Source organism: Marmota flaviventris, chromosome 13 (assembly GCF_047511675.1).
Source record: "Marmota flaviventris isolate mMarFla1 chromosome 13, mMarFla1.hap1, whole genome shotgun sequence".
In the NCBI taxonomy this organism is placed as follows: domain Eukaryota; kingdom Metazoa; phylum Chordata; class Mammalia; order Rodentia; family Sciuridae; genus Marmota; species Marmota flaviventris.
Window position 1 is genome coordinate 48,371,097 of NC_092510.1, and position 288,358 is coordinate 48,659,454.

At 35.7% G+C, this 288,358-nt stretch overlaps 1 protein-coding gene across 12 annotated transcripts; it reads right to left on the reverse strand.

The window, feature by feature from the left end:
• Nucleotides 1-12,449: 12,449 nt before the first annotated feature.
• Nucleotides 12,450-180,749, reverse strand: Mpdz (multiple PDZ domain crumbs cell polarity complex component). 12 transcript variants are annotated; one of them, XM_071600643.1, is made up of 48 exons: nucleotides 180,229-180,321; nucleotides 178,446-178,575; nucleotides 157,795-157,863; nucleotides 155,018-155,184; nucleotides 121,606-121,815; nucleotides 121,075-121,214; nucleotides 119,746-119,959; nucleotides 118,900-119,028; nucleotides 117,465-117,674; nucleotides 114,660-114,774; nucleotides 114,258-114,346; nucleotides 105,243-105,426; nucleotides 104,469-104,540; nucleotides 100,657-100,763; nucleotides 97,026-97,172; nucleotides 96,025-96,189; nucleotides 94,043-94,228; nucleotides 92,444-92,653; nucleotides 90,063-90,179; nucleotides 88,087-88,254; nucleotides 79,595-79,879; nucleotides 79,240-79,363; nucleotides 74,077-74,275; nucleotides 67,929-68,033; nucleotides 62,698-62,790; nucleotides 57,226-57,403; nucleotides 54,390-54,500; nucleotides 50,518-50,616; nucleotides 47,428-47,590; nucleotides 45,779-45,975; nucleotides 44,568-44,659; nucleotides 44,260-44,350; nucleotides 42,305-42,385; nucleotides 34,950-35,042; nucleotides 34,785-34,859; nucleotides 33,583-33,763; nucleotides 31,716-31,861; nucleotides 30,967-31,050; nucleotides 30,611-30,804; nucleotides 28,481-28,628; nucleotides 25,126-25,212; nucleotides 24,163-24,253; nucleotides 23,209-23,252; nucleotides 22,242-22,364; nucleotides 20,848-20,952; nucleotides 20,177-20,289; nucleotides 19,142-19,265; nucleotides 12,450-17,170 (listed from the first exon to the last, which is right to left on the reverse strand). In XM_071600643.1, exons 3-48 carry the CDS (start codon nucleotides 157,808-157,810, stop codon nucleotides 17,024-17,026), a joined length of 6,219 nt encoding a protein of 2,072 aa, XP_071456744.1. In that variant the 5' UTR covers nucleotides 157,811-157,863; nucleotides 178,446-178,575; nucleotides 180,229-180,321; the 3' UTR covers nucleotides 12,450-17,023. The 12 variants fall into 12 exon arrangements, with proteins under 12 accessions (XP_071456744.1, XP_071456742.1, XP_071456740.1 ...); XM_071600641.1 differs by having other exon boundaries at nucleotides 178,442-178,575; XM_071600639.1 differs by lacking the exons at nucleotides 178,446-178,575; nucleotides 180,229-180,321 and adding an exon at nucleotides 180,522-180,749.
• Between the last annotated feature and the right edge of the window lie 107,609 nt (nucleotides 180,750-288,358).

Here is a 288,358-nt window from a genome sequence, read left to right on the forward strand (position 1 = left end):
AATATTTCACTCTACAGTTTCATGTTTCCTACATGTTGGATATTGCGCAGAGTTTTTTCTTCACCACTCAAAACTCAGTTAATTCATTAAAAATAATGAACACTTTCCTTGCTTTCAATTCTTGTCCAAATTCTACAGGGGAAAAAAATCTGTGTGTGTGTGTGTGTGTGTGTGCGTGTGTATGTGTTGTACACAATTATCTTAAAAAGAACAAAAATGCATGCATCATGGCTTTCTATGTAATATAGCTGTTATCTTATAAGAATTAAAAAAAAAAACTGAATAAGACCTAGTCCTGTGCAGAAACTCTGCATTTGTTGGGGAATAGAATATATAGCTTAATAATTGTATCAGATCAAAATTTGGTGAGGTGAATGTCTGTTTTCCAAAAATATATTCCTCAAACTTTAGTCTCTTCAGATATTTTTGGTCAAATAGATTTGGAGAATGGTATTTGACACCTAGTGAAGATTTACAATATATTGCTATAGTTGACATTTTTTTGATAGGCCTGTCAAAACAAATCTCTTTATCTGTTTTTAATCAATGTTTCAACATTTTATTTTGGGGATAAAGATTTTGTATTTTTAATAATTAATGTAGTATGTAAAATATTTGAAAAATGCAATGCCAGATAAAATTTTATGAACATAAGAAAAATAAACTCTGATTGATAGTAGCTACTATTTTCTGAGGTACTTCACATTATATAATATTATATTATATGTACTTTTCATGAGAAGCACTTAAATACATGTTAGCTCATTAAATAGAAAATTCTGCCAAGTATAGGATATTTGAGGTAATCCTTGAAGGATGACTGGACCGGGGATATGTTAATGAAAGGATCCTTCTAAAAAATGTAAAGATAAATACAACATAGAGTTCAGTATATGCAAATCATGTTCAGAAAATGGTAAAAGGAATGAAAAGGACAGAGCTTATCAGAACAAAATGGAGAATTAGACTAAAAAAATCTAAAGTCAAGTTGTAGATGCCCCTAATACTAAGCAAAAATATGGACTTACTTTTCTATGCAATAAGGAGCCTGAGACAAATATGAGCATGATTGTACAGCTGGTCCAGAAGGGCTTTGTCTAGGATACACATAGATTAAAGGAAATATAATCCACACCTGTGGAAGTAAAGTTAGGATTCATAAAGATCCACTACTGTTCATTTTGAGAGCATTTGAATATACCCAAGACTTGTCTTCAAAAATATCTGTGTTTATTCCATCTTTCTTTTGGTTTTCTTCAAACACTAGCATCCAACACACCCCAAATAAGTTTTTCTATGTTACTTCATTTTATTAGAATACAACATCGTAATACTTATTTGTTCATGCAATTATAAACATTTTAACCCATTTTCTGGGTTAAATATTTTGGGGTGAGAATGCACCTCAATAAACACCAGAAAGGCACCACCAGTGAAATGGCAGGAGGACCCCGTTCACTTAGAAAGATGGACTAGTCCATATATATTAGGCGTCACAGCAAGCTGCACTCCCAGCCTGGACAGTGAGAGACAGCAAGAAGGAAGGAGACACTGCAGAGGGGCATTTCACTCAAAGCATGGACAGATGCCAACAATGACAAACCCAGGCCAGGCTACACTTAAAATGCAAAGCCTGCAGTGCCTAGGCATTAGGGAGAGTAGGTGTTTTGGACCTGTAGGGGGCAGAAAATATTTTTTTCCCCTTTCTAAATTCTCAGCTATGGCCCCTGTAATAAAAGACAGATTAATAAGAGAAAAGCAAGCACATTTATTTCATAAGTTTTATATGGCTCAGGAGCCTTCATAAGGAAATGAAGACCTGAAAAAATGGTTAACCCTGAGTGTTTTTCTACTAGATTTGATGAATACTTAGGAGTACAAAAGGAATATGAGCTTATGAGTAGAAAACTGGGAAAAACATAGCCTATTTGTCAGATTCCTCTTGGAGCGCCCCCCCCCCCTTTTCCTGGAGATAAGAATGCTCATTTCCTCCAGAAATGAGGTGAGAGCACCTCTCACATGAAAGTCTTATGACCAGCTTCAGAGGAAGTTTGGAAAGTCTTTCTTGAACTTGATGTTTCTCAAATTCTTTCAGCTTAAAATATTCAGTATGACAAGGAGCTAGATTTTGGGGTGGTGTGTCCTGAATCCCATCAAACTGAAGTACCATCTCTGGGAAGGGAACTAACAAAGAAGATCAAAACAGGCAATCAAGAGCCTACTGGGGTAAGGACAAAACAGTGATTTTGCTCTGAGAGAAATAGAACATAAAGATCTATAAGTTGCAGGCTGGGAATAAACTCTCTCCCTTTGTGTCTCTGCTCAGGACAGACCCTGAGAAACAGGGCTATTTCTCTGGCAGTGATCATTCCTACTGCCTTGGAGAGAATAGGACTGCTAAACTATCCCTGCAGTTCAGGGGGTGGAAAATTCTCCTCTTAGCAACCTAGTTTGGATCCAGAGAGTCTAACCATTAGCTAAAGCAGTGGTAAAATATTTTCTAACTTCTCTCCTCAACCACCATGCCCGAGCTGTGTACATATGAAGAACAGAGTTTTATTTAGCTTTCAGACCTGGAGGTTGAAGGGCATGACATCTGCTCGGCTCTGCTCTAGTGAAGGCTTCATAACAGATGGCATCACAGTGGCAGGAGCAATGAATGAAGGAGGGAGAGATTACCCAGCAAGAGAGGAAGCCAGAAGATCCAGGGAGAGTCAGACTCTTTCTTATAAGAGCTCTCTTGCCAGAACTAACCACTCTCAGGAGAACTGCACTGATTCTTTACCAGGGCAGAGCCCTCAAGATCTGATTACTTCCCTCCAAGCTCTACTTGAAAGTTCCACCTCCTCTTCACACCACCACGCTGGGGACCAAGCTTCCAACCCACAAATCCTTGGGGACATCAAACCATATCTAAATCATAGGGAATGGAAGCACTGTGCATGAAGGACCCAAATATTTTTTACAGAGGCTACTTTGAAAATGTTGCTTATGTTTCAGCTTGGGTTGCGGAAGAGAAAACTGACCCTTTGATCGAGTGGGAGGGTGTAGAAAAGACATGTATTTGCATTTTAAGATATAATCCTGCCACATGCCTCTACTTCTGTCATGGTTTGGATGTGAGGTGTCCCCCAAAAGTTCCATGTATAAGACAATGCAAGAAGGTTTAGAGGAGAAATGATTGGAATATGAGTCTTAACCCAATCAGAGAATTAATCCCCTGATGGGACTAACTGAGTGCTGAGGGAGAGTAGGGTGTGGCTGGAGCATGTGGATCCCTAAGGGCATACCATTTTTTTTTTTTTTTTTGGTGATTTTTTTTTTTTTTTGTCTTTTTTGGAACTGGAGGTCAAACCCAGGACTTTGCGAATGCAAGGCAGACGCTTTGCCACTGAGCTACATCCCAGCCTAAGGGCATACCTTTGATGTTTATATTTTGGATCTGGTGAGTGGAGTCTCTCTGCTTCCTGACCATCACATGGGCCACTTCCCTCCACCACACTTTTCTGCCATGTTGTTTGGCCTCACCTTGAGCCCTGAGGAATGGTGCCAGCTGTCTATGAATCGAGACCTTTGAAACCATGAGCTCCCAAGTAAACTTGTCCTCCTCCACAATTGTTCTTGTCAGGTCTTTTAGTCACAGGAGCGAAAAAGCTGACTAAAACAACTTCATATTCATCTAACCTATCCACACATCTTCCGGGCAGACCTAACTTCCTTCCTTCTTTCCTCCTTCCTTCCTTCCTTCTTTCGTTTCCTATCATTCATTTATATGTTAAAAAGTGGTCAGAGTTAGAGAAGAACTCTATTTCTTGGGGCTTTTCTTTCTTCCCTCCATAATAGGCAAGGAGTGTATGGAGTTCTGGAGTCAGCCTGACATGCCTGGCAGGTGGAAATGTAATTCCCATTTGAAGACAGAAGGAAAACTGTGAGGAAATCATAATGTGAGGGAACATAATGTGAGGAAATCATCAAGGAATAAACAGACAAGGGAATGTAGATATTAACCTGTTCTTTGGATGGGGAAAGTTTAAGACCAGACAGAAATAAAAAGACTTTTTGAAAAGGTTTAAAGGCATAACAGCTATGGTTTTATACATTAAATTCATACATTAAATAAAAATTTAAATTTTATTTTTGGTTGCCAGACTATCCTTCTTTGAATATAAATTTTGATTTAACCATTCATTATGGTTATGAAAATTAGCCTTTCATTTTTAAATGCCAGCTCTACCTTATAAACATCATGTGTATGGGAGAGTTTAAAAGGCACCAAAAGAAAACAAAAGTGATTGAATAGTGACACACAGTTCTTCAACTAGACCTCATCTCCTAAAGTTTTTACCACCTCCCAAGTACAACATCAGCTGGGGACCAAGCGTTCAACACATGAACCTTTGAAGGACATTTAAGATCCACACCAAAACATTGTCCAGAATGTTCATATAGGATACAGGTAAAAAAATATAATAACAGTAAACTCCTAGACCAAAGAGAACTCTGGTTAGCAATTCAAAAATAAAATTCATTGCCCTCTTGTTCGGTTTTAAAATACACTAGAAATAAAAAAAACTTTATAGTATATTTTAAGCCAAATCCACATAAGAGAAATATTCATGAGATTGGGTCAATTTACTTAATAATTTAATCCAGAAAACTAATGTCATCTGGAATGTCTAGATTTTGGCTTTACTTCAGTTTTGCATCTCATGCCATCTGTCATGATGCTTCTCAAGGGACCTCAGATGTTTCACAGACTAAAGGACAGAGGAAATACTCTTTTCCTTGCATGGTATTAAATGGTACCATTGGTTTGAATGATTCTGATTATCATTCATGTTACCCAAAGTAAAAGTCAAGGAGATAATGCCGAAATGTTAATTTCTGGAAAGGGTTATTGTTTTCCCAGTAGATGTTATACCTGGTTTAGAAAGTGGGTTTGTTTAAGTAAGGTACACGTCACACATTTTCTATTTTGATTAACAAGAGTTTTCATTTCAAAATGTTTAAAATAGCATTGTATTTACTCAGACATTCTGCATTCACATGGAAGCTACCCACTAGACCTCAGTTACCTCAAAGTTTGCAGAAACAAGGAACAGTTGATTTCTGACCTTCACATGCTGGGGACTTAGCACATTTTTTTCTGTTTCTCAGTGTGTGAAAAAACCCCTAACTCACTACCATTCTCTAAGTCTCATTTTCCTAAACTCAAAAGTTAAAAAAAAAGAAATTGGAAAGAATTAAAAGAAAAGGTATAAACTAGCCGCAGTCCCCATTAGCATCATTCTTGGTTTCTTTTTCCTTTCTTTTTTTCCAAGTCTGTCCCCAGGTGATTTATTTATAATCCTTAGTTCACATTCATTGTTTAGCAAATGATTATGAAGCTCTTAGTAATTGTATGTAAATTTTTATAAATTTTATAAATTCTGTTTTTCATCTAAAACTTAGAATTACTAAATTGACCAGCCCACTGAAAGCCACTGAAAGTCCATGTTCAACTTTTATACTCAATGGTAAAAATCTTGTTAAGAATAGACTTGGGGCTGGGGATGTGACTCAAGCGGTAGCGTGCTCGCCTGGCATGTGCGGGGCGCTGGGTACGATCCTCAGCACCACATAAAAATTTAAAAAAATAAAGATGTTGTGTCCACCGAAAACTAAAAAAAAAAAAAAAAAAAAAAAAAGAATAGACTCAAAGCTAATGATCTTCCCACTTCCTCTAAACCAACTTCTTTTCATTTTTTCTCCTTTCTTTTCTCTTTCCTAATCTCACTCCAACCCATTTTTGGGTCATCCCATTTTTGACCAAAACTCTTGTGTTAATATCACTTACAGTATAGTTACAGGCCATAATGTAGACAAAGCAACATGATGCTAAGTCCAAGACACAGGGATGATAAAAATGATAGAAAGGTCATGCTAGGAGTGAGTGAAGGCTTTTTCTTTAGAGGATCTATTGTGATATAAATGTGTATATATATATATATATGAAAAATTTTGAGATGTCCTAAATTTAATCACAAGGGTCAGACAATGGAAAAGACAAGTAATGAAGAAAGTTAATCAGTTAATAGGTATGGGCTAAACCATCACAAGATTTTCACATTGTTGAATGTATGTTGAAACCGTCTGTCAAATCTCAGACAAATCCAGCCTGGGAAATTTAGGAAGACTGTCTCAAAACAAGCACGAAAAGGGCTGGAGGTGTAGTTTAATGGTAGAATGATTGCCTAGTATACACAAGGCCTTGGGTTCTATCTTTAGTACTGCACAAAACAAAAATTAAAACAAAATACAAACAACCACTGGCAGCTGACCCCTAGGTGCTACCTCATCCTGTTTACATACAAAAAACTTTCTGGATTATTAATCTTAACCAACCCAGAAGCAACCAGCACATCTCCTCATGGACTGACATCCCATTCCAAAACTTACCCCACTTCACATTATACCAACCTTATTTATAGCTGTATGAAATATATATGAGATATATAAATCATATTATATGGATATATGTTGCTTATAATAAAGTACTATTTCTGAGTTGCTAAGTAGAGTGTTCTTTGGTCTGAGAAGTTTATTTTTTTGCCTGTATCCTACACAAAAATTTTGGATGGTGTTATGTCATTTCTAGAGTTGTATAATGGGACCATGACAGAATATATGTGTAGACAGCATCCTGTCAGTTTGATGGCTTTTAATCAAAAGTCATGAATGCATAGTTTAATTAATATGTAATAATGGCTAATGCTTATGTAAGACTTTAAATACTTTCACATTCATTATATATTTTGACTTTTAAAACCCTGGGGGAAAATATTATCCCCTTGAAAAAAAAATATTTAGAGTAATTAAGTATCCTATTTGTGAATCTAATTCCATATTTCTCCCTTCAAATCTGAAACATTTTCCACAATCCTATTAAAATTCTTCAGCAATTCAAGTCTCTAATCTCTCCAGTATTCAGAATAGTCATATAGAAAGTTAAGGTACTTCTAGTAACCTTTTCCTTTTTTTTCCATTTGAAAGTTGAAATTAAATTAGCTCTGTATGTAGCAAAATCATGGTAAGTATATCTTGCACCCAAAAAGTATGGTCCACGGCTCGTAAAGGAAAACATACTAAAGAATTTCATGCTTTAGAACTTTCCAGTGCTACGTCCATCCATGCATATGTCTATCTGTATCTTCCCCACAGTTGGCTATACACATAGATTCTTTGGGTTCTCAATTCTTTCACGCTTAAAAGTGATTCTTAGACTTTCACCATCTCCCAATATTTGAAATGTATGATTTCTTTTCTAAAATGTCATAAAACGTTTTGCCACCAAGTGAGGACTAACAATGGTTTACAAATTTACCCCATCTAATGTGCAAACCTGGAAGTCAGGCCAATGTGTACTACTCTTGCACTTGCTAATGGACAGGACATCACCTTTGCAGTCCACCCCAAGAAAAGTCTGCTGCAGTGTCCTAAACAGAAGCTCAGTTCTCCCAACCAACCCTAACTTCAATTTCATAAAGTATGAATGTTCAAGCTTCTGTTATGTTCAAGTGTGCTCACTGGGCAGAAGTCCTTTCAGAAGGTTTCTTTCTTTTGATTCTCTTAAATTAAAAGATTTGAGGGCTGAGCATGTGGCTCAAGTGGTAGTGTGCTCACCTAGCATGCGTGAGGTACTGGGTTCAATTCTCAGCAGCACATAAAAATAAAATATATTGTGAAAAAAAAGATTTGAAAACTTAATCATTTTACATGTTTCCCAATTTACTTAGTTTCTATCCCATCACTAAAAACAAACAAAACCAAACATGCCATTTAAGAAATACTGTCTAATAAGAGGCCTTTGACAGAGTCTGATCTCACTAACTTTTAGAAGACTGTTTGGTCTATCAAGCTGATTTCCTCTATTTCCCTCCTTTTTAAAAGAGGTTGGGCCTAAAATGAGATGAAAATGGAATCTACTCAATTAATGTAATACAAAGAAGACTGGAGGAGGGATAACATGACTGATGGATATTGTACAATTTCCCATTTACTTTTAAAGCTAAATATTTGGCTTATTATGAAAGCACTGGATGTTTAGTTAATGATGAAAGCTCTCACTAGGTTTAGGTAACTGCAATCTAAACTAGCTTTTATTTTAAATACTAAACATCAGCAACCAGTTCTCAGCTCTTCTGGAACTGTTTTTGTCTTAGCTTCTTTTTCTAGCAGCAAGTATAAGGAAATATCTAGAATGAGAGAGTAGGAAGGTACTTTACAAGTTTCTTTTGGAAGTTGGGATGTAAATTGATGGTGGTTATAGCACACTTCATTTCAGATGACTCCCACGATTTCACTAGATGTACCACAGTCCTTCATTTGCATTGATTTTTGTAAGAGTGATGTTATTTCTATCTTTTATCAGCATCCTCATGTGCAGACATTTCTTCTCATTTGATGCCAATAGTCATGTGAGAAAGATGTTAGTAACCCTATTTTACTAACAAAGGAGGCCAAGGCTCAGAGATCTCAGCTGTCTTCTGGCCAGGAACCAGGCCAGGGCACAAATGAAGCACAGCCTTGAGATCTAGAGTCCTATACAGAGTCCCAATCTATAGTTCCTTTAGTAGAAGACATTTATCAGATACAACTGACATTAAGTGACACATGAAAGGCAAAGTATAGGATGAGACCAAGATAACTTTATTACCTAAATACCTGTAGACTGAAAAAAAAAAAAAAGCTTTAGAAAAAAATTAACTACTGAATAGGAATAATAATAATCAGATACCTATAAATAAGTGTTGATGAATGGGTTGATAGTATGTTATCCAAATGGCAACAACTATTACAAATGTAAAGTTTTAAATGTATAATTTATATATTAGCCCTAATATTAAATAATAAAATGTGAAGAAATTATATGCTTATTAGTCTAAAAATAAGCCACTTGTTCTTAAAAATGAACCAACATATTTTGTATTTATGGTAAATGATTAATAAGATAAGCAAGTTATAAGAAGATGATTCATTTTGGCTCATTGTTTAAGAGCTTTCAATTCAAGGCTGATTGACAAGCTTGTCTTTGGGCCTGTGGAGAGGCAGAACATCATGCAAAAGTACAAAGCAGGGGAAACAGCTCACCTTAAAGAGAAAGAGAGAAGACTGGTCCTTCCACAGCACATCCCCAACAATCAGACCTTCTTTTCCATAGGTCCCAAATTCTAAACGTTCTACCACCTTCCAAAAGCACTAGAGGCTGGTGACCAAGCCTTTAACACATGGTCTTTGGGGGCCATTCAAGATCCAAACCATACTATTCATTCTTTAAGAATGTAAGTAACAAATATAAATCTAAATATAAAAAATGATAGCATGTTTATAAAAATATTATTAAAAAAAGGATTTAAAAAATCATCTGAATTCAAAAGTAGAAGTGGCTGGTTGTGCTCCTAACTGCACATCCAACTGCAGCAAAAGGAAGTTCATAGGATTACATCCCTAAAATGCAGAGAATTCACAATAAATTTTAAACCTCCATCTTCTTGCTGGAAATTCTTCTAGCAAAATATATTATCTCTATATATAATTATAGCAACATTCTTTTGTCTTTTTTTGGGGGGGGCACTGGGAATTGAACCCAGGGGTGCTCTACCACTGAGATATATCCCTAGTCCTTTGTACTCTTGAGACAGGGTCTTGAAAAGTTACTAAGGTTCTTCCTGAATTGCAAAGGCTAGCCTCAAAGTTTCGATCCTTCTGCTTCAGCCTCCCAAGTTACTGAGATTATAGGGCTGCATCACTATGTCTGGATTGTAATTTTCTAAAGAAGCATTACTTCTTAAAGAATTGAATGAGATTAGACAAAGGGGAATGAAGGAAGGGAGTGAGTGATAGGAATAGGAAAGATAGTGGGATGAATCCGACATACCTAAGTGAATCCCACTATCATGTACATCCAGAAGAATGGGGTCCTAATTAGAATAATTGCTTGTATAATTTTATCAAAATAGATTCTACTATCATGTGTAATTAAAAATAACCAAAAAATTTTTAAAATAATTGAATGAGTTTATATCTATCTATCTATTTATCTATATGAGCAATAATTTACCAATGCAATTTGTATCTAGAGAAATCAAATCAACTTATTTAGGATTCTATTCTTTTTTATCTGATGTGCAGTAAGTAAAAATGTAAACTTACGTTAAGTACTTCTGACTGGTTTGAAAATATCCTTTTTCTAATGGGACTAATGGACTTAATAACTGTAATAATTTGTTTTTTAAAAAATAGGTAAATTTTAAATTATTTCATTTAACTTATAGAATTATAATTTTTCCCTTAAAAATAAAAATGTTAGAATGTTTTTCTGTGTACTGGGTTGCCTTACTAAATCTTTTAGGAGCTGGTACATTAACATATTTTAAAGTCAGTTGAGAGATTTTATCAGTATACTTAAAGGCAGCAGGGTGCATAATTAGGTATGCCTGCCATCTGTATAGCCCTCCAGGTGCAAAAGGCATTAGCTTTATTTAATATTACCACAACATTAATTTTACTCCATTAATTTTGTCATTTGTCCTTTATTTCAAACTCAAGATTGGCAAGACTAAAATACTGGACATGATGACCCAATTCTGATTTTAGTTAAATTCTTATAAACAAAATAGTAAGTAATTCTATAACTAAGCATACTCTTAAGGATAGGAATTTGGTGGCTTTCATATTTTAGAAAAGCAAAACCTTCATGATTTTGGTATAATGGAGGAAGCATATCACTTTAGGTAGTCCTAAAAAATCAACATTTTAGGACTATATGTATCCTAATGTATGTTGGATTACATGAGGAAAAAAAAACCTTCCAGTTCTAATAAGTCCAAGGAAGAGTTTCCAAAGAGATGTCAACACCATGCTACCATCGGCAAATCTCCCTTTCTAATAAAGAGAGCAGCCCTCAGTTATGAAATTCTGACCCTTGGTAAACAAGAGTATCTTGAGAAAGTTTATGAGCATTTGCTCATAGTTATTTTGTATTTATAGCAAACTATATTGGTTTTCCATGCAAAGGAGTGAGAGACAACTTCTCTTTATAGCCCATTTAAGTTAAAAGAAAAATATTTAGTAAGTAATAGTATAGTTATATAAGGATATGGGAAACATGATGAAGGTTGTATGCAAAACAAATGAAATTTTGGAAAGTTTAGTATAAGCTAATTTCCATCCAACTTCAGAGGAAAAAGATACAACTGACAGAAATGAAAACTGAAGACTATTTAAAGTATTACATTTATGGTACTCATACAACTGTACTACAACCATTTCTTGATAACTTATTCTGTTGCATGGTATTAAAACTTTACATAATCTATTTAATTTTCCAAATCAATATACATCAAAGTTTTATTGAAGGCAGTAACTTGATGTTAAGAAAATTTGGGGAATGGAATTTTTTTTTAAAATTTTTTATTGTTGGCTGTTCAAAACATTACATAGTTCTTGATATATCATATTTCACAATTTGATTCAAGTGGGTTATGAGCTCCCATTTTTACCCCATATACAGATTGCAGAATCACATCAGTTACACATCCATTGATTTACATATTGCCATACTAGTGTCTGTTGTATTCTGCTGCCTTTCCTATCCTCTACTATCCCCCCTCCCCTCCCCTCCCCTCTTCTCTCTCTGCCCCCTCTACTGACATTCGTTTGTCCCCCTTGTATTATTTTTCCCCTTCCCCTCACTTCCTCTTGTATGTACTTTTGTATAACTCTGAGGGTCTCCTTCCATTTCCATGCATTTTCCCTTCTCTCTCCCTTTCCCTCCCACCTCTCATCCCTGTTTAATGTTAATCTTCTTCTCATGCTCTTCGACCCTACTCTGTTCTTAGTTACTCTCCTTATATCAAAGAAGACATTTGGCATTTGTTTTTTAGGGATTGGCTAGCTTCACTTAGCATAATCTGCTCTAATGCCATCCATTTCCCTGTAAATTCTATGATTTTGTCATTTTTTAATGCAGAGTAATACTCCATTGCGTATAAATGCCACATTTTTTTTATCCATTCATCCATTGAAGGGCATCTAGGTTGGTTCCACAGTCTAGCTATTGTGAATTGTGCTGCTATGAACATCGATGTAGCAGTGTCCCTGTAGCATGCTCTTTTCAGGTCTTTAGGGAATAGACCGAGAAGGGGAATAGCTGGGTCAAATGGTGGCTCCATTCCCAGCTTTCCAAGAAATCTCCATACTGCTTTCCAAATTGGCTGCACCAATTTGCAGTCCCACCAGCAATGTACAAGTGTACCCTTTTCCCCACATCCTCGCCAGCACTTGTTGTTGTTTGACTTCATAATGGCTGCCAATCTAACTGGAGTGAGATGGTATCTTAGGGTGGTTTTGATTTGCATTTCTCTGACTGCTAGAGATGGTGAGCATTTTTTCATGTACTTGTTGATTGATTGTATGTCCTCCTCTGAGAAGTGTCTGTTCAGGTCCTTGGCCCATTTGTTGATTGGGTTGTTTGTTCTCTTATTGTCTAATTTTTTGAGTTCTTTGTATACTCTGGATATTAGGGCTCTATCTGAAGTGTGAGGAGTAAAGATTTGTTCCCAGGATGTAGGCTCCCTATTTACCTCTCTTATTGTAACTTGATGTTAAGAAAATTTGGGGAATGGAATTTTTTAATGCCAAGTATTTTAAGGTAAATTCAGGTGAAAAAGCACAATTTTTAAAAAACAAAGAAGAAAATGTCCAAGGATAAGTATGTTTGTTTCTGAACATATGCATATAAGGAAAAGGAGGGATCACAAAGTATTCACAAATGACACAGTCTTCTGTCTAGTGTGAAGAGAACAAGTAGGGGCCTGCTCCTAGCAGGTGCCTCATCAATCTTGTGATGGACTGCGCTTCTGGTACTCATGAAAATGTCAAGAAATAGCTGTAATGATTCTGAGCTCATTACCATAAATTTGCCTCCTTTCTTGCGGGGGAGGTCCCAGGGATTGAACTCAGGGGCACTTGACCCCATCCCCAGCCCAATTTTGTATTTTATTTAGAAACAAGGTTTCACTGAGTTGCTTAGTGCCTTGCTTTTGCTAAGGCTATGAACTTGCAATCCTCCTGTCTCAGCCTCCCCAGCTGCTGGGATTACAGGTGTGGATTACCACTGTGCCTGGCTAACTTTGCCTCCTTCTTGACAGAATTCCTTGCTAGGTCCTACTACTAAACTTTCAGTACTTAACTGGCAATTAAAATGCTTACACAAATAAAATATAAATTGTTTCTTCTAGTTTATATTGAAATGGACAATACAGAAAACTTGTAAAATCACTTTAAGAACATGTTTCTTAGCTTTCACACTCTTTTAATTTAGAAGTTTTCTTGATATCAACTATTTTTCTCTCAAGATAATGGATTCAATCCTGCCTTCCAACTAGCTCTCTTTAGAAAATGGCAAAATTAAATATTAATTCCTAGTAGAAGTTGAGGAACATCTTTGCATGAATCAAATGCATTCCAGAACATCACAGACATGAAACAACACACCAGGACTGCTGAAAGCTGGTGATGATCATTCTGAGGGTCCCTCCCACACCTTAAAAAAAAAAAAAAAAAAACCTGTTTATCCTTGTCTCTCTGCAGGCATTCTTTCAAGTTTTCAGGCTGATGGAGATCTGAAGAGGGACACTAAATCACTGCCTGTCATCCAGACAACAAATGAGCTGACCAAATCCAAGGCAGCTTAGTATGTCTATCCCAATGCAGAAACAGCCCCCTTCTGCTTGTTCATGTCTATCGAAATCTGCTTTGTCAAGGTTCTTCTGACGAGAAGAAAAAAAAATGATCCTCCTTTTTCTTGTCTTCTTGTCTCTCATGACTCGTAATCCTTTTATGCCTCCAATTCCATTGCTGCTCTGACATACGGATGCTGTGATTTGCTAGGCCTCCCTGCTACTCCCACTTTTATGAATCAGTCAGTGCTGAAATGAAACACTTTGTCACTGCCATTATTATCCCTCGGAGTGTTGAGGAACACCACCAGAAACTTGTAGTAGTCTCCTGTTAGACTCAATCAATCTCAGCAGGCATTATGGATGATCCACTGTCTTGGTTTATACATGGCACAACATTAAGAGTCTTTATTTAAACTCTTTGCTCAAGTACTTTATTTCTTCACCACAGAAAACTCCAGAAAGAAATAGTATAGGAAACATAAGCCTTTATTATTTCTCTACAATGTCGATGAATCTATACTCTTTTGCTTTTAAACTCTACCTTCCTTCCTCTCTCTTTCTTTTCCTCCCTTTTCTCTTTTCATATGTTAATAGCAATTTATAATATCTTACTATCCCAGCACAATGACAGTAGCTCAGGATACAAAAATATAATATTAATTTCTCAGGGCATCCATAATAAATGCCATCCATAATAAATACCACAACATCGTGGCTTAAAATAACAGAGTTTATTATCTCATAGTTCTGGAGGCCAGAAGTCTGAAATCAAGGTGTCAACAGGCCCCGGGAAAGAATCCTTATTTCTCCAGCTTTTGGTGGCCCCAGGTGTTCCTTGGCATATTTCTTTTCCATCATTGTTTGTTTTGTTTTTTAATTCAGGACTATAAATTGTTTTATTGACCTTACATTCTGTGTACTTCCTTTCTTGTATGATGAAAATCTTACTTCTCAATGATATTAACAATTACTCATTTGTCTTTGTCTCTGTCTTCATACAATCTTATAAAGCTACAAGTCAAAGGATAGGACACACTCTATCCCACAATGATCATAAATAATTACTTCTGCAAAGAACCTATGACCAATGGTCACATTCTAGGATTCCAGGTGGACATGAATTTTAGGAGAATACTGTTTAAGCTAGGACAGATGTCCATTGGGTTCTTTTTTGGAGACTCTTTCACGTATTTACTCAAACTTCAATTCAACTGACTTACTTTCCCTCACACAGTATTAGTATGCAGAGTCCTCTATAAACATTTTTGCTAGTTTAAACTTCTAAAAGTGGTCAATTTAGCTTTCAGTGGCCTACAACCAAAGAATCCTGGCATAGCTTCATAAAGGAGGGCCCTAAGTGGTGGCTAAGAAAATGGATATATCACTGAAATAGTAAACTGATTTTTTTACATTAAGCACCTCAATTTACAATGATTGGTTGAGGAATACATCTCCCAAATTGTTGCACTAGGTGTGTAGTTTTTTCCATTTATTTTTGTATGGACTAGAAGCACAGAATTCTTATAAAAATATTTTCTTGCATTTTAGAATTAAATAGAAATTTTCTGATGAAACAATTATCATTTTACAGATGAGATAAATCTGAGGGAATGTATATTCTTACTGGCTAATTTGGGGACAGAACTAGTAAAGATTTCTCAATTCTTTGATCAGTGTGTAAATCAGACTTTTCATATTTATTAAAATAAATACTTTTCATTATGATTTTTCTCTCTGAATACACTTTAGCTATTTATTAATCTAAGAATAACTTCCAATATTATTGCATTAATAGTACCCTACAAAAACACACAGGGACTTCCCTTCCTAGGAGTCCATGAATCTTTAGTGCTCAAAAATATTGTGGAGGTAAAAAATACTGAGTTTTCCATAATGACATTGTCCATATTTCTTCTAATTGCATCCGTGGATATGATACATGCTATTAGACATGACAGAAATCAATTTTAAATAGTAAGTCTTAAATAATAAACCTTTCCCTCAGTACAGACAGCAAGCAAACAGAAATTCTGGCTTTTTTATTTGTGCACCACTGAAACTTCTTCTTATTTATTCACTTTAATTATGCGTTTACACAAGAATGCTGTAATAAAATATCTGTACACTACTTCTGTTACAAATATAATATTTAAAGTGACTTTATATACTCTAATGTAGGAGTTTCACGGTCTAAAATGGGAATGAACACATGATAATTCCTTGCCAGTTGTCTCAATAAACAGCTCCATCTGTTTCCCTTAGTCTAAAACTATTGTATTATAAGATGTTAATATAAGGCAATGAAATGAAGTTATGTTAATCCCCTTAATTTTTCTATCAATTTACTAAGGGCATACAACCAAAATAATTACTAACACATTGCTTTTTTCTCTGTCATTAAGAGTAATACTAATTGAAAAACAACTGCACAGCGCATAAACACATTTTCAGTATTGCATCAGTTGTTGAAAACAGCACTAAAAGATTCTGGGACCCTTTTACATTCTTCCATGATTAGCCTGGTTGTTCTCTAGAAAAACCAGTCAATGTGGGGTAACATCATTGCTTTACTTACAGCAACATGAGAATATTTTATAACAGGTCAAAAAATGAAAATGAACATCAAGATGTGCATTAAATATGATTCCTTTATAAAACTTAGGAATACTGCTCCATATATTTGCTATTTACTCAATCACAGAACACAATTTAAGCAGCAAAAATATATGTTTACATTAGAGGTGAGGAGATAACGGTATTTTATAATGTTCAGAACTTTTAAATACTAAGAGTATTAGATTATTTTTTTCTTAGTTTGGGGTAGGGAAAAGAGAGAGATTGCTGAATTAAGTCCTTTTTAAAAAACTCTCCTAAGATTTTCCTTGTTTACTATAAATTTTCACTATTCAAACTAAAAGTGAATTTCCTGAAGTCACTTTTTTTTGTTAGATTTAGAATTATTATTCTCTATTAATGAGATTGATACATAATTTTTATCCATGTGACTACAACATTTTAAATAACTTTAAAAGAAAAACTGGATTTCCATACACAAATATTATTCCTCTTTGAGTTTAGGTTCACAAAATACAAGGGGAAAGAAAAAATGATGTTTAGATGTCAGCAATAAAACCACACTACAAAAACAAACTTAAATGTTATTTTTCCCTACAGTTTTGAATAACCCATGAATACAATATAGGAAAAGTCATCCACAAGATCAATTATCCACAGACCACTTCCATTCTTATAGTGGGAGGTAAGCAAGAGATTGGATTGGTTCAGTTCAGGCAGCCAATTCAGGAGAGAACCATCAAAGTGACAGTGCCTTTTGTCTGCTTGAGGATGGCCACTGCTTCTTCATGAGTTACCCCTTCTAGGCTCTGCCCATTGACAGCAATGATTTGATCACCCCTTTTAAGACGCCCATCTTCTGAGGCTGCTCCCTGCAATTATAAAGTAGACTTGTTTACTTCTCAAAAGAATGCAGCTTCATGTCACACAACAGAAAAAAAAAAAAAAAGATCTAAATAAGAATGTAAATTGCTCTGCATATACAGGCACATTGCTCTTGGTGCTCCACAAATATTAAGCAATGATGAACATACACAAAGGAGGTCTTTCTCCTAAATGGTTTTAGTATTGAGATTCCAATTTGGGAGAGAATCTAGCAGTCAATAGATTAGTTGGATTTCTTTTTTTGGGGGGGGCGGGGCGCTATTCAGCACAGCAGTTGATAGAAATTCAAGTTAATAAAGAATATTTGGGAATTTGCCTAGTAGGAATGATTTCATAGAATCCATGATTTTCTATTCTGTAACGACCTATAGAAAAAGAAGACACAAAATTAACTAGGAATAAAATCAGTTTCACAGCACCTGGGTATAAGGGCTAAAAGGTTTGCAAAAGCACAAAGCCCATGTGAAGGTTGACTAGGACATGATAAGGTACAAGCGCTGATTTTAAAATCCATCGCTGGGGCTGGGGGTATAGCTTAGTGGCAGTATTCTTGCCAGCATGTGAGAGGCCCTGGATTCTATTTCTAGTCTGTCTCTCTCTCTCTCTCTCTCTCTCACACACACACACACACACACACACACGCACATGCATGCACATACACAGTTAATTCTAACTCTTTCTGTGACTTTGAAAAGGCGGCTCAGGCTGTCTTGGTTCTTACTTCCCAAGGGTAGATGGATTCTTCATATTACTATGGGCCCTACATGATAAAGATTAAACACAGACATTGTTGTTTGAAAAAGAATCCCATCTTAAGGCATGCTTATAGAAGACAATTATGCAATTAAATATAAGATTAAAATATGGAGAATTTAATGAGGAATCCATAATGATGAAATTCTTAAAATATGTTCTCACTAGCATGCCTTAAATAAATTGTTCCTAGGCTGAGGAAAAGGACTGCATGACTCTCCTGTTCACTGGCAAATGCTGTTTGTATTTTTGGACACACCAATAGCTTTTTTAAAAATCTCAAAAATTAAGCTAAAGCACTTTAAACCAATTAAAAATAGTAATACTTTTTTCAAAATAATATAATAAAACCTCCATAAATTAAAGGACCATAGAATTAATCTAAAGCCTCTATATCAAGTCTTTAAACATGTTTTGCATGAATTTTGCTTTCTTTCACTATAAAATTTTGAAATTTTGGATTTTCTCCTGCAGAAAATTTTGTCCAATTTTGTAGGTCTGAGAATATATGTCTTATGAACATAAATATGCCTTAGCAATCAAACATGGGTTTCGGTTGTTTGAATAGCTTCATCAGTGTCCCAGTATCTTTATTTTTGTTCAAACATTCTTAAGATAGAAATGTTTTTCTTTATAAAAAATAAAATCCCTTAATTATGAATAATCAATTTATTGTAAATGACAAGGCTGCTGGATACTCTTTAAATTCTTTTTAGTAGTCTTTCTATTTTATTCAATGAAATTAAACTTGTCAAATAAATGTTCTATTAGTTAACGTGAATATACATTTTGTGCACTTTTCTGTACCTATTTTCTATTTCACAACAACAAAAAATGCAAAGAAAAAGAAATGCCAGTGCTCTGTAGCATACATATTTAAAAGGCCCCATTTTCAAATGACAATTATGTACAACTTGTTTTCAAAGGAAAGAACAGAATTTACTAACTAAAATTAATTAATATTTTTATGCATGTTGTCAAGAGTTTCCATGGAGTTTTAATTTGAAGCTATTTTCCTTTAAACATTATTAAGCTCAAATTGTACAAAAATATTTAATGACTTGCTCCTGTAGGGAGTTTAGAAAGAAAATGATCAACTGTTAACCATTTGGCATTACCTCAGGCCATAAACTAATAAGCCAGCTGCTGACCACTGTTAATGAATGTTTAGCAGAGAAGAGAATGGTTAAAATTTGCAAGCTTACCTTAGCAAACACTGTTTTCACATAAATGGGTAAGTCTCCATGAGGGCTGCCATATCCTCCTACTATACTGAAGCCTAAGCCATCTGGTCCTCGGTCTAGTGTAATAGACTTACACTGAGGAGGTCTACAATGAAGGAAAGGAAAAAAGAGGATTGGAATTTTTTATAGGTTACACACACACACACACATACACAATCTGAGTCTGTAAGTTATGCACTGTCTGACATCTACCTAACACTAGCATAATTCCTTGTGTTCTAATAGGAAATATATTATGAATATTTTGGGGATGCTTAAATTGTCAATGCATGCTGTGTGCAGTACTGAAATTTACATAATCTAATGAAATCCTACTTAACGCCCTAATTCTATTACTCATTTACAGTTGCCTTAAACTAACATATTCACTGCATGTTCTCATGGCACAGAAAAACTCATTCTTTTTTTGGTTTATTTAAAGTGAGAGGGCTAAAGTTCAGGGGACTGTAATGGAATAAGACATAAACATTGGGGTTCCTAAGCTCATATAGAAAAACTGATTAAATAATTTTATATAGCTTATATTGCTTGTAAACATTCCAATGTTCTTCTTTTCTCTACTCTTCTTATTTTCTTATGCTTTTGGTATTCAGTGTTGTTATCCAATGGCAGTACATTTTTTCATTCAAAAGGAAGGATGTATGAAATGAGTTAATAATGCTGAAAAAATTAAAGAATAAATTTGACTTACTCTCTATCATACAGGGGTAGTGATATAGACTAAGAAGCTCCCCTCCCCCCATAAAAATCAGAAATGAAAATGTGGGAAGGGTAATATTATGTATAGCTATGGGTCTATAATCTATCCTTCCTTGATTAGCTAAATCTATGCCATAACTGTTCATAGTTAAAAGCACTGGGGTTTTGCATTTTATGCCTCATCTCCCTATATATTTCATCTCTAGGTGAATGCTAGAAGCATGTGACAGAGAATATAATTGTCAGGAAGACTTGATTCATAAGTAACAAATAATGTACCATAACATAAGAGCTCACCCTAAATCATCCTGAAATATGCTGCTTGATGTTAGTCCAGTGAAAGACAGACTAGAATTTGCAGGCTCCGGCTGATGACCTGTGACCACACTTACATCTCCCCCAGCAACCACCTGTGTACAAAGGAGCACAGAGAGGAAAAAAGACAAATGTTCATGTGGCTAGGGAGACAGCAGCAGTTTTTCTTCAAAGAGAGAATTTGGATTAAAATGTGTATTTTATTGTCCACTTAATCATTTCTGTGAACATAAGAGAGAAATTTCACAAGATCCAGTGGCTTTTTAACTATACAGATAATAAAAATATTCTAACTCAATTATACAATGCTGTTTGATGCTTTTAAAACATGGTCTCCTGTGCAATTATTTTTTAAAGATTCTTGGAATATAAGACACTCACACCACTTAAAATTCTAGCAATTAATGTTCACAGTTGAGACCCTGTATTTTGCCCTTAGAAATAAAGTAGGGGACAATAAATGCATAGGGGTAAAATGCAATGGAATGTGTTTCATATGTATATTCTTCAAGCTCTCAGTTTATATCATTTATGTTCAAGGATATATTAAATGCAAAAAAAGAGATTCAATCCTTTTTACTGCTTTAACATCAAAGTTCATGTGCCCTCAAAGTTACCCATATTCTGAACAGTGCTTGAGATACAAACCTCACCTGCATTTCAATGGAGCCAGGGGCATTTTTCAGTAAGTTAACTGCTTGAGTGTGAGTCATCCCCTCAGTTGATGTGCCACAGATGGTGACAATCCTATCACCAACCTGCCAGGGAGAGAAAGAAATAGCCACCTACTAAAGCACACAGGGAAAATAAGACTTGGAGACCAGTGCAGTCATTTCCTTCTCTAATGTCAACTTCACATATATACTGTCACCAGACATTAAAATATAATGATGAAAATGACCGATTCCAAGAAGTCCAAGGAGCAACCACAAAAAGAGTTGTACACATTGATTTATATAGTCACCAAGGGAGTGGGGGGGAGAGGGGGAAAGTCACTCTTCATTTCTCCAGGCTAAGGCATTATTTCTTATTAAAATAATAAAATATGGATATTATTTGGAAACTTCAATTTCTCTGGATATTATCACTATAATCGTTAGATGTGACTAAATCAGGGGCTGGCAAATTAATGCCCACAGGCTAAATCTGGCCCATTGCCTATTTTGGTTAATAAAGTTTGGTTGGAAGACAGCTAGGCTTATTTGGCTGCTTGCACAGGGCAGAGCTGAGCAGCTGCAACAGACACTCATATGACCTACAAAGCCCAAAATTTCACTATGTCCTTAGAGAAAAGTGATCCCCATGGTATATATACCATCATTTTTTTAAATGTCAGTAATTAATTTAGATATCAAAAGAGGCTGAACCATTTCCAATCTAGAGGATATTTATACTAAACATGATTGTGTTTGGAGAACTTGTATGAGGCCACAGAGGCTTTACTTTTAAAGAGACTGAATTGCTTTAAAAGAGTATTTACATGATTTTGGAGCTGTCCAGTTATCATAAAGCCCATCAAACTCTTCTAATATGAATAATCCCTCAATGTAAGCAAGTTTTGTGTAATTTTACAATATTGCAAGTCACTTTATATTAAGTTTCTGCAAACTTTACAATCAAATGAAAATAAATGATACTTTTCAATTTAATAAAGTTGAATCAGCATTTATACCAATAAAACATAAAACAGAAAAGTTTCACTTCATACTAGCTTTCTGAAAATAACTTTGCATTATTTTAACTTGTTCCACAGAGTCAAAATATATAATAAAAATACAAAGAGACAACTGTAAATCTTCCCATTTCACTTACTTGCAAATTCCCATTCAACAATATCATTTTTTCCTTTCCTTTTTCATTTTGTTTTGAATTATTATTCTTTATCCTTTACTTAAAGCAAGGTCTGCTGTAGCTTGGTTAGCTGACTTAGAACAGCCTTGCAATAGATGGTTAGATTAGAAGGATTTATATAAAACAAAAAAATACTACCCCATAAAAATCTTTTGCTAGATTTGTTAGAGCTACTATGGTTATTGGTAAAACTTACCCTGAGCTTCTGCGTCTGAGCTGCAACTCCATTTGGGTGCATCATTGCAATAAATATAGGAACATCACCAAGTGGGCTGCCCACTCCTCCAGCTATGCTGATTCCCAATGAGTCAGTAGGCCCCTGCCATGCAACAGATGTAAGATTTTAGTAAAAGTGTTACTTTCAATTGACCTTTGTTTATTCTTTGGTTCAAGATTCTAGTGTCCACCTTGATGTTCTATGGGTGTGAGGGTGGAAAATGTAGCTTAAGATAACTGCATTATTTTATTTGATAGAGGTCCTTAGTATGGGTTAAGAAAATAAGCATCTGTTCAGGAAGAAAAAAAAAATCAAGGTATGCTAAATGGAAATCATACTGTGAGACAGATGAGCAGGTAAACTCTGAAGTTAAAAGGCCACAGTCTGGGGAATCAAATCTGAGTTCAAATCCAGGGATCTATGCTTACAAATGCTAGGATCTAGAACAATCCCACTCCTCAACAGATCACCAGATGATCTTCATTCCTAAAATGGTGATAACAGTGACCCTTACAGAGGGCTGCAATGAATATTAAAGGACATGATGTTGACAAGAAGTGTCTAGAAAAGCACTCAACACATCATAAGGCTCAAAAATTGCAGCTGCTTTTATTTTCTCTCTTGTTCATGGCTGTCTGGGAAATCTGTTTCAGCAAAACTGAGAAGTGTCTGTTGAAAGGAAAGGCTCACTGATCAGCAGAAGGGAGATGCAGGGAATGATTGGGTGTAGGGTCAGATTGATGCCCATTTTTGGCAAAAGTGATTTTTCAAATGAGGTCAAATCACTAGGAAATTCAGCAAAGACTGCACTGTGTTATTTCCACTGTATACAATGTGTGTGTGTGTGTGTGTGTGTGTGTGTGTGTGTATTCAGCTGGATACTATGAAGCAATAACATAGTTACAGAAAAATACAAATGTAGATGCCTCTGAAAACACCAAATTACCTTTTTTATTTCAACTGTTCTTAATCCCTGTATTTCAGATGCTACTGTAAAAAAAAGATATAATACAGTTATCAAAGCATTTTTATGAACATTAAATTTTCACCAATACATGGAGCTAGATGGGACTACATGGGCTATCATTTATTTTATTAAAAAAATAAATGATACACAGTAGATGTGATTAGATCTAACTCATAAAGGAACTCATCATTTCTCCAGTTGGAAAAAAAGCACATACCATCTCATTTCATCTCTTCATTTTAAGCATCAATTATATAACTATATAATCCACTTTGAATGAGTCAAGGACAGAATGCACTTTGCATAGAAAGACACATGCACAGCTGAGAGGAATAAAGTCACGGATGCATTTTTAAAAGAATCCATGGACTTAAGTGCCTAAACTTCTAGAATATTAGTCATATTGCAAACAGAGACTGCCATATGGTTAGTTTCTTCAATTTGAACAACTTTCAACTAATGTATCAAGCCAAAAAACCCTTTGCATCACGATTTCATGTAATTAAAACACAGGAGGATGATATTAATTTTCTCAAAATTTTGCAATCTTCATGGAAAAAGAAGGCTTCACTTAGTGGCATCTTCTGATTTGCTGGAGTCACATTAAACAGAGGAAGAGAAGCAAATCAAACACACCAGTCTGCTCAGTAAGAAAAAACTACACAATCCTGATGATAATGTTTCCTATGTCTTTCAGGGTAAACATCAAATGGGAAAAGCTGCCACAGGCACAGAATCATGATGTTCAGATTTTTTTGCCAACCCACGTTTTTGTACCTCCGTAAAGATATGGGATGATTTGGGAGATGGGGGAAAAGGAAACAAAAAGAGAAAGAGTGCGAGGGAGGGAGGGAGGGAGGGAAAGAAAAAAACAGTGTTGCCGACCAAAATTCAGATCAGTAAAAGATGCTTAAAATATTGAACCAATCTTACATGCATTCTTCTTTGAGCTGCTTTCCAGTGACTCAGATGTACTTATTCCAGAAAGGGGAAGAGTAAATGATGACAAACTGCCTTCACTCACCTACAAAATCCACCAATTATTTTAGAAGATTTTAGAAATAATAAATCTCCCTAAATACCACTTATTTCAGAATTCAATTCTTTTAGTGCATCTAAAGAGAAATACCATTAAACAACAGTGGCATTTGATAATTTGAAGGGCAATTTAAACATAATTCCTGATGATTTTTTTTTCTTTTGAAGAAATAATTTGCCTAATAACATGGGTAAATTGAAGCTAAGAGGGTAAATAAGACTGATTTCAACTTACCTAAAATTTTAACAGTTTTCATAATCTCATTTAAGACAATCCTCTATAAACAACTGATGCACAAAGACTAGGACTTAAACAAAAACTATACAATTAGAGCCTGTTAATGATAAACTAATCTAGTAATTAAGGAAGTCTGAAAGTGTTACTCAAGGCAAGATTGGTACAAATCTACTTCTGTCTTCAGAAGAAAGCACTGAGGAAAGGACTTGGAAAAATCTTGAACTATTTCAATATTGTAATTTATAAATGGTAAAGAGAATTTAAAGTTCACCTATGTGGGGTTTTTCAGTTGAATACTGAATACTGATTGATGCTAGCAATTGCTACACAGTATGTTTAAAATCTGGTATCTTGGTAGACCTTACATATATTCGATGATAACTCATTGAGATTATGGGAAAAGAAGAATGCTTGAAATCACATTCTTATAATGTTTTAAACTAATCAAGAGTCACACCTTGTCTCTTTGCCCACTCTCATCTCCTATCCTGCCCTATCTCAAACTCTGCACTCAGTCACTCAGTCACCCTGCTTAGAGGGCCACATATGTGTCCATGTCCCTGACAGTGCCACCATGGGGCCATTTATAAGCTCTTCTTGGTGTATGGACAGCTACCCACCTGGCTGCTCTGAGAAGGCCTCCTCTCTGAATGGAATGGACCAGCTTTGATTCTTCCAACTTCCAGGGTTACTGTGCCTAGGGAACACTGGGGGAGTGGTTGTTTTATGGAAATGCTTAAATAAAATTCTATAATCATCTTTAGCAATACATTTTACTCTTCAACACTGAGGTTTTGAAAGTGTTTTTCCTTTGGGATTTCCACAGGTAAGGATATCACCAATCCTTTGTGAAAAATGCCTTTAAAACATTAAAACTAATAAAAACTAACAAAACCAAACAGCAGCAGCAACCCCAGGTGTATGTCTTGTTATCTCAAGATTTATATGGAGATTATTTTTACCAAAGCAAAGAGCAATTGAGAATTGAGCAAATATCTCATGAAACACACTGATGTAGAAAGGCCAAATGAACTGAATAACTCAGGGCTTAAAAAAAAACAATAAATTTGCTACTACAACCACAACTTATTTTTCCTTAATAGAAGAGGTGCTCATAAATTTGGGCAAATGATCTGTTGCTACACTGTACCTGAGTAGACTTCTTACATAATACTTAAATAAATATTGTCATAAATACAAAATAAAAACTGAAGATAATTTCCCTATAGCCCTTTACAAATAAGCCACAGGCATGCAAGAAATGTTACATAGCCTAATACTACAGGATGTAGTAGCACCACAAGGTGTTTGAGACCCTGGGCTTTTGAGTTCAGACACACTGATTTAAATTCAGACTGTGTTTTACTAGCTCTGTGACCGTAATGGATATCTAATGTTAATATAGTTGGTGTTCTGCATTCTTAGAATGTAGAGCATAATAAGTTGTTAAGAAAAGTAGTCCATGTACAGTGCTTATGACAGTGTCTAAGAGTAGGCATAAAGAGGAGGCACTGACATTGTTATGCTGCTGATGTGCTACCAAGGGAAGCTTGAACTTGAAAAGTCAAAACTTAACCTGAAATAGCCATCAGTTGATTTTTATTTGTTTTGTTGGTTCACCATTTTTTTTTTTAGCCCCAAACTTACCAAACTTTTCTTGGGAACTACTTGTGTTTTCAGCTTACATAAATGCAGAAGTTAACAAGTTCATGCATTTATTATTCACTATGCAGTGTTATAACTCTTTCATCTACCTATAACACAGCTCTTTCAAAGTCCAAAGGTTTTGATTATTGTAAAAAAATTAAGGTAATCTTTCCATTATAAAAGCAATTAATTCTCATTAGAAAAAATTGGAAAGTGAAATGAGGAAAAAGTTAATTTCAATAATTACCTCATAATTGTTGTTAAAAATTTATAAGGTTTCATCTTACATAACTGTATTGATATTGTAAACCACAATTGTTTTTCGTTTTATCTTCACTGATTACATTTTTTATGTTAATATAGTTGTCATAAAGATCACTATAAATAGACACATTTGTTATGCATCTTTGAAATACATGCCAAAGTTGATGTAGTTTTTTGTCAACTATGTTACTTCCAATTTTCTTATTATTACAAATAATACTCTGATGAACTTTATGTACTTAAATTTTTCCATATTGTAAGTTATATGAGTAAGGTTTTTAAATGAAGAATTAACCAATCAAAATAAGAAACAGCAGCATGAACATTATAGTATACAAATATTTAAGGTTCTCAACCATACAGGTTGTTACAATGGTTGGCTGTATTGATATTAAAATTATTTATGTTTTATGGATACTTTCTATTCAGAGACATAACAGTGCTACAGAGCCAACATATTTTTATCTCCAGAGGAAAACTGTTCCTCCTTAAAGAATTCTTGATGTTTAAAAAACTTCAATAAATGACAGGTTTTAATGTTTTGTTAATGGCTGATTTTATATCCACATTCATATTCACAATCCTATCCAAATCAGAGGCCAAAAATAAGAGCCTCGCCTGGAACATCCCTCCATGACGCCCAGTCCACCATGGCAGAGCTGCCACGTGGACTCACAGCAAGATGTACCCAAGGCATAGGCACTGATGGAAATGGTTTTCTAGTCAATGTTGAATTATACTTCTTCAGGTTAAAAACCACACAAGGTAGAGGAGAACAAAAAGATAAGCATTGCCCATTTACAGGAATATATATCCTCCCTATAAACTGGAATATACCCTAATAAGAAATATGTCTATAGTCCTAACAAATGTATTTTTAAGTGATTATTCTGTACTTTACAATACTTTTTTAAAATGAGACTTATTCTGCCTTTTCAATAGGAAAATGATCCTTCTTGAACTTTCTTTGGAGGAATCTATTTCATAATGCGAAATGTACTTAAATTTAGAATGATACGTAGGGATGGGGTCCTTCCAACAAACTGAATAATTCCCAGTGAAAGTACTGCCAGGTGAAACTGCATTAAATTATTTTCACTATATAAGGTTGGCTCACCCAAACCTGATTTTAAATACCAACTTTCAAATAGTTCAATAGTTTTGAGTCAGAATAGGATTTAGACAAAACATTATATTCTAACGCTCATAAATAATAAAATCTTTCTGCCACATTTTTTGTCACATTATTCATTATCCTTCATAAAGATGTTGACACTGCTATGCCAAAATAGGGGTTAAAGAAGAGCTGGGGACAGGAAAGCCTAGAAAATACGATCTCCAGAGGTGTCATGGATACCCATCTCACCTATGGTGATCCCCACATTGGGCAGTTCAGCCAAGACACTTTTAAAAAAGCACCTCTGTGGGGCTGGGATTGTGGCTCAGTGTCAGAGCACTTGCCTTGCATATGTGAGGCACTGGGTTCGATCCTTAGCAACACATAAAAATAAATAAACAAAGACATTTTTGGCTGCTTTGACTGTAGTGATGTATATATACATTATACTAAGAAAAAAGGATAACAGACGTTTAAAATAGTATCCAAAGTTAAATAAACAAAAAAGAAAACAGAAAAAAAAGAGCACCTCTGTGTCTGAGATGTGTCTAAATCATATCAGAAGCTGTAAGAAATAATCCAGAAACAAAGATGGAGGTGCAAAGATTGAGACTTTTGTGTCTGAATATGTGTTTTGTTTTAAGCAAGAATTTACACAATATTCATCTTAGAAAGATTTACTAAAATTTTAAATACTCAGTTCATGAATCCTAATACCACTAAATAAATACAGAACAACATAATAAACAGCTGTCACTGAAAATATGTAATAGCATATTTTTTGGAAAAAGTCTCAAAGAAGTTTATTTTTTCCAATTATAGAGAAGTAGGAAAAATGTTTTATTTGAGATGATACTTTAGAGAAGTAACTAAACTATTGTAGCTGAAGTTTAAATTCTCTTTCTTTTTGCTCTTATACACACTTATTTTTGGCATCGGATTTATACCTTTAGCAATGCAGCTACAGCTTCCTGGGTGGCATTGCGAACATCTTCTCCATTCACCATTAATATCTGGTCACCCTGCATCAGTCTTCCATCAGCATCCGCGATGCCTCCTTTGACAATATCTGACACAAATACTCCAGTATCGTTTCTGCAAACCATTTTGAATTTCAACATTATTACTTTTCCTCAACTGAAATGCAATGTTTATTTAATGGAAAGCTAACTTTTTTAAAAAATGAAAAATTTACATCTATTTTTAAGGGTTTTATTGTTTTGAGCAATGCTGGGGCAACATGTATTAAATAATGGCATATGTTTTACAGTATTTCAGAGATTGAGCAGATCTTTTATAAGCATATTTGTTGTTCATCAATTACATACTGTGAAGAGGAGGGGATACTATTCTTCTCATTTTATGGGCCACACAGCTAGTAAATGGTAAAAACAGGAATAAAGAGCCAGTCCTCGGATGTTAAATCTATTGTTCTTTCCACACCATTATGAATCCTTAAATGGATATTGACTTGTGGCTATGAAAACACATTGCTGTTATCATCAACACTATTAACATTGTTGGAAATAAATAACACATGTGTATCTTAAACTAAAACCATTTGTTATGCAAACTTAACTACCATTACTGCAATGTATTTTACTTTGAATCATTACAGCTTACTTAGACATAAGATAGATTTTTCCAAAATGAGCAAACATTAATCTTATTCCAATCCTTTTATAGAAAAATAAAAACTAAATGAAATCAAAAAAGTAATAACAAAACAAAACAAATCCCCAAACTTCCCATTAAGATACAAAAGTAAATGTAAACAGAAATGCATAGTGAAAGATGGGATATATCACTTGTTCTTCCAGGGATCTGACTCAAACAAAGCACTCTACCTTCTGATTCTAGTTTCACATCTTCAGAATTAGGGTACTGGATTAGATAATCTTTGTGTGCTCTTCCTAATGTAAACAGGATCTGTTGCTGGAGCTTTTTATAGTGCCCTGGTGACCCCACATGTTGTGGTAGCCTGGTCCCCATGTGAATGCTAAGCTCACAGTGTTTCAGAACAGCTACACAACTGATATTGTTTTCCCAAAAATAATATCTAATTTTTCAGACACATTCCTACTGAAATTTCAATAATATGATACTTTCTTTCTGTGTATTAAAAAAATCATTAGTTGTCTCTTGAAAAACAAACTGGAATAAATATCCTTTTATTTCTGAATTGAAATGTCCCTGCAGAACCAGGTAGGCATTTTGATACACCCATTTCCAAAGGATATTCTGATGTAAAGGGCACAATTTCATAAATTGTTGACTCAGTTGGGGGAAAAAAGAAAAAACCTACTTTGAAACTAGATATCTGAGGCCTGAAAAATGGTGATAGTAATTCAGTTTCTTTTTACTGAACACTAACTTCATTTGTTTCATTACCTGGTATTTTCTGATCCCAATGAGCTTATAATACTAAAAGGAAAAAAATACTTATGGAACTTAATGTTACTATGACTTAATATAAATATTTTAAAACATACCTATAAATATTAAACTAATCATGTGCCCTTACTGATCTGCCTGCACCCATCCCCTGCTTCATGCTTTCTGTCCTGTGCTGATGGCATGCTCGTGTCATTCTGATCTTTCTCCCTGTATGATCCTCCAGTCCCTTCAGCAGACCAACTATCATCTCAATCACTCTCAGCCTCAGTGCAGGCACCTCTCTTCATGGAACATGTCCCTAATCCACTTCTCTTGGTTCCTTTCTCCTCTGCTTCCACAGCTCCCCCATAATGTGTCTCTCTAATTCCTCAACAGATTGATTTGCTATAAGAATATTTTTAATTCTTGTTCGCCAAACTGTTAATTTTTGAGGTCAGAAACCATGTCTTATTTAATTTTGTTCCTCAGAATGTAAGGTATTTCCTGACACATAGCAAGCACACAAAAACACCAAATGGCTTTTTGTCGAGCATATTCAAAATCCCCCAATATCCTGATTTAAATCTTCAAAACCAGTATCATTCTATGCTTTCACTGTAAGTGGGCCAATGACAGCTACTTGCAGAACATGAACTATTGATAAAATTCTACTGTTGTTGCAATCAATTCCAAAGGCACACCTTTTACCAACAATACTTAATCCCAGGCCTTTCCCCGGCTTCTTCTGAAGCTCAATGGTGAGGGCATCACACACGTCCTCCTCTTTGTAGGGGGTCTCATCTCTGTAGAGTGTCAGGCGCACTCGTTGCGGCGTCTGTCTCAGGACGTTGATTGCTTCATCATGTGTGGCCTTTCTCAAGTCAATGCCATTCACCTAAACAGATATGTGACATTGACTAGGAGGAACTGGGGGAATTAAGTGAAGAAGGAAAGGGAGGTAGGAGGGCAGAGGAGAGAAAGAAAGCAGCAAAGAAACACATACCCTCTCACTGACTTTCTCTGTTATTTTTGAAGATCAAAAATAAGCAGTCTGTACCTCTAAAATCTGATCTCCAGCCCAGAGTCTTCCATCTTTACATGCTGCTCCTTCTTCATAAACTTCATGGATAATAATGGCACCCTAAGGATCCAAATGCAACATAGTATGCTTTATCCCATTCTCCCTTTAAATGGTGAGAAGAAATGAAGTCCAAACACAGCGTATTTTCCTGATAGCCACAGGGATTTATATACTCACTAGGTTTATATGTGAGCCAAATAGCATCATTCTAGGAAATATGTAATAGCATATTTTTTGCAGAAAGTCTCAAAGAAGTTTATTTTTTCCAATTATAGAGAAGTAGGAAAAATCATAAAACAAATAAATCATATTTAAATATAGTAAGGAAATATTATTGTTTCTATCCACAAACAAAATGATTCTGAAAGTATTTTTGACATTTAGGAAATTCTGTCTACAAAGCATCCAGTTTTTTAAACTCCTCTCAATATAGGACTAAACCAACCTGGATATTAATAAAAAAGAAATTAAGTTATGTCAAATACTAGTAAGACATTCTGAAAACTAAAGGTCACAGTAACAAGTGTAACACAATCTTACTGAGTCAGTAGTGATCAATACTCAAAGTAATGGTCCTAGTACCTAATCGAATATTTGCCCTATAAATGAAAATACCAATAAGTGATTAATAATTCATATAATTAACTGATAGGAATCTCCCTGGAGTCTCTTGAAGCTGTCTGGAAGCTACCTGCATGGCTGAAGCACTCTGGATGGGCACTCACCAGCAATGTGTCAGAACCCCCAACGATGCTCAGACCCAGCCCTGTTCGCCCTTTGGAAATCTCAATTGTTGTTTCACAACCAGGGATAATAGGGCAGGTTGCAGGATCAGAAGCAAAGATTGCTGGTGTTGATGATCTGCTTGTACCTAAGAATAAATTAAAAATGAAATAAAATAAAAATAAAAATGAACTAGAAAATATGTATATCGACACAGGTTGTCTTTGGGATGGAGCAGGGAAACAGGTCCAGGACTGGGGGAAAAAGGAGAATTCTTCAATTTTGCCTTCAATCTTTTAGTTATCTTATATTTAAAAATGTCAAACAAACATGACTAGGTAATCACTGTTAATTTGGATGGTAGGTACAAAATTATTTGTTTAATTATTTTAATTATCACTTGCTATTCTGTACTTAGACAACAAAACACATCACTAATCTTGGTCATGGTGCCTGCTCTTTTTACTTTTTTGATTTCCTCTTCTTCTCCTAAGCATCTCTTCTTATGTAATCACTTCTGAACACATACGCACAGCACATATGCTTACATGTACACATAAGCATTTGCAGTTTTCATTGTGGTGTTTCATCGGTGTTTTCTAAACTCTGATACCAAATCCTAATGCAGACAGGTCAGAACTCAACACATAAGAATATAATATAAAAACAAGAATATAATTCCACACCTTGCTATGAGTCTTCATACCGTATCATATGTTTTATGATACAACAAAGAACACATAGCAATAGCATGTTTGGGAAAGCAAGGACACTCAGTAGAGAAGCGTATGCTTTAGGCAAGATGTTCTCTTTTTAGGAAATCAGAAACAGACTATTTTCTTTTTTCTGAAATGGTATGAACAGGTGTAAGATATTTTCTTTTATGTTAAGTTTTCATTTAGAATTTCATATTTTTATAGACAATGCTATTTAGGGACCAACATAAAACTGAAAAAAATGAAAAAATTTCCATAAAATCTTTTAACACTTCAGCAAATTACTCAGAATTACTTTCTAAATACAGGATTACTTTCATCAGAGATGTATTACTTTAAGACTTTTTGTCCAACTATATTATGAATGTTTTAAACCAGCATTTCCTTAAAAATCTGTCAGAAGAACTGAATGTTTCAGTTTGTAGGCCAAGAGATCCTCCTAAGTTGAAAAATAAACCAATGTTTTTAAATCAAAATTTACTGCAGAGCTTGAAATGATTCTAGTATGATTTTTCCAAAAAGTAACTAAAGGGAATAATTTTCCTCTATATACTCGTCTGGCAGTTTAATGACACACCAATCCACATACATACGTTTCATCTAATTTGACATGATTGTCTAATACACACCAGCCACAGAACTCAATTTACATTGCATGTGGTAATAAATAACTAGCATTTTTAAGTTTCTTATTAGTGGCAGTGTTGATTCTATCTGTACAACTGTAACTCTGAATATCCACTCTATAGATTAACTGAAGTTTAGAGAAGTTAAATTACTTTCCTAGTATAAAAAAAATCTAGAAAATGGTATCTCTAATACATTTAGTTAGATATTTGGACTCACAGATACTCTCAGCAAGAGATTTCTGGAGAACAAAGAGAGGATTCTTTTGTTTTAGAGAGGAAGAAGCTGATTGAGGCTGGAGTAGGAGGGTGGGTTTCCTAAGATACCAGGGCTGACTAGGGCACAGCACACACATCTCCTACCTAACAGTATAGGACTCTTCCTTTGGTAGCCCTTCTCTTTAACCACCCTCTTACCAAAGGGGTCCCCTAAGATCATTAAACAATAAGATGCAGGCAGGCAGCTGATTCCCAGGCAAGGACTCTGCTGAGTTTGCTGCACATGCAGGGTAGAAATCAGCCCTTACTTCGAATGGACTCAGGTTCCAGTTCAGGGGAGCCAGTCTGTGGGGTGACAGGAGACTGAGAACTGTTCTTTTTTTCTCCATTGGCTGCACTGGCTGATGGAGAAACAGACTGGAAATCTGGATTTTCAGCATGAATGGTCAGTTTTACTGTTGTTTTTGCTGTCTTCAGAAGGCCAATAAACTGGCAGGATATTGGTGTGGAGGAAAAACAAAATTCAAAAACAAATTATCAGATTTACACAAATGCAAGTCACTATTATTACTGGAATATAATTCTATCTTTGAGAGAAGAGACAGAAGCAAATGATTCCTTGACAGGACTTGAGAAGCTAAAAAATAAATGGTTCTAGTTTTTCTCTGATTTCTCCAAATGCCTAATATTGATTAAAGAGTGGTTAATTTCCACACTTAGTTCTGACCAGATTTATCCTTATATAAGTAGAGGGCTTTTCAACTTTCATATTTCAATTACTCTCATCTATTTTTCTGAATCCCTACAACCTTAGAACATATATGGAATATTTAACTCACTTCCGGATTATACAGAAAATCTAAAATAGTTTACACATGGACTTTTAGTAAAATGTTAAAAGCAGGATAGGAAAACCATGAATCAGAAAACTCAAGGCAAATGGAAAGTAAAAACATAAATTTATGGGTTAAAGGAACCAATTTATACAACCATTAAAACTGAATTTAAAAAAAAATGACTTTAAGCTTCTTGCTGGCCAATGTAGAAACAGAAACATACTCAGTTACATGGTTCTCCTTCACCATAAGGAAGAAAAAGATCTCAGGGTAAACAAAACATTGGTTCTAGCACTTATACACAAATGCCCTCAAATGAAACTCCAAATAAGTATTACGATCACTTTTGAAGAGAAAGCTCAGATACACAGTACTGTTCAATTCTAATAACAGTAATATATTTAAGGGCTCAGTTTTAAAGTCTGTTTATAAAGCAATTTGTATAGTAGATAGTCTGGACAGTAAAAATTCATGAGAAAATGATTCCTTTGGTCCTAACATGAAGTTAGTCATTATTTAGGAGTTTCAAGTTTCCCTATGACATTTATTAAAATTCGCTGAGAATACTGAATTTGCAATCAGGAAATAGTGAACATCTTAACATCAACTTGATTGGAAAACAGAAAATAGAAATTGAAGACCCTTAGTGAAACTCTTCTTTTTCTTTAAAATACCTTTTCAACTGGATAGCCAATAACAACTTCATCATCTACAGCCAAGATCTGATCTCCAACTTTGAGTCGTCCATCCTAAATGGAAATGTGAAAGATTATTAATGATTTTTCAAAAGTAATTCCCTTTTCCACCACTTTGTGACGGTGAGAATGGTCAAGCCTAACCTTGGCTGCTACTCCCTGCTCTGTTAAACTCTTCACAATGACTCCACTGAGCGTATCTTCTTCACTGATGGCAATGCCCAGTCCACCTTGATCCTAGAAGTGAAAAGAACATGCAGGAGACTTGAAATAGATTAACCTTATACAAGAAAAGAAGAAGGTATGTATCTACAACGGCTAAAAATAATCTTCCACCAAGGGCTAACAAAGCAATTAAAAGTTCTTCTGAATTCTACTATCAGAAATCTATTATTATTTTTTTTAAAAGCAAACTTTGAAATTTCTAATGGGAAAAAAAATTCTCCTCTACTAAAATAGTCAAGTGATTTCATTCCTCTCCTATGTCCAACATCTTTAGAAACTTCAGCAAAATATGCTAAGAGCAGAAATGCATTCCATAATTTAAACCAAAACATTCAACACTTGCAGATTTAGTCTTGTGTAACTGGCTGACTGAATAAATCACTCAAAACCCACCGAAGTACCCTGGCTTCCTCTCTTTTTCCTCTGGATCTGAGAAATAACAATCAAGTCTGGCTCCTTCACTCTTTTCTGCCACCTTTCTTACTTTCAAAGAGAGATGCAATTAGTGCTATGTGCTCTGTCCTTTCTGGAATGGAGCACCCAGAATTGTTTCTCTAAAGAAGAGAGTTTTGATTTGCTGCAGAGTGACAATGCTTCTGAGTCCAAAGACATGCCCTGAAAACCTGCCAAGGCTGGAGAGCTACATGGTCTATATTTTCCACATTTTCTTTTATCAAAACCAAATGTTGAATAATAGTGGCCTTTACCTTTCTTTAATGTTTACTTTAATAAAATTAAAACAGAGTTTTGAATTTTCATTCTGGCCAGAGGTAATAACCTTTTGCATTATAGTTTTCATGCAGGAAAAATTCACAAAAAGTAAAATAGAGAAAAGGGAACTTGTGACAGTTTATCTGAAATATACACACATTAGCCCAATTTGCCTTCAGAGATACTTATGATCATGGCTCTGATATCAAGGTAAGGTTTCACCATCATTTTAAAGATGATCAACATTATAGTTTTTCTGAGGTAGACTCTTAATGCTGGATGCATTTCAGACTGTCACAAGTATCCCTCTCCACCACCTCCCTCCACACAATTACTCATGTATGTGTAAGGCAGAGAAGACTACTCTAGCTTCTAATTTACCTTCTGCCTCACTGCAGAAATTCAGATATGCCACTTAACATCTCTAAACCTCAATTTTCTCACAGAGAAAAAAATCTAAATTTTCTTATAAAAAAATAATAGTAGTAACTGCTACTTAGCTAGAAAAGTACTTTATTGTATAATAGGCACTTGCTGATACTTTACAAAGGGTTGTCTAACATCCATTCCCATCTTACCCTTTTGTAAAAGCTAGCAGACCTTCATTAAAATACCCAGTCCATCCACCCACTCCAACCATCCCTGACTACTGTCTCCCCTCCACCCCTCACCCCTCTCTTGCTGACTTCCATCTTTCCTCTCCTCACTCCCTCTCTCTTCCCTCTAGTTTCAGGTGGTAGTTTATAACATGGACAGAAATTCTTTGATACTCCTCCCTTGAAGACAGTGAGTCTAAAAGTATGAGCTGGACTTAATGACTTGAGCCTAACAAAGAAAAGAGAATAGAAGTAATGGTGTACAATTTCACACACAGGTCCAAAGAGGCACCAGGGTGCTCCTTGCTTCTTCTCTAAGATTGCTTGTCCTGCACAAGACCCACTGCCACTTCAAGAGGATATCCAAACAACCCCATTGTGTTATTCAACTTTTGCACTGTGGCCAAAATACCGACAAGAACAAGTTGGAGAAGGAAAAGTTTCTTTTGAGCTCACATTGTCAGAGGTTTCAGTTCATGAGTGGCCAACTCCGTTGCTCTGAGCCCACTGTGAGGCACAGCATCACGGCAGAAGAGTGTAGCAGAGGAAAATAATTCAGGATACAGCAGCCAGGAAACAGAAAGAGAAGACTGGACCACAGGAAAGATGAACCATTCTGGGACACACCCTCAGTAACCTAAGTCCTCTAGCCATGCCCCATCTGCCTATAATTACCATCAGGTTAGTCCAATTAGTCCATTAAAACCAGAAGGGACTGGTTATGTTATGGCTCTTATAATCGAATCATTTCAACTCTGAATATGCCTGCATTAACATAGGAGCTTTTGAAGGATATTCAAACTACAACATCCATGAAGAGGAAATAAATCCTCTTGCCAATAGTCATTCAAGGAAATCACATTAGAAGTGATGCACAGCCCCAAACCTTCAGACAACTGCAGCATTACCTGGCAATCACACAAGAAATTCTAACCCAGAACACCAGTTTTGGTCTCAAATTTTGGACCCACAGAAACTGTGAGACAGCAAGTGCCTTTTGTTTAAAGTTTGTTAAGTTTTGTAGCAATTCCTTTTGTAGCAAAGTATAAGTAGCTCCAAGGACAGGGTTTGAAGGACTTATTTGTATAATTTTATTCCCATGGCCACTGTTGCTGTCAGAAGGGTAAACATATGAACTAGACTGGTTCATTTAGGATGAATCTTGGCTCTTTTGCTCAGAATACTGGAGCAGCCATTCTTCTCCCCGTTTACCCAACCATATGTAAAGAGGTTGTACACATCCCTAACTGTGGTTGCCAGTCATACTAACACTACGAGGAAGACCAACCCTTGGCATCAAGCTGCCACTGTGCATGGCTGTGCAGAGAGAGAAAGAGAGAGAGAGAGATATCTTGCCCTTGAACCACTGAGCCCAGTACCAACTATCTTTGAAGACTGTTTGTTAACCAATTACTTGAGTTCATAAATCCTGTTTTTTGATTAAGACTGAGGGAGAAAGCTTTTGTGGTTATTATTACTATTTGCAACAGAGGGAGTCCTAAAAGGAACAATAAGTCACACATCTACATGTATACTATGCTCCAATACAACTTAGTATACTACAAAAATAATTAAGCATATACACATCTAAAATTTATTGGTGTCAGAAAAAAAAAAACATGTAAGGCAGTATCGTAGGGTGTGAGTATGCAATTTCTTAAATAACTGCTCAACTTTCCACATTACTTCTCCCAGAATGGGGTGTGTGTGTGTGTGAACACAAATACATAAGCATATATATTCCTTAGCAATAAAAGACCTGAGATAAAAGTTCTGAGCTAGTTATTAAAATACTATTCTACTTGCACATATGATTACATGATCAATGTAATGCCACATCATGTACAACAAGAAGAATGAGAAGTTATACTCCATATATGTATGTCAAAATACATTCTACTGACATGTATAACTAATAAAAACAAATAAAATAATAAAAATACTACCAAACAGTGTATTTATGAAGAAAAACTATATAAATTAAATAGCTAGAAAAGAATTAAAATAATAATTAAAAGTGGGATAAAGCTAAACTATTGTTATTATTAGAGGATTATATGGAAGGTGAAAGATTTGCTAAAATTCAAAAGAAAAACTTAACTTAATGGCATTTGAAGGTTTTCACCACACACACACACAAAAGTATGAATATGAAAAAATCTCTGACAATCTTAGAAGGTTACTACCTCCTTTGATGTATAGTACATTTTTGGACTAAACTATGATAAAAATAAATCTTTAATAAAATATGTTTTCTGATAAATTGAATTAGCATATCACTCAGCCACTGAGTATTTAGATTATATATATGAGAACTTTTTGTTTGAACTTCCATTTTACTATTTTCAAAAAGTAAAAGGATAAAAAGATAATAAATTTGTTGAGAGAATTTCTGAAACAGAACTAGAAACAACTATTACTATAACTGCAATTTTTAGATGATGCAAAAATCTTCTCTTTCTGACTCTCCTGATCTCAGTATTTCCTCCCTGTTGCAAGAGTAGCATTCACTCATTCTTCAACACATCCATCACTCTTACTCAGTGTGAGCTATGGTCTGGGAGAGAAAGTATGAAAGTTTCTTCTCTCAACATGTGTGCATTTGGGATGTATAGAAAAGACACCACATGGAAGCTTTCCACAAAAGACCCGTTCTTGGGCCATACATGATTAAGGGACACATACACAGAGACATTAATAGTAAGCATTATATATGTCAGAATATTGAAAGATTTAATTTAATTTAATTAATTATTTAGTTTTTATTTGTTCTAATTAGTTATACATTGAAAGATTATTTTAAAAGGAGAGGTGAGGCTTAAGCTGGGTCTTCAGTATATGTAGGATTTAGACAAGGAGAAAATAAGCAGAAGGACAGTCCAAATGATATAAACAAAAGCAAGGAAGAATAAATTCTTAAATTTTTCTCCATGAGTTCTTCATTTAAATTAGTATGACTTACATAGAGGATTCCTATAAGGAATCCACAGGGTAGATGGGACAACACTACAAATTTAAATGGTTAAAAAAAAAAAAAATCAGATCTGGAGGTAGTATACCAGAGGTTAAGTATAACAGCAAACCCACAGGGTTGCAAAGGAGTAAGTGTCAATGAAGATGTGACATTACCTCTGAAGTATGCTTTCAAATAATTAAGCATTAAAAATATACAGGATATCAGATATGATAAAGAATTTCAGATGAGGCATGTGTGTTAGAAGGCTGGTTAAGTCTCCGATCTGCTTAACTGAGTTTTATTTCCATGTAATTTCATAATAAAGTTAAAGAGTTTAGGATTAATGTGACTGTTCACTTGACATCATTTTTAGCAATGTTTCCTCAGAGGAAGTATTCAAGGACACATTCTGTGGGCTACTCTGAACCTCATGGTTTAAAAATAATTATAATAGCTTCCACTGTGGTAAATGTTTTATGTATGTTTTTCATTTAATCCTTACAACAGTATCCCTAATACAAAAAATATTTTCTTCATCTTACAGATAAGGAAAGTGAGGCACAAAGAAGTTAAATTGCTTGCATATAGCCCAGAGAGCTTAAGTAACTACAAAACCCACACTTTAAGTCATTAAAAAATCATGATTAACTGCTTCTGTGTAGTTGATTTATTAAAAGTCATGAATATTCCCCTTACTTTGGTTTCTATCAATAAATATTCCAGTGACCTGAAACTTGAATCTATCTAAAATATACATATAAATGGAAGCTTTCTGTGGGCAAAACACTGATTGTTTTCAAAGGTCCTGAATTCTTTAATATACAGCAACTAATTCAGACAGGCATGTGCACATTATCAACAGACATCCATGAATACATCATCAGCAGGAGGCTAAGGCAGAGGCCCAAGTTTATATTTTGCAATGAAGGACTCTTGCTCATTATCTCGTCTACTCTCACAATAACTTTATGATATGGGTGGCTGTATTTACAGAAGAAAAAAGTGAGGACAAATGTGATTAAGTGATTTGTCTTAGATCACATAATATGTGAGAGGATTTCTGACAGATTAGGTTTCTGTCTCTCTCGCTGCTAGGCTAAATGCTAGGCCAAAAAATTTCAGTTTATCAGTTGGACAATGGATGTTGCTGAAAAGTTCTGAGCAGGGGACTGAAATAATGTGAACATGTATGGAATACATCAAACAGGTGGCCTAATTCAGAAAAAGAAAGCATCAGAGAAAACCAATGTCAAGAAGCAGTGCGACCTCTCTTGGCCATATGATTCTTCCCTAATAATTATAATGATAATAATAAAAGGCAACACTTTTACATGTGTGTCAGGTTCTAGACACTATATATAAATATGTATATATTTAATTTTCACAATATATATATTTAATTCTCAATATAACTCTATAAGGTAAATACAATTATTATTCCCATTTTGGAGAGGAAAAACCATGTACAGATTAAGAACTATGACCTAGATCAGAGTATCACTAAGTGGTGAATCCAGAGCTCTAATACAGGTGATCTGGCTTTATGTTTGTGCTTCCAACCACAACAGCATTCTGCTCCTCATTTATCTAACAAGTTCATTCCACCAATACTTCCTGGGTACTCATTATACAATAACAGGATATACTAAGCTTTAGGTTAATAAATTAGAATCAATGCCATGAAAAAATATATGTAAAAAAATATCTTATTTTAGACTTTTCAAGAGATAAACATAAACCAAAATTAGAAAATCATTATAAATAATTCAGCATATGTTCAAATGTTCATAATTAATAGTAGGTAAATTATCACACTAGTTAAATACTATAAACTCGTGATTTCAGGATTTTAAAAAACTAAACCCTGAAATCAGTATGAGATTGGAAAGAAATCCCCCTTCAATGGCAACAGAATGAGGAATCCTTATTGCACTGTATGGACAAAGGCTTTAAAGACATCGCTTCTTTTCCCTCCAAATAAAACAAGATGATCCACAATAAAAAATTCCCTTATACCTTTATTATAAGACAAGAGCAACCCATTTTTCTGCCAGGTTATTGCATTATAAAAACAAAACCAAATCAATATAGTCATTTTTCAAACATAATCTGACTAGGTGCCATGGATTATGCTATTTTATAAGCAACTCATTTATTCGTTACATTAACCTAAGATAAAGGTACTATTATCATCTTCAACTTCAAGGGGAGGAAACTGAGGCAAAGAAAGATCATAAAATATGTAAAGTATATGACTAATGAAGCAAGGGTTCAACTCAAACAGAATGAATCTGAAGCCCAGGTCCTGAGCATCATGCTATAGTAGCTCTCGGCTGGAGAGCAGTGTATGTACCACTCCACTTCTATCTGTAGGGTAGCATTTCCTGTAAACAACCTGCTCTCCCAGTCTACCTCTTTCTTCCCACTAAGTTCCTCACTGCTCTTTCTGCTTATCCTCTAGTTCACCTGCTGCACATTTGCTTTCCAGCATGAGCCTGTAGCTCCTGAAAGCATTCATAGGTTTCTGCTCAACAAACCTCTTTTGAAAAGTAGATCCTAGTCATTGAACTATTTGAAAGCAAATATTTTACTGATGCCTATTAGCAAAAATTCTACCTATTTGAGCTTTCAAGTTTTATAAAGGACAAAGACTACATAACTTCTATTTCTTCATTTTTATATCCCCCCAGTAGAACCTTGGTAAATGAATCAAACGAGAGATCATGAATTTCATACCTTGGAATAAAGTATTAATAAACATAGTGGTTCTCAATTTTTATTGGGTATTAGAATCACCATGAAGGATTATTAAAACACATATGACCCTGTGTTTATTCTGGCCCACCCCTAGTGTTTCTCATTCAGCAAGTAGCCTGGGTGGGCCGGAGCATCTGCACTTCCAAGTGATGCCGATGCTGCTGGTCTGGAGACAACACTTTTGAGAATCAGTGAATTGGAACACAGATATGAGGGTCATCACATCATTTCATTCCCATTCAAAGCAGATTTACCTTGGGAAGCTCCAGATGGTGCACATTTTTAAATGAACTGAGGTCCACAACTGTATCAGAAATAGCAACATTTGGTTCCACCTGACAGAAAAAGAAATGGCAAAAAAGGCAACTAAATGTTACACATTTTTTTTAAATATAAGGGATCTTAGTCAAAATTATCTCATATATTACAATTCATTATTACTATTTTAACATCTTATGGAATTTATGAACATTCCATTCTCTTAAAGTACTTAGGAGATGTAACTTATCAGCAACTGCTCTGGCACACAGAATGACTGTGTGGCTCCAGAGTCTGCGGACTGACTCCATAAAGACATCTAACAGTAGCTCAGCCATCCCAAGTAGAAATCACAGACACTCAGAGCACCAAGAGGGCACCACTCACTATTCTTCCTGCCTTAGTTATCATGTGAATTTAGATATTATTAAATGTTTTACCTGAGAATTAATGAAACACTCCTTTTTCTTAAGGGACATATTTAGTACTATTAATATGAAAATAAAAATTTCCCCTCTATAACCATCTTAAGTAATGATGAGACTCAGTTCAACATCAAGAGCAGCTAGGATACATCATTTATCCTATGTACAAATAAGCCCCCTGTTTATATATTCATTCAGAGAAGAGGGTTTCTGTTCCCATACCTTCTCCCACTGATAATCACCAAGGTTCCTCCAATTTTTAGCATTTCACTTTCTATTACCTCCTTTAATTCATCTTACATATATATTCTCTTCTCTCCTTAATCTGTTTGTCATTATTTGCTTTTTCCTTTCCTCACTGCTTTCCCAATAATCTCCAAGTTAGCAAATCCAAGGCACTTTCTGTCATGTTCTTACTGGGCGCCTCTGCAGCATCTAAGGTTTTGAAACGTACTCTTCTCCTTGAAACATGCCTCCTCAGTGCTGTGCAACATGCCCTTCTAGTTCTTTTTCCTTCTCCCTGACCTCCCTGTTCAGACTTTCTTCTTTTTGTTCATATTACATGAGTCTGCCTTTGGCCTTCTATACTCTAACATTCTCTATAGGCAAGTGCTTTGTCCTCCTGGTCCACAAATACCAAATTTGTATCTATGGGGATTCATCTGTAAACTCTAGACCAATGTCCTAAGGTACACTTCTATATGACTTCCCAACAGGCACTGAATTTTTTAGTTGCTTCCAATAGAATGTGGATAGTTTGGCAAATATATACTCCTTTTTTCTTTATTTTCTATTTTTGACAATTCAAGCCTCACCAAGTCAGATATCAAATCAGATATCTGAAAGCCTTATATATCCTTTTATTCACCAGCATATACCCAGCCCAATGAGGCAGAATATTCAGAAAATATTTATTGAATAAATATTCAGTCACTTTTTTTGTTCGAGTTCCACTATTTGTTTGAGTTCCATACTTTCTCACAAAGTCAGCCTACAGTATTCTGTCAGGATGCTCACCATGATCTGGCCCTGTGCCCTTTATCAGGCTCTTTTCCTCACCACTCCCCATTCTCTGCCCTACACTGCTCAGTAATACTCTGTAGTTTTCAATTTCTGGCATGAGCCAGTGCTTCCATGCCATTCCTTACTTCATGCCCTCTGTCTGCAATGTTTTTGCACCCAAATCTTGCAACATACACTTCAAGAGTAACTCCTCTATAAAGTTTTATTCTCACTCTCTTCCTAGAAGCAGAATTGGCACCTTTTCTCTGGCTCACACTGCTGCCTATGTAGATTCTACTGGTAGCCTTCACATGAGTAGTGTGCTTATTTACGTGAGTATCCACATTTAGTAAGCCATAAACACAATGTACTGGGTTACAATTCACATATAAACTCATTATATGAAGCTATAATGCATCTATCTTTGATACTGCAGTGCATTTTCTATAATTGTTAGCTGAGTTAATAAGAGGGCATATCAATCAAATCTTTCCAGAGAAACAAACACAACTTCCAAATAATACCTCCTTATTTTGAAGATTCTCTGAGGTAGAAGGCAAAGATTCTACTGTACTTCCAGGACATACAGCCATCTGACTCACTGCCTCTTTATTTCTAAAAGGAAAAAAGAATCAGCCTATTATATCCCCATAATGATATTATTTTCATTTTCTTACTTGAAGTCAGATTATTAGGAAAAATTCTCTAACCATAAAGACTTGGAACTACAACAGTCAAACATATATGTTTTACTTTCATTCAAAAGAACTCCGAGTTGAAATTCTACCCGCCCCCCAAAAAGTTTAGTAAACCAGAAAAAGAAAATGCTCACCTGATAAAAATTATTTTTACTTTAGAAGGGGCACATTTAATTATTGATGAGGCATTTTGATGACTTCTTCCATATAAAATTTGACCATTGATCTATGAAAAATAAGCATCATTAGTTAAGTCTCAAATTTCAATTTCATAAGATTTTATCATCTTATCTAGCTAATAAAAAGCACATTTATTTCTTTCTTCAAAATATTACATGTTTTTTCCTCCATAGAACATACACATGACTTTGGATGGTGAATAAAGAAAAGCTCATGGTTAAAGCCAACATTCAAGTAATAGGCACGAAATCTGATATCCATTGATTCCTGGTAGAAGCACTATTTGGAACAAACTGAAGGAGAGTAGATAGCCAATTCCTGGCAGGCACTGGGATTCCAACATGCTCTATAAAGCAAGAGCCCTGTGACTTGCAAAGACCATTCTGGTAAGCCTCCCCACTGTCGTGTGTTCCAGTTGGTCCCAAGACTCAAGTCCTGGGAATAGGCCTCTGAGAAAAGCGAATCTAGGGAGATTCAAGATATAGGCTACAGATTGTGCCTAAGCTTCTTGTCATCTAATTGTTTACCTAGTGCTGCATGAGCTTACTAAGCCAACAGGGAAACACATTAAGCACAAGGAATTGTAGAAAGGCTGTAAGAAGACACCTGGGTCCTGCCTTTAGGCAATAAGGGCAAACAACACAAGCAAATAAAATTCTAAATGCTATAAAGTATTCTCCACAAATTTATTTTGTTTGGCAGGCTGAGTTACTGCTTTCATTATTTCATTCATTCTTTAGCCTTAACCTTGGCCTTTGCCTCATCTCACCCCATCACTTCTCCCATTAGGAATTCAACTTCCAGAATGTCCAGTGGGTCAGTGTCATTACTGGGGAATGATTATTTGGCTTTTCAAAAACTCCTAATAAAAATGCAATGCACACACACAAAAAAATGTTTTTGAAGTGTGATTTTTATTACTGTCTTGGGGCAAAGATTGTTTCTGGTGCTACACAGTCATGACCTTTTAATGGAAGTTAATAGGAACACAGACTCTACTGAGTAGAGATTTGTTTTACAGCCAAATTTGCTGCAATGCATCTATTTTATTAGGCCGGTGATAGTTTTCTCAGTCACCATGAGGTGTGGGTGATTTTATGGAAAGAGAAGATTACATTGCTCTTATACAGCAAGAGTACATTCAAAGTTGTCCACCAGAACTTACCTCTAGAAGTTCATCTGCAATCTGTAGTCGACCATCTTTCCCTGCTGCTCCATTTGGATCAATTCCCACTATAAAGACACTCATTCTGGTTCGGTCTTTGTTCCCAGCAAGACTTAGACCCAAACCACTACGACCTTTCTCCAGCTGAATCATATGCAGCTCTCCTGTTAGGGTTCCATAACGCTCTCTAATATTTTCTGCATACAACAACAACACCATATGTATTTAAAGTTAATTCACATAATTCTTAGTAATGCTTTACTATGTAAGGTTATTTACTTTCATCACAAGAGGGAATTATTTGAATCAAAATGTAAAAAGCTAAATAGATGGGCTGCCTGGACATCAGAACTGGTTTCCTGAAGTACTCAAACTTTGAAGAATTTACTTGCATGAAGTGTACAAAGAACATAATGTCTGATTAATCAGTTCACCTCAGGCCCAAGAGAAATGATTCACATTTACAAACTCTCAAAAGCCACAATTAAATTTACTTTATTATTTGAAAAGCCGAAAAGTACTAATGCATCCAGAACAATTGTGCTGACTAATCAGTGGGAGCTTCTCTTCCACAGGAAAATCTACACTGTATATTACATTATGTATTACATCATGTTGGGCAGTTGCTCAGTGTGCACAACCAGAATGAAAGAAATGGGTTATCTTATTACACCGAGCCATTAGGCCAGAACAAATTGACTATACTTGCCTCAGCCTTGAGACAGGTCCTAATTAGGTGAGACCATTTATATCTCCTACTCTACATCTTTAAGAGATGGAATTTATTTTCTGCCCTCTTTAATCTGAGAGGGCAGGGCCACACTTAGGTCCTGCAAGGTCCAGATTAGTGACCAGTCAGTAGCCAGTACTAACAGCCAAATGTACAAGTGAGTCCTCTTGGAAGTCTAGCCCCGCAGAGCCCAGTCAACCTCCATACTACAGATTATTAATACATTTTCGTTTAAGTCATTAAATTTTAGAGTGGTGTGATAATAGAAAACTGAAACATTCTGGTACATATTTTTCTCTGAGTACATTCTGATACTGTGGCTTTCTTAAATAAGGGAATTTGTAGATATTTTTAAAAATGTAACTTTTTAACAAAATGACACATTCATAACTTTTGGATGAACTTTTAATCTTTCTCTGCAAAATTTTCTTAAAAAAGAGAGATACCCCACGGATCCTAATACATCTGACTTTGAAAAAATGCTCATCAAATCTCCAAAGTTTTGATCTCAACAATTATACTATGTTACAACCTAGTACAAAAAGTACCAGAAATTCAGAGTATAATATCAACAGCTGCCAGATTTTACAATGAGGAATCTGAGACCTAATGAAGTGTAATGTTGGTTCAAGATCACAGGGTGGGCTGATCTGGCATATCCTGTCCTTGTTAATTCTCATATGAGGAGCAAAGGGGTTTTGGGGATGCACATTTAAAGGAAAGGAAGAACATGACTTCATGCCTCAGGAATGTATGTTGTATTCAAGAAAAACAAACAACACATTTTTTTTTTCCGACTAAGAACTGCAATGTCTATCATAAAGCCGAAACATACTTGTTCATACAAGGCATAAGTCTTCAGGAAAAAAAAGCTTTTTAGTACCTCTTATAATTAAATGCATCACAAATGACAACTTACTCCAGCTGTAACCAAACTCATCCTCTTTGTCCACATCTTCTGAGATTTTGGTTTCAGATGACTGTGCATAATCACTGCCCATTTCTGCAAATGCTGAAGGAGAGGGTGGAGGAGCCTCACACAATGGAGCCTTCTCTGGCTCTGACTCTGACTGACTGGGTGCCTGTGGGAACAAGAAGAATGCAGTGGGTATGTGCAGTCTGAGGAAGAAAACCTTAAGGAAAAGACATAAGTATAATGTCAAAACAAAAATGGCCTTAAAATATCCACCAAATAATGAAAAGCTCAAATATAAATTTATTAAATGTTAGAGAGGATTCAGGTAAAGTTTAAATATACAGAAAAAAATAATTTCAGTAAACTGTTATTTGCTATTATAAGTGAATGAATTCAATTTGAAGGCTTAAATGACCTAAGATAGAAAATTATACAAACTTTCCCTGTTGAAAAATACATTTTCATTCAAAAGTTATCATAAATATTCAAGGGTCTGCGCAAGTTTGTGGGGGTCTAAAAAAGTCTGCCAAGAAACAAAGAAGAAAAAAGGAAAAAAATTAACGAAGATGTTGTCCTTTAAATCTTGTTAGCAAGACTATACAGAACAAATTCTTTATTAATACCTGAATCCTCTCTTCAAAGGGCCCTCAAGAAATCCATGAAAAACAGCATTCCACATGCAGGTTCCTCTACCAGAGTACCAGTCAACGTTAGCATATAGGACAGGGACTCATATCTGAGGAATGTGATTTTAAGGGATAGCACTGTATTTCTCTTGCCAAAATAGCTTAGGCAAAAACGAAAACAGAGTACTTCATAAAAAGTCCACATGTGGCATACTTACTGTCACTTAGGACCATCAGTCCTATCAAAAGAAATGGGGTTTGGTATGATCTGGTTCTTAAATTAGAGATTACCAAACAGAATGTAAGAGTTTGAATTGTCTTTGAGCCACTGAATTCACTTTATTCATTTGTAAGATAAATAATCCTTTTGAAACTGAGGCCGCGAGAAGAGAAAAATTTTGTTCAAAGTTACACAGTCCTAACTAGACTTCCTTTTGCTTAATTCTTGATCCAATGCACTTTGTATTATACTATGCTGTCTCCTCCAATTTCTATGGTAAGGCAGTGCCTGACTCAAGCGTCAGAAAAACCTGACTAAACTGCTAGTCCTTGTAAGACCCTGTCGCTGATGCCTTCAACCTGTATTTTTTTTTTTTTTTACTCTTCTTTCCTGTACTTTTTTCTGCATAAAAAAACTTTTTTTCTTTTATAGGTGTAATTTATGAAACCATGTTTTTCTTTTTTAAACCTACTTCTAATAAGAACACACCAAATGTATAAAAACTTAGGAATTATTAATGGGGCCATGACTCAGAATACCATAAAATATACCTAACACTACATGACACTGAATAAGATCTTTCTTCAATGACTCAAAAAGCATTCATTTTTCTGGAGAGGTCTGGTTTATAGAGACTTTGGGGCAAATTTTTTTTTTTTTTGGTTATATAATTTGCTACATACAACGATCAGTCAACACATCATTGGCCAAACAGATAAAAGTTACTAGTACAAATGAAATCCCTGTTATCTTCCCAAGATCTCTGCCATAAATCTTTCAAATTAATAATGTACAAATGAAAATGAGCAAACAAAAGATCATTTGATCTGCTCATTTAAAAATATTACTAAAGTAGAGAGAGAGAGATGTACTTCAGAATTTTTCCTAGTTTCAAACAACATTTATTTCTACATAACAACAGAAAGTTGTTATTTAGCAAGCATACATTAAGTCCATTTCATTTTTAAAAAGTGAAACAATCTATTTGAACATCCCAAAATTTAACAAATCTATGGATGTACATTTTATTTGCTGCATAATTTTTGACTATTATTTTGCTTAAGAACAAAGAAAATTTGTTTATCTGTAGAATCCTTCAGGATCTTAGGTACAACATACTCCTAACTGTGAGTAAAATAAAATGGTACTGTAACCTCACTAATGAATCAGAAAACTAATACTACCTGCATTGACTCGAGGGACAATTAGAAGTCTTCTATTTTATCACCCCTAACACCCTTGTTTTACCAAGATCATATAATCAATTTGTTAGTGACACTTCTTAAAATTTATTTGGGAAAATATTGGTCTTTAACAAAGATCATTTATCCTTATTTGGCAAAAAGGCCAAGTGCAATTGCAATCACTCCATGCCACTAAGTAAAACATACATGTACTGCACACTGTAACACACCTATTTACACAAAATTTCACTTTGAGACAAACCTTAAATGGTGTGGGAGCAAAAGGGTTAGTTGGGGAACAATGGAAGATAACTCTACTTGAATTCTGTAATTCCTATAGTAACAGAAAACATATTCGTTCAGATACAGCATCTTTGCTTATCCATATCACAAAAACATGAAGATCTGATGAATATTCATAAAATGTTTCCTTAAAAAATTGTTGACAGCTTTCTTCATTTCCATGATTAAATTATGGTATATAAATTCTTGTAAATTTTTGTTTCAATTTTGGTGTTATAATTTCATCAGAATATGAGAATATTCAAGGACAGATTTAGGAGCATAGAAAGAGCTATGTTTCCTGATGGAGGGTTTTATACGGATGCACTTTAAGAATATTCAGCAGACTCCTGCACATTCACGTACACAATTATTTGCAGTGATTAACTTAAGGAAGAGCTTTCATGACATCTTGTTAAAGTCTGAAAAAGTTTTAAACATACACAAGGCTTTGAAGAAATTACCTGTGAGAGTAGTGATACCTTTTGGTAACTAATAAAAATTAAAGTGTCAGAAAATTCAAATCTACCAAACTTCAGGAAAAACACTGGACTCATGATCTCCCTTCCTTTCAGAAGGGCCATTTAACTTCCACTATAAAAATAAACATTCTGTGGCAGGACAGTTCACTTAAGAAAGGATTTGCATGCCCAATCCAAACACAACAGTTGTTTGTTTTCCACAACATATATAATAAATGGTGAGGTGGGACAAGGCACAGTAGTAACAAAGAACAAAACATTTTCAAAAGGCAATGTCAAGACAATGGGCATTATCCAACCTTGTCAGCGTTGAACTGGAGAGAGTCAGCAAATGGGTTAGTGCTGCTGAAGTTGTACTTAGGGTAAAGGTTGTGCGGCAAGGAAGGCAAAAGGGATTTCTAAAAGGAAACATAAGAGGCGCTGAGCGCAAAGGAACGTATTTAAAACAACTCAACTTTAAGAATAAAGTACTTACTGACTTAAAAGAGTTGTCTAAGTGATACTAGATTCTGTGTATTTGGTACATAATTAATAGCATCATCTTCTTTGACAGTCTGTTACTAAAGCTTTTCTTCTAATGACCTGAATCATTTAAACCTGAGTTTAAATCAGTCAACAAACCTCACAGGAAACTAGGTTGAAAGGGACCCCAAATTTCTTTTATTTCCACTGAATGGCTGTACCATCCTAAGTAAAGCACATTTGCCCATTTTATGTTTTATGTTTCATGCCTATCAATAAATATGTTTCAAATTTAAAACCACCCAAGTTTTTTTTTTAATTTACATTTAAAAGCTAGTTGTGTTATTTTTAATAGTCTGTCTGTTCAAGGATGCAAATTAAACATTTGTCTGTTGGTCCCTCAGTAACCTTTATTATTCCTTACTCTGTTTTCTGCTAAGGAAACTTCCATGCCTAGACTAGATATTAAGGCTGCTCCAAAGCAATCATACTCTTTAATTTAAAAACATGAAGAAATGAACCCCTCTACAATGGAGTTCTCTATTTCTGCCTGCTTTTGTGGAGTTGGGAATATGGAGTTTCATATATTTTTAAGTTTCTATAAAACTTCCCACATTATCAGGGAATTTATGGGCTTTGGATAATATTTGAAGTCCTGCCTTGAGTATTTCTCACAGGTTTTGTGGCTTGCCTGTATGTAATTCGCCCGGAGCCAGGAGTCTTTTAGAGTTGAATATACATATTAAAGGCAGGATGCCTGCCAGATAGGATTTAGCATTTCCATAGTTAGGATAAAAAAAAAAAAAAACAAGAAAAGTAATAAGTAATTTCCTTAGCACAATAAGTTATTCTCCTTCTTTCCACAACCACTATCTTTTGCTTTTATTGACTATATCTTTCAGGGGAGATTGAAGACATTTAAAATTCATTTTGGCTCCAATTAAATGTTTGTGTTACTTTTCTCTATAAAAAAAAAAGCCCCACTGGCAGGCATGGAGTGTAGAGAGGTTGTCATGTGACACACCACCCTGTATGGGAGAACACTCTGGAAAGACGCTATCTTCAGTGTGCCTGTACCAAAGCTTATGCCACATTACCCTTTCAATCTGCTCTTCTTGCAATGTTTTTCCTACAGAGGCAAGACAGGAAAAAGATATGGGCACAATGACATTTATGCTCATCTCAACTTTCTCCCTACTTTTCAGTTTAAAATGTCAACTCCTGCTTTACAAAAGAGAAGATCATAAATGCCAAGGAACATGACCACTCATTAAGGTGAAAGAAATGACTGGGCAGACATGAAAGACATATCCTAGATAAAACGGTTTAATGCTATTGAGGATAAAGATGATTAATTTTCATCCATCATATATTTATGTTTTAATTATATAGAACAACAGAAAACAAAACCATTATAGCATGAAATGAAATATTTAAAGACAGCTCTAGTTTTTTTTTTTTTTTTTAATTTGCAGATCGTATAGGATTAGAATTTGGCCCTGATAGCAGAGTGTAAATAAATGTACAGCAGGAGAGCAGCAGATGAAATATAGGACACTATATTATTAGGGAAAGATATATAGAAAAATGACTTTTTGCTTAAAAAAATCAATGATGAACTTCTATTCATAGTCTCAAAGGCTGATAAAAGCAGAAACATAATTAATGGAGAAGAAGCAAAGAGAACACAAAAACATTCTCTAGCTGGAATTAATAGAGCCCCTCTTCAATCAAGACAATGGACCAGAGTGAACTCTGAAGCATCTCACATGTGACATTATCAGACAGACTGAGAAGTTCACATTCTTGAACAGGCTAAAGGCCAAAGAGATAAACTGGCTTTTTAGCCTACTGGCTTTTCAGTCTATGTATAAGATTTCCTAGGAAACCTCATCTTCCATCCACAAATAAATAAACATTTACCACTAAGAAACTCATATATGTGCATTGTGGTTTTTTTTTTTTTTGTTTGTTTTTTGTTTTTGCTTTAGATTACTGAAGACATGATTATTTCCATAGGGAAGTAAATCAATGGAAGCAAAGTATACTTCATTTAAAATGCAAAAGTTATTCTAATTTCCTGAAGCAAAATATGTGTAACTTGACTAAACACGTCATTTTAAAAAAGATTTTTCATGGAATAATTACAATAAAATTAGGCATCATTATACCTCAGATAATAAAATAGAAATATTTTCAAGTTATATGAGACAATATCCCTTTAGCTCACTAGACTGCAATTGAAAGAAATGTTTATAGTTTAAGTTTTTAAAGTAATATTAAGAATAACTATTCTGCATTAAATAGTAGTGTCTCAAATGAGATAAAAATTAGAAATTTAAAAAAATTAAGACAAAAAAAAGAAAAAAACCCACCCACCCACACAAGAAATAGCTTAAACTTAACTTAAACAGCCATTTACCAACATTATCATGCTGTGTTTATGTTTAACACAACAAATTGAAACAAATGTATAAAGATTTGTAGTTATTTAAACAAACTGAATAGCATTTGTAAAGAATGCAGCAAGATGCAGCCCTACCATTTGGCAGATTTTCTATCTGAATGGATAATTATTACCTAACAATAAACAACTGAATAATTAAAAACTGCAGATGTGAATATAACTGCATACATTAAGAACTACTAAATTTGTTCCTTACAGTGAACCCAGAACAGAGTTACACCTGCCTAAAGGACAAAAGGAAGACCAGTAAGACCAACCTGGTCACTCTGTACTCCATGGCATACAATGCTGATGCTACTTTTACTGGCCTCACACACAGGGCTGTTTACTAATTTCCATCCATCATTTGAGCATTTATATCTTAAATTCATAATTTTATAATTTACAACTCAATATATCTTGCCTTTAACTTCCCTCATATATGTTGATATTTTTCTTTTAAAGATAACCAACTCTAAAAACTGTAAGCAGATAATTCAAAGGGAATTAGTATGAGAAGGGTTGTTAAATCCAGAAATGGAGTCCCTAAGAGCTTCAGGAGATTTATTAAACTCCAGAAATGGTATAAAAACTTATGAACGAGTGGGTATGTTCTGAAGAACTTTCTCAGGGGTATGTGACACAAATATATTTAATAACTGCTATATATGAATTTTTTTTCAATAAGACATAAAGAAGGAATATGAAGAACAATTTTAAACTCAGCATAATTTTCACATTGAGCATCATTAGGACTTAGTTACAGATGATGATTTTGGCTAGAAACAGCAATCATGAACTCTTGTAGATAAAAAATATATATATATATCCTCATTGTAGAAATCTTGTCCAGTGGGATGCAGACACATCAAAGACAGGAAACCGTATAGAGAATATGTTTAAAGAAAACATAATTCTTTCCTGCTCCTCAGTTTCTCCGTATTAAACTGAGTGCACCATATTCTGTTCAATAGCTTGTATAATTTGTGTCTATAATGAATAAAAATAGTTAACCATCGAGAAACCTATGGTCACCAGTAAAACCTACTTCTGTGAGTCTTCAATAGACTTCAAGTCTTTATTAAACATAGTTGAAGGGATGTTCAGGAAACTCAATGTTTAAAAAACAAAAGAAACTTTCAGTAAGTCTTTGAAACTTCAAGAATCCATATCTGCTCATACAGACAACTTGGCAGTTGCTACAGTAGACTCCAAGTTGAGCTCTGTTTGGAGACTCCTACCTTGCCCTCTGTGTTCGCTTACCCTTGGTCTGTTTATAATGCTCTGTACCATAAAGACTACGGGGTTGCCTGCTTTCCGAATGGCTTCCACAGCTTGTTCATGGCTTGCATCTCTGAGGTCCATTCCATCCACCTGCAATGGAAGGCCTCAGCTTAACATTTCAAGAAGCTACAGAACAAAAGAACAATTTGTGGATCTCCAGTTTTGAGGATCCTTGGCTAGGCTCCTGGAAAATCTGGTACAGTATCAAAAATAATTAAGACTACTTGTGAGACAGCAAAACGTTTCATCTGTTCATCAGACTTGTGGGCCCCTGTTTTGGACACAGGTTTCTGACTCTGATCCTTAACTGAAATACTAAGCAACTGGAATGAAAGCTTGATTTCTGCATTCCTTACACTGCTCAGTTGTCCTTTAAATCAGCATCATTAAATAAATAATATGAGGTAACTACCTAACAGCATTGTCTTCATCATAAAAGTCACTGTACTGAATTTTTCCTAATTCAATATAGAATGGGATTTGGGAAGTAGGTAGGTAATGCTTTGTTTATTTCTCTCTGTACAAGAAGTTGAAGTTAAAAACAAAATTCTGATATTCAGAAAAACCAGATGATGGTAAGGTTAGTTTTGAAAAGGAATATTTGCAGTAGACACGACAGGAGCTAGAAGCCAAGAAGTTGTGCTCATTTGTTAGTAATTACTACATAAACAGCTTAAAAATTATTTTGTAACTTTTTATTGACCACGGCTTGCCCCTGGTGATGACCAGCTCAGCTTATACACTACATGAACGAGAAGGAAAATAGTTTAAAAGGCCAAATGCTAATCCTGTCAGAAAACTGTAGATATTATTATCATTTCCAATTACCAAATAAGGTCTGAGTGAACACAATTCTGGAAAAGAAAATCAATTATTAGGTCCTGGCATAGAATATTTTCATCTTTATCTGAAAACCTACCTCAGGTTGATACTTGAAGGCATAACAATATATTTTTCAATGTTTTGTTTATGCTTTTATAAAACAAAAGGGAGTATACATATCTACTATATATTACAGTAGTGGGAAAATTTAACAGGATGCCAATGCATCTGTGATCAAGTCCAAAGAACTCCATACTCTATATAGAATACTTTGAAGGTCTCTGCTCACCTAACCAATATACATTTCCAGAAATGTAGCACAAGCACATTTTAAGATCCTCAGTGTAATAGAGGCCTGAGGCTTTCTTATTTCCCTGAAATAAAACACTCCACAAATCACTGCTAAATTACATAGTTATTTTACAACACAAAAATGATCTCCTTTTTATTTGAAAGGAATGCTTTAACTCAATATATTTAAAAACTATTTTGGGGTAAACTCTGACCAATCCTTTCTAGAAATAATTATAAATAATTCTTACATTTTTACTTAAGTCAAAGGCTTTTAATAGTGAAGTACACATAAACCAAAATTCTTACTGATAATCTAAAAATGAAAATTTTAGATGGAACTTTAAATTAAAAAGAATTCTTTAAAAGGGGACTAACATATCATCTAACAAAAGGTAAGCCACAGTAGGGAGAAAGCATATCAATATAAATTGCTACAGAGAAGAAAAAAGGAACAAATTGAAATATGCTTTCTCTCAAATCTCAATTTCTTTCTTCTTCAGCTTTCAGAGACAATCAATGAAGGACCAGATAAGCAAATCCTAAAAAGATTCATTTTAAAGTATGGTTGATGTGTCATAGCCTTCTAAACAATTAAAGCATTTAATTTTTTTTTAGTTGTTGATGGACCTTTATTTTATTCATTTTTATGTGATGCTGAGGATTGAAACCAGTGCCTCACACATGGTAGGCAAGCACTCTACCACTGTGCCACAACCCCAGCTCAACAATTAAAGCACTTTAATGTGTAAATGATATGTGTTTAGAAACTTTCTTTGTAAGTTTCCCTTTTAGACTTCTATAAATCAGAAAATCAGGTATACCTACCTTTCTACCATTTTAAATAAAACTATGCTTAACCTGATAAAATAATGTATCTTACTGCTTTGAAGTTACTTGATTACTTTCCAAATCTGTCCCTCTTGCTGGGCAGGCGTCCAGAGCCTGATACAGCACCTGGAATGCAACAGCTGCTCCAGCAATACTCTGTGAGTAAATGACTGAATCATTGGAAATGAATCTACCTAAAATATTAAGCTTTGAACTAAGGAATTAGGTGCAACTTGACTACTTGCTTCTCTCTCATATATAAGAAAACCCACACATGTGCTCACACGTGAACATATGCCTATGCACATGCACACACACAGGCTTCAGTGGTGAATGGTGCAGCCCCAAGAAGGAAGAGGATCCTAGCTAAGACAGAGGGAAACATTTATTCGAAAAATAATCAATGTCTTATCGAAGATGTTACCAAAAAAGATGCATGTGGAACAAAATCTCATCCAAGAAAGTTTAGCTGCAATGAAATTATAATTATAAAGTATTTCTGGAAATAAAATCTCATTGGAAAACTATATTATAATATGTACATTTTATATGTGCACATAAAATTTTAAATAATTCAGTTTTTCTTTGAGAAATTTGCTGTACTCTTTCAAACAGAGCATAATTATTTGACCTTGGGGCAATGTTTTCAAAGGTAGCTAAGTGTATCTCTAAACATTAGTCTCTACATCAAAATAACAATCTTTCATCATAGATATAAAATAAAATTATACATTAAAAAAAAAAAAGAAATACTTCAGCCATAAACATCATGCTCTAACACCGGGTTGAATAACCATGTAAAGATGACAACCCATTGGCACAGAGGGAGAAGAGGGATGAACTTTAGTACAGAAAGCTCACTGGAGGGTACCTCCACTATTCTGTCTCCAGATTTCAAGGTTCCATTTTTGCCAGCTGGACTATCTTCAAGAACATGCTTGATGAAGATGCCCCTCATCACTTCACCATTGCTGAGGCGACTTCCCATTCCCCGTCCACCAACAATGCTGATACCCAAGGATTTGCTTGGTTCTCTCCAAAGTTCAACCCTACAAAAAAATTAAAATTTAAACTCTCAGAAGAAAACTTGGAGAAAAAGCTTCTTGGTGCTGAATCTGGCAATGCCTTCTTGTTTAAGACACCAAAGACACAGACAATACAAGGAAAAGAGACAAACTGTATTTTATCAAAATGAAAACCTTGTAAATCTAAGGGCACCGTCCAAAGCAAAAGAAGACAACAACACGCAGGAGGAAAATAGTTTGATAATCACATCTGGTAAAGGATTAAAATCCAGAACATAACCTAGACAAAGGACTTGAATGGATGACTATCTAAAGAAGATATGTAAGTGGCCCATAAAAACATGAAAAGATACTTAACATCACTAATTAGCAGAGATACAAATCAATACAAAGTAAGATACTATTTCATACCCATTAGGATGGCAATTATCAAAAAAGCAAAAATTAGAAGTACTGAAGAGAAAAATGGGACCATGTGCCTTGCTGGAGGAAATGTGAAATGGGGCAGCTGATGTGGAAAGCAGAATATAGCTTCTTTAAATAATTAAAAATATAATCTCTATGATTCAGCAATTCTACTTCTGGGATATGTCTAAAAGAACTCAAAGTAGGGTCTCAAATAGACATTTTGTCCACCTATGCCACAGAAGCATTGTTCACAATAGACAAAGGTGGAAGCAACACAAGTATCCATCAAAATGAGTGCAATGGATAAACAAAATGGTATATAATGCAATGGAATATTAGTCTTAAAAGGGAAGAAAATTCTGAAACATGTTTCAACAAGGATGATGTTTGAGGACACTATGCTAAGTAAAATAAGTCAGCTCAGTGAAATAAAGGACAAATGCAATATGACTGTACTCATATGATACAGCTGGAACAGTCAAGTTCATAAACAGAAAAGAGAATGGTGGTTGCCAGGGGGTGGAGGAGGAAAGAATGGGAGTTACTGCTTAATGGGCACAGTTTCAGTTTTACAAGATGAAAAAAAGCTCTACTGATGGAGGGTGGTGATGGTCATATAGTGATGTGAGTGCAAACCACTTAAAAATGGTTAAAAATAATAATGGATAAATATTTTAAAACCAATGGCATATTAATAGTAAAATAAAATAGATTTTAAGTACTTTCACAATTATGTGTTTTTTAGAGTCTGATGTAAATACTATTGTATTTATGAAGCTGATTTGTTATAAGTAAATATTGCTCTCACACACCAGGCTGGGGCACAGACCAATATAAAAGTACCATTTTGCTGGAGGTTTAATATTACAGACATTAAGTAATCAGGAAATTCTGCTACCACTGAACAGATGGCAGCTTCTAAGCTTAGCAGCCAAATCCAGAGAAAGAACACTCCTGCACATGCTATGTTAGAATCTTGCCTGTGTAGAAGTCTTTCCTGCCAAGGCAGACCTGGTCATTAATAGTCAGGGCATGAATAACAGTGGCTGACAAAATCCTACATGATCTGATCCTTCCACTATCTCTTTAACCTCCCTAAACTGCACTATGCTCTTCTCACTCCGCTACCATATTATCTCCTTATTGTTCCTTAAATTCATAGGCATGCTCCTGCCTTGGGGCCTTGGCACTTGCTACTTCCTCTGCCTTGAAAGAGCTTCCCCTACCTACAAAATAAATGCATGACTCATATGGAATAATTGTAAATAGTTGTAAGAGTTATGAATGGATTTAAAGTGAAAAGGCAGGGATACAAAAATACAGTGATTTGCAGTGAGATGAGGCAGCAGCTGAGGGTGCTGGAAGACAACACACTGAACAGAGAGCTTAAGGAAGTGATGGCAACCTGCAGTCTCTTCTATGCCTCACCAAAGAAGGCAGTGTTAGACATTAGGCAGGAGAAGACAGCATGGCCAAATATGCCCAGAGCATAGACATTTGAGATGCTCCCTCAGAGGAATGGTGGAAGTAAGAACTCCTACAAAATGGAGGAGGTTCCAGAAAGAAAAGTCTGGGGATTAAAAAGCACTCCAAACAGGTAGAGTGGGCAATGAATCAGATAAACACAGACACAGATATACAATTATCCTTTGGTCAGTACATTTTCTTAACTAAAATCTATAATCCCAGAAATTTTACCTGTTTAGTTTGAAAGACTCTTACCATGATACTTGATCATGCAAAATGTTTGTGGATGAACTAGTTAAAATCCTATCCATTATTTTTCTCTCATTCATTTCATTTAATTCTCAAACCATCCCCACAAAGTGGATAGTCTTGACTAGTCCCACTTAACAAACAAGGGGAGAATCACAGAGAGATGAAGTAACTTTTAGGTAATAGTTCTGTATGCTTCAGTGGGTTTGGTACAGATAGCAAGGGTATAAATATACTGCTTAGATCTAAAGGCTGTAAATTCTTAATACAGGCAGAAGACAATGGAAGACAGAGCTACCAAAATGACCACAGTGATAATTCATTAGTCACTGAACACAGCAATGGTAAATATCCCTGGGAAAGACAAAGAAGATCTGTAGAAGAAACACTGTAGAACAGGTTCATTTTTACTTCTACAGTAAAAAAGGCAGTCTTTCTGGAAATTTATACATAGATTTATAAAGAATGAAACTTAGGTAAAAATAAAACACAGCTCACAGGCCAGACTGCTTAGGCTATAAGATGAGTTTCTAAAATCAAGTCTGCTCTTCTGCTCTTTAATAACACATAACATGATCACCTTACATAACTATGAAATGGAACAAATAATCAGAGAGTTATGCAACCAATTACTTAAAGCATATAAGTGCAAAAGAAAAGGTTTGGCATGGTGTAAGCAACCATCACATGCTTTATTACTAGAATGCTGCTGATGATGATTATTGCACTAATGGAAGGAAATACAAAATTCAGTTCATGTGATGTGAGTAGAGGTGCACCCCACCGCACTGATGCTGTTATACCTATAGGTCTATCAAGTCTAGGTGTCATGTTCCATCCACCAGACTGAAACAACACTCTGTGACGTGATAACAAGGATATAGAAAAAAAGGAACTCATATATTTAAAACAGAACGAAAACTTGGTATGGCCACCTTGAAAAGCAATTTAATAACTGATTTAATAAATTAAAAAATATATTAATTTATGGGACAGTAATTCCTTTTCTGGATAAACAGCTAGATAAAGTTTCCTACAAAAGTACAAATAGATATATTTACTACACAGAATTACTGTAATAGCAAATATCAAATATTAACCTGAGAATGGGTAAACTGGTATATTCACATTGGAATGCAACAGAATAATAATTATCCATTAAATATAATAAAATATCCATTCCAAATTGAATGAATAAGATATTAAGTATTAAATATGACAGATCTCCAAAATACTGGGTTGAAAGAAAAATTAAGAAAGGTGGAAAATGATACATAAAGTATTAATTCTACAAATGAAAACCACATGTAAAACAAACAGTAATACAGCCTATTTTACAATGTTAAGATTTATAATTCAAAAATACTATTCTCTATTTCCACAGGAAGTAAATTCTTGCAGATTTCATGAATGGATGAAATGAAGCATGTCCTCGCTGACTAAAGGTTCTTATTATTCTGGTAAGCTTTCTCCTTATATTCTATAAACTTTTCCCCAAAAGTACCTTAGTGCTTCTATATACAGTTGTGAACAAAAGGTATACTGTTTAGAAGGGTTAATGAAAACTTCCTTTTGTCTATGTAAGGAGCTACATAATGATAATGATTCCTGTGTTTGGTATCTTCTCTTTGCTTAGTTATGAGTATTCTATATCACATCACTACAGACAAGACAAACCATGAGGAACTCACTGTGCGGAGCATTATGCTAAGGCTTTTAGGTGTATTAACTCACTGGCTCTTCCCCCAAATTCAAAAAGTTCTGCCTACACCCTATTTTAGAGATGAAGCAACTAAGACCTAGCACAGATAAAGACACCTGTCTTAGAAAACATCAAAGCCAGAATTCCAATGTAGCTTTTACTTACTTTCACGTTTAGTATATGCTTTTTAAGAATTATTTTCCCTCTCATAATGCTGTTAAAAAAACTGACCAACATATCTTCCTTTTTCCCCTTGATTACTGTCCTCTGACAAAATTTAAGTTAACCATATGACCATCTGCTACAAAATAATTATATTTAAGTTACTTCTGCCTCTGTCTAAAATAAATAGGATACCTTTTATTTTCTGACATAGATCTAAAACTAATTCTTAATGTGGGTAGTGCTATGCAGAAACCTTGATTTTTTTTTTAAGCAAATTGAATACTTTTGAAGAAATTCAATAAAAGCTCATTCAATAAATATTTACTGCTTCTCTGAAAGAAACAGAAAATGATGATTTCTGTATTTTAAAATAATTAAATATGATGGTTAGAGGCTCAAGTTCATTTTTCAACTGGGAAAATCATCAAACTGTATTCCATCTCTGGAGAATTTTATTTATTCTGTGTAACAAATAACAATGTTTACTAAAGGCAAGGAACCATCAGGATGGTTACCAATAGATTTGTTTGGAGACGCTATCCAATGATTACTTATATTCACACTTACTGCAAAATATCTTATACTGTTTTTTTTTTTCACGTGTCTCTATATCTTGCCCAGCCAAGTATATAACTTCCTTAGAGATAAGATTTATATCTTATATTTACTACTCTGCTATTTACAAAATCATCAGCTTTAGGTCTGTTTCCATGTCAGGACTCGATACATTCCTATTAAATTGAAGTTGATTACACTCAGCATGAACACTTTAATGTACCTTAATGATTAAAACACATTAACATATCTGAGCATATTTAAGAAAACCACGTTTTCTATTATATATTAATCTGGTGCAAGACAGAGTATTGCTTAGGATAAGTAGCCTGTAATAACAAGGTATTCTCTCTCTTCCCCTCTCCCTCCCCCTCTCCCTCCCTCCCTCCCTCCCTCCCTCTCTCTCTCTCTCTCACACACACACACACACATACACATTTTTAATATATTTTTAATATATACCTGAATATCTAGTTTCTACAAATGCCACGTAAATTTAATTGAACATTTCATGTTATACAGAAAATATCCATTCCAATTACCTACACATTATTTCTTTTTCTACTTTTGTTTTGTCCCTACTACATGCCAGATTCTTGGATTTTAACTCTGTATGGCATTCATATTTTCTCCACTGTGCACATGAAGAAATAGAGGGATAAGAATATTAAACAACTTGTCCAAGGTCACAAATGACAAGATATAATCTGGTACTTGAAACCACACTTCCTTCTTTAAACACACCAAATGGGCAAAAGAAAAAAATTCTTACCGCCTGGGCTGATTCCAATTGCTATATGCTGCATTCTGAAGTTCACTCTCCTCTCCCTCTCCTTCTTCTCGCTCTGGTAGTTCTGGAATGTCTCTAGTTAAAGAATTACACAGAGAATTCTCCATTTAATCTTGTCTCATATATACTTAATTTTTGGTTAAGCTAAAAATGCAGAACTGCTTTACATTTTCACCATATCTGGCCAATAACTATATAATATTTTTACAGCAGTGGGAAAAGAAAACTAACCACCACAAATTAGAATCTTACACTATGATCAATCTACTATAACTTATTCTGGAGATAATAGCTGAATCCTAAGAACCTTGTCTAGTTTGTTTCTTGGCTGATAAAGAAGGAAATAAATAGTGGAATTTTATACAACTATTCCACAAATACTCCTAAATTTCTATCATGTGCAAAAAAGCAAGAGGCACCAAGTTGGTTATAAGCATGTGTAATCTTGCTCCCTATCCTGAAAGAATTTATCAAGAACCTCAATAGTTTAGTATTTCTTCCTAAAAATGGACCACACTGAAACATCTTGTGAGGAAAGATGGAAAATGCTTCTGGTCCAGTATCTGCCCATCCAGGGGTCCCTGACATAGAATATCTGAGTAGAAAGTTGTTTATAACATGCCTATTCCAGATCATTTTTCAATTTTTGTAGAAATTGATTTTGACAAATGCCAAGTATATAACAAAACGTCTGTATATAAATAAAACTACACAATAATTATATCAAGAACTATTTGTTTTCCCAAAGGTACACTTTGTATCAACAAATGACAATGTACAGGCAATCGAAAATGTTAAATTGATTATGGCAGGTTTTTAAGCTATTAGTAAAAATTGGATTTCTTATTTATTTATTTATTGGTTGTTCAAAACATTACAAAGCTCTTGACATATCATATTTCATACATTAGATTCAAGTTGGTTATGAACTCCCAATTTTACCCCAAATACAGATTGCAGAATCACATCAGTTACACATCCACATTTTTACATAATGCCCTATTAGTAACTGTTGTATTCTGCTACCTTTCCTATCCTCTACTATCCCCCCTCCCCTCCCCTCCCCTCTTCTCTCTCTACCCCATCTACTGTAATTCATTTCTCTCCTTGTTTATTTTCCCATTCCCCTCACAACCTCTTATATGTAATTTTGTATAACAATGAGGGTCTCCCTCCATTACCATGCAATTTCCCTTTTCTCTCCCTTTCCCTCCCAAATCATGTATCTGTTTAATGTTAATCTTTTCTTCCTGCTCTTCCTCCCTGCTCTGTTCTTAGTTGCTCTCATTATATCAAAGAAGACATTTGGTATTTGTTTTTTAGGGATTGGCTAGCTTCACTAAGCATAATCTGGTCTAGTGCCATCCATTTCCCTGCAAATTCCATGATTTTGTCATTTTTTAGTGCTGCGTAATACTCCATCGTGTATAAATGCCACATTTTTTTTATCCATTCTGGAAAAATAAAAGACCCAGAATAGCAAAAGCAATTCTAAGCAGGAAGTGTGAATCAGGCGGTATAGCGATACCAGATTTAAAACTATATTACAGAGCAATAGTAACAAAAACAGCATGGTACTGGTACCAAAACAGGCGGGTGGACCAATGGTACAGAATAGAGGACACAGAGACTAATCCACAAAGCTACAACTATCTTATATTTGATAAAGGAGCTAAAAGCATGCAATGGAGGAAGGATACCATCTTCAACAAATGGTGTTGGGAAAACTGGAAATCCATATGCAACAAAATGAAACTGAATCCCCTCCTCTCGCCATGCACAAAAGTTAACTCAAAGTGGATCAAGGAGCTAGATATCAAATCAGAGACTCTGCGTCTGATAGAAGAAAAAGTTGGCTCCGATCTACATATTGTGGGGTCGGGCTCCAAATTCCTTAATAGGACACCCATAGCACAAAAGTTAATAACAAGAATCAACAAATAGGACTTACTTAACTGAAAAGTTTTTTCTCAGCAAGAGAAACAATAAGAGAGGTAAATAGGGAGCCTACATCATGGGAACAAATTTTCACTCCTCACACTTCAGATAGAGCCCCAATATCCAGAGTATACAAAGAACTCAAAAAATTAAACAATAAGAAAACAAATAACCCAATCAACATATGGGCCAAAGACCTGAACAGACACTTCTCAGAGGAGGACATACAATCAATCAACAAGTACATGAAAAAATGCTCACCATCTCTAGCAGTCAGAGAAATGCAAATCAAAACCACCCTAAGATACCATCTCATTCCAGTAAGATTGGCAGCCATTATGAAGTCAAACAACAACAAGTGCTGGCGAGGATGTGGGGAAAAGGGTACTCTTGTACATTGCTGGTGGGACTGCAAACTGTTGCGGCCAATTTGGAAAGCAGTATGGAGATTCCTGGGAAAGCTGGGAATGGAACCACCATTTGACCCAGCTATTGCCCTTCTCGGACTATTCCCTGAAGACCTTAAAAGAGCGTACTACAGGGATACTGCTACATCGATGTTCATAGCAGCACAATTCACAATTGCTAAAAACTGGATTTCTAAAGAACATATCCACATCTTCCCTTTAAAGCATAGAAGGCTACAACAATTCTGATTTAAAAAACATTTTAAATTGTTTTTTTTCTATAGGAACTGAAAAATCTAAAAGAAAAAAAGGTATGTTTAAACTATAGCCATTCTCCAATATAGTAATACTGAAGTTTCCAAATTATATAATCAGAAGTCATTGAATCCAACCTCCATATATGCTTGAAGGAAATCTACCTGCTATTGGTCCTACTCATTGGTTTCATGTTTTAATTCCCCTCTATTATACTGAAGAATAAGGTTCTGAGTATGGCTAGGCTTCCTAGAGTCCAAACCTGACATTAGGGCAGAAGAGCTGGCAAAAATTCCAAGAAAGGAATTCCGAACTTGTGTCAAGGAGCCGCCTGAGAAACACAGAAGATGCAAGGCAGAGAGGTGAAAAAGAGGCCTAACCCTCTGGAATTATAACTGGAGAGAATATGATGTTATAGGTAGGTTTTGGAGACAAATAGAATGAGAACTTGGGAAGAGTCCCTAAAATATACAGTGACAGTCATGAGGTGGTGGACAGATTCTTAGGCCTGAAGTCTCAGCAGGGGGAGCTACTCAAAAACACTCTTAGCCAAACTACACCATGGTCCTGACTTTTCAGCTATGAGGAGACTAATCCTGAAGGCTCTGAAACACAAAACTCAGTCTCTTCAAATTTTTCTGTAATCTTGAATCCTTTCACTAATCCAGATATGCTCCTCTGAATGTGTTGATTATTCTTTATCCATCTTAAGAGTGTGGCTTCAGCAACTCAAGCGTTAAGGGTTCCTTAGAGCAAAATGCACTAATTTTCTTCTTTCTGGGCTCACTTAGCCAAAAATGAATTAGATTTTTTTCTACCCTATGTTACACTGTTGAGAACCAAAGAAATTTCTATCAATTATCCACACTAACTCTCTTTATACCCACACGAGTGCCAGGTGAAGTAACCGGGACAAAGTCACATAGAAATGCAGCAATCTGATCTCAACTGAGGCCATCTTTCCATAAAACCTGAGTTTTGTAGAAAACAAAAGGTGATGCTGCCTTTTGTTTTTATGTGGCACATTTTTTTATGGACAACTATGATTCTTTTTTTTTTTTTTGGAATAAATGGTTAATAACAGAGTCTCAATGCTTATATTCCAAGCTTGACTCTGACACTTATTAGCTGTGCAGTTTGTGTAAGTTATTTAATCTCTCTCTACTGCAGATTCCTCCCCTATAAAATGAAGGTAATTTTGTTTTATCTTAAGCAATCTGACATCAATAGTAAGCAGCAAGCAGCTGGTCACAGCATAGACCATCAAGGTTCTTCTTTCTATGCTGAGGGAAGCGTAATACTAAAAATAGCTCTTACTTTCTAATACCTTTTGATATTTTGAAGGTCTAGAACTTAACAATACTAAGATATTACCTGGTATATTCTTTAATTATGCCACTGGAAACACTAAAGAAGGGCATCTCAATGATGGCCATTCCCATTTTGGCTGGATGCACTAGGAAACTATAATCAATTCATGCCACTAACCCAGAGATAAAAATACGACAGTGCAGTGTAGCGGAGATTTGTATAGGGTGGAGTGCATGCTCCTTTTCCATAAAATTCACAAGACACCAAGGACTACAACATTCCTTCCTCTTATTAAACACATAGCATGCCTTTCCCTTCCCTAACACTTTTGGTACACTATGTAACTTTTGGTCTTATGTAACTTGCAGAGGAAGTGATTATACTATATCATGATTCCTGCAGTGTTGATGGACCCCAGACTGTACTGGGATGTTCTGACATCCTCTCAGGCATGACAGAACTCTTCTGAGAAGACCCCAGAATGCTTTTGAGGCTCTTTCTGTTTTACAGCATGCTTAAAGAGGAATTTGGCATTCAGTTAGTTACCTGTGTAATTTTTTTTTAAAGTCCACAACTGAGATTGAAGAAAAGGCACATTCTTCAGGGGAAAGAAATTTGATATGATTTTTTCCCCTTGCTCTGAACTTAGCAGAAGCATTAAGCCCAGGTTGCTGTCTTTCCTAAAGGAATAACACTTACCATTTCTTAATATACAGAACATCAAGAGCCTATAAAAAAGCTAAACATTCTGTGTCAAGCTATACATGCATATATACCTCACATTAGGCTTAACATTCTCCAGAGTAAAAATGTATCTATCAAAAATGTTTCTAAATCTACATCTATCTATATATTTTAATATCTATATATTTTAATGAAGGAATAAATAAAATTCTGAAGATGTTTGATAATATTATGGATAAAAAATATATACAAACCATAAAAATTGTGTTTTAAGGAACTAATGAAATAATATTAAAACCTGGTGTGAATTACCAAAACCTGAATTACCAAAAACCTGGTGTGAATTACCAAAACTTCAAAGTGCTACACTAGGTGGAAGAATTGAAGATTATTTTAATTTCTTGATTTGAATATTCATATATTTCCCAAATTTTCCACACTATACAATAATTACTTAAGCAGTTGAGGGAAAAGTGGAGAAAATGTTTAAAAATCTTGAAAGAAGGAAAAGAACTCAAACTTTTACTTTGTTCTTAATCTCTGACTCACGATTCAAAATTCTTCTTTATAGTTTGCTGTATAGTTCATTTATGGCAGTAGATTTAATGCTTCATTTACCTGCCAGTGTATGAAGAAAAAATATCCAGTGCCATTATTCCTCCAGATTGTTGTCCCAAACTTATTCTGAACTCCTCCAAATGTTCTGCAGGCACATAAGTAATTCTGAAACAAAACAAAGTCCATGAGCTGGGTGCAGTGGTGTATGCCTGTTATCTCAGCGGGTTAGGAGGCTGAGGCAGGAGGATAGCGAGTTCAAAGCCAGTCTCAGCAAAAGTGAGGCACTAAACAACTCAGTGAGACCCTGTCTCTAAATAAAATACAAAAATAGAGCTGGGGATGTGGCTCAGTTGTTCAATCCCCAGTATGCCCCTGCCCCCCAAAAAAAAACAAAGTCCATGAAAACAAAGAGAAGCAAAGTTTTACCCTTTAGGAAAAGCTTTTAAAGTGTAGGAAAAAATTATATTGTCCCCTCACTCCTGCTTTACTCAGCACACTCAGCAAATCATTCAACTTCAAAAGGCCAAAAGTATTCTATAGGCAAAATAACCAAAATTAAAATTTTAAATGCGTAATAAACTATATGTTTACTAATAATCATATGAGAAGGAAAGTGGCATTATTTACATTTCCAAATGAGAAAGCTAACAGCAATTTTTTTTTTTAAATTAGGAAGATGCATAAATCCTTAGAGGGATGGGGATGTACCTCAGTGGAAAAGCACTTGCCTAGTGCACAAATCCCTGGATTCAATCCCCAGCATCACAAAATAAAATAATAGTAACTGTCAATACTACCATTCATTTGTGTCCAAAGATATTTGGGTTCCCTAGCAGAAACAAATTAGGTGTATGCTATTAAAACACTAAATATCTCAATTCAGTTTATATTTTTTCATAATAATTCATTATGGACATTTAACAAGCATTACCAATAATTATGTTAGCTCTGTTATGTGATGAATTTTCAATTCAGAAGTATGAAGTTACTGAACCACTTAAGGAAAGATCTAATTTATAGTAATTTCTCATTAGTTCACTTTTATTTCAAAGGAAAGTCTACTGTTTACAAGAGAAAGACTATTTGTTAATTCACCAAGTACTCACTTAATGCCTATAATGTAGAAGGCACTGTGCTAGATTCTGAGCATAGCCATTCTATTTAGAAACTGGTATTTGAAAGTTTAAGTGTAATGCTTTCCTACAAGCCTATTTTCAAAGTTGATACGATTTTTGAGTAGTCTGTTCAATATCCTCACAATAATAAAAAGTAAGGTCAGAGAAATACTGTACCTGAAGTTAGTATGATTATCTTGTGCAACTAAGAAAGAAATATGTATAAAACATGCCCCAAATAGAAATCCATGCACAATTTATTCATTAGGAGAATAAGTTCAGAAAAATCTCAGCACCAGAGAGCAAGGCCACACAGACTGCATTTATTTTATAATAAAATAAAAATTTCAAAATTAGCATAATTTCTGCAGTGAGAAGGATGCATAATATCAGCTATATTGATGATTCCACAGAAAACATTCACTCTTTCACTTCTCCAAAGTGTGGGGTCACTTGGGTTTGGGTTCTGTCTGTCATTAGGAGCATGTTGAGAGGTAAATCACCATAGCTTAACCATACATACCCTCAACCACAAAATAAAGAGGGCAGTATAAGCTAAGAAGTACTATACAGATGTAAGACAGTGCTCCAGCAGGACACACGCTCTGTTTATCACATCCACAACTCCAGCAGAACACACGGACTTTTAGGAATTTCTTAGTAATTTCTTCTTTTACCTTAAGGATCAAAAACTAAATCTGAAAGCACTAGGTAGAGTGAGTAAGCTTCATTCAAATTCTAGCCATACTTGATTTATTCATCTATAAAAACACCTTCTCTAAGGTACTACAAAAAATATTGAATAGTAAAGTTGCCATTATCCCTTCAAAACTAATGAGTCAAAAATGTGTGATACATTGCATCAGGAGACTGCATTTTATACAAAGCCCAATAAAGATAAACACAAAACCTAAAATATGAAAAGGCTATTTCAAAAAACTGTATAACTTCTGAAGATTTGGGAAAACTAATATAAATAAAGCCTAAAATCTTAAGTTAAAGCCAGGAAAAGGTGAGGGGGCAAATGCAGGATGCAAAACCAATAGTAATAATAAGCTCAAAGCATTCAGATTTTTAACTGGTTTGAGAAGGTAAAGATGTTCATAACTCAATGTTCAAGTGAGTTTTTCTCTATATTTGTTTAAAGCTTTTTTTTTTTTAAACAAAGGGGAGGGAGTAGGGGGAGTTTTATAGTTTGAGTAGCAGTGAGAAAGAGCAAAGGCAGCAGTTTTCACAAATATTTAGCCCAATATAAACAGTGAAGCCAGGAGAATAAGCATCCCACAATGCAACAGTGCACAGAGCAATCCCAACACATGCCTGGTTACACGACCACACAAAAACATCACATCACCAACAAAGAACACTGAAACCGAATTACAAACTGCATAAACACTGAAAACAGATTATCTGAGAGTTATACTAAAATTCTTCAATGTAAACTAACCTTTGATTACACATGGAGTAGAAGAAAAAAGAATACCATTAGTGATGCTGAAATATGATATAGCTATTAATCCAGAGACTGTGCCTGCACGTGCAGACAGGATTATTCTCTTACAAAGGGGGTTGAAAGCTTAGTAGTTGGAAAAAATGATTTTCAAATGAGTTGCCAGTCATCATTGCACTGTGAAATGTAACAATTTCATAGCTCTGTTGGAATTTATGTTCTTATATACATGAAAGAAAAAACCCAAAATGTATACAGTGAATCTATATCTGGATCTATCACTACATTGGGACAGTTACAAAAGCACGAAATGTTTTTCACAGACAAGTTGTAACACACGGCCATAATGAGCTTTTGAATCACCAATACTCACACATAAAAGGGGGCTCGATCGTCAGCAGGTGCTGCAGAAAATCTAGAATGTGAAGCATACGCCGTGGCATCTTTTTACAATGGTGTTAACAAATGTCAATGTCTTGTGCTGAATGTGAGATGCATACATATGTAGTTAAAAATGGGTGCTCCTGGTTGTTTTTTTTCCTTTTCCCTTTCCACCTCCCTCTCATCTACACCTCCCCCAGAAAAGCATCTGCTCTTTACTAGTGTCTATAGCAGTGATTATTAACAAGCATGGAAAAATGTAACTGCAATCAATCTTTTATTCTTTGATCAGGAATTCATCCCACACTTTAGGTTAAGGCAGGTGAATTCTGATTCAGCTTGGTAATTATCTGGCAGATGTTACAAGCAGCTGCTGCTAAGCACAAAACCCTGGCTATTATTACAGAAATATAAGAGCTCCTGGCAAGGTGGAGTGAGAAGTGAAATAGAATGCATTCTGGTGAGACTTCACATCTGGTTTTTCATAGAAAATAATGAAACCTGGAACTTAAACTGGCTGTTCTTGAACTCTTGAAACTCAAATTATCTATCCAGGCATGCATGAATGCACATACACAAAGTTCCTAGCTATCTATGGTAAATGGCAAAAAAGAAATCCAGTACATTGTCTGCATGAGCAATGCTTTCCCTATAACCAATCAGTTATGTAACTGAACCAGGCTTTTTGTTATAATACACCTCCCCACCACCAGCCCAGATTAAGCTAAATTTATAAAAAGAAATAAAGAGAAAGTGATGTGCATGGAGCATAAATCCAGGCACTGAGTACAAAGCTTGATTGGCCAGAGGCAGTGCTATGCTTCCAGGCACAATAATGAAACCACTAGACTTTCCTTTTGGGAGGATTATTCACACAAGATTCAAGGTAATTGTAAACTTTTTACTTCTTGAAGGGCAAGAGATAGAAAGGGATGGGGCCAAAAACACTTTATGCAAAATGCAGGGACCATGCTGCTTAGCCCTGATCAATCTAAATGGCTATTTTATTTCATCATCTAACTTTTTTTTTTTTCCTGAAAAAAGATCATGCAAGGATGACTTTATATTCCTTTTATCATTTACTCAATAAATCAAGCTATACCACCTGAATCACAGCATTAGTGGGACACTTGAGAAGAAATGAATGTTTTGTGCTTCTGCGTATGTATGTGTATGTATCGGTGTGTAATGTATATACGTATAAGTGTGCACGTGAGAGAATGACTCCCAGAGGAGGGAAGGCGATAGTATTTTCCTTCCTACCTCCCTCCCTTCCTTCCATCTTTCTTTCCTTCCTTCAATATAGAACTTCATAGTACATTTTGACTGCTGAGATCTGAATGCAATTAATTAGAAAACTAGCTCTCTAGATATCCTTCGAGGTAATAATGAAGTGGCTGTCTCTATCAATGGGTAATTCTGCTGGATCAGTGGGTGGGAGAGAGGGAAAATATGCACACGAAGGAAAGGAAAAGGAAAAAGAAAAGAAAAACCAAAACAATAAGGGAGGGAAGGGGTGATTTTTGAGCTTCAAAAGGTATATCAAAACTTCTTCAGAAGTAGCTAGATGCATGATTTAGGTTAAACTGATTCATCAATATTCATATTTGGGGGGCCACTTTTTAATGTCTGTAGTACATTAGAACAAAGGGGTAAGGCTAGCAGCAGATACTGATTCTGGTGCTTAGAGGGCAAAAAGTGGGCAGGGAACCTGTGCCCATACACAGACCATATGCAAAGGAAATACATAGGAAACAGCGCAATAAATCAAGAACTCAGTAACAGGTCATTTGTATTTATACTACATCCAATCTATGTAGACCAAAACCCCTACGATAGTCTCCATATGCATCTATATCATTTATCTTTTTTATTTGTTCTTTTTAGATATACATGACAGTAGAGTATATGTTGACATACCTACATGGAGTATAACTTATTCTAATTAGGATCCCATTTCTGTGGTTGTACATGATGTGAAATTTCACAGGTTCTGTATTCATATATGAACATAGGAAAGTTATGTCTGATTCATTTTTCTGTCCTTCCTATTCCTATTCCCCCTCTCTTCCCTTCTTTTAAGCAAAAGGAAGAAACACTGGCCACAAGAGGTAGGGAATGCACTTAGTTTCTATTTTCATACAACAGAGGGGCTGACATTTTTAAACAATGTTCACTTTTACTCTTATCATTGTAAGATAATTAAGAAAAAGTAACATGTTCTCATGATCTGTGCAACTGTAAAATAAAATAGGCATGCAAAAATATGAAATCCCATTAGTGAATATTCAAAAATAGTATCTTCTTTTTATAAGACAGCAGAAACCATTGCAAATGGTATATACTTTTCTGCTTTTTATTGCTGGCCGAATGGAAAACATATTGTAAATATAGCCTTTCCTACCAAAGCTACATCAGTGTACACTTTGCAATAATAAAGAATGCTATCAGCAAAATATTATTAATAAATAAAGTCTCCCATATCAGTAATCATTATCTCACATTAAGGCATACCATCCTTCCCTGATCTTTGATTTTATCCTTTATATATTAAACACAAATATTCAATAATTGATATTAGAGGAACATTGATGAGGTGTAACAATAAAGTCATGAACTGATTTTTATGATGACTCAAGGAATATTTAGCGATTCAGAAACTAAACCACATATATGATGTGCTATTAGAACATTATGGGGTTATGGGAAATTTTAAGCACTTCCAGAAAAAATAACCCATGACATATAATCAGACCATACCAAACATATTGTTGAATCCCTTTGGATCATGCAGTAGTTCATAAAAGGGTAAATTATGCGTCAGATGGGCACTGTCCTGCATGATCTTTCTCATGCTTGGCTATTAAAGAATTGGTTTTATTCTAGGGTTCATAGAGACAATTAGGCAGTATGTAATTCTTTATATTGAGGCCAATTCACACTTCTTTCTAAGAATCTAAAAGTGTACATCCCCACTCTGTGGGAGATTACTTCTCACATCTAGGGTTATTACAGAAATCACTGGAAAACTAAAATTAAAAACACAAAGTAATGTTGTTTTCCAAATTTCAACAGTTGTAGTCTTAAAGAGACTATATGTATAAACAAGAACTATTCAGAGATAGTCAAATTCTGAAATGATTTTGTTAAGTATGTGATAATTTTCACATATTTAAGTGAAATACATACTGAAAAAAATATTCTAATACACTGGAATTCCTAAAACTTTCCCAAGCCAAACTAGTGTCCAATTGATACTTACTTTATGTCAGGCCCAATGAGAGAATGTCTTCTCAACATGGCTCGTGCCTGGGCATTGGTTAAACTGATGGTAGATTCTTCATTAATGGATAAAATGCAGTCCCCAACGGCAATCCGGCCATCTCGACTAATGGCACCTCCGTGAATAATGCTTCGTACAATCATCCCCAAGCCATCTTTATTAGCACTTACTGTCATCCCTATGGAAATTGAGAAGTGCAGATATGGATTTAAATACACAATTTTCAAATGTGTTTTAATATAATGATTGTGTTTTAATATAATAATCATTATGGATTTATAGATAAAAATAGGAGTAACATTTTTAGTCAATAAAAACAAGCGAAAGGGCTGGGGCTCAGCGGCTGAGCGCTTGTCTAGCATGTTTGAGGCACTGGGTTCGGCGCTCGGAACCACATATAAATAAATTAAAAAATAAAGGTCCAGTGACAATTTTAAAAAATATTAAAAAAAATAAGAAATGTTTTTCTAAGCAAAAATTTTTAAGTGCACATTAAAATGTTTGTGAAATTGTATGTTGATAAAAATACTCAATGTGTAATACGTTAGAGATGCAATCTTTTTACATTATGGAATTAATGGGAGGGATGAATGTATTGGTGGTCATCTGATGTCTTGCCCCCTTAAATAGAAAGCTTTTTCAAACAGAATGCCTTAACAGTATCAAATCAATTTTACAAGAGCAGTTAGTTCATTTCTTATACATGTAAGAAAATAAAGATAGGACTTCAAATGGAAAATTAACTTTATAAATTAAGAAATTGCTACTACATTATTTTTAGGTTATATGTTTGTTCACAATCTATTTACTATATGGTTATTATTTGCCAAGTACTACATAGGTTGCTTAAGAAAAAAAAAGCACAGCACAGAATTCCTAAAGCTTTTATTCTAAACTTAATCCCCAGTGCCTATCACAGTGTCTATATGCACAGCGTTCTGCTGACTAAACTGAACTTAAATCTAACCTATTCCCATTTTCTCTCTGAATTCCTATGAATTCCCAATTTGGATATTCAATTGCCTTCTTGACATGTCCCTGGATGTCTCACAAGAAATGTAACCTTAGTGAGTATGAAATTGAACATCCAATTTTTTTCCTACTCTTATTTCCCCATCTGTCTTCCCTTTTTTGATTAATTGTACTGCCACACAACTCTAAGTTACTCAAAACAGAATATCTGGTTTATTCTTTATTCCCACCTCTTTCATCCCCTATATTTAATGCATCACGAAGACCTGAGGCTGACCTCAAGCTTGCAATTCTCCTCCCTTGGCTTCTCTGGTCATTGGGATTACAGGCATGTACCATCTTCTTCTTTAAAGTGTTAAATTAGAAACACGTGGAGAATGTCTCAAAGTATCTGGCACAAAGTACTCAAAAGTACAGATGTAAAACTAAAAACAAAAAGAAAACTCATAGGATATGTTTAAGTGCACCTCCATCCCAAAGCAAAGAACACTGCTTTCTAAAGGCTAAATACAAATCTTGATTGATCTTCAAAATGAAACAAATAGCAATCACAACGTGCTCTTGGGTAATCCAAGTACTATACTGAGTGCATTATAAGTTTTGTGAGAACTAAGACAGGTCTGGGTCCTGATTCTACCTCTGAAGGGTGTGAGTACTTTTAGGGAATTCCTGGGTTAATCCATGATTCCACACCTAATCAGTGAAGGGAATATATCATCTTCCTTTTCTTCCCTGTCCCCCTAAAAAACTTTGTTTTTGCCTCTTAAGCCCTAATACAACATAACTAGCTAATGAACTACAGACATATCAAAAATTATAAAGATTAGATAATTATAAAGGTCACTATATGCATGTGTATGTGTGTATATCTGTATACAGAATGCCCACCCAAAAGTTAACAAAGTGAAAGTATAACCCAAGTTATTTATGAAACCAAAATAAATGAATTTATTAAAGTTTTTGTAGAAACCTATAAGGCTTTTTTTTTTTTTTCCGTGCTGAGCCTGTGCATGCAAGGCAAGTACTCTACCAACTGAGCCACTTCCCTAGCCCAAGTGTAATTAAGAGGGTCTTCTGCGCTTTTTTCTTTTTTTGCGGGGGGGTGCTGGGGATTAAACCCAGGGCCTTGTGCATGTAAGGCAAGCACTCTACCAACTGAGCTATATCCCAGCCCCATTACTTACTAATAATTTCTTCTGGCCATCAGTAGGGAAAAAAATTTTCCATAAAACTAAAATTGCAAACCTCATATAGCTATCAAAGGGAGACTGAATCTGAAAAAATGGGCTCACTGACAAATCCCCTTATAGCACACTCTTCTACCAGCACAAAGTCAGCTCTGTTCAGATTTTCTAAAAGATTATTTATCATATTTTTTGTCACTTCACATTGTAAAGGCAACCCCTTCCCACTTTAAAGCTTAACTGAATGTTTTAATTTCATTATTTTAATATATTACACAGATAGTTAAAATAGGCTTTTTTCATGATTCCTTTAAATTGTTATCTAGGTGATGTAGAAATCTGAACATTAAACATTTCCTGTTAAAGGACATAAAAGAGAAATGATCTCACCCTGGCACGTGGTGAATTTGAACTCTAAAAAGTAGAAGAGCCGAGCGCGGAGGCGCACCCTGTAATCCCAGCAGCCCAGGAAGCTGAAGCTGGAGGATCACGAGTTCAAAGCCAGCCTCAGCAAAAATGAGGCATTAAGAAACTCAGTGAGACCCTATCTCTATATAAAAAATAAGAAACAGGGTTGAGGATGTGGCTCAGCAGTCAAGTGCAGCCGAGTCCAAACACTGGTACCCAACCCTGACCCCAAAAACTGAAAAAAAACAAACCACTAAGGGTATACCAAGAAGTCAACCAGCCAAGGCTAAAGCTCTATAAATATTGTGAGTATATAAATTAAATCATATAATGGAAATGAAGCAAAAAAAGTACAACTAAAAGTTACTTATGCTTTGATAGTACAATTTGGGTGGTGAACTAATAAATCTCTGATTTCACACATAAACAAGTGTTACACAATCACAGAACAAATAAAAGGGCTCTTTTACACTTCAATTTCAAAATGGAGCTGTTGAGGTTTAAATGGATTTGCACACAGTAAAAAAAGAAAAGATCCTTCTACCTTTCACTATTTTTTCCCAGAGCAAAATTAACCTACTATATTTTATAGCAAAATTAAAAACCAAGGTGGAAACAACCCAAGTATCCTTCAACAGTTGAATGGATAAACATGTACACCTACAATGGAATATAATTTAGTCTTAAAAAGGAAAGACATTCTGACATATGCTACATGAATATGAACCTTGAAGACATTATGGTAAGTGAAGTAAGCCAGTCACAACATCACAAATTCCCCTTATGTGAAGTACCTAAGATAGTCAAATTCATAGAGTCAGAAAATAGAATGGTAGTTGGCAGGGATTTGATGAGGAAGAAAAGGGGAGTTACTATTTAACTGATACAGAGTTTCACTTATGGAGGATGAAACAGTCTCAAGACAGATAGTGATAATTATACAACAATGTGAATGTCCTTAAAGCCACATCATGAATACAGAAAATGGTTAAAATGATCAATTTTTATGTTATATTCATATTTTGTCACAAAAAATGCACCTTGATGCATTAACAGAATAAGCAAGAAAACTCATATAATCTTCTCAATAGAGGAAGAAAAGATTTTAACAAAATTCAACACTGAATAAACTAAAAGTAGGTAATTAATTTCAAATAATCAAGACAGTAAAATCAGATGTACTCAAACTCTGGCTCTTTGTAAGAGCCTCTAAATGCTTCCAATCTAATTCACCAACTATGTTGGAATTTTAAAACAGAAATCAATCACCTCACACTACTGTTATTTTCTCCCACTGCAGTAGAGGGTTACAACAGAAGTCCTGTGCCCTCCACATATGCTGTCCACCTATCATTCCTTCAGCTTCCATTTATTTTACCAGCCATCTCACATACCTAACCCTAAGCAAACAGGTTTTAGTAATGTTTCCTCTACCTCTCTATATATGTATGTGTACATACATACATGTACATATGTATATATACACACACACACTCACACACATAAACACACACACACACACACACACACACACACACATATATGTATATGCCTGGAGCACAACAAAGCAGAAAAATCTGTGCTACAATTCTTTATTTACTTGCTGTTAGTAGTACTCAACCATCACCAAACAGAACAAAATCAAGGAGATAGAGACTGGAATTTCACTCACCAAAAAAGTACTTACAGATTCCTCTGCTAATTCTCAAATTTAACCAGGAAACAAGACCCTGCCATAAGATACTAATGTAAGGAGTGTTGGTACTTTATAAAAGAAACAGGGTTTTTAAATGAAATAACTGGAGTCTTGGACATTTGGACATTCATGGCAACTAATCTATCATTCTGTTTATCAAGATGAATCAACAGGAACAGGGCTAAGTCACATGACTGCTTCACTCAGTAAGAGAACAAATGTGTTCTGTACAGACTCAATTTTAGCTACTGTAATTGGGATTTATTTCCACAGGAAGTCTTCTTTGCTCAATTCAGAGGGTATGTGATAATTAACTAGCTGAAACAATTTATGGGTAACAGAGGACTTAAAAATCCTGCCACCTGGAAGGTATTATTGAATAATTTGCATTTATATTTTGGTAGTGGTACACCTGCCTGTCTTTAGTCTTTATTTCAGTGAATGAAAGAAATTAAATACAAAATGACTTATGTGTAACTGGTAACACTCAAAGAGACTAATAATTTCCTTCTCCAAAGAATTTAAAATTCCAAATTGCTGACTTTTCATTTCCTAAGAATTCCTTTTCTGATTTGCTGTGTCATACACAAACAATTCATATATTTTTTACTTGAATGTAAATGAAGCTTTTGAATACTCTGAATTAATTAAGTAAATGAGAGATTTAAGCTAGTATGAAATAAACAAACCTGTTAACCATTTAAGGAAAAATAATGAGTACATAAAAAGAAAACACATAAAATTATAAGACATTTTCTAACATATATTTTCTTATTTACAGCAACAACAACAACAAAAAATGTTGAAACCTACCATGTTCAATATTTCCCTTTGTCAAGGGGGTTGGAAGAGTAGGGATGTATGGGTAAATGCGGAACTTACCAAGACTAGAATTGCCTTTTGCTATAGTAATAGTCCTTTCAAAAGATTCTTTGGATGAATTTTGTAGCATGATACATTCCACATTGGAGGCCAGGGAGCTCTGTTCAATTAAGTACTCAGAGCCCTGAAAAAAAATAATGCAAGTCACATGGAAAGGAAAACTAGACTTTGGAGCATGATTTCAACACTACACATCTTTAGTTCTATGTTTTTCAGCAAGAAAAACAAGATCAGAGGTTGCCTCAGGGCATGTGTCAGAGGAGCCTCATTCCAAATGACGGATTAGCCAGAACTCTAACTCTGCACTATCTCCTACCTCACTATGATGCACATACCACAACCTTTAAAATATTACCTTTCCAGTTGAATCAGACAGCACAGGAGAAGTAAGTTCTGTTCTTGATACAACTTCACTTGGTAAATGAGATTCAGTCCAAGATATTGTGTTTTCACATTCATATTGTTGTTCAGTAGAATTTGCAGGTGTATAATCACTTGTGTTAAAACCAGAAGGAGGCCCCAAGCTCAAGTCTACTGAAGATGAATTCTCATCCTGTCTTTGGAGGAGATTCTGGGCATATAGTTCTTCCAAAGACATATGCAGATCAATTACTGGATCAGAAGAATTTTCAGTTATATCCTGAAAATGAAAGAAAAAATATTAAAACCAGAATTAAATCAATTTATTTTATAACATTGCTTCTTAATGAGCAACTATTTAGTGAAAAATAAATCACAAGTATTCATTACTTAAAGAGTGTTAACAATGCTGGTGCAATGATACATACCTGTATTAACTAGCTATCGGGGGGCTGAATAGGCTGAGACAGGAGGATAGCAAGTTCAAGGCCAGCATGGGCAATTTAGCAAGACCCTAACTCAAAATAAAAGGGCTGGGGATATAGCTTAGTAATAGCCTGCCAGTAGGTTCAATCCCCAGTATCACACACACACACACACACACACACACAAAATAGATAGATAGATAGATAGATAGATAGATAGATAGAGATATGCATTAACAAATATTTCACTTAGCATAATTTTCTGCCTTTATTTTCATAAATACTTTTGAATAAATTTACTGCAAATCACACATTTCCTATTCTGAATTACCCTTGTACAACATACCATACCTAGGATCATTTAGGTAGAATATTATGTTCTATCCATAAAATAATATTATTCTGACTTCACATAGAGAAGCAAATAGCTTCAAATCTAATCTCATTTAAAGTGTAGTCCATTTCCAGTGAAGATCTACTTATTGAAATGAATGCATGCAAACTATAACATTAATTGATTTGGATTCATGAACCTCCAAGAGAAAATTATTTTGACTTGAATTTATAGGTATTTATGGAGAAGAAAAGAAAGGCTTGAAACTCGGATTATTATAGGGAAAATTTATATAAATATTCTTCAAGATTTAATAGGAGGAATATTAATCTGAGTGGTCATAAAATGTAGGTTTTAATCTAGGCTCTGTTATTAGCACAGACTCTCTCTCGGCTATATATTACGCAATTTCTACAATTCTCTGAAATTCAAATTCTATAGATCTGTATAAATACATGTAATCTACTTACAGCAGATATGTTGTATCACTTATATGCTTTGGGCAAGCAATTACTTCCTGAATTGCTGCTGAATAAACACATCAGTTTTCCCTTCAATTCTTTGATTGATATTTTTAAAGTACAAAAGCAGCATATGATGAGCACATAACCATGTAAGATTCAAGCTTTATGGGGGCAGGAAAGATGGTGGAATGAGATGGACATCATTACCCTATGTACATATATAACTGCACATATGGTGTGATGTTCTATCATGTACAACCAGAGAAATGAAAAGTTGTGCTACAATTGTATATGATGAATCAAAATGCATTCTGCTATCATATATACCTAATTATAATAAATAAGTTCACAGAAGAAATAAATTGATCAACAAATATATGAAAAAGTGTTCAACATCTCTAGTAATTAGAGAAATGTGAATCAAAGCTACTCTAAGATTTCATCTCGCTCCAGTCAGAATGGCAATCATCAAGAATACAGGCAACAATAAATGCTGGCGAGGATGTTGGGGAAAAGGTATGCTCATACACTGCTGGTAGGACTGCAAACTGGTACAACCACTATGGAAAGCAGTATGGACACTCCTCAGAAAACCGGGAATGGAGTCACTATTTGACCCAGTTATCCCACTCCTTGGACTTAAAATCAGAATACTATAGTGACACAGCTTCATCAATGTTTACAGCAGCTCAATTCATAATAGCTAGACTATGGAACCAAGGTGTCCCTCAATAAATGAACGGATAAAGAAAATGTGGTAAATATACTCAATGGAATATTACTCAGCTTTAAAGAAGAGTGAAATTATGGCATTTGCCAGTAAATGGTTGGAATTGAAAAATATCATGTTAAGAGAAATAAGCCAATCCCACAAAACCAAACACCGAATATTTTGTCTAATATGCAAGTGCTAATTCACAATAAGGTAAGGGGCACTAGGGAAAAATGGTGTTACCTTAGATTAGGTAGAGGGAGGCGATGGGAGGGGAGAAGAGGGGATAGGGGGATAGAAAAGATAATAGAATGAAACAGACATTATTCTTGTATGTATATATGTGACTACATGACCAATATGAAATTATATCCCATCTATGTATGATATATCAAAGTACATAAATGGATTCTACAGTCATGTATAACTAATTAAAACAAATAAAATAATAATAATAAAAAAGAAAACTGTTAGGAGATTCACAATTGCTAAACTATAGAAGCAACCTAGATGCCCATCAATAGATGAATGGATAAAGAAACTATGGTACATATACATAATGGAATATTACTCAGCATTAAAAGAGACTAAAATTATGGCATTTGCAGGTAAAAAAAAAAAAAAAAAGATTCAAGCCTTTTGTATGAACACAAAAGTCTTCCTTCATACCTGGTACTCTATTACCTTCTCCAGTGAAAATGGCTGGCATCACTTAGTTGTTTGATCATATTTTTATCCATCTGCATAATACATACATACGCATACACAGATACACACACATTCAAGTTGATATATACATACATTTTTAAAACTTAAACAGAACCATACATTAAGTGGCATTTTTAACTTGTTCCTTTTTTATCCCCAGTATATCCACATCTCAATGTAAGAAATGGCCATGTCATTCAAAAAAAGAAAAGGTCAACTCCAGTGTTTTATGGCTATCAATTATTCCTAAATATGAAAGGCACTGGAGTGTACACTTTGGAGTCAGGCTACCTGAATTCAAATTCTAGCTCCACATCTGGTTAACTGAGTTTGGAAAGTTAAACACTCTGTACCCTTATTGAGGTTGAAATATTAGGTATCTGACAAAAGTGTATGTGTGAAACAATGTAAGAAACTCTAGAGGTGAAATGATTGGATTATGAGAACATTACCCTAGTCAGTGCCTCAATCCCTGACAGGGATTAACTGGGTAGTAACAGCAGGAAAGTAAGATGTGGCTGGAGTATGTAGGCCCTTAGGAACATGCCATTGGAGTTTATATTTTGTCTTGGTGAAGATCTCTCTCCCTCCCTCCCTCTCTATCTCTCCCTCCCCCCCTCCCTCTGTCCTCTCTCTTTCTATTTCTCCCTCCCTCTCCCTCTCTCTCCCTCCCTCCTCTCTTTCTCTCTCTCCCTCCCTCTCTCTCTTTCCCTCCCCCCTCTCTCCCTCCTGTCTCCCTCCCTTCCTCTCTCTCTCCCCCTCTCTCTCCCCTTCCTGTTGTGATGTCCTGAGCTCCTTTCCTCTCCCACACTCTTCCCACCATAATGTCCTGCCTCAACTTAGGTCCCAAAGAATGAAGTCAGCCATCCACGGATTAAGACCTCCAAAACTACAAGCCCCCAAATAAACATATTCTCTAAGTATTCTTATCAGGTCTTTTGGTCACAGAAGTGAAAAAACTGACTAAAACAGCTCTGGTTCCCTGGCCTATTAATAAAGGAAAACAACAGAACCCATATTATCTGTTCTGTTAGAACCAACCATTAATTACCACAAAGTACAGGCCCAACAGAAATGACCCAATAACTATTAGCTTTTACAGTTATTTATTTATATTATGTAACTTTATACACATGTGTGATAATGTGTTTCCTATAAACTACAGAACTGGAGTAGTGGGTCAAATCATATGCACACTTAAAATACTGCTTATTTATTGCTAAACTATCTTTCATTTTCTTCCACAAAAAAGAATATGTGAATACCTATTAATCTTACCAACTCTAGATCAGTTTGGTAATCCGACCGGTCAGAAATATATTCAACAGTGTTTTACTATGCATGCTTCTGACAATTAGCAAGATCATATCATTTATACATCTTCTGTGAACATTTTCTTCATGTCCTTCCTTCAGCTTTTTAATCAACAGATTTTCACTTATTCTTGATCTTTTCTGAATATAAAATCTTTGTGATATAACTACAAATATTGTCCCAGTTACTTGTCTAAGTTTTTAATAGGTAATATTTATGTCATTACAAAGATAAATTCTTTGTGTAATCAAATTTGTCGATATTTTTGTGCTTCTAGGTTTTATATATAGCTTCATAAATATCATAAATATCTCCTTGACACAATGTAAATGAAATGTTTTCTGGTATTTTCCTTGTATTTATATAATTTATTTTTAGATTTTAACCATCTACAACTTATCTCAGATATAGTATAAGAGATGGCTCTCTCTTTGATTAGTTTAACAGCTCCAATGCAAATTATTATACTTCTCTTCTTCAATACAAGTTATCATTTCTCTATAATTATCAAATATTTCTGACACAAAAGAATCAACAGAGTAGTTCTATCATGCAAGCAATTAATATATTTAGAATCTTCAGGAACAAATAATAGTAAAGTAACATTCTCCAATCAGAATCTGAACAATAACCTGTTGGCTCATCCACCCAACTTTATTTTATTTATTCTCATGAAAAATAACAATGTGCTTACTAAAGGAGTGGTTAGTTTCAGTATTACTAAATTAATTATAATAATTTTCAGTAAATCATCTCACCCACGCCTCAAAGAAAGAGAACAATTCAAAATTGCTTTTCATCAGAAAAAGAGGTCAAGCCACCCTTGTGAGCTGAGGTTTACTGAAAATCATGCAGCAGAAATTTCCATGCATTATTCATGAAGGAATTAACACAGACATACAGAAAAGAAATAGCTAATCAACACAGTAGACAACATACACCTACTTCAGAAACATTTCTGGTTGCTGAACGACCAGAGTTTTATTTTTAAAAGTCTTATGGATCTAAAAGAAAAATATTTCTTCCCCCATAAAATGTCCAAAAATAACTCTATGATTTTCCAGTGCAACTTGGTATCTAAACTGAACTTTTCTAAAAACCTGTATTAATATATGCCTCTACTTGATACATTCTTGTTCTTTTCCTATTATAGGAAAAGACAACATCTTTTATACCTTTGAGAGTGCAGTTTTGTCACTAAGACTTTCATAATTACTCCTACTATTTTGACTAGAGTGATTTATTTATTTTTTATTCAAACCTCTTCTCCAAAAACAAAATAATTAAGAAACAGCATTAACATTCTAAACAAGATGTGAAGGCAACAAATTTCAGCATTGGAGAATGACACTATGTGGAGATCTATGGTAATATATAGAATTTTTTTAAAAAAAGGAATCTACTATTTGTGTTTGGTGTGTGAGGTTCAAAAAAAGATTTCTATCTTGACAGACACCAACTTCAACCTGCACTAGAAATCACAGGACTAACTGGTAAAACCAATATTCTGGAATGAAGAATGTGTACCATATCAGTTTTTTCCTGTCCGTACTGAGAGACTGAAAGTATGAATGTACATTACAGGGCAGAGAATGGGATGTGACAAGGAGTACAAACAGAGACTCAATATATAGCTATTAAATCTTTGTTGGTTGTATTTTCAAGTCAAAATAGGAAAAAAATAAAGCATCTTCTGAGAAACCATGTGAAACTTTTAAAGAAGTCTATGAATATTTAAGTTTGGAAAACAATTATTTTTGCATTTTATCATGACTTTGGAGGTAACAAGAAAAGGGAAATTGAAAGATTAATAAAAAATCAAAACCCATAACAATGAGAAAGGGAAAAAAACCAATGGCTTCAACCATGTTGCCTTTAAAATAACACATTTCAATCAACTACCTCTAATGAATCTGAATGCCATGAAATGGGTATATGTAAATCCTTACATGATAATTCATCAATGAAGCAAACACATATTCCTTTCAAAAGGCAAAACAGAATCGACCCCTAATGGAAGGCTTCTGTGAACAGGAACAAGTTATGGCTGTGGTCCTTAGGTGCTTAAGCTGCTGCTCAGCCCTCAACTCTGCTCTGAATGGTAAGTCCATGCTCTGGTGGTCAGCTCTTTTAACTTCTGGTAGGATACCTGACCAGGGTCGAAAGATCTCTCATCAAGGAGAGGACAGGTAAAATAACGTGTCTATTTCCAATCACCATTTAAGATCACAAGATTACCAAAAAAATCTGAGGAATGACTGAGATCCTTACACTCTATCCTTCCTTCAAATCAGTATGGAGGTATCTTTGTTTTTCTTAAATATCCATATATACTTTATGGTTATTACAGTATAAGATCATATATATTTAAACAATCATATATACTACATGATTTTATTTTATTAAAAAGTAAGCTCACTTTTTTAAAAGAAAAATAGTGAATTCTAAATTGCATGACAAATCACCAGTTTGTTTTTTAAAATAAATTTAGTGCAAAAAAAACCCAGAAAAAAATGCATTATATAAATTCTTAATCACATAAATTTTTTCACTAAAAAAGGCATAGAGGAAAAAAAAGAAAACCCAGAGTTTCAGAGATTTACCATGATACAAGAACAGTTCTACTTTCTAAAAACACTGAAAGCACACAGGAGTTTCACAATGTGTTTTAGAACACCCTCATTAATGTCTTCTTTGTTGTTTTGTAGTTTAAATATTTCACTTGTTAGGCCAGCTTGCCAAAATTTGCTTCAACAAAAGAGAAAACTGCTTAGGGAGAAAAACAAGAAAAGAAAAAGAGGAGGCAAACAGACGTCAGTAAACCAATATGTTGTGCTGCATACAGCCAGCATTCGCCCTGTAAAATGTATGCTTCTCAGTATGCAGATTGTGTAATCCCTTTAAGTAACAATTACTAAATTAAACAATGCAATCTGTCCCACTGGCAAGAAGAAGTGTGCTATGCTATGGATTAGGAGATTCCATCAGGAGATGAACTAGCTTCCAGCCCTGAGGCCAGTAAAGGCTGAACACATTCCAGACAGGAGGCAGCCAGACAGTCTCAGGTGTGCTAGGAGAGGAGCAGCTGCTCCACTCAAGATTATACCTTACAAACCAATTCAAGGAGATTGCCCAGCATCATTTGAAAGGATAACAGGTGCACCTTGAACATAAAAGAAAATGCTTTCAAAATGTTCTGGCCAAAAAAATTACTTGTTAATCAGGAAAGGAGGAAACTGAAAATCCTACTTTCCAACTTATTCATATATGAGATCTCTTTCCACTGAATCCAATTTATAAGTATGGTATAATTCCAGCCTAGAAAAATAAACAATATATATCCATATATGAACTCTTTGCCCAGATTAAATAGATACATTTTTCCATATGTTTTTTAATTACTTTTTTCTTAAAATGATATATTGTAAGTACAACTATATTTCTATGCTTCATCTTTTTCTCCAAAGGTAACTCCTTTCCTGAAGTTAGGAAGTATCATGCTCACACATTTTTAAGTTTCCAACACACATGTATACACCTACTCATAAAAATATATATTGTTTATGCATCAATTTCCATAAAATAAAAACTTCAACAAATAAACAGATAAGTAATCAAAATAATAACATTCAAAATAATTGAAGAGATCATTGATAAAAAGTGACAACCAAATGGCCAATATATGGAAAAGTATTCAATCTCACTAATAATGAAGAAAACAAAATGAAAATGTTGTAACACACCATTTTTCATTCAATATTGAATGGGTTTTTAAATGCTACTTAACCGAAAATTATAGCGTATATAACCAAGAAAATCAATAGAACTGGGGCATTTATGCCAATTATTTATTTCTAAAATATAGATGGCACAGATAGTCCAACAGTAACTAGACCCTTCAATTACATACACTGATATATACATACTTTGTCATTCACTGATTTTTATATAGTTTGCATTATTTTATATAAAAATGTAACATTTAGTTTAAGCTAGCAAATGCTAAATTAACGTAAGAAATATTTTACTATCCAACTTTGCCTAAAAGTTTTAAAATCATTAAAAAATATAAAGTCAATCTTGTAATTTTTCCAAAATAGACACTGCTAGTAATTTTGGCAACAGTGAGATCTATCCTTTTCAGCAATTCTATAGTCCTTTCTCCCTATCTCCAAGCCTCTCAATAAAATTAGTAGATTCCCCCACTAAAAAGTAACCATAGACACCACTAAAAACACAATCTAATAAATGTATTTCATTAAATTTTCTTTATGATATGAAAATCCTAAAAGTTTTGAACATTTATGTCTACCACTGTCTTAGAAACACTAGAATTAAATAGCCCTTTATAGTCTGAAAGCTATAAAATTAACACTAGCTAAATTAAAGTGTAGTTTAATCTGATAGGTAATCCATGACTAAAGAAACAAAATGTTTCTAATATGCTACTCCCACAAGTCCCCATCAACCCTGACCTCTGGAAAGGTATTCACAAAGCTTTCTCAAAAATAAATGACATTGTCTCACTACCTTGGGAGGAGATGATGGCAGAGAGGAGCCATAGTTCAGACCATCACTGCAAGCACTGCCATGAAGAGATAAAACAGAGGCTTGGGTAGAGTAGACACTGTCATTATCAGGAGAGTACTGAGACTGAAATGTGGATTCATCTACCAATTCAGCACCATGTGTGTCCACCTAGGAATCAAACAATATCATCAGTTGGGAATTTTGTTCTAGCACTGAGGTCTCCACTTGAAACACAAAGGCATAGTGGCATCTTTCTTCAGTCTATCCTGCTCTACATTCTCTTCAGCATGTCAGAAACTGACTATATAGTACTTTACCTAGTGCAGCACAAGAGCAAATTGCTCACTTGTAGCAAAGGGTGCTGGAACCCACAGCTGCTTCATTTCCTCAATAATACAGCCAAAGGTAACAATTAATAAAGGATCTGGATCAATTCTAAGTTTAAATAGCTCCATTAGTCATGGAAAGTGTTTACTTTTTTCCAGTTCACCTGACAAACTCTTATCATTTTATAATAAAATGAATGAGGACATGTCTTCTATTCAACTAAAATAAACTGCTGTTCAAAAAGGTAGCCATGCAATTATTATTTGTAAACCTCACTATAAACATATATTTTAAATTATCTTTAGTTAAACTTTAAATCCATTCAAGTCATAGAAACCAGAGAACATCTGAGATGTCATGCTAAAATTATACCAACAAATAAGGGGTCTAATAATGATATGATTAGTGAAGCTTTAAGTTAAGAACTTCTATTAGAAAGCTCACATAGAATGAGATAGAAAATTTCATCACACATTATCTAAAAATCCTATTACAATCTTCTATAGTAGACATAAGAACTGACCCTTTTCTTGTATTTCCAGCATTTTCTGGTTATCTTAATGGCAAAATCCCATTTTTCTATTTATTTTTTATTCCAACTTACATGTTTAATATAATTTAGAAGCTTTATCACAATACAGTAGGCTGTGCTCTTATAAAAAAACTCTTAAAAATACACTGGGGCCATTTCAAAGTGACCCTCTTGAAATATAATTTCATAGGCCTGAAAAATTATTTTAAATACACGTTCAAATGCATTAACAAATCACCATGTGGAGCTTTAGCCATTACAAATGTACATTATGTACAATAATCTAGATAGTAAATAATTAGTATTTACTATCTAGATAGTATTAGCTAAGCCTCGTGCCATACATTACAGTGCATAAACATTTGTTTTAAGTGACATTAAGGAAAGAATACCTCAGTCTAAGTTGTATACCTATCACTGATGCCTTATAGTCCCAGAGAGATCATTACAATTTGCTTAATTGCTGTACAGATAAAACACTGGAGCCCAAAGAAGATGAACAGCCAGTCCAAGATTATATAACTGGTTAGAAAGAAGATCCAGGACACCTACTTCTATCATAAAGACTAGTTAAGCCTCCATAAAACTGGAACTAATATACTTTGTGATTGGGATTCTTTGAAGTTTAAGGAAGATATGTAAACTCTAGAAACAATGTTATTCTTAAGATACTTCAGGGATAATGATATATTTGTGTCCTATTGCATATAATTTTTTATTTTTATTTATTTATTTGTTTTGTTTGTTTTTGCTGTGGCTGAGTACTATTTAATACCAGAGTACTCACACAGTTCACTGCATACTAAATGATACTGTGCAGAGAGAGCAAGGCCAAAGTTCCCTAGTGTGTTAAGTATCAAAATGTGAGATTATTGTATTGACTATAATACTGCAAACTTTCCAAATAGGTGTTTCAAGAGCTTGCAATTTCAAAATATTAACAAAAACAATTATCTTCTTCAAAATTAAGACCACAAATGGCACTAGGTCAAAGATGTGCACAGTGCACATAAAATATTGAACAAGGAAAATAGTGAGACTTTTCAGAATATTTTATAAGATAAAATAAGACATACAAGCATTTGAAAAGAGAACTTAATAAGTTGTAGCCACTAACCAGAGCCAAGTCAGCCCTGAAGAGGGCTTTGTCAGCCAGCCCTTGCTCCTCGCAGGAATGTGGCGGGTACAGAAAGGAATCCTCCTTAGCAGAAACATAACCTTCTTCAGGTGAAAGCTGCAGGAGAATGATATTTGAAAACCAGTTCATGAGAAAGACAGAGAAAAATGAAGGGGGACAAAATGGAGGAAGGCAGACAAATAGGAAGGTAAGTGAGGAGAAAAGGAAAATATGGGAGTTTTTAAGATAAACATATGACTTCAACATTGAATAAGTATGAAATATAGCAAATATCTCTATTAAACATTTTATTTGAAAATATAAATTAAAATATTTTGGTATGAACATCATCTGTTAGATCAGAATCCATTTCTATTCTTTTTCTCATTTTTTCGTATTAAAGATTACCAAAATCAATAATTTTTACATTATAATAGTCCTCTAGTAATTCTTATCTGCCTACTATTATGGCCAAATACTGAAAAGCAAACTTTAGTTATTAAGACTTTTAAAAAGATTGGAGAAGAATAATACAACAATAAAAAGAGGGATCAACTTCTGTCATATCCTCTTAGAATATTAATTTAAGGAATGTAATTTACTTGACAGGGAAGGTGGCTGAATCCTACAGTGAAGCCTTTTAATTTAGCATAGCTTTTAAGACAAAATAAAGCAAAACTCTCCAAGTGCAGTTTGCTTATATTGCAGTCTTGAGCTCTATTACCTTCTAACTTGATCACACAGACTGAAAAACCTAAAAATTTTATAACAATTTCTGAAAAATGGGCCAAAATATTTAGATAAGGCCTTGTCTACATAACTCTGTGTCAGCAACACATGCAAAAGTATTACAGGGAAAAACTTCCTTTTTTTCCTCTTTACCAAAACATGAATTTAATATTTACTAAGACTCACTTTGGGAAACAGATATTCATATGTTACAATGCATATTGACACCAAAATATCAAATACTGTATTGAAAGAAATTTACTTTAGAGCTAGCTAGAAACAGAAGACTCTGCTTCTAAATAACTGGTACAGTTTCTTTTAAGGGAAAAAAAAAAAAAAAAAAACATGTATTAAGTCGTGTTCACTATTTCTCTTTGTAAAACAGAAAGACCAGAGCCAATTTATGGTCCACCTTCGATAAATATATAGAGCCTCATGATGTGCCTTTTCATTTTTACATTCCCTTTAGTACAGATCTTTTCCCATTATTTCTATAATCCTGATTTGATTTTTTAGGTTGGATTACCAGTCTTCATTCTTTTCTCCCTCCCTCTTTTCTATTATTTTTTCATAAATGCATTTCATAGATTACCAAAATTCCTTGTGGAGTAAAACTGGAACATAGAATAATTCTAATTAACACTTAAAAATACTAACAAAGCTTATTATTTGAACAAATTCTCTCACAAAAATCGAACAAATCTTTATTGATATTCATGCATATATATGTTGCACTTCCTTTCATTTAAAACTATATTTATACCATGGAAAAACCTCACAAATAATGATCATGTCTCTTAATATTTAATTGCAGTACAATGGTAAATGCCATGTTACAATTACTACACCTAATAAAACATGCTGCTTTATACAACATAAATTGTTTTTTCAATATTGCAGTATAGAATATGGGAACTATTCCCTCCCAGAAGAAAGAGCCACAAACTGATGAACTCATTTTGTATTGTTCAATAAATTATGAACAAATTATACAACAAATAGTGTTGAAGTCAACATAATTAAGAAACTTAAGCCACTCTATCAGAGATCCTACTTTACTCCCCTATGATTAAAGGTTCTACTATTAGTTGTTAATGCTTTTAATTTTTTTTTAAAGAGAGAGAGTGAGAGAAAATTCTTTTAATATTTATTTATTTATTTATTTATTTATTTTTTTAGTTTTCAGTGGACACAACATCTTTATTTTTTATTTTTATGTGGTGCTGAGGATCGAACCCAGTGCTCTGCGCACTCCAGGCGAGCGCACTACCACTTGAGCCACATCCCCAGCCCAAATGCTATTGATTTTTAGTACCCCCGCTACATTGTTATTTTAATATTTGAATCCATATTTCTTTGAAATATATGATTCTGCTTCATCATGACCTTAATAGCTAATAATAAAAAACGTCAAAAGATAATCACAAAGTAATGTTATAAATATATTTCTAAATATCCTGGCTCTTTTCTTTCCTTATTTTCTGAAAAATATAACTCAAATTAAATTTTTATGTTCATGGAGCCAAAGACCATATTGCTGAAAAGTACCAAAAGTGATGATTCAGTCATGAGAACACCCAAGGCTAAAAGAAAACCTGTGAGCCACTTTTCTTGTACATATAAAAATAAATCAATAGAATCCAAATTCTTACAGGTAAAGGCTTGGTCACTCCTATTCTGACAGTTCCTGAGGGTGCCCCCTTCAGTGCTTCCACAGCTTCTTCAAGACTGCTGTTTTCCAAGTTAATGTCATTGACAAACATGAGGCGATCTCCAGGAAGAAGTCGTCCATCCTTTTCAGCAATGCCACCAGGGACTAAGGAACGAATTACAATCACAGTGCTTGCTGGATCAACTGGATCCTGACAGAATAGGAAAGTAAAGAGAACTCAGTCCATTTTTAGAATGAAGAAAATTTTTATAGGTTGTCCCTCTGATTATCAATGGATGGGTTATTGTTTCAAGTGTATTTTTAAAATTCATACAAAAAGAATTTCTGATGAATTATCTGAGCAAAGGTTATCTCTGTTTCATTTTAGCGAATCCATAAAGAGTTCATCTAAAACAAAAGCATTCTCATTTGCTAGTGTTCCCAAAAACACCTCTTCAATTGTACAGATAACTTTAAAATTATAATTTTAATTTTAGATTAAGTTGTCAAATTTTATAACTACCATTGGAGGCTAGATGTCATGTATATTCATTATTAACAACAGCATTTGTTAAATAATATGTCACTGGATGGAAATGTCTGAATGTTTGACCTGTCCCTTTGAAATGAAAACATACAGAAAGAAGCATTTGACAATGCAGTGTTTTCATTTACACAGCAACCTCCACATTAGAACAAGGCTCCAGAATCAGGCCCTATGAACACATCTCCCTAGTCATCTGAGACAGCTTTCTGTTCAGTGTTAATAAGGAGCAACAGCTGTGCTCTGTCAGACAGGCTTTAGCAATTTCCTCATTTATGCAGCATAGAGCACAAGGCAGGCTGCACTTGACCAATTTAAACATATTCATAAATATAGTAAAATGATTGGAATATCAGAATTCATAATATATCCAATTATACATTTATCATTTGCAGCAAAGAAATATCTAATACTTAATGACTGACCATTAAATTATGAGCCATCAAGACCATGGAAATAACAATAATAGATTCCTCAAATTATTAAAATAAAACACTGGGCTGGGGTTGTAGCTGAGTGGTAGAGTGCTTACCAGGCACCGCAGAAAAATAAATGAATAAAATAAAGGCATTGTGTCCCTCTACAACTAAAAAATATTTTTAAAAAAATACTATGTCTCTATGATTTTTTTTTTTTTTTTTTTTTTTTTTTTTTTGGTATCAGGCATTGAACCCAGGGTGCTTAACCCCGGAGCCCCATCTCCAGCCTATTTTATACTTTTATTTAGAGACAGGGTCTTGATAAGTTGCTTAGAGCCTTGCTGAATACTGGGATTACAGATGTGTGCCACTGTGCCCAGCTCTCAATAATATTTCTAAAATGTGTTCTACATGTTCCTCAAATTCCTAAGAGCTGAATTATAAAATAGCTGAATAAATTTGACATTAAAAGAAACCCTTATGATAATCAATGAGTCATATTAATTATTATTTTGAAAGACTCACTACAAACAAGAAAATGTCTTTGATGACTATTTTCTTCTTCTCTGCTATCAACAATATGCTTTCAGTACATAGCATTGTTTTTTAAAACTTGTTAATGGTAGAATACATTTACCTGATAATCTAAAATGCTAAAACCAAGGCCTCTGCTCCCTTTCTCCAGCTCTATGTGCTGAATGCCAGCCTCCCACATGGCCAAAGGTACTTGAACCTCCTCTGGAGTAGGACCCACATCAGTCATGGCCACCACTGGCTCCTCTGTCTCCGATGACCCAATGAGCTCACCTAGATCTACATGGGGCTGAACAACAGACCAGACATCTCTTATTTCACAAGCGCTAGAGTAGAAGACACACATATGAACACTTGCAAAGAAAAGGGAGATTCCCAACATCTATCCAGAACAAAACATTTTCAAATAAGCACCAGCTTATCAAGAAACCTTTAAGATTTAAGGTACAAAATGTCAAAAGCTGTTAAGAGGAAGAAATACTTAATTACAATAGGCATTAAAAACATAAGATTAGATGATATCCTATAAAATTATAGAATTTTTTTGTGGGTGAATTTCACTTCTTTTCAATGTACGAATCACGTCTATAGACAGAAAAAAAAAAAGGAGAGCTATTTTGTTATTAAATCAAAATAATTTCTCTGATAAATAAGAATAATTCAAGATAAGAGATATATGTAGAAGTTTTATACTCAATGCAAATAAGGATTATAAAACACTTTGACTTGAGTACTTGAGTATTTCATTAATAAAACTAGTGTAAACAGTGACCAAACATAGATTTAAAATCAGATTTGCTTGGGCTTAAAGCATGACTCTATGATTTCCTATATGTGTTACCTTGAGTAATATTCTTAGCATGGGCTTCAGAGTTACTCATTTCATAGAAATTTGTGAGTATTAAATGAGGTAACATTTATAAAGTACATGACACAGAAGCTGGAATTCAAAATTTTTGCTTCTTTCAGTAAAAATAAAGTAAATAAAGGTTACTCCAACTTGGTCCTTCTACAGGAACATATCAAACATAAGAAATATGTGTTCATCAGGATGAATACTATCTTTGTTTTAAGCAATTATCACATGACCTAGAACCATGGATGCAAATCTCTCTACCTGTCTTATCATGATAATCCCATTTACACCACACAAACACAGACACACACAAAGAGCATGGATGGATATAGTGCTAGCCTTTGAGCAGTAGATAATTTATAATTATATTTCTTATTCTAACATTAATCATTTATGTGAATATGGAAACTAGGCACTTATTCTTCAAAGTTTTCAAAATTATTCCATTATACTGACTATTTCAGTATAATGTAAATCAAATCCTAATATTACCTTACATGAAATTTGTCTAGGTTATAAATTATGCAAAATCAGTTTAGAAATGTATTGTGCATCTTCCAAAAAGCTCATTAGTTTCATTGCTTGACATTTTGATCCAAATGGAAAAGAATAAGTAGATAAGAAAATGGGAGTTTCTGAACACCACAGAGAATTAACTGGCATGTGTTAGGAGCTCAAATTCCTCATACTTTAAAAATAGAGTGTGCAAGTAAGTAAGACCTATATATGCTAAAATTATCTATCCATCCACACTTTAGCTATTCACTAAGCAGTAATTGTATGCCAGGCAGACTTGGGTAGGTTATATACAAGTATCTTTTTTCCATATGTGTACTATATACACACACTATTTACATATTTGAGTTTTCTCTTCTGCAAATGGGGACAATATGAACCTCTATTTCACAAAAATATTGAAAGTAAATTATACAAATATATATATAGTGTGCAATAAAACCTAATATTATTGCTTTCCTTACATCTTCAGAGAAAGAAAACAGAGGTTCCAAAAGATGAAGTGACTTGCTCAAGGTCACACAGCTAGTAAATATCAAAAAGTCTGGTTTAAACCCAAGCTTGACTTCAAGGTCAATCCTATAAGACACAGACTATGTAAGGAAACCAAATGCCAAAAAAAAAAAAAAAAAGGCAGGGGTTAAAAACTCATGAACACCATTTAGTCTTTCCATTTGTATTTTCATATTAGCCTCACTTTGCAAATTTTCTACCTTTTCTGTTAGTTCAATATCACTTAGGTCCAGGCTATCCAATTCTGACTGGGAGGTGGGTGGCACAGTACGACGACAGCACACCATTGTCACTTCTATAGGCAATTCTTTTAAAATATTGACCACATCTTGGTGATTCTCCCCAAGCAAAGTTATACCATTCACCTGTAGAAAAGATACATTCTTTAAGTAAGGAAAACATTTCAGAATGCAAATATTATTCTGAAAATGTTTTTTATTAAACAAATATACATTTTTGTTTGGTGATGATAATGTGATTCTGCTGGATCTAGAACTGTAGTTAGACCTATGGAAGTACTACCTAAAACAATTTAGAGTTTTGCTGTAATTGGATCTTCTAAAGAATTCACAGGAAAACCATTAACTTTTACCCATATTTGATCTGCCAGTGTGGAAATCTAGAAAAGGATAGTCAATGAAAATATTCCCAAGGATGAAAGGAAAAAAAAGAAGTTACAAAAACCTGACATTTTAAGTAAGGAAAAAAAATAGAATATTACATATATTGTATATTTTTAAAATGGGGGGAAAGAACCTCTTCCAATTTTCTTATATTTATCTTAAAATATATGGCTGCCTGCACATAAACAATACCAGCAGGTACCTAATGAAGGATGATGAGAATGGGGTGGATGGGGTCAGGATGGAGATTTTTTTTAATGTTTATCTTTTTATTCTCTGTTGAAACATGTGAATGTATTACCTATTCTAAAAAACAGATATATATTTTAAAAGTTTCAAAGAAAGTTTTTATAGTTCTCTGTACCTGAAACAAAACAACAACCACACAGAACTAGATCTGAAACTCAATATAGACACAGATATAAAATTTCTGCTTTGCGTGGATTTTTATGTGCAGATCTCTCTCAAGAAACCTCTGAGAGGAAATTTAAAATAAGAACTTACAGATCACATTAATCCTCCTTCAAGGCTTTTTGGAATCTTATTTGAAGAAGAGAAAGAAAAGTATAGCTCCTTACTTCCAATAGCTCATCACCACTGAAGAGTTTCCCACTGTGTCCAACAGGACCTTCTGGTAGAACTGATCGGATAAAATGATGTCCCACTGTTGCTTCCAGGCTTATTCCCAACCCACTATTCTCACTAAACTTGCTCACGTGGGCCACCTAAAAGAATAAAAATTATTACAATTCTAACATTCCTTTCTTTTTCTACTCATGCATACATTTTGTATTCACCCCAAAATGGTCAACTTTCTCATAAAAGCTTCAAAAACCTACTTGTAAAGTTTCAAAGCTTTGCCTTTGAAAGAGTTCTGATGTCTATACTGGCTTCATGAACCAACAGACCAAAAGGAAGCAGCCAGCTCTTTACTGGCCATAGATACTGACAGCAGATGGAGAGCAGTCAAAATTACAATAGGACCTGAGCTCATACAACAATAAAGAAAACACACTCTCTGTACTTGCTACTGTATGCCAGGGACAAAGCTGATCAGCAACCCCCCCACCCCCCAACCCCCTCTGCTCCCATATCATAGATTGTCTCATATGCTTCTTTTAAATAGGTACAATTTCTCTCCTTGTTTCCCAAGTTAGGAAAATAAGGTTCAGAAAGGTTACCTTGGCCAGAATTGCACAAGGAGAATAGAACTTTGAACTAAAGTGATCTCACCCTAAAACCTCACTCTTGATTTTATGCAATACTGAGAGACAACAGTGATCTTTAATAAATGAAATGAAGTTGAAAACAAGGGAATGAAATTCTAATTTCTTGCAGTTATACCAGATAATGGAGAATGTTAGGAACTTACTCATTTTCACACAGAATCCAATAATCATTAAAATCAGAAGGGATGCTAAACATGATCTACTTTAACCCTTTTATTTTGCAGCTAAGGAAACTGAGGAATAAAAAACTGAAAAAAAAACTCATTATCAAATAGTTCTTTCCATGTCTTAATTTTTTTTCCTAAGAAAGAAAATCAATTTTATTTATTTTCTAATTTTTTTATTATTTTTTAAATTTGTTGTAACTAGTAATATATGACCATTTATTTTATTTATTTTTTTTATTGGTTGTTCAAAACATTATAAAGCTCTTGACATATCATATTTCATACATTAGATTCAAGTTGGTTATGAACTCCCAATTTTACCCCAAATACAGATTGCAGAATCACATCGGTTACACATCCACATTTTTACATAATGCCCTATTAGTAACTGTTGTATTCTGCTACCTTTCCTATCCTCTACCATCCCCCCTCCCTCCCCTCCCATCTTCTCTCTCTACCCCATCCACTGTAATTCATATCTCTCCTTGTTTATTTTCCCATTCCCCTCACAACCTCTTATATGTAATTTTGTATAACAATGAGGGTCTCCCTCCATTACCATGCAATTTCCCTTTTCTCTCCCTTTCCATCCCACCTCATGTATCTGTTTAATGTTAATCTTTTCTTCCTGCTCTTCCTCCCTGCTCTGTTCTTAGTTGCTCTCATTATATCAAAGAAGACATTTGGTATTTGTTTTTTAGGGATTGGCTAGCTTCACTAAGCATAATCTGCTCTAGTGCCATCCATTTCCCTGCAAATTCTATGATTTTGTCATTTTTTAGTGCTGCGTAATTCTCCATGGTGATCCATCATACATAAATGGAGTATAATTTCTCATTTTCCAGTTGTACATAATGTAGGGTTAAATAGGTCATGTAAATATGCATGCACATAGGGCAACAATGTTTCACTCATTATACTATCATTCCTAACCCATACCTCCTCCCCTTCCTTCATTCCCCCTGTCTAGTCCAAAGTACCTCTATTCTTAATGGTAATTGGTGAAAGTTCAACATCAATAAAGTTATATGACTTTGAAATAAAATGCTAGATGAAAATCTCACCCCTGAAAACCCAATTTAGGCATTTTTTCCTCTCAGAACACTTCCGAGTCTCTACTGATAATGCCTACAAGGACTTTTCTCTGCTACACCACTCCTACATTTTCATGTATGCTGCATAACTAGACAGCAAACAAAGTGAAGTCAGATCTTTTTCCTTTACCGTTGTCTCACCACAGCCCAAAGAACTTAGTTCTTTCTTATTTATTTTAAACAAACTGGTTTTATTTACATGTAATTCTTAAGATATCGTCTCTAAACTTCCATTTAATCACATTTCTAAATGATACAAAGTATCCAGTTGTCATACTGTATATATAAAGTTCCAGGTATCATAGTGGCCTGAAATCAAGGACTGTGCAGTTTGGGTAGGTAGGAAAAGGGACCATAAAAATATGTGTGAACCATACCAGCTTAGTTATAAAAGTAACTCTTTCTGTATATAATGATAGCACCATCTGGGTATCTTTCATCATCTCTTGAACACTTAAGCACCAATAAGGCAGGTGATATTAGTTCTATTTTATAGAGGAAGATAAAGGCTTAGATGGTTTACCTCTCAAAGTTCTGGAGCTAATAGGAAATTTAATTAAGTAAATATAGGTTTCTTTATCACAGCACACTTCTTCCTTTGCCAGATTACTGGAAGTCCCACCAAAACAATATATGCACAGAGGACAGTTAGAAGTTCAGTATTGTTTCTGAGTCTGGGATGAAATGTCTAATCAAGGGTAGGTGTCCTTTAACATTCAGTTTCAACCTAAAGAACTGCAGGCTCAGTTATGCATGCCAGTTAAGTTAACCCTGTCCCTTAAAAGGAAATGCTAAATTAATTGCTGTTGAGCTGGACCTCCTAATTGTATTTTTCCTTGACTCAATTATAAAAGGTAGCAACAGCTGTACTAGCTCAATTCTTATTTGTTAATTATTCTGAATGTTAAAAGATTATTGTCATGAAAATTAAATGAAAAATTAAGAGCACTACTTAGAAACAAAGTGCCTCCTCAGTAGAAACAAAGTGTCCCTAAGTAGTGGTTACTAACATTACATATTATCATTTGCCTTTTATCTCCTCCAATTCAAAGGTATATAAACATTTCTGGCAATATGAAAAATTCTAACCAACTTTGCATTTTACTTTTCCTTTTCAAATCCTTGAAATTTTCTGGTATGCATGTAAAATTAATGATTTGTGTCAACTTTCTTAGACCTCCCTTTAGAATAGCACATTGTGATAGGTTGGCTAGATATACAAAGTGCTTCATGTTAATAAATATAAAATATTTACCATGGCATAAGTGATAGGGAAAAGTAGACAGATTAACCTCTTCAAGGAAAGTAAATACACAAAAATAAAAAAGAAGGTGAGGGAAAGAGTCCTTCCCCAATTCTCTACAGACATGATAAATCTGTCTTATTTTTAAGAGGATTCTTTCTATAAACCACAGGTGTAAGAATCAGAAAACCCCTCCTTCGTGTATAATCTACACCATTATAAGAAGTATTAAAATACTGATGATATACAAGTTCTAAAACTTCCATGCCATTTATTTCCACTCCTCGTTTACTATATAACTTTCTCCAAGTTGAAATTTTCAGTACCCAAATTAGGATACTTAGGTCTTCTAAAAAAGCCTTGAATATTTACTGCTTCTCTAGAACTTCTTGTGAAGATGATGTCTATTACTGCTATGAACTTCCTGTTCAAATACATTTACAAGTTAGGATATTAGGGAGGGTAAACTAACCTACCACTATTTCATAGTTAATTCCCATAATCCTCTGCCACTTTGTCAGCAGGGTAGCTTCTTGTTGCGTATCTTTTGTTTCCTGTGCCTCAGCTGATATCAACTGATACCCTGAAATAGTCAAAGCAATTAAGTTAGTGACACATTACAAAATTCTCCATATATTAACATTCTGTTCCAGAGACAGTGATTAGAACATGTCGTACCATGTCAGACATTTTTTTTTCAACTTAATTGGTTCTTTTCAGTCATACATAACACATAGTATTCATCTTTTTAGTTATACATAACATTAGTATTCACTTTGACATAATTATAAAAGCATGAAATATAATTTGTTATAATTCAGTCCCCGTTACTTCCCTTTTCCTCCCTCCTCCCTCCCCCGTTTCCTTCCCACTACTTTACTGATCTTTCTGCCATTTACTTACAGCTTTCTTTAAAATTAGTGTCTAGTAGTTATACATGATGGTGAGATTCACTGTGGTATGTTCATATATGTACATAGGACAGTTAGATCTGATTCATTTTATTGTCTTTCCCTAGCCCTCTTCCCTTTCCTTCATTCCCTTCATTTACTCCACTGATCTTTATTCTCTTTTAATAATTCCCCATCCTGTCTTATTTTGGGTGACCTTTCACATATTAGAACAAACACTTGATCTTTGACTTTTGGGGACTGGCTTATTTCACTTAGCATGATAGTTTCCAGTCCCATTCATTTACTGGCAAATGCCAAAAGTCATTCTTCTTTGTGGCTGAGTAATATTCCATTGAATATACCACATTTTCCTTATACATTCATTTGTTGAAGGAAACCTAGGTTGTTCCATCAATTGGCTATTCTAAATTGTGCTGCTATAAATGCTGATGTCACTGTGTCACTGAGGTATGCTGATTTTAAATCTTTTGGATATATATCATGGAATGGATAGCTGGGTCATATTATGATCCCATTCCTAGATATTTGAGGAATCTCCATACTGCTTTCCAGAGTGGTTGCACTAATTCACAGTCCCACCAACAATGTATGAGTGTACTCTTTTCTCCACATTCTCACCAACATTTATTGTGATTTGTCAGACTCTTTACCCAGTAGATGAGTACTCTCACTTCTATACTTTACAGATTTAATTAAAAACCCCATTGCATATTCAACACTATTATCTTTTAAAAGATATCTTTTAAATCCTAACCATAACATTATCCAATTTAAATATTTAAAAGAATGAGGACTCTGGGTTGCTTTGGGATTCTCTTCATCATCCTTTGGTGACTCTACAGTAAAAAGCCATGTCTGTCACCTCTATGTTAATTTTTCTTTTTTGTTTTCATTTGTTCTACAGTGGGAAAAGGAGTATGCTATTACTTAGCCAAGCAAAAACAAGTTAACAAATAATATATACAATTCAATGTATAGTGAGAAAATATAAATTTTAAAAAAAACATGACAAAATGAGATTGCACATTAAAATAAAAGACTAGCATGGAATCTCACTAACTGGCAAAAATAATTACAATTAAAAAGAAAATAGAAAAATATATAAATAAAAAGAAAAGAGGGAAGAAGCCCACCAAAAAAGTTACCCAAACAAATTAATTTAAAATGCTTAACTTAAAAAAAAAAAAAAAACTCATGAAAAAGAACTTTACAATCACATTTCAGAGACAACTCTGTATCATCATGGTTCTGACTCTTTACCCAGTAGATGAGTACTCTCAGGTTGTCTTTTAAAACTCTCTATTAGGCAGTACTCTATCTATCCCTTTCAGCATTCAAATCTAAAATTTAAAGAGTGTTTCAAGGGCTGGGCTGAGGCTCAGTGGCAGAGCACTTGCCTATGATGAGTGCAGCACTGGATTTGATCCTTAGTACCACATATAAACAAACAAAATAAAGGCATGTTCTTCACCTACAACCATAATTTTTTTTTTTAAAAAAAGTGTTTCAAAATTCAAATTTCTCATTAGATGTCTCCTGTGCAGTAGGAATTCAGGAGCTCTCACTCTAGGCATATTCTGCAGATTTGTTACAACTTGGGTTAAAACGCCAATTCTGCTTTCACCTTGAGAAACTAGATCAAATATTTCATAATTTTAAAAATATTTGGAGGGCTGGAGGTGCACGTAGGTCAGTGGCACAGCACTTGCCTAGCATAATGTGGCCCTGGGTTCATCCCCAGAACTGTAAAATCAAAGATTGGAGATTACTCCCCCAAAATAAGTGTTTTCTCTTCAAAATTAAATTAATTTCTGAGACAGATAACTATGCAGGAGTGAACACAACTTACAGGGAACATTTAAGCCAAATTCTGGGAAAGAAAGATCAGTCCTACCTCCTCCAACCCACTTTCTCCTATTCCCTTGTGTTTATATAGCTGGGCAGGAACTTAAGCAAAGTGGGATTATGAATGGTCAATGTGGGTATTTAGGAATTCACTGATTAAAATAATCTCAGATTCATATTCATTCAATTAACCTATGGTGATAAAATTCTCTGTTCACACTTTTAAATAATCCCAAGACTAGTTTTCATGGATTTTTTAAAAAACCGTAAAGTCTGGTTCTCTGTTTTTACTGAGAAGTCAACTTACATATCCAGACTTACACAATGTATAAAATTTTAGTGAAAGAGGCAATAATGACTCCTCATACTCCAAATGAAAAACAGTATTAGAGTAGACGCATGAAAATCACTTAAACATTTCTGCTTTGTTTACTTTGTTTAAAAAAGACTCTGGGACTCCTGATTTTAAGTCTAGAGCCTCCCCAACTCACTTCCCACAAATATATGCACTTCTCATGAGCTGCCTTCACCAGGGTAAATATATGGTTCTGAATCTTCAAGATAACCCCACACCATCCTCACTATCTCCAGTTTCAGACTCTGAACATTTGTATCCTTTCCTTAGTCTTGATACTCACTTTAGTCTTAATAATATCTTTACCTAGTAGCATTAAAATGGCAGAATACATTTAAAAGTAGTGTGAATCTTGCATATCTCCCTTACAAGATATTTTGATAAGCACAAATATTGCTTTAAAATGATAAAAACACGTTAAAATTTTCAGCAGAAAAGAAATGCAATAAAGAAAGAGCAGATATGTTAAAGAACTACAAAGCCTCTGTATTATGTCTTAATAAAGGGTGGAATTCTAGGACTTTATTCAGTCCTAGAATAGTCCCAAAGCACCTAAAGCAATCTGACAGGTAAAGGAAGCAACATACTGGCATAATCACAACTTAAAACAATGGGCTCTGAAAACATTTTAAATAACTCGCTAGATCCTAGACTTACAGAGAAAGAATTCTCAGAAAGGTTTAATTTTTCTATATAATTACTTTCCAAGATCAACTTCCCAATGATAAAACTTAGAACTCTTAAAAAATTAAGAAGTGAAAATGGCCTCCCAAAATTGAACAGCTTCATTCTAAGAATTTATAAAGACTCTCCTTTGTTTATTTTTAAATATTTTCTAATTGTATTATTGTTTGCTGAGGTACTGATATCTCAGCTATACAGAAGCAAAGGAATTAAATTAAAACTATGTTATATAACCAATTGAGTCCAAAAGGCTTCTGGTAAAACAAACAAAAATGTAGCAGAAAGAACAGACTGATTCATAAAGAAGACAATCAGCTATAAATGAACTGTTTTAATATATGAGAGCAATTAATCATATCTATAAATAGAGATTTACAAGCATAATGTTTTTCAATATTTTTATTAACGCACAGTATATCCCTATTGCTTATCTCACTTGTAAAAAATCACTTCTCTTAAAACACAATGAGAATGTCTTAGCCATGTTTACCTTCTTCTTCAATTGGTAATATGCTGGTGTTTCTCCTCAAAGATAAAGAATCTTCATCTTTTTCATAATTTTCTTAAAGATAAAAATATTTTATTAGTAATATCTGTATTAGTAATATCTGAACTAAGCACTTGAATTTTTCTAAAGGCACTATATTTATTTGAATCCCTAGATGAGAGTCTGTTTTATAAAGATAAACTCCACAGTAACCAAAAAAAAAAAGGAAAGTCCCCCTGCAAATGGACAAACATTCTCCTGCAGCCCCATGGCCTAGTGCTGCAGTTAGGTAACACAACAGCATTTTCCAACCAACAACCTGACACCTACCAATAAACCCTTCCTGGGGATTTTAGCAATGAGAGATACTAATATACAAACAGCTCATGAATGACATTTCTAAATGTGATTCCTTCAAGGAATGGCTGGGGATTTAGTCATTATGGCTCATATAAATAATCCTGGTAGATCTGCATTCCTCCCCCTAAAGATAAAACATTATGCTGACATCTAAAAGTAAGGAAGGTATAGAAAGGCAGATGCCTGCGCATTTCCAATTGAGAAGTGGTGGCTAAATGAATACAACATAGAAATACACCTTATGAAGTTTATGCATAGGATGGATGGTGGTTCCACTTATTCCCAACTTTACTAAACCTTTTCTTTTCCTTGGTTTTAATAAATGGTTGAGGAAAAGAAAAACAAATGATTTTAGAATTAGAAAAATATCTGAGTAATATAAATGTGTAACTGAAAAGCAGATTAACCTGGCATTACCTTTGCTTACACTGGCATTAAAGAGAGACATGTCAGAATCTTTCATGATTTCCTCCCTTGATATGAGCTCCCCTTCCTGCTTGGTTCCTCTCCTCATTAGAGTCAGGCGCACAGTCTGACCTGTGTGTCGCAACACCTCTACTGCTTGTTGATTGGTGAAACCCTGGAGGTTGGTGCCATCTACCTGTGATAACAAGACGTTGAAAATAGATGGAGATTTATACTGCTAACTCATAAAATGGATATTTACTGCTTATTACTGTGAAAAGAAAGGGGAATGAGTAGTTCTATAACTGGGTATGGACAATGACATTCCAACACTTGCTTGAGGACCAGTATTAACGTAGGTATGCTAGAATCCTTGAGGAGGGATAATCTAGATTCTGGGGTAACACTTCTAGAAATTATGAGCCAAGAGTTTTAGGATGGGCCCAGGCTTATATGCCTTTTTAAATGTTACCACCAGAACATAGTGCTATGTGCACAGTAAATATTCATCCCACATGGGAGGACAGAACCAACAGATCACATATCAAAGATTTATCTTACAAATACCTTTGGGGAAATATAAATAAATATAGACTAAAACATCATACTTTTAAACATTCATAAAATCACAATGAAAACTGGAAAAGTAGACCAAACAAATGAAATGTTGAAATTCAAAGTCACTGATAATTCTTTTGAATTGCACAATGGATGTAAATGTCATGCTTTTCTAAGCACAATGATAGCAGCCACATTCGGCATTCAAATGTTTACTAAATGACTGAGAATTATGACATCTATATCAGAGATCTCCAAGACAAGAGTATCCTTATTACAGAGATTTCTGGAAGAATATAATAAAACTTCTAAAACTTTAAAAACTCATTGGTATACACACACACATATATAAAGTCTATATCAATTATATATAAATATATATATAAACATATAACAACATATATTTGAAGATACAGAAGGGTGGAAAGAAACTGAGGAAGAAATAGATAAATATTTTTATTAATCGGCTATTCAAACCAAAACTAGAGACTGTTGATCTAGATAACCATCTCACACTAAGGGGTCCTTAAATCTTCTATAATTTTTCTGGGTAAAACAGTAACTTGAACACAGGTATCTGATAGTCTTCTTTTTCCATGCCTACCCTGATGATTCCTTTTTTACATAAACTAACAAATTATAGTAATGGAGAAATCCTGCAACAAAACTGGAAACAAATAATGAAAGTAAGTTCTTACACCAGTAACTTGAAGAAACTTCTACTAGCAATGGTCTGGCCGTGATCAGATCAAAGGCAGGCCAGCCACATTTCTGTAAATGCAGGAACAGCTTGTCTGTTCTTTGAAGAGAAAATTCTTTCAAACAACATTCTCGCATTAAAAGAGGTGGATCAGTTGATACATGTGGATCCCAATCAGTGACTCTGAGTAATCTAAGCCTAGAGGCCACAGCAACCTGGGAGCATGCAGCAGCACAGAATTACTGACATGTAATAAAAATCACCTTTGTGATGCATATGTGTATGGATACATGGATGTGTGCACATGTGTGTATACACACACACAAAAAAAAAAAAAATTCTAACTGACTCCTGTTTACCCTAAGAAACACAGAAAACAAATCTGTCCCCACGCAGAGCCAAAGTTCTCCACTGTGATGTTCAAAAGCACTGGTTTCCTTTCTTTATTTTGTTTATCTACAAACAAATCAGGTGAAATTCTGTATGGTAAATTTAAACTTATACCTTAATTCTGGCTCTCTCAATTCCCAAACTATCTGAAAACCCACACAATCTCCAGTAAAGTCCACCTCAGTTCCCATTTGTACAAGCACAGCTTTTTTCAGGCATGACCAAAAGTCACAGGATATGAAATAAAATGCCACAGTTCAAAAGAAGGTATGCACACTGTGCTGTCAACCCAGGTATCTTCCTGTGAAGCTGTTATTCAAGTGAGCAAGAAAAAAGATATTTCCTGAAATTTCCTTTCAAAATGATTCAAATTTCATTGTATATGTGGAAATAGAAATTATAGTTACAAAGAAAAATATGTATCTATCAAAAAAAAAAGGAAAGAAAGAAAACTTACAATGAAGGCAGCTTACAAGATTTTAAGTACTGTAAAAACAAAGCTAGGAAATGGAAGACAGGATCATGCAATTTTCCCGTATCTCAGAGGAAAAGAATAAATAGATAAAAATGATTGGTAAAATAAAACTGGCGACACACAGGCTGATCTGAGAAACCCAATATACTTTGAAAGGCATTATGAGAAGAGAAAAGAAATGAGAAAAAATAATCAAAGAAATGACTACAGGGAAGGGAAACTTACCCAAGTCTACAAATCAAAGAGACACATGAAAAATGAAAAAAACAAAAAAAAAGAAAGAAAGAAAAAGAAAAAAATCTAACACCTGGACATAGTCTGGTAAAGCTCTTCTATTTCAAAGATCAAAAGAAAAAAAAATCTATCAGCCTCTAGGCCCTGGAGAAAGTAGGCTATCTAAGAACTTCAGTAAAGAAAGTAGGAAACTAGAGTTTTGTATGCAAAGCAATGCATGTGAAAATGGAAACTGTGGTTGGGAAGCTAAGAGTACTGAGATCCTATACCAAAATGGGGAAAGGGGCCACCATGCAGACATATAAATGAGGTATTAAGAATGAAAATTCATGCATACTTAGGGCATAAAATGACTGGGTTGTTCAAACTTAGTAAAAAAATTAAAAAGAAAAGTCTTCTTTTTAAATAAAAGAGGAAAGAGTGCTATAAGTCCCATCCCACCCACCCAGGTATACATTTACCCCGATGACCTCAGGTCAGAAGATCTGTCATCTGCAAAAGAGAAGGGACTGTATAACTCCATCAGGATGACAAGGCCAGAGGCTATTTACCTGCTCTGACAATGAAGCAAAAGCAAACTGTGATGTTGAGACCTGCTCAACTCCCTGTCTTTGGGAATAGACCATAGGGGAGCCACACATATAAGAAATCCAAGCTCAAGTCACTCTGAAAGCTACCCAAGTAGTGTCCCTCAGGAATCACAGGACCCAAGAGAGTATGTAGGGAGTAGACTGATGACAAATCAGGGTTTAAAGTGTTGAAGAGTTAGCCAGACAGAAAATCTATCATCTATCATTCATGCAAAGTTAAGTCAAAAATCTCCACTGGGATCTCCCAACAGACCCTAACAGAGAGTCAGTTCTAATCACCTGCCAATTCCATTCAGCATAAAGACATCTTCCAGCAGCACCAATCAAAGAAACATGTCCCATCCTCCTTCAACATTCTCAGACACAAAAAGTTTGGAAAGTCTATCAACATATTCTCTTCCTGTGAAATTTTCCCAGAAAACTGTTGATATATTAATCCAATTTAAAATTCAAAGAAAATTGTGGCATATAAGAACTAGTACTAAGAAACAAGAGAAATTCAAATCCAACTAATACTATTACAGCAACAAAACTGAATTCAAATGTTTTAAGTTTTCTTTAAAAATAGAAGTTCTATAAAGTAGTATATAATAATCTGTTTATAACAATTGAAAATAAAAACCCTCTATGATTAAGGCTGCTTAAACATATCACAGTAGATCCACATGTGCTTATAATCACTATACCTCCCAGGTATATTTTTAAGCAAAAATATCTTAAAAGGTATAGATAAAATTTTAAATTTTTTTTAAAAAATTTAAAGGTATAATACTTCTTAAATATACATACATGGCTCTTTCTTGACCTTTAAATAATAAACTATTAATAATGGTTTCTATGAGAAGGTTTTTTAACCATGTTCAAATTTTATATTCTTTGAACTTCAAAAACAAAAAAAAAAAATTAATCTAAAATAAATGAACTTTTTTTTTTCAGTACTGGGCATTGAACCTAGGGGTGCTATACCCTTGAGCTACATGAGCTACATACACACATACCACTTTTTATTTTTTATTTTAAGAAAGAGTCTAAGTTGTCCACCTAGAACTAAACTTAAGATCTTCTTGCCTTAGCCTCCTGATACCTAGGATTACAGTATGTGTCACTTTGCCCAGCTGCTACTTATTTTTATTACTCTTGTGGTAATGAAGAAAAAAAAATTTTTTAAACTTTCAAAAATCTTAATAGTGAGATTCTAAAAAACTTCTTAAAATACACAAAATTTAGGCTACAAATTTTTCATTTGCAATAGATTGTTATTGCTCAATTCTTGCATTAAGAAAAATAGAATGTGTGTGATTTTGTAAGAATAATATGCCTCAAATGTGTGTAGAAAAAAATTATTTCCCATGTTTTGCAAAACTTAGTAACTTGGATTTTATAATACATTCCTTACCCAAATATTAGAGGACACTACTAGAAGAGAAAAAATTGCTATAATGGCTTTTGACTTCAGTTCAAATTTCTCTAGTATCTTCATCTGTAATATGGAACTAAGGATATCTATATTTCCAGAATTGTAATACACAGCACGTTGTACTGGGAAGATAGTCAAGGGCTGGCATTATTATTAACAGAATGAAGATATGAGTAATAAACATACAAACCCCAATATTCCCTGGGAGCAGTTTCTGTTCAATATATTCACATCCATCTACATATGAGTCACACTTACCACAAACTCAGGAGCCCAGTTCAGACTCAGTGACACCAAAGAAATGTGAAGTGAAATTAGGTACAATGGCAGCAAACTGCCTCTACACTTTCTCATGAAGAAAAGATAACATCTCCTAATGTGCAGTGCAGATACTGCCATTTACAGGAACAATTTAGGGAAGAAACACTAGTTGGCACAGCTCACAGACCTAGGCTCCTTAGCATATTCAATGTAGACTGCCAAGCCCTCCTCCAACAGAGCCATTACCTGTAGAGAACCTGAAACTCTTAACAAAGTCACAGAATATCAAAAGCAACACTTGAAACTTTTTCTAATTTATATATTTGTTTAATATTTTATCAGTCATAATTAATCAGTCATAATGGTTTGGGCATGGATCACTGAATATCAAAATATAATAATAATTTAATAATAATGAGTTAATTATTATCATTAATATTAATTATAATAAAATAATTTTATCTAACAAGCTTGTCAACTTTTTGAAAACACAATAGATCTTTTTTCAAATAATCATTACATAGAATACCAACAAATGAAAAGGGGGAGGAAGGAATAGAATATTTACTCTATTTCCTGCCCTGTAATGCCTATAGTGGAACCATACACATACACAGAATAGTCTGTGAAACAAGAATTTTAGAATAAAGTACTTTTAAGTTATAAAACAATACTCCCTAAAAATAGTAAGAAATAGTTTCTCAGTCTTCTCACAATATGACAATTACAAAATAAAAATAGACTATAGCTCCAATAGCTGCTGTCACAACAAAAATAGAACAAATAGACAAAAAAAGACTACAGTCGTGAAAATGCAACTACCATATATCAAAAGTCCACAAGATGGTGACATTTTGCACAAAATTAATGCATGATCTAAAGTATTACGTAAGTGCCCCAGGATTTACAGATGCTTCTAACTTTGAAGTAAGAAAATGTTGCTAGAAGTTGTTAAGTAAAACTCAAAATACTGATGACAAGGAAAGCAAGTGATTTCACTGAATATAAGAAAACACTCCAAACAAAAAGGCATTTCTATTTTTTGAGTCAACAATTTCCTTTATCATTGACCTTGCCTAAGAGGAATTATATTTGAGATTCCACTTACATAAGAATGAAGATAATGATAGGTTTAGAGAGAAAGTACTGTGAGACTCTTTCCAAGATGTAACCATTTTAGGCCCTCAAATAATTATCGCCTTAATTAATTAAAATGTACTTCTATGCTAAGTATAACATCAGATATTTTGAATGAAGGACTTACTTATGTGCTAAGTATGACATCAGATATTTTAAATAAAGATCTTATTTGGTTCTCCTAAACAATCATACAAGTGACATTTCCTTATTCTAATTTTGTAGGTAAAGAAATTTTCAAAAAGATTGCTAAGAAGATACCAGAAGTAATATAGTCAGAAACTACATCAGAACTTGGTGCAAGTTACAGGAAACATAGCTCAGTAAAAAAAAGTATGAGGCAATATGGTCAAGACCTCCCACCAACCCTGGACTTCTTGTATTTTGGCAGCACTTCATCCTAGAAAGGAAGAATATCTGAGTACCTACCATTTGAGTCTCTCTCCCTGAAACCCATGGTTCTTTGGGTTTCCCATCTTGATACATTTGATATCATTTGTTGCAATGTATCTTAGAGGTGATTACAGTAAAATTTAACTACTGGTGGTGCATTTATACCACAGAGTGGTCATTTTTACCAAGCTTCAAATCCAAACATCTACAACACTATTTCACATGAATTATTCAGTGAATAGTGTTAAAATATAATTTGCAGAAATGCAAATCATGGCAAATACAAAATGGCTTGCCAAAGATTTTAACTTGTTAATGAATGAAAGAACTAGTAAGATGTTGTAATTGGTTGAAGGAGCATTTAAGAAGCAAGAGTGCTTATATGCAATTTAACACAGTATTAAGAGACCATTGCTGAGTTTGATACTAACTGTTTGATATCCAACAAACCATAAATCATTGAGATAATATATTCTTTGAACAGAAGTTTGTATCACTACTGGACTAGTCTGTGACTTTTAAATTATTATTAACTTTTAAAATTCACAAATAAAAATTATATACACACACATATATAATGTTTATGATGTACAAGCAATTAGCTAAATGGTTAAACAGAATTATGATAAGATCCATCAATTTCACTCGTTAGTATATATCCAAGAGAAATGAAAATATACATAAAGCAGAACATCGTACATGAATGTTCACAGCAGCATTATCCATAAAAGCCAAAAAGTGAAAGCAACCCACATATTTATCCAATGATGAATGGGTAAATGTGGTGTACCCATACAGTGACTATTATTCAGCAATAAAAGAATATAAAGAACAGACACATGCTACAACACAGACAAACCCTGAAAACACTCTAAGTAAAAGAAGTCAATCACAAAGGACCAAATCTTATATGATTCTATTTACATGAAATGCCTCAGAATAGGCAAATCTACAAAGGCAGAAAGTAGGCTGCTGGCTGCCTAGGGCAGAGAAGATGAGGAAATTAGGGAGCAACTGCTAAAGGGTAGGGGGCTTCTCTTTAGAGTAATGAAAATGTTCTAAAATTGATTGTGATAATGAACTTCTAGCAATGTGAATATATGAAGAGCTACTGAAACATATACTTTAAATGGGTGAGGTTCTTGGCATATAAATAATATTTCAATAAAACTGGTTTTTAAGAAACTTTCTGATGAACTAATATAGATACAGAGGAAAAAGTAAATTAGTCAAATTTTCAATTTTTAATTCAGCATCATATATGAATTTAGACTCTCTATCTATTTATTCTCTCTCCCTCCCTTTCCCTTAAAATAAAACCACAAGGGGACTAATTTGTATTGCATGGTAAAATGGAGATGCACGAGGGAAACCAGTTCTAGCAGGTAGCCAGACGAGGTGGTGAACTCAACTTGATTTCAAGACTTGAACAAGTGTGTAGGTAGGAGCTTCATAGAATTATACTCAAGAAGACTCAGGGAGATGCAATTAGACTCAAAAGGCAGAGATAAAAGAACCCTATATCTTTTTTTTATTGTGGTAAAAAACATATAAAATTCACCATCTTAACCATTTTATTCACATTGTTCTATGACAGATCTATAGGACGTTTTCATCTTGCAAAATGAATCTCTATTCCACTGAGCAACTTCACATTTGCCCTTTCCCCAGCCTCTGGTAACACCATTCTACCTTCCATTTCTCTAAGTCTGATTAGTTCACACACCTCAAATAAGTGTAATCATACAGTAAATTTGTCTTTCTTGACTGGCATATTTTACTTTGCATAATATCCTTGAGAATTATCCATGTTATAGAAAGTGACAGGATTTCCTTCTTTTAAAAGACTGACTAGCATTCCACTGTATGAATATACCCAAATTTGCTTATCCACTCATTGATCCTTACACATCTGGTTGTTTCCATGGACCATGCATAATGCTATACTCAAGGACTCTTTTATCTATGCCCCACCTCACTATCATTAAGATTCCTGAGGAACAAAAACAAAATAGGCTTAATTAAGCATACACAAATACTTATGAAGATAAATCAGCATTACCCAAGATGTCTTCCAAAGAAAGAAAGATTCCACAATTATAAAATTTGGAACCATCAGGGTAAAAGAGGTAAACAAGTTTCTCTACTGCAGGACTTCACAGAGTCTTCAGTTTTTCAAGGTACACAGTGAATCTCTAAAAGAAGATATAATATATATTTTTCACTAAACTTATTTCAATTAGGAAGCAACTGGTATGGGACTAATGAATTTGTGTTTCAGGAAGCGGTTTGTGAAGTCTAGTATTTACTGAACACTGATTTGAAGGTTAGATTCTTCTATACACTGCCTCAAACAGACATATATACTGATGTCATTACAATAGCATGATGAACTGACCTAATTAAAAGTGGCTGAATCTGTTTGTTATTCTTTTATATTAGAGCTAAAAGGTGCTCTCTGCCCGTGGAGTCAAAGCAGGAGCATCATTCTGCTGATAAAACAAATGCCACACATCCCAAATTGAGACTCAAATACACTGATGGTCATTACATCTGGTCTTTACCTTTGTAGTATCTCCAAGGAGAACTGTAATAGTAACAGTAAGAAATTCATTACAACCAGAAATCAAAACTATCAGAAATTGTTTAAGAAAAAAACCTTTGCTTTAGAATTGAGATCAGTAGAGCTTCTATCCAATGCTATTTTGTTTCCACAAAATAATAAAAAGGATAATTGTAATGAGAGCCTCAAGCCACTAAAGAAAAGATTAAATCAGTACAGTTAACTGTTTTCTCAGAACTGAGTATAAACTAGGAAAATGCATTCTCGACCATGAAATTTGACAAAGCTATTATTAAATGTGTAACTTACTGCTATAATTTGGTCTCCAATTTGAATTCTTCCATCATGTTCAACAGCACTGCTTTTTGTGATGCTTTTTACAAAGATTCCCGAAGGTTCTAAGATTAGAAATAGGTTATTTTTCGCTATTTACAAACACATTAAAAAAAATCCATCCTACATTCTCCAAATAAAAAGCTTTAATTGTGAATAAATAACTATCAAAAAGCCACACAAACAAAATCTCTAGTAGAAAGGATAAGGTAATTGTTTTGTTTCTTTAGAGTTACCTACACTAAATTATTTCTAAGGATGTTTTCAAATAATTTACCAAACTATTTGAAAACATATAATGTTGATTAAATATTTCATAAGACACAGATACTAGAGGCAATTCCCAAGTTTAAAAAAAAATTTAAGATTTAAAATTACCTAATTTTTTATCTCCAATATAACCAGCAATGGTAATTCCTAATCCTTGGACATTTTTAGTGAGTTCCACATCAAATGTCTCACTTTCTTCATTTTTCTGAGTAGAAGCATCAACCTGAAATAAAATTGATAAATAAATATACAAAAAATAAACATGTAAAAAAAGAAAAAAACAAGTTCACAAAGCCATAGCTTTAACTGAGGAATAATATGACATAACAAGGTGTCAGAGAACTCTGTTAGAGAGTTACAGTAGAGATTATTACTTCAATCATGCAACATTGATGAACTGAGAATCACATTTTTACTCAGAAAGGAATGTTAAGATTGAATCTCCCCTTATTGGAGAGATACACTGTTTGTACACACTTTTTTTTTAATTAAATGGGTTTTTCTTAACAAATTCTGTTTTCATAGATGACACATCTTCATTTCTGAAGGAGTCTAAATGTGGCTCAGTTGAAAGAATTCAAGTCTTGAATTCAGATCAACAAATACAAACCTAGCTTTGCCACTAGATTTTCTAAACATTAGTTTGCACAACTGTCTAACAGGAGAAGAGTAACAACAACCAGTCCAGCTACTATTTATTAAGCAGTTTCCATGTAAGAGGCAACTGACATCTTAATTTCTTATTCCTTATAATGATATGTTTTATATTCCTTTTATACCATGAGGTGGTACAATTACTGAATCAATTGTTCTATGAGAAAACAGGCACATAAACTATTTTAAAGACAAAGCGCTAACAACCTAGTAGAAGTAGAATTCAAATCCTAACACTTATTGTGGAGCTGCTACTCTTAAATGACACACTGTATGGACCACTTCTAGTAGAACAGAGCAGCCACAGTGCCTACATGTTAGCTGCTATTATTATCCGAAGTTTGTAGTTGATTCTAATAACACAAATATGGATAAATCTATCCTTCAGCTTTATTATAAATAGGCTGATGGCTCATTTTGAAAACCAATAAAATGCATGAAGGAAGTCTTTTAAACTGCCCTTTGGTAAATTCAGACTTTACTATGAAAATCCTTTGTTCATTAGGATTCCTCCTTCCTGGAATGACAGCTGGAAGTAGGTTCCTCAGATGTAAGCTTTTAATAACATGCAGAGTTGTTATTCATTATACAGTAGACTGAAGGCTCAGTTTTCCCACATTAAGCATTAGTGGACTGGTATAATATGTCATCAATAAGTTATTGGGACTATGTATTAGTGTGAAGTAAGCAAATTCTACAGAGAACCCTAAGAAGAAAATGACAAAATCAAGACTCTGAGTTCTAATCAACATGCAGTTTGGGGCTAGCTGATAATATTTCTGATTTTCTTCAAACAAACTGAATATATCCCACTGTTGGTCCACCTAAATGAGATAAATTTTTCAGTAAAGTTTGATTTATTTTTTCATTGCACATAATTATCTGTGCAAACTTAGCAAAAGTTTAAAGTTTATATAATTACAAGAAAATGACAGGATGAAATCTGCTTCAATTGAAACAAATGTGTTTTCTATTTTTAATAAGACTTATGCGAGTGCTATTTTAGAGGGTGGCAATTTGACTATCGAATGGTTTTAAAAGGGGCACAAGCTTCAGAAATGATGATATGCACAGAATAGATATTTTTCTAAGCTTTCAATTACATCAAGTAGTTTTCGGTATTGCATTCATTTATATATTGCTGAATAAAATGTTTTGTTTACCACAAAAGAATGCCATTTAAATGCTTTCATAAACAAGCTTTCTTTCTTACTTCTCTTTGCAAAAAATAGCAACCAAACTCAATCCTAAAAACAACAGAATCATGGAAATTTCAAGTGTTCTAATAAAGTTTTAAAGGGCTTATGAAAGAGATTCGGATTTGAAAAAAGAATTTATAGCAAATGCATAGAAACAACTTTAATAGATAAAAACATATTATTACTGTGAGAAAGGAATATAGGATTTGCATTTGTTATAAATCTTATTTAGAAATTGGTATAATTCTTTTCTTAAATATTTAAGATATTTATGGATAAATTTATTTTGTTGATATTTTAGCCACTATAGTCTTACAATCTGTAAACCAGTTATGATAGTTAAAACCATTCAATCATTTTGAAATTTTCCAGATTTTTTTCATATCAAGTTAAGGGAAAAGACAGAATGTTACACCTATGAGTAAAGTTTCTGTTACAACATTTGTCCAAAAACTTATAAACTTAAGGTATAACATTTGTCTAAAAGCTTATGTAACTGAGTCAAGAACAATGACCACTCATTTCATTACATATCTGATCAACAGTTCTAAGGCATACCTTAAAACAATAAAACTGAAGGTTTTGAAAAGCTTTATTCATCGCCAGCAATCCTGCTCTCACTTTCAGCCTCCACACTTCCAAAACAAAACATAAATACTAAAAAGAAAGCTGTCAAATGGGAATGAAAGAACTGACCCATTTTACAGAAAGTCTTCTAATTAAGAGAAAAATATAATTCAACATTTTAGGTATTAGTAGTACATAATTCTTTATATTTCATCCATACTTCAAAACATCACCCTCATAAATTGGCTACTTAGAGAAAAAAAAGTAAAATAGTCACCCAGCATTTTTAGGCAAGTATTTTTCATCTCTTTTAAACATTACTCCTGATTAATAAATATTATTAAAGCTGAAGCATCTCTACAAAATTCTCTAAGTTTTGTTACATTTTTAACACCAATAATAAACATAAGTAAGTCTAGTTTCTAAAACAATATCACTGTCATCTAAGTGCTATTTTCTCTGACATTCACATTAACTGTTTTTATCTACTTACCCGCATCTCTGGCGCAGATGTTGGGGAAGAGGAGAAGGTGATGCCCAAAGAGGTGGGTGCTATAGTTTCTTCTATGGCACCTCTTGCAATCATCAACTTAACTCTATTTCCACACTGCCTAAGGACTTGTGCTACTTGCTCACTGCTCATTCCTGCCAAATCTGTATCACCAATCTTTAGAATGTGGTCTCCACTGCATAATCGCCCATGCTGAACCAAAAAAAGGGGGTGGTGGGTTGCATCATTAGGGTATTGTTATTGTAACTCCATCAGAGAAATCCTAAATGAGGGAGAGGGAATAATACTAAAAGAAGATAGCAATGAGATGACAACATGGCAATCATGAGACACTGAACATGTAACATGAACTGTCTTCTGAACTATTCCAGCCCACTCAGTGTGATATAAGTAAATAAAATTCACAAATACTCCCTAAATTGATGGGCTGATATGAACTTGTCATTCTGATTTCTATCACTAAATGCAAGCAGAAAAAAAAAAAAAAAGGCTTTTTTGTGATTTTTGTTTTTTCAGGGACAGAAACAAGAAAAGTCCTAAGCAAAGATTAAGTATGAAGTTACTAGACAAATATAGTACATATTATTCAAAATATGTTATGAACCACAATAGAGTATTATATAAATCTCATAATTTTGTCCCTTGGTATTTCAATTATAAACATCAAAAGAATATACTTTCATATGAAATTCTAGCGAAATAAAAGACAGATAGACAAGAGGCATGAGAATTAGTCTTATAAGCCTCCATGTAATTGCTGCTATTTTCTGCAATAACAGAACTTTCACACTGTCCAACACAGCAGTTACAAGCAACCCTTGGCTGTGGAACACTTGGAATATGGTAGTCCAACTGGGGAAAAGATTTGTAATCTCTTTTAATTTTAATGAATTTAAATTTGAATTTAATAATATTGGAGAGGATAGCTCTATATTGAAGATAAAGCATAGATAAGATAGATTTCTCAAAGCTTATCAACTTTATTGGATACTGCTATATGCTAATGTCTTAAAGGAAGAAAATGTCATATATTATTATATTATTGTTAAATCCCTAATGAAAAGGCTTCCATTAATAGGCCTTTCATTTATGAATACAATCAATGTTTTATAAACCTGGCTTTCTAGTTTACATTCAAACAAACATGTAACAACAAGAACTTTATAAATGAAGTGTTATAATCAATATAGTAGTTCACCATAACCTTGGTTTAAGTTTGTGGTTCTAAGGAATATTAAATTCATTGTCTGTATCTGAAACTCAAGTTCATTGTCCCTTTTCAAAAGTATTTCTCCCCAAAGAGTATTTCTCCTTTGACATTATTTAAAGCCAAAGTTTCTTCTTTCCAACAGAATGTATAAAAGATGAAGTCATACTTTGGGGTAAACATCAATGAAGACCTATTGGAGTAGCTTACCTGATCAGCTACTCCTCCAGGCAGAATGGTTTTGACTATCACACCCGTTGCTTTTCCTCCGATGATGCCAAATCCCAAACCAGACCCATCATTCACCAGTTCAATTGTTTCTACATGCTGCCAATGAACCTAAAGACAAAGCTCCTATGAGAATTTCTAAAATTTTATGAAACACTAAAATTTTACATCACAATGGATATTTTGTGATCACTTTATTAGTATTAAATAACTTATTTCAGATAATACAATGAGCCCTAAGAATACCCTTTAATTCAGTATACTTCTCTTTCAAAAGACATTTATTTCTATTTTTTTATTAATATATCATTAAAATGTTTACATTTCCTCCCAATTAATGATGAGCACTGATTTTTCAATATCTCCTGTAGAATGTCTTTAAAAAAAAAATAGAAAAAGATAAAGGAAAAAAACTGTCATGTGTTAAGAATGTCTTCCTTTGAATCTTGCCTACAGGAAAAATTCCAAATTACATGACTTCTTAAAGTCACAGACAGCCAACTGTAACAATATAATTGTATAATTTATAAAGCAAAGTCAAGATTGTATCTGTCTACTGAAAAGTCAATTTTGTGAAAGAACCATACTTCTTTTTGTTGTTGTTGTTGTTTTTGAGGAATGATGATGTCAAAAAACTATACAAAGAAAAGGCTGTTTTAGAAGCTGCAAACAATCATAATTAAATGACAAATATTCCAGGCTGAGAGATATGAATTTTTTTAAAAAATTCAAGAAATACAAAGAACCTATAGGAATTAGAAACCTGTACACAACTAAAAAGAATTAGAAAAGTACGTTCTGTTCTGTTTGAAAATCTCAGGCACTCACGGGATTTGAGTGAGCTGAAATTGTACTGGCTGCAGATGGAGAACGGGAAACTCTGGGGCTGACAAGCTGAGGTAAGGAGCCTCTGGCTATAACTAGCTGGACAGCATCTTTGGCCTTCTGCAGGATGCTGATGGCCTGCTGATGTGTGATGGTCTGATCAAGTGCCTGTCCATTGATAGCAAGGATCTGATCAGTTTCCTTCAGTCTTCCATCTCTGTCAGAGGTGAAAAACAAGGTGATAAAAAGATATTTGACAGCTCTCAAGAAAGAAAAAGCTTCTTTAGCATATATGTTCAGGTTACTTTAAATCCTATTTTTAAATTTCCACACTTTTTAAGCTTTTTCCTGCAGTTCCATTTTTAAAGTATATGCTTGAAGAATGTTCTAATATATGGATGCTAACCCACAACAAGGGAAGGGAAGATTAGAAGTTCATTGAATTAGACAAAGGGGAATGAAGGGAAGGGAGGGAAGATGAAAACAGGAAAGACAGTAGAATGCATCAGACAGAATTTTCCTATATTCATATATGAATACACAACCAGTGTAACTCCACATCATGTAAAACCACAAGAATGGGAAGTTAGACTCCATGTACGTATGAAATGCCAAAATACACTCTAGCATCATATATATCTATAAAGAACAAATAAATAAGAATTATATGGGCGGCTTTTACCTCTTGTGCATCCACAATAAAATAAAGCATGGTCTTCTTCAGAGGTCTATTTTAGATGGAGAAATTACTGACACAGAAAAATAATAAAATACTTCTTAAGAAAAAATAAAATATATGCTTAGCTCCAGGTGGTCAACTTTCTTAAGATAATTCTACTGCCATTCCTAAGCAACTCCTCCATTTAAAAGGCCTCTTTTTGTTTTTTTGTTTGTTTTTTTAACTGCCCATTCAACCTACTCATTGTATTTTAGATGGTCCTATCTTTTAAAAATCAAAGTATAGATACATATATTGCTTTATTTCTCTTAGCATATTTATAAAACACAGCTCAAATTATCATCACTCATTTCTAGTACAGCAATTCTTAAATCTAATCAAAAAGCCCAGTTATTAACAATGAAAATATTCTCCTCAAATTTTTCTTTCCTTACTAAAATAAATTCATACTATTTAAAAGCTACAGTTACTTCAAAGGACTTGCTTTTCACCACAAAATGTTAATGACTTCCCCAAACTGGTTAATATCAGGTCATGTTCAACTCTCATTATTGTTTGTTTTTCTTTGTTTTTGCTTTTCTAAATTTCCCCATACTGATCAAATTTTCTGATTATGATATCAAAAACAAGAGAAGATGCTGGGACAATCTCACCTGTGAGCCACACTGCCCTCTTGTATCTCTTGCACAAATATACCCAGCTCACCCCGGTTTTCACTCCTGAGTCCCACAACACTAAACCCAAGGCCTCCACATGGAGGTTTGAGGAGCTCAAAAACTTCCACGTGGCGACCCTGATTAGAAAACAAAGCAAGAAATGAAATTAAAAGCCAATTAATGCAGTTGACTTCCATCTTATGACTAAATGGTATTACTTTGTTTATGGGAATAAAAAAAAAAGACAAAACTGAAAAATTATTTTCTAAGATAATTTTGAGCACTTATCTCCTAGAACAGGATATTTTCTTTTTCTCAAGGAATATTTCTGGAGTATAACATATAATACTCAAAATTTGATAATTAAAAAACAAAATATACAATAGAAAAATCTCAGAACCATCCAAACTCTTCTCATACCAAAATTTTTACATGTTATAAATGCCATTACATTTTTTAAGTAACCCAGGACTTGATCACATTCTTAAGATGCATTCTAAGATACCTAACAGGAAGAAATGCTCTCACCTGGGCCATGTTTTTGATCAACTGATCAAATTCATCACATGCAGACTTCCCATTGATATGTGGAGTACCAGGTCCAGTGAAGGCTTCCAGATTCCCATTATTTGAAGTTAATAAAAGTGATTCATTTTGTACAGTAGGAATTGTAGCAGAACTGAGGTGAGGAATGTGGGCATATTCAACACTTGAAGTTGTTGAAGTTGCAATGCTAACCTAAGAGTAATACAGAATTCATTAACATTAATACACCTTACAATGAATTATGAAATTATCAAGGATACCAAACTTGCAGCTGGTGTCAGAATGTGGGTGTTTTGGAGGTACTTTCACCTTGAACCTGGGAACTAGACATTAATTCCTATCAGTGTCAAAAGTGATGGGCAGAGATGGAGGTTTGAAGGACTGTGTCTTCACACTTTGCAGTATATCTAACTCCTGGTACAAGACATTAAATAATAAAGTAACACTTTGAAAGATTATAATTGTGTGTGTAAGCTCTAAATTAAAGCTAACTAACTGACACAGCAATGCAAATAGTCAACACTCATGTTATACTTCCACAGGGTGTCATGAATGTGACTTTTTATCTGTAACTGTGTATCCGAAAGATTACATCAATGATGTGCTTGGATCACCCTTACCTCATCTCATAGCAGTATGTCTATTACTATCTTCAGCTGTACTGATGTCACTGTCCAAAGTGCCAAGCTGCTCACTCTACCAGCCAGGTTTATCCTTCCCCAAATATCCATAGGCTTTCTCTTTTATTTCATTCAATTGTGCTCAACCTTACCTTTAAGGAATCCCTCTCTGTCAACTCTATTCAACATAGCATCCACCATCTTGCTTCCTGAGCTCACCCTAATTATTTTAATAGCACTTAACAACCCCTAACATATATATACCCTGTTGTTCATAGAGCATCCATCCTAATCAATAGAAGAAGATTGGAATGTAAAATTTTCCAGTGGAAGAATCTTATTATGTTATTTTCTCCTTGGTCCTCATTTCCCATTGTTCTTCAATATACATTTACAGAATAAACTATCTATTTTTTAAGAAACTATGTTGATCCAATCTCCCAAACAATTTTTCAAGTTGTCATTATTTTCCTTTTACTGATGACAAAATTACACAGTCACATCGTTAATAAGTAATTTGTTGGGCTGGGGATGTGGCTCAAGCGGTAGCGCGCTCGCCTGGCATGCGTGCGGCCTGGGTTCAATCCTCAGCACCACATACAAACAAAGATGTTGTGTCCACCAAAAACTAAAAAATAAATATTAGAATTCTCTCTCTCTCTCTCTCTCTCTCTCTCTCTCTCAAAATAAAATAAAATAAAATAAGTAATTTGTGACCTACATTGTTTTCATCAAGTTGTTCTTATTTTCTTTGTAGTATGGATAAAGCATGTACTCATAAAATACAATTTCTGGAAATATGATAAAAAATTCATAAAATCCATCAATTAAAGCTATCAAAATATTTCACAATATTTCAAAATATTTCATCCATAGGATGGTGTTACCTATCTTAAAAAATTAAAACAGAAAATTCATTGTTACTAAAGTTACCAATAATTCATCTATTGTGTTAGCTATCTATAATCATGGATGAAAAAGAGATCAATGTGTTGAGAGGAGGCTTTTGGGAATCCTATCAAATGATAATTTTAAAACTACAGTAGGCATAATCAATTATTTTTTCAAAAACAAGCTTTTTATGCCAAGATTGATTTTTTTTTTTTTAATCCTGAGCCATGGAAACTTCAGCAAAGTCTGACAGCAGAAGACACCCCACTCAGGTTGAAGCAGATGGCATAACGAAATTTGTGACAGGCTGAAGATCCCACACACCAGGTCCTAACGCCTATGGTATGCTTACAAAGGAAAAAACATTTGGACTTTTGTTATAGTAAGCTGGAATGGACAAATCACATTCTGAGAACAGATACTCAATTAGAAAAAATCCACTGAAGTAGAAGCTCTGATATTACAAGAGACCAGGTGTGGAGGCATCCCAAGAATAAACTTAGTAGGAGCACAATAGTAAAAATAATGATCATGAGACAGTATTTAATATCAAGTGTCTTTTCCTAATTTGTTAAAGGCCTGACAAATATAGATAACTATTCCTGCTGCTCTTAAGGTTTCATGTAAATGTAAAAGCAATGGTTACATAATTAAAATGGATCACATATATAAAAGCTTTCGCTTAAACCATCAAAAGTCATGTTTTTAAATTTGAAAATTTATATTCATAGGAAAAGGCACAAGATACCTTTTGATTTTGTTGTCACTGTGTACTAAAGTGGTTTTCTGAACTACAATCTCTTTGAACAAGAATGAATCACATTTGGCTTGATAGGTTTGTTCAGAGCACACCCACTATAAATATTTAATAAAAAGAAATTGAGGACTGGGGACATGGTTCAAGCGGTAGCGCACTTGCCTGGCATGCGCGGGGCACTGGGCTCGATCCTCAGCACCACATAAAAATAAAAATAAAGATGTTGTGTGTCCACTGAAAACTAAAAATAAATATTAAAAAATTCTCTCTCTTTCTCTCTCTCTCTCTCAAAAAAAAAGAAAAGAAAGAAATTGACTCTCATCCTCGGTTTATAGAATACAAAATAACCAAAAGAAAACACAAATATCTGGTGATTTTTGTATAGAGATAAACATCTGTATAATTTACGAAAGTTGCTAGCAAATGAGCAAGGGTCACCAAATAATTATCTGTTTTGTTTAACTCTGGCTGAGTACTGGAACCTAGAAAGAGCTTGTATGTACTTGGAAAAAAAAACATATTAATTTATGGTCTTTAACTAGTATATTACCTAAAACCAAACTTAAGTGAAAATTATGTAAATTATTCAATTAAAAAGTCTGAATTTGTTTTTCTTTGTGAAAGGGTAGAATATAACAGCCTTTCAGAATTTAAAGTATAGTAGAAACACATTTACAAGATAAAGCTCAAACCAGTAACTAATTCCTCCAAGAGGTTAGATATAGCAGAAATCATATCAAATTACAAATATATATATATATATATATATATATATATATATATATATATACACACACACACACACACACACAAATATATACATATATACATCAAACTTGGTACTTATATTTTAACTTAGCAAATATATGTCTAATCTGTCATAAATATCCTGAAGTTTGGATGAGATCTTCTTAAATATGGGTCCAAAGACAAGAAGTCTCTATCTTCTTAATACATAAATCACACTCCCAGAATACAGTATTATTCTAATTTCTGTTTATTTAAGATGGAGAAACACCCTAAAAGAAGCACATGAGTGGGCATGCCTTGTAAACCCAGCTACTTGGGAGGCTAAGGGAGGAGGATCACTAATTCAATGGCAGCTAGGGAACTTAGTGAGACCCAGTCACATAATAAAAAATAAAAAGGGTTGGGGTTGTAGAAAAGTGGTTGAAAAACCCTGGGTTCTATCCCAATACCATAAAAAAAAGGAAAAAAAAAAAAAGGAAAGAAACTCTTGAACATACTTGAGAAACACTTTGAAAAGAATACTCCAAACTGGGCATGGTGACAAACGCCTATAATCCCAGCAGCTTAAGAGGCTAAGATGGGAAAATTAAAAGCCAGCCTCAGCAAAAGCAAGGTGCAAATCAGTGAGACCCTGTCTCTAAATAAAATACAAAATAGAGCTGGGGATGTGGCTCAGTGGTTGAGTGCACCTGAGTTCAATCCTCAGTACCAATAAAAAAAAAAAAAAAAAAAATTCTAGATTTTTATGAGATTTATCCTTAGTATTTTACAGTTTAATTAAACAAAATAAATCCATGAACAATTGCTTTATTATTTCACCTACATAGTTTTCAAAAGAATTTAAATTTTCATAGAGAAAATGTCATATATAACTTCATAAAGTTATAAGTATAAATGGCATAAATAGCTTTAAAAAAATCACTTTTGTCAAATGTACCCTTAGCTGATAAGAGCTAAAGAATCAGACAAAACAGAACACCTAAGTAGATAAGAGTGTAGTACCCTAAGCCAACAAGCCTCACTAGGAGAAACGGACAGTAACTTTCCACCTAAAGGATTAGCTTGTAGTTGTGCTTACAATGCTGCTTCAGTAGCAACATTCCAAAAAAACAAAAATTCTCTTTAGTTCTATACACAATTAGGCTCACCCTGTACAATAACTAATCAGAGTACCTTTTCCACTGAGAAAAATTACAAAATGTGTATAAGAGCCCTTAAAAAAAGTAAGTAAAGGTGGGCTGGTGTTATGACTCAGTGGTACAGTGCTTGCCTAGCAAGTGTGAGGCACTGGGTTCAATCCTCAGCACCACATAAAAATAAATAAATAAAATAAAGGCATTATGTCCATTTACAACTAAAAATATTTTTAAAAAGTAAAGGTATCAAAAATATACCAATATAGGGCTGAGGCTGTAGCTCAGTGGTAAAGTGCTTATTACCTCGCATGTGAGAGGTACTTGTGTGTGTGTGTGTGTGTGTGTGTGTATATATATATATATGTGTGTGTGTGTGTGTGTGTGTGTGTATATATATATATATATATATATATATATATATATATATATATATATATAAAAATTTTGGTGTACACCAAAATTTCTGACATATATTTTTGATGGCAAAATAAAGCAGTAAATCCAATCCACACTGAAGGGGAAGGGATTACTGATGTTCATTTTAGATGCCAGCCACCACAACATGACATGGTAAACAAATAAAAACCAACCCAGAGAAAAATTTAGTATCACAAGACTAAAGGGCACCGTTTCTTGAAAGAAGAATAAATAGCATACTTCTCAAGGAAAATCATACAAGACAGAAATTAATAGAACAATTAAAAAACAAGATATGAAGCTGAGCACGACAGAGTATACCTCTAATCCCAGTGGCTCGGGAGGCCAAGACAAGAGGACCAAGAGTTCAAAGTCAGCCTCAACAAAAGCAAGGTGCTAAGCAACTCAGTGAGACATTGTCTTTAAATAAAATACAAAATAGGGCTGAGGATGTGGCTCTGTGGTTGAGTGCCCCTTAGCTCAATCCCTGGTAGCCCCCCAAAAAAGAAAAAAGAAACCTAACAATCCATGCATAAAATACCCAGCATTTACACAAAATACACACACACACACATACAAACCCCTTCCTTTGCCTCATATTTGTACAAAAGAAATACCAAAGTGAATTTTGGAACAGGAAGAAAAAGATCTCAGATAAAAGATCCCAAATGCCCAAAAAGATCTGAGTATAAAAAAGGTTTAAAATACAAGCCAATTAGTAGAAATTAATTAACAGAGTACACGATCTAAAGTTGTAAAGTTTTAAATATATGTGGAAATTGGATAATACAGCCACACAAAAGCAAGAGTGGGATAAACAGAGATAAAGTATTTTAAGTTCCTTGCGACTTCCAGGAAGTGGTAACAGTACTAATTAAAGTAGAGTCAAATCCGTAAAGATACATGGATCTGACATAGGACTCACATCTGGAAGAAATTATGAGATTCAATTAACTAAAAAAAGATAGAATCCTGTTAGAAATGAGCAAAATAAACAGACATTTCACTCAAGAGAATACATGCATGGCAAATAAGCACATAAAAGATGTTCACACAACATTACATATTAAAGAAATGTCAATTAAAGCACAAAGAGATACCATTATACACCTCTCAGGATAGTGAGAATGTAGGCAAACTGGATTGCTTACACATTGTTGGTAGGAATGTAAAATGATACAACTCTAAAGAAAAAATAGTTTCATAGTTTTCGAAAAATTAAAATGCATTTACCATACACCCTTCTGAATACTTATTGCACATAAATAAAAACTTATTTACACAGCAAACTCTGTCAAAAGTGCTTCATTCTCATATTAGCCACTTTATATAACAGTGAAACATTGGAAACAAAAATGCCCTTCAGTAGGATATCCTTATCATGGAATACTACTGAGCAACAAAATATGAATATATACAACTAGATAGATCTCTAGAGTATTACACTAAGTGTAAAAAAACCTGAAATTTTTCTATTTTTACAACATTTTTAAAATAACAAAATTATAGGTATGAAAAATAGATTAAAGATTATCAGGGATTAGGTATATATAGTATGGGAAGGAACTGTATAACAGCTGAATAAAGGAGATCTTTGCGTTGAAGAATAGATCTGAAAAAGAAACCTAAAATTGATCTTGATTGTGGTGATAAGTTACACAAATAAATAGTAGTGGAAAAAAATGATATAAACTGAGATAATGACATAATGTAGTATACCAATGGTAGTTCTTGGTTTTGATATTGTATATTATTGTTAAGATATAAGCACTGGGAAAAACCTGAAGTATATACTAGAATTCTCTATATTATATTCGAAAATTCCAAGCTATGTAGGTCACTGGAGAGAGCACTTGTCTGGTAGGCAAAAGGTTCTGGGTTTCATCCTCAGTACTGCAAAAAACAAAACAAAACCCTAAGAATCTCTAATAATATCAATATTAAATTTTTTTTAAAGCTGACTCAAATAAACCATAGATACTTGCTATAGTCTTTAGGGTAAGAACTAATAATAACAAAGCTAAATAATTTACTAATAGAGAAAGAAATTGAAAAATACAAAAAAAGAAAAAAAACATGAAAAATGAAACCACACTTATTAATTATTACATTAAACATAAAAGGGTTAAATACTTTAAAAAGTAAAAGACCAAAGTTCTCAGACAAAAAAAAAAAAAATTTCTCCAAATACATGCTGCTCAACAACAGTCCACTCAAACGCTTTGAGGCCTAGGAGTGGCAACTAATCCCCATAGAAGTGCAATGGTATTAGATTGGAAGGATCCTGAAGGATGTGAAGGAACTATACAGCCCTATGTATTGAATCATCTTCCTATAAATTTATGGGGACGAGATGTCCTAGGTCAATTAGGTTTGACATTAACAAATAACATCAATCCTAATGCGCCCACTACTAGGGCTAGACAAGGCTTTAGGAAAGAAAAAAGATTAAGAGAACAAGAACAAGGTATGACAGTACCAATTCAAATAGATCAAGGTATAAATAGACATGGATTGGGTTTTCAGAAAGGGCCACTGAGACAATCTAAATTACTTGGAAATCAGAAAGACCAGTGTGGGTTCCTCAGTGGCCCCTGACTAAAGAAAAGATACAAGTAGCCCATGACCTGGTCAAACAACAATTAGCGGAGGGACATATACAACCTTCAATATCTCCCCATAATATTCCCATTTTTGTCATTAAAAAGAAATCTGGTAAATGGAGATTATTGCAAGATTTAAGAGCCATTAATAATGAGATGGTTATTATGGGACCTGCTCAATCAGGGATTCCTCAATTGTCTGCTTTGCCAAAAACCTGGTATGATTTAGCTATAGATATTAAAGATTGTTTTTTTTTTTTCGATTCTAATTCATCCTGAGGATAGTCCACGTTTTGCATTTATTATACCTGCACTGAATCATGAAGGTCCTGATCAGAGATATGAATGGAAAGTACTCCCTCAAGGGATGGCTAACAGCCCAACTATGTGTCAAATTTATGTTAACAAAGCAATCCAGCCACTTAGACATCAAAATCCTGAACTACAAATATTTCACTATATGGATGATGTATTATTAGCACATAAAGATAAAAACACATTGCTAAAATGTTATGCCACACTTACAAATTTATTAAAAAATTATAATCTAGAGATAGCAATAGATAAAGTACAATTAAATCTTCCAATTAATTATTTAGGAGTTCGATTATCCTCAATCATGGTCCGTCCACCAAAAATTCAAATACGAGTAGATCAACTCAAATCACCTAACGACTTTCAAAAGTTATTAGGAGACATAAATTGGATAAGGCCTTATCTAGGCATACCAACAGGAGAGTTGGGACCTTTATTTGATATCCTAAAAGGTCCATCAGATCCAAATTCACCCCGCATGTTGACGCCTGAAGCAAGAAAGGCATTCAAAATTATTGAAACATATATGGAAAATATGCATTTGGATAGAATTGATATAAGTTTGCCTTTATTATATATTGTACTACCAACAAAAAATATTCCTACAGGAGTATTTTGGCAACAAGGTCCATTATTGTGGATACATTTATTTTATTCTCCTAACACTATTCTTACTAGGTATCCTGAGGCTGTAGGACAATTAATACTCAAAGGAATAAAAGCAGCAAAGGGAGTGTTTGGAATTTCTATCAATAAAATTATTACATATACTATGGATCAAATTGATGAGTTAGCTAATGAGTTAAATACTTGGGCAATAATCATGTGTAAATCTAATGTATCATTTGATAACCACTTAGCATCTAATCCTTTATTGTCTTTTTGGTCTTCGCATCCTGTAGTTTTTCCAAAAATGACAAAAAAACACCTATCATGAATGCTCCAAATGTATTCACTGATGGGTCGAATAATGGTACAGCAGCAGTAGTTACCCCTGATCAAACTTTTACATTTTTAGTACCCAAACAATTAGCTCAAAAGGTAGAGCTTAATGCAGTATTACAAGCTTTTGTGATGTTTAAAGATTCTGTATTTAATTTATTTTCAGATAGTCAATATGTAGTTAATGCTATAGTATCCCTTGAAGATGCTGGTAGGATTTCCCCTTCCTCTACTGTTTTCTCTTTGTTTTCCACTATACAAAGTCTAATCTGGGACAGAAAAGATCCATTCTTTATAGGACATATCAGGGCACATACAGGATTGCCTGGAGCCCTTAGTTTGGGCAATGACTTAGCAGATAAAACTACACATGACATACATATTTTCTCTACACTAGAAGAAGCTACAAATTTTCATAAAAGGTTCCATGTCAATGCTAATACTTTACAAAAGCATTTTAAAATAACTAAGGAACAAGCTAGACAAATAATAAAACAATGTCAAAATTGTGTGACCTTTTTACCACAAGTTAATCTTGGAGTCAATCCTAGAGGACTGATACCTAATCATATTTGGCAGATGGACATCACACACTTGCCAGAATTTGGAAAATTAAAATATTTGCATGTTACAGTTGATACTTCTTCCAGATTTTTGATGGGCTCCCTTCATGCGGGAGATAAAACTAAAGATATTATAGCTCATTGCTTATAAAATTTTGCCACTATGGGCATTCCAAAACAGTTCAAAACAGATAATGGTCCTGGTTATACTTCTACCTCTTTTAAACAATTTTGCTCATCATTTGGCATTACTCATATAACAGGAATCCCATACAATCCACAGGGACAAGGCAAAGTTGAAAGAGCTCATCAAACTATTAAAATGTACTTAATTAAAGCAAAAAGAGGGAATTGAAAAGGAGTATATATCCCCCAAAGATAAACTTAAAATAACCCTTTTTACTCTAAACTTTTAAAATTTGGATTCATCAGGGCTTAGTGCTGCAGAAAGGCATATGTGTCCAAAAAATGTACATAAGCCTAAGGTACTTTGGAAGGATATTCTAACAGGACAATGGAAAGGTCCTGACCCAGTGATTGTCTGGAGTCGGGGTTCTGTTTGTGTGTTTCCACAGGGAGAACAGCAGCCAATTTGGATTCCAGAGAGACTAACCAAAGCGATTTCTACAAACCAAAAAGAAGATGATTTGACTCAAATCCATAACAGCTGATATCCAGAGCTCCAGCTTGGCTATTCTTACATCTGTGACAGTGGTTCTCCCACACCTGGAGGCTAATGAATAATGAACACCATGAAAGCCTATTTCAAATGTCCAAAACCTTGGGGATTGCTTGTGGGAATACCTTCAGACCCATTATGCAAGTTACAGGAAAAAGGATGGGATATCCAAAAAAGAGTCAAACCCAGGTGGTAACCAGGATGATTTTTTCAATATCTATTTTATTATTGCCTTTTCCCACATCATAAAGTTCTATTTTATTTTTTGAGCTCATACAGACCTAGGTTAATATTTTTCTGATCAGTTCTACTTTTTTGACTGTGGAGTTTTTAAACATTGCAATGGAGATTTCACCTGTGAAAAGCTACAAGGCCTTTACTATTATGTTATGTGTTGTATGTATTGTGTTATGTGTCCACACTTCTGTTTTGTGTTGTATGTCTGTATGTGCGTATGTCCATATATCATATATGAGGAGTGCTCATGAATAAATGGATCCAAATATTTTTATTATTCACGTGATTTAAATGGTTTAATTTAAATTGGGTAAACAGCTGTTGAGGATTGTTTTAATATGTGAACAAAAAAGGAGGCTAACAGATCTGTTTGTTTACTTTCACCCTTCCTTTTCATTATATTTAATAATTCTGTTCAGGATAATGTAAATTGTTCAGAAAATTGTTTTCTTAGTACCTGTTGGAATGTTACATAATTTTTTTTTAGCCATCATTGCCAGAATTCCTATCTTCATCCCAGTGCCGGTGAAGACAAAGATAAAACCAAACTACAGCTTCTTCGATAGCTATCACAACAAACGGTATAAACTGATGCATCAATGAATAATGTAACTCAACAAGTGATGCTCAATCAAGGAGTCAATTTACTTTGGGAGGAAATGAACGTATTAATAGATTCCTCTGCTTTGAACTGCTTGCAGAACTTGCCTGGACTATGTATCATTTGTATGCATTGTGAACTATCTGTTGGTGCAGCAAATTGTGGTAGTGCTGGAGTATCTTTGCTGATGATGTCACCAGTGGTACAATTTTTCCAAAGAAGCCGTCAATTGGCTTGGTGTGGTGGCATTTCTGTATCCTCCTCCCTTCTGCTAGTGATGGTCTAAAAATTTGGGGGCCAACAGAGGTGAGGCAAAGAACCTCACCCCCGCACTGGCACCAAGGCCAAATTTGGGGGTCAACAGAGGTGAGGCAAAGAACTTCACCCCCCCACTGGTGCAAAGGCCAAATTTGGGGGCCAACAGAGGTGAGGCAAAGAACCTCACCCCCCCACTGGTGCATAGGCCTATCCACAAGTATGGCTGTATGCTGGACGGGTAGTCAGTGACGGGTAAGATACAATTGCAGTGGTATCAACCTAAGACAGGAGGCTGACACCTTGAGGTCAGCTCATCCTATGACGGGTAAGAACCATATGTAGTATTGGACAGCCTAACAGGCAAGGTCCCTAAGCCACATGCTTGGTGTTTAATTAAACAGAAGGGGTAAGATGCTGAGAGCCATAGCCGAGTCCAAATGACTCATGGCATTTTTGCCAGAATGGAGCGGTTGAGAGGTGATGCCAGCAAGCCATTGAGATGATAATGGTTATGTTAAGCTGTGTATAATAGATCCCTGCTGTTCGCCTTGGCCTGCTACTTTGGAGAGTTCCCATTGGTTGGGGAAGTTCCAGTGGTGGGAGTTCCAGTTGGTGTGGTGTGTTCGTGGAGGAGCCACATGGCGTTCGGGAGAGTTCCCGGGGAGTGTGTGTGGAGTGTGCTGGTGGAGTTCAGAAATAAAGTTTGTTCCTGCTTCAGTGGCTCGTGATTTGTAACTAGCCAGACTGCAGCAGAAATACTTAAAAATTTATAGATATGATGAATAAGGGAAAAAAAGAAAAATTAAAAATCAATGAGCTAAGCATCTACTTCAATATGTTAACAAAGGAAACATAACTCAGAGAAGGAAAAAAAATGAGCTCTGTCAGGGAAAAACATGAAAATTAGAAAAACAATGCAATAAAGACATTTACCAAACCTGAAAGTTGGCCTTTGAGAAGAAAAAATAAATAATACTGATAAGCCTCTGGCAATATTAATAAGGGGGGAAATACAAAAGGGATAACTTGCCAATAAAGAAAATGAAAAAAATGAATGTAACTAGACTCTATGAGTATGTAATTAATATCCTTATGCCAAAAAAAATTTTGAAAATATATGAAACAAAATTCCTTGAGAATGAATTTACCAAAATGTCAATTGTTTTGTATCTATCAATAAAACTGAATTCACTATTAAAAATTTTCCTCCCTCAAAACAAAATAAAAATAGGTCCAGATGGTTTCACTGATAAATTCTTCCAAAATTTTTCCTTTAATTAACACCAGTTTTATACAAACTCACACACAAAAAAGGGGACTGCTCTCTACTCTTTGTTTGAGACCAGCATAACCTTGACATTAAAACCCCACAAGGACATTACTATACTGGGAAGTTATTAAGTAATCTCTCTAAACATGGATAGGAAAATACTAAGCAAGAATATTAACATAAAAAATTCTCTTAAGAGAATAATGATTATAACCAAGATGGACATTCCAGAAATAAAAGGTTGAATTAACATTCAAAAGTATTTATTTTACTTACTGCATTATCAGAAAAAAAGAAAAACAGGAACAGCTCAAAAGATAGAAACAAATAATGGATAAAATTCATACTATCACCACTTCTATTTCATGTTAAATTCAAGGTTTCCATTGGACAAGGAAAAGAAAGAAAAGGTATATGGATTAAAATTGAAGAAACAAAAACTAAAATTATTTGTAGACCACATTATTATATACAGTGAAAAACCAAATGAATCTACAGATAAACTGCTAGCATTACTAAGTGAATTCAATAAAGTTGGAGGACATAAAATCAATATTAAAAAAATCACCTATATTTCCTATCAAAGTCAATTAGAAAATAAAACTTAAAAATTATTCTATTTAAAATATGAACAATTTTTTGGGAAAAAATCAACACAACAGAGTTTAGAAACAGAACCACACACATACGATCTTTTGTTTAACAATACTGGGATAAATATTGAGAAAGGATGGTCTTTTTGATATTTGTTCTGGGTCAAATGGATATTCAAATGGAAAATTATACATGTAAATACTTTATATATACTTCACACCACAGCCAAAATTTAGAAAAGAAAACATCTTTATTCTTGGTATAGTGAAAAAATTTAAGTAAGACAAAAAAGGCAATATCCATAAAGGAAATAATTTGAAAAAAATATTTTTTAAATAAAAAAATCTTTATTAAAAAATACAATAAAGGGCAATAACACAAAGTAGGAGAAAATCACTGCCATGCAAATGTCAAGCACAAAAGTTCTATTTAGAATATATAAGCAACACTTGTCAAACAATACAAATGACAAACCAGTAGAAAAATAGGTTTGAAAAATAAATAGGAACCTCACAAAGTAGCATATCCAAATAATCAACAGTCAAATGAAAAACGCTCAGCACATTAATAAAACATAAATTAAAACAATAACATGGTACACTATAATGTAACTTCCTGAGTGCTAAAAATGGAAAAATTGCACTGAAAGCTGGCAGTACCAAGTAAAAGCAATGACATAGAATGACAAGAATTTTCACTTACTACATTAAAAGAGTAGACCTATAACCACTTCAGAAAAAAAGATTGGCTGAATCTATGAAAGCTGATTACAGATTGAGCATCCTTAATCTGAAAATCCATAATCTAAAATTACTCAAAATATAAAACTTTTGGGGAAGCAAAATCATGGCCCAAATAGAAATTTCCATACCTGATTTCATATGATAGGTTACAGACAAAACACAGGTGCACTAAAAATATTGCATAAGATTACCTTCAGGCTACATGTATAAGGTATGAAATAAATGAATTTTATATGTAGACCTGAGTTTTATCCCCAAGAAATGTCATTAAGTATATGAAAATATTGCAATTTTTTTTTAAAAATCCAAAATCTGAACACTTCTGGCCCCAAGTATTTTGAGTAAGGGATACTCAACCTGTATGTACCTTAACACCCAGAACTTTCACTCTTCAGTAAAAATATTCTAGATAAATTCATACTTAATAAACATTGAAATATGTATACTACAATGTTCAAAGGAGCATTTATTTATAACATATAAGATCTGAGGGGGAAAAAATTCCACATACTAGTATATGCACACAATGAAAAGCAAAAAGATATATATACACCTGCATTAAACAACATGAATGATCTCATAAAAACTAAGTTAAGACAAATAAGCCAGGCACAAAGCATATATACTCAAGACTGAATTTACATAAAATTGAATTACCTATTTATGTGTGAAAATTCAAAATAGTCATTCCTCCCAAGGAGTATGTTAGGCATAAAGCGCGGGCGGGAGGGGGGGATTAAATTACCAGATATAAAACTGAAAATGGAAGGCAAAGAGCACTTAAAGCCTAAAGAAGGAAATGAATTAAAGAGTATGTAGAGCACTTGATTTTTCCTTCTTGATACTTAGGAAGGTACATACAAATGATCACTAATCAGTCTAAGCAATGCTGACTGTCATGGTATATTAAATAACAAGATAATTTACAAAACTCCATGTGCATTTTATATGATGTTGTCAATTGGAGTTAATGGTCACTTAACAGGTTACAATATTTCAGTTTTCACTCAAGATTTTCATTCCTAAAACTAGAAATGAAGATACTTATTAAAATCAATTACCAGGCAAATTGAAGTAAGATGTGTGTGCCAGCAGCATGTGCAAAGTACTTCATGTTGTATTTTATAAATCAATTTTTTGAAGAAGGCCTAAATGACACTAAAATTTTTAGAAATACTCTTAAGAGAAAAGATCCAGCCTCTTTCCCCCAATTTCATAAAATACATACATATGTGAAAACTTGGGTAATAATTGGAAAATGAAGTTAAAACAGTCATAGTTTCAAACTCTTTTCATTACCGTTATGAAAGAAACTTTTAGTTTACCACTTAAAAAAAAAAAAAAGAAACCCTTCAGTTGTGCAACTAAATAAAACATAACAAGATTTTTTAACCTAACCCCTGAGATTTCACAGAGATTCTAATTTTTTAAATGATGGTTTCTTTTTCAAACTTGTTAAATCTTTGTTGACATTATTCTTATTTTCTGTCATTGAATAGGGTAAGGAGATATATGACAGGTTGAAAAAAATAACCAAAGTCTCATTAGCATCCCTCATCAAGAGCAATAGTCTATTTGCCCTCCCTTAGATCACCTAAAAAAAGTTCTTAATGATGAGTAAAAGCTGTTAACTTTATTATATCTTGATCTTTGAATCTATATGTTTTCAATACTGTTTAAAAATGGTAAAAAAATATATAAATCATAAGTTGTCTTGAGGAAATGTAGTTGTTTTTGAGTTACATGCTGAACTATCCACTTTTTCATGTATATCTGAAAATGACTAAAAATCAAACTATGATTATGCATATTTGTAAGACAATTTCTAAAAAATAAACAAAGTAAGCCTGTCACTTTGAGGAAAACAGCTGGCAGCAATTGTTGCCAAAAATAAAACTGGAACTTTCAAGTGAAAATTAGAATTTAGGAACACTTATATTTGCCACCCTCAGCTTGAAAACCAGCCTCAGCAACTTAGGGAGATCCTGTCTCTAAATAAAATATAAAATAGGGCTGAGGATGTGGCTCAGTGTTTGAGTGCTCTTGAATTCAATCCCCAGTACCAAAAAAGAACATTATTCATACAATCTTAAGTGACATTAGCAAGTATAATTTTTTGATATTATATAATTAAATGTGATTTTTTGCAATTTTTTGAATTTTCTAAAAGACCAAAATGATGTAAAATTATATGTGGTTGAAAAAAAATCAAAGAGAAAAATAGACAAATAGACTTTATATAACAGAATACAAAGTATTCATTAATTTTATTTCCAATTCCATATTCCAGCTAACTTTTAAGAATACATTTGAATCTGAATGTGGTGACTCACACCTGTGATCCCACTATCTAGGGAAGCTAATGCAGGAGGATCACAAGTTTGAGGCCAGCCTCAGCCTCAAATTTTGTGGGATTCTGTCTCAAAAAAAAAGGAAGGGAGAAGGGAAGGGGGATGTTGCTGGGAATGTAGCTTCATAACCTCTGGGTTCAATTCCCAGTACCAAAACAAAAACAAGAAAGGAAGAAAAAGGATGGAACTACTAAAGTTTGTTTTTTCGTTTTGACAGGGTCTATGCTGCGTAGGCTAGGTTCAATTTTGTGGTCAAAAGTGATCTTCCTGCCTCCAGCCTCACAAGTTGCTGACACTACAGACAGGGACCATAGTATCCAGCTTCACAGCAAGTTTTGATATACTGTCAAGGAACTATTCTCCTCACTTTCCAGGTTATACATCTGTGAAAGGCCAGATTTCCTCCATATATAGCAATTAAAGATCAAAAATACAAACAGATTAAATACAGAAGCAGATTAGAGGATACAGTTTTCCTCTAGTTAGCTTTACATTAAAGAGATATGCAAAAGTATAGAGCAATGTCACTCTTCTCATTGATTTTTTAACATAAAATGGATTTCATGATTATTTTTCAGTGAATTCATAAATATTTAAGACATTTCTTAAATTTAATTTCTTTAATTATTGATGGATAAACTACATAAGCAATAGCTCTTTGAAGTCCTTAGTAATTTTTATGAATATAAACTGTTCATGAGCCCAAAATGTTTGAGAACTGTTGCTTCAGAATATTAAATTTCACTGGGAGGCTGAAGAAGGAGGATTGAAAGTTCAAAGCCAGCCTCAGCAACAGTGAAGTGCTAAGTAACTCAGTGAGATCCTGTCTCACAATAAAATACAAAATAGGGCTGGGGATGTGGCTCAGTGGTTGAGTGCCCCTGAGTACAATCCTCAGTACCAAAAAATAAAAGAATATTAAATTTCAACCACTGGGCTTTACACCTTTCAAATTCATGTTACTTAGTTCCCATTTTACAACTAAAAAGAAAAAAGAAAGGCTCAGTTAGGAATATGTGTGTGCATATATACATGTTTGATTATATATTTGTATTATTTATATAACATTATTTATAAAATATATTGTTGGGAGTAGCAAATGAATTATGGGTCTTTGAACTGCCCAGAGACAGAGGCGACACCTCTCTTGGGAACTTTTCAGTGCAAAGGTGCTCATAAGATTGCCCAGTTGCTATGGTGACACCCTGTTCAAAAGGTTTTGTGCCAGTCACAGAGCTATTCAGCTACTGACCTCAGGTTCAAACACCAGCTGCCCAAGGGAAGAGAATTATGGGCAAAAGCTGGTGAGTTAATTTTAATTGAGCTGTTGTACCCTCAACTTTGGTTCTGTTTATCTTGAAGAAACTTTCTCACAATAAAACCTTTTCATGTTTAAATCTATAATAACAAAAGTGCTGAGCTTATTCCTGGTCAGTCTTCCCTCATCAGGGGTTTGGCTGATCCACTGAGACCCAGTTTTTCTCTTTTTTTTTCTTGTGTGTGTGTGTCTCTCTTTCCCTCATCCTCTCATTGCCGGGTTCAGGAAACTTAGTAAAGGGCTGTACAGGACAAGGCAATATATAATGTATATTATATTACATAATATTATAGAATTATGTTGTGTGTATGTATATACGTATGTGCGCGCACACACACACACACACACACACACACATACATACACACATATAAACACAAATCTGGGTTGTGTCTTCAATAATCAGTAGACAATCGGAGATCAGATAATCCCCAAAAGCCCTCAACCACTAGGAAATCCTTGTTCATTAGGCTATTGAAGACAATAAAATAAAATAAAAAAAATAGAGCTCTATGATTAAGTCCTCAACCCTGGAATCAGCCTACCTAGGTTCAGTCATTAGCCCTTCCACTGTTATCTCTCTGTGCTTCCATTTCCCTACCTATAAAATGAGGAAAATCATGCTACCTCCTTTATAGCATTGTCATAATAATGAAACAGATACCTATAGATAGAAAAATTTCTGAAGCATGGTAAGAACTGAACACATGTTAAGTATGGTTTAATTGTGGTGATAATGATGAATAATACACCTCTTCAACAGTTAGCAAGAGGAAAACTGAAGGTTTCCAAAGAAACTTAAGTCATTTGGTTAACTTATTTTTGTTAAAAATTAGTTCTCTGGCAAAGAATGACAAATAGTCAATGTACAACAGTTTTCATTATTTAAGAATACTCACATATTCTTTAATTAATTAAGCAACTATTTTTTGAGCTTGACAAAAATATTGTGATGGTGCAAGGTATTCAAAGATGAACATGGCATTGATTTTACTCCCAAAATAGTAAATGAACTTCAAACAAAAAATTTAAAAAGAAAAGCAAAATGCAATTCTAAAGCTCTTTTTTATGCTTGCTAACAAATGGCAAGTGGAGCAAAGCCTATACACCACAGTCTAGGCATGTGTGTTTATGCATATTTGCAGAATATCTTGTCTTTATTTAAATCTGAACAATTCTGTATTTTCTTAGCCAAACTTCAAGGGGAAAAAAATTCCAGGGACACATCTTGAACAAATGTAATATTCTTACCAATATATGTTAAAATTTTCTACATCAATGCAGAGAAAGTATCAAAATTAAGTAAATTAATCAATTTAAAATGCCAAGACAAATAGCAATTTAGAAATTGAAAATTTAGGCAAACAGTATGTTAGGATTTTGCAGTGTTTTTCCTAGCAGTCCCACATTTCCAGAAGGCAAATAAAACTGACTCACATTTCATAATTTGGTTGGAAGAAAAATAAAATAAAAACTAGACAAGTGTAATCATATGGGAATAAATACATGACGATTCATGTTATTTTGCCATATTGCCTCTCCATTCCACTATTATCTTTACCAGTTCATTTCCTTTACTTTTATAATCTAGCATAATTATAAATAAAATAAGGATGAAAGTTATGGTTTATATTGAAAATACTGATAAAATTTGGGAGAAAAACTTAAGAGAAATGGAAGATCTTAATGAATTTAATAAGACCTTTACTTTAAATCCATTTCTCTTTAAGCATTCCATTAGCTGTTTCTGTTTGTTTTTGTTTTCATCTTATTTGTTTCTTTACATAGAGAACAGAGAATTCAGAAATGGTGTAAATTAAAAATTAAAAAGCACTGGCTTTAGGGTCAGACAGACATGAATTCTTCCCCTAAGTCTACCAGTGAATAATTGTGTGGTCCTGCTTAAGTTACATAACATCTCTAAGCCTCAATTTCCTTGCTGGACAGCTGGGGATAAAAGCTACCTCATACTGATGGACTAGTTAAATGGAACAAAGTCCATAATACATAGAGTTTTTATTATTGTTGCTATAGTTTCAAATGTCAAACAATCTCAAATGTTCTTAAATTCTTGGATTAAAAAACTCATTTAGGTTATACCCAGTAAACTGCATATTTTCTTCTTTCTTCTCCAAAGACCATTTAACTTTGTCACAAAAATACCATACAATTAGCACCATTTGTTGTTTCAGACACACATGCATACCCAGTAGCAAGATGGTGTTGCATTTTAATCCAGCACTATAGAAAAAACTTGAACAGTGTCTTCTTGCCCAGTAAAAAAACAAGAATTTTAGTCCATTCTATGGCTCTATATTTACAAACTTTTAGTTACAGGAACAAACATTTTAAAGCTGTTATTGTACCAAAAATAAAGTATTTGAAATTCTTACAGTAAATAAACTTTATTGTAAATCTAAAAACATAAGAATCACTCCTTCTTTCTTAACTTCTAGATAATGTACATTATAGTATAGTCTCAAGAATATAGTACATATTTTCCTATTGGGCAACTGCAGTGCTTTATCATAAAACTCTTTCAGAGGTAAGACAGACCTCTTTGCATTTTCACAAGCAACATCCACTGAAAGAATTATATTCCACTTTTCAATTATTTCTGTTAATAGGATCAAGGTATATTTTCTTTTTGTCCTCCCTCCTCTCATCAACACCAAGTCATAATTTAACCTAGACATTCTTGAGAGACAGTAGTCATTTCCCCTTTACTGATGGCAAGCTTACAGATGAATCATCTTCATGTAAGTTTCAAATTAGAAACTATAGAGAGGGAGCCATGTTTTACCATTTATTAAGTAATAAAATAAAGCTAGGGTATACAAGCATTTCTGCTGTTTAAGACATGAATCACACTAAATAGCATCTTGCATATTACCAAAGTCAAAACAGCAACAAAATGTTCAGTTATCAAAATTTCTCATTTTTCCATCAATCTAAAAATATATAAGAAATTATCAGAGCTGCTCATGTTCTACTTAGAAGCCATATACCTCAACATTTTGATCATGAATTAGATTTATTCATCTTATAAATCTTTATCTACAGAATATCCTCTTCAGTTATGCTTCAGGACAGTGTATGTTCTACTTAACAATCCCTGCATACCTCAGAAACTCAAAACTAACCCTCTGAATTACACAATATTTACCTATATCTTTACTTTTTGCTCCTGTTTTAAGACACAGAATCAGAAAAGATACACACAAAACACACACACACACACACACCCCTCATTGTGCCCTCTGGCAGAAAAGTTATCACTAAATCAGAATGTCATGTTGTATTCTCAATATTAGTAAGATGAAAGAAGAATTCCTTAAAGAACAGGGGTTTTTTCTTTTCTTTTTCTTTGTTTTTTTGTATTGGAGATTGACCCCAGCAGCACACTACCACTGAGCTACATCCCCAATCCCAGCCCTTTTGATTGTTTTATTTTGAGACAGAGTCTCACTCAATGGCCCAGGCTGTTCTTAAACTTGTAATCCTCTGGCCCCAGCCTCCTAAGTCACTGGGATTATAGACACACACCAACATGCCCAGCCAATTTACATATTTGATAATTCTAATCAAACATGTTACTTATCAAAATGTTAGAATTCTTAACATAATTTTGTTAGGCTTATTACCATAGTGATAAGATGTAGGCAAATAAAACATAAAATGATTGCTAAAATATTATACTTAATAGAAGGAGTAAAAGATAAATGTGATAATTTTCCAGAAAGTTGGGTATAAAAGAATGAAAATAATGCCTAGGAATGTAGTTCTGTGGTAGAGTACTTGAATGCAAGGCCCTGGACTTAATCCTAGGGTACCATCAAGGAAATACTGACCACCACCCCCCAAAAAACACTTACCTCAATAGGTCCTTCACAATCTGGCTCTATAGTTTCCATTCCTGCCAATATTCCACATATAATCTAACTGCTTTGATAATATATGTCTGTACATAGTTCTATACCAGGATTTCTCAACGAACACTTTATAAACCCATAATTCCTTGCAGTGGGAGGCTGTGCTGCTCACTGAAGGATGTTTAGCAGCATCACTAACCTCTACCCATTATAATAATCCACATAATCCCACTGACTCCAGACATTGCCAAATACTTCTTGGTGAAGGAAAATATAAAAATCACACTCATTGAAAACAACTGCTGCATACTCTTATAAACACTTCGCCCTCTACCTGAAATAATTTCCCTACATCTGCCGAAAATTCCTACTCCTTTTGCAAAATCTATCTTAAGTCAAAGTTCCTTCTCCTTCCATCACTCACCTGTTCCTTTTTCTATGTTCTGTTTTCCCCTCTAGATAGTGAGAACCTCCATCTTATTATTCATTAAGGTTTCATTGATTTTAAGTGTTCAACAAAGTGTCCATGTGATAACCCTCCCTCCTATTGTCAGGAGAAGATTAGGTTCACTCAACAAAGTCTCACAATGAACATATAATCCTTCAGTTGTTTTTTATTTGTCTTTGCTTCTGGGAAACTGAAATTAAATGATTTACTTGGTTTCAGCAACCCTAGGTCTTTGGTATATCTAGTTCTATGATATTATTATTTAGTTTATTTAGGTTTATCTTTGAATCATCCATTTCTTTGTTTCATATTCTTTTGTTGGAATGTGAACAAGTAAAACTTAGAAATATACAGAAATAGAGTTGGGGTTGTGGCTCAAAGGTAGAGCGCTCGCATGAGGCACTGGGTTTGATCCTCAGCACCACATAAAAATAAAATAAAGATATTGTGTCTAACTATAACTAAAAAATAAATATAAAAAATAAAGAAAAATTTAAAAAAGAAATATACAGAAATAAACAATGAAAACGTTACACCACGAAGACTACATTTCAAGAATAAAAAATGAGAAAAAAATCTCACTAATCAACATTGAACAGTAATTCCAAAGTTGATTGTATACAAATCACCATGTGTTTAAGTTATTTTAGGAGATGTCATAAATTTCCAAAGAAAAAATCTGACTTAATTTGCGTGTATATATATTATATGTCTAGATGAAAAATATATAAGCCAGCACTGTATGGAAGGACAGCAAATGAGCTAGAATCCTTTAATTATTAAATAACAACAAAACAATCAAATGTCATAGGCCAAAAAGTCTAGAGATCAGAAACAAGGAGAGATATCTTGAATATTCTGTGCCCTAAGGCTTATTTCTCATATAAGCAACTTTTGCAACCTGAGATATCCATATCTTTTCTCCTGTCTTAGAACTGGTCTCCACTGCCATCTTTTTAAAAATAATCTTGGTAATGTTGATTTCTAGGTATTGATCCTAAATTTCTACTGAAAATAATAATTTTAATTCACAGTTTTCTGAAAAATTACTTAAAGTAAGAAGATTATTTTAGCGCCTATGATCAATTTATAAGACAAGGAAATTAACTAATCAGGAAAGCAGCATCACCTATACTGGACTGCAGAAACTTCATAGAATAAATATGCAAATCCAATATCCTCAAGGCTGACACATTTCTATTATTAAACTGCTAACGTGTTTATTTCCCCCACAATAGATGGATTTTTGTCATGAATACGCATTAAGCCCCATAGTTATTAGCTGTGATGACTAGGTGACAGTGAGGACACTACTTGAGAATTTGCATTTGACAGATCATTGACACACAGTCACAGTTCTCTTTTTTCTCTTCATTTAAACAGAAATCGTGCAGCAGGAAATGAACTGGAGCTATTAGAGATTATTCAGGTTTAATAGCACACATCTTTTAGCTGGCGGATAGAACAATACACAATGTGGCAGAGTTAAACAGAGGCATCAATTATATTCTCAGACCTGTTAATATTTTTGACAATATTTAAATAGCACATCCCTTCAGGGCATGGCTTTTTTGCCCTCTCAGTTACACACCTGTCAAGTGTTTAATTTGCCAAAGGGAAATAGTTTGATTTCTAAGGGTGGTCTTAATACTGAAGCAGCAAATTGGAAAAATTAAACATTATTGAATAGAAGTAATGAGAAGGATCTGAGGGAAAAAATTGTAGGCTTAATTCAACGTGGCATATCAGCATCTGTCATTAATGCAACGATATGATCACGTTCTCCAATATGCTGCATATACCTCAGGTTTTTCAATTGTTTAACTCCCTTTGCTTCTCTAAAAGACAGGAGAATGGATGACAGAGGGGAAGAACTGAACAGATCAAATTTTCCAGTGATGGTAAAAAAAAAAAATTGAAACTTCTTGCACCTGTTGTGCATATAAAAATTATACATATGAAAATATAATTTACATATAAGGTAATAAGTAAAAGCTAGGCAATGGTCAGATTTGGGTAGCCACTGATTGAAATGCATGAAACAAATTTTATTCCTTAGATATATTTAGTTATTAAATTATAAATATTAATAAATTAGTGATTGGTAAATCTGATGAAATTAGAATATTTATATTTTTATTTTAATATACAAAAATTACATAGTTTTAAATTTTTATTTTAATCATATATAAAATACTGATAAGTAAACAGAATTGAATTAGTAAAAAAAAATGGAGATTAAAGTGAAAAGTCACAAAAATTGAGGAATTGTGAAAATGAAACTCTTGACATTTAGGGATCAAATTCCTATCATTGAAAAGAAGATATAAGGGGATCCAACATGGCGGCCGGCAAGGAAGCAGCACTTTCAGTATCTCCACATTAACCGGATCAGAAACACCCATTAAAACAGCTACATTCTACCTACTGAGGAACTTCTAGCAAAATTCCGCTGAAAGGAGACCTGCCAGGAAGTAGTAAGTTATATTAGAGGTGACAGTTGGCCCCAGACAAGTGAATCTTGGCCGGCCTCGGGCGCAGAGGTCCAATCCTGCAGCCACCGCCCAACCGGATCTGCAAGCGGCCACCGGCGGCCTGGGGCAGTGAGAAGGGTCCACGCCTGGCCCAGGAGACGGCTCCCGCCATCCTGGCTCTCCTGGCGGCCCCGCTCGCTCGGTGATCGGCCACCCCGCCCGCCCGGCTCTTAGCCACGAGGCCTGCCTACCGGGGTCTACAAGCGGCCCCCGTTGGCCGGCGCGCCGAGAAGGGTCCCCGCCTGGCCGGGCAAACGGCCCCGCCCACCCGGCAAACGCCCCCCCCCACCCGCCCTCCCGGCTCCGTTGGCGGCCCCGCCCCCGGCCAGCGCAGGCTCGGCTCTGCAGGCGGCCCTGGCGGCCCGCGCAGCGAGAAGGATCCCTGCTTGGCCTGGCAAACGGCCTGTGCCCTCCCGGCGCTGCTAACGCCCCGCCCACCCGGCAAACGGGGCCCCCGCCCTCCGGGCTCTGCTGGCACCCCGCCCGCGGCCACCACCCCAGGCTCTGCAGTCGGCCCCCAGCGGCCCTGCGCTTCAAGAAGGGTCCCTGCCCGGCAGACGGCCTGTGCCCTCCAAGCTCTGCTAACGGCCCCGCCCCCACTGCGAACGGCCCCACCCACCCGGCAAACGGCTCCCCCCCTGAGACGGCGTGAAGGAAATCTAACCAAGCCTTTATGAAATAGCGAACTGGGAACTAAAACCAGAGATTGGGTCAGACCAGAGACAAGCCAGTTCCACCCCTCCCTTCGGACACTCCAGCAAGGAGGCAGGGGCCCGCCATTGCAGAGAGGGGAAGTCACCAAAGTTCGGCCAAAGAGATTCCTTCCCAGCGGAATCTACTTTGGCAGGTGTGTGACTCCCACCCGCATCAGATACAAACAACCGGGAAACTTCAAAATCTCTCCGTGGGCGTGACTGTAAGGGCCAAGGGACTCCCGACCCCTAACTCCCAATACTGCCAGTGATGTGGGCGTGACTGTAGGGGCGGAGGGAAGCAGAGAAGACTCCCCACCCCCAACTCCCCCAACCGCCAACTGAGAGGGCGTGACAGTAGGGGCGGAGGGAAACAGAGGACACTCCAGACCCCCAACTCCTCCTACTGCTAGCGGAGTGGTCGTGATTGTAGGGGCTGAGGGAAGCAGATGGGATCCTCGACCCCCAACTCCCATTACCACCAGTGGCGACACCAATGGTCTTAGCCGCCAGACTCCGAAGGTGTGCCCACCAAAGGGGTCAGGAAAAATTAAACTATTGACTCCCAGAACACAGCTCCACAGCACTGGGGCTTAGATGAATGACAGAGAGAGTGCTCAGTCATTAGGGAAATAGAGCACCCAGAGGTGCTGAAAGTGTAACCAAATCCTTGGAGAACCTCCTCCGGTGCACAGGACCTGGCTGGCTGGCAGGAGGAAGGGGAGGAGGGGCCGTAGAAGTGAAACGGCTCTGGACCAACAGGATTGAGAGACTCCCAGGAGCCGCCTTACAGGGATTGCTGTTGACACATTGAGGGCAAATCTCAGCCCGGAGGGCACAGCTTTGCCTACGGGAAGAGAAGAAAATGGATCTCTAAGACCTAATTTTATTTTTTATTTTATTTTATCTTTTCTCTCCCTTTTTCCCTCTTTCTCTCCCCTTCCAAGTTTTATTGTTCTTTCCATTCTCCTCTATGCTATCTAACTCCCCCTCCTTCTTACTTTTCAAGAGCACCTTCCTTTCCCTTCCCCCCAACTTTCATCCCAAGCATTACGTCCTCCATTTCGTGTAACTGGCTAAATGCAAACAGGTGAATGTTTCGAGGCCGTCTATAGTGCTCCTAAATACCTAGCTACTACCAACACCCTGATCCAATTGACGGTTAGCATCCCCCTTCAGTAGAGCAATCTTCTAAAGTAGCCAAGACATACTAACCCGTATACCTTCATAGCACCCAACATAAAGTCCTAAGAACAAAAAACAAATCACTATATGCATACAAAATCCGGAAGCCCTTTATAAATTGAATGAATCAGCTCTAAAGTACAATAAAGCCCAACATCTATAGGCATAATCTCCCACCACAAAGGAGAAACAACAGATATAAACAAAGCCAAAACAAATGTATAGGAGAAGGCAGTTACAAAGCAGTCAAATAGAGCTGGAAAGTAACGTGAACAACATGAAAAAAACAGGGAAAAAAGGAGTACAGATAATGCAGGACAACTTAAATCTACAGGAGGACCTAGAAGCATCAGAAACATGGACAGGGAAAGAAATCAAGGCATACCTAACTCAGATGGAACGGAATTTTAGAGAAGACATGAGACAGCAAATCCAAGAATTGAAAGTATATTTTGAAAACCAACTAAACAAACAAATACAAACTGCAAAGAACGAGCTTTACCAGGAGATAGAGATCTTAAAAAAAAACCAAACAGTGATTTTAGAAATGCAAGAAACCATAAACCAGATTAAAAATGCTAACGAGAATATTACAAATAGACTAGATCAAGTAGAAGTCAGAACATCAGATAATGAAGACAAAGTTTATCAACTTGAAAAGAATATAGTCAATACTGAAAAGATGCTTAAATCTCACGAGCAATCTATCCAAGAGATATGGGATTTCATCAAAAAACCAAATTTGAGAGTCATTGGGATAGAAGAAGGCACAGAGATTCAAGCCAAAGGAATGGACAACCTACTGAATGAAATAATCCTAGAAAACTTCCCAGAGATGAAAGATGGAATGGATTGCCAAATCCTGGAAGCCTACAGGACCCCAAACATCCAAAACTGTAATAGGCCAACTCCAAGACATATAATTATGAAGATAGCCAACATACAGAACAAGGAGAGAATATTAAAAGCTACGAGGGAAAGGAGGCAGATTACATTCAGGGGTAAACCAATTAGGTTAACGGCTGATTTTTCATCACAGACTTTGAAAGCCAGAAGATCCTGGAACAATGTATTTCAAACGCTGAAAAATAATGGATTCCAACCAAGAATACTGTATCCAGCAAAATTAAGCTTCAGATTTGACAATGAAATTAAAATCTTTCACGATAAACAAAAGCTAAAAGATTTCGCAGCCAGAAAACCAGCACTGCAAAGCATTTTGGGCAAAATTCTACAAGAAGAGGAATGGAAAAACAGTGCCCAAAACCAACAGCGGGAGGTATCTCAGTAAAGGCGGAGGAAAACAACCAAAAAGTAAAAACTAGCCAAACTAAAATAAATAAATAAATAAACATGACTGGAAGTACAAATCATATTTCAATTGTAACCTTAAATGTTAATGGACTAAACTCACCAATCAAGAGACACAGGCTGGTAACCTGGATCAAAAAAACAAATCCAACAATATGCTGCCTTCAGGAGACTCATATGATAGGAAAAGACATACACAGGCTGAAGGTGAAAGGTTGGGAAAAATCATACCACTCACATGGCCCTCGGAAGCAAGCAGGAGTGGCCATACTCATATCGAATAAACTCAACTTCAAACCTAAGTTAATCAAAAGGGATAAAGAAGGACACTATATCCTGTTAAAAGGAACTATTCACCAACAAGACATAACAATTATCAATTTATATGCACCAAATAATGGTGCAGCAACATTCATAAAACAAACTCTCCTCAAGTTCAAGAGTCAAATTGACCACAACACAATAATTATGGGTGACTTCAACACACCGCTCTCGCCATTAGACAGATCCTCCAGACAAAAGCTGAATAAAGAAACTATAGAACTCAATGACACAATCAATAACCTAGACTTAACCGACATATATAGAATATATCAACCATCATCAAGTGGATACACGTTCTTCTCAGCAGCACATGGATCGTACTCAAAGATAGATCATATATTATGCCATAGGGCAACTCTTAGTAAATATAAAGGAGTGGAGATAATACCATGCACCATATCTGATCATAATGGAATGAAACTGGAAATCAATGAAAAAAGAAGGAAGGAAAAATCCTGCATCACATGGAAAATAAACAATATGTTACTGAATGATCAATGGGTTACAGAAGACATAAAGGAGGAAATCAAAAAATTCTTAGAGATAAACGACAATTCAGACACAACATACCGGAATCTATGGGACACAATGAAAGCAGTTTTAAGAGGGAAATTCATTTCCTGGAGTTCATTCCTCAAAAAAAGAAAAAACCAACAAATAAACGAACTCACACTACATCTCAAAACCCTAGAAAAGGAAGAGCAAAACAACAGCAAATATAGCAGAAGACAAGAAATAATTAAAATCAGAGCGGAAATCAACGAAATTGAAACAAAAAAAACCATTGAAAAAATTGATAAAACTAAAAGTTGGTTCTTTGAAAAAATAAATAAGATCGACAGACCCTTAGCCATGCTAACGAAGAGAAGAAGAGAGAAAACTCAAATCACTAACATACGGGATGAAAAAGGCAATATCACAACAGACACTACAGAAATACAGAAGATAATTAGAAAGTATTTTGAAACCCTATATTCTAATAAAATAGAAGACAGTGAAGACATCGATAAATTTCTTAAGTCATATGAGCTGCCCAGATTGAGTCAGGAAGACACACACAATTTAAACAGACCAATAACAAAGGAAGAAATAGAAGAAGCCATCAAAAGACTACCAACCAAAAAAAGCCCTGGACCAGATGGGTATACAGCGGAGTTTTACAAAACCTTCAAAGAAGAATTAATACCAATACTTTTCAAGCTATTTCAAGAAATAGAAAAAGAAGGAGCTCTTCCAAATTCATTCTATGAGGCCAACATCACCCTGATCCCGAAACCAGACAAAGACACTTCAAAGAAAGAAAACTATAGACCAATATCTCTAATGAACATAGATGCAAAAATTCTCAATAAAATCCTGGCGAATCGAATACAAAAGCATATCAAAAAAATTGTGCACCATGATCAAGTAGGATTCATCCCTGGGATGCAAGGTTGGTTCAATATACGGAAATCAATAAATATTATTCACCACATCAATAGACTTAAAGATAAGAACCATATGATCGTCTCGATAGATGCAGAAAAAGCATTCGACAAAGTACAGCATCCTTTTATGTTCAAAACACTAGAAAAACTGGGGATAACAGGAACTTACCTCAACATTGTAAAAGCTATATATGCTAAGCCTCAGGCTAGCATCATTCTAAATGGAGAAAAACTGAAGGCATTCCCGCTAAAATCTGGAACAAGACAGGGATGCCCTCTCTCACCTCTTCTATTTAATTTAGTCCTTGAAATACTAGCCAGAGCAATTAGACAGACAAGAGAAATTAAAGGCATAAAAATAGGAAAAGAAGAACTTAAAATATCACTATTTGCGGACGATATGATCCTATACTTAGAAGACCCAAAAGGGTCTACAAAGAAACTACTAGAACTGATAAATGAATTCAGCAAAGTGGCAGGATATAAAATCAACACGCATAAATCAAAGGCATTCCTGTATATCAGTAACAAAACTTCTGAAATGGAAATGAGGAAAACCACCCCATTCACAATATCCTCAAAAAAAATAAAATACTTGGGAATCAACCTAACAAAAGAGGTGAAAGATTTATACAATGAAAACTACAGAACCCTAAAGAGAGAGATAGAAGAAGATCTTAGAAGATGGAAAAATGTACCCTGTTCATGGATAGGCAGAACCAACATCATCAAAATGGCGATATTACCCAAAGTTCTCTACAGGTTCAATGCAATGCCAATCAAAATCCCAACGGCATTTCTGGTAGAAATAGATAAAGCTATCATGAAATTCATATGGAAAAACAAAAGACCCAGAATAGCAAAAGCAATTCTAAGCAGGAAGTGTGAATCGGGAGGTATAGCGATACCAGATTTCAAACTGTACTACAGAGCAATAGTAACAAAAACAGCATGGTACTGGTACCAAAACAGGAAGGTGGATCAATGGTACAGAATAGAGGACACAGAGACCAATCCACAAAATTACAACTTTCTTATATTTGATAAAGGGGCTAAAAGCATGCAATGGAGGAAGGATAGCATCTTCAACAAATGGTGCTGGGAAAACTGGAAATCCATATGCAACAAAATGAAGCTGAACCCCTTTCTCTCGCCATGCACAAAAGTAAATTCAAAATGGATCAAGGACCTAGATATCAAATCAGAGACTCTGCACCTGATAGAAGAAAAAGTTGGCTTCAATCTACACATTGTGGGGTCGGGCTCCAAATTCCTTAATAGGACGCCCATAGCACAAAAGTTAATAACTAGAATCAACAAATGGGACTTACTCAAACTAAAAAGTTTTCTCTCAGCAAGAGAAACAATAACAGAGGTAAATAGGGAACCTACATCCTGGGAACAAATCTTTACTCCTCACACTTCAGATAGAGCCCTAATATCCAGAATATACAAAGAACTCAAAAAATTAAACAACAAGATAACAAACAACCCTATCAACAAATGGGCGAAGGACCTGAACAGACACTTCTCAGAGGAGGACACACAATCTATCAATAAGTACATGAAAAAATGCTCACCATCTCTAGCAGTCAGAGAAATGCAAATCAAAACCACCCTAAGATACCATCTCACTCCAGTAAGATTGGCAGCCATTATGAAGTCAAGCAACAATAAGTGCTGGCGAGGATGTGGGGAAAAGGGTACGCTTGTACATTGCTGGTGGAACTGCAAACTGGTGCGGCCAATATGGAAAGCAGTATGGAGATTCCTAGGAAAGCTGGGAATGGAACCACCATTTGACCCAGCTATCGCCCTTCTCGGTCTATTCCCTGAGGACCTTAAAAGAGCATACTATAGGGATACTGCCACATCAATGATCATGGCAGCACAATTCACAATAACTAGACTTTGGAATCAACCCAGATGCCCTTCAATAGATGAATGGATTAAAAAACTGTGGCATTTATACACAATGGAGTATTACGCAGCACTAAAAAATGACAAAATCATGGATTTTGCAGGGAAATGGATGGCATTAGAGCAGATTATGCTAAGTGAAGCTAGCCAATCCTTAAAAAACAAATGCCAAATGTCTTCCTTGATATAAAGAGAGCAACTAAGATCAGAACAGGGAAGAAGAGCATGAGGAAAAGATTAACATTAAACAGAGACAAGTGGGGGGAGAGAAAGGGAGAGAGAAGGGAAACTATGGAAATGGAAGGAGACCCTCATTGTTACACAAAATTACATATAAGAGTTTGTGAGGGGAAAGGGGGAAAAAAAAAAACAAGGGAGAGAATTAAACAACAGCAGATGGGGTAGAGAGGGAAGATGAGAGGGAAGGGGAGGGGGGATAGTAGGGGATAGGAAAGGTAGCAGAATACAACAGTCACTAATATGGTATTATGTAAAAATGTGGATGTGTAACCGATGTGATTCTGCAACTTGTATTTGGGGTAAAAAATGGGAGTTCATAACCCACTTGAATCAAATGTATGGAAGATGATATGTCATGAGCTGTGTAATGTTTTGATCAACCAATAAAAAAAAAAAATAAAAAAAAAATAAATAAATAAAAATAAATTAATAAATTAGCAAAAAAAAAAAAAAAAGAAAAGAAGATATAAGATAGTCTTCAAAGCCTAAAAGGGGGAAAGAAGCCCAGGGAGCCAAGAAAACTGAATTCTAGTTCTGGCTTTACCCTTAAAAACAAATCACTTAACCTCTCCAAGCTAGATACTTTCCATGGTCCCTTTTATTGTTAGCTTTCTCTTCTACATAAAGAGTGACTAAGGACACAAAATCCACAGACATGTAAGACATGCCTTCAGAATTCACAATTTAGTCTTAAATACATTATTAATAAAATAGCAAAATCATAGCATATATTAGTCACAGAACTTGAGCCTCTATTATTATGCTCAATAGATTTCCAAGTAGTTTTCATGTGAACCATGTAGGACTCAAATAGTAATAGAGCCCATATCCTATTTTCATTTGAAAATATTAAATCAAGCTTAGCAAGTAGGTCCATTTGTCCCTTTCTTTCATCAGACACAGGAGGGAAAAAGATTCTTTGCCATTCGTAAGGCTGGTTAGCAGGAAAATAATGATTTATCTCACTAGACTAGTGGTGTACTTGTTGATACTCTATTTATTTTAACTTCCTTCCCATTTTAATCACATTTCCATACAATACAATAAATAGAAGATATCTGTTCAACCTCTCTATACTCTGAAAAACCAGATGATTATTCCCATCATAATTACATTTACATTCAAGAGGGTGGTTTCTCCATAAGTTTACCAATTTGTTCTGAAAGTTAGTATTGAAAATTAGTATCTCCATAACTTACAAAGGGGATAAACACACTACAAATAACAAAAACACCTTTTAAAATTCATGATCATGACTTTTAAAATCATTACATAGAAATTATGACATATGTCTGAAGATTATTCTTGATTTATTTTAGAGGGGCTACAAATATACAAATGTAGATTAAGAAGTTAACACGACATTAAACAAATTCCTTTTCTATTACTACTGTTTTACCTTTTGCATTTAGCACACTTTTGAGTGTTGTTTTTTGTCTTCTGATATTTTTATCGTACTGGGAATTGAACCCACAGTCCTACCACTGAGTTACACCTCCAGCACTATTTGGGAATTTTTTATTGGAGCTATTCTTTCACTGTATTATGAAACTAGTTTTCAAGATTCTTTTTTAATCTTTTAAGGCAGAATATTTGCTAGCAAGTCATCCATAACCATTAAATTAATTCTAAAAACATGAGAATGAGAACTTGAAGGCATAATTAACTTCAAACCTTATGAGGATATGAACTGTTTTAAAAATATTTTTTTTAAAAACCTGAGAAATAGTGATTAAATTAAGTAAGTTCAGAGAACATCTGACTTTAGTTTTCACTCTGTCACTATGATACGTTTCAATTTTAGTATAAATGCTCATAATTTTTACAGGAGAAACACAGTGTTACATTTAGAAGTTCTACCATCTGATGCTGTCATAGAAGCAATTGCTACTTACACTCTTTTAAGAAGTGAGAACTGCAATTCCTCTAACTGATGACAATGTAATTATTCCTTTTACTGTCAAAATAGAGGTGATTTCCCTTCCTTACACACATGATTACACATGCAAATCTAGGCTTATCTGAAATCTTACAAGCTTACTCAAATCCGAATCTGAATGAGTAAGATCACATGAACAATGAGCCTTAGTGATGATGGAAACCAAGTCTACAACCATCTACCCCAAACATACTTTTATCATCCCCTTTTCCTGTAGAAACTCATTCTTCAGCATCCACACAGCTTTCAACACAATGTCATATCATCTACAGTATACGGCAACAACCACTGTAAAAATAACTAGGAAGAAAAAGCCATGGTGAATTTGAATGTCTTGTTTGGAGGTTTAAATGACTTCATTAACTATTCATTAACACATTCGAAAATCAGCCTTCAGAAAAAAACAATCCTTTCACAAGATCTATGCCATGCTGTGAACACCCCAATGATATCCTACCTGGTCTCTCAGCTGCTGTACAGAAGTCTGAAGGTTCAGAATCTGACTGAAGAGTGGGCTCTGCAGGACTGACTTTAGAAGGCTGAGTTTGTCTTCATTTGCTACATCCCCACGTTCTCGTAGCTTGGCTTGCAAGCGCTCTGCTGCCTGCAGGGCCCGATTTTTATCTATTCCAAAGAGTAGCATTAGTAAATAACAGGACTCAAAACATTCATATCAAGCATATAAGGATCCCATGCTTGTGGAAATTCTCAAATCATGCCTCTTAAGTGCACAAAATTGTCTTTTTTGAGTAAAAAGTTTTACAAAAGTATACAATTTTAATAAAGTACAAAAGAACAAAAAGTACAAGACTGAGCACTTTTTAATACTTTGAATATTTTCTCTCAAAATTAAACAGCAAATTACACAGTATTTTTTATATTTACATTTGCTTCAAACCAATGGGATTGGTTTGGAGATAAAACAGAAATGGTGTAACATGTAACATGTAACATGTAACTGGAAATGTGCCCCACAAACCTTGAAGGCTCCTATAAGAAAGTTTCTTTGAAAGCAAGAAATTGGTTATATTGTGTGCTGAATACAACTAGTCACAGAAACCAATTCACATGATGGCTCTCTAAATTCCAATGTGAGCTGTTTCAACTCTTTCATAAAAATCATGACTTTTTTTTAAATAAAAACCAAATGATCTGTGACCTCAAAAATGCAGATATCTGCCTTCTTTTAAAAGATATGAAAATGCTTATTTACATATAAAAAAATTAGCAACATAATTGGCTCACTAACAAGTGGATATGGATAATGTTAATGATTAATCATAATATCCAAAATATAATAATTTCACATATTAAGAAGCAAAGTATTCTACAATTGAGAATTTATTTAAAAATACATCAGAATAACACAGAGTATTTCAAATAAGTTACTTTTTAATAGTTGAAATATCTTCCTCCCCAAATTAAATACCATATTTACATATGCTTCAAACTAATCCAATTCAAATAATTATTAAATGCTTTATAAATCAGGCACAAAGTTTTTTTAAAAAGTAAATATTTAAGTATGTCCTAACAGTTCTTATATCTTATATACTTACTTCTACCAGTAGTGAATTTCTACCACAAATAATAGCCAAAAACATATCTTTGTAGTCATACATACACACTTATTTATAATTTAAGCCAAATTTGTTTTTTATTTTTAATAGAGATTGTACTCAGATAATGTCCTAACACTTTCCGGATGATAAGAAGTACCTGTATTAAAATATATTTGAAATATCACAGTAACCAATTACTAGAGATACTTTATATATAATGGCAATCATTACTAGAAATACTTTATATAGCTCCAAATCTGGAATTACACAGAAATTGGGCAATTAAAATATGAATTAACAAAGATCATGATTTTACATAAACAAAAAAAATGAAATAAAATAACATTTACTCAAGCAGAAATTTTAAAGCAAATAATGATAAAGATGTACCCGAGAATTTTCATCTGGATCATTTCCCATGGTAACTTAGAATGTGAATATATTAATTCTCATGGCAATTGTTACAAGGTGTCCAACTCAGTAGTAATAGCTAACAGAACAAAGCTGAGAAAGTAATGATTTACATAAGTCTGTACTTCCCCTTTCCTTTCCTTTCCACTTTTGTGTAGGCTATTTCTCTTTATGGTGTATTACTTCAGTATAAAATGAGTGATAGAGATGTACATCCATGCATTTTTATGATCAGCATAGGACCAGGAACAAAAGTCGCATGATCATAAAAGAAGCTCCTGTTTCTTTTACTGCCATCGACTCTCCTCCTACCCTTAAAACATGAAGCTATCTAAGCATCAACCGTAATCATCAAGGTGACAGAGTAAAATCTAGATACCTTCAAAAAGTTATAATAGATAAGCTACCTGGAATACGTACAGGACTGCTATGTCTGATGATGGCAGATATGTACCACACCTGATATACTTGTAAACAGACGTATAAACTAGTTTCTCTAGAAGGGATTAACACAAACATGGGAAATCTAGCTATTTCAACCTAAATTATCTCATGAGGAAATTAAATTGCCTTCAATGAAGTTACCAGCTAAAGAGATTGTTACTGTTCTCCTTGTCAAGTAAAAGCAAGAGCTCAACCAGGTATGGCACATGCCTGTTATACCAGCTACTTAGGATGCTGAGGCAGGAGGGGTCACAAGTTTGCCACCACAATGAGCAACTTAACAAGACTCTTTCTCAAAATAATTTTATTTTAAAAAAGGGATGAGAGTACAGATCAGTGGTAGAGTGCTGGGTTCAATCCCCAGTAAAATACACACGCACATACACGCACGCGCGCGCGCACACACACACACACACACACCCAAGAGCTCAGAGGCAATTCAGCCACAAATACAAGAATAATGGTCATCTTTCAATATTAAAATACTAATAAATTTTCTCCTGTAATCCAGAAACAAATATTAACTACAACTGGGTTCATGAATTAGAATTAGGTATACATTAAGCTTTATTAAGACCCATAAATGGTAGAATGTCATATTTATTTTTATGTACAAATTATGTGTGTTTTGTAACACTTCACATGAGACTGATCAAATACAGAAAAGTATTATCCTGGCACAATGTTAGTGGATAACAACCTTTTAAATCTAAGTTACCACAGATAGAATCTGCTATATAAAACATATCATACTCAAAGATCCCAAAGGAGGGAGTTTCAACTTTTAAAAATGCAGAAAAAAAAGAATAAGTCTTACCTATGGTTTCCAACATTTCTTTCAAAGTTCTTCTCTAAAATGATTTCAAACAGCAACTAAAATGGAACTCTGAGGGAAAAAGGACATAAAATGAAAGGGTTATGTTTTCTCAGAACTGTAATTTTCTTCTAAAACTAAATACTCTAAATAGCACTTGATACCATTGTAATTCCTCTGACCATTAACTCCTGTTGATATAACTTCACGTAGTTCCCATTACAGGCAAAAAAAAAAAAAAAAAAGTCAGCACTCTAGAACTTACTCAAAATGATATGCACATACCCATGTTAACTGCAATAATAAGTAGAAAAGCTTAAATTCTGTTTTAAATAAGATGGTACAAGTTTCTAAAATATTTCCTGAAGAGCTTCTCAGCACAGACCACTGTAATCTTGGATTAATTTACAGATCCTTAACCACAGAATAAGGAGCTTACTTGAATCTGCATATGAAATTCTCTAGGCAAAAATGATAAATGAATTTGTGATCTTACCCTCAAATGCTCACAGCCTTAACTGGGAAGATAATATACATACCAATTAGACAAGAACTGTGACACCAAAGCAGTACAGGTAATACTATACTGCTTTAATACATTAAATCATGGATTAAAAACTGAATAAAAGAGAGTGCCCTCTTAAATTTTTCAAAGGTTTTTAAACTATCCTTCTAACTATAATGTTCTCCTCTTTCCACTTAAAAATACCTTCTCAATTCCTTCTTTATCTTCACATAGATCTTATCTTTCTCTGGAAACACTTAATTGGACACTTTGAAGTCCTGGGTACAGATATGCACAGCCAACATCCACATCACTAACCATAATCAGCCTCTGCTATACAATTCTGCACAACTGTCTCCAGAGGTACAACCACCCTTTGCTTCGCAGAAAATCCTGAGTTAACCAGGTGTCAGTCTTCTCAGAGAAGGAATCTATCACCACATATCCTCATTCTTCAACTGGAAGGTGAGACAGGCCATTTTTCTGAGAAAGACCAAGTTGCCCTCTATTACCTCTTCAAGAGGAAAGGATTCCTGGCAAAAAGTAGATATATGTAGATGAGCAGATGCATAGAACATCAATGCCTACAATTTGCTCTGAATAATAACAGAAAATAGTACTTGCTAACTTCCTTATCCCAATATAGAACAGTAGTCTAAAAACACCAACTCCATTCCAAATAGTCAAACAGCTCAACTAGTGGCACTTATTTTAAAACTGCCCTAGTATCAAGGAGAGGGCACTGGCTCTGACCTAGAATTAAAACTTAAATAACAGTGTAGCTTTTAGCAAGTAGCCTAACATCTCAACCTTGGTTTTATAGAATATAAACTTATTCATTGAGTATCTTGTGATAAATGAGATAAATAATGTATGCTAATTTCCAGCTTACAAAAAACTCATAATTATAAAATATACATTCAGGATTAATGTTGAGTCCATATAGGTTAGCATTCCCATGCAAGACAGTATATATTCATGAGGCACTATACAGAGAACTTAAAGATAAATTTGCGATATTTTTAATTCTTATTTATAAGGAAACTACAATACTCTTTCAAAAAATATCATAATAGCAAGTACCCTCTGAAAAAAATTAACTTCTGAAAAATTAAACCTAAAAGTCAGGAGACCCCAAGTCTACCAACATGTATCTAATTAAATAGACAGAGGAACCATGAAAGCAATGAAGAAGCATGAATAAGTTTGTCCTTGTTAAGTTGCATATTTTTTCTGACTCTAGATCTATTTACAAATAAATCTTATTAATAAATTTTAGAAGGAAAATAATTATATATATATATTAATGTTTGGTATGCACAATAAAACTTAGCTCTATCCACTTTACCTTATGAAAAATTAACTCAGAAAGATAGGCACTATTCATGACGTGGGGGAAAGGTAGCCTATGAATATAGCCACTGATTTATGAAGAGTCTGCAGAGAAAGTTGGGCAGGAAGTTCCCAACAGAGAAAAACACGGCCATCCAAAGTTCACCAAGAAGTCAGTAATGCAGATGTAGAGCTACTTACACTACTACCCACCCCTCAAAAAACTTGTTGTAAGAGTTTAATAAAAAAAAAAAAGCCACTCCTGTTGCAAGTCGCTGACAGTGTCTCCCAGGAGAGAGCTAACAGTAACATATGTGAATTTCAGTGATAAAACATAGTACAGTTTCATAGCTTCTCTGTACTGGTCTAATGTCCCTAAAATAAAATCATAGCTTTTTTGAAGTTTACAGGGGATTTCACTATTTACAACCATGCCAAAGAGATAAGTTGTTTGTTTGGTTTTTTTAAAAAGGGTTTTTCTTATGTCCCTTATCCTTATCCCCAAAACCCAGTAAATTCAGTTCTAATTATATATAAATCATTTGTAATTGAAGAACTTTTAAGATAGATCAAATCTACTTCTTTCAAACTGCAAATTCATTTTCACCACCTTACCATCTCCCTTCTCTTTTTACCCATTTCAACACTACATGGAAATATAAGGGTACCTGGGTCATAAAAGCAGACCATGGTCATAGGGTAAGTCTTATAGGAGACCCAACAATAGGTCAGAAGCAGCCCAGGTTCTTCCTGGGCAATTCATGCTAGCAGTGACAATGCTGAATCAAAGAGGCAGTAGAGATGAGCTATAGAGATGACCAGGAGATCTACACTACTATGGGGGCAGAAGCAGCAATAATAACAGCAAACAGGGCACCTACAAAATGCTAGGCACTTACTGAAGCATGCTATCCAGTTATATCCTTTAACAGTCATACAATCCATTGGCTTTACATAAGTCATAAAAAGACTAAGAAACTTGCCTAAATCACACCACTAGTAAGTAATGAATCTAGAGTTTGAGTACAGGCAGATAGGCTCCAGAGCCCACAATTAACTCCTACAATATGCTGCCCCTCATTAGGAGGAAAAATTTATCTTACCACATTTTTCCCTTTTCCAAGTTCAAAATTGCCATGCAGACCTTGCCCTTTATGAGGTGAAATGAAAGGAAGAAATAAGGACCCAAGTGTAAAGCATATGAATATAAATATATTGTCAATTTTTTTAAAAATGTGCAGTATAATACATTAAATTGCTACAACTTGTATAATATAAGGGAAATGCTTATTCAAGAAAAATTATTAGGTACATGTTGTTTTTAAAAGCATAATAGGCACAAGTTTATAAAATATTTCTGCAAGTTTTATGGCTAATAGTAAACTATGACAGGAACAGAGGACACTGAAGGAAACCTATTTTGCACTGCATTCTTTTTCAGCTTTCTATCTTAATATAGAATAGCTCAGATTTAGCAAATAAAAATACATGATGCCTAGTTAAATCTGAGTTTCAGATAAATTATTTTTTTTAGTGAATAACCTATACAGTACTTAGAAGATAGTTATATTTAAAAAACTAATTTTGTTATTTATTTGAAATACTTTTGTTTGTTATTATTGTTGTTGTTGTTGTGTTGATTTTGGGAATTGCATAGGATGCTCTACCACTGGACTATAACCCCCAACCCTTTTTATTTTTATGTAGAGACAGGGTCTTTCTAAGTTGCCAAGGCTGGCCTCAGAATTTGTGACCCTTCTCCCTCAGCCTCCCAAGTAGCTAGGACTACAGGTGTGTACCACAATGCCCAGCTTTAATTCACCTTTAATTGGGCATTTGTTATTCCATATGGCAAGTCTACTATATATGTATTTGCTTAGAAATTTTAAATTTAAGACAACATTTTAATTTAAGGCCTGAGAGCTTCCTGTCAAAATATAATGACAACATTACCAAATCCTTAATAAATCTAAAGATTCTATCTGTGACCATATGATTACCCAACAACTGGTTGATAACATCAGTTTCAGCAGGGGAGAGAAATCAAACTGAGTATTTGCTTTTATTGATGAAAAGAAACAGAGTAATTGCCTAATCATTTTTAATTTCCAACAAGTTGTACTGGTAACATGGAGACACAGCTTTTATGTAGAAAAGAATCAGTGTTTGAAACAACACAAATCTGTCCAATGCAGATTTCATGGCAATGAACAAATGAAATATGTTTTGTGCTAAAAATAACTCTATGAAGAGAAACTGCCCCAAATGCATACAATTTTCTAAACAATTCTGACTGAATAAGGAACACAAAATTTAAAAAGCTTGTTGTGATGGTTTGTAGCTTGTCAAAGTTGTTCATCATCTGTTATTGGCTTAAATTTAGCATTTGTCTCATTTATAGCAGCCTCAGCACTACTGAAGTTAGCAGACAAAAGCAAGATTGTAGCTGTTTACAGGTAGTTTGTTATCAATTCAGTTGGTAATGACAGCAATATTACACCTTCAGTCATAATTTCTACCTTGGATAACATTACTGAACTATTGCTCTGAAAGGAAAGAAACGTCACGGTATCCACCAATATCATGTTGTCATCAGCAGAAAACATCAGCCTTTTCTTAGCATCTGTTCTTTTTAACTTTGCTCTCATTCTTATAGGCTTTGATCAGAAAAAGTATTCCTGAGCACAATTTTTATTTTCAAGTTGTCATTTCTAAATATTTCCAAATGCCTAAAGTAAGAATAAAATTTATTAATTCAATTTTGTTCCCCAAAAATCAAAGAAAATTAACTATCAAGGAAATTTCGCTTATCAACATACTTCATATATAGATATTCTTTTTCATTGATATTCTTATCCTCCATTTATGAAGCCATATACTTGTCCAAAGTAAAAAGTCTGAGGCGTTTATTGGGTTAGAAGAGAACTCAAATTCTGTTATTAACCCATTCAATATACACACAAGGTGCCCACATGATGGGCATGCTATCAGGTGGCAGAATTAGAGAAATGAAGACTCAGTCTGGGAACCCAATATAAGTGAATGGGAAAAAAAAAAAAACAGTAAGATGACTATTAAAATACAGAAACACAAAAAGGGGACCCAAATGCCACACTGAGGAGTCAGGGAAAACTTCCTGAAGGCCTAAAAAACAGGCAGGAGTTAAGACAGAAGTTGTGAGAAGTACCTCCTGAGCACTGCAAAATTTGTTGTACCTGGATTGGTATGGGTGAGAAAAGGGAAAGGAAGAGGTAACAAGGCTGGCACATTTCCTCCTTTGATTTGGAAACTCCACTTCCAATAAAAATCTGAGATCTTACTAGCAAAGACTTTTTTTTTTTTTTTGGTACCAGTGACTGAACTCAGGGAAACTGGACCACTGAGCCACATCCCAGCCTGATTTTGTATTTTATTTAGAGACAAGGTCTCACTGAGTTGCTGAGTGCCTTGTCCTTGCTGAGGCTGGCTTTGAACTTGCGATTCTCCTGTCTCAGCCTCCTGAGCCACTGGGATTACAGGTGTGCACCACCTCGCCGGGCTGGAAAGACAATTTTAATAAGAGCACTGAGGTAATTAAGAATCGTAATTGGGAAACAGTTATATCAGAAAAACAAGGCATGTAAAGTTACAGCTGTGAGTGAATAAAATACCATGAAGTATTCAGTTTTAGTAAGAGCATGAGAAAAGCCACAAGCTATAACCAAACAAAGAATAAGTCCAGTGTCCAAAAACATGGGATCAGAGAGTTCATTACATAAATGAACCCACAGTTCTGTCACCAACATTCACAAATAATGAAAATACTTCTGGCTAAAAAAAAACTACATTTATAGAAAATCAAAATGCGGGCTGGGGATGTGGCTCAAGGGGTAGCACGCTCGCCTGTCATGCGTGTGGCCTGGGTTCGATCCTCAGCACCACATACAAACAAAGATGTTGTGTCCGCCGAAAACTAAAAAATAAATATTAAAAAATTCTCTCTCTCTCTCTCTCTCTCTCTCTCTCCCTCCTCTCTTTAAAAAAAAAAGAAAGAAAAAGAAAATAAAAATGCTCTTACTCCAAACACCACTAGAAAAATAAGCCAAATGTGCATATTAAAAATTTAAGGTACCATTAAAATAACAGAAATTATACAGACTCTATATAATTGATATACCAGGTGGAAAAAAAGATGAAACAAACAAATACTCAAGAAAACTAAAAAAGATTGAGAATAAAGAAAAAAGCAAAAGCACAGTCAAACAAGAAACACAAATAAGAGAGTTAAAATAAATTTAGATATCTATATTTACTATAACTATGAAAATATTAGAGTTACTAAAGAATGGATTTGTAATCCAGATTTTGAAGATAAAATTGAGATTTGAGAATAAGTATAGTTTGATACAACTTATCTAAATTTTAAATGTATACATAATAATATATGTTACATAAATACACATATTTGCTTTCATCATATTTAAGGATGGCTTAAAAGCCCACATTCTGAAATCACAGCAATAATTACTTTCAGAGACGAACAGAAACAAGGACTAGCTTCAAAACATGTCAAAGAGGGAATTTAGCTTCCTCTATTTTTTTAAGAAAGCAATATTTTCATGTTTTAAAGTATACTCATAAAAAGTAAGCGGATTATAATATTTATTGACCAAATGGTGCAATATCTGCAATTTACTTCAAAAAAATGGAAATGGACAGCGAGTAAAGAAAAAACAAAGCTGACCATGAACTGAAGGTTATTAAAAATGAAGAATAGATACCAGATTACTGCACTCTTCTGCTTGCCTTTATGTACATTTGAAAATTTTCATTAAAAAAAATTTTTAAAACTAAGCTATTGGCAGTAAATACATGAAAATGTTATCAATATCTGCTGTGGGAGAGGACACAAATTAGAGATGAACATATTTTTTCTTTAAAATTCACAATATTTTTAAAAATCCTCCCTGCCATCTTTCCTTATCAAAAAAATATTTCACTGCAAACTACTAAATTACTCAGGAAATTTCTTACCCTTGGTAAATGGTCCCAAATAAATAATTTCTTCAAGCTAGATTACTTAATTCCAGCAAAAAAAAAAAAAGGAAATATGAAAAGATTTCCTCAAAAATTAATCATTTTCAGTTTTAATTTACTTTGATTTTTCTGGTGGCTACTCTGCTTCTAGTTTTATCGAGCTTTTTAGGTATAAGACTTAGAAGCAGATGCTTATAGCCTTTGCCAACTCCATGTCAGAGAGCAGCCAGGCAAAAAATGTTCAACAACTGTTGATGTTCTGTTTTGGGATATATACGTAATCTAAACCAAAACCGCACCTTCAGGAATGATGAGTAAACCCAAGAGTAGAGAAATATATATCTGTTTCAATTAAAAGAGATTCATGTTATCTTTCATGTATATTCAAAAGGCAATTCAATATAATCAACAGTCATAATACGTGTAAGATAATACTAAAATAAGGAGATGTGACATATTAATACACCATTATATAAACAATATTTTTATCACGAATCCATAAAATTTAAAGAAGTTTGATGAAAATAGTATTATCTCATTTCTGTTGTCAGGACTTTTGTAATGGGAGAAAAAATCCTATCTAAAAGGAAAACACATAGGATATAGAAATTAAAACATTTTACAAGTAGGCAAACTTACACAACAAATGTATCTATACTAACAAACCTGCTCATTAAATTTGCTTTGGTTTTGAAAATTACTTTTTTTTTTTAAAGATGCCTGGCCTAAGGTGAAATGTTCTTTGTTCCTTCAAAAGTATATATGGTCTTTCCTTAATTGCAGATTATCAAAAACACATTGATACTAGTTTTATAAAGACATTTTATCAGTTCATGTTCACTTCCAAAATTATACACTTAAATTACTTTTTGTGATTTTTCTGAGTTAAGTTCTTTATGTGTTGCTTATACTCAACTGCAAAGTCAATTTGAGTTGAAAGGAATCTCAAACATGTAGCTCACAGCTACACAAGTTAGACCTCACTGAGGCTGGATTCTATAAATCAGGGGTATGTCTGAGATTAGAACCTCAGGCTGCTGCTATTACTAAACTATAACTTCTCATTATAAAAAATATATTAGATAATCAATTCTATTTATAGTCCATTGTATCATATTTATGTCCTTCACCCTCCAATTGTTTAAAGAGTCCATAATTGTTTTAAGAGTCCAAAATATACATTAAAACTATGGATTCCACACCTTTTCACTGGGCCCCCATTTTCACATATTTTCCATCCATAAAGTTTTCTTAGAAGATTCCAAAGGGCAAAGTGCCCTCCCTTCAAATTGTTAACTCCCACCAATCATAGTGATTCGGGGAAAAGATTTACATGTTTCTGATAAAGAAGATTTAGTCTCTTCTGTGTTCTCACTCCCTAGTTAAACTCAAAAGGAATTTAGGTTGTTGGGCAGTTCGCCCCTATTTGCTACCACATTTTCAGTGCTAAGGGCCAAGATGCAACATACCAAGCATATTTCTTGGACAGAACCAGGCACAGGATTCCTCCAAGGGCTGCACTTCTAGGTGAACAACATGCCAATGCCAGATTGCAGAGGCAGCCAGCTTCCCGAAAAGTACTCACTCTAGCCACAATATATTTTTTTTTGGTGGGGGGGGGGGGTGACCTAAAACATGCAGAAGAATTAACTTTGTGGCATAGAATTCTCAGGTGTAATTCCTACACTGGCAACAAATTCTCCAGAGAAATTATTTCAGGCTCCTGCCTTTTGCCTGCCTGCAATGAGGCAATTCCCTAGTGAAGCCTGGGAAGACTGTGTCCTTGGTGCTTCTAAAAAGTGAGACTACTCAAAGCTTCTCCACAGGACCCAGAAACTCAGCTGGCAACTGGTCTATGTTTGAACTTAACTGTAATAAGAGGGAACAGACGGTAACGAGATGTCTATTATTTCTCAACTGCCCACTCAAGGAAGGATTTTCAGTTAAGGAGATCTTAATGACAATATTTAGACAAAACAATAACTGGCACTGTCATTTGTAACCAAGTGATTCTTCAGTGGAAAGCCCTAAAGGTTGGTGAGTAGAGACAAACTTTCCAATACCCATAAAGAAAGAGGAGGTGGAAAGAGGAGGTGGGAGAGTTGACCAGAATATTAACAATGCTGTTTCAACTTACCACCTTATCCAATAACCTCAGGTTTACACTATTCTCCAAAGGTCATTTTCTATCTTTCCTTTTTTATTCTATTTTTTTCTTGAGAAGGGGTATGGGGGGTAGGTACAGAAGATTAAATCTAGGGGTGTTTCACCACTAAGCTACATCCCTGGTCCTTTTTTATTTTGAGCCAGGGTCTCACTAAGTTGTTGAAGCTGGTCTAGAACTTGGGATCCTTCTGCCTCAGCCTCCTGGTCACTGGGATTACAGGCAGGCACTACCAGGCCTGGCTCCCTATAACTCTTTAAGTAACTATACTTCCACCATTTCCATATTATTGTTCCAAATTATTTCTTCCATCCTGGAATCTTTCCTATAAAAATTATGAAGAGTATCATCTATCATATGAGCTACTTAGTTATTACTGAGCTATAAGTATTATACATAATTAGATATTTTTGTCCTTCCCCATCAATCATGCATTCAAAATTCAGTTTGTGGCTTCCATAATTTCCCTTTGCTGAGTTTGGATATAAATAAAGACAAAGTTTACAAACTTTACTCAAGAAATAGCTGTCTCAAATTTCTGATCAGAAGTCCTCTGGGACAGACACTGGAGTAGTACTTAATGTGGCTGTTTTTCTCTCCTGTAAGTGGGCTTGTGGTAACTAGTGACTTGCAAGCCCTCTTGGTTGAGTTCCAGCTCTGTGCAGAAAAGTACCCTGCAGGTATTATGAAGGGCTTGTGAGTGATCACTCTTGCTCTGAGGCTATTCTTCACAATACTTTTCATGGAGCAATTCAGAACCTTCAAATACACTTGGCAGAACAAATTTTGGAATTATCAATGCTTAATTGTTGAAACATATAAGAAAATTTTGTGCATTTTAATGATTCCCAAACACATAACTTGTTAACACCAGATTTTACAAATATGTAAATGGAGGATCAAAGAGATAACTTTATCAAGATCATCTAACTCAGATCATTTATTAAGCAATCATATTTCTATAGGCTTTTGGGTTTTTTTGTTTTGTTTTGTTTTGTTTTGTTTGTATAAGGGATTGAACCCAGAGGCATTTAACTACTGAGCCATGTCCACAGCCCTTTATTTTGTGACAGGGCCACACTAAGTTGCTGAGGCTGGCTTTGAACTTCGATCTTCCTGCCTCAGCCTCTGGAGCCGCTAGGATTACAGACATGCGCCATCGCACCCAGCCTCTATAGCTATTTTTGTAGGACGTACTGAAAAGTCTATATATACTGAAAAGCTGCAGGAGGATTTGAGAACCAAGAGTGAAAAGAGGAAAGAAGGAAATAAGAATGGAGGATTGAAAGTTACTCAATCAGATTGGATATCTACTCTGACTGGATTCCTTAAGTAACAAACTTGTCAATTTTTCATAGTGTTTTGCTGATTTAAAAAAGCAACTTTATTCCTCAGATACAAATCTGCCACCTAATACTCCCTTGGAGATGCAGAACTTTCCAAATATGTTTTTATCATTGGAATGTCTAAAACGTAGGCTTGGTTATAACCTACAAATTGAAGCAACAATCTGTTATTGGGGGCTTTCAAAAAATGCTATTCACTAACAACCAGTAATAAAACTGCATTTAAGAATTAGTTGCTACTACATCTACTATAATAATGATTCTTCCTAAGGACAAAATATTTTCCACAAGTGAAAGTTTTAACTTCAAAATTGGGATCATTTTTACTGTTTGAAATGAACTACTTATAAAATAGTTTTCATATACCCTGTTTTCTTATGCAGAACATGCGTTTTTTATACATATGCATTTTGATACTCCCACTTTCAGATAAGAAAACTGAGGCTCAGAAAGATAGTGTTTTCCTTTACATACATGATGGTTGTAAGTAAAAGTAACTTTTAAATCCAACCCAAGATGGAACAGCATCAAAGGCAAGTCCCTCTGCACCAAATCACAGTTTTCGGATCTAATAATAATAACGCAGGAAAGAAAACAGCTATTTACCTCCAGATTAAGTAGCTCAAGGCACCTGTGTTTTCACAGTTCCCAAGTTACTTTATAAAGTTCTTTTGAAGAAACACTGTGATTTTACTAGTTGTGACATTATAGGTAAGTTGCTTAACTCCTCTGAGTTGCCCTTTCCTTTGTAAAGTGGGCAGTAACAATAACTTATGCAAAATGCCTGGAAGTAATAAGCACATAAAAGCTATTATTATTATTCTATATCTTATTTACTATCTAAACACCTGTTTATTTTTCTGTTTCTGTTATCGATTTATGCCGGCTTATTTAATCAGTGACTACTTAATACAAATCAAAATTCATCATTTCTGGGATAGCAATTACATTACAAACTATACCACATTTTACCTATGCAGTGCAGTTTTATAACACCTTTTCTATAAATGAAAACCTCTTTTTGACAAATAAGGGTTTCTACCTGTTCTTTACCTGTTCAAACTCCTTCAAAGGAGCAGAAATGAACCAGACAATTGCAAACTAGAGTTTAGTCAAAGTACTGACACTTTGTATAAGTTATCTACTAAAGAAGACAGATGGAAAGAGAATGGGTGTTTTGTTTGGGGTTGGGGAGTTAGGTTATTTTTTTTGTTTCTTTGATACCAGGGATTGAATACAAGGGCACTTAACCACTAAGTTATATCTAAAGCCCTTTTTATTTTTTATTTTGAGACTAGGTCTTGCTAAGTTGCCTAGGGCCTGCCTAAGTTGCTTAGGACCGCCCTAAATTGCTGAGGCTGGCTTTGAACTGTGAGCCTCCTGCCTCAGCCTTCTGAGTCTCTGAGATTACAAGCATGCAGCACCATACCTGGCAAAACTGGTTTGATATATGGCAAGACACAGATAAAAGGAAAGAAAGAAGAGATGAGGGGAGAAAGCCAAAAGAAAGAACAGATACAAAGATAAAGTTGCATGGAGAAGACAAAAGAAGCCCTCAGAAAATTCCTTAGCATTCACCAGACCAACAGGAGGTGCTGACTGAGGTTATGGATTCAGATTTGCAGGAGAAACTCAATATTTCCTCCACCAAAGTAAAATTTGATCTCAAAGGAAGAATGTAATTTATTTTCTTTTTCACATCAAGTAGTAAATCAAGTCATTAAAGCTGAGTAAATTTCCTTGTACTGAGTTGTCAACAGTATTAGCATCAGTTGGCTAACTGGCATTGTTTCCTAATTTTTAGAAAATCAATAGCAAATAAGTAAAACTATGGAAACAGATATTGATATATTTTACAGATACTGATATATACAGATACTGATATATGTACAGATAATGATATGTTTTACATACCTTGAAAAATCTATTGCATTATTTCAGCAAGTCGTAACTGACCACTTACATTTTCCTAAACATAAGTCACAGGGAGTTTAGCATGAAGACACAGAGTCCTTCTATTCATCTTCAAATAAATACTTTATATTTGTGTATGTTTGTGTGTGGCACGCGCACACGCAAATGCACACACTGCTGAGGATAGAACACAGTACCTCATGTATAACAGGTGACCATTCTACCACTAAGCTACACCCCTGGCCCCCAAATAAACATTTTCATATCTAATTTTATGTCATAAATTGTTACTTAAGAAGAACATCCAAATTCTATAAATTTCAAGCTCCCAAAAATTTTTATCTACCTCTATCACCAAAGCTTACGGCAAAAAAGAACTAAGACAGGTACCTAACTTCTCAGCTTAACTGAATGAAAACGGTTAACACTGAAACATGTGCTAGAACCCAATAGCATCAACAGGAGTCAGGAAGAATTTGAAAAGATCTGACACATGACCCTCATCTTGAAGGATGCATACAACAGATGAGTATGAGTGAAAGCCAGAAGAGGGAAAGGCATTTCTTGCTGAGGGAAGGGTTATCTGTTAAGGTTAGGAAACCATAAGGAACCCAGAGAATTAAATGACAGTGGGGCTGCAATTCTGAGTGAAGTAATGAAAGAAGCTAGGAAAGCAATACTTCCATGACCTGCCTGGGACCTTACCCACAGGCATACTAGAGTATACAGACATTGGGGAGAAGCATTGGGAGGATTTGAAATTTTATTTTCTGTAAGAATTCTGGCAATAGTGTAAATAACACAACAGAGAGAAAGGGGAAAAAAAATGGCACCACAACCAAATGTTAAACTGTTAACAAAATGCCCAAGAGAAAAAACAAGGAGAGCCTAGATTAAGACAATGGCAAGCAAAAGAGAGGAGATGCAGGCAAGACAGGTGCATTCATTAGAGGGAACCAAAAGGACTCAATGACTGCTAGATGAGTGCTTGGGGCCAGGGGAAGCAGTGAGTGACAGCAACAGAAGCTAACTCTTCATGTTTTTAATCTTGGGCACTGGAAATACTTTGTCATTGTTTGTTGAAAGAACAACAGTAGGAAGAAAAACGTCACATCTTTTTAGAGAAAGAGGTGAAATGTGTTCCTTTTGGACACATTACGTTTGAAATATGCTTCTATAAAATAGAAAATAAGAGAATTTAAATTGCAAGAAGATAGGCATTTTTATTTTGTTCTTTACCTGTTCTCTTGTTGATATATATCTTCAGCATCAAAAATAGTAGCTGTCCCAAAGTAGGTACTCAATAACTACATGCTGAAAGAATGAATCAGTTACACATGTGCATCTAAGCAATCAGGCCCTGAAGAATCACTGGTCTCTAAATTGTTGCTGAAGATAAAGGAGGTCAGTCAAGAAGGCAGGGTTTAAAAAAAGAGGGAGAACTGAGATTAGAACTCCAAGGAACATGGATATTTAAAAATATAATATGACATAGAAAAATTATCTTGGTGGCAAAAATCTGTTAGAAATAATAGAATTCCTTCATGCTTGATCATACTGAACTAGGTACAATACTCATGAAAGTCCTCACTACAGTCAAATATCAGGCAAATCATAATATTACTATTTATTAAGCTAAGTCAGTGTCATGTGATATAACTTTGGTTCCTATATCTATTCAAAACAAATTACCAAAATATAACCTTAATAAAGGTCAAGTTAAATCTAAGGGAAGATCAAAATACCTAAATAATATTCAATAGTTTGTGAGGTAAATTTAAAAATTCCCATGGAATCAAAAACATACCTGGCAAGCTCCAAAACCTAATGAAGTCTACATATTATAGAACAGACTAATCTAAAAATAATAATAATAAAATAAAGTAAAATTTGCTATGAGCTTCTCTATTCACTTCCACACTAAACTAAAATTTACCTACAGATCTTTGTTAATTGAATATGCATACACCCAAGAAGAAAATAAAATTCTCCACAATAAGAGCAGTGTTTTCATAATCTATAATATAGACTTGCTAGAGAAAAACCTGTATTCCTCTGATAGCAAAGAGATGTTACTGTCTAAATCTGCTGATAAGCCTGTCAGTCAGTGGTAGCCTACATTGACTGAGAATACTCTTGTGGAAAATCAGCAAGGGATGGCAATGTATATCTTGCTGGCAAGATTCCAAGTAATTCAGATAAGGGAAATTGCATAAGGAAATACAAATTAATATGAACTTGAATGTGAACCTTAGCCATATAAGATAAATAAGCATAGACCAATTCAATCCCCTAATTACTAATTCATAGGTAATGTAACAAGGTACCCTATTTAGCTAGCATATGTAATTCTGTGGGACTCACTTGGGTCATCTCAGGACAACTGGTATTCTGTCTCTGAAAACAGTTCAAAAGGTCTCATTCTCTTTCTATAAACAGGTCTGTTTCCTTCTTAATTGACTGATCTACTATTTAACTATACTCATTAACAGTATTTCACTGTGGTACTCACAAGGACTAAATATTTTTAAGATCATAACCAACTTTTGCTTCTGTAACAACAGAGAATACATATGCTTCAAATAGTGTTCTGTTGTTGCTGTTTGCAACAATTTCAATTAAGTGATCAGAAAGGACCTCAAAGCCTAAATGTTCCAGTCACCATAACATGCTTACACAATACAATGAAGACATCTCTTTTCCTGATTGCTCTGCGCCTAAGGCTTAGATATTTGATCCACATTGTGTTGACCAGTACATATGTGGCCACCAAGCGACACAAATATTTCTTAAGCATTGGAAATGTGGCTAATTCTAAATGAGGTGAGCCTATGTATAAAATACACAACTGATTTTAAAGCTATTCTCTCAAATATAAGAAAGTAAAATTCCTCATTATTTTTTGTATTGATTACCTATTGAAATGATGACATTTTGGAGAAACTATTGACTTCAACTACTGCTTTTTTTTTTCATTTTCTGTAGTGAACAGAAATTTTTTAATTAAACACGTGGCTCACAGAATTTTTTTATTGGTCACAGTAATCTAAAATGAGTTAGACTTCCAGATCATCCCCCTCCAACTCAGTATATTCAATAATCTCAGGTGGAATATACAGAATAGCAATTATTTGTATAATCCTGGCACCTAATTTCTTTGCTACTCAATTCACTATATGACTGTAATATAAATTTGTCAAAAGGCATGACAGACAAATCTAAAAAAAAGTATTAAGAACTACTAAAAATATGTACGTATGTAAAGAGAATTTGGCATACAGTGAAAATATAGCACTGGGTTCAAAACGAAATATGTGCTTGGCTTAGACCCTTCAGAAGGTAAGATATAAAAGCTTATCCAAAGCCTTAATAGTCACTGATCTTGTATTATTTGATTTTACTTAATCACCTGATATCATTAAATATTTTAAATTCTTTTATTATAAAATTCCAGTTGTGTATTTAAAACAATTGGTTACACACTTTGAAACTTCAAGTGACATTCAATAAGGATACTTAAATCCTATGCTTAACAAAAGGGGCTAACTGTAGGAAGACTGATAAACACTATCAAACACAGAAGTCAGTTAAAAATGAAGGAGATCAGCACATGCCACCCCAAAATACACCATTCTGACATAAGGATTTCTTTGAACTGAAAATAACTGGCAAAAAGAAGACACAAGAGGATTTTCTGCCCTCCTTTCTGTCCAAAAATAAGGCGAAAAGTTCCCTCTGTTAATATGATATATATTTCTATCAGTAAAGATGTTTCCCTCTCCTTTATGAGTAAGAAGAGAACAACTCTTATTATGAAAATAGTATATAAGCCACCAGGTCAAACAACTTCTTTGGGTCTTCACTTGTTTGTGTATAGCCCTCTGGATATAAAATTAAAAACATGAATTAAATTTGTATGCCTTTTTCTTTTACTCTTCATTTGTCAGTTTAATTCACAGAACTCAATTAGAGAATGTAAGATAAAATTTTTCACCTGACAAAACTGAGAATGAATATACTATGAGACAATGGAAAAAGTTCCATTATTTAAAGTTCTAGGGAATAAAAACTAATCTGCAGTGACAGAAAGCAGATCAGTAGTTACTCAGGACATAAGTAGATAAGGGAGCTAGGAAAGCATAAAAAGCATAAAAAGGCACATAAGGAAACTCAAGTGTGGACACTCTTGATTGAGCGGATGTTCCACATGAACCAAAATTCAACAAATTATACAATTTTCACATATACAGTTTAGTGTATGTCAATTATAAATAATACTGCAAGAAAATAAATAGAACCTGTTCCCTCACTGAAAAGAGTGAAGCCAGAACATACTGAGTTTAACACCCAATAGATGCTCACTGAACTTAACTTTAAATTACAAAACAGACCTAAAAATACTTTGAGATTTAGCCTAATCCAATATACATTCAACAAATTATATCAGAATAAAGAAGCACCAATGCTATACTTTTCCAAATGGCAGAGAATGGCAACATTCTGTATTCTCTGAAAAATTGTAAACATGGTTGGGAAGGGAAAGGGGTCAGGCAACCCTCCAATGAACTCTACCATTGAGGCCCCTCCAATCCTAACATGTTGTTCTGAATGTTGTTCAGAAGCAGACTTCATGCCTGATTTCAACTAAAATGAAATAGCCTTGGGAAACTTGGGGTGGAGGAGAGTAATACCTAAGCTTCATGAATTTTAGTAATGTCTTAGACAAAGTAGGACCTATTAAGGGGTCTGCTATGACCAAATGTTTGTGACCCCTCCCCCCCCCCAAAAAAAAAAATCCATGTTGAAATCCTAACTTCCAAGCTGATGGTATTAGAAGATGGGGTCTTTGGGAGATAAGCAGGTCCTCAAGGTTGAGGCCTCATGAGTGAGATCACTGCTTTGTAAAAGAGAATTCATCAAAGCCACTCTCAACAACTTTGGAAGGCCCTAAGCAATTTAGTGAGACCCTGTCTCAAAACTTAAAAAAAAAAAAAATTTGTTTAAATGACTGGGGATATATCTCAGTGGTTAAGTGGCCCTGGGCTTAATCCATAGTTAACAAAAACAACAACAAAGCCCTCTGAGAGCTGCCTTGCTCCTTCCACCATGTGAGGACACAGCAAGAAATATCACATAAGAACCACAAAAATGTGGCCTTCCCCAGACAGGGAATCTGCCTACACCTTGTCAATTTTCCAACTCCCAGAATTGTAAGAAATAAATTTCAGTTGTTTATAAGCTACCCAAACTACAGTATTTTGTTCTAATGGCCCCAAAGGACAGACAGGATCCTAGCAAATTAGAAGCAAAACTATGCATACTTTATACAACAGAAAGGATTTCTGAAATTGTAACATCATTTTTAACCTTAATGATTCTGTCATCATGGTTTCGTTAGGTTAGTGATATGCTATGAGCACAGAATAACAGGTTACCATATCCATTTTCTACAGCCAGTTTCCTGAAAGAAGGCATTGCAGGGGCTATCTCATTAAGTAATAACAAAGTTATTCTGAAATTAATGGCTGTTTAGCATTTAATTTTAAGCAGAGATGGTATTTTTTAAATTTATTTCTGCCTAGTGTCTTGTGTGCCACATGGCACTTTATTATACCTCAAGAGTCAAGACACCTTGGTGCAAAAAAATGCTATTAGTGTCAGTTCAAACTGTACAGTTGTTTAATAATCCCAGGTCACTTTATCCTCACTGAATAAAAAAGCAATCAGTAAAATCTACTGTTGAACAGCTCTACCTATTGACTACTTACATCAAAATAATTTACACATCCTCATTCCCAAAATATATGGAGATTTTTTTGGAAGCAGCATCTGGGTGACAGAATTACAGGAAATATTTTTGTGTCTGTCTTCTTTATACTTGTCTATCTTTCATATGTTTAAAATATGCTAGTTTTATCATCAAAGAATTACTAAAAAGAAACAATTATCTTACATATTTTATCATCAATGTGGTTTTAAAATGTAAACAATAGAGTAAATGGTAAATTATCCCATACCTACTCCAACTACTGACATTAAACCGCCAACACAACCTAAATAGGTTTTTAAAATTTGTGTGTTTAGTTGATGTTTCTGTTTTTCATCTTTCTTACAAATGTTTCTTTTCTCACTTTTCCATCATGCATTTATTTACAGCATGGCAGATCTGGAGGTAAAATGTTTTATAAGAAAACTAACAAGGACTGTTGCTTTTAGAGATACAAATGAAACTAAAAAGACAATAATACAAGAATTCCTTAAACAAGAAAATTCAACTGCCACAGGCAGACAGGAAGAAAAAAGGAAGGAAGAATTTTAGTTTCCTTTTATTTATTTTTTTTAATTCAGCCACCATTGGAGGAACAGCTTTAACATTTTCCCAATTCATCAAATATAATTTAAACACCTTAAAAGTTTTTGTTGTTTTCTATGATATATAAACTGCCTTTTGAATCTTATATTTTTCCAAAAAGGTGAATAAATTTCCGGGGGTGTGGGGATATACCAAATATTAGGACCACAAATCAGGCATGGGACATAGTTTTTAATCAATATTAGGGACAATATTGTTTTAATCTGGCACAGAAAACATTGAGATTTTCAAAATACTGATATTTCATCTTTAACTAATTCAACATTTTATAATTTTTAAGAAATAAGAAGTATTTTAAGAAATGAATGCTTTCTATAAAACACTAGAAAACTAATGCACAATTTCCCAGGAGACACCTAGATAAAGAAAACAAGTGGCTCAAGCCAAAGATACAATATCTTTTTCCTCAAATAGAAGTTTCCCTTTCTTTCCAAGCATCAAATTACCACAATACTGTTTAGACTACCATAATAGCCTTCTCCATGATCGCCCTCCCTTACCCTGAGCCAGTCCTTTCTTCGGGTCTAGACAATTTACAGCCTTGTTCTCTTTAGGAACTTTGCTGCCAGTCAGTTGTGTGTCCACTAAATCCCCCCAAACTCATGAAGTCCTAATCCCCAATACCTCAAAATGTTACTACATTTGGAAGCAAGGTCTTTAAATAAGTACTAAAGGTTAAATGAGGTCCTTGGGGTGGCTCCTAATCCAATATGACTAATAAGAACAGATTAAGCCCCACACATACACAAAAGAAAGTCCATGTGAAGACACGGAGAGAGACAGACATTCACAAGCCAATGAGAGAGGCTCGGGAGGAACCAATCCTTGGTTTAGATTTCCAGCCCCAGAATTGTAAGGAAACAAATTTGTTGTTTCAGCCATCTACCTACTCTATGGTAGCTCTAACAGATTCTGGTACCAGGAAATAGTGTGGTACCAAGAAATGGGGTGCTGTTATAATACCTAGAAAAATGTGAAAATTGCTTTGGAACTGGGCAACAGAAGCTGTTAAGAGTTTTTAGGGGCATCCTAGCAAAGGGGTAGATTTTCTTGAAATGACTATTGGCAGAAATAGGGATGTTAAAGGTATTCCACAGAACTAAGAAACACTGGAATGGGCAAATCCAAAAGGATAAAAACAAAACTCAGTCTATACCTCACAGCTGTTCATCAATTGTCCTTTCCCAGCCAAATTTCTTCCCTTGGCACAAACTTTCATTTCCACTATAGAAAGATCCAAATGGAAATCTACTCCAATTCTTGCTGCCTACCTACTTCCCCACCTCTTTCCCAATACCATAACCACTTCTCAATGCAAAAACTAGATGTAAGCTATACTTCATACCAAAAACAAAAACAACAACAAAAAGAAATAAAATAAAAACCTTCACTTTCCCACTCTTATTTGAAGACAGAAGTCCCTTTTGTTTCATAAGAACCTCAATGAGGCCAGCTAGCAACCCTATGTTGAACTACTTAGAATCTTTGTAACTTTTGCTCATGTAAAACCTTTTTATTCTTTCTCATTTGTCTATTTTTCAAAGACAGTAAATTTCCAGAGCAGTATCTTATATTCTGCGTTCTCCACAGTGTCTAATCCAATGCTACATACCTCCTAATCCATTTATTATTGCCTACTAAACAAATAATTACCTCATTCCTTCTCTGGAAATATTTCACAGGAAGGGAACAGATTCTTAGCACTGATTATCCAAAGTAGTTTTTTTTTTTTTTTCACCTTATTCATTTCCCCACCCATGGAACGCCACTAAAACTATTTAATTGCAACACTGTGGTTTTACCATACTAAACATCATTTCCCAACTATATGTAAATGCTCTCCAATGCACAATACTAATTCATAAGAGAAAATAATATTTCTTGTTATAAGTATGAAGTTGATAATGTATGAAACAATTTAACTATTATCATATGAAATTCTACTTCAGGACAGATATCTTTTAAAAGCACATGTAACTGGGGAATATATCATTATTCACCTACACCATTAAGCAATCTTCAATTCACTAGGAAGTCATCTGCTTCTTCACTTTGAAGTACAAGATCTCTACTGTTTGCTGTAACATACTGTATTTGAGTACATCCAGTCCAATATCCAATGAATGGAACTGACCTGCAATTCAACTTGAAAGAGTCAAGCCTATGATAAGATTTGGGATGTAATGTAGAGAAAATATGGATTTCTAACTCAGGATAGTTCCCTCCAAGCCATTCTTTGTTCTTAATGAGCTTCTAAAATCTCTTAATCTTAATTCAAGACAATGGGTCCACTTCTTCCACATAAGTAAATCAGAGCTTCCCCACCCAATCAGCTACAGGCTGGAAGTGTCAATCAGGGTTAAGTCAATGCAAAATTAAATGTCAAATGTTTCACCTATATTTAAAAGGCATGTGAAATACACAGACACCCTTAAAAACCCTGGCTGGGATCCTGGGTGGGAGTAAGGGGTGGGGTAATGCTCTGTACTGGGATCCGCGGGCTACATCTCCAGAGTTATATTCCCAGCGCTTTTTTGTTTTGTTTTATTTTATTTTTTTAATTCTGAATTGCCAAGGTTGGCCTTGAACTTGCAATCCCACTGTCTAGACTTCACCAGTCACTGGGAGTACGGCCTGCACCATCGTACTGCACGCCTGGCTTGGTTAGTTTTAAATGCAACTATTTACCTAAATTCTATCAGACATTAAAGCATATCTTATACAAATTTAAATGATTCGACCTTCACAAAAAGTTCATTGTAATCACCTACAATCACATTCAACAGGTAAAAACTTCCAAGCCCCTAGAACCATCGCCTTGTTAGTTAACTGTCATTTATAAAAGGCAACCTAAATGAAGAAAATCCACGGAAACACTAAGAGGATGTTTACAGCACAGCTGTCTATCAATGCAGGATGAGGCGGGATCTGGTTACTTTCCAGATTCTTCCCCTCCGGACATAAAAGAACAGGGACAGGTTTTTTTTTTCCTCCAAGGCTGGTGAAGTCACGGTCCTCTTATCTGATGATACACAGGAAACACTATAGCCTCCACCCGCAACCGCCTCCGCACAAAGGCACCCAGCACTCACTGCCCGGGTCTTCCCTATCAGTGCAACCTCCGCAGTCGCGCCTGCGGAGAAGGAATGCGATGTCCGACACCCCCTATTTGTCTCAAATCCCCAGCGTAGTGGCTGCCTTCTCCCGGCCCCACCTCCTCCCCACTACTCCAGCTTGAATTTCCATGTGATCCCCGGGAAGAATACCTCGGCCTTTGTGCCTCTGCAAAGAATGCAAGCAAAAATTTACACCATCACCACCCCATACACAAGCACAACTCCCTGAAACACAAAGCGTCTCCCAGGCAGTGCTTCCCTAGGAACATCCAGCATCTCAGGGCCGCGAAACTGAAGACAATGAACCCCCTAAGCACAGAGGCCAGTCAACGAGTAAAAAGAGGCGGGGGCAGGGGGAGAAAGCCCCCACAAACGGGAACTGCGGATGAAAGGGCAAGGGCGCCACTGAGAGTCGGGAGGAACGAGTACCAATTAGCGGCTCGCCTCGGGGACCCCCACTCTAAGGCTAGAGACGACAGTACAGAGCATTACCCCACCCCTTACTCCCACCCAGCAAAACCTGGCACTGCGTAACTGGGGGGTGCGGGGGGGGGGGGGCGTTCAGCTCCCGGCGCCGACACGCAGCGGAAAGCAACAGGCTCCCACACCCCGGAGGGCGCGGCCCGCGCTCCAGGCCCCCGGGTTCCCCCTTCTTGGCACCACTACTATACCTCTCCAGGCGAGGGGAAGAAAAAAACTTTTAAACCATTTAGAGTATGAGCAAAAAGGGGGCGGGTTGGGGTGGGGGAGTAGAGAAGCAAAGAAAACTTCCAGACTCCATCGCTTTAGAAAGCCAGAAGACCGTGGCTCCACCGAGAGGTCGGGCCGCGCGGGGTGGAGCAAGCGCACCCGGCCAGCCGCCGCCGCGCGCCGAACCCTTAGCGCCGCGCACTTTCCCGGCCGGAGCGCGCGCAGGACGCGGGGGCGCGCTCCGGCCTCCGGGCCCGGGCCAGGCGCCGCTTACCCGGCTCGCAGCGGCCGCCCCGGGCGGGGACGAAGGCGGAGGGCTGGAGAACTGGGGTCGCCAGGGACTAGAGGAGCCTTGCCTCGCCTCGCCCACGCTGCTCTCTCCTCTTGTGAAGTAACGGCGCGGCGAGCAGCTTCGGGGAGAAACGCGCACAGACACTCACGCGTGACCGAGAAACTTAATCTCCCCCGGCCGGCAGCCGGCGGCCCGACGCCAGCCTCGCGCTCTGTCCCTCCCCCTCCCCCAGCGTGCGCCGCACTTGCGCCGACCGGGGCTGCGGTGGAGGCGGTGGCGGCGGGGCCCGGGCTGCCGGAGAGCGGTGACGCCTGCGACCCGCGGGGCGGCGGGCGCGCCTTGGCCAATCAGGGGGCTCAAGCCTTTCCTGCCCGTCCTGGGTTTTAAACCAACTCCAGGGCCTTTGGTCTGGGGTACCCGTGACAGAGAGGTTGTCAGATAAAATACCCGGCGCCCCGATAAATGTGAATTTCAGATTTTTTCTTTTAAATGATTTTCTTTAGTACAAGTATACCATGCAACATTTGGGACATACTTACACTAAAAAAACTGTTCATTGTTTATCTAAAATTCACATTTAAAGGGAGTCCTTTTTCGTTTGCTTGTTTACTGAATTTAACAACGTATTTGTACTTGTGGCCTCTAGTAACTAGTCTTTCAGGTTTTTATTGTTGTGGACTGACTGTGGATGCCTTCTGCATGAGTAGCATATTGATATATAGGATGGTGAGAAACAGGATTGAGGACAGTAGTCTCACTTTGTGAATAACTTCTAGCACGTCAGTATGCATTCTTAGTTTGATGATCCAATTAAAAGACAGAAACAGAAAATATTAAGAAATGTTCAGAATCGCATAGTACTGGGAAGAATAGAATTTCTATGTTGTGCCATTTAAAATTGTTTTTCTGATATCTTCAATTTTTGTGTCCCACAAGTTTTTTTTCTGTTCAAGAAAGTTACTGTTTTTCATGACATGTATCTAATATTAGAATATACAATCAAAAGATACTCAGAAGCCCAAGAATGTCTTTCAACTTGAGTAAAAGTATTATTCTTTCTTGGCAGACTTGTAATTTTGTTTTGGCTACTAAAAAAATCAATTTGCATGTCTGCAACATTCATCAGATATTTAAAGAGAATGACAGTTTATAAAATATACAGCGCTTCAGAGGGAAGTTGACTTGAGCTTATAAATGGATATTTTGAGCAAGCTGCAAAAATACATAAATTACTTGCTGTTGAGAGTGGAGTATAGAGTTAGCTGCTTGCCCTGGGTGGAGATAGTGCATCAGCCCAAGGTCCCTTATATTTTCACAAACATGAATCAGTGTAGAGTTGCCCACCAAGGAAATGAAAACTCTTGACTGAATTTCTTCAAAGTCCTTGGACATTCATCACCTATGGATCCCTTGAAAATGTAGTTAGTGAGAATAACTATCTTTTTCCCTTATATCTTCAACACATCTCAATCTTGTGTAATCTTTCCATCATCATTCTCAAGTCTCCCCACCTTAGAAGGAAAGAGATGGACTGGACCCTCCTTCACAGCTCATCGCTCTCCACCTTTTTCACTCTCCCTTCACAGCTAAATTTCTCAAATTTATCAACTAAGGAGATCCTGTTTTCCTTTATCATCACTGCACTGATAGGGCTCTTGCTATGGATGCTGATGGCCTTCTGCTACCTAAATCTAATGGATATATTTATTTTCTCATATTCCTTGACCTCTCATACTTTCACAGCTGTTTAACACCCTCCTTTTGGAGTCCCTACCTCTACACCTCCCTACCCTATCCCACCTCTACTTTTGTTCAATCAAACTTTTTTTGGTTTTGCTTCTTCCTCTTAGGGGCAGATATGTAGGCCTTGATAGTTATAACAGAAATATCTTTTGAAATTTTTATATAATACATCAACATGTAAACACATTGCTGGGGCTCCTGCCAAGCAAGAGAAGGATCTAGAATATGAAGTTTCATTAGTTTCCATGTAGATCTGCCTTCATTATCAGTCAATTTTTCTGTCTTCTTTGCCAGTTTACCTCCTCTCTCCAAACTTTAAATGCTGAAATTCCTCAAGACACAATTATGAATGCACTTCTGTTTTAAGAGCTCCATCTAAATTGTCACTTCCAGTTTACCATCTAACTGCCAAGGATTTCTTTTTGTGTGTGTGCGTGTGTGGTACCGGGATTTGAACTTGGCACTCAACTACTGAGCCTCATCCCCAGCTCTATTTTTAGAGATAGGATCTCACTAAGTTGCTTAGTACCTTGCTGTTACTGAAGCTGGTTTTGAACCCTCGATCCTCCTAGCTTAGCCTCCTGAGCCACTAAGATTACAGGCATGCCCAGCTCAGCCGAGGATTCTTAAATTTATATGTTCAATACAGGCTTCTTTGTATATCCAAGTGTTTGCTAATCTTCCTTGTTTGCTTGTCTCAAACATGGATTACCAAAACAAAAGCATGATATTTCTGCTCAAGCTTTGTCTTTATAAACAGTTCAGTGTATCTGTGAGTAGTACATTAACTCTCCTACAAATTATAATGAACCCATTGTGGTACATCCTCACTAATTTTGCTTCGTAATATTTGTCATACTTTCTAGCTAGATGGTTTTATAATGACTTATGTAATTTCTCAATGTCTCTTTTCCCACTTAAAGCATAAACTCCATGATAGCGGAGCCAAATCACCCTTTCACTTTAAGAGTCTAGCAAAATTCTTCACACCTGATTGGTGATCAGATGGCGTAGGATAAATATATGGTTGTGAGAATGAACAATTCGCCTGTATAATTTTGGTGTTCTTGTCATAGAATTATCTCAAGGTATTCCATTTGAAGTTTTGTTTTGTTTTGGTTTTTGTTTGTTTTTGTTTTTGTTTTTTTTATTGCTTAGAAATTCTAAAGGGCTCCTTCCCTTTGAGTAGCAAAACACTTGGATTTGTCAGTTTTCAAAGCTGATCATTCTCAAATGCAAAGCCAATAATTTCATGAAATGTTAGCTGTCATTTTTCTCCTACTAGCTACTAAACCTTTAGCTACTAAAAGTGAAAATGATATTTGTTGTATTGAACTGTAGGGAAAGAAACCATAACACCATATTCAAAGCAAGTCTGAGGAGTTTAATTCCTGATTTATTGTAAATAAATGAGAGTAAAGGAAGAGACTGTATGTAACATGGTTCAAAAGGCACTTTTGTTCTAGTCTCATTCAGGAAAATAAATCTCACATGCTGTCTTTACACAGTAGTATATTGAGAGACAAAAACCATCTTATTGAGATTAGTTCTTACACAAATGATTTAGCACTGATGAAGTGATTTCACTCAAGCAAATTTAAGAATCCTTGGCCATTAGATGGTAAATAAGCTAGAAGTAAAACTTTTGAAGTCAACACATGTGTTAGCCGATTTTCAATCACCATAACCCATGCCTGAGATAATCAACTTATTTTGACTCAGTTTTGGTGTCAGTCTGTGATCTCTTGGTTCTCTTGTTTTAGGGCCTGTGGCAAGGCAGTACATCATGTGGGAGAGCATGGAAGAGCAAAACCACTTACTCATGACTAGAAAGCAAAATACAGGAAGAGGAAAGGGATGTGGTTTCCTTCAAGGGCATGACCCCACTGACCTGAAGACCTCCTGTTGGTTCTCACTTCTCAAAGAGTCCACCACGTCCCAATAGCACTAAGTTGGGTACCAAGCCTTTGGAACACACTTAAAATCCAAACAAATAGTTATTTCTCTATTCTCTTCTACTTATACTAACCCAGAAATACCAAGATTTTCTAGAAGCAACAATTCAGCATGGGATATTAGATTAGTTTACAATTTTTGATTGAAGAAATTGAAGAAAAAATTTTACAGAGAATGCCAAAGCAGACAAAGCAGAGGCTACTCTGCTCTTTGTAGTAAAATAAAGTTTATCTCACATGTTCAGATTAGTAATTTCATCTACTTCACATTGATCAGAGCATCTAGAATTTAAAGGTGAAAAAATTAGTAACACTGAGTGCATTTTACCTATATCCCTAGTGAGGCACTCTCCACAGTCATTTATTTTTCTCAAATTTAAGTAATATTCAGACCACTTTTATAAGGTGAAAATTCTTGGGGACTTCATGATTGATTTAACTTATGTTGCATTATAATTTATCACATAAAACACAAACTAAGCATATAATATTATTCTATATTTGTGGTTCCTCTACAATTCTAAAACAATTAAAAGACCAAGGTTGTCTGCTCCAATTTTTTAATGTGTGTAGAAAATAAAGATAAGGGAGATTAAATTTTCAATACATCAAGAATCACCTTTTAAGCACACAGTCTTCATTTTGCTTTTCCTAAGAAGTAAATCTTTTTGCAGGACCTCAGAGTCAGCACTCCATATGAACCAAACCTTTTCCCAAGAACCAAGTGATTTGGGGAAATTTTAATTGTGGGACACTGGACTACTTCCATCACCTTCAACCAGCTGTGACTCTTATTAATAATGTTTCATTTAAGTGCAAACTAGATGGCATATGTGCATCTCCCTCTGCCTTCGGGTTATCTAACGTACAACACATGGAAGCTCTGGTTTATTATAATTTGCAGAAAGACTTTTATATTCTATTGGCTGACTAACTTTATGGTTTCAATTGGCCTCTAGTTTCTCAAAAAAAAAATGGTTTTTGCTTTTGTTTTTCAGTTTGTCAATTAAAAAACATTTCAAATGATCTTTAGTTTTTTTCTCTGTTGAAAATAGACAAGACATCCGGAGAAGATATAGAAGGAAGAAAGAAGAATAATTAATATATATATGTGTATGTGTAGGAGAAAGTCATTAGGAGGAAAAAATAGCTAAAAGAGAATCCCAGGCATGAGAAAAATGCGAAATTTATTTTTCTTTTGAGAACAAGTAGAGTAATATGTCTCTTTTCATATTACAAACTGTTTACAGAGAGATAAAGGCTCTAAAATCAGCAGTGTGTTTCACTGGGTGTCATTTCTCTAGAGATAAAAGAAAAGGTTTTTGGAGGACATGACCTTCTGACTTTGAATTCATTTGTTTTGGACCCACAGAATTCTGATGCAGTAAGGAAATTACAGAAGAGAGTATGGGAATTAGGTTAATTTGGGGGAGACAAAATTAAATGCCATTTCAGTATCTTTGTCTCAGGTTTACAGAAACTAAAATTACATTATGGAATCTCTCACCACAAAATATTTCTTCCTCAAAGGGCCTACTTTGAAGTCATAAGTCAATTGTCAAAAAAAATTAAGAAAAATAAGCAACAAAAGCAAGAAAAGAAATTGTTCATGTTGTACAGTCTCTTTAGATAATACTTCTTCCTTGTGATGGCCAAAAGAATACAGGGCAAAAGTTGAGTTTTTAAGTGCACCCTTGGGTCTCTGGATCACATCTCAATAGAAATATACTCCATCTACTGTCTTTCCATTTATATGAGTCAATAAATTTACTTTAGTTCTTAAACTAGTTTGCACTGGGTTCTCTGTTACTGGTAGGTAAAAGTACTCAAACTGATAAAAAACACACATTTAACCATTCACCATGAGGCAGACAGCTATTTTTAAATTTCAAGATTTACACTGAGATTAAGTGTATATCTTAATATACACTAAATCATAATATAGAAAAAGATAAAGGATAGCTGGGAAAACCAGGAAGACAAGAATGTCTGTCATTGAACAACCAGGTGTCATGGAGAAGTGTGGTATCTGTTCACAGCACAAGCACATGGAGAAAAATGGAAGATCATTTCAGAGGCTGTAGTTCTAGAGACTAGGTTCTCTTACAGTCTGTGTAATTCTACTGTAATTATAATTCAATGTGCTCCTATCCCTATGTATCTTGCTTTCCTTCCATCTCTAACAATGTTTGTTTAATTTGGCTCCTTGAAAGTCTAGTGATCCTTGATGTCTGTTCATATTTAACAATAAGGTAATGAACAGCTACTTGGGCTCTCTGCATATGGGAAGGCTTGTTGACTCATGTACTTCACTTTTGATGGACAGCCATCCTACCCAGGGATCCCTAAGTTCCAGAATAAGAAAGTCTTTGCTCTGGAGCTGTAGGATGTCCTTAGAGAAGACACTACTGGGTATTTGCCTGAGAAGTAGATCCCTGGCTACCAGGAGCTCCTGCAGAATATGTGCAAATGCCATGAGAGAAGGAGGGAAATGCGTCTGTGTGAACGTGTACTGATAATGTCAGTTGTTCCATACTCAGGTTTGGTACTTGTCATTTTATTTCCACTCTCCATTGCAACTGGTATTTCAAAGTTCCCTGCCGCTCTGCAGTTCTAGCAGCTAGATCTGCTCCCTCCTTAACAGTAGCACTCTTAATCTAGGGCAGTATTTCTCAGACTTTCTGTAAAGGGTTAGGTTTTGTTTGGTTGGTTTGGTTTTGGTCTTGGTTTTGTGGTTTTAGTTTCCAACATATCACTAACCAATGCACAAAAAATGAATTGCCAGAAAAAGGATGGCATGCTTGGATGTTGTATCTGTTTTAAAATGCAATAAATTCATAAATGTTAAATTTCAATTGCTTTGTAGACTCCTGCAAACCGCACTTTGGAAGAAATATTCCAGGTGTGGTCTATAAACCACACATATTTGCATTGAATGGAAGCTTGTTAGAAATTCACAATCTCAGACCTCATCCCAGACCTAGGGAATATGAATCTTCATTTTAACTGGATTCCCAGGTGATTTATTCACACTTAAAGTTCTTAGGGAGGTACAGTCCTTCATCTGTTTTTTGTCTTTCAGGAATGTGCTACTTGGCTTAACCTAAGAAAGATTTTTCTTCAGTGCTTCAAGCAGTTGTATTTTTCTCACGATTCAGATCACTAATCAAATGTTACCTCGGTGGAGAAGACTTCTCCAACTTTCCAATGAAAGTAGTCCCCCTGACACTTCATATTGCTCTATATTATCGTTACAGCACTTACCACTATATAAAATCATTCTGATCTCCTTTCCTGTCCCCCAACCAGCAAGAATATAGGCCTATGAGAGCAGAGACCTTGTCTGTCTCTTTCCCTGTTCTCTTCCAGTGCTAGCACAGTACTTGTTGGGTGGCAGGTGGTGGATGGTAGCACTCTAGGCTATTTGCACTCCACTTCTGTGTCATCATGTCTTCTGCTCACTCACTGCTAGCTGCTACTGCCCTACTCCTTCTAGCCATTGTTCTCTGTGTCTTTCTGAATTTGTAATAGAAAGTCCCATCCAAAGTGGCTTCTATAACTAGAAAGTTCCAAAGTAAATGCAATGATCAGGCATAGTTGAATGAGGGCCCTGGCCCCCATATCTCTGGTTCTTTCAGCTCTGCCCTTCTCCCAGGGTTAGCGTCCATCTAAGCTTGTAACTAGATAGCCACAGCAGTTGCAGCTCTTATATTCACACAGAGTGATGTTGAGACCATACATTCCAATTGCTTTCCCTTTAAAGACTAAGTAAATAATACCAAAAGTATCCTGCAATATTTCTCCAGCATTCCTTAGGCTCAACTGAATCACTGTCCTATTCTAAACATTCAAGCACAGGGTACGATTATAAATAATAAGCATACAGATCATAAGTATACAGTTCAATTAGTTTCATCATTTACAAGTGTGTGTGTGTGTGTGTGTGTGTGTGTGTGTGTGTGTATCCATGGAGACACTGAACAGACCAAAATATAGAATATTTTCAACACCTCAAAAAGTTTCCTTGCATCCTTTCTAGGCAATTCTTGCTGAGCCATAGTGGAGGGGCAAACAGAACAACCACTATTATACTGAGGCCTTTTTAATTTAAAATGTTGGTGGTTTATTCATCATGGATTTCTTTACATTGATTTCCATTTTTAAAAATATTGCATTAAATATGATTTATCCTGATTAGTGGGGGTTTTTGTTTGTTTTGTACCTGAGGGAAGTGCTTTACTCAATCCACTTGCTTTTCCTGGGTTGCCACCCCCAGTTCTTGAGCCTCTGTCTCTGTATCCCTACTTCTGTGTATGTCTCTGACCTTCAGTATAATCTTTGCATGTGCTCTCTCCATATGGTGACCTCAGAGAAATCAATTTCTTCTACGGCACCTGAAGAGTCCCCAAACAAATTCCCAAGAGAATAATGGCAGGTCAGCCTCATGCCTTATCTAATCTAGCCTTGGAAATTCAGTGTTACTTCTGAAGTATTTAATATACTACAGCAGTCACAAGTGTTTACCAGATACCAGGATAGGGGAGCCAAACTCTATCTCTTTATTTATTTATTTACTTATTTTTGGTGCTGGGGATTGAACCCAGGGCTTTGTGCATGTGAGGCAAGCACTCTTACCAACTGAGCTATATCCCCAGCCCCAAACTCTATCTCTTGATAAAAGAAGTATCAAGGGATTTATAAATGTTCTTTTAAATCACCATGAATTATACTGTTTTTGCAATCATTTGGGGATAAAAGTAAATAGTCTTTAGTTTGCAGTGTTAAAAATTTGTGACCAAATTAAAATTTTGAAAATAATTCATCATATATCCAATTTAAAGCTTCTCTTTTCCCTCAGGTTTAGTTGGATATTTTGGTGTTTTATTCACTCTGACCTATCAATTTACTCTCTGCTGTTTCTGACTCCTAAAGTTCAGGGCAAGAAGCTGGAAATGAGATGAAAAGGAGCAAAAATATCTTTTTACTTGGCTCAGCGTTAAAAACTGCCTTCCATGGCAGATATCCAAAGACCCACTTTTCTCTTATGGGGTGATTTAGTGAGCTATTTGAAGACCTCCTCCACTCTGACTCCTTGGATCTCTGCCCGTTATGGGGCTGATATACATTCCTGCTGACCTCATAATACTCCCCTTCAACTCTTGCTTCCCTAGTACAACCTACACAGATTCTTCCTGATAGGGTCTACATATCTTTTGTGAAGTCCTTTCAAAATGGCTAGTCTAGACCTAATACCTATCAAGCATCCGTGGTGTCCCAGAGAAACTCAGCAACTCAGCCCAACCCAAATCTGCAAATTTGTCTTGGATCTACTATCCCAGACAATTCTAGGCAAGCTTCCACCTTCACATGTGTCTAAGAGCGTTAGGTTGTACTCACCATTCCCCCAGAGGTCCCAGACCAAGTTTCTCATTCTCACCATGCTCTGTTATAATAGCTGAACCATACAAGGTCTAAGTTTTGTTTTGGTTTGGTTGATTTGGGTTATTTTTAGTTTTTTTTGGTTTTTTTTTTAACAGTTCAGGGAACATTCAGCCTTAGAGATGAACTGCCTCCCCTTTAGCAGAATATGCAGATTCTGTGAGTGATTGTTCTGAAGCTCCCTTCACTTGTTTGGGAATAAGGTAAAGAAATTAAGAAGAATGGAAGAGAAACACAAAGTTCTCTCTCTCTCTCTCTCTCTCTCTCTCTCTCTCTCTTTTTTAAGAGAGAGAGAGAGAGAGAGAGAGAGAGAGAGAGAGAGAGAGAGAGAGAATTTTAATATTTATTTTTTAGTTTTTTCGGCGGACACAATATCTTTGTTTGTATGTGGTGCTGAAGATCGAACCTGGGCCGCACGCATGCCACAGACCAGCGGGCTACTGCTTGAGCCACATCCCCAGCCCCACAAAGTAATCTCTTTAATTTCCTCCAAAGAAGCCTGACTTAGAAAATCCTCCTTTGAATTCTTTTTTTAAAAATGTAGCTTGGAAGTGGATGATGGTAGAGGGGGGAGAATCTGTTATATTTCTAAGAAGTGCTGGGGGTGTCTTATCACTTCAAATATCCCTAAGGTCTCCAGGTTTGGGACTTCATGAAAGATCCTAGACAACACAAGTGTCCCTGATGACTTTGGTAATGCTTCTATCAACCTATATGAGAGCCACATACAGAATGCCAGTCAAATACCAACTGTCTCATATCACATTTCATCACGATGGTTTCATCGTTGTGGTTTTATAGCATGTTTTCATAATAAGCACTCTTATTATTCTTTCCCCAAAACTCTGATAGCTTTCTTTCTCCCCAATAGAAAAATTCTTTTTTACATGCTGCAATGAATAGCAATCTAGAATATTGGATAATTCAATAGACAAATCAAATGGAATTTGTAGTTTATTTTTTTCTTTTAATAGTATCTGGAGTTATTTCCATCTTTTCTTATAAGTTGCAGCATTTTTAAATGTTACGAAGTCTATGTTTTAGAGGTAAATACATAGAGCATTAACCACAGTGGCTAGGAACTTGTGTTTCTTTCCCTGAAATTGCCTTTAAAAATGCAACCAGTCAGCTAGAGTCATTTATCAAGCTAATTCAAGTTAGTTATATGGTTTTTATTTAAAGCTTAAATATGTTGGCTACCTTGAAGAAGTTGGAAGCTGGCTTGAAAAAAGGAAATGAGTTGCGGTTGTGGCTCAGGGGTAGAGTGCTTGCCTAGCACATGTGAGGCACTGGGTTCAATCCTCCTCACCACATAAAAATAAAACAAAGGTATTGTGTCCATCTACAACTAAAAAAAAAAGGAAAAGTGGAAAATACAGAAATAAAATACTTTTCAAATATATGCTGCATTGATATTATTGTGAATACCCTTTAAAGTCTTTGCTTTCCCCATTAGTTCTTAGTCTATTAATTCTTAATTTTGTGCTTATGATCTTTGAAGCTGGAAAAAATTATATTAAATATTGGTAAATATTGAAAAAATATTGACAAAATGAAGGATTTAACCCATAAACTAACAACTATAATCTCTGAAAGGTCTTACTTTGGTGCTAGAGGATAACATATTTAATGAACATAGTGATTAGATTTTCTAAAAAGGATACAGAGTTGAATTTGGTGCATTTTAGTAATCCTGGTTCAATAATGTGATTGCACTGTTAAGAAGAGTAAGAGTAAGATGTAAATTCTGATAAGCACAAATGAATAAATAAGCAACACTGTTTCAAAGGAATATTTGTTTTCATTTTAGAAGATTTTGCCGCTTTATAATATTCTCTGAATTTTGGCTCTTAATCTCCATAATCCTTGTCATGGACTTTTAAAATATTTCAATTCTTGAAGTAAGTTGCTCTAGTTTATTCAACAAGTGTAGGGTTTTTAACATCTGACACTAATTAAATTTTGAGACTTTTACTTTATGTTGCAATTAGATTACATAAAACATGAATGATAAAATGTGAAGACTGAGATTACATGAACAATGTATAATATTATTATAAGAAGATAATATTTATAAAGACATTAATGTGACATGAGAGTAATGTATATAATTTTTATGTTGTGTGATAACTTTATATGGGGCACATAGATACTCCGAATTACTGTTTGTTTTTTACTTAGACACATCAGATAAACTTGGAGGAGAGGAAAATGAAGTAAACTAAAGAACTGTTCTGTACTGGCTCTAAAGATTGGTAGAATTTTAGAACCTAGAGAAACCTAGTACTAGGTGACCACACAGAACAGCAAGTATCCAACCTAGAGATGAAACTTAAGGCTGATTTGTAGCCTCTGCTCTAGTTTTGTTGTTTTTAAGTAATTAATATCCTTAGACACAGCAGGGATGGTAATAAGGGAATGGCTACCACTCAAATCTTCTATGACTGATAGCCGAGTACCTGATGTAAGTCAAGCACTGAGATCATCACAGGAACAAAACAATATGCCGTGCACTGTGGTGCATGACTATAATCCCAGAAACTGAGAAGGCAGAGGCAGGAGGATCAAGCATTCAAAGCCACCCTCATGAACTTAGTGAGACCCTGTCTCAAAACAAAAAATTAAAAGGGCTATAGGTGTAGCTCACTGTTTGAGCACCCCTGATTCAATCTCTAGGAAGAAGAAGGAGAAGGAGAAGGAGAAGGAGAGAAAAGAAAAAAAAAAGAAAGAAAGAAAATGGCCTGGTTCCTGCTACCAAGGCAGTCACATGCCAAAGAGAGAGGAAGGAGATGTGAATGGACAATGACAATGTGGAAGATCTGCTGCACTCATGTCCATAAAAACAAGACCCTCAATGGCATTATTTTAAGAGCACTCAAGTGCTATTAGAGGGTTTTAAGATGGGTAAGAACATGATCCATAAAAAACAAAGAGGTAGATGGAAATTATCTTTTCAGGACGAGATATCCTTTCACTCTTCTTTTTGAGGTCAAATGCAGTGTGTTTTAAGCATTGAGCCAGGTCCAATCTTGGAGTTCTGAGAAAAAAAGGGGAAGGAATGAGTCTACCACAGAGAGATAACTACAAACAAGAACATGATATTCCTTCTTTATTGCCATGTTAATAATGGTTTTCAGGGGCTGGGGTTGTGGCTCAGTGGCAGAGCGCTTGCCTCATGCATGTGAGGCACTGGGTTCAATCCTCAGCACCACATTAAAAAAAAATAAACAAAATAAAGATATCGTGGCTATGTATAACTAAAAAAAATTTTTTCAAATGTTTTTTCCTCAGAGTCTGATTTCATTTCATCGTGTGTGTAGAATCTTATCTGTACCTTATAAAATTGGCCCATTTCTTAGCCAAATAAATTCTCTACAACTTATTTCCCATGATCTCTGAATTCTTGGCTTCTCAGGTTTCCTGTTGACATATCTCCCCAAATTTATATATACTGCATACAAAAAAAGACCATACTGTTTGTACTTGTCCACATACACCACTGCTGCCACAGACACCACATCTCCTACCATTTTTACAATCACCTCCAGTACCCAAACACCAGCATCCAAGATGACTTCCAGGTTCATGGGGTTATTGTGTATCTGGACAAAATTTGAATATTCAACTATAAGCCCTAGTTGAACCTTTCTGACTCTACACATGTGGGCTCTCAGAATCAAATTCTTGGGACATTTCCTTTCCTCCTCAGAGAAAACTAGTGAAGCTAGCTATAGTTTCTTAATTGCCTAGCTCTTCCAACTTAGTTTTTCAGATATCTTTTAGCTTTTTACATCTTGCTTGAAGGGTTTTTCTTCTAGGTCTCACATTTCTGCAGAGTAATATATGAGAATGAAGAACCCACTAACCCTGGCTTATCCATCAAAAACATGCTTTTGAATTGCTCTAAGGCCATTTTTACCCAACTATTCCTGAAGTACATTGCCTTCCTTGATGTAATTCAAATTTTTAAAAAATTGTCTCAGCTAGTTCTTTCTCTTATATTGGGTTTTTTTTCCCTGATAATTTCTTCTCAATAGTATTTCTGCAGAGAAAATTTGTTGAAAGTGTTTTATTATTTTCCCTTGTCATGGTTTAGATATGAGGTGTTCCCCGAAAGCTCATGTGTGAAACTGCAAGAATGTTCAGAGAAGTAATGATTAGATTATGAGAGCTGTAACCTAATTAGTGAAGTAATCCACTAATGTGAATTAATCCACTGATATAGATTAACTGGTAACTACAAGCAGGTAGGATGTGGTTGGAGGAAGTAGGTCACTGGGGACATGCCTTTGAGATTTATATTTTGTCTCTGGTGAGCAGAGTTCTTTCTCTGCTTCATGGGCCTTTCATGAACTGAAGTGCTTTCCTCCAACTCTCTCTTCCACCATGATTTTTTGCCTCATCTCAAACCCAGAGCTATGAAATTGGCCAACCATGGACTGAACCTTGTGCCCAAATCACCTTTTTCTCCTCGAGGTTGTTCTTTCCAGGTCTATTTCTCACAGCAACTCAAAGGTGACTAATATGGATACATATATTACTTTTATTTTTTGAGACAGATGTCTTCAAGTCCTTTAGAGAAAGAAAATTTATTTTTGTATCAAAATGATTGTACCTTGAAAGCTTGGCATTTAGGTTGTATCTAGTTTATAATTTCAACTTCTTTGCCATTACTCAGACTCTAGGAAAGGCAAAGTTTACTGGAGATTAACCCTTGGGTCAATACCTGGGTGACAGAATTGTGCAAAGGGAGGCATTGAATGTTTTAGTATGTGACAAAGGCTTTAACAGATTCCATGGTGTGCTATAAAACAAGATGGCCCTTTAGAATTGTTCAACCTTAAAAGAAGGGGTCTGGCTTTTTATAGGTTTATATGGAAATTGCATAACTCAACATTATTCCAAAAGATTGTGTTATCATTATTGTCTTTGCTTTTATCTTGTGGACATTGCTTAAACAAACTGCTTTTCCAGTTATTTTCATAACACTACCACTGTTTTTTGAAGGTTGCTCATTTTGCACTGGGGATGTAGCTCAGTGGTAGAGTGCTTGCGTCATATGTACAAGGCCCTGGGCTCAACCTCTAGTACTGGGGGTATGGGGAATATGTAGTTCATTTACACTAAAATGTGGTTATTTGTGGTATGCTTTCCCTTCCTCTTTAACTAAATAGTGCAGTACCAAGTGCAGAAAGATTATGGTCCAGTCAGCTCATCAAAGTGCTCTCAACAACAAGGAAACAAAGGGATGACTGACTCAGGACTCAGAAAGCCAGTATAAAGGTCAAGTCCAGAGGCAGAGCAGGGTGACACACAGGAAAGGTAGTTGAGTATCAGAATCAGGACTGAAACTGAAGTTGGGAATGAACTGGGGCAGAGAAAGAGTAGGTCAAACAAAAAGCAATTGCTACAAATAGCACCTGGTGACCACATTTTGCTTGTATTGGTCATTTAGCCCTGAATACAAAGTGAATGGACTCTTTAGCCTAGATTACAGTATACAAAAGTGGCGAAACAAGAGAACAGGTATATACCGAATAGGAAGTAATATCAATTTATGCAAAACAGGCCACAGTGCAGGATGTAAGAAACGGGTTCTGGATTAGAAATGTCTTGAACAAATCGCTTAACTTTCCTAAGCCTGTTGCCTATCCTAGAATAAGATGACAGTAATATCTCACAATAGTGCAGAGAGTCAGAGAAATAATCTTTGTAAACTGTAAACACAATCCTGAGTAAATAAATAGTGCCCATCAATAACTAAATATGCTGATGGTGATGGTGACAATGATGATGAAGGTAATAATAATGTTGAAAGCGAGGAGGTGATTATAAGAGCGATTTGAACCCAAATATCTACCTCCTTATCCTGTTGCTAATTATTTCCTTTTGGGTTTAGATTGTAAAATTGTTAATGAATCTTGGAATTGGTGAGTTCACATAAGCAAAACATATTTGTTATATCAGAGTGAATTCCCCTGTGTATTAGCTGGGAGAATGATGAAGGTAAAGCTCTAGAGGTAGCACCTGAGTATCTAAGGCCTAAAGAGGTTAGTTAACTGTACCAAGCCCAAACCAGTGTTGGGCTAGAATTTGAAACGAAGCAGTCTGACCTTAGAGCAGTTTTAAGTGAGTCAGAATTCCCTGGAAACTTTGAAAAAATTCAGATTACCAAGTATCAAGTTAGGCATCATTTTTTTGTTGTTTGTATTCAAAAATAATGATTCTAAGGTGTAATAATGATGAGACTTACTAAAGAAACTCAGAGACAAAGAAAAATAAAAGATGTAATATAGCTACTTTTTATTTTAATAGTTAAAAAAGAAGTATCACCTAACTTCTCTGTTGCTCAGGTAGAAATCTAGGATGGCTACTACCCGCTGGCCCAAATCCTTTAGCATCAAGAGGAAAACATAGGTTCAGAAATTAATACTTTTAAAAGGCAGCAACAACTTAAAAAAGCATTGGTCTGTGAGAATTAGCAGAAATTGGGGTAAGTGAGCTGCAGATCACTTATGTGGAAGGGATTGAGATTTTTTTTTTTTGTTTTCCTCCAAAGCTGAAGAGAAGAAAAATAAAAAGCAAAAACAAATACAAAAACTGTATAATGAACGTCTACATACCTACCACCACGATTTAACTCTTTGTACCTTGCTAAATCCATTTCATCTCTCTTGATACAGACACACACACACACACACACACTTTACTTTTGATAAGTCATTCTCAAGAAAGCTGCAGACACACCAAAATTATATTCTTAAATATTTCAGCATGTAGTCCCTCAGGAAAAACACAGAAGTCTCCTACACAACAACATTATCCTTGACTCATCTAAAATAATCAGCATTCATTTGATTGTAGTATCCAAAATATGGTCCATACTCAAATTTCACAACTATATTAAAAGTGTCACTTACAGCTACTTTTAAAGGTGTCAGTATCCAAGTAGGGCTGCATTTTGGTATTGTGTCTTTTTAAAATAGTCACATTACTACCACCAATCCTGCCTTTCTGTTTTTTAAGAGAGTAAACCCTTTGAGACATAAAGACCAATGGTGTACAGAACACTCAACTTCTGAATTTATCAGATTCTATTGTTACATTTATATAGAACTCAATATCTTTGCTAAAAAGTATTGTAAATGATACATATTTGTAACTGCACTATATGAAGAAGTTATAGTATCAGGCTGTCCATTATAGATAATACCAAGCTTGGCCACTTGGGTAATGGATAACAGCAAATGTCTCCATTGTAAGTGTATGTTTTTCTCTTTGTAATTAACAATACATCTATAATATTATAAATTGGAACACCCATTTCCCAATAAAATTTAATCTATTAATTTAATAATTTTGGGGTGAATATCTTATTAGAGAGATTGTATTAGAAACTGTGATTTTCTAATTCTATCATTCTTTTTATGATCCCTAGCTATACTTTTTTATGTAAATAAGAGTTTTTTTCTCCCATTGTGCTCTTTCTCTTTTGCATCTTCTTATGGGTTAACATGTAGAACATTAATATATTTTGGTTATATTATTTGATATAATTGTTAATATGCATTATTAAGTATTTACTTATTTACACTTAAATGTTGTGATTCATTATTGTCATTGTTCTTCTTATGTTCAAGTGGGCCCAAATTTCTCCAGTGGTAATTCCTGCAAGTGAGTTCCTGTGCATTTCTGAGATGATGACATTAACCTTTAACATTTTCTTGCTTCCTGGAAGAAGATGTTCCAGGCTTATCTTACTTTCTTTGTCTTTGTCCTAGAATTGGCCATTTTGCTAAAGGGGAACAGTATTGAGAAACAAAGTGGATACTGTGGGTGCAGGAATATTTTCTGCCTCTCAACACTGTTTCTTTGGGACAGTCACTGTCCTTCTGCCACTTTACTATGGAAATTGACAGCAAGAACTTAGCTTGCAAGGGATGCACAAAAAAAAAAAAAAAAAAAAAAAAAGAAAAAGAAAAAGAAAAAAGAATGGCTAGAAAAAATGGCCCAGTCTCTCTCAAGCATTTATTTCTAATCTTTTTCCTTCTCTAAAGCCTCAGAACTGGTAGATTACAACCCCAAATGACCCAATGTTGATTCTCACTAAGAGGTAAAGTGTTGACCATTGATCAGGACTTGACCTGGTGAAAGGATAGCAAAGACCATTGAGGGACAGTGATTCTATAGGCCTGGGACACTCTTCCAGAGAGCTCATCCCCTTCTCGTTTAAAAAGTCTACTGACAATTATTATAATATGGCCTTTTTTTTGTTTCCATCACCAGAGAGATTACTGAGTTGATATTTCCAGCAAACATAAGTTCACATGACAAAATAAGTAGACAAATGAGAAAGATAACTATTAAAAAACAACAACAGCAGCATATGCTACCCAATATATTTAAAAAGACAAAGGAGGGCTGGGGATGTGGCTCAAGCGGTAGCACACTTGCCTGGCATGCGTGCGGCCCGGGTTCGATCCTCAGCACCACATACAAAGATGTTGTGTCCGCCGAGAACTAAAAAAGAAATAAATATTAAAAAAAAGACAAAGGAAAATACTTGTAATATGCAAAAAGATAAACAATTAGAAAAAGAAATGTGTCAATATTAGGTATAAAACATACATTAAAATAAAAAGAATAAATGGAATAAAGTTTACAATGGATGTATTTGAAGAAAAGAGTAGGTAGTTGACAAATCAGATTAAGAAACTTTCCAAGAAGCTGGTAGGAGAAGATAGAGCAATAGAAGTTGAGAGAAGAGAATGAGATAGAAGATTAAGCTATGTGGAAGATAGAGGTAGAAGGACCAATATATTTGTAGGTTTAAATAGTGACCAGAGATAGAAAGAGGGAACAAAGAGAGACTAGTTGGGAAAAGGTTAGATATAATCTCTTAAAATTAAAGATAAATGAAAAGACTTTGACTAAAGAGTCTGTAGACTATAAATGGGGAAGAAAAGAAAGCAAAACTACCACATATATGAAATTATACTGAGTTTAAGAATATATGGACATGGAGGGACATGGGGAGAATGGAGGAACTTTGGGCAAAGGGGAGGGAGGGGTGATGAGGGAAGGTGGGGGTAGGAAAGATGGTGGAATGAGATGAAGATCATTATCCTAGGTACACGTGTAACTGCACATGTGGTACGACCCTATATCATGTACAACCAGATAAATTAAAAATTATGCTCCATTTGTGTACAATGAATTAAAATGCATTCTATTGCTCCATTTGTGTACAATGAATTAAAATGCATTCTATTATCATGTATAACTAATTGGAACAAGTTTAATTTTTTTTTAAAAAGAGTATATGGACAAAAGAATATTCTAGAAGCTTCCAGAGAGAAAGAGTGGACCACCCTACTCCCCCACCCCCCACACAAAAGAAATACACTGAAATCAGACATAAGAGCAATCCTGGAGGCAAGATGACTATGAGATTATATTTTTAAAGCACTCAAGCTATGATAACTTTGGGCCTAAATTTTGTAGTTTACCAGTGTTGTTCAAAATTAAAGCATAATAATTTCAATCAAATGATTCTAAAAATTTTATTGTTTCAGTTCACAGTGAGAACATGCTTGGAAGAAGTACCCTAATATGAAGAACAACAAAACCAGAAGACACAGAAATATAAGAAAGAAAATATATCAAGCCAGTATAATCGATTAAAAAGAAGGATAAATTTTATAGCTGCCAAAACAAAAAATCAAAACACAACAAGAAGCCCAACAATTAGTCTGCTGTGGAAAAGTGTGTCTGTAATCCCAGCTACTGGAAGGCTGGTAGAAATCTCCTATATGCTCCCATCCACATGGGTGAAATGCAGCATGAAGATCACAAATTCATGGTCAGCCTCAGCAACTTAGTGTCACTTTTTATCAAAATAAAAAGTAAAAAAGTCTGGGGGTATAGCTTGGTGGTGCTTGCCTATCATGTGTGAATCCCAATACCAAAACAGATATAAGAACAAAAAGGAAAAAGTTATAACTCTAACACTAATGTGAACATACGTTAAGTGCTTCTTTTTTTATTATGGGATGATAAAGATAAAGTTAAAAAGCCAATGGGAAAAAAATGAACAAATATGCATTTTAACATAGAGACAAACATAAAAATGACCTGGAATATCAATTTTTCAAGTTAACAATATAATTTAAGATAAAGTCAAGGGTTAGAAAGTATGTTTAAGCTAGCAAAAAAAAAAAAAAAAAGAAGTAAATGTAATAGTTATAAATATATATGCACCTAATAATGTAGATTTTAAATATATAAAGCAGTTATTCAAATTGTTATTTTAATAATTTTGGTTGGAAATTGTTACTCACTCCTCACAAAAATTGATATACCAAGGAGATAAAAAATAAGCAGAAATGTTAAATATATGAATGCTATACCTAATAAATTTTAATAATCTATTACATAAAACTATCTGAAAGAGAAAATACATATATAAACTATTCACAAAGATATATATATATATGCATATATATATCTCAAAAAAAGACTAAATAAATTTTAATTAAAATATTGTTCATACCATATTCTTTGACAATAATATGCACAGATAATGAAATTATAAATTAATAATGAAATGATGCTAGGAAAAAATGTTTTGTGGCTCCAGTGAAAGTTTTACAAATCAATTCAAAACTAATTGTAATAACAAAAAACCATTCCTTTTATTATATTTGTTCATTCTTCCATCATTTCATCTTTGAAAAACTGATTAAAAAAAAAAGTCAATGCTGGAAAAATAGATTAAGGTATACAGATAATGCCCTGGGTAAAATGTATTGAAAAGTTGAGGGTATTCTATAAATTAATTTTTCTATACATTGGTGATAATAACTAGCATTTAATAATACTTGCCCAAACATTTCCTAATTTAGTTATCAAAAGAGAACCCAATAGGGATTAAAAAAACAGATATTATATAAATAAATGATATTTAAATATCTTAGTAAACTACATAAGTTTGCTTGGTGGGAAGTTTTCTTGTGTTTATATTTGCTTTTGTTTTTGGGGTGTTGTTGTGTTTGTTTGTTTTGTTTTGCAGGAGGCAAGGAAGGCAGAAACTAGTTTGTTTTTAACAAAATTTTAGGGAATCTAATGGCCTTAATAATCTAGACTAATTAATTTTTATCCAGGTAGCTTCCATTATAACAACAATTTTAAATGTGTTGTCTAAATGTATATACGGCAACATATAAATTTGTCCTTTCATTTAATTGTGTTCTCCAAGTTGTATTTCTTTTTTTCCTCTCTCTCTCTATCTCTCTTTCTTTTTTAGTTGTAGATGAACACAATATCTTTATTTATTTTTAAGTGTGCTGAGGATTGAACCCCGTGTTTCACACATGTGTGGCAGGCGCTCTACCACTGAGCTACTGCCCCAGCCCTAGGATGTATTTCTTAACTATCTCTGCTATGTTTAGGTTTCTTGACTAAGTAGCTTCTGACTAGCTTGCAGTTTCTGCTTTCTCTCTCTGCTTTGGGTAGCCTCTGGCAGTGCCTTGATCCTTGGTGATATCTGTTCCCTCTGTATAGATATAGAAACCTCCACTGACCCTGATCTCAGTTCCGGAAACCCTGCCCTACCTCTTGTCCCTTCATCCACAGGTGCTAGATGCTTCCTTCAATAACTAGTATCCATGATTATCTTGGTTTTCCCACTTGGCAATACCTTTGTACCTTTGCTCCTCATATTAAATTCATTCTATTAAAGTAACTTATATAAACTCTGTTTTTTGCCTGGTCCCCTGTGTAAAGTAGAGAATTGTATGAAAATCCAAGTTTTCTTTCAGCAATTTCAACTCTTAAATGTTGAAGACCATATTCTGCTGCACTTACCCTATGATCTTGCCCAACTATTCATTCATTTGTTCATTCGGCAAACATTTATTATGCTGCTGCCAAATCCTAGGCTCTGTTCTAATTACAGAAGATACATGCAACAGTGAGAAAGTGTCTTTTGTCTCAGAGCTTTGTTTCAGTGCAGTATAAACAACTGTCCCAGGTTGACTAGGATAGAGGGAAGTCTCTGAGCACAGAACTTTCAGTACTATAACTGTTAAAGTCCCAGAAAAATTGAATAAAGACCTGAATGAAGTTAGGAAATAAATACTGCAGATAGCCACATTGGGAGACCAACCAAAAGAAGGTCCTGAAGCTTAAATGTATTTGATATCCATAGTGGTTCTAATAACCAGACAGTATAATAAGGGTTAGTCAGGGAATGGAAATACCCTGAATGACAAGGTAGTATGTTCAGGTTAGTAACTGTGAGTCTTTTACAATTTTTGGTCTAATGGAGCAGGAAAGGGAAAAGTTTCCAGAACTTTTGGACAAAGAGCTATGTGGAATAAAATGTCTGACAGCAACTGAGAAGTTTAATGAGGGCTCACAAAACCTGACAGCATGCACCTGCTTCTCTCAGTTCTCCTGTCTGTCCTCTCTTTTACTGCAGGGAGAGAGGTGAAGGGAAGAAAGCAGAATACAGAAGGAGGAGAGAAAGAAGAGTCAATCAAGTCGTGTTAGCTAAGGGAAAATGCAAAGTAACAAATAATAGAAATTTATCTCTTGTTGGTGTTCCAAGGATGGCTAATGTTCATTTTTGAACCACTTGCCTTGTTTTGATATAATGTTCTCTATCCTCTCCCTGACTGCAAATCCTTAGTAGATCTACAGCTATGAAAACTTTGTATGTGTGCAATGGTTGTGAATGCATGTAGACTGTAGTTCTTACAGATGTACCATCACGATGTGGAAGAGAAACTAGCACTTCAGAATAAGCAGGGATTGGAAGTCCAAATGCCATCCAGGAATTTGTAGAAATTCCCAAAAAGGCTTAGGACATTCACGTGCTGCAAAATTGGAACTTGAGCTCATCTTACATAGATCAAAACAGGTCAGAAGATCCCAAGCAACATCTTTAATCTTTCATTAACTCTTAATAGTAGTCATTAATATCAACATTCATGAATAAAGAAACTGTTAAAAAGAAATTGAGTTTCTTCTCTTAGTCTACATAGAATTAAAATTAGTGATGGATTTCCTACTCATTAATTGATCTTCTTCCCTACTCATAGAGTTATTGAATGGAGTTACTGGTTTTCAAACAGTGTGAATAATCTAGATAAGATTCTTTGTCAGAATGTATAATTATAATATGTGAAAACTTTGTAGTTTCTCACAGAACATTGAATAATTTCTGAACTTTGATGTTGATTACTTTATGGTTAATGTGTTGACATGTATAAATAACTTAAAAACTTGTAAGTTAGAGTATCTTCTTGGAAGCACAGTTATTTTATTGAATGGAATAATGATATTTAGTATTTCATAATTAATTTAATATTATTTCCTGATGTGACATTTGTAGAGTACATACTCTTTATTTCCCAACAACCTAAATCTGTGTCACATTGAATGGCTCTACAGTAATTTAAGATGAAATGAAAACTGAATTTGAAATCAATTTGGAGTTAAGCTTTTGTAAGTTATTGTAGGTTATCAAGATATTTCATTACTCATTTTAGAAAGGCCTGTAAATATGCCAAATACAAGCTAAATTTAAAGGCTAAAATATATTTTCAAGATTGTGTGTGTGTTTACATATTAGTGCAAATCAGTAGAACTGTTGAAAATATAGTAAAACCTAACCACATAGGAATACTCATGAGAAAAGCAAAATATCATTATTTCAATCTTTGCTGTGACACTGCTAATGTAGAATAATGAATCTGTGAAAGCATAGGTTGTCGGCACTCTACCAGCCTGGGAGTACATTCTAAAATGTAGACCATATCGCACTGTAGTGGCTCTTAGAACCCACTTACTCACCCAGAACTACAGCCTCCCCCATTATCTTAGTTGTTTCCAATCTGGTGGTGAGTCATTTGTATACAGGAACATAACCGCTTTCAGTCTTCTTTCAGTATGTCTTATCAATGTTCTTGAGTTCTCCTTCTGCTCCTAATACTCTCATGAGACTGTGGCTCTGGTGGACATAAATTCTCTGCTGTGGCCACCTGAGCCTTTATGGCTTTACTTGTATGGGTGCATTGCATGGGAATAAAGAATGATCGTATCCCTGGTCTTCTCAGGAGGGTTACTTATGCAGTTGGCCTAAGATGGAGCTTCCCAACTGAAGAAATGCCATATGTGATGGGAGATTTATCTCCCAAGCACTTTGGGCAGGGCCTGAAGGCAGTGAAAATTCCTGGGATCATATCCTTTGCTATGGCACTTTCACCCATTTTCCCCAGACCATTCTGATTTTTTTTTTTTAAAGAGAGAGAGAGAGAGAGAAATTATTTTTAATATTTATTTTTTTAGTTTTCAGCGGATACAACATCTTTGTTTGCATGTGGTGCTGAGGATCGAATCCGGGCCGCACGCATGCCAGGTGAGCGTGCTACCGCTTGAGCCACATCCCCAGCCCCCCAGACCATTCTAATATTATTCCTTTCCATGTGGCAATTATGTGAAGTGTATTGGTCACCACTGTCCAAGAAAATCTTTGAAGCACATATTCTTGAGGTTATTCTAAACTCTATTCTTTTTTTTTTTAGCTCTTTATTTTTATCTCTTTATTTTTATGTGGTGCTGAGGATCGAACCCAGGGCCTCGCACATGCTAGGCAAGTGCTCTACCACAGAGCCACAACCCGAGCCCCCTAAACTCTATTCTAATAGAGATACTAAGCCAATTAGTGAGGCTGGGTATGTGAGTTTTTTCCTTGATACTCGTCTTTTTTTTGCTCACCTCAAAGACATCAACAAAATAATCCCTTTTCATAAAATAAAGGGAATATCAACACACACAAAAAACTTCTACTTCTTGTCCCAAATCAAAGACGTAATGAATCAAAGGCTTTTAGGAGACATATACCTAAAAGACATATTTATGTTCTAAAAGTAACTTCACCAGAATGTCAGATCACAATAGAATATATTATCATAATACTTTAGAATATATTGCTATTTAAATTTCTATTAAAGTAAAGTCATTACATAACAAAGAAATATCAGAAAACACAGCAAGCTTATGTGATACAGACTACTATATTTATATGTGATTTCATCTCTTCCTTCTTCCTAGTAACAGAACTCTGAATTTGTTTGGGATGGCGATGGATGTTGGGAGAGACAACACATCATGGGTCTGAGCATCTATGCAGTCTTGCTGAGCTTGCCAAGAATGTAAGGTTCTAACTGCTCTTGAATCTGGCTGTTTTTCAAGGTTGTTTTTGCATCAATTAATATTTTTATTTTTCTCTTTTCTATTACTGGAATAAAGCTAAGATTTATGGGTCTTTACTAGCCACATTGGACCATGCAGTGACCTTTAAGATAAAAGCCTATACCAATGATGACACAGAAGAAAGAAGAAGGTAGGTCTTTGTTGAACATTGTGGGGTTTTTATACTTATGTTTGTCTACTTGCCTGTCTGTAGATGAGTATTTTTGGTGAAAGATTAAACTGTTACATTTTGGTAATAGTCCTTAGGGCTTCTTATTTTCAGAATAATTTAATAATTTTTGTATATTATAAATATCTATTAAATGAGGTAACAGAGCATTAGTAGTTTCTCAGAAGTGCCTAATTGATTCCTCTGAAAAACCAGTTGGTGAAATTTGGGGTCAGTAGGTCTGTTGGGTACTTTTGTACTTCCCCCCCATCACTCTAATATAGAGATGCTTCTTTTTTATTCTGTTTTGTGTCAGTTGGTGTTCTGGATAAAATTTCCTTTGAAGAAATACTCCACTTCTATAAGATAGTTTGAAAACTACTGTGTTAGAGAAATAGTTTATGAAACATGATTAATGTTAGTATGTGAACTTGAAATTAGGAAACTTTATCTTAAGTTTACTGCTTGGAATTCATTTGATATTTTTGTAATTGTATTTGCAAGAATAAAATTAGTTTTAGTTGTGATGAAATGTATTTTGGCAGGCCTAGTGCATGAATTTCCATTTGTAAGTAATTTTAAAAGGTTATATCTTTCCCTGAGTACACATTTCCACATACCTATTATTACTATTCTACTTTATGTATTAGTATCTTGGGGAAAATATGCTCCTTAATGTAGAAGCAGGGATTACACTGTTATCATCTTTGAGATTTTTTTTTAACAACTACTAAGAGGATGCTGCAATTACAACCATTAAAATACTTTTTACTATTATGCAAAAATGATCTTAAAACAATTGCTTCAGGTTTTACCATAGTAAATACAACAAAACTTCTGATAAAATATACAGAGGCTAAACAAACACAAAAGATTTTTTATATAACTTTCTATAGTAAAATGTGGCTTGGTTCTATTTTGCTTTTAAATAGTCAAATATCTATTTCCTTTTAATTCAGATCTAAAATGTAGTAATGACAAGTGTGAAACAGTTATATAATATACTAACTGGTCTTAAACTTAGAGTATCTAGATGTCTTCTGAGTAACAGATGTTTTTCAAAATTATAAAGATGTTTCAAAGTTACTTTGTTAGAATTCTTTAGTAGTGATAATGTTATTTATTATCTTTGTAGCTACCAGAATAGATACTTTCATGAGCCAGTTCCAGTGGTTCAATTTCCTTGCAGTAAAGTAAGATTATGTAGCACAATGACCCAGAATCACCTCTGAATGAGAGGAACAGTAGTTTGAGCAGCGTCCTGTTACAAATATTTACAACTGGAAGGCATAGGTACTTGGGAGAGGTGGTAAAGAGATCCTTTTTATGAGAAGAATGGAAAAGTCACCAGGTATTAAGTCATGTTATATTAGAGGGATGTTTGTGGCCACCTTCAGAAAAAAAAATCTAAAATTTCTTTATTATTTCTAGTTGCTCCAATTGGTTCATATTTCAGGATTAGAAGAAGTCTCTTATGGGTACCTTAGGAGGAGAAAGCAAATACTTTTCTTTCCATTTTTCCCCCCTTTGGTAGATGTAATACATCTCATAAGATTCCACTTGAGCTTTAGTAAGACGGCCCACAAAGATCCAAAAAGTCCCAGACCACAGTCACTTGAGTCAATAAAGATTGAGGGACCACAGTATAAACCTGTGATTGAGTCTAGTATCTTAGGTAAGGTGTTGAAGGAGTAGCACGCAGGAAAACTTCTAATGCAACCCCAGTGAATTGTCTGTGCCTCTTTAGATGTCACTTATATTCTCCCCAAGATAGGAGATTCTCCCATTTTTCAAATATAAACACTCCAGTTATGGAACAAATCCTGATCAGTAATATATAATTTCAAAATGAATAATCCAAACTCAATTTCTTCCTTATTTATAAGCAACCATAGTAAATATAATGGAAGCAAAGATACAACTTGTAAAATATGTCACATGGTTAAGCCTAATATCATGAAGTGGGGATATATAATAACCCTTATATCAGTTATCTATTTCTCTAATGTTTAGTGACCTACCACAATGTGTGTTGATATATTATTTTTCATGGTGTCTAAAGGTTGGCTGGCTATTCTTCTGCTCTCTTTGGTGTCAACCATAGTCACCAAGATGGGTACATTCAGCCTAAAACTTAAAAAAAATTATACCATTTCTTTTATTTTCTAAAAAACTTAGATGATTATGTTGAAATCTACTAAGAGATAAGGCACATTACAAAATATGAGCTATACTAGAAAAAAGAAAAGAGGATCAGTCTGGGAAGTTCCAATTTTCAGAGACAGAACAAAAGAAACAGTGAAGAAAATTGCTGGGTAAATAATGTCAGAAAATTTTCAGAACTAAAGGTCATTAATTGACAGACTTCAAAGTCTCCTGATAGCAAAATAGATCAAAATAGATCTAAACTAAGGAACATAATCATGACATTTTGAACATTTGGAAGAAAAGATAAGAGTTTATAAGCCACTAAAGGGAAAAGATGATTTCACATAAAAGATAATGTATCACAATGTTATTGGATTTAGCATTAACAATCCTGGGAGTTAGATGACAAAGGAGATCTGCTTTTACATTTTAAGCACATAAGATTTCCAGTTAATAATTCTGAGCCCAGTTATCTATGTATCATCACTAAGAGTGTCTAACAATGTTTTTCAGGCAGGGAGTATCTCAGAATATTATCTATCATTTACCAAAAGAAGGGAGTTAATCAGGAAAGAGGAAGACATGCAAGCCAGAGAGACTGCAAGAGAGTGAAGAAAGGATCTCCCAGGATGATAACTATGTTCAAAGTTCAATGTGGTCCAGATGAAAAAAGAGGAAATGAAGTCTTTATATAGTTGAAAAAGACTGAGAGAAGTTGAAAACCTCTGGAAAGAGAGTTTCTATTTGAATTAAAAATATGAATATTTACATGGCTCATCTATCAATGGCAGATAAACACTTGTAGAAATGTAAACTTGAATACTGAGCTATGTTGGAAAGTATGGGAGAGGGAACATAGTCAGTGCTATGGTTCGAATATGTCTCCCAGTGTTCACTGTTGGAAACTTAATTCCCAATGCAATGTTGAAAAGTGTAACCTTTAAAAAGTGCCTAAATGTTCAGGGATCTGCTCTCATGATTGTATTGTTATAGTGGAAGTGAGTCAGTTGTCTAGGGACTGGGTCCTGATAAAAGGATGAGTTCATCCCCTTCCATTCTCTCTCTCTCTCAAGCCTGTGCTTTCTGCCTTTCAGCTTTCTATCATGGGATAACACAGCAAGAAAGCCTCTTCCAGATTCAGGCCTTTGGATTTTGTACTTCCAGCTACCCAAATTGTATGAAACAAACTTCTTTGTGTGTGTACACACACACACACACACACACACAGAGGTTTGTTATATATATATTTAATTTAATACATCACCTAGTCCCAGGTATCCTGTTATAACAGCACAAAATGGACTGTGGAGGGTGTTCAAAAGTAGGCTATTCAGTTAAGTGAATTAATAAATTTTTTTGCTTGTCAATTTGAGGTGTTTTTTTTTTTTTTTACACTGAAATAATTTTGTTAAAATTAGACATAAATGTTCTCAGATCTCACACCAAAATTTTTTGAAAAAAGTATTTTGAAGGTGATTCTAATGCTTACCCTGGTCTGGGAATCACAATGAGGAGCAATGAACTTAGTGAGCTGTGTTCTTCTACAATTTTCTAAAGAGCTCATCTTTCAACTCAGATGAGATGACAGTGCAGTTTCTAGTGTACCTCCTCAGTTTTCTTCTTATCTTCAGTTTAGGAGGGAAGATTTTATCTTTCACATGCAAGTATGAAATAGTGATGATTAGGCAGGAAGAAAGACATTTCTTGCCTGGAGGGAAAACACACACACACACACACACACACACAGATACCAGAAACAAAGGGCTTCTAGAAATCAGGAATTCTGTTATCTGATAAACCACATGTGCTTTGAACCTCTCTGCTGTTCTACTGTTCCTTCATCTCCTCTGGTTTGCTTGGGGAAAATGTTTTATCCTTTAAAAGTAAAACTGAGCAAAGGAAACACCTTTATTCCATAAAGAATCAATTTCTTCTGCCAGGACATAGTTTTCTTTCTTTTTTTTGTAATATAAATATATATTTAGTTGTAGTTGGACACAATATCTTTATTTTATTTATTTATTTTTTTATATGGTGCTGAGGATCGAACCCAGGGCCTTGCACATGCTAGGCAAGCACTCTAACGCTGAGCCACAATCCCAGCCCAGGACATATTTTTCTAATTGAACTGAATTTGTAAATTCCTTTAATAAAGTGATCAAGTGGACATTCTTTAATACTATTTTGCTGGATGAAGTAATGTTTCTGCATTTCACTTTATTCTGCTAAAAGCAGAATTTTTATGATAACCCTACCATATTAGTGTTGCTGACATAAAAGTTGGTATGAAGTACTTAATGAATAAAATCACCAAATTTCTACAATCAGGCAGGAAAATTCCAGTTATCGACTGCTGCAGAACAAAATACTCCCAAACTTTGTGGCTTAAACAACAACCGATGTTTAATGTCTTATGATTTTGTAAGTCAGGGATTTGACCTTTTCTGGATGATTATTTCATTCTGTGTGGCACACATAGAAGTTACTCTGTGGTATTACTCTAATGCATAGGCTGGTTTAGAGGGTCGGTACTTTCACTGGCCTGTCTGCCCCCTCAGCAGGGATGAATGGACGGTGAGATTAACAGGGACTGTTGACCAGAGCACTTACCCACAGTGTCTCAACAGTGGCTGGCCTCAGGCTAGCGGAATTGATCATGTGCCCAGCTTGGGTTCCCAGATAGAATGCTCCAAGAGATCTGGGATACAGATGAAGGGCTCTTTATGACTTAGCTTCAGAAGTCCTAGAATGTCACTTCTGTAAGAAAGTGGTTAAGATGAGGGGAGTCAAAAGAAAAAGAAGAGGGGAGTCAGAATTGTCATTTTTTAATAAAAAGATTCTAGCAAAGAATTTGTGACCACCTTCCTATAGATAAGTAGAATAATAACACATCTTTGAAAACCGTAGCAGAAGGAAAACAAAGAAGACATAAGCAAGATACACAGAGGCCTATAATAAAAATAACAATTACAAAACAAAGTTTTTACTAGTAATAAGAATCTAGTGTTGCCAGGTGAGGAGGCATGCACCTGTAATCCCAGCAGCTCTGGAAGCTAAGGCAGGAGGATCGCCAGTTCAAAGCCAGTCTCAGCAAACTGAGGTGCTAAGCAATTCAATATGATCCTGTCTCTAAATAAAATACAAAACAGGGCTGGGGATGTGGCTCAGTGGTTAAGTGCCCCTGAGTTCAATCTCTGGTACACACACACACACATACACACACACACCCAGAATCTAGTGTTAGCAAAGAGCATTTCAAAAAAAGAAAAACATAGTTGTACTAATATAATTGAAAAATACTTTAACTTTACACATAAGTAATTGCAGATATAGTGAGTGGTAAGAATTTTCTGCAGAGTAGTGAGGTCATTATATATGAAAAACTTCCCAGGTCAGGTGGTGAAAGTCAAGTGCAATGAGGATCTCACAAAAGTAGAACCCAAAGAATGAAAACAGAAAAGAAGTGTGAATAGGGCAAGAAATAAGTCAATCCTCTTAGCCATGTATAATTACATGGTTTGAGCAGTTTTTTAGTATGGAGGATAAGCTTTTGCCATTAAAAAGCATATTGTATTGTTTTCATGTTTGTTGGAAACAAATTATGCTGGTATTAACCATCTAATAAAATATATGTTGCTCTTTTCTGGGCATCAATTGTGACTCAGTAAATATTTATTGAATGGAATGTCTAATACTGATATAAATAAAAAATTAATAACAGAAAGAATAGCCATGAGTAACAGTAGGATGCCCTATGATGATATGATTCCTGTAAACTTTGTAGTCTGTGGGACAGCTTAAAAACATTCTAAATTAGAAAAGAAAAAGCTAAAATTTCTGTTTTGGGATACATAATTTACCAGTTAAAAACCCCCACTGTTTCAGGCTTTGACCTGAAGTTCTTTCAAGTAGTTGCAGATTTCTTTAAGTTGTCTGCTTATGTTTTGGTTTTAACTTAGAGGTAATTATGCCAAAAGTGTTATAGAAAGTATATAGAAGTATACAGATGGGGCTGGGGATGCAGGTCAGTGATGGAGTATGTGTTTAGCAGATACAAGGCCCTGGGTTCAATTCACTATAGGAGAGAGAGAGAGAGAGAGAGAGAGAGAGAGAGAGAGAGAGAGAGAGAAAGTAGATTCAATTTTCTTCCCCCTCTTGTAAAATTAAAAAAAAAAATTGTCTTGCTGTTGATACTGAAATTTCTGGGGTTAGAAATCTCAGTAATGTTAGAAAATTCATTTTCCCCAGACTGTCAGGGCATCTCATAAAAGAATTATTTTTCAAGAAGAAAAATGAAAAAATATTACAGCTTATACTATAATCAATGGAAAAACAGAGCAAGTTATGTTAGTGTGATATAAAGAATTCATGGCAAATAGATTGTAAAAGAGAAAGAAAGAGACAAATGTTGGAGAACTTTACAAACTAGAAATTGGGAAATAATGTTCATAGTTTAGCTTCTTGATTTTTTTTTTTACATTTGCACTGTTAATAATATTAGCTGTATAGTCTGGGGAATGATACAAACTGGAGCCAGACACAATGATAATGAATGCTTTTTATTTGTGTGGGATTGTAATTATGCAAATTAAAATTTAGATGTAGTTATTCTTGCTTCAGTGTTGAATGGATTGTAGGCAGAGCTCTTATTGAAATTTGGAATTAAGCTCTCAGCGATGTATATTGCACCTGTATATCAGGGAAGGACTTGAAGTAAAGGCTGTAGAAATGAAAGGAGGCTTTGGTGAGTTTGCACTTTATTAAATTGGCAGCACGGATGCATGTGAGTACATCATCTACAGAGGATTCCTCAGAATTTCTTTCTTAGCTTAAATATATATGCATTTCTGATGTTAAAATGAATATTTGCATATTGAAAGAAATTTGGAAATTGCATAACAATAACACGAGCCTCCTCTAATTTTCACCACATCCAACCAACAACAATTTACATGTACCTGCTTTTTCTTCCCATTGTCTTTTTATGTTATCTGTGTGTACATACTCAATATTTCAGAAATCAGTATAACAGTGGTTGCAAGTATGTACTTTGGAGCCAATGTGCTTAGATTAAATTTGACTTCATCACCTTCTATCTATGTGATTTCATAGGTTTCCCCATTTATAACAGAGATTATAATCTATAATCTAATAGATTACCCTAGGTATCAGAGTTCTCATGGGCATTAAATGTCATCCTCATTAGAGAACCCAACAAAGAGTCCTTCTCCTCTCCTCATCTGAATCTTACTAAAGATGATCTGGCTGTGACCAGAGAAGCTGCTGGGCATTTAGTATTGCTGGAGTCAGGTGTTGGAAAAGCCACAGAAACAGGAAGTAAAATTCTTTCCTTCTGCAATCTCTCTCCAGCACTCTCTACTGACAGCACTCTCTACAGTTTAACAATGCATTAGATGGCAAATGAAAAATATTTAAAGGGCCTAATTCCATTTTCACAGTTCAGGCAAAAAGGGTGAATTTGGAGAGAGGAAAAAAAAATGACAGATCTTGTGAAACACTTAAAAAGAGTTCTGGGTTATAGTGTGTGCTCTAAATCTGGTAGCTCTAATATTTAAATCACATGTGCATGCACACAAATGTGTAAAATGAAACCACCTCTGCTGCGCACATATTTTTCACCCTAAACTCCAACATTTTAACTTAACATTTTATGACATAAAAAATTCTTGGTATAGTTGGGTGTGGTGGTGCACGCCTGTAATCCCAGAGACCCTGGAGGCTGAGGCAGGAGAATTGTGATTTCACAGCCAGTCTCAGCAACTTAGTGAGGCATTAGGCAAGACCTAACACAGCAAGACCCTGTCTCTAAATAAAATATAAAAAAGGGCTGGGTATGTGGCTCAGTGGTTAAGTGCACCTGATCAATCCCCAGTACCCCCCCAAAAAAATTATTGATAGAATTGGTTTAATTTAATGTCTACATAATTATCTACTCTGTGAAAATACAATAATTCATTTAGCTGTTACATTGTTGAATATATTTTAAATCATTACTAATTTCAGTCTAATAAGTTAATTTCTAAAAAAAAAAGGAGCTGTTATGGTTTATGGTTTAGATATGCAGTGTCCCCCAAAAACTCATGAGTGAGACAATGGGAAAGGTAAGAAGTGAAATGACTGGATATTGGATATTAACAAAACAAAATTCTTTTTGTTTTGTTAAACCTAATTAGTTCATTAATGCCCTCATAGAGATTTACTGGGTGGTAACTGTAGGCAGGTCAGTTGTGGCTGGAGGAGGTAGGTCCCTGGGATATGCCTTTGTTATGTAATTTGTCTGTGGTAAGGGGAATCTCTCTCACTGCTCCCTGGTGCCATGTTCCTAGCTGCTTTCTGCTACCACACATCTGTGCCATGATGTTCTGCCTCATCTCAGGAATCAAGGAATGGAATCAGCCATCTATGGACTGAGACCTCTGAAACCATGAGCCCCAAATACACTTCTCCTCCTTAAAATTGTCCTTGTCAGGGCTTTTGGCCACAGCAGCATAAAAGTTGACTGAAACAGGATCTGCTGGCTTCAATACTGAATCCTACCAAACATTTAAAGAATTAATTTCAGCCTTTCTCAACCTCTTCCAAAAATTGAAGGGGAGAAAACACTTTCAAATTCATTTTATGAAGACAAAATTACTCTGATACCAGGGATAGTTCAATATATGCAAGCCCATAAATATGATGTATCAAATTAATAAAATGAAGGACAATAACCATATGATCATCTCAATAGTTACAGAAAAAGCATGTGATAAAATTCAATACCCTCTCATGACAAGAACTTTCAAGAAATTATAGTTATAAAAGAAATGTTCCTTAATACATGAAATGCCATATAGGACAAACCAAAGACCAACATTGTACTTCATGATGAAAAGTTAAAGGCTTTTGCTCTAAGATCAGGAACAGACAAGGATACCATGTTGGTCATTTTTATTCAACATAGTGCTAGAAGACCTATTCAGAGCAATTAGGCAGAAGAAAGAAATAAAGGAAGAGGTTAAATTGTTTTGTTTGCAGATTAGATATATATGCATATATTTACAGAAAACCCTAATGACCTCACCAAAAAAGCTGTTAGAATTAATAGACTTATTTTGTAAGATTGCAGGATACAAATCAACATAAAAATCAGGAAGGTTTCTAGATACAAACAACAAATTAACTGAAAAAGAAATTAAGAAAGCAATTCCATGTATAGTAGAATAAAAAATAAAATAAGAATAAATTTAGTCAAGAAGTTAAAAGGTCTGTATGCTGAAAACTATAAAACATTCATGTAAGTGATTGAAGACACAAATAAATGAAAAAATGGGTGGGTATCCAGTGTCCATGGGTTAGAATAATTAATATTGTTAAAATGTCCTTACTGCTTAAAGCAATCTACAAATTCTATGCAATCCCCATTAAATCTCAATGATGTTTTTCCAAGAAATAGAAAAGTCAGTCCTAAAATTCATATGGGAAGATAAAATATATCAAACAGCCAAAGTAATCCTAAGAAACAAGCACACAAAAACTAGAGCCATCACACTTCTTGATTTCAAAATCTACTGTAGTTATGGGAGGGGAGAGGAGGGGTAGGGGGGAAAGGAAGGATAGTGGAATGAAATAGACATTATTATTGCTGTATGTATATATGTGACTGCATGACCAATGTGATTCTGCAACCTGTACACTCAGAAAAATGAGAAATTATACCCCCTCTGATTCAAATGTATGATATGTCAAGATCATTGTACTGTCATGTGTAACTAATTAAAACAAATTTAAAAATTAAAATTAAAAAAATCTACTGTAGTAATCAAAAAAGCATGCTACTATCTTCAAACCAGACACATAGAACAGTGAAACTGAATAGAGAACCCCAAAATAAATCCATGCATTTGTGTCAATTGATTTTCAACAAAAACTTAAGAATATTCAGTGGGAAAAGGACAATCTCTTTCGTAAATGATCTGAGGAACAATATCAACACAAAGAAAAATAAAATGAGAGTACTATCTCACACTGTACATAAGAATCACCTTGAAATGGATTAACAACTTTAAATGTGAAATCTGATGTTGTAAAACTTATAGAAGAAACATACAGGAAAACCCACTGCTCTGCTTTTTGGATATGAACCCCAAAATACAGGCAACAAAAGTAAAAATAGATAAATGGAATTAAATCAAACTGAAAATCTTCTACAAAAAAGAAAACAACAGAGTAAAACACCAAAAAAAAAGCTTCTGGATTGGAAGGAAATATTTCCATAGTACACATTTGATAAGGAATCAATATCCAAAATATATAATGTACTCAAACTACTCCAAAGCAAGAAACCCATTAAAAGATAAACAAAAGTCCTGAGTAGTTACAGATAGATAAATAGATAAAAGAATAGATACAAATGACCAAGGGGTATGTAAAAAAATGCATTATTAATTATCAGGGAAATGCAGAATAATGCCACAATGAGATATCACCTCTAACCTGTTAGAAAAACTACTATCAAAAAGCCTGGGGGAAAAAAAAGCCAAAAAGTAAGTGTTGAGAGGATGTGGAGGCCATAGAAGGAATGTTTGTACACTGTTAATGGGAATGTAAATTGGTAGAGCCATATGGAAAACAGTATAAAAGTTCCTAAAAAAAAAAAAAAATTCAGTACAGAACTACAGTATGTTCCAACAATCCTACTTTTGGGTATATGCTTAAAGGAAATGAAATTGGTACGACAAAGAGATATCTGCACTCCATATCCATTGCAGGATTATTCACAATAGCAAAGATAAGGAAGCAAACTGTATCCATCAATGCATGAATGGATAAAGAAAATGTGGTTCAGAGACACAATGGAACACTAAACAGTGTTTTTAAAAAGCGGAGGAAATCCTGTCATTTGTGATAGCTGGATGACATTATGTTAAGTGAAATAATCCAAGCACAGAAAGAAAAATACTGCATGTTCTCACATATGGAATAGAGGGATGTTAATTCAATGGTAGAGAACTTGCCTAACATGAGTGAGACCCTGAGTTCCATCCCTAGCACTGCAAAAATAGAAAACCAAAGCAAAACAACTTTCACCCTTGCCCAAAACTAAAAAAAAAGGAAAACTTACAGAAGCAGAGAATAGAATGGTAGTTATCAGGGGGTGGGGGCAAGAAAGAGGGATTGTGAAGATGTTGGCCAAAGTATAAAAAATTTCAGTTAGCCAGGAGATTAAGTTTAGGAACTCTATTTTACAAAATGATGACTATAGTTAATAAGGATGTATTGTGTACTTGAAAATTGCTGAGAGTAGATTTTAAATGTCCTCAGCACAAAAAATGGTAATGAAGTGAAGTAATTCATATATTAATTAGTTAAATTTAGCCATTCCACTAAGTATACATGTTCAAAACATCATGTTATGCACCATAAATACATAAAATTTTAATTGTCAATTAAAGGCTTACTTTAAACATTGGTGAAGGTGTATAAGAAAATAGCATTTGCTATTGAAATGTAAGCAAGTGAATTACTTACTTTGTAGGCCAAATTTGGTAGTATCTGTTACAGTTTCAAGCGATCATATGCCTTCATCTAGCCATTTTATTTTTTTATTCTTTCCCAAATTAATATTTTTATATATGCCTTAAGTTTCTTTATGATGACATTCAGAGGCAAGAAGTTTCAAACAAGAAAAGTCTATACAAATTAAAAGTCCTCCAGCTGGGGTATGGGTAGAAAGAGGAAGGCATGGTTAAAAAAACTATAGAACATTACCTTTATATGGAGTACTGTGTTGCTATTAAAATAAATGAGACAAAGTTCCATATACTGACATGAAAAGATCTCTATGACATTTAGGTAAATAGTTAAAGCATAGAATAACTTTCATTTTGATCATATTTTTGCTTTTTAAAAATTAATGGGCACGGGAGGCTGAGAGAGGAGGATCATGAATTCAAAGCCAGCCTCAGCAAAAGCGAAGCACTAAGCAACTCAGGGAGACCCTGTCTCTAAATACAATACAAAATAGGGCTTGGGATGTGGCTCAGTGGTCTAGTGCCCCTGAGTTCAATCCCCTGTACTCACCCCCTCAAAAAAAAATAAATGGGCTTCAATCTACTATTAATAGTCATTATCTTGATGGAGATAAATAGGAGTTGAGATGTCATTTAAAAGAAAACTTTCAAGCTTCTTTCCATAAATTTGTTCAAATAGCTATTAATTTTGTATTGTATCTATGTAGTACTTGCACACATAAAGTATACATTAATAACAGTAATTAGATATTTTTAAAAAGACTATCCCTTGTTATTTGTTTAGTAATCTTATTTTCCGACTGGTATTCTCTTAATCATTCATATCCTGCTTCTTTGTGCCATTTGCTAAATTTTAGCTAATTCATGAGTTTAAAAATATACTTTAGGAAAATACTGTTTTATTACTTGTCCCAGGTTCATGTATCAGGAGGGTGGTACTTCTCATTACAAAATTCCCCCTTATTAACTATTCAATTCTATATTATCTATTGAAAAAATATTTGCAGGTGTTATAGTCCTACATTTCCAAAATTTTGTTTGATAAAAAAACTGTTCTGTTACTTAGGTGCTACTTAAAACAACTGACCTAATTTGGAAAGATACTGAAAATTTGTCTTCTGTATCATTTTTATCCTTATAATTTTTCTTCACTTAGAGATCCACTTTAATTTCCTGCTTCTACAAAAACATATGTGTTGACATGAAGTCAGGAGTGATGATAGCTTTTGAATATATGATTTCAATTTCTTCAAATATATGCCCAGAAGTGGATTGCTGGATTATATGGTATTTTAAGTTTTTGGGGGAAACTTTATATTACATTCCCACCAACAGTATGCAAGAGTTTCCTTTTCCCCCACATCTTCTCCAACACTTATCATTTGTACTTTTGATAAAAGCAGGTGTGAAGCAACATCTCGTGGTAAAATGTGATTTTATTTTATTTTAGGTCTCCCTATGTTGTTCAGGCTGTCCTAAAACTCTTTTTTTTTTTTTTTTTTTTTTTTTTTTTTTAATTTTTTATTGTTGGCTGTTCAAAACATTACATAGTTCTTGATATATCATATTTCACAATTTGATTCAAGTGGGTTATGAGCTCCCATTTTTACCCCATATACAGATTGCAGAATCACGTCAGTTACACATCCATTGATTTACATATTGCCATACTAGTGTCTGTTGTATTCTGCTGTCTTTCCTATCCTCTACTATCCCCCCTCCCCTCCCCTCCCCTCCCCTCCCCTCTTCTCTCTCTGCCCCCTTTACTGACATTCGTTTGTCCCCCTTGTATTATTTTTCCCCTTCCCCTCACTTCCTCTTGTATGTACTTTTGTATACCTCTGAGGGTCTCCTTCCATTTCCATGCATTTTCCCTTCTCTCTCCCTTTCCCTCCCACCTCTCATCCCTGTTTAATGTTAATCTTCTTCTCATGCTCTTCGACCCTACTCTGTTCTTAGCTACTCTCCTTATATCAAAGAAGACATTTGACATTTGTTTTTTAGGGATTGGCTAGCTTCACTTAGCATAATCTGCTCTAATGCCATCCATTTCCCTGTAAATTCTATGATTTTGTCATTTTTTAATGCAGAGTAATACTCCATTGTGTATAAATGCCACATTTTTTTTATCCATTCATCCATTGAAGGGCATCTAGGTTGGTTCCACAGTCTAGCTATTGTGAATTGTGCTGCTATGAACATCGATGTAGCAGTGTCCCTGTAGCATGCTCTTTTTAGGTCTTTAGGGAATAGACCGAGAAGGGGAATAGCTGGGTCAAATGGTGGCTCCATTCCCAGCTTTCCAAGAAATCTCCATACTGCTTTCCAAATTGGCTGCACCAATTTGCAGTCCCACCAGCAATGTACAAGTGTACCCTTTTCCCCACATCCTCGCCAGCACTTGTTGTTGTTTGACTTCATAATGGCTGCCACTCTAACTGGAGTGAGATGGTATCTTAGGGTGGTTTTGATTTGCATTTCTCTGACTGCTAGAGATGGTGAGCATTTTTTCATGTACTTGTTGATTGACTGTATGTCCTCCTCTGAGAAGTGTCTGTTCAGGTCCTTGGCCCATTTGTTGATTGGGTTGTTTGTTCTCTTATTGTCTAATTTTTTGAGCTCTTTGTATACTCTGGATATTAGGGCTCTATCTGAAGTGTGAGGAGTAAAGATTTGTTCCCAGGATGTAGGCTCTCTATTTACCTCTCTTATTGTATCTTTTGCTGAGAAAAAACTTTTTAGTTTGAGTAAGTCCCATTTGTTGATTCTAGTTATTAACTTTTGTGCTATGGGTGTCCTATTGAGGAATTTGGAGCCCGACCCCACCGACTGTAGATCGTAGCCAACTTTTTCTTCTATCAGACGGCGCGTCTCTGATTTGATATCAAGCTCCTTGATCCATTTTGAATTAACTTTTGTGCATGGCGAGAGAAAGGGATTCAGTTTCATTTTGTTGCATATGGATTTCCAGTTTTCCCAGCACCATTTGTTGAAGATGCTATCCTTCCTCCAATGCATGCTTTTAGACCCTTTATCAAATATAAGATAGTTGTAGTTTTGTGGATTGGTTTCTGTGTCCTCTATTCTGTACCATTGGTCCACCCGCCTGTTTTGGTACCCGTACCATGCTGTTTTTGTTACTATTGCTCTGTAATATAGTTTGAAGTCTGGTATCGCTATACCGCCTGATTCACACTTCCTGCTTAGCATTGTTTTTGCTATTCTGGGTCTTTTATTTTTCCATATGAATTTCATGATTGCTTTCTCTATTTCTACAAGAAATGCCGTTGGGATTTTGATTGGCATTGCATTAAACCTATAGAGAACTTTTGGTAATATCGCCATTTTGATGATGTTAGTTCTGCCTATCCATGAACAGGGTATATTTTTCCATCTTCTAAGATCTTCTTCTATTTCTCTCTTTAGGGTTCTGTAGTTTTCATTGTATAAGTCTTTCACCTCTTTTGTTAGGTTGATTCCCAAGTATTTTATTTTTTTTGAAGATATTGTGAATGGAGTGGTTGTCCTCATTTCCATTTCAGAGGATTTGTCGCTGATATACAGGAATGCCTTTGATTTATGTGTGTTGATTTTATATCCTGCCACTTTGCTGAATTCATTTATTAGCTCTAATAGTTTCTTTGTAGACCCTTTTGGGTCTGCTAGGTATAGAATCATGTCATCTGCAAATAGTGATAATTTAAGTTCTTCTTTTCCTATTTTGATGCCTTTAATTTCTTTCGTCTGTCTAATTGCTCTGGCCAGTGTTTCGAGAACTATGTTGAACAGAAGTGGTGAGAGAGGGCATCCCTGTCTTGTTCCAGATTTTAGAGGGAATGCCTTCAATTTTTCTCCATTCAGAATGATGCTAGCCTGAGGCTTAGCATAGATTGCTTTTACAATATTGAGGTATGTTCCTGTTATCCCTAGTTTTTCTAGAGTTTTGAACATAAAGGGATGCTGTACTTTGTCGAATGCTTTTTCCGCATCTATCGAGATGATCATATGGTTCTTATTTTTAAGTCTATTGATGTGGTGAATAACATTTATTGATTTCCTTATATTGAACCAGCCTTGCATCCCAGGGATGAATCCTACTTGATCATGGTGCACAATTTTTTTGATGTGCCTTTGTATCCGAGTGGCCAGAATTTTATTGAGGATTTTTGCATCTAGGTTCATTAGAGATATTGGTCTGTAGTTTTCTTTCTTTGAAGTGTCTTTGTCTGGTTTAGGTATCAGGGTGATGTTGGCCTCGTAGAATGAATTTGGAAGTTCTCCCTCTTTTTCTATTTCCCGAAGTAGCTTGAAAAGTATTGGTATTAGTTCCTCTTTAAAGGTTTTGTAAAACTCTGCTGTATACCCATCCGGTCCTGGGCTTTTCTTAGTTGGTAGTCTTTTGATGGTTTCTTCTATTTCCTCAATTGATATTGGTCTGTTTAGGTTGTCTATATCCTCCTGACTCAATCTGGGCAGATCATATGACTTAAGAAATTTATCTATGCCTTCACTATCTTCTAATTTATTGGAGTATAAGGATTCAAAATAATTTTTGATTATCTTCTGTATTTCTGAAGTGTCTGTTGTGATATTGCCTCTTTCATCCCGTATGTTAGTGATTTGAGTTCTCTCTCTTCTTCTCTTCGCTAGCATGGCTAAGGGTCTGTCGATTTTGTTTATTTTTTCAAAGAACCAACTTTTAGTTTTGTCAATTTTTTCAATTGTTTCTTTTGTTTCGATTTCATTGATTTCAGCTCTGATTTTAATTATTTCTTGCCTTCTACTTCTTTTGCTGTTGTTTTGCTCTTCTTTTTCTAGGATTTTGAGATGAAGTATGAGATCATTTATTTGTTGGTTTTTTCTTTTTTTAAGGAATGAACTCCAAGCAATGAATTTTCCTCTTAGAACTGCTTTCAATGTGTCCCATAGATTCCGATATGTTGTGTCTGTGTTTTCATTAATCTCTAAGAATTTTTTAATTTCCTCCTTGATGTCTTCTATAACCCATTGATCATTCAGTAACCTATTGTTCATTCTCCAAGTGATATATTCTTTTTCCATCCTTCTTTTATCGTTGATTTTCAGTTCCATTCCATTATGATCAGATAGGATGCATGGTATTATCTCTACTCCTTTGTATTGTCTAAGAGTTTCCCTGTGACATAATATATGATCTATTTTTGAGAAGGATCCATGTGCTGCTGAGAAAAAAGTGTAACTGTTTGATGTTGGGTGGTATATTCTATATATGTCAATTAAATCTAGGTTATTAATTGTGTTATTGAGTTCTATAGTTTCCTTATTCAACTTTTGTTTGGAAGATCTGTCCAGTGGTGAGAGAGGTGTGTTGAAGTCTCCCATGATTATTGTATGGTGGTCTATTAGACTCTTGAACTTGAGAAGAGTTTGTTTGATGAACATAGCTGCACCATTGTTTGGGGCATATATATTTATGATTGTTATGTCTTGTTGGTGTATGGTTCCCTTGAGCAGTATGTAGTGTCCCTCTTTATCCCTTTTGATTAACTTTGGCTTAAAATCTATTTTATTTGATATGAGTATGGATACTCCTGCTTGTTTCCGAAGTCCATATGAGTGATATGATTTTTCCCAACCTTTCACCTTCAGCCTATGTATGTCTTTTCCTATCAAATGCGTCTCCTGTAGGCAGCATATTGTTGGGTCTTGTTTTGTGATCCATTCTACTAGCCTGTGTCTCTTAATTGGTGAGTTTAAGCCATTAACATTTAGGGTTATTATTGAGATATGGGTTGTTCTTCCAGCCATATTTGTTTATTTATGTTACTAAACATGGTTTGTTTTCCACTTTGATTATTTTCCCCCCTTTAGTGTCCTACCTCCCACTGTTGGTTTTCATTGTTATTTTCCATTTCCTCTTCCTGTAATGTTTTGCCAAGGATGTTTTGAAGAGATGGTTTTCTAGCTGCAAATTCTTTTAACTTTTGTTTATCGTGGAAGGTTTTAATTTCATCTTCCATCCTGAAGCTTAATTTCGCTGGAAACACAATTCTTGGTTGGAACCCATTTTCTTTCAGTGTTTGAAATATGTTATTCCAGGATCTTCTAGCTTTCAGAGTCTGAGTTGAAAGATCAGCTGTTATCCTGATTGGCTTACCCCTAAATGTGATCTGCTTCCTTTCTCTTGTAGCTTTTAAAATTCTCTCCTTGTTCTGTATGTTGGGCATCTTCATTATAATGTGTCTAGGTGTGGGTCTCTTATGATTTTGCACATTCGGCGTCCTGTAGGCTTCTAGGATTTGGCGTTCTGTCTCATTCTTCAAATCTGGGAAGTTTTCTCGAATTATTTCATTGAATAGATTGCTCATTCCTTTGGTTTGAAACTCTGTTCCTTCCTGTATCCCAATGACTCTTAAATTTGGTCTCTTGATGTTATCCCATATTTCTTGGATGTTCTGCTCATGGTTTCTTAACAGTCTTGCTGAGCTGTCTATGTTCTTTTCAAGTTGATATACTTTATCTTCATTGTCTGATGTTCTGTCTTCTAAGTGTTCTACTCTGCTGGTAGTATTCTCAATTGAGTTTTTAAGTTGGCTTATTGCTTCCTGCATTTCTAGGATTTCTGTTTGTTTGTTTTTTATAACCTCTATTTCCCTGTATAGTTGATCTTTTGCTTCTTGGATTTGTTTATGTAATTCATTGTTGAAGTGATCTTTCATTGTCTGATTTTGCTGTCTGATGTCTTCCTTGAGACTCCAGATCATCTGAAGCATGTATATCCTGAATTCTTTATCTGACATTCCATCAGCTGCAGCTATTACCTCTTCTAAAGTTGAGTTGACCTGCAATGCTTGTGGTCCTTTCTTTCCTTGTCTCTTCATACTGTTCGCGTTCCTTTCTTCTTGGTGAAACTGTTGTGCTATTGAATTTTCCCCCTATATATTTATATTGGTCTTGTATAGTTGCAAAGTCTCCCTCGCAGGCACGGGCGGCGGCTCTGCCCCTCCGCCAATTGGGGCAATGTGCCTACCACGCCGGCAGGCCGCTGGGCCTGCTCTGCCAGTCGGTAGCAGGTCCGCCGTCCTTGCAGGCGCGGGCGGCGGCTCTGTCCCTCTGCGGGCCGCTAGGCTTGTTCTGTCGGTGGTCGCAGTTCTGCCTACTTTGCAGGCGCAGGCAGCGGCACTGCCCCTCTGCAGGCCTCTGGGGCTGTACTGCCAGTGGGTCGCAGGTCCGCCTACTTTGCAGGCGTGTGGGGGGGGGGCGGCTCTACCCTTCCTCAGGCCACTGGGCCTGTTCTGTCTCTCGGTTGCAGGTCTGACCTGTTCTGATGGTGGTCTCAGTTCCGACTACCTTGAAGGCGCGGGGGGGAGGGGGCGGCTCTGCCTCCCAGCAGGCCGCTGCTCCTCTTCTGCCGGTGGGTCGCAGGCCCGCCTACCTTGCAGGAGTGATTGGAAGCTCTGTCCCGCCGCGGGCCACTGGGCCTTTTCTGTCGGTGGTCACCCTTCCCCTACCTGGCAGGCGAGGGGGGTGGGGGGCGGCTCTGCCCCTCAGCAGGCCGCTGGGCCTGCTCTGTGTTCGGTCCCAGTTCCCTCTACTATGCCGGCGCAGGGGGAGGGGGCGGCTCAGCCTCTCAGCAGGCGGCTGCTCCTCTTCTGCCAGTGGGTCGCAGGCCCGCCTACCTTGCAGGAGTGATTGGAAGCTCTGTCCCGCCCTGGGCCACTGGGCCTTTTCTGTCGGTGGTCACCCTTCCCCTACCTGGCAGGCGAGGGGGGTGGGGGGCGGCTCTGCCCCTCAGCAGGCCGCTGGGCCTGCTCTGTTTTTGGTCCCAGTTCCCTCTACTATGCCGGCGCAGGGGGAGGGGGCGGCTCAACCTCTCAGCAGGCGACTGCTCCTCTTCTGCCGGTGGGTCGCAGGCCCGCCTACCTTGCAGGAGTGATTGGAAGCTCTGTCCCGCCCTGGGCCACTGGGCCTTTTCTGTCGGTGGTCACCCTTCCCCTACCTGGCAGGCGAGGGGGGTGGGGGGCGGCTCTGCCCCTCAGCAGGCCGCTGGGCCTGCTCTGTCTTCGGTCCCAGTTCCCTCTACTATGCCGGCGCAGGGGGAGGGGGCGGCTCAGCCTCTCAGCAGGCGACTGCTCCTCTTCTGCCGGTGGGTCGCAGGCCCGCCTACCTTGCAGGAGTGATTGGAAGCTCTGTCCCGCCCTGGGCCACTGGGCCTTTTCTGTTGGTGGTCACCCTTCCCCTACCTGGCAGGCGAGGGGGGTGGGGGGCGGCTCTGCCCCTCAGCAGGCCGCTGGGCCTGCTCTGTCTTTGTTCCCAGTTCCCTCTACTATGCCGGCGCAGGGGGAGGGGGCGGCTCAGCCTCTCAGCAGGCGACTGCTCCTCTTCTGCCAGTGGGTCGCAGGCCCGCCTACCTTGCAGGAGTGATTGGAAGCTCTGTCCCGCCCTGGGCCACTGGGCCTTTTCTGTCGGTGGTCACCCTTCCCCTACCTGGCAGGCGAGGGGGGTGGGGGGCGGCTCTGCCCCTCAGCAGGCCACTGGGCCTGCTCTGTCTTTGGTCCCAGTTCCCTCTACTATGCTGGCGCAGGGGGAGGGGGCGGCTCAGCCTCTCAGCAGGCGGCTGCTCCTCTTCTGCCAGTGGGTCGCAGGCCCGCCTACCTTGCAGGAGTGATTGGAAGCTCTGTCCCGCCCTGGGCCACTGGGCCTTTTCTGTTGGTGGTCACCCTTCCCGTACCTGGCAGGCGAGGGGGGTGGGGGGCGGCTCTGCCCCTCAGCAGGCCGCTGGGCCTGCTCTGTCTTTGGTCCCAGTTCCCTCTACTATGCCGGCGCAGGGGGAGGGGGCGGCTCAGCCTCTCAGCAGGCGACTGCTCCTCTTCTGCCGGTGGGTCGCAGGCCCGCCTACCTTGCAGGAGTGATTGGAAGCTCTGTCCCGCCCTGGGCCACTGGGCCTTTTCTGTCGGTGGTCACCCTTCCCCTACCTGGCAGGCGAGGGGGGTGGGGGGCGGCTCTGCCCCTCAGCAGGCCGCTGGGCCTGCTCTGTCTTCGGTCCCAGTTCCCTCTACTATGCCGGCGCAGGGGGAGGGGGCCGCTCAGCCTCTCAGCAGGCGACTGCTCCTCTTCTGCCGGTGGGTCGCAGGCCCGCCTACCTTGCAGGAGTGATTGGAAGCTCTGTCCCGCCCTGGGCCACTGGGCCTTTTCTGTCGGTGGTCACCCTTCCCCTACCTTGTCCTAAAACTCTTGGACTCAAGCAACCCTCCTGCCTCAGCCTCTAGTATGGCTGGGACTACAGGTGCACACCTTGCCCAACTGCAATGTTTTTATCTATGTATATATTGTAGAAAGAGTTAATGAAAATAATTGAAATATCCATCATCTCAGTGACATCACTTTTTCTTGATGAGAACATAAAAAATCCATTATTTTAGTAATTTTGAACTACACGATATATTATTATGAATCCTGGTTACCATGCAGTGCAAGATACCACTAAAATTTATTCCTCCAATGTAGCTGAATCTTTTTCCTCTTCACTCAACATCTCCCCTTTTTCCATTCATCTCCCTTGCTCCCAGTTTCAAGTACCTCTCTACTCTCTGTTTCTTTCTTTTTTTTTTGATTAAAAAAAATAAATGACACCGAAATGCATTACAATTCTTATTGCACATATACAGCACAATTTTTCATATCTCTGTTTGTATATAAAGTATGTTGACACCAATGTGTGTCTTTATACATGTACTTTGGAAAATGATGTCTATCACATCTCACCATCCTTGTAATCCCCTGTCTCTCCCTTTCCCTCCCACCCCTCTGCCCTATGTAGAGTTCATCTATTCTTCCCATGCTCCCCCTCCCTACCCCGCTATGAATCAGCCTCCTTATATCAGAGAAAACATTCAGCATTTGTTTTTTGTTTTTGTTTTTTTTTTTGGCATTAGCTAACTTGACTTAGCATTATCTTCTCCAATGCCATCCATTTACCTGCAAATGCCATGATTTTATTCTCTTTTATTGCTGAGTAAAATTTCATTGTGTATATATGCCACATTTTTTTATCCATTCATCTACTGAAGGGCATCTAAGTTGGCTCCACAGTTTAGCTATTGTGAATTGTGCTGCTATAAACATTGATGTGGCTGTGTCCCTGTAGTATGCTGATTTTAAGTCCTTTGGGTATAGACCGCTGAGAGGGATAGCTGGGTCAAAGTGTGATTCCATTCCCAGATTTCCAAGGAATCTCCATACTGCTTTCCAGAATAGCTGCACCAATTTATAGTCCCACCAGCAATGTATGAGTGTACCTTTTTCCCCACATTCTTGCCAACACTTATTGTTGTTTGTCTTCATAATAGCTGCCATTCTGACTGGAGTGAGATGATATCTTAGAGTAGTTTTGATTTGTATTTCTCTGATTGCTAGAGATGATGAGGATTTTTTCATATATTTTGTTGACTGATTGTATATCCTCTTCTGAGAAGTGTCTCTTCAGATCGCTGGCCCACTTATTGATTGGGTTATTTATTTATTTATTTATTTATTTTGGTGCTTAGCTTTTTGAGTTCTTTATATACTCTAGATATTAGTACTCTATCTTATGTGTGAGGGGTAAAAATTTGGTTCCAGGATGTAGGCTCTCTGTTCACCTCACAAATTGTTTCTTTTGCTGAGAAGAAACTTTTTAGTTTGCATCCATACCATTTATTGAGTATTGGTTTTAATTCTTACACTATAGGAATCTTATTAAGAAAATTGGGGCCTAATCTCACATGATGAAGATTAGGGCCTACTTTTTCTTCTATTAGACCCAGAGTCTCTGGTTTAATTCCTAGGTCCTTGATCCACTTTGAGTTTTGTGCATGGTGAGAGTTAGGGATTTAATTTCATTTTGTTGCATATGGATTTCCAGTTTTTCCAGCACCATTTGTTGAAAACGCTATCTTTTCTCCAATGCATGTTTTTGGCACCTTTGTCTAATATAACTGGAATTTTGTGGGTTAGTCCCTATGTCCTCTATTATTCTACTCTCTGTTTCTCATAGACTATTTTAGAGTCCACATATTAGTGAGGTCATAGCTTTTATCTTTATGTATCTAGTTTGTTTCAGTTAGTATAATGTCCTCTCATTCCATCCATGTTGTCACAAATGACAGAACTTTCTTCTTTTTAAAGGTTATGTAGTATTCCATGGTATATACAATCCACATTTTCTTTATCCATTCATCCATTGATGGACATTTAAGTTGGTTTTATATTTCAGTTATTGGGAATAATGCTGAAATGAACCCACAAATATACATAATTATTTTTCAATTAATGATAAAATATATCTTGGATAATAATAGCAGTGTATAAAGTACACTGTACTTGAGACTGACTCAGTATCAATTTTAGCAATTTTGTGTGATTTTTAAAAATTCAACATTTCCTAAATCATATACACACTTATGTACATACATACATACACACATATATGCACATAGCTCTCCTTCTGGTTTTAGAGGTCATTCTTTTTAAAAAAAATATTTTTGCATTTGTAGATGGACAGTATGTCTTTATTTTATTTGATTATTTTTAAGTGGTGCTAGGGATCAAACCCAGTGCCTCATGCATGCTAGGTAAATGCTTTGCCACAGAGCTACAGCCCCAACCCCTAGAGATTATTCTCGATCAAAGAAAGTCTACAGAATATAGAGATAGAAGAAATTTAACATCATTCTAAATAGATCACCAAGGAAAATCATGTTAACATTTTGTTGTATATTTCCCCATTTACATGTGCAGGCTGAGGAAGATGTAATTTTTAGAAATAAATTTATACAGAGTTTGCATTTTTTTCTATTAAATACTTACATATGCACATAAACATATAGAGTACTTTTATGCTATTCAAAAATTTCAAACAAATGCCCTTAAAGTCTATGTGGTATTTTAGCACATCACTTTTCAATTATTTAATGAATTCCATATATTAAACATTTATGTTGTTTACTTTAAAAACTTATTATAATGTTATGAATACTTGTCTAGCTACACTGTTATGGAGTCTAATCACCTGCTAAAAAAATATTAAAAATTGATTTAGTAGGCAAAGAGTATGAACATACTTTGCATTCTTATCCATATTACTAGTTTGTATCCCACGAGTTTCCACAAATTTATGCTTCCCAACAGCAGTGAGAATGTCCTTTTCATCACATCCTACTCTGCAGTGGATGTCCTAAGCAAAATAGAGAGAATAATAAATCTGCCAATTTTACTGATAAAAAGTATATTTTATAATCGAAACATTATTAAGTTCTTCAATTGAATGTGCAAATACCCCCTCAATAACCTTCAGGAAAACAAAATTATCTTTCTTTTTTGCTAGTTTTCTTTCAATTCAACCTTGAAAGAAACTTAATTTAAAAATATTACAAAGAACTCAATTGGGAGTTGGGCATGGCAATGCACACCCATAATCCCAGTGACTGTGAAAGCTGAGGCTGAAGAATTGTGAGTTCAAGGCCAGCCTCAGCAACTTAGTGAGGCCCTAACCAATCTAATGAGACCCTGTCTTAAAATTAAAATAAATAAATAGGGCTGGAGGTGTAGCTCAGTGGTAAAATGCCTCTGGATTCAATCTCCAGTACCAAATGAAAAAAACAACAACAAAAAAAAAGGACTAGGTTAAGTGAGAGAAAATGGTGTCCTGATAATATTTCATGTTTTCACTAAGGAGCATATTATCCCTTGCCATTTATTCAAACAATATTTTACATTCCTTAGTAAATATTTTCTTTACATAGCCCCTATATATTGTTAAGGTTTCCTATGTATTTTATGATTTTGGTATTCTTATGAAATGAGGCATTCTATGATTTTAGCTGTCACCGATATTAAAATGTCCTTTCCCTTCAAATCTAATCTAAACAGGAATTCAAGATTAGGGAGAAGTAGTATAATGTGGTAATTAAAAGCTCAGGTTCTGTAGGCAGGCTTTCCCATCTGTACCTGAATTTAACTTTTAGCAGTGTTTGGGCAAGCTGGTTTGCTTCCTGCTTTCTTCCTGGTTTGTACCTTGCTCTAAGCCAGCCAATGAGGGCACTGGCAGGAAGCAAAGAGCAAGAGAGGAAGTTTCTTTCTAGGAGTCCCTCCCTGCTTACTTGGTACTGTGGGCTGTGTCCAAAAGCTGCTATTCCTGTTGGGATCCTCTCCACAGAGCTGCCCTTCAGGCCTGAGTATAGTTTCCCTGTGCTAATCTAGGGTGCTGCAGGATCCTCTGAGGATTCTCTTACCCATGCCTGAGCAATGCTCCTCACTCTCAGCATGTGTATCATCTGTTTCCCACCAGGATCTTGCCTGAAAGCAAATAGCACACAGGAATTGCACATATTCTTGTCATTTTTCTCATATTACTGAGAATGCCTCTTGGCTTTCTCTATAATTTTGCTTTGGACAATTTATTTAAGATTGATATTCTACATTATGCTCAGGAAGTATTATTCTCTTTGTGATCTTCTGAATTTTATTGGGAAGGTTTGATGAATTTTATCTTCTGCATTTTAATATATGTTTGTTTTTAAATTGGATTTATTGTCTTTTGAAGTTTGCTATCTACAAACTATCCTTTCAGTCTTGGACAAACCCAAATTAAATTCACTTTGCTAATATTTAATGTTAAAAATTTCAAGATTGCTTTCAACCAAATGGCAGATAACTTGAAGGCATCTAAACCAATAGACTTATACTGGAAAAGTAACACCTTTAACCTGACATTTCTTAAGCATGAATCACTTTGAACAATGAGAAATCTTAGTATATTTTTATCACTCAGAGTTCCTGTGTGCTGTTTACTGCAATTTACCATCAGTGTTAGAGCGCTTGCCTGGCATGTGTGAGGCACTGGGTTTGATTCTCAGCACCACATACAAATAAATGAACAAAGTAAAGGCCCATTTAAAAACAATAAAGGAATCTCTTTAAAAAAAAAAAAGAAGTAATGTTTTGTCAGGGAAGGGTGAGAGAAAAAGGAACAGAAAGCAAAAAATAAAGCAAAACACAGAATAATGTCTAAGAATTATGTTTGAGCTGGAGGAGAGAAAATGGAAAATGAATGGGATGTCTGTTCCCTGATTTTTTATGAAAAAAATTACTCCCTTTTTTTCTTATTCCAATTCAATCAATCTTGGATTTAGAACTGGCAATAGCTTGAAGCCTGCACAATAAAAATCTTTCCTATGTGATTATAATGTATATTAGATCTTAAAGCCTAGGACATCAATTTATATCAATTGGTAATTCCAGTATTTTATACCCATCATACAATGCAATACTATATTATATCAAGCTTGGATTTTCATTTTGATTCTCATGATTCAATTCCATCAGAGTAGAATCCTGAGCACAATATCCCCTAAGGATGAGGATAATCTTATTTAATATTTTTATGAGTGATTATATATTTAGTGCGAAGTACTTCAAATGTTAGAATCATAACATATAATTGCTGAGACATTGACATATGAAAATAAACACTATTTAGCTTTCTCATTGAAGACTCTGGTATTATAAACAGAAGTAAGATTACAAAGATCTGGAACTTTTCAATGAAATTCTACTTGATTGGATGTGATTTACAGACAAAATCTGAAAATATTAAATTTTACATTTTCATTCAAAATGCTGACAGACACTATCTAGCAAAGATAACATTTTGTTTATTATCAAAGGTAGTTACACATATTAAAGATTTAGAATTTAAGAGGCAAGTTGCTTATTCCATGGTGAAGAATATGCTTTTTGAAGTGCTTCTTATTTGTCATCATTTCCTACTTCCCATCTAAGGATGCTCCCTCACTGCAGCCCCACTGGCATGTGAGAATTCTATTCCCACAATAAGCTTGCTGTACAGCCTCTCCTTTCCAGTATTCTTTTGTGGTTTAGAGCTAAAAAAGCAAGCGTGAGAACATATAGTGTCTAGTAAAAGCCAGCATTACTGAATGAACTCATTAAAGTCAAATGGGAATTGCAGACTCCAAAAATTAAAACGTGAACATCTGTTAAAACTCAATCTATGTTTCTTCTTTGAAAAAAAAAAAAAGTAAATCTGATTGAGTCTTGGTGTAGTATCTCAAAAGAATAAACAAAGAAGCTTGATAAGCAAAATTAATCTGGCAGATGGTTCAGTAAGTTCGAGTCTGGGACAATTCTTGGAAACTTTCCTTAATGTATTTTGAAAAGTAAATTCCCAAGCAACTATATGGTGAAACTGAGGAATTACACTTATTCATAGTGTGAGACAGAAAGTAACTAAAACCAACTAACTTATTTGTGAAGAAAAGAAAGTCACCTGGCATGAATTTATCAGCAAATATTTTATTATCAAGAAAGTTAAAAGTTTGTTTTTAACTGTATTTAAACTAATTTATTTACTTAAACTTCATTTCTTAAGAAGTGTTTTCCCCAGCGGCCTCAAGAAATTGTTTTTCTTCTTTTCTCTCTCTTTTTTCTTTCCTTTTCTTTAAAAATTGCTTTTGCAGTTGATTTTGTTCTCAAAATAGCAAAATGAAATGTTGGTAAGGTTTATCAAAAATGCCACATATCTATAGAATATACAAGATGCACATCTAAAAACATCATGTATTCCAAGGTTGCTGTAAGCAGAACATTTAACTCTTACTGCCTAGGAATGGCTAAATTCCTAATTCTCCTGTTATAATTATTTATCAATGTTCTCTCTATAGCATCCAAATAGAAATGTGATTTCTTTATCACCCCAATCAAGAAATTCTTACTTTTTTCATATGGCAGTAAATTTAAAAAGATTAAGGAAAAAAATTACAATCAGTTCTGTATGTCAGGCAATGCAATTCCATTACTGAAGCTGCCGCTTGCATAAGCCGCACCAGCATAAGTTGTACATCTGTATGGCTTGTCCCCACAAGCTGGGGTCCTGAAATATCAGCTCCACATCTACCCAACCTTATCACTATACTTTCAGGTCTAGTAGAGTGCTCAAGGTTAGAGGGATGCTTACAAAATTCTCCTTGACCTTTTTTTTTTTATTCTCCATGTTATCAGATACTGCAAATAAGAGTGTCTGGTGTCCAGTTGTAAGCCATCTGTTTTTTTGAGCTCCCAGATAGAGATTTATCAAGTGTGTCTGGTATTTTTGTGGAAACCATCTGGAAACATAAATACAAAAACCTTCAAGCCATGAGAGGCAGCTTTTTGTGTGGACACCTCTACTCGGTTCACTTTTTTGCAGATGCTGTTTCCATGCCTTCTGCCTTTCCAGTGGCAAGTTCCAATGCTGGCATCTGTGCTGCCATTTTTGAGGCATAGACTCTGGCCAGGGGTTGAGATTAAACTTTTGCAGAATTTCAATGTTTCAGCCATTCTTATCTTCTCTTTCATAAGTCCCCTTTGTTTTCTTTTTTCCCCCATTACTTCCTCCCAGCATACCCCAGCTCCAGCCTCCTTCTTGCTAAGTTTTTCCAGCTCTTATCTTCCTTTGGGAAAGAAGATAATACAGCAGACATTGACTTTAGATGATGTTTTCATGTAGCATTTAACAGGAGAGACATGCATAATTAAAAAATATATTTTTTGAAATTTTAGAATGTTAGTAAATACATATGGGAAAAACCAAAAGTGGTACAAAAAGGTGCAGAGTTAAAATTTTATTTTCCTCCTTTCTTTGATTTCTGTTTTCTTGTTCTTCACCTCAAAGAAAGCTCTTGCTCTTGGTTTCCTGGGCAACTTTCCAGAGAGATAAGAAGATACTCATATTCAAGCATAGACATTTATGATTATTTTTATATAAAGGCTAGCATGCTATATATACTCATCTCTGTCTCTCTTTTTTTTAAAAAAATTAGTGAAATATAATACAAACAATTCCATAGCAATATCATGGATCTATCTTATTCTTTTTAATGGCTTCTGAGTATTTTCTTGGATGAACATACATTTTAAAAACAATCCACATTTGATGATCACACTTGTTGTTTCCAGTCTTGCTTGCTAAAGTGATGTGGTAGGTATTATTGAGCATTTGTCTATGCAATGAAAGCATAAAATTAGAAGGGAAGTTCCTAGATCAAAAGATATGCATATTTTAAATTTTGATAAAGATTGTTTTTGCCTGAAGAAATTCTATTAATTCTCCTCACAATCATGTATTAGAGTGCCTGGCTTCTCTCAATCTCAACAATATTATCTATTTTTTTTTAATGAAAAATTTAGGAAACAGTTGAGGAGGGGGAAAGATGGCGGCGAGGGGAGTGCATTGCCCCCGTGTGCTGCTTCACTGTGTGGGAGTATGACAAGTCAGGACGGCTAAAGGATATCTTGTTAGGAATTTCCAGCAATAGTGGGGTGCTCCGGAACCTGGAGGAAGGATTTCCATCGCACGAGGATCAGCTACGGGGACTCAAACGCGAGAGGTTTGTCGCACTGCTTATTCAGCAAATCGGCCCGAGGCTAGAATCTGCAGCGTGCGCTGGGATAGAGACGCAGGGTTACAGCGCTGCAGTTTCTGCCAGCCGCGCAAGCACCGTACTCAGGGCTGAATTCTGGGTTCGAGACGGGGGAAGGAAGCGGTCCATCTCGGTTCTCCACACCGGTCAGACCACAGAGGAGGCCAGCAGCCACCATGTTGGTAAACTGACGTCACCACCGCTGTTTTCGACTGACCGCAGCTCATTCAGCCATAGAACAGGTAATTTCAGGCTGCAATTCGCCTGCAGCTTGCAGACAGATTGCTAGGGCTCAGCGCCTGGGTGCTTCTTAGAACCTGATCTTATCGGAGTGAATACCCAGCGCGGGGCGGCCGAGTTCCGGCTCCCGGAACCGCCCTGGCCCAGGGCTGCCGAGCCTGCGGAGGCTGCTTCTTGGACCCTGCGCCTACCAGAGCATACAACAAGCACTAAGCAGCCGAATTCCGGCTCCCGGAACTGAGCCCGCGGGGACTGCTTCTTGGAGCTTACATTTATAGGAGCTTACACCGAGCACGGAGTGGCTGAGTTCCGGCTCCCGGAACTTCCCTGGCCCGGGGCTAGGAGCCCGCGGAAACTGCTTCTCGGTCCGGGTCCTGCTGAGGGCCGGTCAGGACTCACCCGGTGCTTTGGTTGCCCGGCAAGGGGAACGAAATGCTGCCATTCGCATAGGATACCAACATGGCAGAGATCTGATGTCTGCAGAAAGCGGCGGAGGAGGGAACTTCATCAATACCAGTGGTGACATAAGCAGTTGGTCTCCTGGTAGGGGGGGTGAGGCACAGTCACCCGAGTCTCCTCAATTTGTCGTCGAGCCAGAGGGAAGGAGCTGGGCCGCCGCCAGCGCCCGGAGCAGGCCCAGTGGCTCGCCAGCGTGGTGACCGCGTGACCCCAATTGGAGAGGGGGCGGAGCGGAGCCGCCACCCGCAACCGCAAGGTGGGCAGACCCGCGACCCAGTGGTACATGGGCGTGGTAGGAGGGGCAGGGCAGAGCCGCGGTTCGCGCTTGCAAGGTAAACAGACCTGTGACAGCCTGGTGGGTCAGGCCCAGTGGCCTGCCAGTGTGGTACACACGTCACACCAACTGGAGTAGGGGCAGAGCAGATCCTTCTCCCACGCCCGGACCAGGCCCTGCCGGTGTGGTGGTCACGTGACCCCAATTGGAGTGGGGGCGGAGCGGAACCGCCACCCGTGCCCGCAGGGTGAGCAGACCAGTGATCAACCTGCAGATCAGGCCCAGGGGTCCGCAGGCGTGGTAGGAGGGGCAGGGCAGATCCGCCGCCCGCGCCTCCAAGGTAGGCAGACCTACAACAGACCGGCGGATCAGGCCCAGGAGCCTGCCGGCGTGGTACAAACACCACCCTAATTGGAGTAGTGGCAGAGCAGAGTCGCCGCCCGTGCCAGGAACAGGCCCAGCGTCCTGCAGGCGGGGTAGTCACGACACCCCAATTGGAGTAGGGGCAGAGCAGAGCCTCCACCCGTGCCCGAAAGGTGGGCAGATCTGCGACCGACCAGCGGGACAGGCCCAGTGGCCTGCCGGTACGACAGACACGTCACCCCATTTGCAGTAGGGGCAGGGTAGAGCCGCCGCCGCGCCTGCAGGGTAGGCAAAACTGCAACCGACCGGCGGATCAGGCCCGGTGGCCTGCCGGCGTGGTACACTCGTCACCCCAATTGGAGTAGGGGCAGAACAGAGCCGCCGCCAGCTCCCAGAACAGGCCCAGTGACCTGCCGGCGTGGTAGCCACGACACCCCAATTGGAATAAGGAGAGAGCAGAGCCGCCGCCCGCACCTGCAGGAAAGATACGCAAGCAGTATGAAAAGACAAGGAAAGAAAGGACCACAAGCAATGCAGGTCAACGCAACTTTAGAAGAGGTAACAGCTGCAGCAGATGGAATGTCAGATAAAGAATTCAGGATATACATGCTTCAGATGATCTGGAGTATCAAGGAAGACATTAAACAGCAAAATCAGACAATGAAAGATCACTTCGACAACGAATTACGCAAACAAATCCAGGAAGCAAAGGATCAACTATACAGGGAGATAGAGGTTATAAAAAACAAACAAACAGAAATCCTAGAAATGCAGGAAGCAATAAACCAACTTAAAAACTCAATGGAGAATACTACCAGCAGAGTAGAACACTTAGAAGATAGAACATCAGACAATGAAGACAAAGTATTTCAACTGGAAAAGAACATAGACAGCTCAGCAAGACTGTTAAGAAACCATGAGCAGAACATCCAAGAAATATGGGATAACATTAAGAGACCAAACTTAAGAGTCATTGGGATACAGGAAGGTACAGAGCTCCAAACCAAAGGAATGAGAAGTCTATTCAATGAAATAATACAAGAAAACTTCCCAGACTTGAAGAATGAGACAGAATCCCAAATCCTAGAAGCCTACAGGACGCCGAATGTGCAAAATCATAAGAGATCCACACCTAGACACATTATAATGAAGATGCCCAACATACAGAATAAGGAGAGAATTTTAAAAGCTACAAGAGAAAGGAAGCAGATTACATTTAGGGGTAAGCCAATCAGGATAACAGCTGATCTTTCAACACAGACTCTGAAAGCTAGAAGATCCTGGAATAACATATTTCAAACACTGAAAGAAAATGGGTTCCAACCAAGAATTGTGTATCCAGCGAAATTAAGCTTCAGGATGGAAGATGAAATTAAAACCTTCCACGATAAACAAAAGTTTAAAGAATTCGCAGCTAGAAAACCATCTCTTCAAAACATCCTCGCCAAAGCATTACAGGAAGAGGAAATGGAAAATACCAATGAAAACCAACAGTGGGAGGTAGGACAGTAAAGGGGGGGGGAATAATCAAAGAGGAAAACAAACCATGTTTAGTAACATAAATAAACAAATATGGCTGGAAGAACAACCCATATCTCAATAATAACCCTAAATGTTAATGGCTTAAACTCACCAATTAAGAGACACAGGCTAGTAGAATGGATCACAAAACAAGACCCAACAATATGCTGCCTACAGGAGACGCATTTGATAGGAAAAGACTTACATAGGCTGAAGGTGAAAGGTTGGGAAAAATCATATCACTCATATGGACTTCGGAAACAAGCAGGAGTGTCCATACTCATATCAAATAAAATAGATTTCAAGCCAAAGTTAATCAAAAGAGATAAAGAGGGACACTACATACTGCTTAAGGGAACCATACACCAACAAGACATAACAATCATAAATATTTATGCCCCAAACAATGGTGCAGCTATGTTCGTCAAACAAACTCTTCTCAAGTTCAAGAGTCTAATAGACCACCATACCATAATCATGGGAGACTTCAACACACCTCTCTCGCCACTGGACAGATCTTCCAAACAAAAGTTGAATAAGGAAACTATAGAACTCAATAACACTATTAATAACCTAGACCTAATGGACATATACAGAATATACCACCCAACATCAAGCAGTTACACTTTTTTCTCAGCAGCACATGGATCCTTCTCAAAAATAGATCATATATTATGTCACAGGGCAACTCTTAGACAATATAAAGGAGTAGAGATAATACCATGCATCTTATCTGATCATAATGGAATGAAACTGAAAATCAACGATAAAAGAAGGAAGGAAAAAGCATACATCACTTGGAGAATGAACAATAGGTTACTGAATGATCAATGGGTTATAGAAGACATCAAGGAGGAAATTAAAAAATTCTTAGAGATAAATGAAAACACAGACACAACATATCGGAATCTATGGGACACATTGAAAGCAGTTCTAAGAGGAAAATTCATTGCTTGGAGTTCATTCCTTAAAAAAAGAAAAAACCAACAAATAAATGATCTCACACTTCATCTCAAAATCCTTGAAAAAGAAGAGCAAAACAACAGCAAAAGAAGTAGAAGGCAAGAAATAATTAAAATCAGAGCTGAAATTAATGAAATCGAAACAAAAGAAACAATTGAAAAAATTGACAAAACTAAAAGTTGGTTCTTTGAAAAAATAAACAAAATAGACAGACCCTTAGCGATGCTAGCGAAGAGAAGAAGAGAGAGAACTCAAATTACTAGCATACGGGATGAAAAAGGCAATATCACAACAGACACTTCAGAAATACAGAAGATAATCAAAAACTATTTTGAATCCTTATACTCCAACAAATTAGAAGATAGTGAAGGCATAGATAAATTTCTTAAGTAATATGATCTGCCCAGATTGAGTCAGGAGGATATAGAAAACCTAAACAGACCAATATCAATTGAGGAAATAGAAGAAACCATAAAAAGACTACCAAGTAAGAAAAGCCCAGGTCCAGATGGGTATACAGCAGAATTTTACAAAACCTTTAAAGAAGAACTAATACCAATACTTTTCAAGCTACTTCAGGAAATAGAAAAGGAGGGAGAACTTCCAAATTCATTCTATGAGGTCAACATCACCCTGATACCTAAACCAGACAAAGAAACTTCAAAGAAAGAAAACTACAGACCAATATCTCTAATGAACCTAGATGCAAAAATCCTCAATAAAATTCTGGCGAATCGGATACAAAAACATATCAAAAAAATTGTACACCATGATCAAGTAGGATTCATCCCTGGGATGCAAGGCTGGTTCAATATACGGAAATCAATAAATGTTATTCACCACATCAATAGACTTAAAAATAAGAACCATATGATCATCTCGATAGATGCGGAAAAAGCATTTGACAAAGTACAGCATCCCTTTATGTTCAAAACTCTAGAAAAACTAGGGATAACAGGAACATACCTCAATATTGTAAAAGCAATCTATGCTAAGCCTCAGGCTAGCATCATTCTGAATGGAGAAAAACTGAAGGCATTCCCTCTAAAATCTGGAACTAGACAGGGATGCCCTCTCTCTCCACTTCTGTTCAACATAGTTCTCGAAACACTGGCCAGAGCAATTAGACAGACGAAAGAAATTAAAGGCATAAAAATAGGAAAAGAAGAACTTAAATTATCACTATTTGCAGATGACATGATTCTATACCTAGCAGACCCAAAAGGCTCTACAAAGAAACTATTAGAGCTAATAAATGAATTCAGCAAAGTGGCAGGATATAAAATCAACACGCATAAATCAAAGGCATTCCTGTATATCAGCAACAAATCCTCTGAATTGGAAATGAGGACAACCACCCCATTCAAAATATCTTCAAAAAAAATAAAATACTTGGGAATCAACCTAACAAAAGAGGTGAAAGACTTCTACAATGAAAACTACAGAACCCTAAAGAGGGAAATAGAAGAAGATCTTAGAAGATGGAAAAATATACCCTGTTCATGGATAGGCAGAACTAACATCATCAAAATGGCGATATTACCAAAAGTTCTCTATAGGTTTAATGCAATGCCAATCAAAATCCCAACGGCATTTCTTGTAGAAATAGAGAAAGCAATCATGAAATTCATATGGAAAAATAAAAGACCCAGAATAGCCAAAACAATGCTAAGCAGGAAGTGTGAATCAGGCGGTATAGCGCTACCAGACTTCAAACTATACTACAGAGCAATAGTAACAAAAACAGCATGGTACTGGTACCAAAACAGGTGGGTGGACCAATGGTACAGAATAGAGGACACAGAAACCAATCCACAAAACTACAACTATCTTATATTTGATAAAGGGGCTAAAAGCATGCAATGGAGGAAGGATAGCATCTTCAACAAATGGTGCTGGGAAAACTGGAAATCCATATGCAACAAAATGAAACTGAATCCCTTTCTCTCGCCATGCACAAAAGTGAATTCAAAATGGATCAAGGAGCTTGATATCAAATCAGAGACGCGCCGTCTGATAGAAGAAAAAGTTGGCTACGATCTACAGTCGGTGGGGTCGGGCTCCAAATTCCTCAATAGGACACCCATAGCACAAAAGTTAATAACTAGAATCAACAAATGGGACTTACTCAAACTAAAAAGTTTTTTCTCAGCAAAAGAAACAATAAGAGAGGTAAATAGGGAGCCTACACCCTGGGAACAAATCTTTACTCCTCACACTTCAGATAGAGCCCTAATATCCAGAGTATACAAAGAACTCAAAAAATTAGACAATAAGAAAATAAACAACCCAATCAACAAATGGGCCAAGGACCTGAACAGACACTTCTCAGAGGAGGACATACAGTCAATCAACAAGTACATGAAAAAATGCTCAACATCTCTAGCTGTCAGAGAAATGCAAATCAAAACCACCCTAAGATACCATCTCACTCCAGTAAGATTGGCAGCCATTAGGAAGTCAAACAACAACAAGTGCTGGCGAGGATGTGGGGAAAAGGGTACACTTGTACATTGCTGGTGGGACTGCAGATTGGTGCAGCCAATTTGGAAAGCAGTATGGAGATTTCTTGGAAAGCTGGGAATGGAGCCACCATTTGACCCAGCTATTCCCCTTCTTGGTCTATTCCCTAAAGACCTAAAAAGAGCATGCTACAGGGACACTGCTACATCGATGTTCATAGCAGCACAGTTCACAATAGCAAGACTGTGGAACCAACCTAGATGCCCTTCAATAGACGAATGGATAAAAAAAATGTGGCATCTATACACAATGGAGTATTACTCTGCATTAAAAAATGACAAAATCATAGAATTTACAGGGAAATGGATGGCATTAGAGCAGATTATGCTAAGTGAAGCTAGCCAATCCCTAAAAAACAAATGCCAAATGTCTTCTTTGATATAAGGAGAGTAACTAAGAACAGTGTAGGGACGAAGAACAGGAGAAGAAGATTAACATTTAACAGGGATGAGAGGTGGGAGGGAAAGGGAGAGAGAAGGGAAATTGCATGGTAATGGAAGGAGACCCTCAGGGTTATACAGTGGAGGAGGTAGAGAGAGAGGAGGGGAGGGGAGGGGAGAGGTGGGGAGGGGGGAGGGTGGAGGATGGGAAAGGCAGTGGAGCACAACAGACACTAGTATGGCAATTTGTAAATCAATGGATGTGTAACTGATGTGATTCTGCAATCTGTGTATGGGGTGAAGGTGGGAGTTCATAACCCACTTGAATCAAAGTGTGGAATATGATATGTCAAGAAATTTGTAATGTTTTGAACAACCCACAATAAAAAATTTAAAAAAAAAAAAAAGAAAAATTTAGATTTCTGAGACTCTAGTAGATGAAAATTGGTATTTCACGGTTATGCTCTTAGAGAACAAACTGATATTTCAGACAGTAGTTAAGCAAAGAGTCATTGGATCTGTGATTTCAGGCTGGCTATTTTACCACTCTGAGCCTTAGTTCCCTTAATTTCAAATCAATACTATTAGCTTACTATATATGTGTAACATTACATATGTTGACTGACTCTTTAGAACAACCCTATAAACTAGCTACTAGTATCTTCACAGATGTGAAAAATAGTTTTCATTTCTTTTAAATTGAGATGTGGGCACCATTTTATAAGATGTTATACAAATGATAAAGTAAAATTACAATAATTGGCATGATGTTTGGCAATAATTCCATATACATTATTATTGTTATATTTTTAAACAAGAAACTAGAAAAGCTTTATTATTATAGATAGAAATATATATCTTTAAAAATATGCATAGAGCCGAGCACGGTGTATGCCTGTTATCCCAGCTGCTTGGGAGGCTGAGACAGGAGGATACTGAGTTCAAAGCCAACCTCAGAAACTGCGAGGTGCTAAGCAACTCAGTGAGACTCTGTCTCTAAATAAAATACAAAATAGTGTTGGGGGTGTGGCTCAGTGGTTGAATGCCCCTGAGTTCAATCCCTGGTACTGCCCTAAAAAATATGCATAGAATATTTAAATTTCTTGTACTGACATACCAACAGCTTAATCAAAAACATAATATAATATCTAAACTGGTGAGATCTAGCCTCTATTTCTCCAATTATCCCTGAGTTTAGCCATTAGCGTCAACAGAATTGACTTCCATTCATTGATTTGAAAAGCAAAATGCTAAAATTACTTACCCAGAAGCAGAGCCCACTGAAAAATAAAAAGATAAACTCATAAAAGATCAATTTTTCTCCTCTATAAAAAGGTTCATCTAGATTTTTGTAGTGTACCAGAATTACCAAATCATGATACTTTTGTCATTTTGCTTTACCTTTTATATGTATTAAATAATTCAATATTATTCTTGAATGAAGTTTGTTTTCCCCACTGACACAATTTCTGTTCTGCCCCAAAGTCAACCCCCATTATGATTTTAGAGAAATCCAGGCTTTTTAAAAATATATATTCATGTATATCTAATTTTGTAAATTTTTTTGGACAAAACATAAATTTAGAGATCTATGTAGAATAGTTTCTCTTTTAATTGTTATTAAATTCATTTATAATTTATCCTATTAAATTCATTTATACTTTATACTATTAGAAGTTTAAGTAGTCTCCACATTTTACCACTATAAACAATGTTGTAATCATTTTTATTTGATATAGTTGTATGTTTCTGGAGCATATTTGTTCACACTAAGTAGTGTTGACTTTTTAATATTTATTTTTAATATTTAATATTTATTGAATATCTGATGAGTATGGCAAGCATCATTACTAGTGAAGATGAGAATATCTGTATATTTATAGGTATTCTTTCTCTGAATTTTACTACTGGGTTTAAAAAATCTTCTTATTGTAGTCCATATGTATTCTAGCCACAACTCTTTTGTATGTTGATTATTTTGCTATATATTTTATCTGACCCTTTTTAGAGGGAGCTGTATCTTTGTTTGCTGTGCATTTTTTCTCTTCAGATGTTTAAGTGTATATATATATATATATATATATATATATATATATATATATATTTTCCCCCCTTTATGGTTTGGTCTTTTTTGATATCTTATTTAATAAATGACCTCTTAAACCAAAGATCCAAGGTATTTTCCTCTTATTGTTTTAAAAACACCTGTGTATATATGTATCATTCTTTCAGATACTTAGTTCCCTTCTCTACAGGTTCCATTTGTAACCATTTCTTAAATAGATGGATATAATTAAACAAAGAAGTACATTTTTTTTATTGGTTGTTCAAAACATTATAGAGCTCTTGACATATCATATTTCATACATTAGATTCAAGTTGGTTATGAACTCCCAATTTTACCCCAAATACAGATTGCAGAATCACATCGGTTACATATCCACATTTTTACATAATGCCCTATTAGTAACTGTTGTATTCTGCTACCTTTCCTATCCTCTAACATCCCCCCTCCCTCCCCTCCCATCTTCTCTCTCTACCCCATCCACTGTAATTCATATCTCTCCTTGTTTATTTTCCCATTCCCCTCACAACCTCTTATATGTAATTTTGTATAACAATGAGGGTCTCCCTCCATTACGATGCAATTTCCCTTTTCTCTCCCTTTCCATCCCACCTCATGTATCTGTTTAATGTTAATCTTTTCTTCCTGCTCTTCCTCCCTGCTCTGTTCTTAGTTGCTCTCATTATATCAAAGAAGACATTTGGTATTTGTTTTTTAGGGATTGGCTAGCTTCACTAAGCATAATCTGCTCTAGTGCCATCCATTTCCCTGCAAATTCTATGATTTTGTCATTTTTTAGTGCTGCGTAATACTCCATGGTGTATAAATGCCACATTTTTTTTATCCATTCATCTATTGAAGGGCATCTGGGTTGGTTCCACAGTCTAGCTATTGTGAATTGTGCTGCTATGAACATCGATGTAGCAGTATCCCTGTAGTACGCTCTTTTAAGGTCTTCAGGGAAAAGTCCAAGAAGGGCAATAGCTGGGTCAAATGGTGGTTCCATTCCCAGCTTTCCCAGGAATCTCCATACTGCTTTCCAGATTGGCCGCACCAGTTTGCAGTCCCACCAGCAATGTACAAGAGTACCCTTTTCCCCACATCCTCTCCAGCACTTGTTGTTGTTTGACTTCATAATGGCTGCCAATCTTACTGGAGTGAGATGGTATCTTAGGGTGGTTTTGATTTGCATTTCTCTGACTGCTAGAGATGGTGAGCATTTTTTCATGTACTTGTTGATTGATTGTATGTCCTCCTCTGAGAAGTGTCTGTTCAGGTCTTTGGCCCATTTGTTGATTGGGTTATTTGTTTTCTTATTGTTTAATTTTTTGAGTTCTTTGTATACTCTGGATATTAGGGCTGTATCTGAAGTGTGAGGAGTAAAAATTTGTTCCCATGATGTAGGCTCCCTATTTACCTCTTTTATTGTTTCTCTTGCTGAGAGAAAACTTTTCAGTTTAAGTAAGTCCCATTTGTTGATTTTTGTTATCAACTTTTGTGCTATGGGTGTCCTATTAAGGAATTTGGAGCCCGACCCTACAATATGTAGATCGGAGCCAACTTTTTCTTCTATCAGACGCAGAGTCTCTGATTTGATATCTAGCTCCTTGATCCACTTTGAGTTAACTTTTGTGCATGGCGAGAGGAGGGGATTCAGTTTCATTTTGTTGCATATGGATTTCCAGTTTTCCCAGCACCATTTGTTGAAGATGCTATCCTCCCTCCATTGCATGCTTTTAGCTCCTTTATCAAATATAAGATAGTTGTAGCTTTGTGGATTAGTCTCTGTGTCCTCTATTCTGTACCATTGGTCCACCCTCCTGTTTTGGAAAGAAGTACATTGTAATAAAACTTCCAACTGTAGGCTAGGGTTGTGGCTCAGTGGTAGAGCACTTACCTGGCACATGTGAGGCACTGGGTTCCATCTTCAACATCACATAAATAAATAAAAAAAGTAAAAGCATTGTGTCCATCTACAATAAATAAATAAATAGAAACAAAACAAGACAAAAATACTTCCAAAGTATTCCAGTATGGGCAGAGACAAGGCCCTATTGCAGTTAACAATGCTCAACTCCCAGGAATGTAAAGATTAATTCAGAAATTAAAGCACTTAATAAAATAACAGGGAAACAATAAATGTCCAACTAACGGGGAAAAAAACATACACTTTTGTGTTCATTATTATTAATAAAACATTAGAAGCATAGGAGGCTGGATAGTAGCTAAGAATACAGACATACTTTGGGATTTATTTATTTATTTGAATAAAATGAGTGTATGTTAAAGTTAAGTAAATTAAATAAGACACAACTAGATTAAGTTTTTCTTTCTTCCTTCCTTCCTTCCTTCCTTCCTTCCTTCCTTCCTTCCTTCCTTTCTTTCTTTCTGTCTTTATTACACTTTCTAATTGTGTGAATTTAGAAAAGTCACTTTAACCTCTTGGATTTTCAAATTTATCATCTACATACTGGACATCATAGAATTTTGATAATTAAATGAAATCATGTATATAAAAATGTGTACATCTAAATAATTTTGCTACCTGGAAAACAACAAGGACTCAAGAAAGTGTATTGCTATTATTATTATCTTAATGGTAGTAATCCATGATATTATACATTTTAAAATCATCTTGTTTAATTGGGGGAACAGTAATAATACATTTTAGACTGGAAAGATAGGTTGAATGTTGTTGAAAAATTTGAAAATTGACAGGAATGTGGCTCTCCCAGCCTTAGTCCATAGGCATAATTGTATTCAATTAATTTCTGTTGTATAACTAAATTTTGAAATATAAAACATAAATGTGAAATAATTTCATGTCCATTTTTCAGACAGTGAAAATCGAGCAACCTAAATGATAGCTCGCGACTCTCTGGGTTCCTAGGTACCCAGAGAACTGTGGACTCACAGTCATGTTACCACAGACTTCCTCACTTAATTTCTGTTTTCCCCCAACTCCTGCTCCAGGCAAGACCACAGCTTTGAGTTATGCATACAGTGGGAAAGCAGGAGTAGGTGGAGAAGACTGATCTGGGTAGGAGGTAGGCTGATTGCCAGATTCCCCAGGGTGATAAAGAAAGCTTTTTATTATAATTTAGTAGAAAGTCTTATGCCAAAAATGTTTCCATAAATACATACAAATGTTGGTTCTTGTTGAAAAATGCAAATCAGATGGTTTCAGTGTTTTAAACCTTACTTGGAATATCTTAAATAACAAGCACAAACATTTATGTGTGTACATATACACATTCAAATGTATACCAAATAAGGCACATAGAAAATGTATTATAAAATAGCACTAATAGGCCCCACCAGCATCCTAACATCAGGCAGGGATGCAAATCAACTGTTGAAACCCTGGAAGCACTGCAGGAACTTTCATCACCACAGCAAGTATTCATCAGACCTTTCTTGAGGTTGTACTTAGATAATCACAGCCACAAACAGACAGATATAAACATCTGGTCTGTCTGGCTGCCTTATCCCTTTTCCAAAATATTAATATTCTACTTTCAGGGCATCAAAACAATCTTGGGCTTATTAAATATGCCAGAATTTGATCCAAAGTCTGAATATTTCTATATCAAGTAGAGCTGGCCTGATCCTTCTCTACTGCTAAGGCAGGTATTAGAAATCTCTTTGAGAATTAGGATGTAGGTGTCAATTATAGAGACCTAGTAGCCAAGCTAAACTAAGATATTCCATTCTGGGGTTGGGGATATAGCTCAGTTGGTAGAGTGCTTGCTTTGCATGAATGCGTAAGGCCCTGGGTTCAATCCCCAGCAACACACACACACACACACACACACACACAAAAGATTGTCCATTCCTCATAAAACATCTGTAGAACATTTAGATATTAGTTGATTGACATAGGTGATAAATATAAATAATTTGCCTTATTAAAACTTCCCTGACATGATCAAAACATTTTTTGAACTATGGTGGCCAATGCACTTTTAAATAATGTATTCTTAAGAATGAAAGACTGTATTTTAAGACCATTGGATAATCTAGAAAACTGTAAACTTTTCCAGATAAATGCAGATTGATGACAGATACCGTATTTCAATTGCAGGCTAAATCCTCTTTAAAAATTTTTTTATGGGGAAGTAATGAAAATGTCAATAGTGATAATAACAAAAATTATTATCTTTATTATGTGCCCCATATCTGGCACAAAAATGTTATTACAAAATATACATAATAATAAACCCCACAAGTAGTTTGCATCTTTAAGTAACTTGGTGTTGGTCAGAATACTAAGTATTTGGGACTTAATAGTAGGTTTTGTGTTTTGCCTTAAGAAACTGAACTCGTTTTCCAATTGGAAAGTAACTTATTATTCCAAATTTGAATAAAATGCTTAATAAAATGATAAGTATGACCCTTACGTACACCTTTTGATTTCTTAGAATGAGGTGCAAATGACCACAAAGTTGGTAAATAGTTTATAATAATTCTCTTGTAAGAGTGTTCTGAAGAAGTACTTGAATGATTTAGTAGAAGCTCTCACTGCCATATATGGGAAAGTAGTTCAAGTGCATATACTTTTTAAAATATTCTTTGAATTGTAGATGGACACAATACCTTTACTTTATTTATTTATTTTTATGTGCAGCTGAGAATCAAACCCAGTGTCTCACACATGACAGACGAGTGTGCTACCACTGAGCCACAACCTCAACCTTTCAAGTACATATTTTGATAAGGGCAGTAGATACTGTTAACTCTCTAGACATATTTCATAGCCTCAGGAAGATAAGTGAAAGGTTGATTTATTCATTTACAATGTTATCTACCAAGGTTTATCAAGTTCTGTGGTAGCTGGTAAATATGAATGAGATCAATTTCCTGCCCTCAAAGACCTTGCTATCTAATAAAGTGAAGTGTGATTGAATACACTCATTCAAACCTAGGAACTGCATTGCATGCACATGTATGGAAGAGGTCTTGGGATGCGTTTGGTATTAGGATCTGTTAAAAGTTCATGAATGTTGAACTGGATGTAACCTTTGTCAGGTTAACAGTAGCTGTATGCCAGTGTTGCCCATGGGCAGGAAAATAATGTTGGAAAAGTTCGTGATCTCAATAAACACAGCTGAATCTTTACTTAATGAAAGATGATGGCAGAGAGAAGGAGAGAGATATAAGATTCAGTGCTGAGGACTGGGACTGTAGTTCAGTGGCAGAGTGCTTGTTTAGCACCCATGAGGCCCTGGGTTCAATCCTCAGCACCACATAAAAATAAATAAATAAATAAATAAATAAAGGTGTTGTGTCCATCTTCATCTAAAAAAATAAAAAATAAAAAAAAAGAGTTCAGAGCTGAATCTGGGGGCAGATATCAAAATCACAGGAGCAGTTAGCAATTCTAGTGTTTTCGCAGAAGTCAGATTCTGGGACAAAGATTCAAATGAGTTAGGTGGTGGTATGCTGTATAAGGTGCAGATATGGTCTGTTTACAGCAACATGGATTATTTTATAAACATTATATATATAACATAAACTACAATTAATATTATAATAAGGGAGACGGAAGCTGAGGGCTCTCCATGGAGATAACTCCAGAGCGTTTACAGGATGGGCAAACTCAGCTGACTTAGTTGCCTTCTATTCTCAGGCAACCTGAGGCCCATAGGCACTCCAGATATACAAGAGATACTAGCACAGCAGTTTTCAACTCCAGCTGCACATAGTAAAGTTTCCTGAGGGGACTGGGCGTGGTGGTTTATGCCTGTAATCCCAGCAACTCCGGGGGCTGAGGCAGGAGTATCACAAGTTCAAAGCCAGCCTCAGCAATTTAGCAAGGCCCTAAGCAACTTAGTGAGACCCTGTCTCAAAATTGAAAAAAAAAGGGGGGTGGGGTGGGGTGGGGCTGGCTCAGTAGTTAAGCATCCTTGGGTTTAATCCTTAATACCAAAAAAAAAAAAAAAAAAAAAGACAAAAGTTACCTAGGGGAAACCGAATACATACTAATGCAAAGATCTGATCTCTGGAGATCCTAAATTACTTTCCTGGAGTGGGGTCCAGGCACTGGCAGTGTTTTGAAATTAATAAACTTAATAAACTTAATTAATACATAGAATCCCATATACCCTCATCCCCACACATGTACAACCTCCCCTACTGTCAACTCTAGCATTAGAATGGTGCATTTGTTACAGTTGATGAATCTATATTGGCATATCATTGTCACCCCAAGTCCATGGTTGAGATGAGGTTTCACTCTTGGAATTGTACATTTTGTGGGGTTGCACAAATGCCTAATGACATGCATACAGCATTGTAGTATACAGAACAACAGTCATATTTTTTAAATGTTACCTGGTGAACCATTGCACTAGCATGATATCCAGAACCTAGTGAATAATATTGTTTACAAAAACTACCTTAGGTCTCCTCCTCCAGAAACTAACTTTTAGGCAACACCAGAAAAGTCTGAAACTATGCTGTTTAGTAGAGGAAGTGCTAACTTTCTAGAAAGCTGTCATTGTTTGAGGGGAGGGATATCCATAGCCTTTGGAGATGAAATGTTCCCAACAGCCACTAGATCTGGAATTCAGATGGAAACATCTCACTGAAACACAATTATGTGCCATAGTGGAAGTAGAAGTTATTTGGAATTCAAGATGGATTTGGTTTAGAATCTTAACTTTTGTCAGTCTATTACCTTCCTGTCAGCTTCTTTGTCTGTGAAGTAGAGATGATAGCATCTAACTTGAGAGGTCATAATGAGAATGAAATCCATTACATCCAGGTTAACATATTCCCAGCATTTTGTGGATGATTCATAATTGCTGTTATTAGAGACTAAAAAAGAGGACAGAAACAGTTTTTAATGATGTCATAAAGACCAATGAATAATGAGAATTCTAATTCATGGGTAGTGGAGTGGTCAGGAAAAGCTTCATAGGATTTTTAATAATTTCTGTAACTTTATAGAGGAGTAAGGGAGAAGAGGATGTGATTGGCTAATTTGAGGAAAGCATATATTATGGAAGGCATAGTCACAGGAAGCAGGATTTTAATATGGTCAGAGAAGGGGTATGTGGCATATTTGAGGAGGGTAGTCCTGAAGATTAATAAAGGAAGTTTGCATTTAGGTGAACAGAATCCTCAAATAATTCCACATTATCAATGAGAATATATCCAGGGGCTTTCAAAGATAATAGTAGTGGTGATCATTTTATAAATCTGCAATTGCTGCAAAAGGTTTCTTTCTCCTTCTTTTTCTCCTCATTTTGTTAGAACCACAATCTTTCATGGGCATCTTGGTTAGGAAGAGACATCTGCTTTTGCATAAGTGTAAATGAAATGATTTGTAACAATCTGTTACCAACCGAAAAGGCATTTCTTTACCATACTCTATATAATAATGCAAACTACTGCATGACAAATACTTATTTACTAAAATAAAACATTATGTATGTATGTTGTGGCCAAAAAAATAGACTTCACTGAATCATCTACAAAGGAAATAAAAGGAAAGAATATGGTGTAGGTAGTAAATTCAGGACTTGACAATCAAAGTCTGAACTCAGGATACTATTATTTTCAAATACCTTCAAAAATTAGGTGTCCTTCATTACCAGTAGGTGTCACTGCAGGCATTAAACACAGTCTGTTTCTAGGGAACTTGTCCCATAAATGTTGGTGTAATTTAATTGGTAGAACATAGTTATGATAGGCATAAAGGATATTTATTCTGAAAAGCAATATATTTTATCATGGTCATGAACTTGTAAAAACATTGGCTTAAGGAAGCTGAAGTGTATGCTTTAAATGGGCTTACTTAATACAATATATAGCATAAGTAATAGAAACTTATAAGGTTTTAAATATATACAGTGAGTTTTCCTGGATAAGATAAGGTTTGCTTTTCAGAGTTATTCAATAGAATCTGATTTATAGGACTAATTTAATGAGAATCATAGACCCAAATGCTACCTTCTAAATCTTTGTGCAAATTGACATTTTTCATTATAACCTTATAAGTTTTGTTGGAGAAGGGAAGGAAATTAAGAACTTTAGCTGAGATTGCATTATCTACCCTTTTTTTTTGGGGGGGGGTTGTCTGGCTTTTTAAACATGTAGTATCTAGTATCAGGAAGTTAAGTTCACTAGGTCTTTTAGAGAAGCATACTTTAGTGGCATCCTAGTTACTACCACAGAAAAATATTGGTCATAACAAAGCAGTGATCTTTGTTCCATTTCCATGGTGGGTTCAGAGTTTATTCATTAGTACAGTCCTGCTGGCACTGCTGAGCTGAACTTTTGCACAAGGTATTCTGGATAGAAATCCCTGCACTTTGAAATTCATTTGCCTGCTGGAGGTGTTAGTGGTTCTTATTTATGCATAATTTAAGGGCAAGGTGTGTGAATGTGCCCCTAGCGAATCTTTCATTGGCTCCATTTTGCAAATTGAAACTGATGGTGGTGGTGATGGAGCTTTTCAAGGGTGACTTGGGGGCAATCTAATTTACCTAAGCTGTTCAAAGGTGAACTCAATCTTTTCAATCATAAATTAAAAATCTATTTCAGTTTTCAAATCAGAAATAGCACACATTACATATCTGGAGGCCATGAGGGTTGTTCTGTTCTGGCCTACCTCCATTGATTTCACCAGGAAAGAGGAGACAATCCCAGATGCTCTGTGTTTTGACATGTCTCTCTAACATCTCAAGTATTTTAGGAACATTACTTTGCCTTTTTACCTGTGCATGCTACAAACATGTCAGGAACTGTGTGAGCCCTTTACCTTTGCCTGTGTATATAGACTCATCTAGGAGATCCTTTTGTACTGTTAGTTTCATGAACTGTCATAATGTGAAAAAGGTTTTTTTAAAAAGACATAATATTGTGGGCAAAAAGTCAAGATGATTAAAAACAGCAATTTCAAATGTGTATATCCTCTTCGTACAAAACAATGTTTGCATTGATTGCAAGATGTAGACACTGCTATAAATCTTATAATGGAGAAGCAACAAATAGACATATAATGGAGAAATAAGAAATAGACAAACATTTATCAATAACAGCAGGCAGAAATTACTGTGTTTATAGTTTTTGTATAGTACTTACATGTGAAGCCTGATGCAGACAGTAGTTGTCAAAGGCCAGAGTAATACCTGTATTAAATGGAAATTCAAAAATCAATTTACATTATTGTCACAGTGTTGCACTTACTACCATTCTTTTTACTTTAATTAATTCTGTTAGAAGGCCTTTGGCCTTTATTGTGGACCACCATAGGAAATAGTTTTTTGGGGAACTCAATGTATTCAGAGTAAGGATTTTGTTAAAAGTGATTGTTATGCTTCACAGCTTCCAAATTTCAATCTTTGTTTTAACTATGGCTCGCCTCTTCTGAGATCTTGCATTTCTTTTTCTTTTCCTTTTTAACACCCGGATCAGATCTCTCTCCCTTCTAATGCCCTCCAACTTTGGCTCCTAGGAAAACATAAAATCAAAATTTTGGTCCAATAGTGAATAATGGTTTTAGGGTTTACATTTTTATGATAACCTCACTACTAAACTTTCTTGGTTTGTTTTCTTCTCTCTCACTTTTATTCTGGCATTGTTTTATGTTATATATCTTTGCAGGCTCTGGGACTTTGAGTGACAAAGTAAGGAGGAGTATAAATGAATTAAGATACAAAATAAAATTAAAAAGAACAAATTTTCCAAATAGATCCATACATACTTAAAATTTACATAGCTAGTCACATCCTAACCCCTACTGTTGATAACAAAAGTATGAGGAGATACTGCCTTGTTCATTAAAGGAAGAATAAATGATTCTTAGATCAACTACCAAACATATTTTGATGCTATAGAACATTATGGTAAGACTAAAATTTGTAGATATGCTAAGAAAATGATACTATACAATAATTATATTTTCCTGGTGATTTAAAAGAGATAGCATTAGGAACTTCTCAATTCAAAACAAGAGCATGGGTTAAACTAGCAAGGGAGCTCTTGAGATGGGAATAATAATCCATTGTAGGCATTCAAGAAGTAGGCATAGATACTTAAATGAATTTGACACCAATGAACAGAAATGGTGATTAGGACTGGAATTTGAGCCATCTTTGAATTATAAAAGCAAAGAACATTATTGAACCAGAAAGAGCTTATTTGCTAGGCTCAGATTATGGCTTACTGGTGAACTGGGAGAACCACTGAATTGGGGAGAGGAAAACTGACCTGGGAGAAGAATGAGAGACATAGAGTTAGGGTAAGGACATAGAGTTAGTGTAAGGAAAGGTGACTCATTGGTATCCCCTTCAGATTCATGGTTTTGCTATTTGATTTTGGACTCCGGGTATTTTGGCAAAATTTTGTAGAGCTCAGACAGGAAATTAGTCTTAATTTATAAAGCATTTGGACAGTGTTTGAAATGGGAAAGATATTTTAAAAATAGAATTAAAAGATTTCTTTCATTTGAGTAATAAAATAAATAGTAAGAACAATAAGTAAGTGAGCTCTTAAAACTGAATCCTCATCTAATATTCATGACTCCATTGACACATTGAATGGTTGATTGATAGAGGTCTTCATTCCATAGAAGAATTTATATTATTTCCTAAATCCAATAGTATTACACAGTTTTTTATTCTTTTTGCCTTATTTTATAAATTCCCTCAAAATCTTTAACACAGCCTATATACATTTCTTTATAAAAAAGTAAAAGAAAAATTTAAATGCACCTTTAAAAACTCAAATTAAATTCTAAAACAACAATTAAGAAAAAGAGTCTATGTGAAGATTTGAGAATTCCTTCTGAAATAAGATGACCCTACGTGTTTAATTTCCTAGATGTAGTATGGTTGAATATGGACAAAAACACATATTTGTTATTTAGAGTTAGATATCAAATGCATAAAGGACAAATATATTATTTTAAAATTAGGTTTGGCTTGAAATATGTTTATCCCTTTGGCATATGGATGGGGTTAGTCATTACAATTTGTCATCTTAGAGGCGAGGCAAGCACTCATTTGATTTGGAAGCTATGCGTTTTCCAAATGATCAACCTAAATTTTCTGTTTCATAAATGAGAAAGTGGACTCCATTCTAGTTAAGTGGCCAAGACACAATTATTCACTGAATCATTGGCCAAGTTAAGCTTGTTCTACTCATCTCAGCTCTCAGTCTCACCATCTCATTTCAACTACAGGGTGATTATGCTTTTAAACACTGATGTGTCTACAACATGATGCATGAAAATTAACTATGAGTTAGCTATGATAGAACACAGGATCTGGAATTAGACAAATCTGGATTTGAATTTTGACCCTCCACTTAGTAATATTGACAAAATTACTTTTTTCTTCTGGATTTCAGTTATCTCTTCACAGGCTATTGTGAGAAGCAAATGAGAAAAACTTATGGGGAAGGCCTGGTAATTTTAAATGGTAAAACAGTAGTCATTTTTTTCTGTTACTTTTCCAACTATAATTCCCGCAGTGAACCTTCCATTTTAAATTGAGATTCATCGAACATTTACAAACTTGGAATGAAAAATACACCCACAGTATTTTATTTTGGTTCAAAAACTAAAGTTTTCTTAAATTCAAATATACAATTTGGAACATAATTATAAGACTTTTTATTGTTCTTAATTTCATTTGAATCTAGCTTTTCTAGACTACAGTTAAAGGGGGAAAATAATATATTTCTTTCACATCCTTCAAAAGATTTATAGTTATATTTATCCTCAACAAATCCCTGATTACTAATTATATAAAAATTTAATTATAAACTCTTAAATTAAAGCTATCAGCATTAAAGCTGATAGTATATTTAGAAGAACAGCATATATTTTTCTAGATTACTTGATTCTGTTTTGAAAATTTAAGAAACATCTCTATTTATAACTTCCATAAACTTTGCCTTCTAGCTTCTCAGATGCTTAACTGAATATGATTAGATACAGTTTCATTTGTATGGCACAGAGGACAAGAATCATTCCTTAGTTTTTGTATTTTCATGATCTTGAGAATTCACAAAATCATCTGAAGAGAAGAGACAGGAGATTCATAATAACAGATTGTATTTTAAGAATATAAAGATGCCATAAAGATCATGGCAAGTGAAAGCAATGATATTTCTAGTCCCATTAATTTTAAAGCTCTCCTATTAATTTCAAGCCCAAGGAATTTAGCTAATACATTTTCCATTGATAGGCACTCTAAATTGCTTTTATATGTACCCTATGGAAATGAGCGTTTGCCCTTGGAAAGGGGTAGAACTTTAGTGGCAAATGAAAAAAAAGACTTTTATCTTTTCCTTTCTGAGGCAAACCGTTGACTCTGGGAACTTAGGTCAGTGTCTTTTTATTTTTTCACTCACCTCCAAAGATCTAGCCAGTCAACTATTAAAAATCAAGCAACTACCTACCTAACAACAAACATGATGAAAATGAACAAAATTCAGTAAAGGTCACTTCTTGGGGCTTCATCCCCAGCAAACCAACACAACTCTTTTCTTCCACCACTGAAGGGTGCTCTTTTCACTCTCCTGTCAGCTCTAAAATGTAGAAACTAGATGACCTCTAGACCTCCTTCCAAGTTTAATCTTTTTGAGTTGGTTCACCTATACATAATTTTTCAAACATTTCAACAAAAGTTGAATCAGTGTAGAATGAATATGCAGATGTTTGGCACCATATGGTCAAACATCTGGATAGTTGAACTAAAATTTTTTTTCCGTTTTTAAAGGTGCTTAATTCTTTTGAAGATACTGTCTGCATCTGATCTGAATTCATTCTAGAAAGGTAGAATGTCAATATCGACTGCATTCTGAACAATACTATTTAACCTGAGTCTTGCCGAATTAACAAATGGAAATTTTTTCAGCCACTTTTTATTATGTTTTCACTGCAAATATCTAATGCTGATACTGTAGGATAAATATCATTATCTGGTGTTGAATTTCTGCACATCTGCTCTCTTCACTTCTTACTCATCATTGTCATAATCTAACTATAGAAATAGGAATCTGGCTTTTATTAACAAAATTAGAGAAACCTGTGCAGTAATAAGGAGGTAGGTGGCCACCTCACACTTAACAGTAGTTATAAGGCTCAAATACCTTAAAGGCTTTTTCCTTTATGTATGTCGAAGTTCTTTTTCTGGTACACATAAACAGGCCTGCATACCAAAAACATGTAGTCACTGACTACATTCGCTGGATGAGAATTGGGCCTACAGCCATACCACCAACAGACTAAGAACTTGCCAAGGCTTACAAAGAAGAGCCAGGCCAGCTTTTCTCTGGATAAATTAACTCTGAAATATCAAGTCAGGAGAGTAACAAGATGTCAGAACATATTCCAGAGAACTGAGGACTCTAAGATATAATCATATTCTAGGGTCCCAGTTAGAAGCAGTGCCATAGAGGCCCCGGTCTTTGCTAAACTAATTTTTTTTGCAGGCAATCTAATTCATGTAACCTCTTTCAACAGAGGGCATCTTTATTCTGGGTTCTGTTTTTCTACTTGCAGATTGGTTTTAAGAACCTTTTCTTAATTTTATTTATTTTTTTTAAAGAGAGAGAGAGAGAGAGAGAGAGAGAGAGAGAGAGAGAATTTTTTTTTTAATTTTTTATTGTTGGCTGTTGAAAACATTACATAGTTCTTGATATATCATATTTCACAATTTGATTCAAGTGGGTTATGAGCTCCCATTTTTACCCCATATACAGATTGCAGAATCACATCAGTTACACATCCATTGATTTACATATTGCCATACTAGTGTCTGTTGTATTCTGCTGCCTTTCCTATCCTCTACTATCCCCCCTCCCCTCCCCTCCCCTCCCCTCTTCTCTCTCTGCCCCCTCTACTGACATTCGTTTGTCCCCCTTGTATTATTTTTCCCCTTCCCCTCACTTCCTCTTGTATGTACTTTTGTATAACTCTGAGGGTCTCCTTCCATTTCCATGCATTTTCCCTTCTCTCTCCCTTTCCCTCCCACCTCTCATCGCTGTTTAAAGTTAATCTTCTTCTCATGCTCTTCGACCCTACTCTGTTCTTAGTTACTCTCCTTATATCAAAGAAGACATTTGGCATTTGTTTTTTAGGGATTGGCTAGCTTCACTTAGCATAATCTGCTCTAATGCCATCCATTTCCCTGTAAATTCTATGATTTTGTCATTTTTTAATGCAGAGTAATACTCCATTGTGTATAAATGCCACATTTTTTTTAACCATTCATCCATTGAAGGGCATCTAGGTTGGTTCCACAGTCTAGCTATTTTGAATTGTGCTGCTATGAACATCGATGTAGCAGTGTCCCTGTAGCATGCTCTTTTTAGGTCTTTAGGGAATAGACCGAGAAGGGGAATAGCTGGGTCAAATGGTGGCTCCATTCCCAGCTTTCCAAGAAATCTCCATACTGCTTTCCAAATTGGCTGCACCAATTTGCAGTCCCACCAGCAATGTACAAGTGTACCCTTTTCCCCACATCCTCGCCAGCACTTGTTGTTGTTTGACTTCCTAATGGCTGCCAATCTAACTGGAGTGAGATGGTATCTTAGGGTGGTTTTGATTTGCATTTCTCTGACTGCTAGAGATGGTGAGCATTTTTTCATGTACTTGTTGATTGATTGTATGTCCTCCTCTGAGAAGTGTCTGTTCAGGTCCTTGGCCCATTTGTTGATTGGGTTGTTTGTTCTCTTATTGTCTAATTTTTTGAGTTCTTTGTATACTCTGGATATTAGGGCTCTATCTGAAGTGTGAGGAGTAAAGATTTGTTCCCAGGATGTAGGCTCTCTATTTACCTCTCTTATTGTATCTTTTGCTGAGAAAAAACTTTTTAGTTTGAATAAGTCCCATTTGTTGATTCTAGTTATTAACTTTTGTGCTATGGGTGTCCTATTGAGGAATTTGGAGCCCGACCCCACCGACTGTAGATCGTAGCCAAATTTTTCTTCTATCAGACGGCGTGTCTCTGATTTGATATCAAGCTCCTTGATCCATTTTGAATTCACTTTTGTGCATGGCGAGAGAAAGGGATTCAGTTTCATTTTGTTGCATATGGATTTCCAGTTTTCCCAGCACCATTTGTTGAAGATGCTATCCTTCCTCCATTGCATGCTTTTAGCCCCTTTATCAAATATAAGATAGTTGTAGTTTTGTGGATTGGATTCTGTGTCCTCTATTCTGTACCATTGGTCCACCCACCTGTTTTGGTACCAGTACTATGCTGTTTTTGTTACTATTGCTCTGTAGTATAGTTTGAAGTCTGGTATCGCTATACCGCCTGATTCACACTTCCTGCTTAGCATTGTTTTTGCTATTCTGGGTCTTTTATTTTTCCATATGAATTTCATGATTGCTTTCTCTATTTCTACAAGAAATGCCGTTGGGATTTTGATTGGCATTGCATTAAACCTATAGAGAACTTTTGGTAATATCGCCATTTTGATGATGTTAGTTCTGCCTATCCATGAACAGGGTATATTTTTCCATCTTCTAAGATCTTCTTCTATTTCTCTCTTTAGGGTTCTGTAGTTTTCATTGTAGAAGTCTTTCACCTCTTTTGTTAGGTTGATTCCCAAGTATTTTATTTTTTTTGAAGATATTGTGAATGGAGTGGTTGTCCTCATTTCCATTTCAGAGGATTTGTCGCTGATATACAGTAATGCCTTTGATTTATGCGTGTTGATTTTATATCCTGCCACTTTGCTGAATTCATTTATTAGCTCTAATAGTTTCTTTGTAGACCCTTTTGGGTCTGCTAGGTATAGAATCATGTCATCTGCAAATAGTGATAATTTAAGTTCTTCTTTTCCTATTTTGATGCCTTTAATTTCTTTCGTCTGTCTAATTGCTCTGGCCAGTGTTTTGAGAACTATGTTGAACAGAAGTGGTGAGAGAGGGCATCCCTGTCTTGTTCCAGATTTTAGAGGGAATGCCTTCAATTTTTCTCCATTCAGAATGATGCTAGCCTGAGGCTTAGCATAGATTGCTTTTACAATATTGAGGTATGTTCCTGTTATCCCTAGTTTTTCTAGAGTTTTGAACATAAAGGGATGCTGTACTTTGTCGAATGCTTTTTCTGCATCTATTGAGATGATCATATGGTTCTTATTTTTAAGTCTATTGATGTGGTGAATAACATTTATTGATTTCCATATATTGAACCAGCCTTGCATCCCAGGGATGAATCCTACTTGATCATGGTGCACAATTTTTTTGATATGTTTTTGTATCCAATTCGCCAGAATTTTATTGAGGATTTTTGCATCTAGGTTCATTAGAGATATTGGTCTGTAGTTTTCTTTCTTTGAAGTGTCTTTGTCTGCTTTAGGTATCAGGGTGATGTTGGCCTTGTAGAATGAATTTGGAAGTTCTCCCTCTTTTTCTATTTCCCGACGTAGCTTGAAAAGTATTGGTATTAGTTCCTCTTTAAAGGTTTTGTAAAACTCTGCTGTATACCCATCCGGTCCTGGGCTTTTCTTAGTTGGTAGTCTTTTGATGGTTTCTTCTATTTCCTCAATTGATATTGGTCTGTTTAGGTTGTCTATATCCTCCTGACTCAATCTGGGCAGATCATATGACTTAAGAAATTTATCTATGCCTTCACTATCTTCTAATTTATTGGAGTATAAGGATTCAAAATAATTTTTGATTATCTTCTGTATTTCTGAAGTGTCTGTTGTGATATTGCCTCTTTCATCCCGTATGTTAGTAATTTGAGTTCTCCCTCTTCTTCTCTTCGCTAGCATGGCTAAGGGTCTGTCGATTTTGTTTATTTTTTCAAAGAACCAACTTTTAGTTTTGTCAATTTTTTCAATTGTTTCTTTTGTTTCAATTTCATTAATTTCAGCTCTGATTTTAATTATTTCTTGCCTTCTACTTCGTTTGCTGTTGTTTTGCTCTTCTTTTTCTAGGATTTTGAGATGAAGTATGAGATCATTTATTTGTTGGTTTTTTCTTTTTTTAAGGAATGAACTCCAAGCAATGAATTTTCCTCTTAGAACTGCTTTCAATGTGTCCCATAGATTCCGATATGTTGTGTCTGTGTTTTCATTAATCTCTAAGAATTTTTTAATTTCCTCCTTGATGTCTTCTATAACCCATTGATCATTCAGTAACCTATTGTTCATTCTCCAAGTGATGTATTCTTTTTCCTTCCTTCTTTTATCGTTGATTTTCAGTTTCATTCCATTATGATCAGATAAGATGCATGGTATTATCTCTACTCCTTTATATTGTCTAAGAGTTGCCCTATGACATAATATATGATCTATTTTTGAGAAGGATCCATGTGCTGCTGAGAAAAAAGTGTAACTGCTTGATGTTGGGTGGTATATTCTATATATGTCAATTAAGTCTAGGTTATTAATTGTGTTATTGAGTTCTATAGTTTCCTTATTCAACTTTTGTTTGGAAGATCTGTCCAGTGGTGATAGAGGTGTGTTGAAGTCTCCCATGATTATGGTATGGTGGTCTATTAGACTCTTGAACTTGAGAAGAGTTTGTTTGATGAACATAGCTGCACCATTGTTTGGGGCATATATATTTATGATTGTTATGTCTTGTTGGTGTATGGTTCCCTTGAGCAGTATGTAGTGTCCCTCTTTATCCCTTTTGATTAACTTTGGCTTGAAATCTATTTTATTTGATATGAGTATGGATACTCCTGCTTGTTTCCGAAGTCCATATGAGTGATATGATTTTTCCCAACCTTTCACCTTCAGCCTATGTATGTCTTTTCCTATCAAATGCGTCTCCTGTAGGCAGCATATTGTTGGGTCTTGTTTTGTGATCCATTCTACTAGCCTGTGTCTCTTGATTGGTGAGTTTAAGCCATTAACATTTAGGGTTATTATTGAGATATGGGTTGTTCTTCCAGCCATATTTGTTTATTTATGTTACTAAACATGGTTTGTTTTCCTCTTTGATTATTTTCCCCCCTTTACTGTCCTACCTCCCACTGTTGGTTTTCATTGTTATTTTCCATTTCCTCTTCCTGTAATGTTTTGCCAAGGATGTTTTGAAGAGATGGTTTTCTAGCTGCAAATTCTTTTAACTTTTGTTTATCGTGGAAGGTTTTAATTTCATCTTCCATCCTGAAGCTTAATTTCGCTGGATACACAATTCTTGGTTGGAACCCATTTTCTTTCAGTGTTTGAAATATGTTATTCCAGGATCTTCTAGCTTTCAGAGTCTGTGTTGAAAGATCAGCTGTTATCCTGATTGGCTTACCCCTAAATGTGATCTGCTTCCTTTCTCTTGTAGCTTTTAAAATTCTCTCCTTATTCTGTATGTTGGGCATCTTCATTATAATGTGTCTAGGTGTGGGTCTCTTATGATTTTGCACATTCGGTGTCCTGTAGGCTTCTAGGATTTGGGGTTCTGTCTCATTCTTCAAGTCTGGGAAGTTTTCTCTTATTATTTCATTGAATAGATTGCTCATTCCTTTGGTTTGAAACTCTGTCCCTTCCTGTATCCCAATGACTCTTAAATTTGGTCTCTTGATGTTATCCCATATTTCTTGGATGTTCTGCTCATGGTTTCTTAACAGTCTTGCTGAGCTGTCTATGTTCTTTTCAAGTTGAAATACTTTATCTTCATTGTCTGATGTTCTGTCTTCTAAGTGTTCTATTCTACTGGTAGTATTCTCAATTGAGTTTTTAAGTTGGCTTATTGCTTCCTGCATTTCTAGGATTTCTGTTTGTTTGTTTTTTATAACCTCTATTTCCCTGTATAGTTGATCTTTTGCTTCTTGGATTTGTTTATGTAATTCATTGTTGAAGTGATCTTTCATTGTCTGATTTTGCTGTCTGATGTCTTCCTTGAGACTCCAAATCATCTGAAGCATGTATATCCTGAATTCTTTATCTGACATTCCATCTGCTGCAGCTATTACCTCTTCTAACGTTGAGTTGAACTGCAATGCTTGTGGTCCTTTCTTTCCTTGTCTCTTCATACTGTTCGCGTTCCTTTCTATTTGGTGAAACTGTTGTGCTATTGAATTTTCCCCCTATATATTTATATTGGTCTTGTATAGTTGCAAAGTCTCCCTCGCAGGCGCAGGCGGCGGCTCTGCCCCTCCTCCAATTGGGGCAATGTGCCTACCACGCCGGCAGGCCGCTGGGCCTGCTCTGCCGGTCAGTAGCAGGTCCGCCGACCTTGCAGGCGCAGGCGGCAGCTCTGTCCCTCTGCGGGCCACTAGGCTTGTTCTGTCGGTGGTCGCAGTTCTGCCTACTTTTCAGGCGCAGGCAGCGGCACTGCCCCTCTGCAGTCCTCTGGGGCTGTACTGCCAGTGGGTCGCAGGTCCGCCTACCTTGCAGGTGCGGGGGGGGGGCGGCTCTACCCTTCATCAGGCCACTGGGCCTGTTCTGTCTCTCGGTTGCAGGTCTGGCCTGTTCTGATGGTGGTCACAGTTCCGTCTACCTTGCAGGCACGGGGGGGAGGGGGCGGCTCTGCCTCTCAGCAGGCCGCTGCTCCTCTTCTGCCGGTGGGTCGCAGGCCCGCCTACCTTGCAGGAGTGATTGGAAGCTCTGCCCCTCCACGGGCCACTGGGCCTTTTCTGTCGGTGGTCACAGTTCCGCCTACCTGGCAGGCGCGGGGGGTGGGGGGCGGCTCTGCCCCTCAGCAGGCCACTGGGCCTGCTCTGTGCGTGGTCACAGTTCCCTCTACCTTGCCGGTGCAGGGGGAGGGGGCGGCTCTGCCTCTCAGCAGGCCGCTGCTCCTCTTCTGCCGGTGGGTCGCAGGCCCGCCTACCTTGCAGGAGTGATTGGAAGCTCTGTCCCGCCGCGGGTCACTGGGCCTTTTCTGTCGGTGGTCACAGTTCCCCTACCTGGCAGGCGCGGGGGGTGGGGGGCGGCTCTGAGGGAGAGAATTTTAATATTTATTTTTTTTAGTTCTCAGCGGACACAACATCTTTGTATGTGGTGCTGAGGATCGAACCCGGGCCGCATGCATGCCAGGCGAGCGCGCTACCGCTTGAGCCACATCCCCAGCCCGACCTTTTCTTAATTTTAGAAAATGGCATTTGTGTTTGACCAGTCTACCAATCCCTCATCTCCTCTTTTGTCTATGGTATTCATTTTATTCCCGACTGTAGACCATTCTTTTACCCCCAAAGATCACAGGATACTCCTCCAGATGATGCTTCACATTGATAGAGCTCCCAGCTATAAAGTTTTCCCTATGGCTCAGTTTCTTACCCATAGTTGTTTGGACCTCATTTCTCCTGTCATGAACACAGGTCTCCAAACCCAAATTACCTGGGAGCTAAAGAACATGATAGGTATATATATATTCTATATTATTTTCCCCCAAAATATTGCATACACAGATTACATTCAGATGTGAACTGTCAATTTCATGCTCTAGAGATGCTCCTCACCACAAAGCTGAGTTTTCACGAATTTAGCTGTCTTAAATCTAACTGTAAGGACCACTTAGTTCTATTAATTCATCCTCCATCCCATTCCTGCTGTGTTCACCACCACTACCCTGAACCTTTCTCTCAGTAGGTGTGTCTCTAGATTGCCTGTCTACCTCCAATATATTCTTTCCAGTACCTTCACAACAACTAATTCTGTCTCTCTGTAAACCATTCATGCATGCAAATTAATATATGGTTAGGTATATCCTGCTGTAGTAAACAGAATAATGACCCTCCAATGATGTGCACATCGTAATCCCTGGAATCTAGGAATACGTTACCTTACACGGCAAAGGGACTTTGTAGATGTGATTAAGAATACATTCTATTATCATGTATAGCTAATTAAAACAAATTTAAAAATAAAAAGAAAGACTCAAATATATCAAGCAAGAAGGAGGAGGAGGAGGAGGAGGAGGAGGAAGAGAAGGAGAAAAAGGAGAAGAGGAAGGGGAAGGGAGAAGGGAAGGAGGAGGAGGAGGAGGAAGAGGAGGAGGAGGAGAAGAAGGAGGAGGAGGAGGAAGAGGAGGAGGAGGAGAAGAAGGAGGAGGAGGAGGGCAAGGAGGAGGAGGAGGAGAAGGAGATCTTTGAGATGGAGGGATCATGTTGAATTATCGGGGTGGGTCCAATCTAATTTTATAGGTTCTTAAAAGTGAAGAATCTTTTCCAGCAGCAGTCAAAGAGAAAGTGATAGAATGACAGGAAAAAAAAAAAAAAAAAAGAAAAGTCAGAGAGATGTAACTTTGTGGTTTTAAAGCTGAGAAAAGCTGTAATGAGAAACTTGATCTCTGAAAGTCCCAAATGGCTCCTCTTCCAACCCACTTTAGTCAGGAGCAAAGCCTAGGTGACATCTTGATTTTATTCCAGTGACATCTGTCTGACCTCTGGTCTACACAACTGTCAGGTAATAAATGTGTGTTGTTTAAACTACTAAACTTTTGATAAATTGTTAGAGCAGCAGTAGAAAATAATATACCTCTGTTCAAATTCCAGAGTTTACTAAAATGACCATAAATTGAGGACATTGGAATGTAAGGTTTTGGAGCTCTTTTCCAGGGACAAAACTGTTATCTTAGGCCCTTCAGAGACCAAGATTCCACCTAATTGCTATAATAAATGAGTATATACTAATGTGCTAATTAGTTTTATCTCATAAATTTAGGACATTTTTCAAGTAATGACAAAAAGCACATGTAAGTCTACCATTAAAATAAAAACTCAACTAAATTGATGTGGAAAGATAAAGTTAATTATCAGTTGCCTTGAACATATGAGCTACTAAATGAAGATTTGTTGGTTAAATCCCAATTTGACATATTAAATAAATAAAGCTCAAATATCATCCACTTTACAACAGTCACACAATTGACTCATTGTGTATATATTTGTTCAATAGTTATTAAGCACCTATTATCCACCACATATAAATAATTAACGGAAGGTCAAAGGCTCATATACCTTTCTTTAGCACCAGGCATGGTTTAGAAATCAGAATTATAATCCTTGGGCAGCATAAAATTTTAAGGAAGTCAAAGATAGACTGAAATAAAAGGAAGCAACAGAGTTTTATAAGGGGAAGTCACAGAGCTGAAATGAAGAAACCACTGAAGACAGTTTCACATAATTAATGGCTTATACTTAAGGTTGGTTTTTAGAGATTCAAGTAATCCAATTGGAGTATTAATTCAACTAAAGCTATATGCTGGGTACGGTATGACAAATATAGTGTAGATTGAGTCAGAGCTTCTGCTTTTCTGGAGCTTGCTATTGCATTGCTTGTCACAGAACACAGACAGTTAAGAGATAATTATAGATTCAATGAGTGCTGAAAGGACTCATATGCAGATAGGACCTTCGTTAAGAATCCTAACTACAGAAGATTTTTGGAAGGAGTGCTGTTTATAAGGTAAAGAAGGTAGTGCCTGACATAACCTTTTTAGAGGACATTTGTTTTAGAGATTATTTCCCTGAAATATTTTTTTCCTTTCTGATTTCTGATTTTCTTCATGCATTAGCATGTCACTAGCATCACTTAACATGTTTTAAACACAAATGTCAGAATTAATGCATGCAAATGTAGCTTTTATTCTCTTGAGAAGTTTAGAAGTGGGAGATCTCAGGATTGATGATCTTAACAGTTTACCAAAGTGATTCAGGATCAAGGATGTTTTATCCTTCTCAATCATGCTCATCCCTCTTTGGATCTATACAGTCATAAGATTTCTGCTTGAATTTAGGATTTATGTTCTACTTCCAAAGAAGGAAGGAAGGAAATGGAGAGTAGAGTTCACTTAACATGAATCTCTTTTCATTAGGGGGAAAAAAAATTCCCAGAAGCAATTCATTCTCTACTCAGTTGTCCCTAAGAATATTTCCCTTTCTGTGGAAGACTATCACCTGGTCTTTTATAGGCTATATGATGCAGTTAAAAATAGAACCCTGAGGTATGTTACAATAATAGAGCAGGGAATTGCCTTTCAGGGTAACAGGCAGAGCTTCTAAGACCAATGTGGTTTCTTTCCCAGTATGATCACATGAAGAGCTCAAGCCTGCAGTTTCTTGGCTCCTAAGAACTGGTAGGTTTCTCATAATATCTGGATTGCACTGAGCACTGATCTTTCATATAGACTACAGAAAGTTGCAGCGTTCATTTTCTTACATACTTCTCAGGTGAATATCATTATGCCACCTGTTTACTATAATTTGGATAAGTGTGCCTTCAAGGTCCATGTGTTAAAAGCTTGATATCTAATCCCGAAGGCTTGATCTCTTTTAGGTGATGATGGAACTTTTAGGAGGTGGGGCCAGGTGGAAGGAAGTGAGGTCGTTGGGAGTGTTCCCTTGAAGGGGATGCTGGGTACCTGGCCCTACCTCTTCTTTTCTCTTTGCTTGTTGGCCTTTGTGAGGTGAGCGGATCCTACACCACAGGCTCTCACCATGATGTACTGTGTCACCCCAGGCCCCAAAGGCAATAGGCCCGTGGAACCATGGACTAAATCCTCTGAAACTGTGAGTCAAGATAAACTTTTCTACCTTATAATTTAATTCATAGTATTTGCAGTAGTTACAGAATGCTAACACAAGTCCAAATCATTCTTCCCATCCATCTTTTGACTTGGACCTGTCCTTGGTCATCTGACCTAGTCTTGTTACGCAGAATTCATGTGGCTTCTCTACATGCAAAGAGATTGGAAAATGAGTACCTGAAAATTTTAAGCTCTATTATATGTCTATATGGAAATGTGAACCTACAGTATCTGGAACCCTAGATATAGTTTAAGGTACCAACTAAAGACTATTATAATGCTATGGTAACAATTCCTTTAGTTCTACACATGTAAATTCTATATAACACGTTCTACTTAATGTTTATTAGGTAAATTATAGATAGTATAATTTCTTTCCAACTTCTTTCTCTTGCCAAGGCTATTGTAGGTAACACAACAAGCTTGAAGAAATGTTCATTCCTCTTTTGAATTAATTAACAATTAATTTTCAATTTAAGCCAATTGACACTGAAGATAATTTCCAAGTATCAACTGAAGAATTAGATGGTTGTGTCAGATGTTATAACAAAATAATTTGTAGTTGTCTGTTTAGGGTTTCGGTTACCCACAGAGCATCTGTGTGTGATTCTGCGATCATTATATGCTCACTATTAATAAAGCTAAATTTAAAGGTGTGATGGGCTCAGAACATGCTTCCCCCAAATATTTTAAGCTGGATATTTGGGAAAAACTGCATTAGAAGGAAGGTCACTCTCATCTTTCCCCAACTCTTTCCCCTGAAGCAGCTTCTAAAACCTAGGAAGAATTTTTTGACCTTCCTCTGAAGCAGGTCATAAGATCCTCATGTGAGAGGTGCTCTCCTTCAGCCCACAGTAAAAAAAAAAAAAAAAATCTCATCTCTTAAGATATAAGGACACAGAGATGCTGAATAAACAGGCCTTGATAAGTTACCCCCAGTTTGTTATCATCAGGTCATGTCTTCCTTATCCAATCTTATTTCTCCAACTATTCACTTCTTTTTCAGACTTAGCATAAAAATACATAAATTAAACTGTTTCTTTGGGTCTTCATTTCCTTACGAAGGCTCCTATGTCACATAAAACCTAAACAAGTTTCTTGTTAGTCTGTCTTTTGTTATAGAGGACTTAGCCATGGACCAAGAAGGGCAAGAGAAATATATTTTTGCTCCTCTATAGGTTCGTTGCCAGCTATAGGTCAGTTTCCTTCCCAGAGTAAAGGATAGGAATAATCCTACATGACTTAGGCTAGAATTATTAGAAAGTATTTTTTTTCTGGATTTCCCCTTTAGGGCAGGTATGTTAGTTTTATTATATCTCCCCTAAGACATAGATTCATATTCTTTCTCCACTATTTAGGACTAGTTTGACTTGGCCAATAATTGTCTGGAAGGTTATGCATGATTATTTGTGTTTGTGGAAATAAAATGTAGAAATCGTGTAAAGGATGTAGAGCAGTGTCACTCAAATAAACCATCCAACAAATGTGAGTTATTAATAACTAAATATGTTGATTAATTTGAATTAAAGCCTACTTTTTTTCACCAGCTAGTTAGTTGCAGGATTTTTGTTAAGATACTCAACTTCCTGGGTCTAGATACTCTAGATACTAGATACTCTAATTTCCTGTGTTTAAGGAGGCAGATGTGCTAGAATCTACATTTGCTTGCAGCTTTAAAGTTCAGACTCCTATCTTTGCTTATTACTTATCCCTGAGCATACTGCAGTGGTTTGAAAAAAGGTGGTGGTGGGGGGAGTCTAAAACCTACCAAAGAGGAAACACAATTTAGTCAGGCAAAGTGGAAACTTTATCATGCAGTTTCATAACCAAATATATTCATTCTGTTACAATGCAGTGAAGGCAAAATGTTGTGGATGGTAAAGGGCAGAATGTCTAATGAGTGGAAGACCCTTTTAAGAAAGAGAACTTTTTTCTCTCTCACGTTATGTGAAGAAATGGATCCTTCCATAGTGTTTTGTAAATGAGCTCTTGGCTATTGCTGGGTTGTAAGTTCCCAAGTTTAAGTTTTACCATTTATTGGCGTCCAACAGAGAAGCAGAGTACTTTTATTTGGAAATACATTTGGAAAGGATTCCAGAGAGCCCAGGCAGCATTAATTGTACTCTAGTTTGGGAGATTTTCACCTTTTCTGTGCTCTGTAACTAGCTGGCAGCCTTCCAACTGTAATTTAGACTTACTATGAATTGTGGAGATTTTTTTTTCTTTTCTTTCTTTCTTTTTTTTAATGTGTACAGTGAATTTTTTTTCCAAACCAATAACTTCTTTTACTATTTTTCTAAATTTTAATTTTGGATATGCTTTTTTTAAAAAAAAAATTTTCAAGCACTCTCTAGCCCATACATGTTTACTCTTGAAAAAAGTGTACATTTTATCAGTGGTGTTTAGTCCTATATAAACATTTTAGATAGTTGGTGGGTTTGGGTTCACTCAAGAAACCTTTTCTAATCCCATTATAAACTTTATTAGAATTGTCCACTAGTCCAAGACTGCTTTATTTAATTTACAGTAAGAAATGCCTCTGAAATTTCAAGCACCCCAATTTAGTTCTTTTAATCAAAGAGTGACTCTCATAGGGAACTCATTAAGAAAACTAAGGATTATTTGGACTGAAATTTTATTTTCTGGAAAACAAAAAGGTAGAAGAATTCTGTGTGCAACCTCATAACTATCTATATATCATTATCAAACAGCCCATGTTGTAATCACCCAAATATTTGCACAAACATCATTTGTATGAACAAGTGAATACCCAGCTGCAGTTTGTGGTCTTCTGATTAAACTTATTAAGATGGACAATTATTTTGTTGTTGTGAAAAGTCCATTCCTTTCTGGAAACAAAGATGAGTAAGACTAACATTGACCTAGAAAATCAGATAAGTATTCAAATTCTTATTCTGTTTATATGTGCTAATGATAGTGATGATGAATATTTGTTTACTTTTTAAAAAAAAATATTCTAAGAAAGGACTTCACCTAGAAAGGCTAGCAGAATAAATACAGAAGGCTGTCAAATGCAACACAGTTAAATGAAAAGCTACATTTGGGAGGGCCTGGGAAAATCAGTGTTTATTCTATATATAACCAGTTAGAGCTGAAGACAGGCCTTTTTAATATATTCTGCTTAGGTTGAGACTGATTTGGGAATGGTATTGAAAGACTGCAATATCTGCTCTTGAAGCCCTCTAACCCACTGGTGTAGTGGGGTGGGAGTGGGATGATAGTGAACCCGAGCGTGTAAAGGGAGTGATGTCCTTTCTCATAAATCACAAGGTCTCCATGCTTTATTCCTATGCCAAGTGTATTAATGACTTCTCCATTATTTTCTCCTTACATGTTATGGATTTCTTGTTTGTTTGTTTTACATTTAAATCTTTGACTAATTAGAAATTTCCACTTGGTGTAAGGTGTCCACTATAGGTCCAATTTATTTTCGAACTCAGTTGTTCCAGTTTTATTTGTTGAATGATGTGTATTTTCTCAACTAGATTGAGATGGTCCTACTCCAGATTCCTTTGTGTATTTTAACTTATCAGTGGGCTCTCCATTTACCCCAATATCTGGCTGTTCAGTCATGCCATTAGCATCATCCCGTTTGAATCACTGAGAATTTAGAAAACATATATTTTAAATCAGGTATTGCTAGGCTCTAGCCTGTCATCATCCTTCCTTACTCTCTTAAAAGACAAATTATTTATTATTTTCCACCCTTTCCTCTAGGGCCAATGAAATAATAGGATAGACTGATTCACCCTCATCATCTCTTCTTCATCACATAAACAATTACCTGTAATATGTTTACTATAAAGGACCAGGAATTCAAATCCAGAGTGTAGTTAGCAAATGATAGCAAGAGGTAAATGAATTGTGGAGAAACAAGAAACAAAACAACTCTAGCATGTGATATTCCAGACATATAGGCTAAGTTCTATATCAGAAGTGCTACAACCCTTGTCAGCATGGATGTCAGAAAGAGAATTATAATAGGCAGAAATAAAATAAAAGGGGAGACAATTTAATGTTTTGGGGTATGTTCCTAATTAAATTTAAATATAAAATTAATTTTGAAGCAATCTATTGTACTAGTATGTATGATATAATAATTTTCATTCACTTATTTTTCCTGTATAAGTCTTCTCATGATAGGACCAGTTTATCTGCAAACCAGTGTATGTAAAGTATTTTTGCTATAGCTTCCAATGTTTAACATGATAGTGACACTTTTTAAAAAGGGTTATTTTTAATAATTTTTTTTAAATGTCAGAGAGCTTACTATTTAAAAAGAGATTTCAGTAAGTCTGTTAAAAATGACCTACCACCATTTTATATTTAATAAATCTAGATTTGTGTTTTGCTAAAGGCAGGGTACAGTTATAAGATTACAGTTGTAGCAAATGTTCTTTTCTATCTATTGCAGACTCTCTCTCTCTTTTTTTTTTTTGGCACTTCTAGAAAGAAAAGAAACAAATGGATCAAGTAATAATGCAAGAGAGATCAAAGCAATTCCTTCTGTCAACAGTAGCAATTCATGCAAATCTCTAAACACCAAAGGCTTCCTCTAGCTAAAGAAAAGTCCACAAGAGAGGATTGTGGTGAAAAGCACATATGAAACAGCGGTATCAGTTTCTAAATTTTATGTTATATGTAGAGTTTGCTTGAAGACAGCAAACATGGTGTAGGAGAAGAAAAGTGGAATTAGGATTTATTGAGCACTCATAGATAGTATTCATATACATGATAGCAAGACAGTATAAGGTGTGGAAGTTTAAGTGTAGGCCCCTGAGCTAAGCTGCCTGGGGTCTGTCCTATTGCATGCATTTAAAACAGTGTCTCACATGTAACACTGATTAAATGTTACTATCATTTCCACTTTAGTGATGAGAAAACAGAAGCTCAGGCATAAAGATACTTCTTTTAACTTATATATATATTAAGTAGTGAAGTTGAGTTCCTGGTACTGTTTTGTCAGAAGCCCTAGTTAGTGATTTCCTCTACATCTTTGCCATTCAAAATGTGATCACTGAATCAACAGCATCAGTGTTGCCTGGTAATTTGTTAGAAATGCAGAATCTTGGGACCACTCCAGGTCCAGAGAGCTACATTTGAACAAATTCCCTCCTGATTCCTAAGCTCATTGAAGTTGAGAAGGGCTGCTGTACACATCATTGCCTAATCAAACTGCGACTAAGTGCAAACAAAGACAGTGGAGACTCACTTGCACGTGATCTTTCATTAGAGACCTCTTGCGTCCTAGGGTGGGGCTGGTCTTCATCATAACCCACTTGAATCAAAGTGTGAAATATGATATATCAAGAACTATGTAATGTTTTGAACAACCAACAATAAAAATTAAAAAAAAAAAGAACTAAATGACAGAGTTTTCCTTTGAATATTTCAAGTTCTGGAAGTGCAGGTCAAAAAAAAAAAAAAAAAAAAAAAAGACTCTTCTACTTTTGCTGGTCAGGCATGCTACCTAGAGGCCAACTCAGGCATGGCTCTGAGTTTGTCTCTAGTGTGGGCCAATCAGTACCCACCCTCAGTCTGTGTGCACCTCTCTTTCTCTTTCTCTCTGTCACCTAAATTTATTTCTTAAAGGATTTTATTTGAGCTGTCCAAAGACAGTTGTGCCCTCTAGATCTAAGCAAAATTCCAGTGCAGCGTGCCTTGATAAAAGAAATGAGGAGAGAAAATGCCAGCAAAGAATGTTACAACCTGCCTACTCATTAAATAACAGTCTATGAAAGCAGACAGACATGGAATCAGAAAAACTCAGTCCAAGTGCTAATTCTATCTTTTAAACTTTTTTCTTCAAACAATTTATTCAACATCTCTGAACCTTCATTATCTTGTCTTTAGAAACTGTGATATTAATAAGTATATCTCAGGGCTGAGAGGACCTAATAAAACAAAGGTATGAGAAGTACCTTTAATATGTAGTACATAATAAGTGTTCAATAAATGTAAAACAAAACAAATCCTGACTTGTGAGAGAAAATTTCTTATTATGTTAAGGAATCTTTGGCAGAAAAACTATTACATTTAAAGGAGTGAGAGACAATGTCTGCCCCTCATAAAATCATAAAATGTCATGAGTTACAAACTGTATTTAAAGCAATATCTTTTATATTTAAAGACTAAGGCAATTGCTTTTATGTGGAACAAGCCCCAGGAGAGCTCTGTTTTTTTTTTTTTTTTTTTCAGTAAGAATCATCAGTTTCATTTTTGACTGCACAAATATTTTTTTAGGAGGATTGCCATTTGGGAATTGTAAGAAATCTTGTCCTTTTCATCATGTGACTTAAAATAAGAGAGAGAAAGCAAGAGTTGCTCCAATCTTAAGGCATATTTTGTTTTATATCAGAACTAATATTCTTTACATGGGAACATGGCACTAATTTTATTACTATGAAATGGAAGACAGTGGGAGAAATTTGTTTTCAGTGTCTAAATAGTGTAGTCCTTCCATAAAGAAAGGTGCACTGCATAGCATTAGAGGCAGAGAACAGCGTTGATAAACCTCCCTCAGTTCCGGTTCTCAGGACCACAGTGAGCCATGCACAATAGAAATGCCTTTCAAGTTGTTGCAGCTGCTCTGCTCTATGGAGCACCCACTGAGCTAAAGGACAGACATTCCACATACATGGGAAATCCTCAGGGTCCAAAGCCTAATTAATTTCCTGAAATCTATCAAAAATTGTAGAATCATGCATATAAAGTATTCACATATTTTTGAATTAAAAATACCTTTCAATAAATTGAAAAAGAAAAGTGTGCACCATTTAATTTTGTCTTTTTCTTAGATTCATGCACTTTCTAAAGATAAAACTTAAATGCAGTCTGAACCTTTTCACCTCATAGTTTGGCTTCAGTTTTATGTCACAGTTTTGTGAGGTTGGACACACTTGGAGTTGGGTTTCATTGTAATTTGTTGTCCATAGAGGTTGCCATGTAGGCATACCATTCCTGTACATTTTCTCTTGATTCTTTCCTTCTTTTTGAAAGGGAGAACAATGCTAAATGAGACTAAAAGGAAATAGAAAAGAATCTTGCACAGTTTGGGGGAAACTTTTTATATTTTCTTACTAAAATAGGTTTACAGAGAGTTGGTAGACTATGTAAATATAAGAATAGATTTCATCTCTAAGCCTTTTTTTAACTCCTTAATTGAAGTATCCAGATATGAAAATGTCTAGGCGTCTCTAAAATGTCTACAAGATTTAGAATTTTTATTTTTATTTTTATTTTTTATTCTAGATTCTTTGGAGAGAAGTGTCTCCTAGAATTTCTTTCCCTTAGGAAGCCCTAGTGGAGGACCACATTTATCACTGGGAATTAAGAAGCATCTAGAGAAAGACAGTGGTGCTGTCTGCTTACTTCTCAGTCTGTAGACCATCAGGATTAATCCAATTCAAAACATGAACCAACCCAAAAAGGCTCATACATTTATATTTCATCTCGAAAATTTATTCAGATAAACTTAATTGGCTTCTATATCACTACTTGTTAAGTTTCATGATTCTATTTTGTCTTGTTTTCATTATAACCCTTGTTTATTGAGATTTGCTATCCTTATTTAACCTCAGTAAACCTTTAGAATGTGACTTCCAGTGTTACTGGAGAAGAGATGTCACCAGAAGAGGGTCCAAGAAGTTCCTGGAAAGGGGAAATTCAACTTAGGACAAGTAGGGTCCTTGGTATATATGATGGAAAAGAATTTCAGCACCATACCAGAAGAGCAACAGGTATTTATTAAGAAAAGCAAGGAATATGTGTTCAAGGAAGAAAGCAGGTCATTTCAAGAGATGCTTTTTGAGTTGTTAGGCTCTTGTTTTAAAAAAAATATTTTGGTGATGGGTGGGCATGGGGAAGGTATGTGGGGATGACCTCAGTTTGGTGATTACAAGAGTTTCTGATGGTCTGGTCATTTTTAGTATTGTTAGGCTAAGCAGTCTTTGGTATCTGATCCACAGATAATGTAGGAAAGTCTCCTGATTATAGATTTAAAATCGCATCTCTCTCTTAATCTATTTATTGGTGGACTAATTACCAGTGCATATGATAATCTCCATAACCAGATGAATTTAGGTAACTTTAAGATTTACTGATTTTTCCAGAAATTTGGGGGTGACAAGCCTGGGAGAGACACTAGCTTGAGAAGTAACAGGCTTGGAAAGCTATGTAGAATCTCAGATATAAATTACATTTTCTTTTTATCTCCTTTTTACCTATTTTTTATTTGTTCTATCCTACCTTGACAGTATTTTTCCTTTATTTTCATGTCCCCAGTAGCACATCACATTTATCATAATATGTCTCTGTGAAATAAAATGGGGTTGGTGGGGAGAAGAGAAATATGAAGCATTGTTTGCTTTGGAGGAATAAACCTCTCAAATGTCTCAGGATATGAGAAACTGCAGGTCATTCTGAGACTTTCGCCATTTCTTGATCCCCAGGCCTCCTCTTGCAGTAACTCTATCAGCAAATTATTTGAATGAGAATTGAACATGTTTCTTGAATCTTCTTTCTTGAACAAAATTGGCAAGAAGTATCCAAACAGTGACCTTGCATCTCTGAATATTGGCTGTGCTCGCATTTGCTCTGGCTGCTGCTGGTGGTGGTTGTGGAGATCCCTGGTGTTTCTCAAGTACAGAAGTAGAGATCTACTCCACTGGGTGATTGTAAAGCATCATTATGTCTCCTAAAGTAATCAAGTTCTCTCCTTTTTCCTGTATCATTATATATAGTCTTCTTTGAATGGTCTTGAGGTGGTATGACTACAATTTATCATGAAAACTATCATATTTTATCAATTTTAAGTCATCACATTTTAACTTCTCTGAAATTGCAATATGTCTTATGATTGGTCGTACATCAACTTTGATATCTAGTGATTTTTTTTTCTTGGTGGTACATCAAATGAGTGTTCTATTTTACAATCAAAGTAGTTTTAGATTCAAAGTTATAATATACTTTTGTAAGTGCATCTTCAAAAGTTTCTTACCTTTCAAATCGAGAATTCAATAGACATCACAGCCCTGGTCATGACTATACTCTGTTCTGCAGAGAAAGAACAAGTGAAAGTAAAATGACTTTAACATAAAATACATTTCGGAGGAGCAAAAATATTTCTAAGACATAACACTTCAACTTATTATCATTTACTGTCAGCTATTGATCTCAGAGTGCTTTTTCTTTCAAGCCCCCTTCAAGTGTCCATAATAAATGAGGTATCCATTTGCACATGGAAAACCATGGTAGGCAAATAACAGCCTAAGATTAGTAATCTTCACTTCCAAAACACAAAAGAAATGCACACTGCTTGGATGAATGCATTCAATCTGATCAATTACCACAATTTTCAGAAATTCTTAACTCTGCCATGACTTAGTTTTACTAAAATATTACTATTAAACAAAGTCCATGTTCCAAAGACAGCTTATATATTAGGTTATCTTCAAAAACGCACAGAGATCTTAGTATAGCTCTTCACTGATTTTGCTAGGCTCTCTACATGTATAATCTTTATTAATATTTGTGCTTGGTTTTCTAATAAAATTGGGAAAGAAGTTATGAGACTTAAATGTTTATTGAGCATAACCACCCTGAACCCTTCATGGCTATTGACCAAGCAGTAATGGAAAACGGGAACCAAGAAATAAAAATCTCATCAACACAGTGAAATCTGTTCTTTTCTCTCTGTATATAAACCTCATGTGTTGGCTTTGGCAGCAGTTTGAACTTTGTCATTCCAATAAAGTTCCTGAAATTCACTGGATATCCCTTCTTTTACAGGAAAACATCTGCAAGTGTATTTATCGGGTTATAAGCAAAAATACTTATTTTTCCAAATGACCTATCAGATGTATTTATTTGTATTTGTGATGTACATTATTCGCCCATACCAAAAATCTGTGAACCATGCACATAATTAAAATATCATTCCTAAGTTTAAAAATATACTAACTAGAGAAGCATACACAGCTCTCTACCTCCGAACATTTTCATTGTGCTGTTGAAAGAATCCTAGTTGGTTGAAAAGAGAACTGCTTTTAAACTCTCTTTAGGGAAATTTAGTGAAAACTTTCCACTCTTAAACTTGATTCAACAGCCTCTGCAGCTTAAATCTTTGAACACATAATACTCACACCCCTGCTGTACTTTGGTATCTTAGATGCAACTTCCATAATCATGGAAATTACATATGTCATATAACTGAAGACATAGTTGAATTACTAGTATTAGTATTATTTGTCATTAAAATATGAGGAGTTTAGCCCAGTGCAGTGGCACACCCTTGTAATCCCAGTGGCTTGGGAGACAGACAGGAGGATCATTGAGTTCAAAGCCATCCTCAGCAACAGAAAGGCACTAAGCAAGTCAGTGAGACCCTGTCTCTAAATAAAAAATACAAAATAGGGCTGGAGATGTGGCTCAGTGGTTGAGTGGTTGAGTGCCCCTGAGTTCAATCCCCAGTACCCCAAACAAACAAACACACAAAAAATCGAGGAGTTTTACAAGTTTTATATTAGATGAAATATGGGATGATGATGATGATGATGATGATGATGATGATGATGACAACGACGACGACTACCATCTGTTGTTTAAACTATGTGAGGGGCTGTTTGAAGCATCTTTAGTACCTTGTTTAATATTCACAAATGCATTGCATGGTAGTTATTATTAGATAATGTTTACAGATTAGGAAAGTACAGCTTGGAGCATAAATTGTCTATGCCACTAACTCTAAACGTTAGGATTTGGATTCGCATATGTCTGGTATCAAAGCTAGATCTGTTAAGAGTTGCATGAGGATTAAACTTAAAAACTCATATCCACATTCATCCAAAAGCCTGTGTTTGTAATCTTTTGTCATCTCTGCATGGAACTCTCACACCGAAGATAAAGTTGGATTAGTGTCATCATTAGATGGTGAAATCTCATCTAAATTTCTATAAAGTGTCAGCTTATTCAGGCAAAATAACTTATCTTTCTTCAATTTGTATTTGCTAGATTTGGGGCAGGATGGAGAGCAGACAGGTATAGAGATGAGTACACATTGGAGGAATGTAAAGAGGAAGAGGGATCCAACTTAACTGAAACCAAGGAGCAAGCCCTGAGTCCTGCACAAAGACTAGCAGATCTGGGTTCTAGTGCAGGGTCTTGCTCTTACTGTCTTGCTATAAGATATGAGCATGTCATTTCCCAACCCACCTCCACACTGGGACTAGGTTTCTACATGATAATCTCTGTACTTTATCTCATGATAAAATGAGATTAAATAAGGTAATTTTAAAAACATAGGCAATGATAGATATATTTGACATTATTCATGTCTAGTGGACCTGAGATAAGTGCAATCATTGATTAAAGATCCCTTCACACAATGCTTGTGCCTCACAATAGAAGGGGTGTGGAGGGAAAAGCAGATGCACACTCTGGAAGCCTCAAATGAAACATTTCACAGCTCTTTAATGTCTTTTAATTAGCTACAGTTAAATTAATATTGCTTATACATATTAGGCACAAATTTTAATCTCTTTCTCTCAGTGGATAATATACAATTTGATTCCTGGCTTCGCCACTACATTAAGCCTTGTTGAGCCTGTTCTGTAACCTCCTGAGCTGCAATTTCCTTATTGAAAAATGGGAATAGCACTTTTTATGCAAGCATTTTTGAGAATGATAGGGCCTAATGATTTAATATATATATGATTATTGTCCTAATCAGAACTTGTAATCATCATTCTTTTTTTTTAAATTTCTCTTACCTATTCTACATGAATGCAGCAATTCTCATATTTTGAAAATGTGAAAATGTTATTCTGGGCACCATGAATGGTACAGAAAGTAATTAAATATCATCTCTGTTCTTAAAGAAATTATATGTTTTAATTTCTGCCAAATAAATTATTTTACCCATTTAGTTTATCTAATTTGTTATATTATACAAAACAATGAACTAGCATTTTCATTTTTAACAATGTATAAACTGTTATTACATTTTAATCTATAAAAATCCACTTGGTCTAAGTAATTGTTCTGGACTAACCCCAAGCATTATAACTTTGACTCATCATGTTTACATTAGCAATTTATCCCTTGGAACACTAGTTGAAAGCTTAACTTCATTTCTTCTATTCATTACATAAAGGCAGCTATTTCCAAGCCTTTTGGAATCTTCTCCATTTTATTCACCTGTCATTTCCTTCTAGGTGGTTTTGCTTCATACAAGGCTATGTCTGTTATTGTTGCCTATCCTGGGAGTCTTTCCAAATTTCTTCCCCCAAATTCATTGCAGGCACCCTAAATTGGTTCCCCCGACACAATTTATACCCAAACTATTATCATCTTTGAAAGACAGTTAAGACCAAAGACTCTGGGGCCAGACTCCCTGAATTCTACTGGACTGTATGACTTTAGGTAAATTATCCCTGGTTGCTTCCATTTTATCATTATAAAACAAGTTATTGGGATAATTAAATGAGTAAATGTGTATGAAATGCTTAGAATAGTGCTTGACCTGTAATACATGCCATATAAGTATTTGTCATTAGTGTTACTATTCACTTATTATCTTTGACCCTGGGTTGCTGACAGTGTCTGATCTACTCATAATTTGGCTTTTCCAATAAGCTAGGTAGTATGAAGTAGAACCAAACATTGGTGGGAACAAATATAGACAGAGTTACAGAAAAAAAAAAAAAGCAGCTATGATGAGATTGGTAAGTTTTAGAAGGATATGTAGAACAATGTTTCTAGTAGATGGAAATCAAAAGCCTCAGAAGTCTTTGTGAGGATATTGGACATGAGTATGGGTTTGAAAGAGGAAAACAAATAGCCCCTAAAGAAGGGACTGTTGCACTCTGGAGAGTGCCAAAGAGTTTTGCAAATTCCTCAGGAGATGAGCAGTAGGGAAGAAGAGCTCTTGCATGGCTTTTGAAAAAAGGTGAGGGTTATGAATGAGAGAAGACAAAGAAAGAAGGGTAGAAGGAAGTAGTGGAGAAGCTGCTGGCTAGGAAGTCAAGAGCTTCTGTCCTTGCTCTCCCAAGAACGCTCACCATGATCTTAGGGCAGGCCCCCGACATTACTGAGCTAGAGGATCTCTAAGGTCCTAAAGTTTTTTTAATCAACTTTGAATCCTAATTCTTTTAATTCTCTCTCTATATACACAAACACATCTATTCATATAAATATACACACACATATATAGAGAGAGATAGATATGTATAAATCATCTCTATATGTTAATGAAAATGAATGAACCATTATCACACAACATGGATGAATCTCACTTGATGAGTAAGAGAAGTCAGACACAGGAACTTCATACTACACAGTTCTGTTCATATGAGGATCCAAAACAGGTAAAACTGTGTGCTGAAGTCAGAACCATTGTTACCTTCTGCAGCTGGTACTGACTTGGGGGGGAATATTTTGGAGTTGCTAAAGTGATCTCCATCTTGATTTGGATGGTGATTATGCAGGCTTGTGCATAGGTCAAAGAAATGGAGTCATACTCTTCAGATTTGTGCACTTTTTTTGTTAGCTGAATATCCACTTAAAAGAAAAAAAGTGAAGTTTGTAATTCTTTTTTATAAAGTAGAAAACATCTACTCCAAATGAATATTAGGGTGAGAAGTTGGAACAAGCTAATTTCATTTGGGATGATGCCCTGATCAATGATGGAGTAGTAAATGGCTATGTTAATTGATTTATATGGCAAATAGTTGCTATTATTGAATTTTACATAGTTATGATTGTATCTATATATTTCATGTTATAGTTTGGATCTTAAAATATCCCCCCCAAAACTGATGGTGCTATTAAGAGGGGGTAGGAACTTTAGGAGCTGGGGCTTAGTGCCTAGTGGAAGAAAGTTAGGTCATTGAGAGCGTGCCCTTAAAGGTTTTGGAACCCTAGCCCCTTCCTTTCTCTTTCTGCCTTCTGGTCACTATAAGCTGAGCATCTTTGCTTTGCCACATCGTCCTGCCAGTGAAATACTACCTCCCAACAGATCTAAAGAAACGAGGCCAGGAGACCATGGCCAGAAACCTCTGAAACCAAGAACTAAAATAAATCTTTCATGCTTTTTAAGCTGATTATCTCAGGTATTTTGTCATAGCTTTGGAAAGCTGATAAACACACTCCAAAGTTATTTGCGATATACAGCGCTACATACATTAAATCAATAACTATCAAAATGCTTGCTAAGTATCCCAGTAGTTCATGGAAGATGCTCTGGGTCATTCTGTGGGTAAAGAGACGGTGACCCAGCAGCCTGAGCTCCTTGCCTTTCCCCATCCTGCTCTCAAACAGTGAAGCTCTGGTTTAATCAGTTTTGTAAATTATAGTATGGGCAAAAACTAAATCCCACCACCAAAATTGTTGGAAAATATACAGGAAAATATACATAGACTATATGGAATCTAAAACTTCATTAAAGGAATAAAACAGTGGTATTGGAAATTTTCTTACTCTAATTTTCATTTTAAAAATTGTATATAATATTTGAACATATTTGTGAGGTCCATAAATTATACCTTGCTAGTCACTATCCTTGAGAAACAGAAAATCTGAAGTATGTTTTTTCTCCTCTTCATAATTCATTTAAAACTAAAGGTCTTAGGCTTGCTGTCAGGTGTTGCAAATATGAGTGTGTATAGCCCCTTTCCTTTGGTAGCTTAAAAGTAATGACAAAAAGACCCCTTGAATGAAGCCAAAGTGTTTCTCATCTTCCAATATTGAAGATTCAGGATGAAGAAGGGTGGTATGTTTCCAGTTTTGCATGTCGGTCCTGACTGCTCGTTCCCCTGTAAAGGAAAAATCTTGCTTCAACTCTCTTCTCTGCCAGGATAATCTCTGGCCCTTTGAATGTCTAGAGCAGGGATGCACATAAAGAGAATTACAATGGTGATGGACTCTAGGAGTGTTCTGTTCTCTTTCTGTTCTGTTCAGACTTTAATTCTTCCTTGATACAGTTAGGATGAGGGGAGAAAGGAGGTGGCTCTGATGAGATGATCACTGTTGTTATTATAATTCTAACCACGTATCCCACCAACTGGAGCTTCCTGTTTTCGCCACCTTTGACAGCCACCTCTGCCTTCCCACCGTGCAGGTTCATTCCCCTCTCCATCTGTTCAATTGACATTTATAACACTCATCAGGCATTTGTTTTCATACCTCTCCAGATTTAAATATTGTTCATTGTTTTTGTGCTTACTCAGAACTCACATCCGTCATCAGCCTGGTAACTGCTTGACTTTATCCTTAGCAAGGTTTCCTTTTCCAGGGACCTAGCGGATATTGGAACCCTTCTAATCATGAATGTTGGCAAAGTCTGTGTGTTTGTGTGTGTATGTGTGTGTGTGTGTGTGTGTGTGTGTGTGTGTGTGAGTGAGAGAGAGAGACAGACAGACAGACAGACAGTGAGAGAAAGAGGGACAGAGACAGAAAGTAAGAGACTGTCAAACTGATTTCTAAGGTATTTTTGTCCTTGATTAATAAAACTATCCAACTATTATATTTCTTCCTTCTTATATGTGTTAGCATTTTATGTAATTTAATAATGTCTACTAAAATAAATATTTTAAAAATAGATATTATAAATTCTAAAACACTTTCAATTACATTTTTATTCTCTTAAAAAAAATTCTAAAGTGGATTGTCTATGCAATGTATCCCCTCTTTGGTCATAGTATTTTAAGCAACTCTGTATTTCATCTTTTGCTTATAGGTTTGGTGATAGGTAACCAAAACCAGGACATAAACCACTACTTTATACTTTTGTACCATAAATTATTTCTCAAAAGGTGAACTTGTTGTAATCTGTGATAGTGTAATTTATGCTTTTATGAGCAAGGAGTTTTAGAGGATCCAATCTGTGAAGTACCGAGCCATTGGAACAGTACACCACGTTCCCGAACTTCCCACACAAATGTTTCCATGCACTTCAATCCGTTCCAAAACCTCCAACTTCCTATCACCTCAGGAGGAGCCTCCTGCCACTATTCTTTCCTGATAAGCTGCAGATATATTTATTTTACTGTTACACCTTCCCCACAAAATGGAATTAGAAGGAAATAAGAGGCTCTTGGTTTTTACAATTTATTATCCTTTAGAGAATTAATGTTTGTACTTTTTAGCCACAGAAACCTTTGTTCAAACAAAACATTACACTATGGCCAAATGTGGGAACCAGATAAGTGTGCAGCTGCTCCAGGAGAACTAGGGTGGGGGCCAGAAGCCCAGGTTGGGCCTGTTCCCCCTAACAGTGGCCCCACAGGGGATTTCAAAGAGCAGCATGTGGAATCTGTTGATGTAGAGCAGTGGAGCTCAGTTCTGGCTGCCTTTGAGATCATCTGGCAAGCTTCTTTAAAAATACCACTACCCAGATCCCATTTGGGAGATAGTGATCAGATTGATATGAGTTAAGGGCTCAGGCTATTGTTTGTGTGTTTCTTCAGGGTTTTCTAATGTATAGCCAAAAAACTAGTGCTTCACTAATTCATGTTTCAGAATCACCTGGGAGTTTGTTAAAACATTTTTGTGTGTCTGGAGTGAGGCCCCAGCATTTTCCATTTCTAACAAGACCCCAGGTGATGCTGCTGCTGCTGCTGATCCAGGGAACATATTTTTGAAAACCCCTGCTTTGAAGAAATGGTGAAACTGGATAGGAGTAGATCACATCTGCTAGGATCTAAGAAGAAATCAGCTTCCATTTGGTTTGCTATTTTATTACTCCCCCCCCCACACCTTTTTTTTTACTTGCAAAATATAATCCTTATGTCCAGAAGTGCTATCATAGAAGATATCAGTCAATCATCTGGGGCAGGTATTGTGGCTTTGGGTTAATGGTTTCCCATCTCATCAAACATCTATCCCTAAGTCTACCACAATTTTTTTTTGGACAGTTATTTTGGGTCTAATTTTGTAAATTATAAGAACAGTGGGACAATATGTTAAAAAGAAGTCCTCCTTTAAAATGAACAAATGAACCAATCTAATAGGATTTGCAAGTGTGAAGTATAATCCATGGGTCATGCTGAGCAACCCAAAGCAGGGGAAGATCCACATTAGCCCTTAATGACATTAACAAAGCATCACTAAGCTGCCATTTGCCTTTATATCTTTTCCCATGCGCTTCTACCTTCCATAAGACACCATCTAGGGAAAGGAGCAGTCACATATCCACTTCATGACAATCACCTGGAAAACCAGCTTTAGAAGAATTAAAAGCCAAGTTTATGGACTTGAGTAGACTTCTTACCAGACATCTGTTTGAGGACTGGTACAGGCTTAGTGGCTTAGAATCACATAGTGCATGGGTTCATACAAGGGCATATACATACATGGGCATATACAAGGCATGTCCTTGAACTGAGAGGACTGGGAATGGGTGGGCTACATAGACTGGCTATTACTTTCCTTTGATAAACGTGGGCATGACCTGTCTGGGTCAGAGAGTGGCATAAACACAAGGCACTCCTTCATTGCCTGTAATGAGTGCACTTACAGAGGCAAGAACTTAGACAAAGGCTGCTTTACATGGGAGTGGGCTGGCTGGCATGGTAGTGTTTGTGTCGCCAGGAGTTGAATTGTGTCCTCTGCCGCAATTCATATACTGAAGTTACAACTTCAAGTATCTCAGAATACAGCTTTATTTGGAAGTAGGATGATTGGAGATACAATAGTTTGGATGGAGTGATGAAAATGGGCACTAGTTCAATATGACTGGAGTCCTTATAAAAAGGGATATTGGTTACTGACGAAATATATGGACATAGGGTGGACATCATGTGAAGATGAGATAACCCTTCCACAAGCCAGGAACCAATCCTAGTGGCACTTTGGAATCAGATTTCTAGCCTCCAGAAATGAGAGGCAGTAAATTAAGGATATTTAAGCCACCCAATCCATGGTACTTTGTTATGGGCAACCCTAGCCAGCTAATGCACTGGCTTAGATTACCATGCTAGATAACTGGGCTATAGGAGAAGCCCCATAAAGCCCCTCCCTGAGAACATAAGCACGTGTCTCATGTGGGAGCTGACAGTGCAAGACACACAGAAAGCCCATCACAATCATCCAGAGAAAAAGCAATACCCATTGGAGATATGTAGGTCCCATGAAAGTAAATAAACAGTTATCCTTTCCTTGCTCCTGGCTTCTCCCAATTGCACTTGCTGAGGTCTTGAAAAGGGACCAGGAAAGAGTTGTTGGAGCCAGAGCTCATCATTTGCCCCCCAGTCCAGGTATTAGAGTTCCAGTTCAAGGTTGTTGGGAGTGAGGATGGTGGGCAAGGAAGTAAATTACTCAAGATAAGAATTTTAAACAAGGATAAAATTTTATCATTCAGGGAGGTCAGAGTGTTTCAGAATTTACTCAGAATATTATTTAGAAATGAGAAAGGGAGACAAGAAAAAAAACAAAAAGCAGTGAAAATTTGTAGCCAGAAAAAAAAGGATGTTTCATGACTATATTCTACTGAGACTTATGCATATTGAAATGTATCAAAAACTAGTAATAATAATAACAACAATAGTAATACTACATATACAATAACATGTGTACTTTAAAATATATTCTCAAATGAGTGATTTCTATGCATTACACTAATTAGTTCCCACAGAGTCCTAGTGAGGTAAGGGAAAAACCATTAGCAATCAAGAGACTAAGGCCCATTGAGATAGCATGCATAAGGCCACTCAGCTAGCAAGGGAAGAGCTGGGGTTTGAACCAGCAAATGACTGAGGAGATTTACAGATTCCCAAGCTCACCATGGCACTTTCCTGCCTCTATTTACTTCATTTCTGAACCTCCATATCTCTGCCTTCCACCCAGAAATGGATGTTTCTCAGGGTCTGTAATAGAGTACTCAGGAAGATATATTGTCACAACTGTCCATGACATAAAATAGATATTACAAGTATAAATGAACATGATCTTTGAATATTGACATGACCTTTACCTTCCCTCAGAATTTCTGAAAGCAAGGGCTCAACTATGCCATTTCATTTGAAAGTGAAATTATAATCTTAATGCTAAAAACTTAGCATCAACCCATCTTGATTCGGAATAATATGGCTTTAGTCATAAGTCAGGACTTCATAAAACAAACTGAGGTTGGTATGAAAAATATAATTGCCACCCATGTTAAGAAAATGCAGGAAGAATATAAAATTATATACCAATTGAATTCTCATAGGAAGAAATAAATCAAAATATTAACAATGATTATTTCTGGCTGAAAATATGATAAGTAATACACATTGTCTTTTTTACCCTTCTAAGGTTTAGTTCCCTTACACTGAATATATATTTCTTTTTTAACCAGAAAAATATATTCCTGCGAGGTGCTGTTGGCACTGCTAAATGTTTCAGAATAACAAAACAGTTACTTCCCTGAATTTTAGTGGCTAGAAAGGAAAACATTTCCTGGTCTCATCAATATTATTATAACACATTTTACCCCGAACACTTTTCTGCCCTTCTCCATCATTTTCAAAACATTGTATCTCCTTTGTCTGTTTTTATTACTGTGTTCATACAGTACATCATGACTGAGAGTTTTGAAGGAGACTTTGTGGCTTTCATTTCATTTTTGGTAAACCAGCAAAAACAAAATTGATGATTTTTCCATATGTATAAAGTATCTTTCATCTTGCAATTGGTTTTGAAATATTCTCAAATTCCACTCCAAACCCCACCCTGTGTGCTGAAATTTATGAGAAAAGAAATTATCTGAACATTTTGAATAGAGTAAAATTACCAAGCAAAAAGGGATTTGTTGACTATTCAGTCCCACTTTCTTATTTTATACTTGAGAGAATTAAATGACAGTATGACTTCTTAGAATGACCATCATTCACCCAACAAGTATCAAAGCCCAGGCTACAAACCCGGACCAATCATATGTAAATTGAGGGGTAAGTTAGATTCTTGAGTAGGTAATAATCATGGTTAGTTGGTGCCAGGGGTCTTCCTAAGGAGGAAATTGATTTGCCTTGGGAAAATGCCACAAAACCCTCTTGGGACTCAGGTTGGAAATTTGGGTGGCAGTGGTTAGACTGGGAGAAAGCAACCCTGAAAGTTGGCTTAGACTGGGAGCTGGGCCCATAGGGCTGACACGGCCAAGTGGATTATAAGAACAGGAAGTTTAACATCTGATTTTATACTCTTCCCATAATGGAACAACTATAAACTATAGGATCAAAACTAGAAGTTTACTAGAATTAGGAAATCACAGGAAGGAAATATTAACCACTGGTTAATTGTGGTAATATTGGGGAAGACCTTGAGTTTCCTGTATAGCAAATTATGAAGTTTTCATACAATTGTCTTTACATTTTGGGGAATAAAGGTCTCTCATTGATCTGTATGATGTAATAGTATAACAGCTATCAGATATTTTGGAACTAGGTATTTATTGTCATAACAACTTTCTACATATTATTTGTTATTTTTAAAGCATCTTGGCAATGACATTGTTATTATACCTTGTTTATATATTAGGTCACAAAGGCTTAAAGTAACTATTAGATCTAATTATTTCCCTATCCATTTAGCAGGGTGAGCTTCAGCAGGTCATTTAGCCCCTCAGTATCTGTTTTCTTGCATATAGAATGGGAAACTACAATGTTCAGATTTAACATGTAAACAAATTGCTATGCAAATAACCAGGAGTTTAATTAAGCCAGTAAATTTAACCAGTAAATTAATTAAATGCCAGAATGACTTCTTAGAATATAGAAGGTGCTCACTAAATAGATTAATAAGTAGATATCAGGAAAGAATAAAAATGTGCTTAAAAACATTTCTTAAAACTTAAATGAGGCATAATTAAGGTCACTCCCATTCAGTTTTCAAACATGACTGATGAAGAAGTAAACAGAAATAGCCTATTATTGCACAGACACATTTGCTTCTAAGAATTCGGACTCAAAGAGAATTTTTCTGGTGGTGCTTATGAGTAGGGTGTAGTAGGGCCCTTGGGGATAATGGAGTGTGTGGGTGCTCTTCCATAGCATTAGTGGTGGAGAGAAGCTGCTATCAGTTTAGGCTCTGGGTCCAGATGCAAGCTGTGGATATCACATTACTAAGGTATTTGTGTTCTATTTCCAGGATGAGGAAAATGGGGAGCAGCAGAGAGGCAACAAAATCGAGTGTGGAGCCTGTTTACTAATACTGGTCTCCACACAGTCGGTCGCAGGGTCTCCCTGTTGAACTATTTGAGAATAACTGCTGGAACTGCCAGTCATTTGATAGCCTGGTTACATTGTGGGTACGTGAAAGAGCACAACCACAGGCCCCAGAGCTGCCTTGCCTCTTCTCCCCCCACTCTTTCCCCACCCTGTCTTCCTCCAGTGGCTTCACTATTTTGTTTTTGTGTTTTTCTTTCATGAACTGAACTGTTAATTCTCCCCAGAGACTAATCTAATCTGATAGTTTTCTAAATTAGAAGGACTGGCTGAGGAATGTCTCTAAAGTCTGTACAGGCTAGCTGTAGCACGTTGCCAAACAAGAATTTGAATTTGGTGTAATTCACTGGGAATGTTTAAGAACTTGGCATTCCCAACAGCTTCGCCAACTGCTGTGCTAGAATTTAAAGGGCCCTCTCTGCTGTTTTGCTTCCCCTATGCTGGAGCCCAGATCTCATCTCTGACTTCTCCACTTAGGAGAAAGAAAGATGGCAACAGAATGGCCTTCTCAGGGAAAGCAATCATCCTAACAACTAAAACCCCAATGTACCCCAATGAAGTAGAAGTTTTTATGATGGCAATCTGGGAGAATCTTGAAATCTCTGAACAAGAAAGGAGCAATCCTGTGGCAGAGGGCATTGACACCACTGTTAAGAGCAACTACAGAAATATAGGAATGAAGTTTTA

Coding starts and splice junctions, on each gene's coding strand:
- Mpdz (XM_071600639.1), bottom strand. Junction 47,591..50,517: donor TCCAGTTCAACGCTGACAAG/GTTGGATAATGC, acceptor TTGTTCCCACAG/GCACCCAGTCAGTCAGAGTC. Junction 20,290..20,847: donor CTGGCTCCATTGAAATGCAG/GTGAGGTTTGTA, acceptor CTTTGTACACAG/GTGGTTGCTGGGGGAGATGT.